This window comes from Chlorocebus sabaeus, chromosome 3 (genome assembly GCF_047675955.1).
Source record: "Chlorocebus sabaeus isolate Y175 chromosome 3, mChlSab1.0.hap1, whole genome shotgun sequence".
NCBI classification, from domain to species: domain Eukaryota; kingdom Metazoa; phylum Chordata; class Mammalia; order Primates; family Cercopithecidae; genus Chlorocebus; species Chlorocebus sabaeus.
Window position 1 is genome coordinate 23,425,521 of NC_132906.1, and position 288,358 is coordinate 23,713,878.

General features: G+C 41.9%; 4 protein-coding genes, 1 long non-coding RNA gene, 3 other non-coding genes and 1 pseudogene across 8 annotated transcripts in view; 3 read left to right on the top strand and 6 right to left on the bottom strand.

Annotated features, from left to right (window-relative positions):
• Window positions 1-15,173: 15,173 nt before the first annotated feature.
• Window positions 15,174-20,838, top strand: LOC140711449 (uncharacterized). Its single transcript, XR_012092661.1, has 3 exons — window positions 15,174-15,323; window positions 16,048-16,145; window positions 19,896-20,838. It is a non-coding gene; the product is annotated as an uncharacterized lncRNA (long non-coding RNA).
• Window positions 20,839-28,248: 7,410 nt separating this feature from the next.
• GTF2F2 (general transcription factor IIF subunit 2) lies at window positions 28,249-196,751 on the top strand. The gene is made up of 8 exons (XM_007960323.3): window positions 28,249-28,529; window positions 44,738-44,811; window positions 58,175-58,193; window positions 60,066-60,210; window positions 116,317-116,398; window positions 164,722-164,821; window positions 179,590-179,733; window positions 196,081-196,751. Exons 1-8 carry the CDS (start codon window positions 28,464-28,466, stop codon window positions 196,198-196,200), a joined length of 750 nt encoding a protein of 249 aa, XP_007958514.2. The 5' UTR covers window positions 28,249-28,463; the 3' UTR covers window positions 196,201-196,751.
• LOC103214371 (glyceraldehyde-3-phosphate dehydrogenase pseudogene) lies at window positions 32,032-33,208 on the bottom strand (annotated as a pseudogene).
• LOC119620129 (U6 spliceosomal RNA) lies at window positions 45,857-45,958 on the bottom strand. Its single transcript, XR_005236593.1, has one exon. It is a non-coding gene; the product is annotated as a U6 spliceosomal RNA (small nuclear RNA).
• Window positions 100,682-104,173, bottom strand: KCTD4 (potassium channel tetramerization domain containing 4). Its single transcript, XM_007960320.3, has one exon. The coding sequence runs from the start codon at window positions 103,555-103,557 to the stop codon at window positions 102,778-102,780; it is 780 nt and encodes a 259-aa protein (XP_007958511.1). The 5' UTR covers window positions 103,558-104,173; the 3' UTR covers window positions 100,682-102,777.
• Window positions 196,752-244,582: 47,831 nt separating the features above from the next.
• On the bottom strand, window positions 244,583-244,719 carry LOC119620139 (small nucleolar RNA SNORA31). Its single transcript, XR_005236603.1, has one exon. It is a non-coding gene; the product is annotated as a small nucleolar RNA SNORA31 (small nucleolar RNA).
• A 722-nt stretch (window positions 244,720-245,441) lies between these two features.
• On the bottom strand, window positions 245,442-249,602 carry TPT1 (tumor protein, translationally-controlled 1). Its single transcript, XM_007960326.3, has 6 exons — window positions 249,319-249,602; window positions 248,989-249,062; window positions 248,273-248,463; window positions 247,773-247,878; window positions 246,950-247,066; window positions 245,442-245,657 (listed from the first exon to the last, which is right to left on the bottom strand). The coding sequence occupies exons 1-6, from the start codon at window positions 249,344-249,346 to the stop codon at window positions 245,655-245,657; spliced, it is 519 nt and encodes a 172-aa protein (XP_007958517.1). The 5' UTR covers window positions 249,347-249,602; the 3' UTR covers window positions 245,442-245,654.
• Window positions 245,749-245,876, bottom strand: LOC119620138 (small nucleolar RNA SNORA31). The gene has a single exon (XR_005236602.1). It is a non-coding gene; the product is annotated as a small nucleolar RNA SNORA31 (small nucleolar RNA).
• A 2,899-nt stretch (window positions 249,603-252,501) lies between the features above and the next one.
• SLC25A30 (solute carrier family 25 member 30) overlaps window positions 252,502-288,358 on the top strand; it is a 92,781-nt gene continuing 56,924 nt past the window's right edge. The window contains exon 1 of the mRNA XM_073013914.1: window positions 252,502-252,615. The gene's annotated coding sequence lies outside the window, so the exon portion shown is untranslated. The remainder of the gene's footprint in view (window positions 252,616-288,358) is intronic.

Sequence of the window (288,358 nt, forward strand, 5' to 3'; positions counted from 1 at the left end):
ATCTGGGAGATAATATGTACTCATGAGTATTATGAGAAAGAGAGAGAGAAAATGTGAGAAAAAAATGTGAGGGAAAAAAGCAATGTGGTAAAACATTTACAACTGGGGCACATAAGTGAAAAGTTCTTTCTACTATTCTTGCAATTTTCTTTTTTGTTTTTTTCTGAGACAGGATCTGACCCTGTCACTCAGGCTGGAGTGCAGTGGCATGATCATAGCTCACTACAGCCTCGACCTCCCAGGCTCAGGTGATCCTCCCATCTCAGCCACTTAAGTAGCTGGGACTGCAGGTGTGTGCCACCACATCTGGCTAATTTTTAAAATTTTCTGTAGAAACAGGGTCTCACTATGTTGCCCAGGCTGGTTTCAAACTCCTGAGCTCAAGCGATCCTCCTGCCTCAGCCTCCCAAAGTGCTAGGATTACTGGTGTTAGCCACCATGCCTGGCCTCTGGCAAGTTTCTATAATAAAAAGTTACCCTCCAACATCCCTTCTCTATCTTTTGAAGAGAATCAAAAAGTTGTTTCCTCATCTGCAAAATAGAAATAAAGGCTGGGCATGGTGGCTCATGCCTGTAATCCCAACACTTTGGGAAACAGGAGGATCATCTGAAACCAGGAGTTTGAGACCAGCCTGGGAAATATAGTAAGACCCCATCTCTCTCCCCCAAAATCAAAAATTAGCCAGGCATGGTGGTGTGTGCCTGTAGTCTCAAGAAATGTGGAGGCTGCAATGGGAGGATTGTTTGAGCCCAGGAGGCAGAGGTTGCCGTGAGCCATGATGGCACCACTGCACTCCAACCTGACCAACAGAGTGAGACTTTGTTTTCTTTCTTTATTTTATTTTCTTTTTTTTAAAAAAAGAGAAATAAATGGCTGGGCATGGTGTCTCATGCCTCTAATCCCAGCACTTTGGGAGGTCGAGGCAGGCGGATCATCTGAGGTTGGGAGTTTGAGACCACCCTGACCAACATGGAGAAACCCCTTCTCTACTAAAAAAACAAAATTAGCTGGGTGTGGTGGCACACGCCTGTAATCTCAGCTACTTGGGAGGCTGAGGCAGGAGAATCACTTGAACCCAGGAGGCAGAGGTTGCAGTGAGCCGGAGATGGCGCCATTGCACTCCAGCCTGGGCAATAAGAGCAAAACTCTATCTCAAAAAAAAAAAAAAAAAAAGAAGAAGAAGAAGAAGAAAGAAACAATAGTAATTATCTCTTGGTCTTGTGGTTACTAAATTAATGTAGCGAAAGGGCTTGGCATGTTACAAGGCATGTTAAATTGGTCAAGTCACAAATAGTTGAAAAGAGAATCCTCTCTCATTAATTTAAGTATAAAGGCATTGATTGAGGGGACTGAAGAGCTCACAGAACTTTTGTGAGGGGAAAAACCCGGACTCATAGAACAAAATCACACCAATTTAAAAACTAGCCTGCCAAGAGAGCTGCTACCCCTGCCACAACTAGGAAATTAAGGACTATGGAAACCACAACCACAGCTGCTGTCTGACTATGCCGTCTTTGCCATCATCCATGCCAGCCAAGAGATGATTCATAGCCTGCCTCTCTCTCCAGAATTTTCATTGCAAATTAAAACTTCATGTGAGTTTATCTAATCAGGGAAGCCTAAAATACTTCTATCCCCTAGCTGCAGAGGATCCTGGGAATGTCGTTTTTAGTTTTCCAGGCTTTGCCATGCAGAAAGCCATGACAGCAGGTGGTTGTAATGGACATGGAGACAGTCGGTATCTGCAAGAGTTCACAACTGTAGCTACTCAATCTATGAGGCTTCTTCCTATATTTAAATTTCTTTTTTTGTTCGGGCATGATGGTTCACGCCTGTAATCCCAGCAATTTTGGGAGGCCGAGGCGGGTGAATCACCTGAAGTCAGGAGTTCGAGACCAGCCCGGCCAACATGCTAAAACTCCATCTCTACTAAAAACACAAAACAGCAGCTGGGCATGGTGGCACATGCCTGTAATCCCAGCTACTGGGGAGGCTGAGGCAGGAGAATCACTGAACCTGGGAGGTGGAGGTTGCAGTGAACCAAAGTTGTACCACTGCACTCCAGCCTAGGCAACAGAGTGAGACTCCATCTCAAAAGAAAAAGAAAAAAATTTTTCCCAGCCTCCCAAAGTGCTGGGATTACAGGTGTGAGCCACCGCGCCCAGCCATATACTTAAATTTCTGTACAGCAAAACACCTACTTTGCATAAAGCAACTATCTTGTGTATAATCAAAAGGTCTCTCCTCTTTAAAATGGGAAGCCCAGAGTCACAGGACTTCCTGGGAGTCCTCTGGGAGACTTTTAATTCTTCTAGATTAGTCAAATTTCATCTTGATATACTGTAACCTGTGGACTAAATTGAAAATTAACCAAACCAACACATACAAACTGGTAAGGGAAAGGGGAGTGGGGGTGGAAAGAGGAAAACTCATGTTAAAACATAAAAAATATATTACTAATAGAGTTAATAGGTACAGATATTGGCTGAATGCTTAGTGGCCAAGTGTTAATGTTAAAATCAATTCTTTTTTCTTTTCCTTTCTTTTTTTTTTTTTTTTGAAACAGAGTCTCACTCTGTTTTTTGAAACAGAATCTCACTCTGTCGCCCAGGCTGGAGTGCAGTGGTGCGATCTCAGCTCACTACAACCTCTACCTCCCAGGTTCAAGCGATCCTCCTGCTTCAGCCTTCCAAGTAGCTGGGACCACAGGTGCCCGGTACCACACCCAGCTAATTTTTGTATATTTTTAGTAGAGTTGGGGTTCCACCGTATTGGTCAGGTTGGTTTTGAACTCCTGATCTCAAGTGATCCACCCGCCTGGGCCTCCCAAAGTGTTGGGATTTCAGGTTTGAGACATCGTGCTTGGCTAAAATCAATTATTTGACAAAAGCAAGATCAAGACTAAGTATTACTAACATACAGTGAATTTCTGAAATATAGGAATAAAGCTGGCATTTTATCAAAATGTCTCAATAATTGTTACAAATTACAGATTTTGGTGGTCTATAAAAGGTGATATAGTAAAGAACAATGTTGTTAGCCCCTGGATTGCGTCTGTCATCACCACACTGCACATGAATGTTATTAAATGGTCAATTTCCTATGAAGTTGGAAGAGTAGCGAGACTTTTTTCCTAGCACAGCCAATAGAGTCTTTGGCTGATGGGGATGTTACCACTGCAGTATGAAGTTTACTTCTACTCTAATCAGAATTGACTAAAGTAAGGACTTATTTTCCACTCCTGGCCTTGGAGATAAGCAGATCGTGATAATGCAATTTCATTGAAGCGATCTCGCAAATAGAAGCTCTGTGAACCACTTGAAAATGCTTCTGCGCACTTTCAGAAGCAGACTTGAGACAGTCGTGGGGATTTTTGCTCTTCTGTTTCTAATATTTTAGTATGCACATGCAACCTCACACAATTGCTTGAGAAAACACTGTCCTTAAACTTTGGAAATGGAAATTTTTTTCAATGAACAGTATACTTCACTGGACTTGTAAGGATAAAATGTGTTTTGAATACTTCATTTTTTCCACCACTTTCTTCTCTTCTTTATGCTTTTTCTGTTCTTTATTACGCATGGATTATAAATGATTGTTGTGCTCCATGTGACTTTGGAGGTTTTCTTGCTTGTAAAAAAGTCTGAAGTGATAGAGTTGATATTGTACTTTAAAATTAAAATTTGGCCTCACAAAAATATAAAGAAATCTCTATTAGAACTTTAAAAGATAAACCCATGCCCTAAACTTAATTAAAAACAAAAATTATGTAAATTGTAAAAGAAACACATTTGCCTCCCATTATGCCTCAGCTCATCACAGAAGAAGAACATGAGAAAGCAGGAATAAAGACCATGAGAAGGGTGAGGCAGTGGCCCACGCCTGTAATCCCAGCTACTCAGAAGGCTGAGGCAGGAAAATTGCGTGTAGTGAGTTCCAGGCTGTAGTGAGCTATGATTGCACCACGGCACTCCGGCCTGGGCGACAGAGCCAGACCGTGTCTCAGGAAAAAAAAAAGGCTTGGCGTGGTGGCTCATGCCTGTAATCCCAGCACTTGGGAGGCTGAGGCAGGTGGATCACTTGAGGTCAGGAGTTCGAGACCAGCCTGGACAACATGGTGAAACCCCGTATCTACTAAAAACACAAAAATTAGCCGGGCGTGGTGGTGCGTGCCTATAATCTCAGCTACTCGGAAGGCTGAGGCACGAGCACACTTGAACCTGGGAGGCAGAGGCCATAGTGAGTCAAGATTGTGCCATTGCCTCCAGCCTGAGCAACAGAGCAAGACTTTGTTTCAAAAAACAAAAAGACAGTGAGAAGACAGAGGAGTGATAGATGGTCACACACCCAGCCACTGGGGAGGTAGACTCTGGGAAATCCTGAGGTGCCGAGCATGCATTTGAGAATGAATACCTCCCAAGTGACAAGCCTTACTAGGTGCGGTGGTGCACATCTGTAGTCTAAGCTACTTTGGAGGCTGAGGTGGGAGGATTGCTCAACCCCAAGAGTTCAAAACCAGCATGGACAGCATAGAGATCCTGTGTCTTTTTATTTTTATTTTTTTGGAGACCGGGTCTCGCTCTAGCACCTAGGCTGGAGTGCAGTGGCATGATCACAGCTCACTACAGCCCCTGTCTGAAATGATCCTCCCACCTCAACCTCTTGAGTAGCTGGGACTACAGGCATCTAAGTTTTGTATTTTTTGTAGAGACAGGGTTGCTGCCTAAGCTGGTCTCGAGCTCCTGAGCTCAAGCGATCCTCCCGCCTCAGCCTTTCAAAGTGCTGGGATTACCTGCGTGAGTTACCTCAGCCAGCCTTTTTTTTTTTTTTTTTTTTTTCTTTTGAGACATGGTTTTGCTCTGTTGCCCAGTCAGGCTGGAGTGGAGTACATGATCACATCTCACTGTAGCTTGGATCTCCCAAGTTCAAGTGATCCTCCCACCTCAGCCTCCCTAGAGGGTAGCTGGGACCACAGGTGTGTGCCACCATGCCTAGCTCTTTGATATTTTGTAGAATCAAGGTCTCACTATGTTATTTAGGCTGGTCTTGACTGGGCTGAAGTGATCCTCCCACCTAAGTCTCCCAAAGTGCTGGGATTACAGGTGTGAGCCACCATATCCAACCTGGTCAATTTATTTTTGATAAAAGTATCAAGACAATTCAATAGCAGAATAGACAATCTTTTCAATTAATGATGCTGAAGCAAAAGACTTGCCATATGCAAAAAACCAATCAACTCAACAAACAAAAACCAATGAACCTTTACCCTTACCTAACACCATAAAAAAAAATTGACAAAATTTGGCTGGGCATGGCGGCTCATACCTGTAATCCCAGCAGTCTGGGAGGCCGAGGTGGGTGGATCACCTGAGGTCAGGAGTTTGAGACCAGCCTGGCCCACATGGTAAAACCCTGTCTCTACTAAAAACACACACACACGCAAAAATTAGCCAGGCGTGGTGGCACACACCTGTGATCCCAGCTACTCAGGAGGCTGAGGCAGGAGAATCACTTGAACCTGGAAGGGGGAGATTGCAGTGAGCGCAGATCGCACCATTGCACTCCAGCCTGGGTGACAGAGCAAGACTCTGTCTCAAAGAAAAAAAAAATTGAGAAAATTTAATCATGTACCTAATGTAGGGGTTAAAACTATAAAGCTCAAAAAAAAAACACACACACACACACATAAGAAAAACATTTTTAAACTTTTTTTTTTTTTCTTGAGACAGGGTCTCAGTCTGTCACCCAGGCTGAAATGCAGTGGCATGATCACAGCTCACCGCAGCCTTGACCTCCCAGGCTCAAGCAATGCTCCCACCTTAGCCTACCAAGTAACAATGTAATTAGCCACAACTGGCTAATTTTTAAATTATATTTTAGTTGGAGGAGGTCTTCCTGTGTTTCCAGGCTGGTCTCGAACTCCTAGGTTCAAGCAATCCTCCTTCCTTTGCCTCACTAAGTGCTGGGATTACAGGTGTGAGACACCACACCCTGTCAGAAAATTTTAATGATACTGTGTAGGCAAATATTTCTTGAAGAAGAGACAAAGCATGGATTATAAGATAAAGTTTTGATAAATTGGACTTTATGAAAATTTAAAACTTGCTCTTCCAAAGACACGGTTAAGAAAATGAAAATGCAAGGTCAGGCGCAGTGGCTTAAGCCTGTAATCCCTTGGGAGGCTGAGGTGGGCAGATCACAAGGTCAGGAGTTTGAGACCAGTCTGGCCAACATGGTGAAACTCCATCTCTACTAAAAATACAAAAAAATTAGCCAGGCATGGTGGCAGGTGCCCAGGAGGCTAAGGCAGGAGAATCGCTTGAACCCGGGAGGCAGAGGTTGCAGTGAGCCAAGATCGCACCATTGCACTCCAGCCTAGGCAACAGAGCAAGACTCCGTCTCAAAAAAAAAGAAAGAAAGAAAGAAAGAAAGAAAGAAAGAAAGAAAGAAAGAAAGAAAGAAAGAAAGAAAGAAAGAAAGAAAGAAAGGAAGGAAGGAAGGAAGGAAGGAAGGAAGGAAGGAAGGAAGGAAGGAAGGAAGGAAGGAAGGAAGGAAGGAAGGAAGGAAGGAAAAAGGAAAACGAAAACTACAGACTAAGAGATAATAGTCACAAAACACACACCTAATGAAGGATTTGTAACTAAAATATACCAGGAACTCTTACAACTCATTAATGCAAAATAAATAATCCAATAAAAAATTGGCAAAATATTTGAACAAGCACTTCACAAGAGATATATGGATGGCAAATAAGTACACACACAAAAAATGTTCAACATCATTAGTCATTGGGAAAATGCAAATTAAAAACCACAATGAAATAGAATTAAACACCCACTAGAATAATTTGCAGGAAACAGACTGATTATACTAAGTGTTGCAAGGCTACAGAGCAATTGAAACTCTTTTACTATGTTGGTAGGAATGTAAAATGAAATGACCACTTTGGAAAACAGCTTGACAGTTTCTTAAAAGTTATACATATACATACCCTATGACACAGCCATTCCAATCCTAAAGTATTCAAGAGAAATGAATGCATATGTTCACCCAAAGACTTGTACATAAAAGTTATTAGCACTTTATATCTAGTATCCCAAGTGTCCATCAACTGGTGAATGGTTAAACAAATTGTGATACATCTATATAATGGAACACTACCCAGCAATAGACAAGAATGGGCCAACTGCGGCAGCTTTTATCTGTAATCCCAGACTTTGGGAGGCCAAGGCAGGCAGACAGCTTGAGCCCAGGAGTTCCAGCCCAGGAGTTCCAGACCATGGGCAACATGATGAAACCCATCTCTACAAAAAAGAAAAAAAAAAATTAGTTACTTGGGAGGCTGAGGAGGAAAGAGGATCACCTGAGCCCAGGGAGGTCAGGGCTGCAGTGAACCGTGATTGCACCACTGCATTCCAGTCTTGGCAACAGAGGGAGATCCTGACTCCTCAGAAAAAAAAAAAAAAAAAAGAATGAATTGTATATGCAACAACATGGATGAATCTCAAAATAATTAGAGTAGTTAAAAGAAGCAAGACAAAAAGAGTATGCACTGTGTGATTCCATTCATGTGAAATCCTAGAAAATACAATTAATGTACAGGGACAGAAGCAGGCCAATTTTGTCTGGGCCGTGGGGTGGGGTGTTAGGGAGGAAGTACTGGATCACAAAGGAGTAAGGGGAATCATTTGAGCCTAAGCCAAAACGTTCATTATCTTGATAGCTGGTTTTACAAGTATTTAAATATGCAAAAACTAGTTAAATTATACAATGTAAATGTGTACAACTTATTATACGTTACTTATACCTCAGTAAAGCTTTAGAAAGAAAAGTTGATTGGGGCTAGGCACGGTGGCTTACGCCTGTAATCCTAGCACTTTGGGAGGCCAAGGTAGGCAGATCGCCTGAGGCCAGGAGTTCAAGACCAGCCTGACTAATATAGCGAGACCCCTGTCTCTACTAAAAATGCAAAAATTAGCCAGGTGCAGGGGCATGCGCCTGTAGTCGCAGCTACTCGGGAGGTTGAGGCGGGAGAATCACTTGAACCTGGGAGGTGGAGGTTGCAGTGGGCTGAGATTGTGCCACTGTACTCCAGTCTGGGTGACATAGCGAGACTCTGTTTCAAAAAAAAAAAAAAAAAAAAGGTTGATTAGGTACTCTGTGTGTACAAATTTATTCAAAGCCTTACTTTGTTGGACTGTCTGGGGATCTTCCTTTTAGAAAGGAATATTCGCTGCTACTTGTACTTTGTCTAATCCTGAATTTATTAACATTTAAACAATTAGTATTCCTCTATTTACAAACTACTCAGACACTAATTAATCAAAGTAATAATTTTACAAATAAGTCTCCAGGCAAACACTAATTGCAAATTGTCAATTAAATTTTTTTGCAAGTCTAATATCTTAGATTTCTTTACATGTTCTTTAAATGTAGTAATTACTTTGAAAGTAAGCGAAACATTTAGATATTTCAATGATTATAAAACTGATCAGAGGCCAGGCATGGTGACTCATGCCTATACTCCCAGAACTATGGGAGGCCAAGGTGGATGGATCACCTGAGGTCAGGAGTTTGAGACCAGTCTGGCCAACATGGTGAAACCCCATCTACACCAAAAATACAAAACTAGCGGGGCATGATGGCAGGCGCCTGTAATCCTAGATAGCTGGGAGGCTGAGGCAGGAGAATCGCTTGAACCCAGTAGGCAGAGGTTGTAGTGAGCCAAGATTGCTCTGTTGCCCAGGCTGGAGTGCAGTGGCACGATCTTGGCTCACTGCAACCTCCCCCTCCCAGGTTCAAGCGATTCTCCTGTCTCAGCCTCCCGAGTAGCTGGAATTACAGGTATATACCACCACACCCAGCTAATTTTTGTATTCTTAGTAGAGACGGGGTTTCACCATATTGGTCAGGCTGGTGTCGAACTCCTGACCTCAGGTGATCCACCTGCCTTAGCCTCCCAAAGTGCTGGGATTACAGGGGTGAGCCACTGTGCCCAGCCTGACTTAACTATTTTTAAAATTATATCTATGTTTATTTATCTATGTTTTTATTTTATTTTATTATGTTATTTTTGTCACATAGGCTGGAGTGCAATGGCTTGATCACAGCTCACTGCAGCCTCAACTTCCCAGGCTCAGGTGATTCTCCCATCTCAGCCTCCAGAGAAGCTGGACGACAGGCCCGTGTCACCATGCCCAGCTAATTTTCTATATTTTTTTGTAGAGATGGGGTTTCACCATGTTGCCTAGGCTAGTCTTGAACTCCTGGGCTCAAGTGATCTGCCCACCTTGGCCTCCCAAAGTGCTGGGATTACAGATGTGAGCCACTGTGCCTGGCCTTCATCTACATTTATTTATCCTTCTCCATATCTACAAAGTAATTTTAGTTTTTATTTCTCCCTAAGGATACAGTTTGAATTATTTAACCCAGAGAAGGAGTGTTTATTTTCAGACAGGCCAAGGTTGTGGATTCAAGTTGACCATTGACATCTCAGGACTGAGGACAGGGTGCCTGAGGGGCCCTTGCAGGGTGATTCTCTAATCTATCACCCAATCAGTTAGGTCCCTTATTATAGGCTATTACATCAGGAAATTTACAATGATTGGCCCTGACCAAACAGAAAGGGTATAATTTCTTCAACTCTAGTCTTTTTTCCTCAAAGTCTTTGTCCTGAACACCTTCTCTTCAGCACATCCTAAACAGCCTATTTTGCAACTGGGACCTGATTTGGTTTGCTAAAATCTTAGTCAAGTTGTTTCATTAAAATGACAACTTTTCTTTTTCATCAACTCTTAAGACTTATAAAAATGACAGTGCAACCAGTATCAGGAAGTCTGTTCTCTGGGGATGTTCCCTGTTTTCGGGAATGGAACCTCGGGGCTCCTGCCTGGATGTTATATGTGGCTGCTGGCATGCGAGGAGCTGGGCAATCTCCCTAGCGTGCCACTGTTCCACATGCAAACGCCTTCCTTTCAGTCTGGATCTTTTCTCCTGCCCCCTGAAGAGCCCTGTAGCCCCTGATTCAGAGCCTCTCCCCTTTTGATTTTTTTGGAAAACAATTTCTACCTCCAAAAAGCAAGGGAAGGGACAAAGTTAAGCTGGCAGGACAGGTGTTGGAGATAATCTGCACAGGTGTGCACTGGCTTGACAACAGGTTTTTTAACAAATTGCAAGTCCAAGATCAGGGTGCCAGGATGGTTGGGGTCCTGGTGAAGGGCTCTCTTCCTGGTGTGCAGACAGCTGCCTTCTCACTGTGACTTCACATGGTGGAAATAGAGAGCGTTCTCGTCTCTTCCTCTTCTATAAGGACACCAATCGTATCATGGAGGTTCCACCGTCACGACCTCATCTAAACCTAATTACCTCCCAAAGACCCTATCTTCAAATACCATTACAGTGGGGATTAGGGCTTCAACATATGCAGGGAGAAAAAAAGATTTGTTCTATTCAAGAAAATGCTGAAGGGCATTCTATCGTCAGAGCTCACCAGTAGGGTTAGCGGAGTCTGTTGTTGGGCCTGCATTTATTCACCTTTCGGCTTCTCCCTCTACTTATCCCGCTTCCATCTTTTTCCTTCCAGGAGCACTGATCCTAGGACTCCCTAATAAATATGCTGGAGGGTAAATTCCTGAAAGTCTGTGCCCTAGGGGAACCACATTTAGGACAGTAACTGACAGCTGTTTGTAATTTGTGAGTAGCTTTTGACATGTTCTCACTATTATCTTTAATCCTCACAAAGAACACTGTGAGGCATTAACTATTTTTCTGCTTTTAGGATAAGAAAACTGAGTGTCAGGAGGATATTTGCCCAGGGCCATATAGCTTGTTAGAAAAAAAGCTGGGGCCCTGTGCAGTGGCTCACGCCTGTAATCTTAGCTCTTTGGTAGGCTGAGGTGAGTGGATGACTTGAGCCAGGAGTTCAAGACCAGTCTGGCCAACATGGTGAAACCCCATCTCTACCAAAAATTAGCTGGGTGTGGTGGTGCGTGCCTGTAATCCCAGCTACTCAGGAGGCTGAGGCAAGAGAATCGCTTGAATCCAGGAGGCGGAGGTTGCAGTGAGCTGAGATTGCCCCACCACATTCCAGCCTGGGCAACAGAGTAAGACTCTGTCTCAAAAAAAAAAAAAGCTGGGATTTAATCTTGATCTCCTGACTCTGACAAAACAAAACAAAGAAACAAATACAGGCCTGTGCCACGACCTGGGCCATAGAATTTGATACGAAGACGCTGATTACTTACACCTCTTTTCTATAACAAAGCTGCACTGTCATTTCTGGAAGCATACACATTTAGATGCCAACATGTTCACCAGTTACGCTCCAAGGCCAGAAACACTCAAAACATTAAAGAGACCGACAAAATCTTAAAATGTTGACTGCCCTAATGAGTTTTCAGATTTTCTCTCTGGGAAAATAACAGGCAAAAGCTGCTGTAATTCTCTCCAAGCAATGGGGCACCTAGGACACAGAGATGCCAATAGTCTCCTTAGCAACCATCCAAAATCAAGTTGCTAGAAGATGAAATCCTGCTCTATTCATGCAACAGATCACATGGGGTCAGGTACTGTTTATCTCTCTAGCAGAAACCACCAGTCACCGGGATTTTAATTGCATTCTTATGATTTCTTTTTTTAAAAAAAAAAAGTAAACAGCAGAAATGAGACCAGTTACTAATGAGCATGCAGTGAACACAAAACCTTCAGCTGACTTCTTCAAAGCACATACTTTTGTAAAGTGTGCTTCAGAAGCCATTGCTTACATACATGGACACACACACACACACACACACACATGCTTTTTAGGGCTTCAGATGCTGCCTGTTCTTCATTATAATTCAAAACTCACAAACTGAGCTCATTAGGTGAATGTTTGGTTCAGGGGGATTTTGCAGTCACATAGCCATTTGACTGTGATATGTTTGCCTCACTCCGCATTGCTTTTTAATGAGCTTGCCTCCTAAAAGACCGTAATACTGAGCAGTCCTGGGGTCAACCTGGAACTAAAGGATATAAATCAATGGCTTTTTTTTTTCCTCATTAAAACAGCCTTGCTGAAGAAGCAGGTGGTGACGGGTCATATAACTAACTGCTGAGTCCTTGACAGCTGCGGGTCTGAATTATATTTTCTGTTGCCTTTCAGAACACTATTTTATTTATTGATTTAACAAATATTTGTTGATATATTTTTGACATTAATATGTGTCGGGCACTCATTAAGACTTAAAAGTACAGATATATAGTGGTATAATTAATTAACAAAATTTCTCTACCAACAAATACTCTGAACCATGTTGTTTCATCCCGTTTCTGCAAATATCGAGGACTAGAGATGTTACTGGCAGAATAGCGCCCTGTTTCTCATATGCATAAAGAAGAGTCACACTATTTTCAAGGGCCAACAAAGGAGCAATTTTGTAAAATCAAGTGTCTTGTCTTACAAATCAATTTTTCCTTAAGCTTTTGAAAAGAGTCACTTCAAACATCTAACCTCTGAAGGAAAACGAGTGACATTTTAAAATGATAGCTGTGGCTTTTCCTTTACAGCTCTAAATGAGCTGTAAAGAGCTGGTGCTGCTAAATGAAGGCAACAGACCAAAGGCCCAAGGTACCTGGTGACACTGAATAGGAGTGGAGCTTAGTCCTGATGGTATTGCAGTTCTTTCTTTCTTTTTGCTTTATCTTCCATTTTCTTTTTCTTTCTTTTTTTTTTTTTTTTTTTGAGATGGAGTCTCGCTCTGTCGCCCGGGCTGGAGTGCAGTGGCCGGACCTCAGCTCACTGCAAGCTCCGCCTCCCGGGTTTACGCCATTCTCCTGCCTCAGCCTCCCGAGTAGCTGGGACTACAGGCGCCCACCACCTCGCCCGGCTATTTTTTTGTATTTTTTAGTAGAGACGGGGTTTCATCGGGTTAGCCAGGATGGACTCGATCTCCTGACCTCGTGATCCGCCCGTCTCGGCCTCCCAAAGTGCTGGGATTACAGGCTTGAGCCACCGCGCCCGGCCCAGTTCTTTCTTTCTTTTTGCTTTATCTTCCATTTTCTTTTTCTTTCTTTCTTTCTTTCTTTTTTTTTTTTTTTTTTTTTTTTGAGATGGAGTCTAGCTCTGTCACCCAGGCTGGAGTGCAGTGGCGAAATCTTGGCTTACTGCAACCTCCACCCCCTGGATTCAAGCGATTCTTCTGCCTCAGCCTCCTGAGTAACTGGGACTACAGGCATGCACCACCACACCCAGCCGATTTTTGTACTTTCAGTAGAGACGGGGTTTCATCATGTTGGCCAGGCTGGCCATTTTCTTTTTATTCTCCTCCCCATTTTCTTTTGTTCTGCCTAATCGCCTATTAATGGAACTTAAAAAGGTTTCAAGCCCCTTGGCTGGTGGCAAATATCAGCAAGTTTGGGCTTTATAATTATAGCTGACCCTCCTCTGCCACTTTTTCTAGCATGCCCTATGGGTTTGTTGTTAGAGATACAACTAGGAAGACACAGTGGTAGATGCCTGACATGCTGTCAGAATCACGCTGTTTGTAAAATACTGTGAAATTTCCCGTGATTTGTGGAGCAATTTTGAAAGTCAAGTCAGGGAACCTCAGACTCCTTATGGAGGGAATTTGTAGCAAGCTGGCAGCAGCGGTGGGCGTTTAATGTATGTGTTCATTCTCTTACTCCAATTTTAAGTGGGTTTCTGATCTCGAGGGAGTTGTTTTCTCCCATTTTCTCTGGCACCTGTCTTCTTATGCAAAATTGCGTGATGCTGTAAGTACTCTCATGAGATCGGGAGGTGGGGCAGGGAGTGAAAGGCTAGGGAAAAATAATTCTATCAAGGAATCAGATTAAAGAGCTGTACAACTTTAGAGCTGGAAGAGGACTGAAAAATTATTTGTCTTGTTCACTCTTCTATCCCCAGAGCAATGAATATTCAATCAGTAATTACCGAATGTGTACATGAGTGAAGTAGCACTCTTGCCCGTTTTACAGACGGGAAATCTGGAGTCACAATGATGAATGATGTGCCTACAGTTTCACAGGAAATTGGGGGAGCCAGAATTCCAAATCAGTCTTCTCAGACTTTCACATGCACAGCAATCACCTGGGGATATTGTTAAAATGTACATTCTGCTTCAGTAGGTTGGAGATGGGCCTCTAAATTCTACATTTCTAATAAAACGCTGAGATAATTTAATATTGTTAGTCTTGGGACTACGCTTTGTTTTGGGGTTCGTTTGTTTTTTTTGAGACAGGGTCTTGCTCTATTGTTCAGGCTGGGGTGCAGTGGTGCCATCATGGCTCACTACTACAGCTTTGACTGCCTGGGCTCAAGGATCCTACCACCTCAGCCTTCCAAGAAGCTGGGACCACAGGTATGTGCCACTACGCCTGGCTAATTTTTAAATTTTTTGTAGAGACAGGCTCTAGCCATGTTGCCAAGGCTGGTGTTGAACCCCTGGGCTCAAGTGATCCTCCTGCCTCAGCCTTCCAAAGTTCTCAAATTACAGATGTGAACCACCATGCTCGGCCACAGGCACCACACTTTGAATAGCAAGGTTCTAATCACACATTTCAAACTTCTTTTTATTATTATTTTTATTTATTTTATTTTTTGAGATGGAGTCTCACTTTGTCGCTCAGGCTGGAGTGCAATGGTGTTATCTCAGCTCACTGCAACCTCCATCTCCCAGGTTCAAGTGATTCTTCCGCCTCAGCCTCCCAAGCAGCTGGGACTACAGGCATGTGCCACCATGCCCAGCTAATTTTTATATTTTTAGTAGAGATGGAGTTTCACCACATTGGCCAGGCTGGTGTTGAACTCCTGACCTCAGATGATCCACCTGCCTCGGCCTCCCAAAGTGCTGGAATTACCAGCATGAACCACCGTCCCTAGCTCAAACTTCTCATAAGTATTCCCATGTTTAAAAAAAAATACAACTGGCTTTACCAGTTGTGTATTTTGTTTTACTTATTAAACTTGAGATTTAAAAACTGGATTATGTTACAATCAGCCCTTGTTGCATCACAAATGAGTATGTGGAGATTGTAAACTAAATGAACTGACTTATCCAGTTGCCAAAGTGATGCAGGATTTTTCTCAACCCCTTTGTCAGACTTGTGATGGGGGTACCCCATTTACTCAGCCTGCCACGCTCAACCCCTTGCAGGAAAGAGCACATGAGTGAGCAAGTGCGGGATCTGGATGGCTGCTCTGGGTGCTGCCAGGAGCAGGCTGCGTGCAGGCCCGCAGCAGTGTCCAGGTTGGGGTGCCCGTGACCCCTGAAGCTCCAGAGGGCATGTTACAGTGCTCTTTTAGCTCTGCCGTCTATGGACAGCGGTGTGTTATCAGCTCCATGAGCCCCTTGCCTCATCATGTGGGGTGGCTGCCCTCTGCCAGTGTGACCAAAGGACCAGTGTGACAGCCTTTTTAGGGTACCCACCTTCAGTGGCTCCCGAGCTCTTGTCTGGTATCCAAGATAAATGAGATAGCCCAGACACTTGAAGGATGGTGAAGGTGGAGAATTTTATTAGGCAATGGGAAATGGCTCTCAGCAGAGAGGGGAACTGGAGAGGGGACAGGACAGGCAGGTAATCTTCCCATGAAATCCGGCTGTCTCCAGCCAGCTCTTCCTTGTAGTCAAACTGTCTCTCTGAAATTAAGCCATCTCCCCTCTGAAGCCCATCTGTCTCTCTGAAGTCAAATTGCCTCCCTCCAGTCAAGCCACTTCTCTCCCTCCACTGACTGAGTCTGGGGTCTTTACAGGCACAGGATAGGGGCATGGGGTGGGCCATAGGTAGTTTCAGAAAAGGCAACATTCGATCAGTAAAAAGACATTATTCAGAAAGAACCCACCGGAAGAGAGCCAGCAAACGGGGATAGGAGTTCTCACTTTGGATGCAGGTTTCAGGCTTTTTGGCTCAAAGGTAGGGTTTTGTCAGGGACCCACCTGTCTGCCTAGAATTTCTCTGCCTCCTGCTTCTATCCAAGGGGTATGGTTAAAAGGAGAAATTTTTTTTTTTTTTTTTTTTTTTTTGAAACAGAATCTTGCTTTGTCACCCAGGCTGGAGTACAGTGGCAGGATCTTAGCTCACTACAACCTCTACCTCCTGGGTTCAAGAGATTCTCATGTCTCAGTCACCCAAGTACATGAGATTACAGGCACGCACCAACACACCCAGCTAATTTTCGTATTTTTATTAGAGATGAGGTTTCACCATTTTGGCTAGGCTGGTCTTGAACTCCTGACCTCAAATGATCCGCCCACCTCAGTCTCCCAAAGTGCTGGGATTACAGGCATGAGCTACTTCATCCAGCCCTAGACCAAGGACCAAGGTTTTATCATGCAGATTAAGCCTCCCTGTAGCAAGCTTCAGAGTTCTTATCAGACCTGAAAAGGTGCCAAACTCTTAGTGAATTCTCTCCTAGATCAGGACAAAGACTTGGAAAGGAACAGGGACTTCTTTTTTTTTTTTTTTTTTTTTTTTTAACAAAATGGAGATTTTCCCCACAAGAGGCAGCTTTGCAGGTCATTTCAAAACATGTCAAAGAAATACATTTTGGAGTAAAATATTTTTATTTCTTTCAGGGCCTGCTATCTGTCATGTGATGTTATACCAAAGTCAGGCTGGAATTTGGTGTCTTATTGCTACCAAAAGTCTGTTTCTTCGATCTTAAGATTTCTATTGTAATGTTAAAACTGCCCAGCTGTGCCTGAATTTCAAAGGGAGGAAAGTAAAATGAGGGATGTCAGACAACCCCCTCCCAATCATGACCTGAACTAAATTTTCAGGTTTACTTTGGAATGCCTTTGACTGAGGCAGGGGGCGGGCATCAGTAGGTAGAGGTGCATAGAATTTTATTTTTGGTTTACACTATCATGAGACAAAAAAACCGGAAGTTGGAGGACCATGTTGGAGCATGTGTTCAGTGGGTTCAAGCAAAAGGGAAAGGGTCTGTGTTTGTCCATGTCTCCTCACTCATTCTGGAGGAGTGATTCATCCGGCCACCATATGACACTCAAGCAGCCCAGCTACTCAGGAGACTGAGGCAGGAGAATTGCTTGAACCTGGGAGGCAGAGGTTGCAGTGAACTGAGATTGGGCCACTATATTCCAGCCAGGGTGACAAAGCAAGACTCCATCTCAAAAAAAGAGAAAATCTTGGTCTCCATAACCTCTTATCTTTTTTTGTTGTTGTTCTTTTCTTTTTCTTTTTTCTTTTTTGTTTTTTTTGAGACGGTAGCAGCAAGATCATGGCTCATGGCGGCCTCAGCCTCCTGGGTTCAAGTGATCCTCTCACTTCAGCTTCCCAAGTAGCTAATAATTTTTTTATTTGTAGAGATGAGGTCTTGCTTATGTTGCCCAGGCTGGTCTAGAACTTCTGGCTGAAGCAATCTTCTTGCCTCAGCCTCCCAAAATGCTGGGATTACAGGCATGAGCCACCACACCTGGCCCCAGATATTCCTTTCTACTGATTCCAGCTATTTAGATAATAACTCTTTCAACCAATTGCCAATCAGAAAATCTTTGAGTCCACCTATGACCCAGAAGCCCCCACTTCTAGTTATCCCACCTTTCTAGACCAAACCAATGTATATCTTACACCGATTTGTAGTGGGACCTTTCCTTGGTTCAGCTAAAGACGGGGTTCCTTGTCCCACAGTCGCGAAAGTTTAGGCTTGTAGATGGTTTGAAGGGTGAGTAAAACAGGGTATTATTGGGTGAAAAGGAATAAAAGGGGGAACAGGGACTCTCCACAAGGCCAGAGTTACTGTAGTGTGCTTCCCGCCTTGCAGTTTGAATCCTAGGTTTCACACAGGAAGAGGAGGGGCCAGGCTCCTCCCCACTGCCAACGGTGTGAACTTCTGTAGCTCCACCCCAGTGCCCATGCGGGTTGGAGTTTTGCCAGGGACCCCTCCCACGCGGCTGTCTCATATTGACTGATGTCTATGTCTCTCTAAAATGTATAAAACCAAGCTGTAGCCTGATCACTTTGGGCACATGTTGTTAGGACTTCCTGAGGCTGTGCAATAGGCATGTCCTTAACCTTGGCAAAATAAACTTCTACATTGATTGAAACTCATCTCAATACTTTCTGATTTACAGTTGATTAGTTAAGCTTAGAACTGTTCGTCCCCCTGAAACCAGCTAACTACAGAGAATACCCTCTCCTCTTCAGATTACGGAGACTTTCCCTGCTTGCAAAAGAACCCAAACCATAAAAGTCACCCCATCTGTAACTTGTTGCCCCACTGGAAAAAAAAAAAAAAAGTCTAAGGTAAAACTACCATGACAGTCTGGAGTACAATAGCCAGAAAAAAAGATCGTCTCCTTAGAGAGAGAGAGAGAGAGAGAGAAAGAGAGAGAAAGCGCACGAGCGAGCACAAGCTATCCTTATGACCTAGTTGTGGAAATCCTGTAACATCACTTTCACCACATTCTATTTCTTTGAAGTGAATCACCAGGTGTCTGGCCCACATCATGAGGGAGTGTACTAGGCTTCACGTTTTCAAGAAAGGAGTGTCAGGTGTATTGGGACATACTTTAAAACCACCTGATGGTCATATCCAATGGCAGTAGAAGGAGTTGCCCAGGAAGATAGGCAGTAACTCAGGTCCAATAGCAGCTTGTTCTAGCATTCTCTCAGCATAAGTATTATTGTCCTCATTTTTCTTGCTTGGAGGAATTAAAATAATATAGAGTTCATCTATATTCAAATAGTACTATAGCAGGTGCAACATATTTACTCTAGTCTGCCGCCTCACACAAGAAGATATTGATTAAATCTGTCTGGATATAGAGAGGAATTTTTATCCTAGTATTTGTCTCTCTGCCATTTGGCAATCCCACTGCCACAACCAGTACAGAGAATCAGGGATGTTAAGTGTACACATTGGAAAATCATCAGAGATACATGCTTTATGCAAAAAAAAAAAAAAAAATAGTAGAGTGAGAGATGTTTTCATCACAGAGGGAAGAGATTCTTGGAAGGAAGCCTCATAGCGTTAACCAAAATAATGAATAAGCTAAGTCTAAAGAGTCACAGTAATTATTTCATGTTAAAGACGCTAGAAGAAAAAAAAATACTGAAAAAAATTTTGCATTAGAATTAAATTTAAAAGGCTCAGTTATAACTCTCATAAGACTAATGGTCAATTTTTTGTCTGGGTTCTTTGTGGCTATTGGATTTGTGATTTACAAAGAGGATGTTTGACCCCAGGGAAGCAATTAACATCCCTTTCACAAAATAGCATTTATTGCTCAAGGTCTCTGAAAGCTGAAGGAACTGGAAAAGATCAATAATCAGTTTTAAAATATGATTCACATAATGCTGTCTGGATTCAGGAAATGGGCAAATTCTGATTTTTTTTTTTTTTTTTTTTTGAGACAGAGTCTCACTGCGCTCGCCCAGGCTGGAGTGCAGTGGCGCAATCTCGGCTCACTGCAACCGTGAATTTCGGGGCTTCCATTTTAATGGGCTATAAAGGACTTTCTTGATGGGTGATCAAAAGATGTTGTGGAAAAAAATAAAACAAAAAAGACAATGGCTTTGAATTAGCTGAGTGTGGTAGCACATACCTGTAATCCCAGTTACTCAAGAGGCTGAGGCAGGAGAATCACTGGAACCCGGGAGGCAGAGGTTGCAGCGAGCCAAGATCGCACCACTGCACTCCAGCCTGGGTGACAAAGTGAGACTCCATCTCAAAAAGCAATGGCTTTGGAGTGGAGGTCGATAAAGAGGATTGTGAGCATGGAAATCAGTATTGTAGAGGATTGAGCGCTGATGTGTCGGAGTATTCTTACACTGCTCAGGGTACCTTTTTTTTTTCTTTTTTCCTCCTTAACATAAAATGAGAAAGGATGCATTTTTGAATCCAAGTACTTGTTGACCAACTATTTCACATTCACAGTATGAAAACTTCACACTACCTTTGCTCAGGTCTGGGCCAGAATCAACTTTTAATGCTATATTTAATAGAGAAAATGATGAGGAAGTTTCTACAAAGAAGGAATGACAGAATTAGAATACAACAATTTTGCAATCCCTAGTGAATTACTGGGTCTAGACAATATTCATCCATGGCTGCTAACATCATAGAAAGAAAGAAAACCAGACATTATATATCTCATGCTAGAAGTGCACAAGACCACTTAAATAGTCTTCCCCCCCACCAAAATTCAACCTGAGACTGATCATACCTTGAAATCTAACTACCATGTTTAGAAAATACCAAGGGAAGGCCAGGTGCAGAGACTCACGCCTATAATCCTAGCACTTTGGGAGGCCAAGGTGGGTGGATGGATTATTTGAGGTCAGGAGTTCAAGACCAGTCTGGCCAACATCGCAAAACCCCAGTCTCTGATAAAAATACAAAAATTAGCTGGGCTTGTTGTGGCCGCCTGTAGTTCCAGCTGCTGGAGGCTGAGGCATGAGAAACACTTGAATCTAGGAGGCAAAGATTGCAGTGAGTTGACATTGCACTACTGCACTTCAGCCTGGGCGACAGAGTGAGAGACTCTGTTTCAAAAAAAAAAAAAGGCCAGGCGTGGTGGCTCACACCTATAATTCCAGCACTTTGGGAGGCCACGGCGGGCATATCACCTGAGGTCAGGAGTTTGAGACCAGCCTGGCCAACATAGTGAAACTCCATCTCTACTAAAAATACAAAAATTAGCTGGATGCGGTGGCGCGTGCCTACAGTCCCAGCTTCTCAGGAGGCTGAGGCAGGAGAAGTGCTTGAACCTGGGAGGCAGAGGTTGCAGTGAGCTGAGATCATGCCCCTGCACTCTAGCCTGGTGACAGAGTAAGACTCTGTCTCAAAACAAAACAAAACAAAACAAAACAAAAAACAAGGGAAGAAGTAACGTCATATGTGAGACCTTGGAGATGCAATCAGAAAACTCTAGAATGTAGAGAACTGTATAGGAGGGCCGGGTGTGGTGGCTCACGCCTGTAATCCCAGCACTGTGGGAGGCCGAGGCGGGCAGATCATGAGGTCAAGGGATCGAGAGCATCCTGACCAACATGGTGAAACCCCGTCTCTATTAAAAATACAAAAATTAGCTGGGTGTGGTGGCACGTGCCTGTAGTCCCAGCTACTCGGGAGGCTGAGGCAGGAGAATTGCTTGAATCCGGGAGGTGGAGGTTGCCGAGATTGTGCCACTGCACTCCAGCCTGGTGACAGAGTGAGACTCTGTCTCAAACAGCAACAACAACAACAACAACAACAAAACTGTATGGGACAAGTAAATTAATTATTCATCCACAACAATGACAGAGAGAGGTGTATGAAACAGAGAGAGGAGGAGAGAGAAGGGGAACAGAGGGAAGGCAAGGAGAAAGGAGAGGAGAGGACTAAGAGACATCAAAACCAACCACAATGTATGGACCTTTTTTGGTTTCTAATCTAAACACACTGTTAAAAAAAAAAAAAAAAAAACAAAAACAGAAAAAAGGAAAAGAAAAAAAAAGGCCAAAGTCATGTACACTCTTTTTACCCTTCCCCTTTTCCTTTTGGCTAAAAAATGCAGACATTATGGTCCCCTATGCAGACAAGGACACCACACAGGGATGGTAAAATCATGAGATAGAAGGACCCTAGTCCCCAACAGCTTTATATGCAGCAGAGCCACCATGTCGGCTCAGTTGTTTACACACCAGGGAAGTGAATTATGTTGACAAAGCTATGGCAAGAACTCGACCCATAGAAAGGGTCCTTAAACTGAACATTCCTTGACTCCACCCATTGATATTTATCTAATATTTTCACCTACCCCTGGATGTGAAAACTGTCTTCCCCTGATGCTTGTGTATTTGGGGAGGAAATCCATCAAAAAGGAAGCCCCAAGATTTACTCTTAGCGGAATGTGGACACAATTGCTCATTGATATTCAGCACACATGGCTTCTCTGGCTTTGAAATCTGAACACTAGTGAGGATCTGTCTGTTTAATATGGTATTTTAGGGCTTATTCTTATTTGTGGTTTTTATTTGGGTACTTTGATCCAGTATTTCAGTGCTGTTTCCTACACTATAATTTTATTTAATGTATAAAGTATGATATAAATGTTTTGGTAAATTATATATTTTCATACTGTAATTGGATTTCATTACAGTAATGATACATTAAATTTTCTCATGCTTTAACACTTTATTCCCACGGCAACACCTAATGAGCAATTAAAGTGACTTACTGAGAGTGAAGGCTTCTTGCAGGCCACAGCAGCCATATGTCACATCAGACATAAGGCACCGAACAGACGCAATTCAATGGAATCCTGTCATCCATCAAGCAAAATACATGCAGAGTCTTGTCTGATCTCCCAGAAGGAGCAATGCTGTGTGTGTATGTTTTGTTTTCTTATTCTGAGTTATCACTTGGTAGATGGTCCTGTTCCTGTTGTGCTATACAGCAAAGAATTACAAAGCCTTGTCAATTCTGCCTCCTAAACCTATCTCTGATGTGTTTCAAATTGATTCACTTCCTTTATCTTCACTACCACTTTCCTAATCAAAACCACTATCCTTTTCCACTTGGATTAGTACAATAGTGTCTCAACTGGTCTCTTGGTTTTTCATTCGGGTCTCCTCCAATCCATTTTTTCCACAGCAACTACAGGGATCTTTTGAAAAAGTAAATATAATTATTTTATATTCAAGCTTAAATTAACCTTCCAGTTGGCCAGGCATGGTGGCTCATGCCTGTAATCCCAGCACTTTGGGAGGCTGAGGCGGGTGAATCACAAGGTCAAAAGTTCGAGACCAGCCTGACCAACATGGTAAAATTCTGTCTCTACTGAAAATACAAAAAATTAGCCAGGTGTGGTGGCACGCACCTGTAATCCAGGCAGGAGAATTGCTTGAACCTGGGAGGTGGAGGTTGCAGTGAGCCAAGATCGCACCACTGCACTCTAGCCTGGGCGACAGTGACACTCTGTCTCAAAAAAAAAAAAAAAAAGTCTCCTTCCAGTTTACATTTGCTTTGTACAAGGTCTCCAAGGCCTTGCATGGTCTAGCCACTCCCTCCCTCTTCAGCCAATGGCACTGCTACAGTTTCACTATATCCTGCCCACTGGCATCCTCTCTGTCCCACAGATACCAACTTACCAGGGGCTTCCCTCCTCAGGGTTTGCAGATGCTACTTCTTTTTCCTAAAATACTGCTGAAGAAATAAATAATATTAAACATAAAGGTAATAAAAACTTAATACTCATCACTTCCTAATTATTTTTCTGTATTTTATTATTATCCATGCTCTTAAAGTTATATTTAAGTATCTATCTAGTGAAAATACTACACAATGTATTACAATACTATACAGTATATTTATTTATTTATTGAAACTTAGTCTCGCCCTGTCACCCAGGCTGGAGTGCAGTGGCATGATCTTGGCTCATTGCAACCTCTACCTCCTGGGTTCAAGCGATTCTTGTGTCTCAGCCTCCCGAGTAGCTGGTATTACAGGGGTGTACTACCACGTCCAGCTAATTTTTGTATTGTTAGTAGAGACGGGGTTTCTTCATTTTGGCAGGGCTGATCTCAAACTCCTGGACTCAAGTGATCCACCCGCCTTGGTCTCCCAAAGTGCTGGAATTATAGGCCTCAGCCACTGTGCCCGGCCTTTAGAGTTTATATACTATACAATGTACAGTGCACCTCTTCCAACGTTGCCTTCAGTGATCTCTTCTTGGCAGCTTGAAATCAGCTATTATAGAAGTACTTGCACCATGGTAATTGGTAAACACTACAAATCAGGGCTTTCCTGGGGGTAGGGGAGTTTAGGGAGCCCAGCTGTTAAACATTTACCAGTATACTGCTGCCTATAATAAATCTTTTGTGTTTCCTTTCAATTATTTGTATTTATTGCAATATATATAATTGCAATATAATTAATGCAGTTACAAAATAATTTCCACATCATAATGTTAAATTCTTTTAATATGTTTTCTCGTTTAGTCACATCATAACTCTACAGAGTATAATAATTCCATTATATAAGCAAGGAAACAGGTGCAGAGAGATTAACATAATTAGGCTGCTACACAGCAGAAGTATCACTTGAAATATGTTTGACTGGCCAGGCACAGTGGCTCACGCCTGTAATCCCAGCACTTTGGGAGGCAGAGGTGGGCAGATCACCTGAGGTCAGGAGTTCGAGACCAGCCTGGCCAACATGGTAAAATTCCATCTCTACTAAAAATACAAAAGTTAGCTGGGCATGGTGGTACGTGCCTGTAGTTCCAGCTACTTCAGAGGCTGAGGCATGAGAATCACTGGAACCCGGGAGGCGGAGGTTGCAGTGAGCCAAGATAGTGCCACTACACTCCAGCCTGGGTGAAAAAGAAAAAAAAAAAAGGAAAAAATTTGACTCCAAAGCTCATACTCTCTTTCTATACTAAACAATATGGAAACTATTGTTTCTCCAGTTATACACAAGCAAAAAGAAATACACAAGCAAAAAGTATTTCTTTTTGTTTGTGTATAACTGGAGAAACAAGGGATCTCCCAGGAATTTAGGCAGGGAGAATTCAGAGAAGGAGTTTTATAGCCTTGGTGTCATATTGAAGCAAAATTATCAACCTACTACATCACTAATGTCAGGGAAATTGAATGAATTACCACAATGCCATATTCATTTGTAATTTTTGAATGACAATGTTTATGTTAGTAACCAATAGGTAATGAATCTGGTTTATTAAGAAAGTCTTGGTCGTAGCATTTTTTGCCTGTATGAACTCCCCTGGAGATAATACTTTCTCTTGCTAGAATGTTTCTGAGTGAATGTGAACAAAGAAAATCTCTGGCCTGGAGAAACTAGGCTTGTGCATGATAGACAAGGACAAAATCTGAAAGTGAGCTCAGCTATCTGTTAAAGTCATTCTAATTCCCTCAACTCACTTGTAACATCTCGCCTAATGGATTTGCTGCTTAATGGCTACCTGATAGAATTGTGGTGTTCTGAATTAACAAGACATGAGGGAATTCTAGCTAGAATTTCTGGTAAACTTTTTCGCACGTCTCAGACTTTGGAAACTGGCCCAGTTCTAATGACCTATATTGATCAGAAAAATATCAATTAGAATTCTATCTATTAGAACTCTATCATTTACAACAACGATTCTCAGATTTTGGTGTGCCTAGGAAACACTCTGGGAGCTTGCTAAAAATGTCAATTTCTAGACTCACCTCCAGAAAGTCTAATTTTGTTTGCCTGGATTGGGGCTCAGGTGTCTTCATTTTAAAACACATTTCCCCCAGGGAATTCTAATGCAACTTATACAGGAACCAGAGGCTGAGAACACTCATCTAGATTTAAGCATGTTTGGTGGTGGGTGTGGTGTTAGGGGTTTTTCCTGTTGCACCTAGTCTAGAAGACCCACAAAAAAGAATGTAGTTCTGCCCACTAAGCAGGTTGGGGCTGGGCACGGTGACTCATGCCTGTAATCCCAGCATTTTGGGAGGCCGAGGTGGGTGGATTGCTTGAGCCCAGGAGTTCAAGAGCAGCCTGGGCAACATGGTGAAACCCCATCTCTACAAAAAAGACAAAAATTAGCTAGGTGTGATGGTGTGCACCTGTAGTCCCAGCTACTTGGAAGGCTGAGGTGGGAGGACCGCTTGAGCCTGAAAGGTCGAAGCTGTAGTGACCTGTGATTATGCCACTGCACATTCCAGTCTGGGTGACAGAGCAAGACTCTGTCTAAAAACAAAAACAAAAACAAAGCAGCAAAGAAGGTTGGGTGGCCTTGAGGTCTGATCTAGAATCTAAGCCCTAGATAAGGATGGAGCTTCAAGTTGGCCTAAGCACTACTAGACTTTTTGGAAAAATTGTAGCCAGCAATGAGTTGTTGGGCCCTCCTTCCTAGAATTGCATTTGTGCCTTAAAAATTTTGATAACAACTTGACCAATCATATGAGGGAGTAAAAAATTCTGGTGTTACCTTTTTTAGGGCACTGGCCTCTGCATCCTATGCTCTGTGAGCCCCATCCTGGGATGTGGTCTCAGCTCTTAGATGTTGATGTGTTTAATGACATATAGGGCTATATTGAGGAAAAATAATATCTACTCTGGCAAATTGTTATAAGGATTAAATGGGGTAACACAAAAAATAACTAGCCAAGCATCTGGCATATAATGAGTCCTTAGGAAGGTGAGGGATCTGGCTGTAATATCTATCACCCTAAGGGCCTCCACAGTAAATCTGTGAATTTAGTTCACAGAGGCCATGCCCTCCTTTTCTCTCACGGTTCTGTAAACATCCCTCTTCAAGCTGTTTGAAAAGGACAGTAGGGGAAGCTTGCTCTTTGTTCAACAGTGTATGAGGAAGAGGTGCTCAATAAGTTGTTTTTTTCTTTCTTCTATGTAATCATTTTTAAATCTCCACTTTTCCTTTCTTCTCTAGCCTTTTCATCAACCATTTTTTCTCTCCCAATCTCTGTGCACACACACATACACACACCACATACACATTTTAAGGCCTCCCATGACTCAGAGACCAAGGCCAAGGCTCCAATCTTTAAAGTTTATTCCTGGGGTGCTCTAGACTTTGCTTCTCTTCTCCCATGGTCTCATATTTCAATTTATTCCTTCTACTTGAGTAAAGTTTAGAGCAGTTCCCTTCATCTGCTTACCCTTTATATGTTTTAGGCTCTTTTCCAAGTTGTTGCACAAGAAGAAAGCTTCATTTTCTGCTTAGAAAATTTTTTTTTTCTTTTTCTTCTTTTTAGAAATGGTGGTCTCGCTATGTTAACCAGGCTGGTCTCGAACTCCTGCCTTCAAGTGATCTTCCCATCTCGGTCTCCCAAAGTGTTGGGATTACAGGCGTGAGCCACTGCGCCTGGCCCCCAAAAATTTTGTTTTAGTATTTATTTTTCAGAGACAGGGCCTTGCTCTGTCACCCAGGCTGGAGTGCATGGCACGATCATGACTCACTGTAGCCTTGAACTCCTGGGCACACACAATCCTCCCACCTCAGCCTCCCAAAGGTGGGGTTACAGGGTCGAGCCACTGAAACTTTCATTTGCGACACACTCCAGGTCTCTTCCTATCTTTCCTGTTAATTTTGCTAGCTAATCGCAGAGTTCTGACAGCTTTTCCTGGCCCTGTGCTGAACACACATAAAATTTCCTCAATTTTGTGCAAGGCTCTGATGTGTGATTCAATACATTACTTGCCCTTCTTAACAATACCTTACTGTTTGTTTCTCTTCAGCCAACGTTCTTTCACCCAAAGCCTGCTGAAACCTGACAATGTGTCAAACACTGTGTTATACATTGTGGATATAACATGAATAAAGCACTATTTTTTATTTGTAAATTATACCTCAATAAAGCTCTTTCTGCCTAGGAGGAGTTCGTTGTCTGGAAAGCAAAGGCAGATATGTAAACATATGTATTATAGTGCAGAGTGCTAAGTATCACACTGTGATGTGAAGAAAAACTAATTTCTTCTGGGGAAGTTGATAAAAGATCTCATAGGAAGTGACATTTCCATTGGTCTTGAACTATAAGTAGGAGTTTGCCAACCAAAAGAAAGAGTGGGAGTGAGGGCAGGGGTAAAAGAGGGCTTCCGAGGAAGGGAATCCAGTGTGCAGAGGCTCTGAAATGACGAAGGAAGATTCTGACGTGTTCCGGGAAGTCTGCTGGGTTTGGTGTGGTTCGGTGCATGGTGGAGTGATGGTGGGAGGGGAAAACGAATGAAATTGAGAGGGCCCAGTTGAAGCAGGAGGATTGAATTTTATTCTAGAGGCAAGAAGAGAAAGAGAAAACTGTTTAAGCAGGGGAGGAAACGATCAGGTTTGTCTCTTACTTGTTCGTTTCGTCACAGACCTCCGGGTTTTGGAATATGAGGTGCTCTGCTTGCTTAATCAGAGGAGCTCGGGCAGCCTCTGAGCTGAAACACGGCTTTCTTTTCAGGTCTAGAAACGGCATGTTTTCAATATACCCAGGGCTACCAAGTCTGATCCCAGTGCCCACTTGTGCTAATGACGTTGGCCAGGGGGGATGCCAATTTACTAACCTAAGCCTGTCCTTCAAATATTCTCTCTCTCTCTTTGGCTAGGGTTGGACACATTCTGACAACTTTTGTCTCTTTGAACCCCGTTTTTCCGTTCTGATCATCTTTTTCTTCAGTTATGCTGGCCATGTCTTTAAATACTTTGCTAACGTTTTGGCTCATCTCACCCTATGTTTTAATCCCTCAGATACACACTACGCTGACAGCCACGCCCACCCAAGGAATTTCCGAAACAGAAAGTTTGTCTGCAACAGCGCGCCGTACGGACGTACAGTGCGCAGGCGCAGTCTTGGCTCCCGGCGGCGTGTTCCTTTTTCCCCCCGGTTTCCAGTGTCCTGGCAGGTAAGGAACGCCGCCTCTTCACCTCTCAGCGCGGCTTGCCCTTTGTTCCGGACGCCCACTTCTCAGCCCTCCGGCTCCTGGTGTCGCTGCTGTAGGCCGCACGCGTCCACCGGCAACAGACCCATGGCCGAGCGCGGGGAACTCGACCTGACCGGCGCCAAACAGAACACAGGAGTGTGGCTAGTCAAGGTAATGTTCACGAGTCTCCCGCTTGCGCTCCTCCTAACACAAGTATAATTTAAGTAACTTGAGCCCATCCCGCTCCGTGCGCCTCTTAAAGTTCTTTTACGGCTATCTCGTTAGAGCTTCACATATTTTGAGAGGCAGGAGTCATTGTTGTATCTGTTTGCAGATGAGATTAGTTTAGGGACGCAAAGTGTCTTTCAGCTGGTTACTGGTCTGAATCAGCCTGGACTAGATCTCTTTCTCACGGCTTTCCTGGAGCCCTGTCTTGGTGTTCCTAGACTTGGGCGGTGCATTTTATCCCAGACCGAAGAATTCCTTGTATCTTTCCCTTGGTGAAACTGGTTTTAGCCATGAGCCTGTGTGAGGTAGTGGAATGTCTGCTTTCTGTACAGTTTTTTCGGCGAGAAACTAGAACTGGTCCCTGCGTACTCTTAAAGTGTTCTCTTAGGTTGATGGTCCTTAATGAAGCTCTCAAAAGAGGCGAGAGAGCCCTGAACAAACAGAAGGAGAGGTCAGGAGAGGTCATTGGACTGGAGTATTCTTTCAGAGCACATTTGGGTCTGATGAAACTGGCCGTCAATAAATGTTTTATGTAAAGACAGCAATTTTGGTTAGCTCACAGCGGGCACTATTTGTGCTTTACTGTCTCGTGTTGGGGAGTGTTTTCTCCTAGGGGAGTTTCATAATACTTAAGCAAATTCAAAATGTGATCCTGAAAGTCGTTGAGACTTAAAATGTAAGGACTTTCGGTTTCTTAATGCTTTAACTGATTTATCATATGGCTGAGTTCTCGTCAATTAAATCTAAGAGGTCTTTCTTGTCGGCCTTCTTAAAAATAGCTCCCTTATGATCATTTGCTAACACGACAGATCCGTATTACATTCTTTCTTTTCTTTTTTTTTGAATCAGAGTCTTGCTCTGTCGCCCAGTCTGGAGTGCAGTAGTGCGATCTTGGCTCACTGCAAGCTCCGCCTCCCAGGTTCACGCCATTCTCCTCTCTCAGCCTCCCGAGTAACTGGGACTACAGGCACTCGCCCCCACGCCCGGCTAATTTTTTGTATTTTTAGTAGAGACAGGGTTTCACCGTGTTAGCCAGGATGGTCTCGATCTCCTGACCTCGTGATCCGCCCGCCTTGGCCTCCCAAAGTGCTGGAATTACAGGCGTGAGCTACCGCGCCCGGTGGTTACATTCTTCAAAGCACTTTTCACAGTGTAGAGTGATTTTGTGTTAATATGTTCAAAGTTGGTTACTTCCGTCTTTCCAACACACAAAATCACATTCCATGAGACTGGATCTTTGCCTGTCATACCCAGAATAGTGTTTGGCACATGGTAATTATTCAACAAAAAGGTGATGAATAAATGCATGACCTCTCATTCTTTAACCCTCGCCTTAATCTGTGGCACTGATTTGACTTATTTCCAAGCTCAGTGTGACTTAAAAGGATGAATTAAATAGGCATTTCTCTCTCCAGCAGCGTGTTAATTGGAGGAGAGTCACTAAGGAGGAGATGGCCCTTGCAGACTGAAGGAAAAAGCTTGAAAAAATGGTGTGACTTGAGATGGTGCCATTGTTCTAGGAGCATGGTAAATGCTCAGTGTTTACGCCTGACAGGATTTGGGTGGGTGGACATAGCGTATACCATGGGGAATGGAGCAGAAATGCAAGACTCAAAATACATAATCAGCATGGCGTGTCGTGGAAAACAGAGAGAACCTAAAGCAGAAGATCTGTGTAGATAAAGGTTGGGACCATATACTCAGATTGTCATATCATGAAACGGAGATGTTCTAACTTTAGTTTACAAGGAAGTAACAAACTTTTTGGAGGATTTGAGTGAGGTAGAGATGCCAAATATTTATTCAGAAAAAAAAAAGTTTGGCAGTGTGCAGTACGAATTAGAGGGGAGGGTAAGTAACCAGAGTCACATTTAGAAAATTATCACAGGATTGGGCCGGGCACGGTGGCTCACACCTGTAATCCCAACACTTTGAGAGGCCGAGGCAGGTGGATCACAAGGTCAATAGTTTGAGACTAGCCTGGCCAATATGGTGAAACCCCATCTCTACTAAAAATACAAAAATTAGCCGGTTGTGGTGGCATGCGCCTGTATTCCCAGCTACTCAGGAGACTAAGGCAGAAGAATTGCTTGAAACTGGGAGGCGGAGGTTGCAGTGAGCTGAGATTGCTCTGTTGCACTCCAGCCTGGGCAACAGAACAAAAACTCTATCTCAGAAAAAAAAAAAAAAAAAAAAGAAATAGTAACTTGTTGCTTAGAAAATGTGTCTTCATTTTTATCTAATCAGAATTTTATTTGAACTACGTATTCAAGTTTTTTCTCCTTACATTAATATTTTCTGTTAAAAATAATACCTTGAGTTCTGACCTTTGTTGCTAAAAAATGTTTCTTCCTAGGATATATCAAGGTCATCTTGTACATATTTAATTCCATCACCAGACAGTTACAGAACTGTGTAAATGCAGTAAGGACTGTACATACAAGATCTCTTAGAGTTTTGAGCAGGAAAAAAATTAATGCTTCACCAGAACTGGAAAGACATCATAGAGAAGGTGATGTTTAAGAAGAGCCTGTTTGGAGGTTACAGTGAGTCGAGATTGTGCCACTGCACTCCTGCCTGGGCAACTAGAGTGACACCCTGTCTCAAAAAAAAAAAAAAAAAAACTGGGTGTGAGTGTGATCTGGCTGGGACATCTGTCACCCCATTGATCACCAGGGTTGATTTGGCTAATCTGGCTGGCTAGGTGGGTGTCCCCTTCCTCCCACTCCACTCCATGTATGTCCCTCCTGAAGCTGCACCCTTGATCAAAGAGGATGACCATCCCGATAGAGGAGGACTGGTCTTCAGTCAAGGGTATATGTGTGGCTGTACTCCCCTGCTGGAACCTCCAAACAAGCTTTCAAGAAGAGCTTATGGAAGGCCAGGTGCAGTGGCTCATGCCTGTAATCCCAGCACTTTGGGAGGACCAGGTGGGCGAATTGCTTAAGCCCAGGAATTTGAGACCAGCCTAGGCAATATAGCAAAACCTTTTATGTACAAAAACGACAAAAAGTTAGCTGGGCATGGTGGCATACGCTTGTAGTCCCAGCTACTTGGGAGACTGAGGTGGGAGGATCACTTGAGCCCAGGAGGTTGAGGCTGCAGTGAGCTGAGATCACACCCCTTGTACTCTAGGCTGGGCGACAGAGTGAAACCCTATCTAAAAAGGAAAAAAAAAAAAAAAACCCTTACCAGCAGGACTGGGGATAAATAGTGTGTTTAGGGAAAAACAAATATAGTAGTAGATTGTTTACCAAAAAAGCAAAATATCCAGGACCTGTACTGTTCTGGCCTAATGAAGTACTATTTCTGGAATTTTGAGAATCTTTTTTTTTTTTGACTGAGCACAGGGGACTTTATTGATGGCACACGACAAGGCAGAGCTCCCTAGGCCCCTCCCTCTTCAGGGGGTCTGCATGGAAACTGAGGAGGGGAGATTCTCAGTGTGGTTGGGAACTGAGTATGGCAGGGACTCCCCAGCATTGAGGGCCTCTCTCTTCCTCTTGTTTTCTCACTGGGGCTGGTGGTCTGGCGTCTTACTCCTTAGAGGCCATGTGGGCCATGAAGTCCACCACCCTGTTGCTGTAACCAGATTCATTGTCATACCAGGAAATGAGCTTGACAAAGTGGTCATTGAGGGCAGTGCCAGCCCCAGCATTGAAGGTGGAAGAGTGAGTGTTGCTGTTGAAGTCAGAGGAAACCACCTGGTGCTCAGTGTAGCCCAGGATGCCCTTGAGGGAGCCCCCTCCAATGCCTGCTTCACACCTTCTTGATGTCATCATATCTGGCAGGTTTTTCCAGGTGGCAGGTCATGTCCATGACTGACACGTTGGCAGTGGGGACATGGAAGGCCATGCCAGTGAGCTTCCCATTCAGCTCAGGGATTACCTTGCTCACAGCCTCGGCAGCACCAGTAGAGCCAGGGATGATGTTCTGGAGAGCCCCGCAGCTGTCACGCCACAGTTTCTGGAGGGGCCATCCACAGACTTCTGGGTGACAGTGATGGCGTGTACTGTGGTCATGAGTCCTTCCACGATACCAAAGTTGTCATGGATGACCTTGACCAGGGGCGCTAAGCAGTTAGTGCAGGAGGCATTGCTGACGATCTTGAGGCTGTTGTCGTACTTCTCATGATTCACGCCCATCACAAACATGGGGGCGTCAGCAGAGGGGGCAGAGATGATAACCCTTTTGGCTGCTTCCTGCAAGTGAGCCCCAGCCTTCTCCATGGGGGTGAAGACACCGGTGGACTCCACAGTGTACTCAGCGCCAGCATCGCCCCACTTGATTTTGGAAGGATCTTGCTCCTGGAGGATGGTGATGGGATTTCCATTGATGACAGGCTTCCTGTTCTCAGCCTTGATGGTGCCATGGGATTTGCCTTGGGTGGAATCATACGGCGACATGTAGACCATGTAGTTGAAGTCAATGAAGGGGTCATTGATGGCGACAATATCCACTTTACCAAAGTTAAAAGCAGCCCTCGTGACCAGGTGCCCAATATGACCCAATCCGTTGACTCCTACCTTCACCTTCACCATGGTGCCTCAGGGACGCGGCTGGTGATGTGAGAGAAGATGCGACTGTCTGTCAAATGGGAGGAGCAGATAGCCAATTTTGAATATCTGAAATCTACAAAAGAAAGATGATCCAAACACATTTTGATAGGCATTAGACATGATTGAATTTAACACTTTACAATACCTGTCACCTGCCAAAACATGTAATTAGCTATAATTTTTACCTTGTCATAGAGCTAGTCTTTTGTAGTTTGTACTACCCCGTTTATAGCATATCAATTTATGCTATTGTTAGGTTACCTACGGGGCACACTACTGCTGTGCACCCTATACCAAGTAATGATTTAAAAATTGGGTGATGTGCTGGGCACAGTGGCTCATGCCTGTAATCCCAGCATTTTTGGAGGCTGAGGCAGGTGGATCTCTTGAAGTCAGGAGTTCAAGACCAGCCTGGCCAATATGGTGAAACCCCATCTCTACTGAAAATACAAAAATTAGCTGGGTGTGGTGGCGGGTACCTGTGTAGTCCCAGCTACTCTGGAGGCTGAGGCAGGAGAATTGCTTGGATCTGGGAGGTGGAGGTTGCTGTGAGTTGAGATCGCACCATTGCACGCTAGCCTGGGAAATAGAGTGAGACTCTGATGTTTAAAAATATTTTAGCAGAGTTCTTTTTTCTTAGATTTTTAAATATTGTTTTAAAGAATACAGATGGGGTCTCACTATGTTGATCAGGCTGGTCTCAAACTCCTTTTCTCAGGCAATCCTCCCATCTCGGCCTCCCAAAGTGCTGGGATTACAGGCGTGAGCCACTGCGCCTGGCTGATTTTAGCATGGTTGTTTTTTGGCCTCTAATATTTAGATTTCTGGAAAACCATTTTCTCTAGTTATGGTTCCCTGGAGGGTAAGGTATATGATGGGGAAGAGGAGATACAGTTGGCAAGGTTGTTAGGAGTGGGATTTTTAAAGTTGTGAATATCATTGGGGCTTGAATGATGAGAAGTACAGTCTTTTTTTGGAGGGAGAAGTGGAGAAGTGCATCAGGTCTAACCAACAACTTTCTAGGCAACAGAAAGATGTTTTTCTAGCCCAGTAAACTTTCTTCTTGTAAGCACTGTGGCTAATGTTTGTTGGAGGAGAGGATCAGGATTGGAAGGATGGACATCATACCCTATGAATGCTGCATTCTTCTTTTATTTATTTATTTATTTTTTGAGATGGAGTCTTGCTCTGTCACCCAGGCTGGAGTGCAGGTGGCGCAGTCTTGGCTCACTGCAACCTCCGCCTCCTGGGTTTAAACAATTCTCCTGCCTCAGCCTAAGTAGCTGGGATTACAGGCATCCACCACCACGCCTGGCTAATTTTTGTGTGTTTAGTAGAGATGGGGTTTCTTTTTCTTTTTTCTTTTTTTTTTTTTTTTGTTTTTGTTTTTGAGACGGAGTCTCACACTGTCACCCAGGCTGGAGTGCAGTGGCGCAATCTCGGCTCACTGCAACCTTTGCCTCCCAGGTTCAAGCTATTCTCCTGCCTCAGCCTCCCAAATAGCTGGGATTACAGGCGTGCACCACCACACCTGGCCAATTTTTTGTATCTTTAGTAGAGATAGGGTTTCACCATGTTGGTCTCGAACACCTGACCTTGTGATCCACCTGCCTCAGCTTCCCAAAGTGCTGGAATTACGGGCGTGAGCCACCGATCCCAACTAGCTTATATTTTTTCACAGACAGGCAAGCACTTGGACATTGTTGGCCAAAGAGAGTTATATATGAGGGAGAGATGAAACTGGAGTGGGTCATACCCTAAAGCCTTGCAACTAGTAGGAGAAAAAGGAACTTAACATTTCTTGTGTAGCGAGTATTTTGCAAAGCAAACCTGTGAAGCAGGTACTAATTATATATTTCAGATGATAAAATTTAAGGTTAGAGAGGTTAATTATCTTGCCTAAGTATGGAAATAGTGATTCAGATTTGTTAGGCTAAAAGCTTTGCAATAGAAAAATGTTTTTTTTTTTCCATTTTGTGTCTCCCTTTTTTTTTTTTTTGAGATGGAGTCAAGTCTCGCTTTGTTGCCAGGCTGGAGTGCAGTGGTGCAATTTTGGCTCACTGGGACCAACTTAATAGGCTGGGACTTCTGGGAAGCCAGTTTCTGTAAGTTCTTGGTGTAGAGAGCTATATAGAATTAATATGCTCTTATTATTATTATTTTTACTGCCAGGGTATAGTATTTTAGGAACCTTTGAATTAAATAAGCTGGTGAGCTTACCTGGGAACCTACAGTTTTATTATAATAATGAAGACAGTGCAATATGAGCTGCAAACTTGTTTTTGTCCTTTAACTTCTGGAATACAATCTGCTTTTTTTCTTTCTTTCTTTTTGAGACTGGGTCTCACTCTGTCTCCCAGGCTAGAGTGAAGTGCTGTGAATGGCTCAATGCAACCTCTGCCTCCTGGGCTGCAGTGATCCTCCTGCATCAGCCTTCTGAGTAGCTGGGACTATAGGCAGGTGTCACTATGCCTAGCTAATTTTTTTTTTTTTTTTTTTTTTTTTTGTAGAGACAGGGTTTCGCCATGTTGCCCAGACTGATCTCAAATTCCTGGACACAAGTGGTCCACCTGCCTTGGCCTTCCGCAGTGCTAGAGTGTTGGGATTATGGTGTGAGCCACCACCCCTGGCCTTTTTTTGGGGGAAGGGTGGAGCCTTGCTCTTGTCGCCCAGGCTGGAGTGCAATGGCACGATCTCGGCTCACTACAACCTCTGCCTCCCGGGTTCTAGTGATTCTCTTTTCTCAGTCTACCGAGTAAGTGGGATTACAGGTGCCTGCCACCACGCCCAGCTAATTTTTGTATTTTTGGTAGAGACAGGGTTTTGCCATGTTGGCCGGGCTGGACTCGAACTCCTGACCTTGTGATCCACCCGCCTCAGCCTCCCAAAGTGCTGGGATTACAGGTGTGAGCCACCGCGCCTGGCATCCCTGGCCTTTTTAAAAAATTATTTTTGTGGCTGGGCATTGTGGTAATTGCAGCACTTTGGGAGGCTGAGGCGGGTGGATTACCTGAGGTCAGGAGTTCGAGACCAGCCTGACCAACATGGTGAAACCCCGTCTCTACTGAAAATATAAAAATTAGCCAGGCGTAGTGGTGGGCGCCTGTAATCCTAGCTACTTGGGAGGCTGAGGCAGGAGAATCGCTTGCACGTGGGGGCCGAGGTTGCAGTGAGCTGATATTGCGCCAGTGCACTCCAGCCTGGGTGACAGAGCGAGACTCCATCTCAAAAGAAAAAAAAATTTTATTTTATTTTATTTTTTGAGAAAGCCTCACTCTGTCGCCCAGGCTGGAGTGCAGTGGCGTGTGATCATGGCTCACTGTAGCCTCAAACTCCTGGGCTTAAACGATCCTTCTGCCTCAACCTCCTGAGTACCTTGAATCACAAGTGTGCGCTACCATGCCTAGCTAATTTTTAGATTTTTTGTAGAGATGGGGTCTCTGTATGTTGCCCATGGTGGTCTCGAACTCCTGGGCTCAAGTGATCCTCCCACTTCAGCCTCCCAAAGTGCTGGGTTTATAGGTATGAGCCACCATGCCTGACACACTGTTTTTAAGTTGGTAATTGCTTGTATTAGGTACAGTTTGTTGTACTGTATTTGATTCTTAAATTTGCTTTAATGTATGATATATAGTTACTTTCCCTTGAACTGTTTTCTTGTTTGAAGGCCTGAATTATAGTCTCTGGTAATTTGATCACAGAAAATCCTGATCTGGTTAATACGTTGAAGAAGTATGATCTCATTTAACAGTTCCAAAGCTCCCAAACATTCTTGTGTTCTCTTTGAGAGCATTTCAGGGTATAGCAGTGAGGGCAAAGTAGTGGGTTAGAAAATGCCCTACTCCACTATTTGCATTTTGTCCTCTTCCTAGTTATTTATTTATTTGAGACAGAGTCTTACACTGTCACCGAGGCTGGAGTGCAGTGGCACAATTGTGGTTCACTGCAGCCTCAACCTCTCCGGACTTAGGGGATCCTCCCATCTCAGCCTCCTGAGTAGCTGGGACTACAGGCACACACCACCACGCCTGGCTAATTTTTGTATTTTTTGTAGAGATGGGGTTTTGCAATGTTGCCCAGGCTGGTCTTGAACTCCTGTGCTCAAATGATCCACCCACCTCAGCCTCCCAAAGTGCTGGGATTACAGGCATGAGCCACCATGCCCAGCCCTTCCCCTTATTTTAAGGTGGATCTCTGAACTGAGACTTCCCTCTGAGAATGAAATGAAGTGTAGTAAATTATATATCCTAGGTATATTACAGTATTAACCATCATTGCCATTACATTAGTGTTTCTTCAACAATATCCAGTCATTAAAATAAATATTCTTCTATTATTCTAGGTGCTAGATATATGACAGTAAACAAAAGTTACAAAATAAAACAAGGTCCAGGATCTAGAACATAATGTGATGCAATGTGATGCTATTTTAAATAGGGCGGGAAAGGACCTCACTGATAAGATGGTCTTTGAGCAGAGATGTAAAGGAATTTATGGGCTTGCTCTTGCAGATACCCATGGGAAGAGTGTTCCGGACAGAAATAACAGCAAATGGGTCTTTAGATGGGACGTCACTGCAAATGTTGACAGGTCTGTGTGGTTTGAGTAAGATGAGAGGGAGAGTAGGAGATGAAGATATGGAATAGGATCATCCAGGGGACTGGGTCACCTGAGACATTATAGGATTTTTTTCTGAGTGAGATGGAAAGCCAGCAGCCATGGAGACACAGCATGGTATGGTGACTAAAATCGTGGACTATGGAGTCGACATGCTTAGGTTAGAATCCTAGCTTCATCACTAGTAATTGTGAGACTTTGAGCAAATAATAGCTTTTTGGTGCTTCAGTTTCTGCAGTTGCAAAATAGAATGATGATGGGACTGTTATAAGGATTAAATGAAATAATATTTGTAAACTGTTTAGAAAAGTATCTGGTAAACATAGTAAGCACTATGTAGATGTCTGTTAAATACATGGAAAGGTTTTGAGCAGAACAGTATCATCTGACTTGGGTTTTAAGATGACAATTCTGGCTGCTTTATTGAGAATAAACTACATGGGCAAAAGTGGAAGCAAGGAATTCAGGAGGCTGTTAACAATAATTATTCAAGAGATGATGGTGGCTTGGGCTAGGGCAGTAACTTGAGTTGGTGAGAAATGGAGTCTGGATATAATCTGAAGATGTTGACAGGATGTATCAGTTGATTGGATTTGGGGTATAAGAAAAAGGATATTCAAGATGACTCCAAGGTTTCAGCCTGAGTGCTTGGAAGAATGGAGTTCCCTTTTACTAAGATATGGAAAATTGCAGCAGGAGCAAGGTTTATGAGGGAGAAATGAGTTCTGGTATGGAGATTTTAACTTTGAAATGCTTACTGAATATTAGGATGGAGAGTTTGAGTAGGCAGTTGGATATATAAATTGAGGCTTTGGGGGAGAACCTGAGCTTGTTGTAAGTTTGAGAGTTGTCATTATACAGATGGTATTTAAAGCCATGAGACTGGATGAAGTTACATAAGATTGAGAGTATACAGGGCTGGGCGTGGTGGCTCACGCCTGTAATTTCAGCACTTCAGGAGGCCAAGGCAGGCAGATCGCCTGAGGTCAGGGGTTCAAGACCAGCCTGACCAACATGGAGAAACCCCATCTCTCCTAAAAATACAAAATTAGCTGCGGCAGGAGAATTGCTTGAACCCAGGAGGTGGAAGTTGCGGTGAGCCAAGATCGCGCCATTGCACTCCAGCCTGGGCATCAAGAGCAAAACTCCGTCTCAAAAAAAAAAAAAAAGAGAGAGAGATAGTATACAGAGAAGAGCGGGAATCCAAGGACCGAATCCAGTGCCCATTGAAGTTAAGAGGCCAGAAAGATGAGCATCTAGATGTGGAGACCAAAAAGGAAGAGTCCAGAGAAGTAGAGGGAGAAATCGAGAGAATGTGATTACTTAGATGTCAAGTGAATAAAATGTTTGAAGGAATAGGAAATGATTAGTTCTCAAATATTGTTGATAAGTATGAGAGATGAGGACTAAACTTTGACTTGGCAATTTGGAGATCTTAATCACCCTGTGATCAGTTTCAGTGGAGTGGTAGGGAGGAAAGCCTATCTAGAGTAAGTTCAAAGCAAAGTGGCAGAGGAGTAAGTGTAGACAGCTGACATAGAGAACTCTCTCAAGGAGTTCTTCCATAAAGAGAGACAGAGGACCAGGCACGATGGCTCATGCTTGTAATCCCAGCACCTTGGGAGGCTGAGGTGAGATGATCCCGTGAGCCCAGAAGTTCGAGACCAGCCTGGGCAATGTGGTGAGACCTCGTCTCCACCAAAAAGACAAAACTTAGCTGGGCATTGTGGTGCAAACCTGTAGTTCAGCTACTTGGGAGGCTGAGGTGGGAGGATCGTTGGAGCCCAGGAGGTGGAGGCTGCAGTGAGCCAAAATTGTGAATCCAGCCTGGGTGACAGAATGAGACCCTGTCTCAAAAAAAAAAAAAAAAAAAAGAAAAGGCAGAGAAATCAAACACTGGGTGGAAAGGATTATTAAGTTTGCCCTTACCAAGGTGCATGATCTTGAACAAATTTATAAGCCTCCCTGTACCTTAGTTTCCTCATCTGTAAAATGAAGACAGTGTGAGAAGTAGATGGTTAATATATTTACAGCATTTAGAAGAGTGCTTGTTGCTTAATGTATTAGTTATCTATTGGTATATAACCTATTACTACGGACTTAGTAGTTTAAAACAACACGCATTTATTATTTCACAGTTTCTGTGGGCTGGACTCTGGCATGGCTTAGTTGACTCCTTTGCCTCAGAGTCTCTCACCGGTGATAGTCAAGGTATCAGCCAGGGTTGGATTCTCATCTGAAGTCTCGACTGGGGAAATATTGTTTCCAAGCTCATGTGATTGGTAGAATTCAGTTCCTCCAGGGTTGTTGGACTTAAGAGTCCAAGTTCCCTAGCTGACTCTTGGCTGAAGCCGGTCATTAGTGTTTTTTTTGTTTATTTTTTGTTTTGCCACGTGGGCCTCTTCAATATGGCAGATTTCTAAATCAGAGTGTGCAGACTGAGAAAGCAATGAGAGAAGACAGAAGTCATAATCTTATGTAACCCAGTAACAGAAGTGAAGTCCTGTCACTTTTGCCCTGAGTCACCGATACTGCTCACACTGAAGGAGAGGAGATTACACCAGTAAGTGGATGGAGTTGATAGCAGGTGGGATCCTTGGGAACCGTCTTAGAAATCTCCCTGCTACATTTAGTAAGCACTTTGTCTTAGCTGCTGTTATTATCATTATTGTGCTAATGGGAATGATTAAGCAGAGAAGGCAATAGAGGAGAGAAGGGGTATACTTGAAGGAAAGATGTCCTCGGTTAGTTACATAACAGGGAAAGAAATTCAGTGCACAAGTGGAGGGATTGGCCATAGTTTATCCACTGTTTAAAGAGGGTAAAGCGAGTAAAAGGATCCAACTGTGGCTAGGTGGTAGATGTAGAAGTTTAGATTTGGTGGTTTGCTTTTTCTCAGTGGAAGAGGAAGTCAGGTCAGCAGTGGAAGAGGAAGTCAGGTCAGCACAGAGGGAGGAGGAAGGAAGAGGTGTAGGTTTGAGAAGTGAAAAGAGAACATTTGAATAATCAGGAGTGAGGAACTGAATTGACTAGGGAGATGTAGTTAACTTGCCAGGTGTCACTAAGGGCTTACTTGATGTTTGTAGCCATGTATTTAATGTGAGACCAGCTAGCATGATCGTGAGCTTTCCTTCAGCTGCTCAGGTGCCAAGTGTGGCAGAGAAGTGGAATAACACAATAAAATAAAACCATGGATAAATTATAAATTAATGAAGAAAAGTAGAGATTGGCTTTAATCAGGATTAAGGTTCTGCCAGGCCAGTATGACGGAGGAAGATAGAGGCAAGGGAATGATTATAGTGATGGACCATGGAATCTAGTTTCATTAAAGAGAGAAATGAGGACATAGCAGATGGGGGACAGTGAGAAGATGTTAATTAGAGTCAGCGAAATGAAGGGTTAGAAGAATTGTTGGGAGTCAAAATGAGGCGGGAAATTAAAGAAAGAAAAATAAAGAGAGAAATAAGCTTTCCTGTATTAGGCTGACTTGTCCCAGAGGGAGCAACGGGCACAGCCCAGACCCAGGAAAAGTCTTGATAATACTATCTAAGAAGCCAGGACATGAAAGAATGTGCTCTGGAGACTCTCCCAGCACTCCCTCAACATAGGGAGAAGAAAAACAAATTTTCCTTTGTTTTATGGTATCAGTTTGTAAATTCCTGTTCTCTGTAACTGGTGACTTCAAGTCTTCTGTTTTATCTAATCAGTGGGGTGAAGTTCATAAACCATCTGAGCAGGCCACCTGGGCACCATAGTGAAAGCCATGGAATAAGCTGTGCTAGGCACTAGGCAAACCTAGATAGTGGACATCTGGGCTGCATAGCAGTGGTCACGTGTAATCCTGAGTTGTGAACCTGTTACAATTTGATTAACTGTTTTTGTCCTGCCTCTGTATCCCTGCGTTCGCACCGCTGTAAGCCTGCTTCAAGCTAGCCCCTCCCTTTTTAAGGTGTGTATAAAAGTCAAGTGCTGTCTTTGTTCTGGGCCCGGTCTTTGGATGTTAAGTCCGTTGGGTCTGAGTGCACTCAATAAAGATATCCTGCTGTATTCACCCCAAGGTCTCTCCCTGGTTCTCCTGATTCCACAACGGAAGTACTAAGGAGAGAGCTAGGAATTTAGGAGATGGTGCTCAGAATGGTTGCTTGAAATACAGGTTGTGAAAGGGATACTGTTGTTGATAATGAGAAATTCCTAGGCTGTCCAACAGATAATGTTGTGGACATTTGCTTCTTTAACCAGTGTCCATTTACTTTGACATTGTTGCAGAATCTTGACTGTGCTTGTGGAAACCAGTGCTTCCCCTTTTCAATCTGTGTGATTTTAGTGGTGTTGACTACCCTTCCCCAAAGATGTCATTGACTCAGCCTGGCCAGTGAAGTATCTCATCTCTGGGAACAGTGATAGGTCTAAGGAAGGGCACACACCCTTGTCAGCTTCATGAAAGACAAATTTTCGCTAGGGACTTCTGGGAAGGAGACTTGTGCTCTTCAGGAGCTGCCTCTGCCATCTTGCTACCTGAGGTGATAGATAAGAAATAGTGAAAGAGTCCTGGGGACATTGTTTGAGCCCTTAATGAAGCCACCTTAAAGCTACCTCTGGAATTTTTTTGTCACATTAAATCTTCTTTTAAGTGAGTTTTCTGTCACCTGTAATCAAAGGAGACCGAGTGGGTAGATACAGTTATCATAAGGAGTTTGCCAAATCCTCTTAGCTTGTTTGGATGAATGGAGTACAGTGTAGTGGAAGTTCTGTTGAGATATGGAATCTTCAAAATCCTCTTTCCCTTAGATCTATTACATACTCTTCTGTAGCACATATACCCTGCTGAGAGGTAGTATGGTCTAGTGAAGAAAGCAAAAGACCTGTCTGGAGTTGAGTCTTGAATCTAATCCTGTAGGGTGAGGAGAATGTGATTTTGCAAGGTGATTGGAAGGATGAAATGGGATAATGGATGTTTAGCATGGTACCTGACTGACTCAAGTATATTGTCTCTTTTTTTTTTTTTTTGAGACAGAGTCTCTCTCTGTCACCCAGGCTTGAGTGCAGTGGAGTAATCTCAGCTCATTGCAACCACCACCTCCTAGGTTCAAGCGATTCTTGTGCCTCAGTCTTCCACGTAGCTGGGACCACAGTCATGTGCCACTGCGTCTTGCTAATTTTTGTATTTTTAGTAGAGACAGGGTTTCGCCACGATGGCCAGGCTGGTCTCGAACTCCTGACCTCAAGTGATCTGCCCTCCTCCGTCTCCCAAAGTGCTGGGATTACAGGAGTGAGCCACCACGCCCGGTGAACCCATAATATTTAATAGTTGTTCAGTAACTTTGTTTATTTATTTGTTTTTTCTAGATGGAGTCTTGCTCTGGCACGATCTAATTTTTGTATTCTTAGTAGAGGTGAGGTTTCACCATGTTGGCCAGGCTGGCCTCAAACTCTTGACCTCGTGATCTGCCCACCTCGGCCTCCCAAAGTGCTGGGATTACAGGCGTGAGCCACCACGCCCAGCCCTGTTCAGTAACTTTTAGTGTGAGGAGTGCATACGTAAGTGAACAAATACCATCAGGGGCATCTTTTCACCCTTCAATTCCTGAATTTTTGCTGTTCCAAGGTACTGCAGTTTATTTGACTAGTGGTCAAGTGGTGTTTTTTTGTCTTGCTAGGTAGAATTTCTTTCCTTCTCAGCTTTGGCAGCTGGACTATCATTCCAAATTTATCATGAAAAAATAATGACACCTGACACTGAGTACTTGCTTTGTGTAAGGCATTATGCTTCATACTTGGTGTATCTCATTTACTCCTAATAATAGGATAGCTTTGAAGGTATGCACTGATTCGAGTCCAAATTACTTTTTAGAAGAAATGAGATAGATAAGTTATATAATAGGGATTCGGCATATATCATCTACTTCTCCTTTTTGAGAATTATAGTCCTTTTGATTGCATGTATTCAGTTACAGACACAATATGGTGTATTGGTTAAAAACACAGTCCCTGGAGGCAGACTGCCTGGGTTAGAATCCTGGCTCCATCTTTACTAATTATATAACCTTGAGTAAATTGTATAGTCCCTCAGTGCCTCAGATTCATCATCTGTAAAATGGGGGTAATAGACCTGTTCCATAGAGATGTGAGGATTAAATGTGTCAATCTATATAAAGTGCTTACAACAGTGTCAGGAAGGCAGGGTTATATAAATGTTAGCTATGCTGTTTGATAACCCTTTTATATTAGCAGCTTCTTCTTCACAGTAGTCAAAGTTACAATTTTCTACATAATAAAACTTGACTTTTGAAACAATCTTAAGTCCAGTGGTGTTTCTAAATCATGCTATTACTGTAGTCAGTGCTGTTCTCTTCTGAGAAGCCTTTTCTGGTAACCTTTCTATTCTGTGACCTTTAATTGGACTGACTTGGGAAGATAAGTTAGTGCTTTATTATTGTTAGATTATTTGACCTATGTTAGTTTTGTGTTGCCACCTCGATTAAGCTCTTTTGAGAGCTAAAATCATTTTTTTTTTTTTTGAGACGGAGTCTCGCTCAGTTGCCCAGGCTGGAGTGCAGTGGCCGGATCTCGGCTCAATGCAAGCCCCGCCTCCCGGGTTCACACCATTCTCCTGCCTCAGCCTCCCGAGTAGCTGGGACCACAGGTGCCCGCCACTGCGCCCGGCTAGTTTTTTGTATTTTTAGTAGAGACGGGGTTTCACCGTGTTAGCCAGGATGGTCTCGATCTCTTGACCTTGTGATCCGCCCGCCTCGGTCTCCCAAAGTACTGGGATTACAAGCCTGAGCCACCGCGCCCGGCGCTAAAATCATTTTTTACGTGTCTTTGTATTTCATGTAGTATAAAACATACAGTGATAACTTGATAATGATCCCTTATTAGAGGCAGAAAATAAAAATAGAAGCAGTATATTGTTTTATGTTTGAAAAGATCTGTTATCATCTCAAATAGTCTTATTAGTGTTTTACTTTGTTTTAGGTTCCCAAATATTTGTCACAGCAATGGGCTAAAGCCCCTGGAAGAGGTGAAGTTGGGAAACTGCGGATTGCCAAGTAAGTTATTTAGATATTCTTGACATTTTGAAAAGCTATTTTTGAAATTTTTATAAATGCTTTTAAATGTGATTATAATTTCTGATCAGAGAATTTACTTGGAAAATGACAAGTAATGAACATGTCAAGGCTTGTCAGGAGATGGTTAGGTACCCTGTAAGGAGACATCCGTGCAATACACACATCCCCACCCCCACACTCCTAGTGACAGGTGGTATAAATATAATATCAAGTTTACTGGTTTACCCTGGTGAAGCAGCAGAGTATGTAGTTCTTTCACCCCTCTATCCTGTCTGCCTCCATGAGCAGGTGTGCTTGGGTTGGGTATAACTGGATGCACCAGGAAAAGTGCTTGCAATAGGACTTTACCTCTATACCACTGGGCCTACTTACAGGTGCTTTGGAAGTGCGTAGGGAGTATGTAGAAAACAGTGTAACGACATAGTTTTCTGGTTGAGGAAATAGCCCTGTTAGAAAGGAAAGCCTCTAAAGCTCAGCTAGTGTCAGCTGGAGGCCTTGTGTTCTATTCTTTCCATCCATTCATTCTTAACCAACTCCAGTCAGATTCCTATGCCCATGATTCCATTGAAACAGCTCTTGTCTGTTACTGGTATCTTCCTCTCTATCAATTAGTTTTTGCTTCATAACAAACCATCCCAAAACTTAGTAGTTTAGAACAAAAGCCATTTTATTTGCTCATAATTCTGTGGATCAATTCTGGTTGGGGCTGGCCTGGGTGGCCTTCCTGGAGAGAGTGACCTCACTTGTGTGTGGTGGTTGATTTGACATCAGCAGGGGCACTGACTGTTTATTTCACCTCTAGCAAGCTCATTCACATGATGGTGAAAGAGTTCTAGTAACAAAAGAGAAACGAAGCCCCAGTGCACAAGCACTTTGAAAGCCTGTGCTTGTGTCACATTTGCTTAAAGTCCTTTTGACCAAAGCAACTCACACGGCCAAGCCAGATTCAGTTGTAGGAAAACAAGACTCCACCTGTTGATGGAAGCTGCTGCAAGAAAAATTTGTGTTCCTTATGTATTTATTTCACAGTATGGAATACTTCCGAATTCGCATGTCATCCTTGTGTAGGGGTCACGCTCATCCTCTCTGTATTGTTCCAATTTTAGTATATGCTGCTGAGGTGAGCACATGTTCCTTTTCTATAGTCTGCCACATCCACATTCCTAAATCCAAGAGTCAACTAGCAGCTCTCTTACTTGAACTTCAGTGGAATTTGACATAGTTGATCACTTTTTTCCTGAAACTTTTTTTTTCCCACTTTAGGACACATCTCTTCTCCTCTCCCCTCTTTGGCTGTTCCTTCTTAGTTTCTTGCTAAGCCCCTTCTCATCTTCTGTCTCTAAATGTTATGTGGCCCCAGGACTCAGTCCTTAGTTCTTTCCTTTTCTCTTTTTTCACTTCCTGGGTGGTCTCATTTGGTCTAATGGCCTTAAGTACTAGGTGGTATTTAAATATATAGTTCAAGATGCTTCTGCCCTCCCTGGAGGCACCATGCTCAGGAAGGTCCTATTTTCTTTGTGTTCTGTGCCCTGGCTGTGACTTTCTCCACACTACTCCCAGAATCAAGCACTGACCTACTAGAATTGACCACTGATCTAGAGTTAACCGCAGACCAAGATTTAACCGTTAACATAGACTTGACCACAGACCTAGAGCCAACCACAGAACACGCAGGCTTTGGAATTCTCTGCTGATGTGGAGTCAGCCAACTCTAGCTTTGTGGGAGAAGCTGCTGAGGCCATAGCCGATTGTAATCCATTTCAGAGAGCTTGTGAGTGACAATTATGACATGAGTGAAGATTAGTATTATTATTTTTCGAGACAGTGTCTCACTCTGTCGCCCAGGCTGTAGTGCAGTGGCATGATCTCGGCTCACTGCGTCCTCCACCTCCCGGGTTCAAGTGTTTCTCCTGCCTCAGTCTCCTGAATAGCTGGGATTACAGATGTGCACCACCATACCTGGCTAATTTTTGTATTTTTAGTAGAGACGGGGTTTCACCGTGTTGACCAGGCTGGTCTCGAACTCCTGACCTCAAGTGAGCCGCCCACTTCGGCCTCCTAAAGCGCTGGGATTACAGGCGGGAGCCCCTGCGCCCGGCCACGAGTGAAGATTATTATGAATGCTGTTTATTCCCAAGAGCCCATGATTAGAGTGACAGACAAGCTTAGCAGATTCACAGGAAGCAATGAGTCCATCTCAGCGCATGTTTAAATAAAGCAAATTTTTCGTTAGCTGTGACTGTCACTCTGTTATCCACTCCTTTCTAAGAAGATTCTGAGCTTTAAGACAAGCCTGTCACTCCACTATAGGAGATTGCGTAATGGTAGAAAACTGGTGAAATGTAGGATGTACCTAGCTGAGGAGAAACAGCAAGACATTGATCCTGGGTTGGGTGGTGTGAATTGTGCATGGATGGGGCAGGGGCATTTCTTAGCTCTGTGTTATTTAATATGGACTCAATAAATGTTCATTTCAACTGAAAATAAGTAAAAATCAAAAACTGTATTTACACACCTCTCTGTCTCTTCACATTCATGATTTTGACTGTGTCGTTGATGTTTGGACTGTGTCCTTGGATGTTTCAGAAGCATCTCAAACTTAATAATTGCTGTTCTTCTGTTTTTTCTCTCTGGAACACTTTCCCTTTAGGTAATCCCCATGGCTTACTCCCACATTTCTTTTCGGTCTCTGTTCACAATTTCAGCTCATTGAGGTATTTTCTGGCCCCTATATGTAAAATAGCACCCTGTAGGCTCTACCTCCCTTACCCTCTTATTATTCACCGTTCTTTTGTGGTGGTGTTATTTATTCTCCTTCTACTATACTCGTCTGACATACCGTATATATTTGTTTGTGTGTTGTTCATATCACCTACTAAAGTATAAACTCTACGAGGTCAGGATTTTTGTCTTGATGATTACTATATCTCCATTGTCTAGAACAGTGCTTGCCATAGTAGACACTGTTTTCTAAAGTTAGGTGGGGACAAGTACAGTCGTCCCTTAGTACCTGCAGGAGATTGGTATCTGGCGTGCCCCATCCCCTATACCAAAATCTACCATGCTCAAGTCCTTTATATAAGATGGCACAGTATTTATGTATAACCTACACACATTCCTCTGTGTACTTTAAAGCGTCTCTAGACTACTTATAACTAATACAGTGTAAATACTATGTAAATAGTTGTTACTATTTTGTTTTCTCTCTTTTTTTGAAACAGGGTCTCACTCTATTGCCCAGGAATACAGGCAAGCGCTGCAACGCCCAGCTAAATTTTTTTTTTTTTTTTTTTTTTTTTTTTGCTGTAGAGACAGGGTCTCCCTGTGTTGCCTGGATTGGTCTCAAACTCCTGGGCTTAAGGGATCCTCCGTCCTCAGCCCCCAGAGTGTGGGCATTGCAGGTGTGAACCACCATGCCCAGCCGATTTTTAAAATATTTTCAGTTTGCAGTTGGTTGACTCCACGAATATTGAACACTCAGTTATGGGGGGCCAACTGTAATATCTCATTTTCTCAAGAAATGATTGAGTATACGTTCATAGTGGAGTCAGGCTTGTATTCTGGGCTTTTATTGGTCAGAAAACTCCAGCAGGTCCTAGTTGTAGCTCAATCATTTACTATAAGTGAGACTTTGTATAAGTCACTGAATCTTCTGACTTTAGATTTCTTATCCTAAAAGTTGCCTTTTTGTAGGGCTTTTATATTAATAATCCGTTGAGATAATATGGAAATAGTTATTATTTATTTGTATATTTAAGTTTATAAGATGAACGTATTCCTAGAAAGTTGTAGATGTATCACATTTTTATGAGTTGTCATACTTTTATTGAAAGAGAAAAATAATATTGAAATCTACAGGTTTTTTTTTTTTTCATCAATGTGAAGTTCTTTTCAATGTGCAGACTGTTAGCTACTGTTCTGTAATGAACATCAGAGTTTTTTATGTTAGGTTTTACTGAAATGGGAGCCACAACCAAGATAAAATCTCAAGAATGTATATCACTGAAGAAAGGCAGGCTAAAGGAGAAAGTAGTTAGATGATGAACCTCATGGTATTGTGGAGTGCCTTCACTATAGAGCTCAAGACCTGGCTTCTAGTCCTAAATGGCTGTTGATAGTTGTTTGGCTTTGGGCCTTACACTTCTTGTTTGTAAAATGTGGATAATAATGCCTTCCCAACCCATAGGATGTTTATAAAACAAATTAAATAGCTTAGCATTTGTTAAAATATTTGTAAACTCAAATGTTCTCCTTCCATGTAATATTCTTGTCCCACCATGAATATTATATTCCTGAAAACCTCTATGTAAAGAAAATACCTGGTTGAGAAATATAATATCTCTTTTTGGGAGGAGGGGGAAAAGATTACAGGAAAAAGAGTAAAAGGAAACAAGGCTGAGAGGAAACTCATGTAAATCTCAAGTACCACTTTGATCACTAAAGTAAAATATTAAAGATAGCATGCTAAATAAGCAATAATGGACATGCTGCAATTTTTCCTTATCAATCCTTGCCTGGTAGAAAATCTCAAGGTCTTTTTCTTAGTTTAAAGCAGATGGTCCACATAGTTGCATCTAATTCACATAGGGTGGCTAAACCTCCAGGTTTGCCTGGAACCCTCCTAGTTTATGTGTTTCCCTATGCAATTATTAGTGCCCCTGTTTCCACCCTCCAGGATGTCCTGGTTTTGATAATATAGTTGTCCTAAATGTTAGCAGATGTGTGTGTAGGGGTAGGGGTGAGGACGGTGGCTGGTTGTTCTATGCATTACCAGGCTGATTTATGAGCTGGCATTGTTTGATTTCTCTAGGGATCCAACCAAAGTTCCTTAGAAATACTGTGTGTGTGTTTTAGTGTATAAGTAATACTTCCTTGTTGTTTTCCTTTTAAATGTTTACAAAATGAAAAGGTCTCTGTTTTCCCCATTCACATGCGTCAGAGGTGGCCATGGGTAACTACTTGGTATGTAACCCTCCAGGTTACTCTCCATACAAATCATTTTGGGTGTTTAATACAGACAAAGTTTTAAAACATTGTTATGTTTTAAATCCAGAGCGATGTATTTTTCTAACCCCTTTAGGCTTAGTTTTGCTAACTTCAGAACATAGCGCAGAAGTCTGATTTTGCTTTCTTTGTTGTTCTCTCTTATATGTAGTTCTAAGGCTTTGGTTTACTTTGTTGCGTCTTGATCTCTTCCCTAGGGTGCATGGCCGGTACTTATATTCCTTGTTTTTCTCATTTTAGTCTCTGAATCCTTTTGAAAGTAAAACCTCAGTAGAAGTGAGTTGAAATTCTTTTATTCAAATCAGTTTCCTCAACCACAGTGGAATAAAAAGTAAGCCCACCATATTTTCTTTTTTGAGACAGTCTCGCTCTGTCGCCCAGGCTGGAGTGCAGTGGCATGATCTCGGCTCACTGCAGCCTCTACCTCCTGAGTTCAAGCAATTCTCGTGCCTCAGCCTCCTGAGTAGCTGAGATTACAGGCACCTGCCACCATGCCTGGCTAATTTTTTTTTTTTTTTTTTTAATAGAGCCGGGGTTTCACCATGTTGGCCAGGCTGGTCTTGAACTCCTGACCTCAAGTGATCCACCCGCCTCAGCCTCCCAAAGTGCTAGGATTACAGGTGTGAGCCACCATGCCTGGCCCTCAGAATTTCTTAAAAGGGAATCTAGTGGTTTCTATCTATACCAATATCAGAGACAAGGAGCAGATTGTGTGTGTTTGTGTGTTTTATATATAGGCAACAGGTCTAGCAGATTTTCTACCTAACGTAACACAGTCTTATAGAAGATCTAGATGCTTTTAGTGATGAGAACAGACTTATAGTAATTAGAACCCTAAGACTGCCATGAAAATGCTTGAAAACAGCTTGTTCCCTAGTTGGTCTCCTGGCTGTATTCTCCAGGCTGTCTTGTTTACTTTCCTGATTTATTTAGTTTTCATTGCTGTTACTGAATTAACTAAATTCCCTATTAAACAAGTGTAGGATGGGTGAGGAATGGCCTGCAGTGCATGTGACCAGGTTATCAGGACTTTAGTTGATTTTGAGGTTAATATGAGTCATCAAATTTATGAGCCTATAAACAAAAGACTCCATTAATAGATGTTTGTTGTTTAGAATGAAGTGGAATGATAATCCTACTCCTTTCTTTGCCAGTCAGCTCACAGTGAAAACATTATGTTCAGTTCTTAGTGCTGCACTTAAAGAGAGACATGGATGAATAAGATCATTCAGTGGAGTGAGACTAGGATAATCAGAAAGCTGAAAAAAAAATTAATGTCTTATAAGGAACGTTTGAAAGTCTAGGGCTGTTAAGAGAAGATGTAGGGCAAACCAGGTAAACTGTACTCACATATTTTAAATGTAGAATCAACTACTGATTCCTAGAGACAGATTAACCTTTAAGTTTGCAGGTTTATAGGTAATAGGTTACCTGTGGTTAAAAAAATACGTATATTTGAAGGCCGGGCATGGTGGCTCATGCCTGTAATCCCAGCACTTTGGGAGGCTGAGGCGGGCGGATCACGAGGTCAAGAGATCAAGACCTTCCTGGCTAACAATGGTGAAACCCCGTCTCTAAAAAAAAAAACATACAAAAATTAGCCAGGCGTGGCGGCCGGCGCCTGTAGTCCCAGCTACTTGGGAGGCTGAGGCAGGCGAATGGTGTGAACCCAGCAGGCAGAGCTTGCAGTGAGCCGGGATCGCACCACTGCACTCCAGCCTGGGCAACAGGGCAAGACTCTCTCTCAAAAAAACAAAAACAAAACAACAACACAAAAACCGTATATTTGGGTAAAATGGAAACAACTAAGATTTTAGAAAGGCAGCGTAACATACTGGTTATGAGTATGGACCTGTGAATTAGCCTGAGGTTTAGTCCTTACCCTGTCACTTACTAGCTGTGTGACTTTGGGTAAATTGTTTACTCTGTTTCCTCATCTGAGGAGATGGTATTAATACCTCATAAGTTCAAACGCATGTAGAATATGTAGTTAATAAGAGTTCTCTTGCTGTCGTAACCACGCATAGTACACGGTCCAGATAGTAGATACTGCATTGTGTGTAATGTGGTGCGGGAGGACCTCCCCTCCCTACCACATCTTCCGAAGCTCAGCAGCAGCTTGCTGTGTGGCACAGGCCAGAAACTGGGAGATCTGTGTAGTGTGGCTGCACATTCCAGAAGACAGGGCTGTGGGTGGAAAGATTGGGAGAGGCAAAGAGGAGGGAAAAGACATGCAGCTTGGAATGCAGCTCTTCCTGAATTTGGTTGTCTTAATAATCAAAAAAAGGAGAGTCCAGTTGTGAATACGATGAGAGTAACAGCTTGTTCTGACAGTTGGTAACATTTGGACCATTTTTATCAAGCAATTTATATGACATTTCTAAATCAATGTACCTGGATTATTTTTGTATTTTTGGACATCTGATGTGTGCCACATTTTAATATAGTTTATAGTTTTGCTGGGCTGGGCACGGTGGCTCACACCTGTAATCCTAACACTTTGGGAGGCCGAGGCAGGTGGATCACCTGAGGTTAGGAGTTCGAGACCAGCCTGGCCAACGTGGTGAAGCCCCATCTCTACTAAAAACACAAAAATTAGCCAGATGTGTTGGTGCGTGCCTATAATCCCAGCTCCTCGGGAGGCTGAGGCAGGAGAGTCGCTTGAACCAGTGGTAGGGGGCGGGAGGTGGGCAGAAGTTGCAGTGAGCAGAGATTGCACCATTGCACTTCAGCTTGGGCAACAAGTGCAAAACTCCGTCTCAAAAAAAAAAACATTGTAGTTTTGCTTTAGCTTGTTTAATTTTAAAGGCAGCCTTCTTTCTACGTCACCATCCTGCCTCAGAATACTTCAGTTTTCCAAATGTTTGATATACATTGTATCTTATTGATAATCACGTAGCTTGTACTGATGATATGGCTTCTCCCAGAGACTTAATTTCTAGCTTTATTTCTAAACACGTTTAACATTCTGGGTCATGTGGGGACCCGCTACTAATAAAAAGTATGGAAACGAAAAATTAATGAGACACATTTTTTTCTGTTATAAAATTGACTAAGTTTAGAGCAGTGTTAACACTGATGATATGATGATGGGAGTTCAATTTGTTACGAACTTTCTGAAAGGCAGTCTGGCAACATATGTTTGTGGGTATAACTTGTACAACATACACATATATTCCTGCTCTAAACAACATAGACTAATAATCCCACTATTTTTTCTGCCAGTTAGCTCACAGCTTAAGCATTTTGTTCAGTTCTTGATGCTGCCATTATTTAGAGAGACAGACAAATAAGCTCATCTAGTAGAGTGGGACTGGGATAATGAGAAAGCTAGAAAAATTAGTAACAAAATATTCATGCCTTTCACCCAGCAATTCCATAAATTTCTCTTTGTTTCTTTAATTCCATCAACTGCTAGGAACTTATCCCATGGAAGTAATAGGTGAGTGATGGAAAGATTAATATGTGAGGATAAATTAATGATAAAATATCTGTGCCCTTTTGATGTGTAATCATCATTCTTTGAGCACTTGTTATTTTTTGACATAGAGAGATGTTTTAGACTCATCTTGTACATTTCTGCCTAAGCCCTGGAGTTAGCCATTTCTCCAAGGAGTTGGCCGTGGTTCCTTTTAGGGGCGAATGATATTTAGAAACTAAGATCAGGATACCCCAAATGCTTATTGCTCCTTCCAAGGCCTTCTCAGTGAACCGAGCTAGGGAGCATATGTACATACACACACACCCCACACACATCCCTCTTTACATCTATATTTCTATATTTACATTTATTGAAATGAGTTTGCACTAATATATCCAGTTCCAGTAAAATACCACATGCTTTGTTCCAGTTTTCTTCCTTTTCTTACTGGTACTTCCTTTCCAAAAGTGAGAAACCTGGTTCCTGTTATCCTTAATATATTTACTTATTTGTTTGGGCCTCTGTTCTTACTTGTTCAGTCTGTTCGCCACTCCTTGTGCGAATGCCCTACTCACTCTGCTTGGGCTGTAGCTCCCTTCAGTGTACTGCCACTTTCACTGTCCTGTACTGGGACACCCTCCTCACCCTGTTCAGGCTTCCATTCTGGTTCTGAGGCTTCTCCCCTCCTCCATACGAATGCCTCCTTACCCCACTAAGGGTCCAGCATCCTGTTTCAGGTTGTCCTCCTATATGTGGATGCTCTCACCTGCTAGGCTCTGACACACTTCTTACTGAGCCACTCCTTTATAGCGATGCCCTCCTTACCTGATTGGGTGCTGATACCTTGCCCCTGCTTGCCTGCTTCACTCCAGTGACATCCTCTTCACCCCATTTGGACATGACCATCCTGTCCAACCCACTCTGAAGAAGATACCTATGTTGTTTGGCTTCATCTAATGGTTTTTGAGCTCAGTTTTTCAGTTAGGGGAAGTATGAATAGGAATTAAAAGAAGGCCTGGTGCGGTGGCTTATATCTGTAATCTCAGCACTTTGCGAGGCCAAGGCAGGAGGATCACTTGAGTCTAGGTGTTGGAAACCAACTGGGACAACATAGTGAGACCCTGTATGTTAGCTAGATATGGTAATGGGCACCTGTGGTCCCAGATACTCCAGAGGCTGAGGTGGGAGGATCACTTCAGCCCAGGAGGTCAAGGCTGCAGTGAACCATCATCATGCCACTGCACTCTAGCCTGGGTGACAGGTCAAGACCCTGTCACAAAAAGGAAACAAAATAAAACCAACAAGAGCCAACAGTTGAATATTGATATTATTTTATTGGTTTTCTTAACCTGGAAAAGGTGTTGCTTATTGGCTGTTAGTGATGGTGAAAAGCCAGGCCCCATTGGTACCAAATCTAAGAAGTATTTTAAAAGTGTGAGAAAAAGGAAAGATATGATTAATACAAATTAAGAAAGGCAAAAGGAATGAGACCGGAATCTAAAAAAGTAGCTGTGGGGTATTGAGAAATAGAATCAGAGTAGTAAAGGAGAAAATGCCTAGCATTCTGAGACATTTAGTGAAAGGGTGGCCAGATGTTTACTTCACTAATTTCTGAAGATAGCACTGTATTGTACAATAATTAGCATTTAAAATTTTGCACACAGGTCATCATACAAAGGGTATATTATAGTTGTAATGTAGAATAACAAAAGGTTGTGTGTACTTCATACATTCATACAGCAAGACAAGGGAATGTCATTCTTTTTAAATAAGTTTTAAGTCTTCAAGGATTAGCTTTTTTTCTAGAGAATATTAACTCATCTAGAGCTCATCAATCTATCATTCCAATTAAGATGCTGTTATAATTATATACGTGTGAAAATGAAGTTGTCGTCTCCTCCTGTGTTCCCTAATTGCATCTAGTTACCAAGACTGAAAATGTCAACATGATCTTTAATTCTTCTTTTTTCCTATGCTGCCCACTTCCAGTCATTTCCTCTTCTCTTGGTTTTAACAATTTAATGACCTGCTGTGTATCTCTTCCTTACATTCTACCACTAGCTGCTTCAAGCTTTCTTTACTTTCTATGTGGGTGTTTGCCTTAGCCTCAGTATAATTGTGTAAATGTTATGGAAATGTCTTCTGCATCTTTTCCTTTGCTTGTCTACAGCACCTCTGCCTTACACAGGTAGTTAAATAAACGGTAGTTACGTTAAATTGAGCTCTAGAAGCTAAATTCAGGAGTGCTAGAGAAGGGACTGTGGTGAATTTAGTGCCTGCCTCAAAATGCATGTTGAGGATATTGTTGTCATGCTAAATTGGGGGCCAATCTTTGCCGTACCTCTAATTCTTGTAAGAGAAGCTGGAAAATCATATTTTTATGTGAAATCTTAAAATTTTCTCACCTCATTTTAAGATACTTCCTCAGCAAAAAAGAGATTGACATTGCATTTTAATATATAAAAGACTGAGAAGTTCTACAGTAAATAAATCTGTGGAAAAAGCTGGAATCCTTAGTCTGTCCTAAGTGATTCTTTACCATTTGACTCCAGGCTGCCATTCACTAGTGTCAGAAAGAATGTGCTAGATATTTTATTTTTTCATTTGGGCTATTCCCTGAGCCTGGAATTCCCCCATGTTTTTTGTTTATTTGTTTGTTTGTTTTTTGAGATGGAGTCTCACTCTGTTGCCCAGGCTGGCGTGCGGTGGCACAATCTCAGCTCACTGCAGCCTCCGCCTCCCAGGTTCAAGCAGCAGTTCTCTCTGCCTCAGCTTCCTCAGTAGCTGGAATTACAGGCACCCGCCATTATGCCCGGCTAATTTTTGTATTTTTAGTAGAGACGGCATTTCGCCATGTTGGCCAGGCTGTTCTTGAACTTATCTACCCGCCTCGGCCTCCCAAAGTGCAGAGATTACAGGCGTGAGCCACTGCGCCCGGCAACCCCGTGTTTTCGACTTTATCCCTCACTCACTTCTTTTCCTGGCTTTCTAGTTTGCATTTCCCTGACAGGTACATTTATGGTATATACCTTTGCCATAAAGTTTTTGTTGTTATGGCAAGATATAACTGTCTTATTTATAGTTGTTTATGGATTAGACGTGTCTATTTTCATTGAACTGGGACTTCCTTGAGGTCAAGGATCCACACTTAATACTGTACCATATACCTAGCACAGTGCATGGTGGATGTAGAGTAGACCCTTCATAATGAGTGATTAACTGAGCTAGTGAATGAAGGCAGGTAGGAACTAAACTGAATGTTATGGAGAAACAGTGGTTTTCTAATTGATCTTCCTATCTCTAGTCACCTTTAGTCTATTCTGTGTATATTTTCTAGTGCAAGTTTCCTGTAGGAAATATTTGTACTTGTTATTCTTTTGGTCAAACAGTATCTACTGATTTCCATTGCCCAAAGAATAAAGTCTGTACTTTGTACTGTGATATTCAAGAGCTTCTATGGTTGAGCCCCACTTCTGCTTTAGAGTTCATCTCCTACCCTTTCTTATTTTGCCTTTCCCTTCTAGCCAAATCTGATCACTCATTTGTGATCAGACCCTTTCGTGACTTTTGTTCAACTCTCACTTCTGATACTGTATTTCCCCACTTGAACTTATTGCAATCTTAGTATGCTTTAAGGCTCAGCTCAGAGTTCCCTCTTTGTTGGACCATTCCTTAACTCTTCAAATGGAAGAAATGGCTTCTTGCTGTATCATCCTGGTGCATTGCGGCTCCCTTAATTGAACATTAAAATTTATCTCATTGTATAGTTCATGGATGCACCTTTTATACCTTCTGGTGGCTGGGACAGGGCTAACTCAGTACTTTTCATGTAGGAGGTATTTAATACATGTGTTTTTAAAAATTAAGTTCTTATATAGGATGTGCATTGATTTTGCTTTGTAAAAAAAGTTAAAATTTAAAAACATAATTGAAATACAATATATAGAAAATAGTGTGGAAAGATACTGTACCAGGAAGTTAACAATGGAATTGTGACTATTTTAAAACTTATTTTTTGCTTGTCTGTATTAAAAATATTTATATAATGGGCATATATTGTTTTATAATAGAGAAAAATTGCTCGTAATTTAAATTATTACATTTAATAACTTGATCTTTAAGATTTTGTTAGGTAAATAAAACCTCTTCAGCTAGATAAAATGAATAGTAAAATTTGATGAAGCACTATATAGATCTGGTATTATATATGTATTAACATGCTGCTGAATGCCAAAAATGCTCAGAAATAAAGATAAAAATTGTAATAAGGCTGGGCGCAGTGTCCCACACTTGTAATCCCAGCACTTTGGGAGGCTGAGGCAGGTGGATTGTTTGGGACCAGGAGTTCAAGACCAGCCTGGACAACATGGATGACACCTTGTCTCTACAAAAGAAAATACAGAAGTTAGCTGGGTATGATGGCATGCACCTGTAGACCCAGCTACTTGGGAGGCTGAAGTGGGAGGATTGGTTGAGCCTAGGAGGTCAAGACTGCAGTGAGTCATGATTGGGGCTCTGTGTTTGATAGAGGGAGACCCTGTCTCAAAAACAAAAAGAAAAAAAAAAGAAGAAGAAGGAGACCCGGTCTCAAAAACAAAAAGAAAATCTAAAAAAGAAAAAAGAAAGAATTGTAATAAGATCATTATTTGGACAAAATAGAACTAGCAGAGGTTATAATAGAGTTAAGTGACATAAACTCATAATATCCAAAATAATGATGTGTGATTAATGTGAGTTTGTTTTTCCCATAAGATTGTAAATAGGATAGTTGTGGGGGAGTCAATGGTAAATATTGGTTAATCTCTGTAAATGTAATATTTTATGTAAATATGAAGTTCTTTTTTTAAGCTCTTAACTCACATTTGAAAACAACATGAAATCTAAATAATTTAAAATATTTCTTTTCCTCTCCTTTAGGAATCAAGGAAGGACTGAGGTAAGATTATTTATATGGAAATTTTAGTTAAAACATGAGACTATCTTACTTTTCGTTAATAATAGTGAAGAAAGAGTGTTTGAGTTTTGGAAAACTCCACATCAAGTGCATGGCTGATGGTTAGGAATACATAAAGGTATAAATGCCACCCTCGTGTGAATGAATGGACTCTTTTCTAGTTGTTCATTCTCAGCATTTTTCTTCTTTGACCTACATTTGCCCTCTTTTGGTACCATGAAACTGAGTAAAACTTCTGTAATACTGTACTAATACGTTAGTATTATTTCAGTGCGACAAAGGCATTTGATATGGAGTTTTTGAGGACTTTAGATTCTGACCCATTGAGTCCAGTTTGTGATTTACAGTACTTATCACATAGTAGAAAGATATTTAATAAATACTTTATGATCTTCCTACATGCTTGGGAGATGAGTAATTTTGTTTGTAAGTCTGTTTAGTGTAAAATGTGATGTTCTTTTGGGGAGATCTGATATCTGATAAAAAGCATTTTGAAAGAACACCTAGTATGTCTTTTTATTCTAAACCTTATTATTGAGCTATCCTTGTAACTGTTGAGTTGTATTTGTCAAAACATTCAAAAATAATACCATGCACTCATATAGTTGTCATTAAGACCTACAAAATAAATACATCCTCTGTTTATGGGAGTGTTTAAGCTTTTCGGAGTAAATAGTTCACTTCACACCCCCACATCTTAAGTACAATTGCTTTCTTAATATTCTTAAAATATTTGCTTATTCAGCAATATTATTTTCCTTCTATAAGCCAGGCACTCTGCTGGATCTTAAGGATATAAAATATAGTAAGACATGATCCCTTGACCTCAGACCTCAGAGATTTGAAGTGGAGTCTCATTCTGTCATGCCTGGCTAATTTTTGTATTTTTGGTAGAGACAGGGTTTTGCCATGTTGGCCAGGCTGGTCTCAATCTCCTGACCTCAAGTGATCCGCCTACCTCGGCCTCTCAAGGTGCTGGGATTACCAGCACCACTGCGCCCAGCCGGAAAAAAATAATCTTACCCCTGTTTTGGAAAGAGTTCTTCAGCCACAGACTAGAGAAAACATGAAAACTGTCTTTTTTTTATGATGGTAGATTAGCCCCATTGTTGTTTTTGTTTTTGTTTTTTATTTTCTTATTAGTTGTCGTAATTTTTATTTTATTTCGGGGGTACATGTGTAGGTTTGTTACATAGGTATATTGCATGATGCTGAGATTTGGGCTGATATTTATCCTGTCACCCAGATAGTGAACATGGTAACCAATAGGTAGTTTTTTAACTCTTGGTCTCCTCTCTCTTTTTGGAGTCCCTAATGTCTATTGTTCCCATCTTTAGGTCCATGTCTACCCAATGTTTAGCTCCCACTTATAAGTGAGAACATGTGGTATTTGGCTTTCTGTTTCTGCACTAATTCACATAGGATAATGGCTTCCAGCTGCATCATTGCTGCAAAGGATGTGATTTTGTTATTTTTTTATTAGCCCCATTATTCTGACAAACGGGAATAGATTGTCTTTCTCTCTTTTGACTTTTTTTAAGAGACAGGGTTTTGCTGTGTTGCCAAGGTTGGAGTGCAGTGGCTGTTCATAGTGAACCACAGCCTGGAACTCCTGGCCCAAGGAATCTTCTTACCTCAGCCTCCCAAGTAGTGGGGATTATAGGTGTGCACCAGTGTGTCCAGTTTACATTCTCTTTTTGTGAGCGAGTATTAAGGAGTTTTTAATAAAGTTAAAGTGTTTAGTGAAATGACTGGAAAACACATTTAAAAACAATTTGATTTATAACTAAAATTTTTTTCTATGTAGTTTGAATACAAAAGTCTGTTATAATCGCTGGTTAATGTGTCTATTAGGTGTCATTTACTTTGAATGAGGACCTTGCAAATATTCATGATATTGGTGGAAAACCGGCTTCAGTCAGTGCTCCTAGAGAACACCCATTTGTCTTGCAAAGTGTTGGAGGACAGACATTAACAGTGTTTACTGAGAGCTCATCAGGTAAGTGGGAATGGAATTATTTAATGTGATTCCTGTACTTGTTGTATAGATTTTCTGTCTCAACATACACTCCTGTTTGCTTTTTTTGTTTGTTTGTTTGTTTTTTTGCGATGGCGTTTTGCTCTCGTTGCCCAGGCTGGAGTGCAGTGGCACAATCTCAGCTCACTACAACCTCCACCTCCCAGGTTCAAGCGATTCTCCTGCCTCAGCCCCCCGAGTAGCTGGGATTGCAGGCATGCACCACCATGCCCGACTAATTTTGTATTTTTGGTAGAGACGAGGTTTCTCCATGTTGGTCGGGCTGGTCTCAAACTCCTGACCTCAGGTGATCCGCCTGCCTCTGCCTCCCAAAGTGCTGGGATTACAGGCATGGGCCACCGCACCCAGCCTCCTGTTTGCTTTTTTAAGGTCATTACCAAGACTGTTCCATCTCTCATTTTGTCTACCTCTGTTATTCATACCATGCTACTTCTCTGCTCTGTGTACTTTCTTGTGATTAATGAAATTTTGGCCATTACTTGAGAAGGGTTTAATTTCTATTTGGGATATGAAGATATAGAACAAAGCAGATGGAAGAATGTGGTTCATCAAGCTGCCTTCTCAGATGTTGAAGAAACAGTATTCTGAATTTTGCCAAGATAAGGTCATCGTTGCTTGTTTTAGTAAATTGATATTCAGCAAGTATAAGTTGTACTTTAAAAATACAGCTCGATATTAGGGAATATTTTAGTCTGAATTTTTCATCTTGTATGCTTTGTATACCAAGAGGACCTTTTTATTGCACAGAGATAACTTTTAATTGATATTGGCTTCTAAGAAGTTTCCATGTAGAGTTTTAAGATTGTATGTGTTTGCAATGAGATATTTTAACAGTTCAATAAATCAGAAACAAATGTTTCCATTTGTGAATTAAATACAGAAGGAACTTTCTTGTGGCACACACTCAGCATGAGTATATTTTCCATGTTTTGGGATTTTTATCTTTCACTGAGTTTAGAATACTATTAAAGCAAAAGGCCACCTTAGTTTAATGGAGCTAATTTTCTGCTATCTGGTTCAAAAAGCTTATTGATAAAAGAAAACATTTGTGATTTTGTTGTATTTCATCAAACATTTCAAAGGAAGCTGTAAGAAATTATAGTATGTTAAGAACACCATTGGTTAAAAAAAGGTACATCCTCATAAATTTTTTTGTGGTGTCTTCGATTACCAATAGCTACATAAAATGATCTAAATATTCTTTTTTTCTTGGATGTACAGTATAACAAAATGGTAAATTATAATTCTTCAGTTATGTAGTTGAAGGTAGAAGGTTGGTTTCACTGCAGTTTTCTGATGCTCTAATAATTAATAGTGTAGTAGTATGGGAGGCAGAAAAGTAACAGTTTCTTCGATACATCCATTTTATACTGGAGAAGATTCAACCCTTCAACAAATATTTATTGCATGCTACATAGTTCAGGGCATAGTATAGACCTATCTAAAAATCTGAAATTTGTCTGAAATTAAAAGCGCATTTGAATTCAGTATGTTAAAGAGTTTTCGTTTTGGCGGGGTGTGGTGGCTCGTGCCTGTAATCCCAGCACTTCAGGAGGTCGAAGTGGGCAGATCACCTAAGGCCGGGAGTCCGAGACCAGCTGGGCCAACATGGTGAAACCCTGTCTCTATTAAATAAAAAATTGGCCAGGCGTGGTGGCGGGTGCCTGTAATCCCAACTACTCAGGAAGCTAAGGCAGGAGAATCGCTTGAACCCAGGAGGTGGAAGTAGAAGTGAGCCGAGATTGCACCACTGTACTCCAGCCTGGGTGATAGAGGGAGACTCAATCTCAAAAAAAAAAAAAAAAACAGTTAAGGAGTTTTAGTTTCAACAACTCTATTCCTTTTGATTGATGAGATTTAATAAGATCCATTGAACCTGTGAGGTTTTCTCTACTTTTGTGATTGTCCTAGAGTGGAAGAGGCATGGCACCAAGGTAGTAAAAAGGAGACATCGCCTTGATAAAAGTTTGAGGTAGGGAAACTTGAACTTTTTTTTGTAGAAAAAAGTACCCTATTACAAATTTTTTACATCTTATTAAGTGACTAATTTTTTGAAAGCATGATTTATTTCTGGTACTTCTACAAAGACAGTGATTTAGAAAGCTAACATTTGTTAGCCTCAAAATTAGTCTTCCATTTTACATTTTAAAAATACTTTAGTGTTGTGCTCTTTTTGAACATTTCGTGTTCACATTTCTGGCTACAGTGTACTCTGAAGGGAACGTGGTTTTATGAGGATTATCTTGGCAGGGATATGGAAGAGAATTAAGATTGTCATCCTTATTCTGGGGCTTGGACAGTATGTTCTTGCTTTGTACCACTGTGATAATATAAATGCAGTTCTAAGTTGCTATTAGTTATAATACACTATAACAATATTTTACTTCTTAACCTCATTATTTCTGTTTCAAGTCATTGTTCCTTGATTCTCTTTGTACCTTTCTGTGCCTTAATTTTCTCATTTATGAAATGAGGATAATTTGTTGACATATAAAAATATGAATACATTTAAACACTTAGAACAATGCTCAGTATATAATGAATGCTCAAATATTAGCTGCTGTTGTTAATATTACACCTTGTTTTTAAACACTTTAGGTTTCAAGTTTATTTTAAGGCAAGTGCATGCATTTTAGCTCAATCTGGATGTATATCACTTGATAAAATTCAGCCAGTAGGGATTTTTATATTAAATGTTTCTCAATTGCCTGCATGACCAAGAAAAAAGCTCTAGAATTGTGAGTAGTTTATCTCCTCTGAGGAGTCTTAGGTATTTGCTGTTTCTAGTCATTAAAGCAGCAGTTATACAAGTGGGTTCCTTGTATCTCTTGGAAGTCATAAATAGTACAATGGGCTCTGTGACTGCTGCGACATATTTAAAATGTTAGATATATGTTGTATATGTGCATTCTTTTCTATAGGATGGTACCAGAGCTTTCGCTGGCATCTCAGAGGAATCTGTGGCTCAGAAAAGCTACAGAACCACTATCCTAGTTTTATCCACTATCCTAGTTTTATCCTTAGTTGGTCATGAACCTGCCAAAGTATAAGTGACTAAGCCATTTTGTAGGGAGTAAGCTGTTGATTTTACATTGAAATATAAATGAGGTAGGCATTATCTGGAATATTTCTACATTTTCTATCAAGCATAGAACTATACTTGCTTTTCTAGGCTCTTCATTTCTTTTTATTAGTGCACAGGTCTATAAAATGTAGAATTTGTAAGGAAGCTTGAAATCACATTTTAGTTCACTATGTTAGGAGTTTCAGTTTTAATAACTTTATTCCTGTTAATGTGATTTTGCTAGTTTTTCAGAGGCCTCCTTTGAGCCTATTTTCCTAATGATTGAATTTGGCACATTTGGGTATCTTTTAGGGAGAGGGAATTAGAGGGGACTAATGATAAGTTATACAGTGTTTTCTCTTTAATTAAAATAATCTGCGTGTCATCAACATTTTATGAACTCAATTAATGTATTTCTAATTCAGTGTTCCTGTCTGAAAGAATATATTTTATTTTTATAGGCTATTTTGGGTTACCTCTTCCTCCACTTCTGCTTTCCTCTATGAAAGTCAAAAGTCAAAATGATCTATTAATATTTCTCTGTTATTTTCATGGAGCTCTCTTATCCATTACCCTTATCTCTGTGGAAATACCTCATGTGTTTGGCCTTGCATTTCCCCGCCTTGGGTCTTCAGTTTAGTATTTTCATCTACTATTTATTGATAACTATAGATAATTTCTATTTTTTCTGCCTTTGGCATCCTCCTTGGCATTCCTACTTTTATTCAAAGTTAGATTTTCTTGTTTTTTTTTTTAGAGGCGGTGTCTTACTCTGTTGCCCAGGCTGAACTTCTGGGCCCAAGTGATCCTCCCACCTCAGCCTCCTGAGTAGCTGGGACTACAGGCGTGCACCACCATGTCTGGCTCTTAGATATTATTATTTATAACTGCCAATTCTAGACAAAAATGTTCATTCATCTGTTCAATAGATATTTTTGGTGCTAAGCCCTGTGCTAGAATAAGATTAGCCTCCTGTGCACTGAGGCAACTGGTATGTGAATACAAGTGCTCCAATGGAGTTATGCACAAAGAGGAAAAAAAGCATGTGTACTTTGCCTGAGGGAACTGGCTTCAGAAGTAGAGATAATATTTGAGCTGGACCTTGAAGTATATGAATAGGATGAAAGATAGTAAAGATAAATTCGTTTTTCTAGCCTTCAAGGATCCAATTCTTCACTTGGCATTCTTTTGCCTGTCATCCTCTGTCATAGCTATCTAAAAAATCATTAAATAAAAATTATTTAAAGCAAAAAACTTGGTTATGGGTGTCATAGTCTAGGTTAGAGATGAAAAAAGTTTGAATTGGTGCAATGGGAGTGGAAAAGATGGATCATATTCCAGGGATAATAGAGGTAATTTTTTTTTTTTTTTTTTTTTTTGAGACGGAGTCTCGCTCTGTCGCCCAGACTGGAGTGCAGTGGCCGGATCTCAGCTCACTGCAAGCTCCGCCTCCCAGGTTCACGCCATTCTCCTGCCTCAGCCTCCCGAGTAGCTGGGACCACAGGCGCCTGCCACCTCGCCCGGCTAGTTTTTTGTATTTTTAGTAGAGACGGGGTTTCACCATGTTAGCCAGGATGGTCTCGATCTCCTGACCTCGTGATCCGCCCGTCTCGGCCTCCCAAAGTGCTGGGATTACAGGCTTGAGCCACCGGTAATTTTTTTTTTTAAATCTTTTTTGCCATCAGATAAGTCAACCAGAATTAGAGGTTATTTTGACAGCTTTTGGTGATGAATCAGCTGTGAGGGAATTGGAAGACTGAGAAGCCTAGAATGGTTTCTAGGCTTTTTTGGCTCTAGGCTTTTTTTGGCTTGAGCATCTGGAGGGATAGTGAAACCATTACTGAGTTAGAAAATATTGAAAGAAATGGGCAGGGTTAGAGCTGATAACGCAGTGACTTTTTTGCTTTCATTTTTCATTGTCTTTGACGCCTTTGTAGGAGTTACTTAATTCAATAAGTTAATATATGTGCCTGCTTTTTTCAGGCCCCCTTTTAGGCTTGGGATACTTTAACCAGCAAAGGCTCAGCCCTTGTGGTGCTTACATTTTACTAAACAGAGACAACAATAAACATAAGTAAATTATATTGCTGGCTAGAAGTTGATAAATTTTCTGGGAATAAAGTGGGAAGTAGGCTCAGGAGTATCAGATTGAGGGTAGGACCTACAATTTAAAATAGTGCAATCGGGGTGGGACCTCATTGAGAAGGTGAAATTTGAACAGTCTTGAAGGAGGCGAAAGGGGTAGCTATGTGGAGTAAGTTAGCCAGCTAGGAGTTTTTAAGGCAGACAGAGAACAGTAATGACTAATGCTCCAAGTTGAGAACAAGCCTGGCATGTTCATGGAGTGGCCAAGAGGTCAGTATGGATAAAGTAGATGAGCAAGGGGGAAGAGTAGTGGGCTGTTAGTCTAGAGAAGAAGGGTGGGTGTTGGCATTGGCAGATCATGAAAAGATTTGTAAACTATAAGAAGTATTTTGGATTTTACTTTTAGTGAAGTGGGAAGTCACTGGAGAGTTTTAAGCAGCATAGTGATATAATTTGATTTACATCTTAAAAACTTTCTCTGACTGGTAGGTTGAGAAGAGACCATGGAGTAGGGGCAGGGCTGGAACCAGGAGGCTGTTACAGTCATCCAGGGGAGACATGACAGAAGCTTGGATTAGAGTGGTAGCAGTGACAGAGGTCTGCTCACTCACCTGATATCCAGCTTTATATCTTTAGTTGTCTTAACAGACAGTCCACTTGGATATCCTTTTTTGGTGGGGGGAGATGAGTCTCATCCTGTTAGCCAGGCTGGAGTGCAGTGGCGCATTCTCAGCTCTCTACAACCTCTGCCTCCTGGGCTCAGGCAGTCCTCCTACCTCAGCCGCCCGAGTAGCTGGAACTACAGGTGCATGCAACCATGCCTGGCTAGTTTTTTATTTTTTTATTTTTTTGTAGAGACAGGGTTTCGTTGCCCAGGCTGGTCTCGAACTCCTGAGTGCAAAGCTGTCCACCTGCCTCGGCCTCCCGAAGTGCTAGGATTATAGGCAGGAGCCACTGTGCCCAGCCTGCTACTTGGATTTATTACCTGAAACCAGGAGATAGAAAATCAAGTTCATTTATCCATTTCCTTATTCTCCATATATCCATGTTTCTGCCAGTAATACATTATTCTTCTATTATCTTGGCCATAGTAATTCTTAGCTTCCTCTTATTCTCTCATTTGGTCATTTGGTCGTTCCTGTAGTAGGAATCAAATATACACATTTCTGGATACCACTTGATATGGTTTGGCTCTGTCCCCACCCAAATCTCATCTTGAATTTTAGCTCCCATAGTTCCCGCATGTTGTGAGAGGGACCTGGTGGGAGATAATTGAATCATGGAGGCAGCTTCCCCCATACTGTTCTTGTGGTAGTGAATGAGTCTCATGAGAGCTGGTGGGTTGATAAGGGGTTTCCCCTTTCACTTGGCTCTCATTCTCTCTTGTCTACCACCATGTAAGACATGCCTTTTGCCTTCTGCCACGATCATGAGGCCTCCCCAGCCATGTGGAACTGAGTCTGTTAAACCTCTTTTTCTTTATAAATTACCCAGTCTTGGGTATGTCATTATCAGCAGTATGAAAACAGACTAATACACCACTGAATCCAAAGCATCTCTCTGAAAACTCCACCCATCATCCCCAGCCCTTTTCCAGCCCCATCTGTGGAAATCTCTTACCTTTACCATACGTTCCTGCACAGTGGCCTCTGCTTTTCCCTTTCTTTTTCCTCTGTCAGGGATTTGTCCTTTATAGTCATAATCAGCCTTCCCTTACTGATCCAGCCTTTGTTGATTTTTCCTTCATTTAGACTTGTATGGCAGTAGGTTAACTTGTTTTGTCCCAAGGACCGTATCTCATGCTTATCTTCATGGTGCCTGGTATAGCATTGAGCACATCTGTGGCTTGGGATTGAGCACAGAGTGATAGGTTCATTAAAGCAAACATGTTGAAATCATTTATTTCCTCCTAAGAATTAGTACTCTAATGGCACTTTTTAGAATGGTTCTCAAGTGAGATAGCTTGTTTTAGTTACTCATGGGATGGCTAGTCTCCCTTCAGATATTCTTGATTCAAAGTGTTTTTCTTAAGACACTTGAGGTTCAGAGTCGAATATTAAATCCCTTTGTTCCTCACTTTAGTTTTTGCTCATTGTATTTTGGCACAGATGATTTTTTAAACTTTCTCTTGACTAATCAGATTAGCTCAGTACCATATTCTGCGACACTTGGTTAGCCACTCTGCATATTGTCATGAGACATATTCCCCAGATAAAGTAGCAGCTGAGTTCACTGATGGTAGGTATTTACTTTCAAGCTTGAATTTGGTAACATGTACCAATTACACATATGACTAAGAACATACTAGTTTGTATTTGAGAAGAATGTATAGAAATGGTAATGCTCTTTGAAGATGCTGAATTACCAGTCCTTTTGAAAACTTAACTGAAACTGTACAATTTATAATCTGTCCTGTATGGTACTGTCCTGCAAGTATAGTAAATGAAAAATAAAGGTAAGTGTTTTCTTTCTTTCTTTTTTTTTTTTTTGAGACTGAGTCTCACTGTGTTGCCAAGGCTGAAGCGCAGTGGTGCAATCCCAGCTCACTGCAACCTCTGCCTCCCAGGTTCAAGTGATTCTCCTGCCTCAGCCTTCCGAGTAGCAGAATACTCCAAGTAGCAGAATACACCTGAGGTCGGGAGTTCAAGATCAGCCTAGCCAACATGGTAAAACTCTGTCTCTACTGAAAATACAAAAAATTAGAGACTCCAGACGTGCGCCACCACGCCTGGCTAATTTTTTGTATTTTTAGTAGAGATGGAGTTTTACCATGTTGCCTAGGCTGTTGTCAAACTCCTGACTTCAGGTAATCTGCGTGCCTCAACCTCCCAAGTTCTGGGATTACAGGCGTGAGCCACCGTGCCTGGCCATGTTTTCATTTTTAAGTTGGATTGTTGGGTGCTTATAGGAAACATTAATTTGCTGCATTTCCCTTATTTTTTGGGGAATATCATATCAGGTATATGATTTTAAGAGGTTTGAATTAAACCTTTATATGTATGCGTATAAGCATTCGAAGTACTTTTTCATTGAACTTTTTTTCTTGTCACTGGTTTAAGACACGAATTACACTCTTGTTTCCTGAATTGTCACCAGATGCACATGCAGTGGGACTTTCTGAGGCTTTATTTACCTTCTCTATCATAATTTGTTGTTATCACTTTAATGGAGCATTTCTTAAACTTTTCGGTCTCACAGCTCTTTTATACGTTATATGCTAACATTTTTTTAAAAAAATCTGTTTTCCAAGAAAATAGTGGGAAAAGTGCCATTTTGCAGGTATCATTAATGTCTGGCTTAAGACAAGCTGGATTTTCATCTCCACTTCGGTATTCAGTCTGTAACCATCTGCTGTTTTGGTTGAAGTATCTACCTCTTAGAAATACATAGTTGGAAAGGGAGGAGTAGCTAGTAGCATTTTCAGATAGTTGTAGATATTCTTCTTTTGCTATTACACTAAAACTCTGCAAGTGGTAGTTTCTTAAAGGTCACTTGCTGTATAGAATCTGAAACTCTATAGCAAATCTTTTCTGCTCTCTTACATTAAATTCACTGGTCTGTCTTGTATTTGGAATGAATCTCTTACCCAGACATGGTTTTGTAGCATCATACATCCATCATCTGGAGACTGTTGGTTCCCTGAATTATGTAGTTCTTTTGAATGCTGACATGTATCATTATAGAATATCAAAAATTTACATCATTAGCATCACTACTGATTTTATCAGAAAAGTCTTTAAGTATAGGAGAGCTGTTAAGTTTATGGTGGTAGGTACAAGTTCTTTAGACTTTAATTTTCACTTAAAAAGTTGAATTTTATTAATGACAAATCCTGTCAGCTTTTTTTTTTTTAAAGGATGGGCTTTTTTCATTGATTTTTGAAAAAATATCTTTCAGATACCCAAGTCTGAATAATTATGCTTTGTCTGTCATTCATTCTTTGAAGTAACAATGGTCTTCCACAACAAAAGTAGCAGCTCAGTACTCAACTCAAACAGTTGCAACTGTGCATTTCTTTGAGGCAATCATCTTATGTTAGTGTCCAGCAGAAGCAGTTCCTGTGTATTTGCCGTTTGGTGTCACAGGATGTTAAGGGATGCATACTCAAGGGTTGAAATTTAATAAAAACAGTTTTTACTGTTCATTAAGGACATGCTGAAGTGAAACAGACTTTTTAAAAAATTGCAAGTGCTAGGTGGTGAAGAATACAGTGGTACAGTTTTGGTACCATTTGGCCTCAAAGGCGGGTAGCCTTACCCACTGTTACTTTTGCACTATCGGCAAATATCAACGCAATGAAAAAGGTAATTAAATATTTTAAGAAAATATTTTGACCTTGTGGACACCCAAATGATCTTGAGGACCCCTAGGGATTTATAGACCATACTTTGAAGAATGCTAATTTAGTGTGTTGTAGTGTGAAAAGATTGCAAGCTCTGTTTTAAAATACCTGGTGAAGTGTTGATCCCTTTTTATTGGGATGGCCTGCCTAATAGAGACATTCTTCCCCCCAGTGCTTCTTAGGGGAACCTCATCCATAACACTGAATTGCATGCCTGTTTCAGTGTTTATTGTTGGTTTTAAGAATACGGGGCCCGGTCACCGTGGCTCAGGCCTGTAATCCCAGCACTTTGGGAGGCTGAGGTGAGCAGATCACCTGAGGTCAGGAGTTCAAGACCAGCCTGGCCAACATGGTGAAACCCCATGCCTACTAAAAATACAAAAAATTAGCCGGGTGTGGTGGCAGGCGCCTGTAATCCCAGCTATTCCGGAGGCTGAGGCAGGAGAATCACTTGAACCCAGGAGGCAGAGGTTGCAGTGAGCCGAGATCGTGCCATCGCACTCCAGCCTGGGCAACAAGAGCAAAACTCTGTCTCAAAAAGGAAAAAAAAGAAAAAATGAATGCAGTACATATTTTTAAGCCAGATTTGAACCACTTTTAAACTATTTCTTTCAGGTGTGTGTTTATTACACTTCGTTGGTGGATAACCTGCCTTTGTGTTTACTGTCTTATTTAATTCTCCTCACAACTCCATGAGGGAGGGACTTTTTAAAAATCTTCGTTTTGCAGATGATATGACAGAAGCTCTAAGAGATTGTGTGGCTAGCCCCTATTTCCTGATATTTAGAAATATATTGTTAAAACAGTCTCTTTAAGTACGTAATAGAAGTCCTGCTAGGTCTGCCTGGATAGATGCTCTGTGGTGACTCCAGCTTGTCTCTTTCCTCACTGCATTTCACAGGGCAGCCATCTTCAAGTCCCATTCACCTTGGCAGCTAGTGGTTCTTTCTCACTCTCCTAGTAAAGGCACTACAGAAGGAGTAAGGAAGCTCTGTTTTTTGCTTACTCCTTTGAGTAACAGCCTTGCCACTGAACATTTGGAATCATACCAGCTTCTGACAATCTTATACTTGTGAGGGGGAACAAACAGGAACAAAAATATATGAGTTTAGTGTTTATTTCCTGAACTGCCACCAAGGTTGTGGCTGACTACAGTTTTGTATTTTACTGCCAGCTGCCTGAGCCAGGTCTACTCTCTGAAAAGTTAAACCTAATAGCAGAAAATGTTCCTTTATTTAGTGGCTAGAGACTTCTAAAAACAATGTTTGTACTCTTCATATTCAGTTATTCATACATAAATATGTGGTAGCTTTAATAGTCTGAGGATGGGATGAGGAGGATTAAAAGAAAAAACCGCAATGTAGGATAATATTAAGGTTTGGAATCAAAAACATATTAAAACTTACGGTTTACTCTTCAGTTTTTAAATTATGAAATATTTCAAATGTACAGAAAAGTGTAGTGAATAGTATAACCTATGGCTAACAGCTATATTTCATAAGTGTTGACATTTGCCATATTTCTTTAAAGCTAGAAAACGTTTTAGATTTCTTCCCCCTGCCCAGACCCCCTAACCCTTACCTCACTTGCTAGAGGTAACTATTGTCCTGGAGTTGGCGTGTATTATTGTGACTCACTGTGACTAGTCTGCAATTCTCAAAACAGAATCTGTATAGTTTAACTGGTGGAAAACAACCAAGTTTCTTGGAGATGTGTTAGGCAGTGTGCTCCAAATTTCTAGCAGTTGTGGAAGTCCCGTGTTGAGCTTGAGTAGAGATTTTTTAGTGTAGGTTATATCTTGACAAGCCGTTTTTTCTTCTATTTTTATAGTACATTAATTAAAATTTTTTTCTGGAATTTTAACATAAATTAGATGATCAAAAGTAATTATCAGTGAAACTTAAAAATTCAGTCCCATGGTTTCTAGTGAAATACTGAATGATCAGTAGAGTATAAGGGTAAAAGATGTTTAAATTGTTTTGGCCTTGCCACCCATGTGTTATTTTGGTAATGTAGTTTATCTTCTTCATCTGTATTGTAGTACTCACACTGACAGTGTTTTTGCTGTTGTTTTTGAGACAAGGTATCACTCTGTTACCCAGGTTGGAGTGCAGTGGCACCATCTTGGCTTACTGTAACCTCTGCCTCCTGGGTTCAAGTGATTCTCATTCCTCAGCCTCCCAAGTAGCTGTAGCTGGGATTACAGGCATGTGCCACCACGCCTGGCTAATTTTCGTATTTTTAATAGAGGTTTTACCATGTTGTCCAGGCTGTTCTCGAAATCCTGGCCTTAAGTGGTCTGCCTGCCTAGGCCCCTCAAAGTGCTGGCATTACAGAAGTCAGCCACTGCGCCTGGCCACTGACAGTGTTTTGAATATGGAATAGTATTTAGAGTATTCTTTCTCAGAAGACTTGTTATGCAAGGAATATTGGCACATTATTTTTTTCTTCAGTTTTATTTATTGCTATGAATGTATTAGTGTGACCTCAACTTTTAGTTCCAGTGTTCATGAATTCCACCTAAATTTTGTGGTCTCGAATTTATTGAAGTTTGGATTGTGATTCTACTAAATAAGTATCTTTTTTTAGGATCTCTGTTTTCTGTGTATCTTTGTTATGATTTTTATGGAGAATGCCAGAAAGCATCATCAAGTTTTTACTTTTATTGTATGTCGTATTTGCCTGTTTCTAAAATTTTGTGATAGTCAGCTTTGATCACACCTGTCCATTTCATATTTGATAAAACAATTAGGAAGAACTTAGGAAATTCTTGTCATATCTGGAGAAAATGACAGGCTGTACCAACATATTTCTCTTTCTTCCTTTTGAGTTTCTGTAGCTTCCAGTTTATAAAGTTGGTTCTTTGCTTTGATTCATTGTATACTTAAAATCTTAGGAAGAACTTGGTTTCTTTATATAACTAAACCTAACTTAGTAAAATCAATTAAAATGTAAATTACTTCAGTGTGGGCAATATGGTGATTCCCCGTCTCTACTAAAAATACAAAAAACATTAGCCAGGCATGGTGGCACGCACTTGTAGCCCCAGCTCTTCTGGAGGCTGAGGCAGGAGAATCGCTTGAACCCAGGAGGTGGAGGCTGCAGTGAGCCGAGATAGTGTCACTGCACTCCAGCCTGGGCAACAGAGTGAGACTCGGTCTCAAAAAAAAAAAAAAAAAAGAAAAAAAATTAGTTAGTTGAGGTATTAAAACTAAGTAATTGAAACAATTTTAATTTTAAAATATATTTTAATTTAAAAAATTTCATTTTCTTTGGCTTTTTCAAATAACATTATTGCCACTGTTTTTAAAAACCTCATCCAAGGTTATAGTAGCATGATTTTTTTTCTAGTTCTTTGAGCATAAGGGTACCATTATCAAAATTTAAAATGTAAAAAATGCCGTGTAACTGATTTTTCTCTCTGCAGTATAGCATTGCATTATAAAAACAGAGACAGGTTATTTGGTTGCCTTTGTATCTTTGTCACTTAGAAATGTAGTCTGTTGAGGGTCCGGTGCGGTGGCTCACACCTGTAATCTCAGCACTTTGGGAGGCCAAGGTGGGCAGATCACTTAAGGCCAGGAGTTTGAGACCAGCCTGGCCAACTTGGTGAAACCCCATCACTACTAAAAATACAAAAATTAGCCAAGCGTGGTGGTGCGCGTCTGTAATCCCAGCTGCTTAGTGCACATCTATAATTCCAGCCAGGAGTTCAAGACCAGCCCGGCCAACTTGGCAAAACCCCATCCCTACTAAAAATAGAAAAATCAGTCCAGCGTGGTGGCAGACACCTGTAATCTCAGCTGCTCGGGAGGCTGAGGCACGAGAATCATTTGAACCCGGGAAGCGGAGGTTGCAGCGAGCTGGGATTGTGCTACTGCACTCTAGCCTGGGCAACAGAGTGAGACAGTCTCAAAAAAAAAAAAAAAAAGAAAAAAGAGAGAAAGGTAGTCTGTTGATATGGTGATAGCACTAGTATAGTAATTCCCTTGGAAAAAAGAAGAAAAGAAGATAAGACTTTAAAACTGACCTATTTCTTTAAAAAGCAATAAAACATGTTGATTTACTGAAGGTTTTCAAGTAAAAAAGTAGCAGCCCTAGTGGCCAGGTAGAGGCTCCTGCCTGTAACCCCAGCACTTTGGGAGGTCAGACGGAGTGGACTGCTTGAGCCCAGAAGTTAGAGAGAGACCAGCCTGGACAAAAGAGTGAAACCCTATCTCTACAAAAAATAGCTGGGTGTGGTGGCGTGCACCTGTAGTCTCAGCTGTTTTGGAGGCTCAGGTGGGAGGATCACCTGAGCCTGGGATGTTGAGGCTACAGTGAGCTGTGATTGTGCCACTGCACTCCAGTGTCAGTGACAGAGTGAGACCCTGTTTAAAAAAAAAAACAAACTGTAGCTCCTTCTCCCCCAGCATTAGTAGTGCCACTTTTGGGGTACCCAGTGCTGGTAAAAAGGCTATATAACAAAAAGTTGGATCACAGCAGAATAGGAAGGGTTACCAAAAAATGAGTTAGAGACCTACACTTGAACTGTGTTCTTGATTACATTGGTTCTGATACAAAGTGCCTAGTACCATTTTACATTCTCATAACTATTTGTTTTGGAAGAATCGAAGGAAGTTTTAATTACAGCATATAGATATACAGTGTTTACATCTTTATTAAGCAATGATTTTATTAAGCTCTGGCTGCTTTATTAAGCTTTATTAAGCGGACAGAAATAGGTAACCTGTTGAGCGCTTATTTTGTTTGCTATGGTGAGCCCTTATACAGTGTGGATGCAGAATCAATTTGTGAGGTACTAGGCAACATTAAGAAATAAAGAGAAACAGAATGGAAAAAATATATATTGATATCTATATATTCATATATATATGGAATAGAATGGAAAAATGGAGAAATAGAATGAAAAAAGATATATTTATATATAATATAGATCCATTATCCATTAGATGTATATCTAAAATATATATCTATATATATATATTTTTTTTTTTCTTTGAGACAAAATCTTGCTCTGTCTCCCAGGCTGGAGTACAGTAGCATGAGCTCAGCTCACTGCAACCCCCGCCTCCTGAGTTCAAGCGATTCTCATGTCTCAGCCTCCTGAGTAACTGGGATTACAGGCATGCACCACCACGGCTGGCTAATTTTTGTATTTTTAGTAGAGACAGGGTTTCGCTGTGTTAACCAGGCTGGTCTTGAACTCCTGGCTTCAGCCTCCTAAAGTGCTGGGATTACTGGTGTGAACCACCACGCTTGGCCAATTTTTGTTTTTATTCAGAACATTTCAAACATACACTGAAGTAGAATAATATAACAAATTCTATGTACTCCCATCCAACTTTATGAATTTATAGTAGATTTTTTTTCTTTTTTTGAGTCAGAGTTTCAGTCTGTCACCAGGCTGGAGTGCAATGATGCGATCTTGGCTCACTACAACCTCTGCCTCCTGGGTTCAAGCGATTCTCCTGCCTCAGCCTCCCAAGTAACTGGGACTATAGTCACATACCACCACACCCGGCTAATTTTTTGTATTTTTAGTAGAGACAGGGTTTCACCATGTTGGCTAGGATGGTCGCGATCTCTTGACCTAGTGATCCTTCTGCCTTGGCCTCCCAAAGTGCTGGGATTACAGGCGTGAGCAGCCACCGTGCCCTGCTATAGTAGATTTTTAAATTTGCTATCAATGATTAGCAGCAAATTACTTTTGTAAAAAGGTATAATTTCACTTATATATGTTTGTATTTCTCTGCCATCAGTCTTGGTAAAAAAAATTTTTTTTTTTTTTGAGACAGAGTCCTGCTCTGTCACCTAGGCTGGAGTGCAGTGGCACAATCTCGGCTCACTGCAACCTCTGCCTCCCGGGTTCAAGCGATCGTGCTGTCTCAGCCTCCCAAGTAGCTAGGATTACAGGCGTGTGCCGCCACGCCTGGCTAATTTTTTGTATTTTTAGTAGAGGTGGGGTTTCATCATGTTGGCCAGGCTGGTCTCAAACTCCTGACCTCAAGTGATCCACCTACCTCGGCCTCCCCAAGTGCTGGAATTACAGGCGTGAGCCACCATGCCTGGCCATAGTCTTGGTAAATTTTATCTCCTAAGGCTCTATTAGGCTATATATCACTTGATAAAGTCAAAATATATCAAAGTGACATGTAGTTTCTTCACTTATTATGGAACTCAGTTCCTTTGTAAATTATCTGTTTGGCTTGCCCTGAAGAAACAAATTCCTTTTTAGAAAAATACATAACCATAATATCATTATGACACCTAAAAAAATTAACAATTCCAAAATATCATGGTAGATATAGTCACTGGGAACTATGTGATGCTTAAATTCCAATGTTTTCTGATACTTTTTCCCTTTTAAATACATTCTGTTTTCTGGTTTATGGTCCAACTCTACCAGAAGTCACCATGGATTGCAGTTGTATAGGCTATAGCATCCCCTGGAGAAGATACACTTCGTCAAGTCATTCATATTACTATGAAGACATAATTCAGTCTTTCTGCAGAACTGTTTGAGGGATTTGGCTGATAAGGAAATGACGAATAGAAAATTATTTCTAGAACAGTACCGAGGTACTGATGTCAAACTGGAGACAGTGTTAGGGAAAGTACGAAAGCTGTGTTCACTGAGCGTTGTATGGATTGTTTTCAGATTGCATCAAGTTGAAGTTAATAAGCAGATAAGTTTAGAAGGAAAATCTTGTCAATCCACTATGACCAGACTTTAGGGAATAGGGGGCTTTAAAATAAAAGTTAAAGTAGGATAGAAGTAGGTGGTATGAGAATTCATATGATGAATGGAATAAAAAATGTTATTTAACGTAATAGAGTGAATATGCATAGGGACTGTGTTGGTATATCCCAATATAAATATGAGGGACATTATATACAACTTGTATGCAAACCTCAGTTTAGACTATGAATTTCTTACCTGGAATATTGATCAATAATTGAGAAACCAATTTTGTCTTGAGTTAAGGGTCCGTTTATATATCTTTAATGCAAAAATGACTAACTAAACATATTTAAGTTCTGAAAGAAAACCTTAGTCTTACATGTTCCTACCAGCTGTTAGACAGCTGTGGCCTGCCCAGAGGTGAAACTCTGGTGGTGGCCAGCACACTTTGAAAGACTGCTCTGTTTAGAAAGAAATCCAGCTGAAGTTTTTTTTTTTTTTTTTTTTAAATAAAGAACTTCATGTATGTGTGTCAGCCCACAAATTCTTGCTTATACAGACTGTATCATTAGCTATTTCAAAATAAGAAAGAGTAAAAAACCCTATAGACACATACTATACACACTATTTTTACTTTTTTTTTTTTTTTTTTTTTTTTTAAGAGATGGAGTCTCACTCTGTTGCTCAGGCTGGAGTGCAGTGTCGCAATCTCAGCTCACTGCAACCTCCGCCGCCTCCCGGGTTCAAGGAATTCTGCCTCAGCCTTCCTAGTAACTGTTACTACAGGCACCTGCCACCACACCCAGCTAATTTTTTTTTTTTTTTTTGAGATGGAGTCTTGCTCTGTCACCAGGCTGGAGTGCAGTGGCGCGATCTCGGCTCACTGCAACCTCCGCCTCCCAGATTCAAGCGATTCTCCTGTCTTAGCCTCCCAAGTAGCTGGGACTATAGGCACGCACCACCACACCCAGCTAATTTTTGTATTTTTAGTAGAGACGGGGTTCTACCATGTTGGCCAGGATGGTCTTGATCTCTTGACATCATGATCTGCCCACCTGAGCCTCCCAAAAGTGCTGGGATTACAGGCGTGAGCCACTGTGCTTGGCCCCCTAGCTGACTTCTGTATTTTAAGTAGCGATGGGCTTTCACCATGTTGTCCAGGCTGGCTTCAAACTCCTGACCTCAAGTGATCCTCCGACCTCAGGCCTCCCAGACCTCTCAAAGTGCTGGAATTATGGGCATGAGCCACCGCGCCCAGCCTCACTTTTTTTACCCCGCTCTAAAAGAACCTTTCTTGAGAATATTTTATGGTTGAAAGTTGTGGCATTTTCCGTTCATAGAGGGGAAAAAAAGTACACCACCCAGTGTTGTTTACAGCTTCAGTTTCTTTCATATAACCATGCAGAACTTAATGACTATGATGATTTGACACATTTTTTTCCTTACTGTATACTGTGTTATGTGCCAGACTTTTCTTGAGAGAAACACCTGTACTGTTTAGCAAAGAAAAAAGTCTGGTGTAGAGCACTTCTCAACCCTTTTTCTGCTGCTTCTAGGTGAAAGCTGATGTGTCTTACACTCACAAGTTCAGGACAGACTCCTATAGATTAGGGGCTGTGGCATAGATGCCCAGGTGCTGTCAGTGTTTACCCATAGCCTCTCAAGGCCTTGCCATTACTGTGCACACTAGCCAAATTCTACATCTCGGCACCTTTGCCTCTGCCTGAGAGCTTTTCTTGCTGCCAACTACTCTGCCTGCCTGGAGGGCAGGCCAGAAATGCCAGGATATTAACACTCACTTTGGGAGTGGCGTTCAGCCAGTATCTGCCCCGAGTTGGTGGATAAACACCCAGCTCCTTTAATCCTCAGATAGGGTGATTAAGGCACATACTAAGCAACAGTTGTCCTTAGTAGTATCTGGCTGGTACTAGTTTTCTACACTAATCACTTCACAGACTTGTTTCTTCTTCCTCTCTTTCTTTTCCAACCCTCAGTGTTTTCTGACAAATAAACTACCTGAACTTTATTTATTTATTTATTCGAGACAGGGTGTCAGTCTGTCACCCAGGCTGGAGTGCAGTGGCCCAATTTCAGCTCATGGCACCCCTGACCTCTTGGGCTCTAGTGATTTCCCCACCTCAGCCTCCTGAGTAGCTGGGGCTGCAAGTGTGTGCCACCACACATGGCTGGCTGGCTGGCTGGCTGCCTTCCTTCCTTCCTTCCCTCCCTCCTTCCCTCCTTCCCTCCCTCCCTCCTTCCCTCCCTCCCTCCTTCCCTCCTTCCCTCCTTCTTTACTTTTGCCATGTTGCCCAGGCTGGGATTTCTCCATGTTGGCCAGGTTGGTCTCGAACTCCTGACCTCAAGTGATCGATCGCCTCGGCCTCCCAAAGTGCTAGGATTATAGGCGTGAACCACTACGCCCGCCCCCCTCCAAATTCGTATGTTGAAGTCCTAACCCCAGGTACCTCAGAATGTGACTGTATTTGGAGATCAGACCTTTAAAGAGGCAATGAAGTTAAAAAGAGGCAGTGGCAATTGACTGGTGTCCTTATAAGAGAAGGAAATTTGGACATCCAGGAGAGACCGGGGATGCACATAAACAGAGGAATGACAGTGTGAGGAGGCAGCAAGTGAGTGGCCATCTGCAAGCCCAGGAGCTGAGCCTTAGAAGAAACCAAAGTTATAGGCCCCTCAATCTTGGACTTCAGCCCCTAGAACTATGAGAAAATACCTTCCTGTAGCTTAAGCCACCCAGTCTGTGGAAATTTGTTATGGCAGCCCTAGCAAACTAATACAGTGTGATTTAATACTTGTGGTTTAAGTTTTTGAACTAAGAAGTCTAGTTGATGGATTTTTAGAAAAATTGATTTTCTTCTTGTGTTTTGCTTTTTTGTTACTAAAATTTTAATTGAAACATAACCTACATTTGAGAAAACAGCACAAATCATAAGTTTATACTGTTGATTTCTCGCAAAGTGAACATATCCCTGTAACCACCACCCAGGCAACAAAAAGAACATTGTCAGCTCTGCTTTGATTTCTGAATTCATGGATCCAGTATCAAATTTTCTAGACTAATTTTTTTTTTACATATCTTCAGTAACTTATTCCCTTTTAAATGTAGATTACAGTTTTTTAACCTTCAAGCACAAGTTTTACATGGATACAACTAGTATTGTTTAGAAATGTTGCAATATTAGGAATATTAAGCTTCTTAAGAACTAGGTTTTTAACACAAACCAACCAGAAAGTTATAGTTCCAACATTGATCTTTCTTTCTTCTTCTTTTTTTTTAAAATAAGAGACTGGTTATTTATTTATTTAGAGACAGGGTCTTGCTCTGTCACCCAGGCTGTACTGCAGTGCTGTGATCTCGGTTCACTGCAGTCTCTAACTTCTGGGCTCAAGCGATCTTCCCACCCCAGCCTCCCAAATAGCTGGGACTACAGGCATACACCACCACACCCAGCTAATTTTTTAAAAAGTTTTTTGCAGAGACAGGGTCTCATTTTCTTGCTCAGGCTGGTCTCAAACTCGCCTGCCTTGGCCTCCCAAAGTGTTGGGATTATAGGTGTGTGCCACTGTGCCCAGCTGAGACTGGTTGTCTTTGTAAGACACATAGTCTGGTAAATTTATCATTACATAGGCTCCAATTAGTTTTTCTTTCTCCCACTTAACATCTTTTAAATTTTTTTTCTGACAAGGCTTAGAAGCAAATAAAAGCTTTTGTGGAAAGTGTCAGTTGAATCAGTGATGCAGGTAATTTATTTGAATTACTTTTCATGAGTTTTACAGTCTTGAAATCATCTCTAACAAATGACTTTTTTTTTTTTCAGCTAGTGAGGTACTCTGTACACAGAATATTTTCCCCTTGAAACTGTCTTTCTGAGTAAATTGTATTCTAATGGAAATGTTATGTGACTTTGAAGTAGTTATTCTTGAAAGCTGGAAAATATAGAGAATCTGTGTACAAGAAAGACAAGGGGCCGCAGTCAGAGAAAGGATCAGAGGTGGTATCTGAGAGAAGCATCATGAGATCAGAAGAATGGCTCCTGGAGGAATTGGAGAAATCCAGATGCAAGAGAAGGGTCGGAATGAAAAGGATGTGGCTTCCAGCTGACTGAGGGGAGATTGTAATGAAAGCCCAGTGAAGGTAGTAGCAGTGTGATCTGTCATACTGGGAGGGTAGCAGAGAGAGTAGAGGAAGATCATGGTGGTCAGTCAGAATGGTAACAGACAGTTGGCTCTGGCAGTAGCAGAAATTAAATAGGCAGCAATTTGGAAGAGAGAAAGCAATGTTGCTTGCATGTGGTGACATAGCTGTGAAAATGCTAGTGTCTAAAACCCTATCTTTTTTTTTGTTTTTGAGACAGAGTCTTGCTCTGTCACCCCGGCTGCAGTGCAGTAGCTCGATCTTGGCTCACTGCAACCTCCGCCTCCCAGGTTTGAGCGATTCTCCTGCCTCAGCCTCCTGAGTAGCTGGGACTACAGGTGCATGCCACCAGGCCCAGCTAACTTTTCTATTTTTTAGCAGAGATGGAGTTTCACTATGTCAGCCAGGCTGGTCTTGAACTCATGACCTCAGGTGATCCGCCCACCTTGGCCTCCCAAAGTGCTGGGATTACAGTCATGAGCTGCAGCACCTGGCCTAAAACCATATCTTGACTTTAATTCAACTTTAAAGGAAACAGGTTTAACTAATTTGAGGGTTCTGCGTGATGTTGCCACGCATTCTGATATCCATTTTGTACCTTTGCAATGAGTAAGAAGGATCCCTACTGGAACACTATAGAGTTTCCTTTCTATCTGAAGTTTGGAGGGAAGTAAACCTAATATTATTTAGTGGTATTTTAAATGAAAAGGAGTATTTGCATTATATTGGCTTTAAAAAAATTACAGCTTTATTGAGGTGAAAATTCCCATACCATACAATTCACCCATTTAAAGTGTAAAAGTGAATGGTTTTAGTACATCCATCACCACAAGTTTAGATTTTCATCACCTCAAAAGAAACCCACACCTATTCGTAGTCACCTGTTATTCTCACCCCAACCTCCTACACCATAGGCAACTCCCATACCATAGTCTACTTTCTGGTTCTATAGATTTATCTCTTCTGGACAGTTTATATAAATGGAATCCTAAAATACTTGGTCTTTTGTGACTTTTTTTTTTTTTTTTTAACTTAGCATGATGTTTCCAGGGCTCATTCATGTTGTAGCATGTATTAGTACTTAATTCTGCTTTATTTCTAAATAGTATTCCATCGTCTGAATATTTCATGGTTTATCCATTCATCAGTTCATGGACATTTAGATTGTTTCCTTTTTTTTTGGCTATTGTGAATGATGCTGCTATGAATATTTGTGTACAAGTTTTTGTGGGAACTTAAGTTTTTATTTCTCTTGTATACATACCTAGGAGTGGAATGTAGAGTGTGAGGGTTCCAGTTTCACCGCATCCCCACCAACACTTGTTATTGTCTGTCGGTTTGATTATAGCCAACCTAGTGGGTGTGCAGTGGCATTTCATGGTGATTTTCATTTGCATTTCCCCATGGTTTTGACTTGCATTTCTATGACAGCTGATGATCGATGTTGAATATCTTTTCATGTGCTTGTTAGCCATTTATATATCTCATTTGGGCAAATATCTATTCCAGACCCTTTGCCTATCGTTAAACTGGGTTGTTTATGTTTTTATGATTGAGTTGTGAGAGTTCGATATATATACACAAATCCCTTAATCAGATATATGATTTGCAAATATTTTCTCCCACTCTGTAGGTTGTCTTTTTCACTTTTCTGATGGTATTCACTGCAGTACAAAACTTTTAATTTGGATATAATCTAATGTTTCTATTTTTAATTTTTATTGTCTTAGCTCTTTGATTTAGGTTGTGATCCATGTTGAGTTAATTTTGTATATGGTATGAAATAGGAAGCCAACTTTGTTCTTTTCCATGCAGCTATCCAGTTTTCCCAGCACTGTTTGTCGAAAAGGCTATTTTTTTCCCCATTGAATTCTCTTGGCACCTTTGTTGAAAATTAGTTGATCAGGAGTTATTTATGGACTCTCAGTTCTTTTCCATTGCTCCATGTATCTATCCTGATGCCAGTACCACACAGTCTTGATGACTATAGCTTTGTAGTAAGTTTTGAAATTGGGAAACATGAACCCTCCAATCCTCCACCTTTCTTTTTTTTTTTTCATGATTGTTGACCTATTTTGAGTCCCTCAAGTTTGCATGTGAATTTTAAGATCAGTTTGTTAATTTTTGCAAAAAGTAAAAAGTCCAACTGGGATTTTGGTAATAATCGTATTGAATCTATACATCAGTTTGAAGAATATTGCCATCTTAACAGTATTATATGGTGGACAGCATTACGAAATATGCAGTATAGAGATACACAGATATAGAAAAAAGTATGAAGAGAGAAAAAGGTGTGTTCTAATTTTCTAATTAAGTTTTTTATTTTGAGGTAATTGTTGATTCACATGTAGTTGTAAAAAATAATGCAGAGATATTGGATGTACCCTTTACTCAGTTTTCCTCAATGGTAATATTGCAATTCATAGTACTATACAAACCACTGGCATTGATATTGACATTGATATAGTCAACTGATCGCTTTCAGATTTCCCTAGTTTTACTTGTATTTACTTGTGTGTGTGTGTGTGTGTGTGTGTATTGTTTAGTTTCATGCAGTTTTATCACGTATGGTTTCATATACCCATCGCTAGACTAAAGATGCAGAACAGTTCCATTGCCACAAGAATTCCTCAGATTACCCTTTGTAACCATGCCACCTTCCTCCTAACCACCCCCACTTCCCGCCCCTTTCCCCAACCCTGTCTTAACCCCTGGAAACAACTGATCTCTTCTGCATTTCTTTGTCGTTTTTTAAAAGTGTCATAAAACTGTTATGTAAATAAGTACTACATACATGCTTTTTTCACTCAGCATAAATCCTCTAGAGATTCATCCAAGGTTTTATGTGAATCAGTCGTTGATTCCTTTCTATTGCTGAGTATCCCATGATATGGATGTACCACAGTACATCTAACTAGTCTCTCATTGAAGAATATCTGGGTCGTTCCCAGATTTTGGCTATACAAATAAAGCTGTTGTGAACATTTGTGTATAGATCTTCGTGTGAGCGCAAGTTTTCATTTCTTTGGGATTAATACCCAAGAGTGCGTTTGCTGGGTAATGTGGTAATTGCAAGTTAAATTTAATACATAACCACCAAACTGTTTTCCAGAGAAGCTATTTTTAAAAGTAAAAGTATAGATAATTTTTTTAAAACTTGAAAATGCGACCACTGCCACATACAGAAAAGATGTATTAACATGAAACAGCTGAAATAGAACATGTTAAGCCCCTCAAAAGCTGCCAGGTATCCCTCCTTGATCACAGCTCACTCCTTCATCCAAAAAATAAAACTGTCATTGACATTTATGATAGTAACTTTTTCTTTTATAATATGAGCGTTTAAGCCTTTATTCCTCTGTAATATATTTTACTTTACCTGTTTTTTAGTGTTATATAAATAGAATCAATATGCACCATTTTTTTGGTATGAGTTTTTCATGGAGCACTTTTTTTTTTTTTTTTTGAAATAAGAAATAATGGTTTTATTACTTACAGGCCCTGGATACATGACATACCTGGAGGCCATACACAGAGGTTAGGGAGCATGTCAGAGGGAAGAAGAGGGAGAAATATCCACGGGTTAACGCCTTCATTGAGGTCTAGGGCCTTATCCAAACAGGTTTCTCACTGGGAGATTTTTCTTTAACACTTAATAATTGTATATGTTTATGGTACAGTGTGATTTTGATACATATGTACAGTGTATAATCAAATCACAGTAATTAACATATCTATCACCTCAAACCTTTATCATTTCTCTGTGTTGGGAATATTAAAAATCTTACAGCTCTTTGAAAATATGCACTAAATTGTTGTTAACTATAGTCAGCCTGCAGTGCAGTAGAACAGTACAACTTATTTCTCCTATATAGCTGTAATTTTGCATCTGTTAGCCAATCCCTCCTTACCATGCCTCACACTTTCCAGCCTCTAGTAATCACTATTCCATCTCCTTCTGTGAAGTCAGCTTTTTTAGCTTTCATGGATGAGTGAGAACATATGATATTTGTCTTTCTATGCCTGGCTTATTTCACTAACATAATTATCCTCCAGGGTCATACATGTTGTCTTGTTTGACAGGATTTCATTGGTTTTTGTGGCTGTATAGTATTCCGTTGTGTATATATGCCACATTTTCTTTATTCATTCATCTGTTGGACATGTAAGTTGATTCCATATCTTGGCTATTGTGAATAGTGCTACAATAAACATAGGAGTTCAGACATCTCTTCAACATATTGATTTCCTTTCTCTTGAATATACACCCAGTAGTGGAATTGCTGGATCATATGGTCATTCTATTTTTTAGTGTTCTTTTTTATATATGTTTTATGTCCTGTAAAACATTTTTGTTATTGTCTTAAACAGCATCGGTATCTTTATCCAAATATGTATGTACTCTTTAGTTCTCTTCCTTCTTGGATTTGCCTGATTCTTTTTTTTTTTTTTTTTTTTTTTTTTTTGAGATGGAGTTTCGCTCTTTTTGCCCAGGCTAGAGTGCAATGGCGCTATGTCTGTTCACCACAACCTCTGCCTCTCGGGCTCAAGCGATTCTCCTGCCTCAGCCTCCCAAGTAGCCGGGATTGTAGGCACCCGCCACCATGCCTAGCTAATTTTTTTTGGTATTTTTAGTAGAGATGGGGTTTCACCATGTTGGTCAGGCTGGTTTTGAACTCCTGGCCTGAAGTGATCCACCCACCTCAGCTTCTCAAGGTGCTAGGATTATAGGCATGAGTCACTGCGCCCAGCCTGGAATTGTTTTTTCTGTAGGTGTGAGATAGGGGTCAAATTGTGGTTTTCTTCCATATGAATGAGAATGATGTATTTTTTTAAATAAAGACCATCTTTTCCTCACTGTTCTACAGTGCCAGCTTTGCCATAAATCAACTATTTACTGAAGTACAGGTCTGCTTTTAGGCTCACTCTCTTCTCCAGTGGTCGATATCATTTAGCCTTATTTTGGTATCAAAGTTACACAGTTGCGTCCCCCTGCCACCTCCCATCTGCAGTTTCAGTTACCCATGGTCCACTGAGGTCCAAAAAAAATTAAATGGAAAATTCCAGAAATAATACAAAAGTTTTAAACTGTACGTTGTTCTGGGTAGAATGATGAACTCTTGGGCCATCTGAGTTCATCCTGCCTGGGATGTGAGTCCTCCCTTTGTCCAGCATACCCATGCTGTATATGCTACCTGCCGATGAGTCACTTAGTAACTGTCTTGGTTATCAGACAGACTGTCTTAATATCACTGTGTGTGTGTTCAAATGACCCTTATTTTACTTAATAATGGCCCCAAAGTATAAGAGTGATGCTGGTAACTCAGATATGCCAAAGAGAAACCTTAAAGTGCCTTCTCTATGTGAGAAAGAGTTCCTAACTTAATAAGGAAAGGAACAAAAATATGTTGAGGTTGCTAAGATCTACAGTAAAAACGAATCTTTCATTCGTAAAATTGTGAAGAAGGGGAAAAGAGTCCACAGTCTTGCTTTTCTGTGGAGTGTTCTACTGTTAGTTTTATTGCTGAAAGAGTCCGCGGTCTTGTTTTTTCTGTGTTTTATTGCTGATGCAATCTTAGTTTTATTGCTGATGCTTTAAGGGTAATGTCTTTTTATTTCCTGTGAGTATATAAAATTTTTTTGATTATCTTTGATTTCAATGTGATATGTCTACATGTGAATTTCTCTTTATTTAAGCAGCCTGGGATTCATTGAGCTTCTTGTGTCTGTTGATTGCTGTCTTCCTTCATTTGTAGAAAACTTTCAGACACCTGCCCTTTAAATGTTACCTCTATTTTTTTCTCTCCTCCTCAGATTCTGATGAGACAAATATTTTAAACATATGCCCAACCGTTTCTTTATATCTTCTGTATCTCTCTAATGATTTTTCTGCCCATTTTCTGCTTGTGCTGCACTCTGGGAAATTTATTTTTCCTATATACCAGCTCACTAATGGTTTCTTCACTTGTGTCTAGTCTGATATTAAACTTGTCCAGTGAGGTTTAAATTATGCTTATTATTATTATTTTATTTCTAGATGTCCTATGTGGTTCTTTTTTGAATCTGTGACAATTTTCCCTGTAGGTATTTCTGAGTTTGTCTTTTTTTTTTTTTTTTTGTTAATCACAGTCCAGTTGTTTTATAGTGTGTATCTGAGAAGTCCAATCTCTGAAGTCTTTTAGAGTCCCTTTATGTTGATGCTTTTACTGGTACTTGGTCAAGTTTCAAAGATTCGTGTTTGGCATTATATTTATTTGTAGGAATAACATGACTTTCTTTACATTTATTTTCTTTTTCTCCTCAAATTCCATTTACCAAACATGTAACTTTAAATGAAAGTTATGTACCTACTCTCACCCAAGCACTGCAGACCACTACCAGTTCTGATCCACTGTTTCAGTAATTTATAACAAATCACCACCAAAGTGGGGGCTTAAAACAATAATGATGTGTTTCCATGAATCTGTGAGTTGGCTGGATTAAGCTGGGGGCTCCACTGTTCCACATGATGTTGGCAGGAGTTTCTCATGCATCTACATTCAGCTGGGAGGTTGGCTAGGGTGCGGTGTCGAGGACTACTTCGCTTATTGCCTGAGACTTGGTGCATGTGGGTTGGGGTACCTTTGCTCTGTCCTTTGTGGTCTCTCTTTAGTGCTCCCATCATTTAGTAGGTCTAGCCCATGCTTCTTTATATGGTGGCTGTTTTCCAAGAAAGCAAAAGCAAAAGCTGCTAGGTCTCTTAAGGTCTGGGCTTGGAACTGGTGCAGCATCACTTCAACTGCAGTCTGTTGGTCACAGCAAGTCACAGGACCTGCTCAGATTCAAAGGGAGGGAAAATATAAGAGACCCCACCTCTTGATGAAACTAGCTGTGTGCAAGTACAGGGAAGAAAGGGATTGTTTTTAGTCATCTTCAGAGACAGTCTACCATGATCACGTTTACCATGCTCAAGGCTTGAGATGTCTTTGATGGGGTAGTCCAGGGATTGAAAGTAGGTGATCATTACCGTGACCGTGTAGCTTACCTGGTTACAAGACAGAATCTTTTTGAGAGTAAAAAGGAGCACTGTTTTTAAGCATCCAGTACTTTGGGTGTAACTAGACTGTCTCTGGCACACTAGGACTCTTGGTCACCCTAGTTAGTTTATCAGGAGCTTTTAAAATATCCTTCTTATCACCGCCCTGAAGGTATATAGTCCTTTGGGGTTTAATTTTTTTTGGTAATAAACTCCTGTTAGACTTTCTACCTTGTATAGGCACTGGACTTTGATTTATGCCCCCCATGCCTTGGGAGGCTGTCTTAAACAAAGGGTCTCATTTTCCTTGCGTTGGCTCTTGACCACAGGGAATCTCGTTTTCCCTGTATTTGGGGCTTGTAATTCCTTATTATCTTGTGGTCTTTTTGATACTTTTAAGATTTTATTAAGCTTTTTAATTGTTTTCAGTGGGAGATTTGATCTAAATAAGCCCACCATTATAGACAATATAGACCAGCATAGTTAATTTACTCGAAATAACAGATGAAAAAGAACTGAAGGAATTTCTTAACATCAAATAAATGCCTCTTTTTCACAAGAAATACAAGTTCCTGAGAGTTTCTTTTAAGTTGGGAGGTGGGGGTGTAGATGTGGGTGAGGAATTAAAGAATCGGAGTCATTATATTATCTTTTTAAAAAACTCCATGTTTTTCACTTTTTGACAATCTATTGATTCTCTTTTATGAAATTTTTGAAAATTATAATCCTCATAACAACTTCTCATTTTTACTTAGTTGTATTATCACTTCGTCAAGGCTGTAAAGACTAGCGTTCCACAACTAATTTCCCTGCTGTTTAACCTTAGTATACATTATAAATACATTTGTACTTCTTTCTAGGCTTTTTTGATCATATCTTATTCTTGAATTATTTATTTTTATTCTGTATTGTCTAGATTTCACTGTTACATCTCTTTTCTTAAAAAACACTCAATAGGTGAGCTTTACAAAATATACGTAGTTTCTTTTCAGGTCAATTGTAGCATTTTAGTATATACTATAGACTCATGCGTATTTTGTGTCTGTTTTACACATTTATAATTTTCTCATTTTTTTCAGTATGTGCATGTGTATATGTATGTGTATATATATCTTCCCCAATGCAGAGTTTTGGCTGGTCAGCAGATGTTTAAATGAGTATTTTTGTCATAATTATAAACTCTGATCTAATTTGGTCCATACTGCTTGTATAAAGAAAAGATTGCTCATTTTGTTTTTCTCAAGTTTTGTGTGTTTGTAGCCAGATGAATTGTACTTTTATTTCTACATGTTTATTTTTTATTTATTTATTTATTTATTTATTTATTTATTTATTTATTTGAGGCGGAGTCTTGCTCTGTCGCCCAGGCTGGAGTGCAGTGGCACTATCTCGGCTCACTGCAAGCTCCGCCTCCTGGGTTCACGCCATTCTCCTGCCTCAGCCTCCCGAGTAGCTGGGACTACAGGCGCCCGCCACCTCGCCCGGCTAATTTTTTTTTTTTTTTTTGTATTTTTAGTAGAGATGGGGTTTCACCGTGTTAGCCAGGATGGTCTCGATCTCCTGACCTCGTGATCCACCCACCTCGGCCTCCCAAAGTGCTGGGATTACAGGCTTGAGCCAACGCGCCCGGCCTCTACATGTTTATTATACTTCATGTCAGTCATCTAAGTTACCTTACTTTGTTGCTTTAATACATTTTTATCCAATAAAAATTTGTTTAATTTTTTATTGTGTCCTAATGTTTTCTTTAGAAGGGTATAGTGACTTGAAGAAAGCATGGATTTTTCTTTAAAAGAAGTATATTTTTATATTGGTAAATTGCTAGTCTCTGATGTGGTCTTTGTCATATGTAGTCATCAAATAACAAAAGTGATCTGGGAGTGGTGGGTCACGCCTATAATCCCAGCACTTTGGGAGACCAAGGCGGGAGGATCACTTGAGGCCGGGAGTTTGAGACCAGCCTGGACAGCACAGTGAAACCCTGTCTCTACCAAAAAATACAAAACTTAGCTGGGCATGGTGGTGCATGCCTGTAGTGTAGTTCTAGCTACTCAGGAGGCTGAGACAGGAGAATTGCCTGAACCCAGGAGGTGGAGGTTGCAGTGAGCCGAAATCACACCACTGCACTCCAGCCTGGGCAACAGAGGGAGACCCTGTCTCAAAAGACCAAAACAAAAACAAAAACAAAAACAAAAACAGAAAAACCAAAAGTGATATCCAGGTATCATGGCATCAATCCCCTTCATATACCTCCCTCTCTTCTTCTTGCTGGCTACCTTAAGAAAAAGAAAGGGTCATATATTTCAACTAGTGGCACCTTAAAATATATTTTATTTTTCACAGTAGTTTTAAGAAATCTTTGCTTTTGCTGTAAAATAATGAGTTAGAGTAAAAAAGCTTAGTCAATAGAGATCCTTTAGGGAATCCTTAAATGAATAATCAAGAACATTTTAAGCATGTCAATTACTCGTATATGAACATTTCTCTCTGATGTTCTTAAAGATAATTTTTAGGTTTTAAACAACAGCAACTTTACATTTTATCTTATAAAACTTACAAAAACAATTAGTATGTATTTAGAAGTAAATATAAAATAAATCTATTAGCCTGTGGATGAGTGAGTATTGCTTTTAAGTGATCTTCTTATTTCGGCTATATAAGCCAGAAAAACTTACTTAGCGTTGTCTTTTGGGTCACTTTTGAAAGTTAGAGGGAGAGTTTAGGTTGAGAAAATGTCTTATCCAAAAGCATTGTCTTTTGGATTACTTTACATCTGTTTTTTATTTTTTGAAAAACAGTTTGTGAACTTGAGCACATTATGTTAGCTTAAGTGTACAAAAAGCTCGCGGTAGCTTTTCTTGATGCTTCTGTTGATGTGGTATTGGGGAAAATGACTAATTGTTTGAATAGTCTACCACAAGCTTATTAATTTAGAAAACTAGAGATAATAATGCTAGCTCCTTAGGTAACTAATGGCTGCCCTGCTGGCTGAAGCTTTAGACTGCTGCCTCTCTCTGGAGGTAGCTCCTTATGTAGCCCCTTCTTCCTTCATACCCTGCCGTTTCTAAGAATTTGACCATGTCTTTCTTCCAGCTTCCACCAGTTTAGTTTTTTAGACTACATTTCACTTTCCTAGTGTTTTTCGTTTTTTGGTTTTTGAGACAGTCTTACTCTGTCGCCCAGGCTGGAGTGCAGTGGTGCAATCTCGGCTCACTGCAGCCTCTTCCTCCCGGGCTCAAGTGATTCTCCTGCCCCAGCCTCCTGAGTAGCTGGGATTACAGACGCCCGCTGCTGCGCCCCGCTAACTTTTGTTGCCTCAGGTGATTCACCTGCCCCGGCCTCCCAGAGTGCTGGGATTACAGGTATGCATCACTGCGCCCGGCCACTTTCCCGGTGTTCTTACTTCACTCCTTCGCAGATGACTCTAAAATAGCATTCAAGATGCTTTGTGATCTTAAGTGTTTTTTAAAATTGCTTGGTACTGTGGGGAAACAGAATTATGCCTTTCTGTCTCTACGTTTATACTCTTCCTCCATCTCCAGAGCAGGACAGCACAAGAGTTTACTATATCTCAAAAATCTGTGAAGTTGTTCCTTTGCTTACTTGATGTAAAAATAGTCTCCCTCTTCCCATTTGCTTAAAGTTAGTCTACTTTTTTCTCAGACAATCCCATGGAAGAATTTTTAGTACATTTTTAGAAATCATTTTGCTGGTTATTCCCTACTGGTAGCTATTCTTCAAATTTAATTTGTTAATAATTCTGTATGAGTGAAGAAAATATGCCTAGCTCACAGAGGCCTCTTTCTTGGTTATCCCTCACATGCCAGTCCCCTCTTTTCTTTCTGTGGTTGAGGCCCCACAAGTCTCAGAAATGGATTCTCTGTACTAGTTTTTTCTTACAGCATACTCATTAGGCAGGCTGGGTTCCCTTCTTAACTGGTTAACTGTGGCTTCTTCCATTATTTTAACTAGGTCTTGGCCTAGACTAATGAATGAGTGGAGGCACCCCCTTCCTTTAATATTATTTTGCCCATTTTCAAGGTTCATGTCCTCTGTCAAGTAAGTTTCTTACTGAGTTCCAGGATCTGGTCTGAAGGCGTTTATCACACAGTGATTAAGAGCTTGGCACTTCGAAGGTTGCTTGGTTGTTGTGTGACTACAGGCAAATCACTTAACTCTGGGGATCCCTGTTTCTTCATCTATAAAATAATAGTTTTAATACCACCTACCTCTATCTGTTAGAATTAACTCCACTAACAAAATATCAGTGAGTTAAGCACATTGTTTTCCCTTGTAAGGGAAGTCACTATGTAAGGAGTCCTTGTCTGCTATGACATTTCCAAGGTTATCAGCTGGCCTCTGGCATTGTTTAACTGTGGCTTCCATCCTCAGGGGGATTCAGAATGACGCTGGAGTTATTACTGTCATATCTACCTCTCAGGCATCAAAAGGGAGGCAAGATGGGGAAGGTAAAGGGACTTTTTAATTCTTTGCAGGAGCATATCCAAAAGTCACACTTTGCTTACATTCCACTAGTCAGAACTTGATAACTTGGCCACACCTTGCAGCCAGAGAACACTGGGAAATGCAGGTTTAATTTGGGTGTAGTTGCCACCCTTAATTAGGGATCCATTTCTGACAAAGAAGAGAATAGATACAGGAGAAGTAACTAGCAATCTCTACCCCATCACCTCATGAGACCATTATGTGTTGTGCGCTTTAAAGCAGACAGTGCTTGTCAATACTTAGTACCGTGCCTGATGCAAAGTAATACCTCAGCAAATGCCAGACATTTTTATGATCTCCTCTGTTAAAGATTCAGATTATCTGCATTTACCACTTCTTTTTTCTTAATCTTTTTTTTTTTTTTTTTTTTTTTTTTTGAGACAGAGTCTCTCTTGGTCACCCAGGCTAGAGTACAGTGGCACTATCTTGGCTCACTGCAACCTTTTCCTCCCAGGCTCAAGCAGTTGTCCTGCCTCAGCCTCCTGAGTAACTGGGATTACAAGTGTGCACCACCACCCCTGGCTAATTTTTGTATTTTTGTTTTTTTAGTAGAGACAGGGTTTTACCATGTTGGCCAGGCTGGTCTTGAACTCCCAATAAGTGATCTGCCTGCCTCGACTTACCAAAGCGAGCCACTGCACCTGGCCTCTTACTCTTTTTGACTCATTCACATACTTTCCCAGAAGAGTCATTTCTTATAATATTGTAATACCTGAAACTTGTTTCTGTATAGAAACAACCATAGATGATTTCTCTGCAGGAAAGAAGTGGCTGGGGGGTGGCTGTTCCCTTACTGGGAAACCGTTCCTTTCTGTAGAAGAGGTTTTAGCCTTTTACTTAATTAGTAATTCTTAACATGGTTGGAGTTGATTGGTGAAGTCTTTTTTAACTTCATTTTCCCTCTTTTTTTTTGAGGCAGGATCTTGCTCTGTCACCCAGGCTGGAGTACAGTGGCATGATCCTACCTCACTGCAGCCTCAAACTCTTGGGCTCAAGCAGTCTTCCCACCTCGACCTCCCGAAGTGCTGGGATTACCATGTGAGCCACTGTAGCCAGCCTTTTTTCCCTAATTGTGAAATCCTCACCTGCTTTTCTTTTCCACTGCCTGGAACCAAAACACCACTGTTTGATGCATATTCATTGTTAAAAAGATAAAGTGAATTAAGATTCTACCTAAACTTTTTTTCTTTTATTACATCCTTTAGTTAAATGGAAAGTCTTTGGAAAGTTAGGAAAGATTTTACTTAGGGTGCCTTTTGCTTCACTAAACACCTCAGTGTTAACTGCGAAATTTGTATGTGTTTTATACAAGCACAAGGTTGTTATTTTCTTTGTTTTTGACAGGATCTCGCTCTGTCGCCCAGACAGGAAGTGCAGTGGCATCGTCACGGCTCACTGCAGCCAATCTCCTGTGCTCAAGTGATCTTCCCACCTCTGCCTCTTAAGTAGCTGGAACTACAGGTGTGGGCCACCATACCCGACTTTTTTAATTTTTTTAATTTTTTTATTTTTTGTGGAGACAGGGTTTTGCCATGTTGCCTAGGCTGGTCTTGAACTCCTGGGCTCAAGTGATCCTCCAGCCTTGGCCTTCAAAAGTGCCCGAATTATAGGTGCACCACCTCGCTTAGCCCATTCTTTTCTATATACCTGTCACCTAGTGAATTTTATAATATACCTAACTATGTTGTATTCTATAACAGCAAGAGATATATTTGAAGTTCCTTTTTCTTGTCTCTTATTAAGAACAATCTGCCTGATATCCTAATAATCCAAATTTTCCTTAAGACACAAAGAAGAGCAGAGGGAAATATACTGAGAACCAAAATGTATTTTAATATAGCCGCCTTCCACTTTTCAAGGTAGCTGAATTTTATGTTCTAAATCTCAATGTGTTAGTTTTTGGCTGTGGTGTAACAACACCAGCTTACAATTATGTTGTAAACTTGTACATATTGGAAACACGTGTAGACTTACACATGTTGTAAATGCCTGCGGTTATGTTTGGTTTTAGTTTTGGTTTTGTTGTTTTATAAATCCATCACCCACGACCTTCAGCTATTGTACAACATGGTAAATATACCCAATAACAATGTATTATATACTTTTAAGTGTTCTTACCACAAAACTAAGTATATAAGGTAATACATATGTTAATTAGTTTGATTAGCCATTCCATAATATATACATATTTCAAAATGTGTTGTATACCATAAATGTATACAAATTTTATCAATTAAAAATAGTTTTTTAAGAAAAAGTACACTAAAAAATCATTTATGACTTTTAGATTCTTCTGTTTGGTGTTTCTCTCCAGTTATCTCACCTTTATTAGTAATTATTTCCATGCACAGCTATGCACAGCCTTTCTTTTTTCTTTCTAGATGGACATTCAAATTAAAATAATTTAAGAATAAATCAAATTTAAATTCAAAAATATATATATATATCTTTGCATAGAAAAAAATGTGCAAAAATCAAAATAGTTTTGTTAGGATATAGGATTATGGTATCTGCATTCATACTTATTTTTAACGTGTTGTTGTTGTTGTTTTTTTTTCCCCTGAGACAGAGTCTCATTCTGTAGCCCAGGCTGGAGTGCAGTGGTGCGATCTTGGCTTACTGCAACCTCCGCCTCCTGGGTTCAATCGATTTTTGTGCCTCAGCCTCCTGAGTAGCTGGGATTACAGGCATGGGCCACCATGCCAAACTAAGTTTTGTATTTTTAGTAGAGATGGGGTTTCACCGTGTTGGCCAGGCTGGTCTTGAACTCCTGACCTCAAGTGATCTGCCCACCTTGGCCTCCCAAACTGTTAGGATTACAGGCATGAGCCTTGGCACCTGACCTATTTTTTTTTCTTTTAATTTTAATTTTTTTTGAGACAAAGTCTGGCCCTGTCGCCCAGACTGGAGTGCAATAACTCGATCTCAGCTCACTGCAACCTCCACCTCCCAGGTTCAAATTATTCTCCTGCCTCAGCCTCCCGAGTAGCTGGGATTACAGGCGCCCACCACCATGCCCAGCTAATTTTTTGTATTTTTAGTAGAGACGGGATTTCACCGTGTTGACCAGGCTGGTCTCGAACTCCCGACCTCGTGATTTGCCCGCCTCAGAGTGCTGGGATTACAGGCGTGAGCCACTGCGCCCGGCCACCTGGCCGCCCAGCCTATTTTTAGTGTTTTAAAAAATAAATAAAAATTCATCAAATGCTGTGATACCTAATGTGAATGCTAAATGGTCTAGTTCTTTGTAAAGTGATGGAAGATAAATCAAGTCAAAATTAGTATCATTCAACAGTTTTTAAGAACCTTAAAAATAGTTAATAAATACCTGTTTTAACGAGGCAAAAATCAGTGGACTGCAAATTAAGAATTAGTAGACTTCCTCGATTTTATACTTTAATAATGTCAAAACCTACGTGCTAAACATCCTAAAGGACAATAATCAAAATTACTTTTGAAAAGTTGAGCCTATTTTTAAAAACGAATTTTCAAAAATTAACTGGTTTTTAAAATGAAATTACTATTAAAACTTGCTTTTAAATGTAACTGGATATTCTGGAATTATGGTTTTGGAAAAACCTGTCATGGTTTTAAGTTAAATGTGTTATATTTTATAATATGGAGTAGGTTTTTAAAACATTTACAAAGGGATATGTTGGCGAGGCGTGGTGACTCACGCTTGTAATCCCAGCAGTTTGGGAGACCGAGGCAGGAGGATTGCTTGAGCCCAGGAGTTTGAGACCAGCCTGCTGGGGCAACGAAGTGAGACTCCATCTCTATGAAAATATATATATATTTTTAATTAATATTTTAAAACTTTAAAAGGGATATGTTATAATGGTCTCATTTTTAAATATCCAATTCAGTATCTTTTCTAAAATAACTAGTGGTTGAAATAAAGCTAGACTTTCAGCATTTTATTATACAATGCTTAATGTACATTTTTGCATTGTTAGAAAAGTTTTATTACATATAGGTTGTTTATAACAACTTGTATGTGTTCATGATTGTTTGCCAGAAAATATTGAACCATTACGTATTTTTGTTAAGAAAAGAAGTAGAGGCCGGGCACAGTGGCTCACGCCTGTAATCCCAGCACTTTGGGAGGCCAAGGCGGGCGGATCACGAGGTCAGGAGATCGAGACCATCCTGACTAACACGGTGAAACCCCGTCTCTGCTGAAAATACAAAAAATTAGCCGGGCATGGTGGCGGTTGCCTGTAGTCCCAGCTACTGGGGAGGCTGAGGCAGGAGAATGGCGTGAACCCAGGAGGCGTAGCTTGCAGTGAGCCGAGATCGCGCCACTGCACTCCAGCCTGGGCGACAGAGCAAGACTCCGTCTCAAAAAAAAGAAAAGAAAAGAAAAGAAGTAGAAATACAGTCCACCTCCTCATAAATTTTTTTAGCCATATTTTAGATTCATCTTAAATATTTCTCTCTGTCCAGGCTATTTTCCTTTACCGCCACTCCCTTGCTGTTTGTTGACAGAAACAAATTAATTTTAATATTATCTTAAGCAAAATATGATTAAGACAATAAGTCGGCTACAGAAGAAGCCATTGTATATTTTAAAGTTAAATACAAATGATTTCTGAGTTGCATGCTGTTTTGCATAGTCCTCCATATTACATATTTGCTTTACTAGCAAGGATAATTATGATTCAAATGCTGTAATTTTAACCTTGACTAACATGCATTGCTGTTTAAAATATTCATAATTTATTAGATAGGTGTGTGTTTAAAATAGCATTATCATGTATATTACTCCTTACTGATTTTATTTATTCGAGATGGGAGTCTCACTCTGTTGCCCAGGCTGGAGTGCAGTAGCACAATCTCAACTTGCTATAACCTCCGCCTCCTGGGTTCTAGCGATTCTTATGCCTCAGCCTCCCAAGTAGCTCAGGTTACAGGCGAGCACCACCATGCCCAGCTAATATTTATAGTTTTAGTAGAGACAAGGTTTCACCGTGTTGGTCATGCTGGTCTTGAACTCCTGACCTCAAGTGATCTTCCTGCCTTGGCCTCCCAAAGTGGTGGGATTACAGGTGTGAGCCACTGCACCTGGCCCTGACTGATTTTACATTGCTGACAAAACAGCTGCTATGATTATTTTGTTATTGTAGATTTTGACATGAAGCTAGAAAAGTCCCAAAAAACCTATTATAACTATTTTAAATGAATAGAATGAAAACCATGTTTGCCTATAGCAGTTTAAAGTACAGTCTTGTGTTTTGTAGTATTTCATCACATATTAAACATGTGCTTGTTAAAAGTTCTCTGTTCTGTTCATGTCTAAGTAGAAAGCCTAATTAATGTAAATGTACATTTTGGGAAGACCTGTTCATGGTTATGCCATGAAAATACTTTTTACTGGACAAGATAATAATTAGTGCTTTATCAAAAGTTCGTGAAGGTGAAGTACTTTACACACAATTTAGAATTAATTTTTTTTTTTTTTTTTTTTTTTTTTTGAGACGGTGTCTCGCTCTGTCGCCCAGGCTGGAGTGCAGTGGCCGGATCTCAGCTCACTGCAAGCTCCGCCTCCCGGGTTTACGCCATTCTCCTGCCTCAGCCTCCCGAGTAGCTGGGACTACAGGTGCCCGCCACCTCGCCTGGCTAGTTTTTTGTATTTTTTAGTAGAGACAGGGTTTCACCATGTTAGCCAGGATGGTCTCGATCTCCTGACCTCGTGATCTGCCCGTCTCGGCCTCCCAAAGTGCTAGGATTACAGGCTTGAGCCACCGTGCCCGGCCAATTTAGAATTTAATTGAAACCTTGCAAAAGCCCTGTCAGATAGTTATTATTATCCTTATTTTACTGTGAGGATGTTGAAATTTTAAAAAGTTAAGGATCTTGCTTATAATCATGTAAGCAAGTTAGTGGAAGTTAATGGAATTAGAACCCAAGTCTAATTCCAGAGCCCATGTGTGTTTCACTGTGCTTTGTTTTTTCTCCTAATATGTCAGTTCTGTGGGTTATACAGTCGTAAAACGTTAACCTATTTTTCAGCAAACCTGATATGTGAAAATCTTAGATTCACCAGCAGACAAATTTGTGATATTCTTTACTGTTGTGAGAGGGATGGTTCACTTTTTTTTTTTTTTTAATTTAAGTTATAAGGTACATGTGCACAACGTACAGGTTTGTTACATAGGTATACATGTGCCATGTTGGTTTGCTACACCCGTCAACTTACCATTTACATTAGATATTTCTCTTAATGCTATCCCTCCCCTGTCCCCCACCGCCCAACAGGCCCCGGTGTGTGATGTTCCCCTCCCTGTGTCCATATGTTCTCATCGTTCAACTCCCACTTGTGAGTGAGAACATGTGGTGTTTGGTTTTCTGTCCTTCTGATATTTTCCTGAGAATGATGGTTTCCAGCTTCATCCATGTCCCCGCAAAGGACATGAACTCATCCTTTTTTATGGCTGCATAGTATTCCATGGTGTGTATGTGCCACATTGTCTTTATCCATTCTGTTATTGATGGACATTTGGGTGGTTCCAAGTCTTTGCCATTGTGAATAGTGCCGCAATAAACATACACGTGCGTGTGTCTTTATAGCAGCATAATTTATAATCATTTGCGTACATACCCAGTAATGGGATCACTGGGTCAAATGATATTTCTAGTTCTAGATCCTTGAGAAATTACCACACTGTCTTCCACACTGGTTGAACTAATTTACACTCCCTCCAACAGTGTAAAAGCGTTCCCGTTTCTTCACATCCTCTCCAGCATCTGTTGCTTCCTGACTTTTAAATGATTGCCACTCTAACTGCTGTGAGATGGTGTATCTCATTGTGGTTTTGATTTGCAGTACCATTCAGGGTGGTATTGCAAATGGTAATACCATAGGCAATACCATTCAGGACATAGGCGTGGGCAAAGGCCATTGTGGTTTTGATTTGCAATCAAAAATCAATGGGTTGCAAATTAAGAATTAGTAAGTAGACTTCCTCAATTTTATACTTTAAAATTATACCATAGGCGATACCATTCAGGACATAGGCATGGGCAAAGACTTCAATGACTAAAACACCAAAAGCAATGGCAACAAAAGCCAAAATAGACAAATGGGATCTAATTAAAGAGCTTCTGCACAGCAAAAGAAACTACCATCAGAGTGAACAGGCAACCTACAGAATGGGAGAAAATTTTTGCAATCTGTCCCTCTGACAAAGGGCTAATATCCAGAATCTACAAAGAACTTAAACAAATCTACAAGAAAAAACCCCATAGAAAAGTGGGCAAAGGATGTGAACACACTTCTCAAAAGAAGACATTTATGCAGCCAATAGACATACGATTCACCTGTTTTTTAAATGACATGACGTTAAAAATATTACTTTTCTAAAATTCACTTTTTCACTCAACGTTTTAGGAATACTTACATTGTAAGATTGTATCAAGTGAGGCAAACCTGTATTTTGGTGTTCTGTATTCAACACCTACCTTGTGAATGCCTGTTTTCTGCCACGTTCTAGGTGTTAGGGATATAAATGGCTTGCAGAATCAGACACGGTTTCTGTTGGCTCTGGTACTGGTATACCTGGGCTTCAAGTCTTGGTTCCACCTCTTTATAACTATGTAATCTTGGGCAGATTACTTAACTCCCTAAGTCTCCATTTCTTCATCAGTAAAAAGGGAAGAATAATTAATACCTTTCTTAGAATTGTTTGAGGTTTAATTGAGAGAATGTATGTTCATAACATGGTATCTGGCATGTAGTAAAATGCTCAATAAATGTTAGCTTTTATTATCACCCTAAAAGTAAGTAGCGTTTGAACTATAAGTTTTGTGGATTTTTTTGTTGGTTTTGTTTTTGTTTTTTGAGATGGAATCTCGCTGTCACCCAGGCTGGAGTGCAGTGGTGTGATCTCAGCTCACCACAACCTCCACCTCTTAGTTTAAGCAATCCTTTTGCCTCAGCCTCCCAAGTAGCTCGGATTACAAGTGTATGCCACCATGTGTGGCTAATTGAAATACAAGTAATTTTCTTAAAAAAAAAGATAAACTGAATAAGCTGATTCAGTAACATCGTCTTCAGTCTGGCATGGTAGTCATCTTCCTTGAATTATTTGAAAAGTCTCGTGTTTCATTTGTTGTGTATACCACCATGTATACATTTTGAAAGTATAGTAAAAGCCATGATCTTTTCACATTTTAAGGATGGTGCTAGAGTCACTGCATGGGGTAATTCCAAATATAAGAGAATATATGTTTGGCTCATGGCAACTATAGTAACCTACCTTTTTATTACCTTTCTTTTGAGAAAGATAGTCACTTTGTGATTTGTTTTTTGGAACAGTATTTATGAGAAAAAATTTGAGAAATAAATTTTTCAGTGACTGGGAACAGAAATACTCTGAGAGTTTCACTCTGACTTATAATTGACATTTTGTATGATATCTTGAGTTTCTTGAATGGAAAGTGTTTCTAAATATATTTAGAAAATACTAACATTAAAATACAGATATTTTCTATATACTTAGAGCACAATATTTAGGCACTTGAATAAATAAATCCAAGTACAATTAATTTGGAATTTAAAAAGGTACATTTATAAAAAATTATAAGGGTGGTCAGTCTAGTCAGATTTCCTTCTAGATTACTAAATTGTTTTAGAACATTGTGGTTTATTAGAAGTGTGAGGAGGAATTAAATGTGTCCAAATACAAGTTCTAAAAGATGCCACATAAAAATGAATCTGATATTTTTAATGGTTTCTATCAATAATAACTTTGTTAAAATAGTTAAATTTTCCTCTTTTGATTTGATGAGAAACCTTACTTGTAATGCTTCTCAGGAGATCTCTTCAGCTATATCTCCTGTAAAAAGATATGTCAGGGTTATTTTTATTATCTGTAATGAAATCTTGTTAGAGAAAATCTTGCTGTGACAGTAAATCACTACCTTTTTTTCATTACCAAAGTCCAAATGCCAAGGAAAAGTCAACTCTTAAGTTGGAGAGGCGTATAAACAGTTCAATTATAGTGGCCATTCAAATAAATTTTACAATTCTTTTCCTGTTTTTATAGTTTGTTCAGTCTTGATTAAGCTGTTTTAAACTATGTAAAAGATAATGTTTTAGTTGAAATCTGTTTTTGTTAGTGTACATAAAAACATTGTGTAGCTGATGTGGAATTTGGTTTTTAAATGTGATTTTTGAAGGAATTTTTTTGTAGAACAGATTTTAAAAGGTTTCTTTTAGTATATACAGCCAGCTTTTACATTACGTTAGACGTTATAACTAGAAGTCAGTTGTAGTTCTGGAAATGAATATTAGCTTTACTTATTCTAAATTTTTATGAGTAATCAAAGTTTTGGCATATATGCTAGTTTATGTAACCTCAGTCAAGATTTTCAGACATCTTCTTGAGATTTATTAAAATTAAGATTTAGTTACCAGATTTAATGGTTTAATTTTAAAGGAGCAAATTTAAGTATATTTTGTTCTTAGAAATTAAAGAACAAATGAAATGATTTAGCTGTCTTTTGCAGGGGGAAAATACGCTCATTTAAAGTTAAGTTTGTAGATTACTTCATTTAAATGGCCATACATAAAACGTAATTTTTAAAATAACTTTTTGTTTGGCATGAAGTAATGTTAACTCATTGAGTCTGAGATTTAGCATCCAAAAAGGTATTGAAAACAAAGTTCTTTCGTAAGAATAATGTTTAGTGATATTCATTTAATATTTTTGAGCTTGAAAAATGAACACTTAGGGTGATTCTGAAAATCAACTCCTTTATTATTCTAATAACACATACTCTATTGAGACCAAGTTATCCATGCTTTGTGGGAACTCAGCCTGCAAAGAATTGAATTTGCTGGGTTTTGTCACTTCCAGGACCAGCCAGGGTTACTGTAGCCTGCTGGTTGACTACATCTATGCATAATTTTGTGCAAAATCATCAAGTGGTACTGTTTGCTTTTAAAGTGACGTGTAACTTTTTATTATAATCATTAATACAATCAAAGAAGGTTGCAGTGCTTTTATTTACTTTTTATTGTCATCAAGCAGTTTTCTAGGAATTTTCAGCAAAATACCAATTCAGCTATAAGTCTAGTATGAAACACAGGAACTGTGAATATGAGCTTTTGGTGCCTGCTATGGAAAAATCAAATCAATTTAGCTTTAATGTCTTCTTACAATCTCATTTTGCTTCACTATAGCTCTATTTTAGTTAGATCTGCACATCTGTTTTGCTCCAGGTGGTTAATTTTACCAGTTCAGTTTCTCTGTAGATTTTTGCCATAGTAGAAAGGATTTCAAATCTTAATAGCCCCTTAAAATATTTTATTACCAGTTACTGAAATGAACGATAGATAATGTACATGCTTTGTTTTTTGTGCAAATACCCAAGACAATCTGATTGAAAAACAGCTTAAGGACAAATAAATAGCAAAAGCATTCAGTCTTTATTTACAGTATATAGAAGGTTACTGTTTTCATTTTAGGTGGAAGAGTCTGATCAGCAGGAACACCCCAGAGGAAGGACATCTTTAGCGATAGAATTTACATACCGTTAGCTCACAGTAATTGATTAGTAGCAGGGCTCTGTAGTACAGAGCTAGCTGGGCATGTTATTTGGGATGCCTTTGATGCTGTGGTTTTCCGAAGCTTGCTGGCTGCATGCTTGTTGCCTTTGTTCGTGACACAGGTAATTACTTGATAAAATGAAGTGCATCGCTGTGAACAATTGACCCTTTGGAACAATCCAGGCTGGTCAGCAGTCTAAAGCCACACTTTAAAGCCATCATGATAGCCTCAAACTTAAGAGTTTCCAAGGTACAGACAAAGGTGTTGTCTTCCTTTAGTACAAGTCGAGTGCCATTTTCAGACTTTATGAAGTATTTAAATTGGATGATATTTGACGATATTGAAAACTCCTCTGGAAATCCATCCAGCCTGCTTTTGGACACCAGAACAATGCGAGACTTTATTTTTGATATGAAATCAGGAGCATTACAGAAGATTCTCAGTCCTTGTGAACGATCGTGATTATCTGTTATTTCCAAGAAAGTAGTCTCTCTGGGTGTTAGCTGTTCTTTCTCCCACCTGGATTTCACTTCCTCTGCCAGTCCCTTGAGCTGAAAGAATTCTGCTTCTTGTGCAAGAAGTTGATTTTCTCGAAACCCTTCGGGCAATAGAAGTTCTCCATTTCGTAGGAAGTTTAGGACATGCCTGAAGAGGAGCCCATCCCTGTCTATGAAATAATGACCATCAGCATCAAACGGACAGAGTATTTTTCCGTTTACTATACCTTCAAGGAAAGTGTCTGGGTACTTGGTCAGCGTTTGTTTTTGAGTAATATATAAATATCCACCAACGTTGAGGGTCATCAGTGTAGATTTGCAGTTCTTTCCTTGATCAGTATCTTCCAGGCTGTTGTGTTTCCCTTCGTACTCTTTTTCTTTTTCTCTTCTGTTTATTTTACGCTCCATTTTTTGAAGATGCTATTTCAGCTTGTTCTTCTTGGCTTTGAGATTTTTTAAAAAGAAACACTACCACACAAGCACGCCTTTATTCAGCCCCAGCCTGGTGATGGAATGGAAACGCTGGCAGCATCGCCTGCGCTGTCAGCTCGGTTTTGCAGTAGGTGGCGTATCAGCCTATGTATGCAGGAGCTTTCTGGAGTAAGACGGAAAAGAGAATTTGCATTTAACTGTATCAGGGAAGGGATTTGTTGTGAAAGGATTTTCATGTCTATCCTTTGAAGTAATAAGAGGTACTCAGAATAAATTGAATTTCCTCTTGTCAGTTAAGCAGATGCAGATATTTAATTCTTCATCCAAATGTGAATGTTTAACTACCTCTAAATGCCTGAGTTATTTTTTAATCAGGCAGGCTTAATATTGAATAATATTGTCATCTTTTGGAAAATAATGTATATTGATTTAGTGTCACCTTTTTAAAGTAAACATAAGGTGAAAATTCTAGGTGTATACAATTTTCTTTCCTGGAAAAAGTCACACATTTCACAGTGGTGTAGTCATTTTTGAGACACAAATAAGAATACTTAACCTGCTACTTGTGACACTGTACTTGATTTTAATTGGATTTGCATGTGATTCTGATTTGGAGATCTTTGTTAAAGGATGTTAAGAATTTTTTTTTTATTTTTTATTATTATTTTATTTACCCTAAAAGTAAAAAAATCAAATAGACAGGCTTTACAGTAATCTCTTACTTTTTTTGGTTAAGATTTTCTGTGGAAAATTCATGAACTTGTTTCACTCGGAACCTGCTTTTGTGCTGAACAAAGACTTGGACAATTATAGAAAATACTGTAACTGTGTATGTGCATGCATATATATGCCGTAGGAAGATAGGAGAAAGATATAGATTCAGAATACCTACTACAAAATAGTGTCATGGGTAAGTTAGTTTGTTTCTTGTTTGTTTCACAGTGGGCAAAAGAAACCACCAAAGCCTAACCTTGTTTTTCAACGTGGGAGCTGGAACAGTGTGAATGATGTCACCCTCCACTTCCCAGATCTTTTTCCTCTTTCCCCTATAACTTCCCTTCCAAAGCAATTTAGGGTTCTGAACTGTCACTTCTAGCATTTAAAGGCTCAGTGGTAAGGAATGTAAACATTGTCCCCAGTACACTATTATTTGGCCTATCTGCTAAATTATTCTGGGAATCTACATTGTTTTTTGTTTTTGTGTCAATTTTTTATTTTTATTTTTGTAGAGACAAGGTATTACCATGTTGCCCAGACGGGTCTCAGACTCCTGGATTCAGGTGATCTGCCCATCTCAGCCTCCCTGAGTGCTGGGATTACAGGCATGAGCCACTGCCCTGGGCCACACTGTTAAAAGTTAGACTTTGGTTTATATTTCTCTTGCATTAGAAGTATTTTAAAATTAATTAACTGTATGTTGACATAGAAATATTGGAAGAGATTCTTCTAAAATGCTTCTTATTTCCTTTAAACAATATTAGATTTTCACATATAAAAAATTATATTCTTACAGTGATCTTGAAGTTAACTTTCATGCATTATTAAGATCAAAAGTTCATTGAAATTGAACTAGAGAACTAAGGCATAATGTTTTTAGAGCTGTGTTTTTGCTTAGAGACTATGAAATTCAACTTCCTCATTTCACCAAAGATAAAATTGCATTCCAGAGAATTGTTAGTATTTTATCTAGGACTTTACAGCAAAGCCAACTTTTTGACTAAAACTTCCTTTCAGTCCTGCAGCACTTAATAAGACTTACCCTTATATTCTGATAATCTCATGTTTGTCTTGATTTTGCTTTTTTAGATTAAGTCGTTTTTGTCAATAGAAGTTTTTAAGAAATACTGAATAGATTTTGAGGGAGAAGGGATACAACTTTGGAAGTTTATTTTCTTGTCTTACCATTACAAATAGTCACTGCACTTGAGTAGCATCATATAATAGCAGAATCAAAAAGGCATAACAATTTCATTTATAGGTTTAGTCCTCTTTTTTTGAACTTTATAGGGTACCAGAATTAGTACAACGTAACTGTAGTATAGTAATGGGAGACTGTGCTAGCATGTTCTTGCTTGTTTAAATAAAGTGATGTGGATAGATACGATGTACGCTGGGTCTGCTTCCTTACACCCTGTTTGGCCTGTCTATAGATGCCTTCATGGGAAGCCCCAATGCTGTTCCTGTTGGAGGATGGGCTTCCATGGGGTGATGAGAGGGTAGGAGTGAGGCAGGACAGCTGGAATGGGACTGCTGACCTTCAGTCATCACTCCAGGGCCACCTTACACTTCCTAACTCACTCACTCCTGGTTTCTGCTGCCGGGTTTTCAAAACCCCTGAGGAGTGCTCCTTTCTGCAGGCTTGCCTGAACAGACCCTGAACCATTCCATCTTGTGCCTCTTCTCCTTGATTGATTTTCTCACTCTAGACTTCACTCTGGTGTTCTCGGCTTCTGCAAAGTTGACGTGTGATTTCTTTGCCACCCATGGCCTGGCAACAGCAGTGTAACTGAAGCCTTGTCTTAGTGCCTGGCTGATACAAATCCATAGGACTTTGGTGTCCTCTTTGGCCCAACTTGCAGATTTAAGGAAGAAAAATGTAGGCCGGGCATGTTGGCTCACGCCTGTAATCCTAGCGCTTTGGGAGGCTGAGGGGGTGGATCACTTGAGGCCAGGAGTTTGAGACCAGCCTGGCCAATATAGGGAAATCCTTTGTCTACCAAAAATTTAAAAAAAAAAAAAAAATTAACTGGGGTGCGTTGGTGTACGTCTGTAGTCCCAGCTACTTGGGAGGCTGAGGCAGGAGACTTGCCTGAGCCCGGGAGGTGTAGGTTGCAGTGAGTCGAGATAGCGCCACTGCACTCCAGTCTGGGCAACACAGTAAGACCCTGTCTCAAAAAATAAAAAATAAAAATGGCGCCCAGTGGGCCCCACTGTATCCCTGTTACTCCATATTACCTCCAGCAAAGCAAGATGACCGCAATTCATGAAAATTATAGGAGTTCGTTAATCATTGCTGCCTGTGGTGGTACATGCCCCTTAGGAGAAAGCCAGATTATCTCTTTTTAGGCTATTCTAAATTTATATTTACTTGCCAGAGGGTGGGAAGTGGGTGTTGCTTGTCCAAGGTAGTGTCAGTAAGGCCTCCACAGCCCTAAAACTATAAAAATGGTGTTTCAGTACCTGTACCAAAGGGAGACATCCCTGGATCATGGGACTATGTTTCTCTGCCTCATTGCAGATACAAACTGGAACTGCTCAATTTAGTGGTTTCAGCAGAAGGGTTTAAACCACACATGTCACAGATTAGCTTACCTGGATCCACTTGGCCACTAGATTTGAAGATTTTATCTGCCTTTGCAGGCAAAAACATATAAAATTTTGGAAGATTGGGGTCCTGTTTCCTACTCCGTACCTTAACTCTTTATTAGAGTTAGATCACCTCTGTCTTAGACATCTTTAATCATACATAACCAACTTCGAGAATTTAAACTGGTCCTTAGTATGATTATATCCTATAGTTAATTGGGTCCAATGCCTAACTAAATTCTGGCAGAACCTTCCCCTATGAGGTAATGCTAATGTCCTACCGTCTGCATAAGGCAGAACTCATTCCAGCAGAAATTCCCATCTTTTCTACCAATTCCTTTTGGGAAATGAGGTCTTTGTCATCCCGCGATTGATGCAGGACATCATTGTAATATATACACTCGCTCCATTTATATGCCAGAGATATTCCCATGCCGTGGAAGGAAGTGGAACCTTACCAGGAGGTTATCTCTCCCGATTGGAAGATACAGAAAGTACGATAATTCTAGACTTAACAGGTCACTCCTCTATAAAATTCAAACACTCTTCAAGGAAAAGGGATGGTCTTAGAAGCTGCCTTTGAGAAGAACAGGGAGCTTCTGTCTCCACATTCTCCCCTTCTATCAAATCTTGGTTGTTGTCAGCTGCATGCTTCTCTGCTTGTCTTTTAAAAGGATTTCTTTCCCATTACCTTAGAAAGTAAAAGCTAGAGAAACTGGTGTCAATTTTTTACTTAAACCTGACACTATCTCTGCCTTGGACTTGCCCACATTTTTTGTTTGTTTGTTTATTGATCTGTGTTTGACCTTTCTCTGCCTTTCACAAGCTGAGTTTCTTTTTTTTTTAACATGTACTTGCTTCGTCTCTTGTCAATAGCATTGAATATAAGAAATGCTGGAGGTATGAATATTTTATGTTAGCTTCTTTCGTGTGTTAAAAATAAAAATTACACTGTCTAATGATTGATGTATTTTAAGAATCAAGGACTTTCCCATGTTAATGTAATTATTTTTGAATGTCCAAATTTTAGTTCTATTTCGAAATATAAAATTTATCTGCTCTAAATGTTGTCTAGTACTGGTATTATACTAACAAAAGTACTGTGGCAGCCACTTTATGTAACTGATTGACCACAGCATCTCACAAACTGTGTAGAGTCCTTGAACCTTCCTAGGACTAATAGGACATAACCTTTGGCCAGAAAGTCATGTGAACATGTCATTGTAGTCCAAAGAATATATCTGTAAATATTTTGCAGTGTTGAACTGTGTCTTCAAGGAAGCCCAGGAAAATTGCCTACATTGGCAAATGTTTTAGCCTCATTTGAGGAGTATAGAAAAAAATAAGGCACTATGTGTCAAAAGGAGCACAAATAAAAACAACAGACTAGCTCAGAAGTTCAGGTGAAATTCCATTCCACATTTCTTTGATTTTCACTACAGAGGTAATCTTAACAATTTATAAATTATATTAATTCATGTTTTACATGTACTTTGGAAAATGAATATTTCAGGGAAACCTGTGTTTTATAATTTTGTAAGCAAAAGTCATACCTTAAGTTTTTTAAAACGAAGTTTTTTTTTTTTTAAATATAACCTGTGCATTATTCTTTACTGGAAAATTCTATTGTAAGCAGATGAGCATAGCACTTACATAAGCCATCAAATGAACATTAAAATTATAATATTGTACAGAACTCATTTTTATAGTGCTATTTGGCAAAATGCAATTTTACTTTCTCTTTGAGAAGAAGATATTTTAAGCTAATAACCATTACCTGCAATCTCAAAATGAGGGGCATAACTTTGAAAACTCTTATAAAGATACTACAGTTAGGAAGTAAGTGACTAAAGAGGGTCTCTGTTCCCATATGCTAGTGCCTGCCACTGTTCCTTCTGTTTTTCTCATCACTTAACATCCCCTCGTGTCTTCTGTGATGAGGTGGTGTGGAGGAGAGAGAAGAGGACCTGAACAGGAGAACAGGGTGTGATGGCTCAAGGGAGATGATGGCTCAAGGGAGCAAATGTGGTTTCTTACAGAGTAGGGAGGAGTTGTAAATTAGGGATGGAGAACGCTGTCATATCACACATTTTTTTCGTATTTACCATTTCTATAACTGAGGTACATCTTAGTATCGTTAGCTTGTCAAAATTTAGTGGCAGTATTTTGTCTTGGTGGCACGTAAAATAATGGTTGATATTACAAATGATAGCATCTTATAGTTGATGAAGTATCTGAGCAGCTCTATGAGCTCTTCCCTCCATATCACGAGAAAGTAAAATTAACAGATAGGGAGGAGGGAAAGAATTTTGCAGGGAGATAGGAGAGAGAGGGAAGACAAAACAATGTGGCTGCTTGATGTTAAAATTATCTAGACAAATTATTTTATAACTTTTATAAAATTAAATTTTACTTTTTGATACAGGGTCTTGCTCTGTCACCCAGGCTGGAGTGTACTGCAGCCTCAACCCCCTGGGCTCAGGTGATCCTCCTGCCTTAGCCTCCCATGTAGCTGAGGCCACAGGCATGCCCCATCATACCTGGCTAACTTTTTGATTTTATTTTATTTTATTTTATTTTTTGTGGAGACTGGGTCTCACTTTGTTGCCCAGTCTGGGCTCAAGCTGTCCTCCTGCCTCAGCCTCCCAAAGTGTTGGGATTATAGATGTGAGCCACCGTGCACAGCAGAATTCCTAAAGATCAAATAGAGATCAGAATATCACTTCATAAGTTTGAATAAAGACCAGCTTTTTAGTAATACAGGGATAGAAAGTTTGCGTAACTGGTTTGTTAAGATGCTAGTACCTTTTATTAGTAGACCTCACCTGAGAACCACAGGCAAAAAAACTTCTAGGAACATATTTTAAATGAGAAGAAAGGAGACTACTAGGAATATTAAAAGTGGTTTACCTTTTAAATGTACATGCTTCTTGAAAAGATTATTTCTTCAGTCTTTTCCAAGAGAGTGTCGACACAGTTGTGATGTAATTAAGAGTCAGGAGAGTAACTTCAAGGTCTGGAGGATCAGCCTGAAATGCTGATCGGTAGTCTTCTGGTCTGGGTTTTTACAGGAGCTGGAAGTCCTCTTAAATGCCTCCACATTCAGCTGGATCCAGAAGGTCTTGTGGAAATGAATGAGTGTAACTTCCTGATGCCTAAGACTTCATAACATACCTAATTTCATTACTTACATGCCAATGCAAATAAGCAGTGTTGCTGCTTGCTTATTACTTTAACTTGCTTAAACTAGGGATGCCCTTAACTTAAACAAACAAACAAAAAAGTGCCAGTATCATTTCTCGTCAGTTCTTTGACATAGAGTATATCCAAGTTCAGATATAGGGTAGGACAATCCAGCATAGAGCACAAGTTTAAATATTTTCAAGCCTTGGGCAGCTTCTTAACATTTTGTGATTGTTCTCCTTCTACTCAAACAAAATTTAGTTATATCTAGGTCTTTTGGAAAGTACTAGAGGAAACAGAATGAACCCTAATGAAATAATAAAACATCCCCAGTTGGAGAGGAAGGCTAGCATTTTTATTTAGTGAAAGAGACCTAGAAGAGATCTCGGACATTCTAGTAATGTCATTATTATAGATGCTGAGGCCCAGAGATGTAAAATAACTTCTCCAAAGTAACAGTGCTGTTTAGTGACAGAATCATAACTAGAAGCCTTCACTTCTTTTTATAGGATGTGCTTTATATACATAACCTTTAAAATTTTCTCTCGAGTTTTTTCTGATTTTAGGTGGTGGGATATACATAAATAAATTACTGTCATCAAAGATATGTGTTCATACTCAATAAGATTCCTTCGGTTGCAAGTGGTAGAAACCAGTCAACAAACCGATCTAGCCAAAAAAGGAGTGCAGGGGAGAATTTAGAAAGAATCCCATACTATTTCCCAGAATTCAAAGAAGAGCAAATGGCCAAGGAAAAGATATGAATTGAGCCATTCCAAAGCCTTTGGTAAGATGAGTTTGTGTGGCTTCTCTGCAGAGTGCTGGCAAGACCATGTCCTTCTAGTAATTTGTGGTATGAGCCCCTTTGTTGAACATTTCAAGCACAAGAGTGAGCAAGCACAGGCACACATAGAGGCCATTCCCACCACCTTCAGTGCTCTTCCTTCTTACCCCCACCCACCCCAGTCTAAACATTTTTCAAGGTCCAGCATAGTCATTGCTTTTTCTTCAAAACTCTTCTTGGCCTGGCGCAGTGGCTCACACCTGTAATCCTAGCACTTTGGGAGGCCGAGGTGGGTGGATCACCTGAGGTCAGGAGTTTAAGATCAGCCTGGCCAACATGGCAAAACCCCATCTCCACTAAAAATACAAAAATTAGCCTGGCACGGTGGTGCGTACCTGTAATCCGAGCTACTCAGGAGGCAGAGGCAGGAGAATCGCTTGAACCCAAGAGGTGGAGGTCGTGGTGAGCCAAGATCGCACCACTGCTCTCCAGCCTGGGTGACAGAGCGAGACTCTGTCTCAAAAGAAAAAAAAAAGCAAAACTGTTTTTGATCTCTAGCTACACATAATCTGAGTGTGTGTGTGCACGCGCATGCATGTATTTCATCCCAGTACTCTTGTATGTTTCTGTTTTATGACCTTTAACCTATTCGACTTGACAGAAGAATCCTACAGCACATGTAGAATAACCAGTAATTGGTCAGTTACATTAAAAGATGGGAAATCATAAAAATGATATCAATATGCAGTTCCTGTCTGCCTTAAACATTTTATCTTAAAACTTATAAATGTATGTTTAGTTGGCTGGGCATGGTGGCTCACACCTGTAATCCCAGCACTTTGGGAGGCCGAGGTGGGCAGATCACGTGAGGTCAGGGGTTCAAGACCTGCCTGGTCACCATGGTGAAACCCGGGCTGTACTAAAAATACAAAAATTAGCCGGGCGTGGTGGCGCACGCTTGTAATCCCAGCACTTCAGGGGACTGAGGCATGAGAATTGCTTGAACCTGGGAGGCAGAGGTTTCAGTGAGGCAAGAATGCACCACTGCACTCCAGCCTGGGTGACAGAGTGAGACATCATCTCAGAAAATAAATAAAATAAATGTACATTTGGTTGCTGATGTATATGTAAAACAAGGCCTTTGCTTTGAATATAGGATACTGACTGACCATCTGCTTTCTTTGTTTTTCAGAAATTAAATCTATCATTTAGTTTTTTAGGCTCGCTCTGTTGCCCAGGCTGGAGTGCAGTGGTGTGATCTCAGCTCATTGCAACCTCTACCTACCGGGTTCAAACAATTCTCATGTCTTAGCCTCCCAAATAGCTAGGACTACAGGCACGCACCACCATGCCCAGCTTTTCTTTTTCTTTTTCTTTTTTGTGGGGGAGGGGGTGTGTGCGGTATTTTTAGTAGAGACAGGTTTTCCCCGTGTTGCCTGGGCTAGTCTCAAAGTCCTGGCCTCAAGTGATCTGCCCTCCTCTGCTTCCCAAAGTTCTGGGATTACAGGCGTGAGCCACCACACCCGGCCCCATAATTTAGTTTAGATTTTCCATTTTGGTTTCTTTGAAAAGGAGCAAGAACTCAAACACTGTGAAACTGTCTAAATGCAGATTCTTTGTAGACTTCTGTGCTTCCCTTCCAGTCTCTAGTTGTCTCACCTGTACCTAATTTGACAGTATTGTGCTACAACTTACCTTTATATCATCTTACCAAAATATTCTACATAGTTTTCATAGGAACACCCCCCAAACTCCCCCCATACTCATAATTTAATGGGCTTCTGTAACATACAATCAGATTACATAATTATTAAAACTGATATAAACCAGTTCTAGCATAGTTTGAACAGAAGTGTGTGGGAGTACTGGAGATTAACCTGTTACCCACTAGTGTATAGTGAGCTGTGGGCATCTGTCGCTGTATTTAATAGCAGGGAATTGAGAGCCTTTGTTCATCTAGAGGTGAGTTAAGTAGAGGTGTATCAAAAGTGCTTCTGGTTTATTAAAATGATTTATATACCTGTCTTATCCTGTGAGACCAGCAGCTCTTGAAATATGGTCTGGGAACCACTGGGCAGAGTTGTGCCCGAGAACCTTTCAAGGGATCAATGATGTCAAGATCATTTTTATAATAATGCTAACAGCTTTTTTTATTTTTTCCCTCTCATTCTCTAGAAATTTCTTAATTTTAGTTTCTAATATGGTAGATATCAGCAGTTAAAACTTACAAACAGAAGTTTTTTGGGAGTCTGTACATTTTTCCTTTTAAAAACATTTAAATTTAGTTTTTTAAAATTTTTTAATTGACAAAATGTGTGTATATTTATGGTATATAGCATGATGTTTTGATACATGTGTATGTGTGGAATGGCTAAATCAAGCTATTCACATCTGTACTTTTTAACTAATACATGTCACAGAACGTTTGAGAAAGTCTGCGCTCCTTGAGGGTAGGAACCGTGTTTCATTTGTTATTCCCAATGTGCTCTTGCATTGTCTTTTACATAGTAGGCACTCAGTAAATAGTTAAGAAATGTATGAGAATAAAATGAATTATTTTTCAAGTATTTATGGTCTTTTAAACTGGGTCAACAAACTAGTTTTAAGTAAAGGTTTCTGTATTAATGAATAGGATCCATAATCAACAGCAGTAATGTGCAAGTGGGTGCTTTTAAGTACTTTTAAAATAAAATTTAATACCTTTCCTTTGAAATCTTAAGCAGTATTTTGAAAAAGACGAGACGTGTGGTTTAGTGGAAAGAATATGAGAATGTGTTCCTATGAGGCTTTAAAAAGAGAGCAGGCAAATCATGCCTAGGAGGCTGCAGCAGGAGTAAATTGGCCTTTTAAAAATTTAAGAAGAGAAGAGAAAGGAAGTGAACAGAGATGTCAGGTTACTTAGGAACATCCAGTGGATGAGAAAATTCATTGCTGATGAAGACTTTTCTGTTCACTTTGAGTAGCATTTGAAAGCTATTTTAGGTTTGAAAAGAAGATATGATAGACAGAAAATTATGGTTTGAGGAAGTAAATGTTACTGTTCTATGTGAGTGACTTTGACTGAAGAGTAGTGAGGAGAGTGGTGGCCAAGTTGAAATGGGCAGTTGCTGTGGACCTGATGTCTACCCGTGAGCTGTCATACAGAGAAGGTTGATAGCACAAACCTTTAACTGAAAATTAAATTCAGCCTGTCCACCTGGAGTAGGTTCTGCTAAATAAGTGGGGAGCATTCACTTATTAAAAGGTAGCTATATTAGTCCATTTTCACACTGCTATAAAGAAATGCCTGAGACTGGGTAGTTTATAAAGGAAAGAGGTTTAATTGACTCATGGTTCTGCATACCTGAGGAGGCCTCAGGAAACTTACATTCATGGTGGAAAGCAAAGGGAAAGCAGGCACCAAGGTGGCAGGAGGGAGAAGTGAGAGCACAGGAAAAAGCTGCCAGTGAGAAATCACTCATTATCACCAGAACAGCATAGGGGAAACTGCGCATGATCCAGTCACTTCCCTCGACACATGGGGATTATAATTCAAGATGAGGTTTGGCTGAGGACACAGAGGCAGACCAAATCAGTAGCTCTTTTAGTTGCAACATTAATGAACATATGGATATGTGACTAAATTATTTGCAGAGATAGTAGTCTAGATTTATTTAGTTTTTATTTTATTTATTATTTAGTTTTTTGAGACGGAGTCTTGCTCTGTTGCCAGGCTGGAGTGCGGTGGTGCTATCTTGGCTCACTGCAACCTTTGCCTCCCGGGTTCAAGTGATTCCCTTGCCTCAGCCTTCTAAGTAGCTGGGACCACAGATGCATGCCACCATGTCTGGCTAATTTTTTATATTTTAGTAGAGACAGGGTTTCACCATGTTGGCCAAGATGGTCTTGATCTCCTGACCTTGTGATCTGCCTGCCTTGGCCTCCCAAAGTGCTGGGATTACAGCTGTGAGCCACCACAGCCTGCCTAGATTTATTTTTTTAAAGGATTAATTGTCTTCCTTTACTGGACTTTCCTCATGCATTTAAGACATTTGATATATCACATTTTCCCAAATCTTGCTTTTGTTGTGATGACTAAAGAATTTTTCTTGATAGAAGTTTCAGCTTCAGAAGAGCCAAACTCGAATATAACCTTTTTGCTTTAAGCCTGCCGTATTTTGGTATAAGGCAGTCATGCTTCTCATCATTGCTCTTTCTGCATCTTCTTGAGATTCATTGCATATGTTGCATTAAGGGACCCTGGATACATTGATTATATACAATGTGCTCGTAATTAGTTTGTACAGCATCCCCTAGATTTTGGAGACATTCAAAGATCACTGGAAAAATATTTTTTAGTGTAAATCATGTAGGCATGGTTCTATACACATTCTACATTTTGATCAGTTTATCTGTCTCCCCCAGTGAACTGTATGCTTCTTGAAAACAGTACTGTATCTTAATCATCTTGATTCCTCAATGCCTAGATGGGGCCTTTTGCATAGCAGACATTTTGCTAATGTTAGTGGAATGAAGTAATTCTCTCTGAAAAGATGAATCATAAATGCACTACTCATGAGCCAGGGAATTTCCTGAGTCTCTTCTTAAAACCCAGGTGAATTCTTGTGGAAATATGACTGAACCTTAACTGTTTCTAACCACAGTCATACATTTCCAGGGTATCATAAAGCTGGTACCATTATGAGACATTTATATGTGTATTATATAATAAGGTAAGGTCTGTCAAGTGACCACACCACAATGCTTGGTGGCCAGTAGGCACAGCCTTTCTTTCCTTTTTCTGATTTCTCCTAGGTTTTATGTCAGGGTCACTGTAAGAATTACTAAGGATAGGGGAAATTGCCTTTCTGTTTGGAGAGATATTCATAGCAGTTAAAGATTCTGTTTTGACATGCCCAGATTTATAATTCTGCAGGAAAACAGAAGTCAGAGCAGCTGGCAGGCTGAACTGGTACACAGTATAACCCAGACAGTAGACTTGCCCAGTGTCACAGTATTTTCTGGGCTGACTGTTCTAGTCGTAAGGTACTCGAGAATTTTATTCGTGCACATACACACACAAGCGCGCGCGCACACACACACACACACGGTCTTTGATTTAGTGGTTTAGACTAGCTGTGTTTTCAGAAGTTATTTTGTCAAAGACGATAGCCTTTATACTCTTTAATTTGATTTTATGCCCTTTTAAGCCACCTTATTTAGAAGGAGCTAAGTGTATAAAAGCTGTTGCTGGCAAAGGGCTGCAGCAGCCTAATAAACAAATCTGACAGGAGCCCAGTTTGTTACAAAGCCAAGAAAAAGGTTTCTCTCTATTCTGACCAATGAGATTCCTAAAACTTAACTGTTTTTTCTTGATTTTTGTTATTATATTTGATTGTCATATTACTGTATTTAGTGTGTTAAAATACAGTCTTGAAAATGATAAGTGTTATCTCTGAATACTTTTTTTTTCCCCATTCAAGATAAGCTGTCATTGGAAGGAATAGTGGTACAAAGAGCTGAATGCCGACCAGCTGCCAGTGAAAACTACATGCGATTAAAAAGGTTAGTGTTTTGTAACTCCAGAATGATACCTAATATTTCCCTTTGGGGATTGAGATACGTGTGTTATATCGCCTATTGACTGCATTAAAACTGTGATTATTGTTGAGCATTTGCTTCAAAAGCTGTTTGGTTTTAAAAGCAAGTAAGTTTCTTTGGCACTAAAGAAATTTCAGTATCTGGGCTGTTTATTTGAGGTATTTTAAGCTACTTTGTTAATACATCCTGGAATCAAAGTTTTAAAACTACATTTTCTAGTTGTCTTTATAAATTTTGATTCTTTAAAGACATGTAATAAGATCTTTGTACTCTTATTTTCCAGGGCTGTAATTTTTCCATAATAAATATGTATCCAAAATACTGTAACTGGGCTGGGCATGGTGGCACATGCCTGTAATCCCAGCACTTTGGGAGGCTGAGGTAGGTGGATCGTTCAAGCCCAGGAATTTGAGTCCAACCTGGGCAATATGGTGATATCCTATCTCTACGAAAAGATAGAAAAATTAGCCGGGCATGGCTGGGGTGTGAAGATTGCTTGGGCCTGGGAAGTCAAGGCTGCAATGAGCTGAGATCACGCCACTGCACTCCAGCCTGGGTGACCCAGTGAGACCTTGTCTCAAAAAAAAAAAAAAAAAAAAAAAAAAAGTTGTACTGTATAAAGCAAGTGTAGTTGCCAGAATATCATCCTGTTGTCTTGATCTATAGAGAAATTTTTATAAACATATACACTTTATTAGAGAGTTTGTTTCAGGATCTTCCCCTGCCCCTGACATTTTTTATGTGGTTAACATTTTGTAATTAGTATTTAAAGATGCTGATTGCAAATTCTTGATACCCCAAATTTTATGACATTCAAAGAGTCAGCAATTTTTTAAGCCCTGAGGAAATATATTATACCTGTTTCATAGTTTATTTTTAATGTGTTTTAGCCCCATGTGATTTATTAGAATTATACTTTTTTGTTCATTCATTCGGTACTTACTATCTGCCAAGTGCTTTCTTAGGAGTGAGAGAAATAGCAGGAAACAAAGCAAACAAAAATCTCTGCCTTCGTGGACCTTACATTGTCACAGATTGTAGGTACACTGAATCGGTAGTGGAGAAGACACTGCTGAAGCAGTGATAGTGGCCTCTTAGATATCAGCATTCTCATCTATGTAAGAGGCCAGGTGAGCTGGATCATCTCGAAATTTTGCATCATCTTTAAAAATTTCCCTCTTTTATCAATTAGATTAGACTCTGTCTTCTGAGAATGACATAGACTTGTTCTCTTGTCAAATAATTCCTCTAATTTAAATGCCTCCTTAGGGCAAATAAAAGAATGACAATCAAAATGAAAAATATTTATAACAGAAAAAAGCTTTGGAAAACAGGCAGAAGATGTTTCTTTCATTGTTTTTAGCTTATAAAATTTATTGTATAGTAATAAATTTGTGAAGTCTTTTTGAAAATTTATCTCTTCATATAACTACTGAAATTGAAAAATGCAAAATCTGGTTACCAAGCTGCTTACCGAGATCTTTTTCTGTGGCCCTAATTTTTTTTAAAGGGTTCTAAAGATTTCTGATGATGAGATCAGGCAGGTTACCTGCTGTGTTTATAAAACAGCTGCTTGTTTCCTACCAAAAAAGAAGTGAAAATTGTTTAGCCTTTCAAGTGTGCTGAAAGATCTGCTGTTACGTAGTCATGCACTATGTAAGGACATTTGGTAGTCTCATAAGATTACAGTATTGCATTTTTTCTGTTCTTTTTCTGTGTTTAGATACACAAATACTTAAAATTGTGTTACAGTTGCCTACAGTGTTGATTACAGGAATGTGTAGCAGGGTATACCGTCTAGGTTTGTATAAGTACACTCTATAATGTTTGCACAACAGTGAAATTGCCTGACAATGCATTTCTCATGAGATATCCCCATTGTTAAGCCGTGCATGACTGTATTTTAATCTTTACTTGAGTGACTTAGAAAAAGAAACAAGTGGTGCAGGAGGATCATGTGAGTTTCATGAAGTAGATGATAGATGACATAAGTCTTGAAGACAGCTTTTTTTGACCAAGTGGAGAAAGAGATTGGGTAAGAACATTAAAAATAGACATGCACAAAGACATGGGGAAGACTTCAGGGACCTGTGTGTGGTTCTGTAAGCCTGGAATGGAGGAATTGTTTGAGAGGATGGCAGAAGCTCCAGCCCAGATCTCTTTCTTCAACATCAAACATACGTACAAAAGCTGGGTTGAATGTCTGATAGACATTTCAAATATGTAAAAAACTGAACTCCAGATCTTTCTGGCAAAACCTGCTCTACTAGCATTTTTCTTGTCTCAGTTAATACCAACTCTGTCCTCTCATTTTTTCAGTCCAAAAACATTGGATTTAGGTAAACCTTCGTTTAGTCTTAGTTCTTGACTCCTCTTACAGCCCACATCCAATATGTCAGAAGAATCTTGTTGACTGTCCCTTCAAAATATTACACATCCATTGTCTGATCACCCCATGAACTGCCATTATTTCTCACCTGGATTGCTGCAGTAGCCTCCTACCAGAGTTCCTGCTTCCACCCTTGCCCCACTGTAGTCTCTTCTCAGCACAGTAGCCAGGGAAGTTCTTTTAAAATCTAAGTCAGATCATGCCATTCCTCTGTTCAAGTGTCACTTGCAGTGCTTCCTGTATTACTCAGAATAAAATCTAAGTCCTCACTTATAATGGTGTATAGGGTCCTATGTGATCATCCTACCACTGTCTATACCTTCTCGCCATCCTCATCTTTTTCTTCCCTCCCCTTCACTCATTCTCCTCCAACCACACCTGTCTCCTAACAATCCATGAGCACTCCAGGCACACATCCACACCACAGCCTTTGCACAGACATTCTTTTCTGCCTGGAACATCCTTTCTCCAGATAACTGCATGACTTGCCGCCTCACCTCTTTCACGTCTCTTCTCAAAGTATCACTTTTTCATGAGGCCTACCTTGACTATCCTACCTCTTTCTATACTTGTATTTTCTTCGTAGCACACATCACCTCCTACTAAACTATGTAATTTACTTATATTTATTGCCACGTTTTCCTTCCTGCAATTTAAGTTCCCATGAAAACAAAGTTTGTTTTTTTCTTTTTTGGCTTTATTTTTTGTGCATGTCTATTTGGTTCACTCATTTACATACACAAACTTGTCTACAATAGTTCATTCCTCATAGTAGGTAGTCAATAAATATTTGGTGAGTGAATGAATGGCACAAGATGAGGTTTAAAATGTTAAAGAGTCTTAGATACTATGGTAAGAAATTTGGACAGTGTGTGCTATGACTATTAAGGAGGTATGCAAAAATTTTAAGCTGGGTGGAATCTAAAGGGATTTGTATTTTAAATAGATCATTCTGGCCATAGTATAAAGATTAGAAGCAGGGAGATAAGCTTGAAGCAGATATAATTTCCAGGTTCAAAATGTCTGAATGAAAAAACAAGGTGGTTCTAGTCAGAAGGGAGATGAGAGTCTCTTTTGAGGATAGCTGGAGGTAGAGCCATTAGGACTTAATGAACTTACTTCAAACTTCTTTGGTTGTGGAATGGGAGATTCTTCTGGTTGGTGGTGGCTCTTGTGGCCTAGCTGTGAATATCCCAGATTGGCTCCCTGCTGTCCTGTGCATTGCAAGGGAAGTTTACACTGATGAGAGGAGAGGGATAGGGAAGTTTTTGTAGTCCCCATGTCCATTAGAATTTAATCCCGTTTGGCTGTTTACATAAAAGACTCGAAGCAGAAAATACAGAAAATTATAAGAACAGTACCAAGGAATAAATTATCAAAATAGCAAACTAATTTAAGTCATGAAATATTTTATTTACAATTACCCAACATTATCACTAAAGTGAGGCTCAAAAAATTTTTTCTGTTATTTTTAAAAACTGAACAACATGAGTTTGAAATTATTTACATATATAGATGTGTATTTATATATATATATATATGTGTGTGTGTGTGTGTGTATATATATATATATTTTTTTTAAGAGACAGGATATCACTATATTGCCCAGGCTGATCTCAAACTCTAGGCTCAAGTGATCCTCTTCCTACCTCAGCCTCCCAAAGTGCTGGGATTATAGGCATGAGCCACCATACCTGGCCAGGCTCAAAAAAAAAATTTTTTTTTTTTTTGAGAGACAGAGTTTTGCTCTTGTTGCCCAGGCTGGAGTGCAATGGTACAATCTCGGCTCACTTCAACTTCCACCTCCCGGGTTCAAGCGATGCTCCTGCTTAGCCTCCCAAGTAGCTGGTATTACAGGCATGTGCCACCACGCCTGGCTAATTCTGTATTTTTAAGAGAGACGGGTTTCTCCATGTTGGTCAGGCTGGTCTCGAACTAGTCTTTGAACCTGAAGAAACACACACACCACAGACCTCCACACGTACACATGCACACACACAATTACCCTATTACTTAAAGGATCTGTTTACAGACAATATCGTGGAGGAAAGGAATAGCAACATGGTAGTGCTATTGAATGTAAAAATGGAAAGGCAGATTTCAGATGTAGGTAACATTAAAGTAGAAGTGTTTGAGAACAGAATTGGTAAGTCTGAGATATTCTATACCTAGATTTTTCATAAACATGCTCACAATTTTTCAGGGCCTCCTTCCGACTGCATAGATTTTAGTCATATTCAAGTTTTTTGATGATCTGGCTCTTGTCTTACTTGTCTTCATTTTCAGCTATTCTCTTTTACATAGACATTATATAGTTATAGCACACTACAACTTCTTATCCCAGATACGCTTGGCACTTTCCCATCTTATGCCTTTGCTGCTTAAATGCTGCATCTTCTACCTAGGATTTCTTTCTTTCTTTCTTTCTTTTCTTTTTTTTTTTTTTTTTTTTTTTTTTTTTTTTGTGAGATGAATCTTGCTCTGTTTCCCAGGCTGAAGTGCAGTGGAGCGATCTCTGCTCACTCCAGCCTCTGCCTCCCAGGTTCAAGCGATTCTCCTGCCTCAGCCTCCCAAGTAACTGGGACTACAGGCATCCTCCAGCATGCCTGGCTAATTCTTGTAGTTTTTTTGTTGTTGTTGTTGAGACAGGGGCTCACTCTGTTGTCCAGGCTGGAGTGCAGTGGCGAGATCTCCGCTCACTGCAAGCTCCACCTCCTGGGTTCACACCATTTTCCTGCCTCAGCCTCCCGAGTAGCTGGGACTACAGGCACCCACCACCACGCCTGGCTAATTTTTTGTATTTTTAGTAGAGATGGGTTTTCACCATTGTTAGCCAGAATGGTCTTGATCTTCTGATCTTCTGATCCACCCACCTCGGCTCCTCAAAGTGCTGGGATTACAGGTATGAGGCACAAGGCCCCTGCTTCTACCTAGGATTTCTTATCTACCTCCTACCGAGATCTTTCTGAGCCTTTAAAACCAACCCAGCATCACTCACTCAGCAAAACCTCCTTATAGTTTCTGTTCCCCACTTTAATGTTTTGGGAATTCGTAATTGTATCCTCTACAACATTATGAACTTCATGAGAACAGAGACTATGAGTTTTATTGTTCTTTCTTCTTTCCCTCTTATTCTCCCTGTCTCCTTTCCTTGCTTTCTTTTTTTGGTATAAACATCCAAAAGTATTTATTGGATTGAAATAGAAATGGCAAAGGTAGGTACAGAAATACGGGAATCATCAGCATTCAGCTTCTTTATTAATAATTTTTTTATTGGGGCCTACTTGAAACCTGGACTTTATTTTTCAGTTTTGTATATATGTATATTATTGTGCACACATGTGCACATGTCCTTTGCTTTGAGAAGGAGAAAGTGATTTCAAAATAAATATAAAACATTTCATCAACAGTAAATCTGTTTTTCAAAATATAAAGAAATGAATCTTCTATTTATAGAGGACTAGAAGAGAAAGCCTTTTCATCAAAAAAAGACCTGTTCTTAAGTCAATGCATTGCTTTTCTTTAATCAGTGAGTTTTTACTGTATTATATTTTAGTAACTAGCAGCTGAACTACATTCTTGGAAACAAATGACTACATGTATCACAAAATTTATTTAGCATTTATAAATAATGATCTTTAAGAATGATTAGTCTTATTTTAGTGGGAATTTAATTTTAGTAATTCTTATAGCTCTCTGCCATTAAATTTTGGCTGATAAATTAGCCGGATGTTATGAGAATTATAACCATATTCATCAAATGTAAGTTAGTAAGATTCTGTCATTCATTTAGATGAAGGTGGCAATTAAATACATACTTACATTCTAGTAAATACATACACTAAACCCAAGAAATATGTAAACCCTTCAGTCAATGAAATTCAGGCCAAGAAAGAAATGATTTCTTTCATCAGATCCCCTCACACAATAAAAAATCCTGTAAGAATCCAGTTAGCCAGCAACAAAATGTAAAACTGACTAAATAAAAACCTAATAATGTTGTTTGCTAGTCTTAAAATTGTAACAGCCTAACTTTTCATATTGAGAAGAAAAAAGTGTTCTGCTACTTATCATACTTTTTCTTTATCTGACATTAGTTTGGTTAATCTGAATATTAGGAGAAAAATTATTTTGAATTGGTAAATAGAAATATACTTAATATCACATCATATCTGATATATTAAAGTGATTTAATTTGGATTATTTTAAGTGTAACTTTTATTTCAGCCTCTTCAGCTTTTCCCTGGTCTTTGAATGGTGGCTTATGTGCCCACTCTATTTATAATTCAAGTTGTACTTTGTTAAGTATAAAGGGACGTAAATATAAGGCAATCATCCTAACATATTTTCTTATAGGAAAATCATAGAAATAGGAAATTATATGACTTTTTAACTTCTGTATGTTTATGTCACTAACTCATTTGAAAATACTCGTCTTTAACGTTTTTATTTTTATTCCAATGTTTGTGGATTTTTTTCCAAAAACCTAGGAAAACCCTTCTATAGGAACACAGGTTCCCATATGATTAAAAAACATTCAAATACTAGCTCAACTATTGAATGGGATACAGATTGAGTATCCCAAGTCCGAAAAGCTGAAATCATTTCAAAATCCAAAACTACTTGAGCACTGATATAATGTTCAGAGGAAATGCTTTGAGAAGTGCTCATTTCAGATTTCAGATGTTAAGGGTGCTAAGTTTAATGCAAATATCCCCAATTCAGAAACACTGCTGTTCCAAGAAGTATAATTATAAATAGGATGTATATCCTATTTAACTGCTAAGTTTAACAGTTATCCATTAACTGCTAAGTTTAATGCAAATATCCCCAAATCAGAAACGTTGCTGTTCCAAGAAGTATAATTATAAATAGGATGATCATATAATTTATCATTCAAAACAGGGTACTTTTGAGAATGAAGCAGGCACTAGCCAGGGAGGATACGACACTGAGACAGCAGTTCCAGATGAACTGGGACATATGGTCACCTGCTATATAAGTAGCTCAGGTACATGAAAATACTAACCTAAAACAAGAAATAAAAGATAAGAGTCAAATAGTGAAAGTGCTGGCAGTTAGAAAATTCATCCTAGAAATTCTAGATTAAAGCAAACCACTCTGGGTGAATTTTTTTAAATTTTTTTGTTTTTTTCTTTTTCTTTATTGTTTACACTCTGGGTGAGTATTAACTGTTGTGTGCTTCCCAGTAGCCCCCCAAAATTGGATATGTGATAGTGCTGTGTTAATTTTTCATGTGGATTTTTATATATTTATTAAATTGTAAAAATGAATAAACTAAAAATGGTTTTAAAGAAAAACATTTTTAAAGTCCTTAATAAAAGAAGTCATAGCAGTAAGTTAGAATTCTAAAGATGGTTTTTAGTGAATATTGTGGTTAATAGTTAATTTTCTTGAATCAGTTGATATGCTTCCATTTGCAAGTTTCAGAAAACCCAATGTAAACTAGTTTAAAAATACAAGAAATGTATTGACTCAGTATGAAATCCAATATTGTTGTGTGCTTTAGCCATGCCTTTATCTAGAAAATGACAGTGCCGTCAGTGCTGTAGCTCTGTTTCTAATTTCCTCGAGAATTTCTCCAGCTTGCTTGTCTTCAGGCTGACTTTTCCCTAGTAGTAATAGCTGCCTGTTGTTCCTGCCTCTTTATTCATATGGGGCTCCCCAAAGTTAAGTGACCTTTGTCTGTAATCAACCATTAAACAGCACTCTTCACTTCCTTCAGTGGGTCAGCATGAGTTCTGAGTCTGTACCTAAACCAATAAGCCAATAAATTGTCAATGAAGATAAATAAATAAAATGTCAGTGAAGATAGTATTACAGGGACTGCTTAGAGCCCACCTGTGGACATGTGTAGGCAGGAGAGTCAGTCCCATCCAATGCAGATGGCTGCAACTTGGTAGGACAGGGGTGAAGTGCATGCTAGGGAGGCACTCATAAGACCCGCAGCAAAACCCATTCTACCAGAAAGCATCCTAGGGATAGGAGGCATTCGGCCAGGCACAGTGGCTCACTCCTGTAATCCTAGTACTTTGGGAGGCTGAGGCAGGCGGATCACTTGAGGCCATGAGTTTGAGACCAGCCTGGCCAACATAGCAAAACCCTGTCTCTACTAAAAAAAATACAAAAATTAGCCAGGTGTGGTGGCACGTGCATGTAGTCCCAGCTACTCAGGAGGCTGAGGCAGGAGAATCGCTTGAACCCTGTAGGCGGAGGTTGTGGTGAGCTGAGATCACGCCACTGCACTCCAGCCTGGGGGACAGTGATACTGCATCTCAAAAAAAAAAAAAAAGCATTCATTTTATCTGGGCCTGACACAGAGAGTATATACTCAAGAAATGTTAACTAATTAGTCTTATGAGAATAACCTGGGGAAGAAATGCTGTCCTGAAAATACCCTGAGAGAAACCTGGCTAAGAAAATCCTGTCCTGAAATGCACTGGGGATATTCCCACCGCTATCCCATTTGTTTTAGTTCTCGTGATAGAAGAGACTTACATACCAGAAGGATTCTTTTTAAAATCCCTGACTTGAGGCAGGTAAATTAGTTTAATCAAGTTTGAGTTAGAAATATAGCTAAAAGAAAACTAGAGCTGACGGAAAGAATCCGAAGATTTTGTTAGAGAGTCCATGATAATCTTCTTTTCAGAACCAGACACAGTGGCTTACATTTGTAGTCCCAGCCACCTGGGAGGGTAAGGCAGGAGGATTGCTTGAGCCCAGGAGTTTGAGGCATAATGCACTGTGACCATGCCTGTGAATAGCCACTGCACTCCAGCCTGGGCAGTATGAGACCCTGTCCTTTAAAAAAGAAAAAAAAAAAAAGTCTCTCTTCAAAACAAAATTCCTAAGAGATAATTTAGAACGACCTGGATATTTTCGACATTTGCACCCAAGGAAGAGTTAACTCACTCTTCATAGTCTTCTCATCTACTCTGTTCTGTGTATTCAAGGACTCCTTGATGTGCTACCATCGATGTATGTCTATATCAGAAATTCGTGTTTTACTTAAAATCTCCCATTGAATGTTCAGAATCTTTCTGGAAAGTGTAAAGGATGATAATCCTGAAATTTTCCCAAGTTGTCTTTGGAAATAGTCTTACCATCCTTTCTTGCAGTAATACTTTGGCTCTCCTGAGGTACCCAAATGTGTAATTTGTTAAATGTGGGACTGTAAGTTTTTGTTGTTGTTTTTTGAGACAGGGTCTTGCTCTGTAACCCAGGCTGGAGTGCAGTGGCACAATCCCAGCTCACTGCAGCCTCGACCTGCTAGCTTAAGCAATCTTCTTACCACAGCCTCCTGAGTAGCTGGGACTACAGGTGCGCACCTAATTTTTTTTCTTTTTTAAAAATTTTTTGTAGAGACAAGATCTCACTACATTACCCAGGCTGGTCTCTAACTCTTGAACTCAAGCAATCGTTTTGCCTTGACTTCCCAAAGTATGGGGATTACTGGCGTGAGCCATTGTGGCTGGCCAAGTTTTTTTGTTTGTTTGTGTTTTTAGATGGAGTTTTGCTCTTGTCGCCCAGGCTGGAGTGCAGTGGCACGATCTCGGCTCACTGCAACCTCCACCTCCTGAGTTCAAGTGATTCTCCTGCCTCAGCCTCCTGAGTAGCTGGGATTACAGCCGACTGCCGCTATGCCTGGCTAATGTTTGTATTTTTAGAGATAGGGTTTTGCCATGTTGGCCAGGCTGGTCTCAAACTCCTGACCTCAGGTGATCCACCCAACTCAGCCTCCCAGAGTGTTGGGATTACAGGTGTGAGACATCACAGCCAGCTGTTTTGTTTTCTTTTTTTTTTTTTTTTTGAGACAGAGTCTCACTCTGTCACCCAGCCTGGAGTGCAGTGGCCGGATCTTAGCTCACTGCAAGCTCCGCCTCCCGGGTTTACGCCATTCTCCTGCCTCAGCCTCCCGAGTAGCTGGGACTACAGGCGCCCGCCACCTTGCCCGGCTAGGTTTTTGTATTTTTTAGTAGAGACGGGGTTTCACCGGGTTAGCCAGGATGGTCTCGATCTCCTGACCTCGTGATCCGCCCATCTCGGCCTCCCAAAGTGCTGGGATTACAGGCTTGAGCCACCGCACCCGACCTGTTTTCTTTTTTTTAAAATAAAAAAATTTAAAGTTCAGGGAACAAGAAGTCCTTCTGAAGAACTAAACCAAGTAAAGAAGGCAACTGTCTCTGCCATAAGTCCATCCTTGTTCTCACATTCTTTCCCCTTGAAATGCTTTTTCTTTTCTTTTTTTTTAATTGAGACAGGGTCTTTGTCACCTAGGCAGGAGTGCATGATACAATCACAGCTTACTGCAGCGTTGACCTCCTGGGTTCACGTGATCCATCCACCTCAGCCTCCCAAGTAGCCGAGGCTGCAGGCACTCACCACCATGCCCAGCTAATTGTATTTTTTGTAGAGCTGGAGTTTCACTATATTGCCCAAGCTGGTCTGGAATTCCTGAGCTCAAGGGATCCGCCCACCCGTGGCCTCCCAAAGTGCTGGGATTATAGGCGTGAGGCACCATGCTTTGTCGAAATGCTCCTTTTTAATTACCTATTTGAAAGTGAAGGATTGTGTCGAAGAAGCTGGATGACTGCATTAAAATGCACTAATTTATAATGTAAAACATTTTATAAATAGTTGTAATATAAGTATAAAAATTACCTTTGGGATAAAACTATAACAGAAAACTAGGCAAGGTGTTTTGCCCAGAATTTTTTAAAAGACTAAAACTGGCGTAAACCCAGGAGGTGGAGCTTGCAGTGAGCTGAGATCCAGCCACTGCACCCCAGCCTGGGCGACAGAGCGAGACTCCCGTCTCAAAAAAAAAAAAAAAAAAAAAAAAAAAAAAAAGACTAAAACTGAGTCGGGCATGGTGGCTCACGCCAGTAATCCCAGGACTTCGGGAGGCCGAGGTGGGCGGATCACCTAAGGTCAGGAGTTCGTGACCAGCCTGGCCAACATGGTGAAACCCCGTCCCTACTGAAAATACAATACAATTAGCCAGACGTGGTGGCGGGTGCCTGTAATCCCAGCTGCTCGGGAGGCTGAGGCACGAGAATCGCTAGAACCCAGGAGGCAGAGGTTGCAGTGAGCCAAGATTGCACCACTGCACTCCAACCTGGGTAACAGAGTGAGACTTTGTCTCAGAAAAAACAAGCAAACTAAAACTGTTTGTTTCAAGAAAGACTCCTTAGGGAGACTCAGTGGTAGAGATCACCCTCTTTCCTCTGAAGAGCCATAGCAGTTGTCTCTTTCACAGCCCTGAGCTGTAGACTGCCCCTGAAGATTTGCTGTTGTGATGAAACAAGGACTTTCAAATGGTTGTAAAAACTCTTGGGAATATGTATAAAGAATGAGGCCTGTTGCAGTGGCTCACGTTTATAATCCCAGCACTTTGGGAAGCCAAGGCTTGAGCCCAGGAGTTTGAGACCAGCCTGGGCAACATAGAGAAACCCCATCCCTACAACAACAACAACAACAATTAGCCAAGCATGGTGGTGCATGCTGAGGTGGGAGGATAGCTTAAGCCTGGAGGTAAAGGTTGCAGTGAGCTGAGGTTGCACCACTGCACTCCCACCTGGGTGACAGAGCGAGACCCTGTCTCAAGAGATTTAAAAAAAAAGAAAGTACTGGAATAATTTTTAAAATTCAAAGGTTATACATATATATGTGTATTTCCTTCTTGTGATGTCTGATATTTTCACTTTAAGATAGGGGGAGCGTAGGAGTTTTTTCAGTAGCTAAGTGTTGTCTCACCCTGAACATCTCTTGTTTTTTTTTGAATTCCCCATCTCTTCTGCATGCTCTCTTGTGTTCCTTGGTTAGTGACTCTCCTGACATACCCAAATGTGTGATTTTTAATATGTGGGGCTGTAAGTCTTTTTTAATCAAAGTCTTGAGATACAGTCTTGCTCTGTCACCCAGGCTGGAGCACAAGTGTGATCTCAGCCCACTGCAACCTCCGTGCCCCTGGATTCAAGCAATTCTCCTGCCTCAGCCTCCAGAGTAGCTGGGATTATAAGCACGCGCCACCACACCTGGCTAATTTTTTGCATTTTTAGTGGAGACGGGATTGCTCCAAGTTGGCCATTCTGGTCTTGAACTCCTTACCTCAAGTGATCCACCCACTTCAGCCTCCCCAAGTACTGGGATTACAGGCATGAACCACCACGCCGGCCCGAACAGGAAGTTACTTGTGGGGGAGTCTGGCCTCATCTTATTCTGCTGCCGTTCTAACTCAAGTGTGCACCATATCAAAGCCAGCCATTTTCATTCTTCCCCAAGTGCATTAAGTACTTTAATGTCCCTAAATGTCTTCAATGCTCTTGGTTGCTTTAAGATTCAGTTCAAATGGGCCGGACGTAGTGGCTCACACCTGTAATCCCAGCACTTTGGGAGGCCGAGGCAGTTGGATAATGAGGTCTCGAGTTCAAGACCAGCCTGGCCAAGAGAGTGAAAACCCGTCTCTACTAAAAATAGAAAAATTAGCTGGGCGTGGTCATGGGCACCTGTAATCCCAGCTACTCAAGAGGCTGAGGCAGAGAATTGCTTGAACCTGGCAGGCGGAGGTTACAGTGAGCTGAGAACACGCCACTGCACTCCAGCCTAGGCGACAGAGAGAGACTCCATCTCCAAAAAAAAAAAAAACGAAAAGATTCAGCTCAAATGGGAAATCATCCTGACATTTTATCTTCACACAGAACAAGTACCATGTCCACCAAACTCCTGCTACACTTTTTAAAATAAACCATTAATCACATTTTGCTTTTTATATTACTTTTATTACTTTTGTTTCTGTCTGTGCTAGATTGTGAACTCCTTGAGTTCAGGGACTGTATCTTGTTCATCTTCATTCTAACAGCTTTATGTTCGGTTAACACTAGTAGAGTAACCAAAGATCAGCATTTTAAAGTTAGGGATTTATCATTATACCTTGGTTAATGAATCTCCAGAATTGATACTCTTTTTTAGCTATGTTTAAAATTCAAATTATAAGTCCTGAGAAGCAGTATTGGCATGTGGTGGTGTTTCTACAAGGCTTTACAGCTTTGCAGGATAAAAATACCTCAGCACACAGTTTCTCTTTGTTCACTCACAGTTGAAAATCAATAGGGCTAACCTTAGGCAAAACTGTGAAGTATGGAAAGTTTGTCTTTATTATCCAGGCATCTCCTGTTTTCACTTTTTCCCCTTAGCAATGTCTGTCTTTAGGCATCTACTTTTTCTCTTGTTCTGATCTTTTCTAGCCTGTCAATTCTGGATATATTTTAAGAATCAATGGGCATAAGTCAAACTGGGTATTTGGTTTTAAACCTTTTATTACTAAGTGTGAAATAAAAGCCATTAGATTACCTGTTCAAGGAATTTGAGTAGGCAGATTTTTTCCCCCATGGGAAAGAAAGAAACTCACTGAAATTAAACCATTTATAGATTGGCCCCAAACACAAAATTAAGGAATCATTTTAGTTTGCTGGAGGATTTGTCACCAGGACAACCATCTCTGCTTTGTGGGCCAAATGGGCAGATCTGACCTAGCTGCATTTGTTAGAGATCTGTTCTGAGGATTTAAAATGAGTGCTGAAGGTGACCCACAGAAGTGGCCAAATTCCCCTAGGCAGGAGCAGGACAGTCACTGACTAGTCCATATGGCATCTTTGTACATATTAGAAAAAGGTGCCCCTTCCTCAAGTGTTTTTATTTTTATCTGTCAGAAAATCGTTGTAATTTACAGATTTTGTTAAGAAATTACTGCCATCTGTCAGAAAATTGACACAATAATTGCCATCTCTCATGTGAATGTCCCCTTTAACACAGCATCATTGTGCACTATAAAACAGGCCAATCTAGGAAGGGACTGCACCCTCCAGTTTGCTGCAGGCCAATGTGTCCTATTTTCTTACCAGTTTACTTAAACTTTAAGTAATTTTAAATAAACTTGCCTGTCCTTGCAGGCACTGGGATTTTCAACTCTTGGTCTTTGATTTTTCTGAAACATTTGGAGATGCAGGAAAGATACCACATATTCTTTGTTCAAGAAAAAAGGTCTCATTTAGGGAATTGAATTGGTGGGGTGCCGAATGGTCTGGGATTGTTAAATGCTGTTAATCAAGTCTTTAGCTAACTATTAGGAAGAACTAATTTAGACTTTGGGATGATCAGGATTTAAATATTCCTAGTAGTTTGTCACTGACAGTATAGGACAGAACACCTGACTCCTAAGTGTGTTACATGCTATCTGTCTTGCTTGAGACTCTAATGCAGTCGCCATGAGATGTATTGTAAAGAAAACTTGAATTATTTAAGGATTGTTTGAGTTTATAAGTAGAGAAAGAGAAGATGTCAGGTGTTTTTGTTTGTTTGGTTTTAAAGCTACTTAAAGGAAATGACTTTCAGGCAGAATGGTTCAGCCTGCGTAGTGGGTCCCTCACTTTTATATGGCTTCATATTATATGAATTAGAAGTTCTTTTTAGTGACTATCCTAAAAAAAAAAAAAAAACCTCATTTCCTTTCTCACAAAAAAGAAAATTGAATCACAGAAAAGTTGTGATTTGCCCAAGGTCATGATTTGTAAATGGCAGAGCTGGAATTTGAGCCTACATCTGATTGATTCCAAGGGAATCAGATGACAAGCTGCCTCTTTCAGCTTTCAGTTTCGAAAGGTTGCCTGGCTTATTCGTAGGAAAAGAGAAGGGAGCAGCTGGTACTCTGTCTCTCCTCCCTCTTATTGAATGACCTTCAAAGCCCCACAACTTAAACCAACATTGTTAGTACCATGGTTCCGTTACATTATAAAATAAATATAAGATTCATGTAAGATGTAAAGCTGTCTCATTGTTTTAGTTTGGAATTTTTATCTAATTTCTGATTTTGTAATTTAAAAGTGAACTTCGATAGCATGATTGAATTGAATTTCAAAGCTCCGTATTTCTGCAGAAGAGGTAGAACCTTAAATGATTTTATGAGTCTGTGAAGTTTACTTTTCTGAAGTTTATGTGAAATCTCTAATGCTGTGGGTAGTTTTAATGAACTAGTTGTTGTGCTGTTTTGAAGATCTCCTAATCTATAATGTACCCCAGATATCTCAATTGTCTTATATTGTACACTTTTGTTTTTATGACTTGAAAGCCTCAAAATGTCTAAAACCTTTTTCTTTTAATGTGTTATATATTTGAGGCAATCCCAAAGGAAGGAATTAATAATGTTCAGGCAGAAACTTTTCAAACTGAAAAATAGTACATGTCAGAAAAACGGGAAAGGATGACATATATGGGCTTAGTGAGGTTATATAAAACAAAATATGCCAATGAACAGTATTCCCAGTAGAACGCAGCTCCATGAGGGCAAAGACCTTTGTTGTCTGATTCATTTATGGGTGTGTGTCTCATGAATAGAAGAGTACCTGGCACCTAGTAGGTGCGTAATAAATACTTGTTAAGTAAAGGAAGGAATGAAAAGTATGTGATTTGGCTTTATGCATTTGTGTCCTGCAGGCTGCCCAGGATTTGATCACAATGAGTCAGTCTTTTTTAAGGTATTGCATGCCAAGTTGATTTGTCTGCTTTTGCTACTTCCCTATATTTCATAGCTTCAGAGTGCCATTTATTACTCATTTGTTTAACAGATGTTCACTGAGCATCTAGTGTGTACTAAGCAGTGTAACATTAAAAAGCAACCAGACCTTATGTTTCTTGGAAAATTGAGCATACTAATTTAATGTAACTAATAATTTAGGATATTATTTTATGCTGTGTGAGAAGTTGGCACAGGCAGTAAATACTAGATTTCAGAAGTCAAACTTCATCATATAAGTATTTTCCATACTTATACTACCATATAAATATCAGTAGACTTTGACTACATAAAGAGTGGAGGGAGGGCTCCCAGGCAGGACTGGCACAATCTAACCAGGGAAGGGATAAAACAATAGCAGTATTCTGGGAAACTTAGTAGAGGTCATTCTGGTAAAGCAGAGATGGACAGAAAAAGGAATACATAAAATTGCCTGGTCCGTTGAGCTGATGGTAGTGTATTTTGTGCCAGACTGAACAGGCTAGATTTGATCTAGTAAGAGTCACTGATTGAGTGGATTTTATCCTGAGGGGAGTTCCTAGGTCTCCTTCAGGGCTCTGTCCTTGATACATTCTCCTCCTTTGGTTACTGACCTTAGTCATCTTTGTAGGCTCCTACTTATCGTCTGAACTTTTTGCCTCCTACATTATCTTGTTAAGTGATCCCATCCACTTAAAATGTGTGTGTATGTGTTTGTGTCTGTGTGTATATATATATAGAGAGAGAGAAACTCCAGAATTTGTGTCTCTGGCCTAGACCCCTCTAGACCTCTCTCCTGAGCTTTATACTCATATACACCATTCCCCTTGAGAGCTCCACTTGGTTGTCTCCTACGTGTTTTAACTTCATATGCATAAAATTGAATCCTTGGTTGTTAGCCCACCTCTAATACAGTGTCCTCCCCGCCCCCAGTCTTACTCATTTTTTATGCAGTTTCTCAGGTAAAAAACCTGGGAATTATCCATGATTCTTCTTTTCTTGACAAGACACATCTAGTCAATCACCAAGTCCTGTTAGTTGTACCAACACAATACACCCTGAATCCTACTACACTAGTCTAAGCTGCCATTTTTGCTCCAGAATATAAGTTCAGGACTGACTATATAATCTGCAGGACCTACTGCAAAATGAAAATATAAGGCCTCTTGTTCATACATTATTAAAACTTTCAAAAAGACCACTGAAGAACTTATCCATGTAACCAAAAACCACGTGTACCCCCAAAACTATTGAAATTTCAATAAAAATCAAAACAGTGACAGTGGAGCATTAAATCAAGCTCAGGGCCCTTCCAAGTTGGGGCCCATTATGACTGCACAGGCTCCCTCTCCATGAAGCTGGCCCTGCTTCCACTACTGCAGTAACCTCCTAAGTAGTAGCTCCTTCCTTCCCGCTACGGACCATCCCTCACAGGTCAGACTCATTAGTGTAGATCTAGTCATACCACTTCCCTGCTTATTGCAGTAAAATAAAATGTACAAATCCTGCATCATCTGGCCTTCAGAACTTTGATCTGATCCTGAAGCTTTTTTTTTTTTTTTTTTTTTTTTTTTTTTTTTTTTTTTTTTTTTTTTTTTTTTTTGAGACGGAGTCTTGCTCTGTCGCCCGGGCTGGAGTGCAGTGGCCGGATCTCAGCTCACTGCAAGCTCCGCCTCCCGGGTTTACGCCATTCTCCTGCCTCAGCCTCCCGAGTAGCGGGGACTACAGGCGCCCGCCACCTCGCCCGGCTAGTTTTTTGTGTTTTTAGTAGAGACGGGGTTTCACCGGGTTAGCCAGGATGGTCTCGATCTCCTGACCTCGTGATCCGCCCGTCTCGGCCTCCCAAAGTGCTGGGATTACAGGCTTGAGCCACCGCGCCCGGCCCTGAAGCTTTTTCAACGTCGTCTTCTGCTAGACACCTCATTCATTAGATAGCAGCCATAGTTGCCACCTTTTGTCTGTCAAAAAGAACAAGAATAGCCCCATCTCAGGGCCCTTCTTTCTGCCTAAACACAAATCTTTCACCAGATCTTCACTTGGTAGCCTCCTTCCCACCATGCAGTTCTCTCAGTTTATATGGAACCTCCTCAGATGGGCCTTTCCTGACCACTGCTAGGTGAAATAGTATGGTCTTCTCCCCACCGCCGCTGCCACCACCACCACCACTGCCACCGCCACCGCCACCACCACCACCTAATTATGTGCTATGACATTACTCAGGTTTATTGTATTCTTAACACTTACCACTGTATGACTACCTTAATTAATTAATTATGACGTACTGACTGTATCTCCACCACCTAGCGTAGTGCCTCATGCGTGATGGTGCTCAGTAAGTATTCGTTGCATGAATGAATGTTTATCATAACCTTTTTAGCCTGTTTCAGTTTTGGAGATTTATCTGAAGTTAACAGAGTATTTTTCTGTTAACAAAATACCAAAGGAATTTCAAAATTCATTTGGGATTTTGTTAAATTTTTTTGAGAATTTAACAGGGCCCTGCCCTTGTTAAGTTTTTTATTTGTTGTGTCCTTATAAAATTGAATTGACTTTTATTTAGTGTATTCCAAGTTAATTTTAGAATCTCAATGAAAGAAGCCTGCTTCTCTTTAAAATGGCATGTCGTTGGTATGACATATCATGATACATAAATGTACTTTAGCTTGGATAAGGAATTAAAGATGTCACTTCCTGTTAGAACTAAGGTTAATACTATAGGATGAGCACAGTTTTTTTCCCCTCAGAATCAGTATTGTATCCTGTAATACCAAGGGTTTTACAGCCCAAGCTTCAGAAATGCATGTAAACCCATTCAGTAAACCTTGAACATCTATTATATACCAGACACTCAGGAATGAAAGATGAATAAGACATTTTTCCTGCCATTGAGTTGTTCGCTGTAGATAATTTGTTCTTTGACATGCAACATCCTGTGTAGTTTCAAAAAGATAAATGCTAGCCCTGCTTCATGAACTATGGCTAGATCTTTTAGCTTTTAAGACTTGATTTTGGCTGGGTACGGTGGCTCATGCCTATAATTCCAGCCTTTTGGAAGACCAAAGCGGGAGGATTGCTTGAGCTGAGGCATTCGAGACCATCCTGGGCAGTATAGTGAGACTTCATCTCTATAAAAACTTAAAAAAATCAGCTGAGGGTGGTGTGCGCCTGTAGTCCCAGCTACGCCTGTAGTCTCAGCTACTCCTATAGTCTCAGGCACTCCTGAGGCTTAGGTGGGCCAATCACTTGAGTCCAGGAGGCAGGCGCAGGAGGTTGCAGTGAGCCAAGATGGTGCTACTGCACTCCAGCCTAGGCAACAGAGGGAGACCTTGTCTCAATTAAAAAAAAAAACAAAGAGTTGATTTTTGTAATCCAAAATGATGCAGTTGTATAGGTGAAACAAACACGCGCACATGCACGCACCCCTTATGAGGCTAATATGAACAAGAAATATATAAAATGAATTTATAAATCTGTTGTTTACCAATGCTGTCGGGTGCGCGCACCAATTTTGGAGGGAGTGGGTGTGGTGACAGCCAAATGCTATTGTTCACAGAATTTTCAATTCTTATTGCATAATTATATTGAATGCCATATGGCGTTTTATTGTAGTTCATTAAATTACTGGCAGTTTCTACTTCTATTTGTGTTATCATTAACGCATTTCAGTAGCATATTTTTTAATACAGGACTTTAGATATTCCTTTTTCATAAAAAAATTACTCTTCAAGATGAAAGTAACTGATAGAATACTGGACTATGACTTTTCTAGAAGTAATCCCCCATGTCAGTTCTACATGGTGAATAAATGACTATACAGTCCTTCAAATATATAAAATAAGAACTGTTGCTAAGCGTGTTAAGAAGTAACTAAAAATCTTAAAGGACGTTTTGTCTTGAAAATTATCTCTGTTGGTTTGGTACATTAATACCATTTTCCCTTCCTGAAACTCTAGAGGAGTAAGTTATTTCTAGTAGTTGAGTTTTCAAAATAGTTATTAAACTCCTTTGAAAGTTTGTAACTTAAAAATTTTAATTCACTTTAATGAATGAAAATCTTTCTAAGTTATATTGTATATTAAACTATATCCATACTTCATAAGCAGTGTTTGTTGAGAGCATAATTTAGCCTTCCTTGTAACTTAGTTTTTCATATGAACACCCGTGTTTTGATTATGGGGCCGATGCCTTCATACACCACCGAGAAGAGTAGGATTATTTGCCTCTTTACGAGATGGCCCTGGAGTATTATGCTTTGCAAGTTCTTTGAGAGTTACATATAGTTCTTCAGTACCCCCTTATCAGCTTTCATTTTATCATGTTGATTATGTTACTGTCTGTTGCAGCCTCTGTCTTCCTTCTGATTTAGTGTTTTTAATTTCCTGTGAGCAAAGAATCCAGTTTAAAAATTCCATTAGAGTGAATAGTGTGTGTAAAAGAAGACTGAATAGACTCTGAGTGAAGGTCTGATGGGCTTGCCTATGAGTCAAGTGCTCAGAGCTGTCATGTTTGGCCTTGTGACATCTGTTTTCGTTGCTGAGATGCCCCTTTTTTCTGATTCTAGTTAGGGCAGATGTCATTGCATTTAATAAATCACAAAATAGAAAATATGTAGAATATCTCATTTTAGTTGGAAGAACACTCCCTTTGGGTCACTTGGTCTTTGTTGTTAATGTGATACACTTGTATCATCTATCTGAAACTCAGATATATAATAAAGTGTTGCTAATTAAATTTCCTGACATCTTTCCAAGTGTTTTGCTGTGAAAGTGAATCATGCAAGTAAATGAACTCTATTAAGCTGTTGATTGCCAAAGCTTGTTTTTCTGATTTTTATTCAAATCTCTATCATGGATGAAGCATGCAGTTTCAAAATCTGTTGAGTGTTGACAACATATCAAGATATTCTGCAGTCAATCCCGTTGTATGTTTATGAAGACAAAGAAGGTATCCCACACGATATCTTCTTTGTCAGGCATTGTGCTACGCAGTGTCCCTGCAGTGAATAAGAAAAACAGGATTTCTGTACTTATGGGGCTAACATAGTACCCAGTTGTTCTCAAACTTTCATGTTTGTGTATACAAATCAGCTGAGGCCTTCACTAACTGCAGATTCCATGACCTGGCCCCCAGAGGTTTTGATTCAACAGGTCTGAGTTGGGACTAGAAATATGCATTGCTAGTAGGCAGCCTGACAATTCCAGTGTAGGTGGTCCTTAGAACATAGTTTGAGACATATATTCTATAGTCTGGCAGATAAAGAATTCTTAACAAGGAGGTACAACTTTCGGATAGTATGTGGCACAAGAACAGTATAATGTCATATTCGACCTGATTGCCATTTCATCTGTAATTTAAATTATCTCAAAAGCCTATTTTTGAAATCAGTCACTTAATGTTTTCCCTTATGACCCTCATGTTGAGATAAAATGACTAAATACTGTGGTTGACTTTAAATATCATTTCTTATTTCTTAAATACCCTACCAATAATTCATCTTTCCTATAAGAATAATGTTGGCCTGTTGGCCAGGCATCATGGTAGCACACGCCTGTAGTCCCAGCTACTCAGAGGCTCAGGCAGGAGAATCACTTGAGATGGAGATTGTAATGAGCCCAGATAGCGCCGTTGCACTCCAGCCTGTGCAATAGGAGTGAAACTGTCTCCAAAAAAAAAAAAAAAAGAATAACGTTGGCCTGTGATAAGCTGTCTCCCAAAGACAACCGTGATTAGAGAGCCAGAGCAAAGGCAAAATATTTCCACCCAGGTACTTGCTTAAAAATGAAATGTCATAGACCATATCTTCAAATGCATTTAAGAAGTTTCCCTGCTATATCTTGATGTTTTGCTACAATGGTTTTTTGTCATATAACCCTTAATATTGAGACAGTGGTGCCTGTTGTACTTATTTGTTTCAAGAAATTTTATTTCCTCATTGTTTGTTATAGGAAGTTCAATTTGAATTTCTTCATCAGCATTATAACCAATCTTATTGTAATTAACTCAACAAGTATGAAGGAATTGGCAGATTCTGTTGGAATTAGGAAAAATGCATCTGTTTTCTTCCTTTTATGGGCTGTGATAGTAAAATAAATGGTGGTTATATCAGGAAAAAAAAGAAATGTCATGGAATATATCTTGAAGTATGCACCAGAAATTGGGTCAGTGGTTGCCCCCAAAGAGAAGGTCTGGGTGTCTAGGGGAGACTGACTTATAATCATGTATCCTTTGTACGATATGAATTCAGTACCATGTGACTGTATTACCTAACCAAAAGGAAATTTGAGGCTATATATCATGTTGTAACTATAGCTCTAAACTTATGCTATCGGTTGTAATTTGTATAGCTATCTCTTACCTTTCCTTTCTTTTTGGTAACTTTCTCCATCAGCGTATCTTAGAGGGTGGACCTTTTCCTCTTGTAAGCACTTTATTTGAATAATCCTTTCCTTCAGAGGTTTGAGATGGCACTTTGAAAGTTTCATTCTCGCCGGGCGCGGTGGCTCAAGCCTGTAATCCCAGCACTTTGGGAGGCCGAGACGGGCAGATCACGAGGTCAGGAGATTGAGACCATCCTGGCTAACACGGTGAAACCGCGTCTCTACTAAAAAAATACAAAAAAACTAGCTGGGCGAGGTGGCGGGCGCCTGTAGTCCCAGCTACTCGGGAGGCTGAGGCAGGAGAATGGTGTGAACCCGGGAGGCGGAGCTTGCAGTGAGCTGAGATCCGGCCACTGCACTCCAGCCTGGGCGACAGAGCAAGAATCTGTCTCAAAAAAAAAAAAAAAAAGTTTCATTCTCACACATCATAGGGTCTGTTTCTAAGCAGTTTTTTTCGTTCTATCATTCCAATCTTAGAGACATACTATTTTGATTATTGTAGCTTAATATATTTCAATGCCTTAGAATATTATAGTTCCCACTATTGTTCTTCTATTTAAATGTTTTTCTTAATTCTTCTTACCTGTTTGGTCTTGCTTGTCCAAATTTTAGAACACTTTTTTCCCAGGTTCAAAAATCTCCAGTAAAAATTTTTTGTTCTAAAGCTGTAAAGTTAGTTGGGAAGAATTCACTTAGAATATTTAATCATCCCATTCAGAAATACAGCTGTCTATTCATGCCTTCTTTTATATCTTTTAGTTACAGTATATAGTTTTCTTCTAAGAGGGTTGAACCTTTTTCTGGTAAGAGTTGTGTATTTATAGTATTGTTGCTATTGTAAATATGTTTCTTTAAAAAATATAAGCCTGGGAAACATGGTAAGACCTGTCTCTACAAAAAATTTAAAAATAAGCTGGTCATGGTAGTGTACACCTATAGTCCCAGCTACTGGGGAGAAACAGGAGGCCGAGGTGGGAGATCTCTTGAACCTGGAAGGTCAAGGCTGCAGTGAGCTGTGATCATGCCACTACACTCCAGCCTGTGCAACAGAGTGAGACCTCGTCTCAAAAATTAAAAATATTATATAGCTGGATTATAGGAAAATTATTTTGTATATTTGCATTATTTCATTTTTCAATTTTTTCTTTTTCGTTAAGGTATATAATTATATTGCCTGCAAAAGTATATTGACATTTTAAAGGTATTTGTTAGCATATGAAATTTAGAAGAGCATGTTGTTGCGTTTTAGATGATATATATTTTCGTATTCAATTAAAAATGCAAGATAAAATTTCCAGGTTATTGATCAGAGATAGATAGTAACTTATATATTCTGCTTCAGTTTATCCACAGGGAGAACAAAATTCAGCATTGAAGAACCTAGGTTATAAGGCTGGACAATTTTTCTAAAAACAGCAAATGATTTCACAGACATATACATATGTGAAAACATTAAATTGTACACTTTACAGCTTTTATGTCACTTATACCTGAAAACTTTTTTAAAAAACAAATATCACAAAACTTTTGCTTGAGTTAGGCTTTCTCTCTGATAGTCTTGCCTTTATTTGCTTTCATTAAAGATTTCTTTTAAAGTTTTTGCTAATGTATTTTAAAAGGAATATAGATCAGTAGTTAACATAGTCCCTGACAGATGACAGACACTCTCTGAAAGTATTAAATGGAATGTAATCAAATGACATACTGGGTTATTTTTCCTTCTTTAACACCATACCGGTGCTTACTTTTTAGGAGGCTGTGGGAATCCTGAGTCCTCTGCAGTAGAGAGATGAGTAAAGTGCATGGGGAAATGGTGCAAATGCCCCGGGAGTAAGGGAAAATTTTTCTGGGGGAAGTGATGGCCCAAGGGATGAGTTTGCCATGCAAAGAAGGGGGACTGAAGGCTAGAAAACAAGGTAACAAATCCTGGGAATTACCAATGAAGAATCCTTTGACGTTCCAGAAGCTCTTTCATTTGGTTGCTAGTCTGTCTTGCCCACCCCTCCAGTAGGTTGTAGCTTTTTCCTTTTCATTTCTGGAGCAGTACCTGACACTGGGCCAGACTTACATTAGGCCTCCGGAAACCTCTTGAGATCAGTGGCATCTGTCTGCTTACCATGCTCACACACTGTTCTTCCCTTTAACCCACGGGCACTGAACAACTTCTCATCTCTTGGGTATTGTTCTCCCTAAACACCAGTCTATGCTTATCCTGCCTTATTCTCCTTATTGCTGCCAGAGTTAATCTTTTTTTTTTTTTTTTTTTTTTGAGACGGAGTTTTGCTCTTGTTGCCCAGGCTGGAGTGCAGTGGCGTGATCTCGTCTCACCGCAGCCTCTGCCTCCTGGGTTCAAGTAATTCTCCTGCCTCATCCTCCTGAGTAGCTGGGATTACAAGCATGCACCACCATGCCCAGCTAATTTTGTATTTTTGGTAGAGACAGGGTTTCTCCATGTTGGTCAGGCTGGCCTTGAACTTCCAGCCTCAGTTGATCTGCCCGCCATGGCCTCCCGAAAGGTTGGGATTACAGGCATGATGGAGCCACCACACCTGACCAATACTCATTTTTATTTTTATTATTATTATTTTTTTGAGACGGAGTCTCACTCTGTCTCCCAGGCTGGAGTGCAGTGGCCGGATCTCAGCTCACTGCAAGCTCCGCCTCCGGGGTCCACGCCATTCTCCTGCCTCAGCCTCCCGAGTAGCTGGGACTACAGGCGCCCGCCACCTCAACCGGCTAGTTTTTTTTTGTATTTTTTAGTGGAGATGGGGTTTCACCATGTTAGCCAGGATGGTCTCGATCTCCTGACCTCGTGATCCACCCGTCTCGGCCTCCCAAAGTGCTGGGATTACAGGCTTGAGCCACCGTGCCCGGCCCCAATCCTCATTTTTAAATGAACCCTGCCTCAGCCTCCGGAATAGCTGGGATTGCAGGTGCCTTCCACTACACCCTGGCTAATTTTTGTAGCTTTTAGTAGAGACAGGGTTTCATCATGTTGGCCAGGCTGGTCTTGAACTCCTGACCTCAGGTGATCCACCCACCTCAGCCTCCTGAAGTGCTGGGATTACAGGCGTGAGCCACCGCACCGGCTCTTCCCCTCCTCTCCCTTCTCCTCATCTCCCTTCCTCCCCTCTCCCTTCCCCTCCCCTCGTTTCCTCTTTTTCTCTCTCCCTCTGTTTTCTTGAGCTTCTGTGGATTGCACACCCTTCCTGAAATTTACCACCCTTTTTTTCTGCCCCTTACTTCCCCCCACCTCCCACCACCGCCTTCTTTGTACAGCAAATTCCTAGCAAGGCCATCACCTCCGGAAAAGCCTCCCTATCCTCCTCCAGGCAGCTGCCCCCTCTTCCCATGTGCTTCACTCATCTCTCCATGGCAGCTCTTCCTACACACTGTGATTATACTTATCTCTTTAAGCTGTGGGAGATGGTAGAGATGTGATACTAGTTTGAAATTAGAGGCTTTTGTTGGGGATAGAAGGAGGCTCATGAGAAGATAGTATAAATATGTATTAATATTTAATAGAAATTAGGTTGTGTAGAATCCAGTGTGAAGAAAAGAAAGGTGAGGTAGGAAAGATGATGAAGGCCAGATGTTAGCGAGCTGTCAACAGAAAGGAAACCTGGCCGGAAGAAAAAATGTAGTGATGTAAGGATGCATTTTGTCACCTCTTACATTTTATTTGAGAAATATTCAGAACACTTAGAAGGACTGATAGATACAGGTCACACACTCCTCTTTTCTCCTGTCCCCCCGCCCCTGTACTTTCAGTTTAACAAGGAAGGTAGAATACATAGAAAATTAGGGTAAAAAGTTTAATAATGGCAACCTATGTGTGGTTAGGGTGCTTAAGTATGGTAGGAGAGGCCTCACGTGGTGACTCACGCCTGTAATCCCAGCACTTTGGGAGGCTGAGGTGGGTGGATCACTTGAGGTCAGGAGTTTGAGACCAGCCTGGCCAACAATGGTGAAACCTTATCTCTACTAAAAATACAAAAATTAACCGCACATGGTGGCACGCACCTGTAATCCCAGCTACTCCAGAGGCTGAGGAAGGAGAATCGCTTAAACCCTTGAGGCTGAGGTTGCAGTGAGCCGAGATCATGCCACTGCACTCCAGCCAGGATGACAGAGCAAGACTCTATCTCAAAATAAAAAAAAAAAAAGGATGATAGGAGAGGTAACTCCGGTACTAATTGGTGTCTTAAGCAGTGCTGATGAGAAAGCCATTCAGATAGAAAGTACTGGAAAGGCAGAGGATATACTGGAAAGTACTAGAAAGGGTGGTTGGGAGGAGAATCTTTTGTGTGGTGGTGTGCACAAGTTACTGAGGTAAAGAGGACAGGATTACAAGGACTTTAATAGGAGAAATAGGGGAGGATACATTGAGGTACTTGGTAAGCATGGCTTTTCCTCTCAAGGTTTACACATATAAAAGCAAGGACAAAAACCACCATAGCATTGTCTTGTATTTACTACAAGTCAGAAAGTTGAATATATTGCCAGTCTTTTTTAAAAATAGCTGGTAGTTTTGTGAAAAGTCTAACTAAAACTAGTACTGCTTATATATTGTCCATTTTGAGATATAATTGTTTACAGTGACATGTTATACATAACTAGCTACATGTCATGTAATTATAACTTTACTTTGAACTAGGATTTTTATTTATGTGGCATTGTAACATCAAAAGGTCACAATACCACTACTATCTACTAATATGTAAGAATATCTTTTGTTCCTACATGGTGTCAGTGAAAAGTTCTTAGTGACAATGTAAATTCATAAGGATAAGACAGAAGTGTTTAGGTTTGGGTTTTTTTTAGTTTGCAGCTTTTGTGGGGTTTTGTGTTTTTTTTTTTTTTTTTTTTTTTGCAGCTTTTGTTTTTTGGAGTAGAAGTATGCAGAATGCTAGATAATTTAACTTCTTCAGGATAAGTTCAATTCTAGTATTAATTGTTTGTCATTGTATCACATAAGTTCATATCCAGCTTTTATTTTTTCATTTTTATTCTTATTCTTTTGTTTATTTTATTTTTATTTTTATTTTTATTTTTATTTTTTTATTATTTTTATTTTTTTTTTTGAGACATAGTCTCACTCTGTTGCCCAGGCTGGAGTGCAGTGGTACAATCTTGGCTCACTGCAGCCTCAGCCTCCTGGGTTCAAGCGATTCTTCTCCCTCAGCCTACCGAGTAGCTGGGACTACAGGTGTGTGCCCAGCTAGTTTTTGTATTTTTAATAGAGATGGAGTTTCACCATATTGGCCAGGCTGGTCTTGAACTCCTGACCTGATGATCCGCCCGCCTCGGCCTCCCAAAGTGCTGTGATTACAGGCAGGAGCCTCTGCGCCCGGCCTATTTTCATTCTTGAATTCAAAGTTGAAATATGTACAGAAATTCTCTCACTCCTATTCATCCTCTCAATGGAGAGAGAGAGACCATATGGCCTGAAACCACATCCACAGAGCAGTGAATCAATAGGGAGTCCTCTTTTCCTGTTTTGCAGTCCTAAATGATACTCCCGATGGCTTTCACTCTTCAGTATCAGTATCAGTACCACAGCTGGTCCTAAATGAAGGTCTTTTCCTTGAAAGGTTGACCACTCTTTCTCTCTTTTTTTCTGGCTTGATTTGGCTCTAGTTAGCACAAGAATCCCTCTTCTTAATTTTCAAACAGCATATTAAAAACTAGCTTCTCTTTTAAGAATTTTTCTCTGAATCCCAGCTCACATTGGTAGCCACATACTGCCAGATATTTCCCATCTATTTTTCTAGCATTTAAAGTTTTATGGAGTCACTAATGAAGTAGCCATTTGCTATATTTACTTAGTCACCATAGCAACAGTGTCTCGGTTAGTGTACGCCTGGGTAGCTTCCTGCAGTTTGACATGATATGCAGCTAATAATTCTGATTTCTGCTCAGAGGCAGCAGGAATTTTGCAGAATAGTATTTTTAAATTTGCTGAATAGAAGTTATTTGATCCCACTGTTGTATTCCGTTGGCACTTATCACATAGTCATAGGATCACAGAAATTTTAACTTGAAAAAGATGATTCATAATTGTATATATCAAAGTAGCTGGCTGGAGAAATATGGCCTCCATCATCATAAGCAGCTTACTGAATTTCTAACCTAAACATTTTTAGGAGTAAGTTGATTTTAGAAATTGAGATTGCTTAATAATCTTGATAATAATAATCATCTCCCACTATAAAGATGTCTACCAAAGCAACATTTGCAAAGATGGCCATGAGCAACCCAGATCATCTTAGTAACAGCTTAGAAAAATAAAACAGATTTTGTCCATCACTTATTGAGTGCTTAGCTTTAAATGAATAATTCTGGTTATAAGACTTCAGTTTTTAGTATAATGTGAAAATTGAAAAGACTTCTTGGCTGGGCATGGTTGCTCGTGCCTGTAATCTCAGCGCTTTGGGAGGCTGAGGCAGGAGGATCACTTGAGCCCAGGAATTCACAACCAGCCTGGGTAACACAGTGAGATCTTGTCTCCACTAAAAATAAAAAAAAATTTTAATTAGCTGAGTGTGGTGGCATGTGCCTATAGTCCCAGCTACTCAGGAGGCTGAGGCAGGAGGATGGCTTGAGTCCAGGAGGTTGAGGCTGCAGTGAGCTGTGATCATGCCACTGCACTCCAGCCTGGGTGACAAGCAAGGACCCTGTCTCAGAAAAAAGAAAGAAAAAGAAAAATATTTCTCATTACAGTAATTTTTCCAGTCTTCATTCTATAATTTCTGTTAGGTCAGGCTTCTTGAACTACATTACCTCATTCCCTTCTACCCACCCATAAGTTCCTTTAGTCGTTACTGAAACATAACAGTTACATAAATATATTTTTACTTTTTAAATGTATCTCCTTCAGATTTCACATAGTGTAAGTGTGTACTTTGCAGAAAATACATTTTCTTTGATAGACATTATTTGGAGAAGATAGTGTAGCCTGTGCCCGGTTATAGTGTTTACAATTTCAAGAATCTGATCTAATCTTAAATGATGTAAAGATGATCACTTGACCATCTCTTAAAAATTTGTAAAGGCTCACTTTAAACTACCAAGTTCATTTTATATCTAAATTCCTTTTATGAAACATACTCCATATTTTAAGCTCTACCTTGTGTATGCATTAAATCCACAAAACTGAGTACAGTGGTACATGCCTGTATTCCCAGCTACTGGGGATGCCAAGGCTTGAGCCCAGAAGTTTGAGGCAGTAATATGCTATGATTGTGCCTGCGAAAAGCCACTCCATTCTAGTCTGGGCAGCATCGTGAGACCCCATCTCTGCAATAAGAATGAATTAAATCCATAGAAGTCCACTTCCGTTTAGTCATCTATATTCTCATTTTGATTTGTATAAAACCACAGCAGGCTCAAATCCTTCTTAGTTTTCATAATGAACCAGAAGAAACATGGGCACACGTTCATTCAGATATGTATGTTTCGTTTGTTCCTACCTAACTCAGTTGTTGAATGGATATTACTAGGAAACCAAGGCTGTAGGTTTGGTTACCACTTGAGCATATCACTGTAGACTGTTGCATGGACACAGATTTTGCCCTTGCCTCAGCTCGCAACACTGTGAACGAACCTTTAGTCAGTCATAGAGGAAACAGGAGAATACAACTTAGTATAAAACAATTACTGGCTGGACATGGTGACCCACACCTATAATCCCAGCACTTTGGGAGGCCAAGGCAGGAAGATCCCTTGAGTCTGGGAGTTTGAGGCCAGCCTGGACAACATGGCAAACCCCATCTCTACAAAGTATAGAAAAGTCAGCTGGGTGTGGTGGTGTGTACCTATAGTCCCAGCTACTCAAGAGGCTGAGGTGGGAGGATCACTTGAGCCCAGGAGGCCGAGGTTGCAGTGAACTGAGATCATGCCCCTGCACTCCAGTCTGGGCAACAGAGCGAGTCTCTGTCTCAGAAACAGAAATGAAAAACAACACCATTGCCACAGTTGGAAAAAAATAATATAGGAGTTTATACTTTCCTACTGGTGAATCAACCTCATCATCTCCCACTATAAAGATGTCTACCAAAGCAACATTTGCAAAGATGGCCATAAGCAACCCAGATCATCTTAGTAACAGCTTAGAAAAATAAAACAGATTTTCTCCATCACTTATTGAACATGCATTATGGCTTTAATAGCCTGTATTATAATTTTTACCACCCATGCATGTTGATGATGCAGAAAACATTTTTACACATTTGTTTTGGTCCTATAATAGTCATTCTGTGACTAACCATAGCTACGTGAAGAATAGTCTGATATCCCTTACATTTTGTAGTTGTTATAGGATATAAAATAAGTGACTGAAATATAAAGCTGTTTGTAAATAGAGCTAGCAGTGCACATACAATAATATACAGGGTCTAGATTTATAAATCATCAACTATTTTCACAAGCATCTTGTTCGCAGATCTTTTTCCTGTATGCTAAGTTTAATTGCTTTTGTACTAAGACTAGTTTTTTAACAAAATCTGTTGGAATGGAATCAGATATTTTGTATATTTAGGAAAAAAACTGGCTTAAACATTTTTATAATTTTTTTCCCTACTAATAACAAAAATATTTATTTTATTAAAATTATAAAATAATGTATTAAGTTCTTAATACATCTATCCATGGGTTCAATATAAAAGAAAAATTTGATGTCAGAGTTGCATAATTCCTCATCAGACTTTACCAGACCAGAAACCTATGTGTATCAGTTAGTAAATATGCACTTTGGACAGCTTACAAAAAGGTGGTCATGCCGGGTGCGGTGGCTCATGCCTGTAATTCCAGCACTTTAGGAGGCCGAGGCACGCGGGTCACGTGAGGTCAGGAGTTTGAGACCAGCCTGACCAACATGGAGCAACCCCGTCTCTACTAAAAATACAAAATTAGCCGGGTGTGGTGGTGCATGCCCGTAATCCCATCTATTCGGGAGGCTGAGGCGGGAGAATTGCTTGAATCCGGGAAGTGGAGCTTGCGGGTGAGCCAAGATTGCACCATTGTACTCCAGCCTGGGCAACAAGAGCAAGACAGCATCTCAAAAAAAAAAAACCTGGTCATAGTTGAATGTTTGTATCAGACTATACCAGACCACAAGCCTACATGTTAGTTAGTAAATACACACTTTGGGCAACTTACAAAAAAGTGGTCATTGTTGAATGTTTATTGAGAAGGCTAATAACATGAACTGACAACATTGTGAAAATAGAAAATCTTAGAGTAATAATTATTATCAGCACTTTGTCAGTATGGCAAACTTATAAACATTAGTGTTTCTGGTATGAAACGGAATTAATTTTATTATATTACCGGTAATTTCCAGCAGTTTCTCTTTTAATTTTTAAACAATTTTATTTAAAAATTAATGTTTGTGAGACTAAATTCTCAAAACCAAACTTCGTCCTTAATGACTACATTTCAGTTCTTAATGAAAAGGAAAAACTGTTACGTTATCTAACAAGTAATGCATTATGGTTCATCATTTTGGCACAGGATAGGCTTAACTTGAGTTTTCTTCTTGACTTCTTAAGGACAAATGTAGGGGGAGGCACTTACCTTTATTTTTGTTTCTAATGTTTGATTAGCAGTTTGAAATGCTAATGAAATTAGCAAATTAAATGGAGATATGATTAAGTAAAAATTGAAATTATATCTATATTCTTTCTTTCCTTTTTTTTTTTTTTCTGAGATAGAGTCCCGCTCTGTTGCCCAGGCTGCAGTACAGTGGCGTGATCTTGGCTCATTGCAACCTCCACCTCCCGGGTTCAAGTGATTCTCCTGCCTCAGCCTCCCGAGTAGCTAGGACTACAGGCACCCACCACCACATCTGGCTAATTTTATTTTATTTATTTATTTATTTATTTTATTGTATTTTTAGTAGAGACGGGGTTTCACCTTGTTGACCATGCTGGTCTCAAACTCCTGACCTCAGGTGATCTGCCCCCTCAGCTTCCCAAAGTGCTGGGATTACAGGTGTGAACCACCGCGCCTGGCCATATACTTTATTTTCTATATTAGCTGTTGCTGTAAGATTTTACTGTTTAGCAGAAAAAGTACAAAAACCAATTACAAAAATAGAAAAGAGGGATGGAAAGGAGGTCTTTTTGTGGTAGTCTTGTGCCTAATGCCACTATCTAGATTGCATTTAATTGTTTTCTAGAGAAAGAATTCATTTCCCAAGTATTTCTTTTTTTTTTTTTTTTTTTTGAGACGGAGTCTCGCTCAGTCGCCCAGGCTGGAGTGCAGTAGCGCGATCTCAGCTCACTGCAAGCTCTGCCTCCCGGGTTCACGCCATTCTCCTGCCTCAGCCTCATGAGTAGCTGGGACTACAGTGTCCACCACCACGCCTGGCTAATTTTTTGTATTTTTAGTAGAGACAGGGTTTCACCGTGTTAGCCAGGATGATCTCGATCTCCTGACCTCGTGATTCACCCGCCTCGGTCTCCCAAAGTGCTGGGATTACAGGCGTGAGCTACCGCGCCCGGCTCATTTCCCAAGTATTTCTAATCAAAATTTGTATGATGTGACTTGAGAATATTCAAGGGCTTGGTAGTTCCACATACATCACACTGAACTGGCCTACTGTCTATGGCCTGCAGTTCCCCTATACTGTTCATCCTCTGAGTCATACATACCATCATGGGACTTTGTGAACTCTTGTAGATGGGGAGTTGGCAAAGAATCAAATGGCGGAAGTGAATTACTTATTTATCTAAATGGGAGAGTTTAAACAGTAGGAGGCCCTAGAATTAGTACTTAGGCATAACTCACTTTATATTTATGAAAATAATCTGGGAGAAGAAATGGATAGTGAAGTCTCCTGAGTTGTGTATAGTGAAATGATAGTGTCGAGAAGATTGCTAAGTGCTCTCTAAATTGATTCCTCACTGCCCACCCCCGCCGCGCGCACACACACACACACACACACACACGTTTATGAGGCTCAGTGTAGATTAGTGTGGAGTATAAAAATCTAATCTTTTGGGATTATGGAAGGAACGGTGCCTAAGTGTTATTGTTTAGTGTTCCCTAAAAGCATTAGCCCTTCTGACTGTTGAGGTAAAACAGTGCATATGAAATAATCTAGAGCTATATAGAAAAATCAACCAAAAGGGTCAAGGAAGTGAAAAATGGGGACACTAGTCTAAGTAAAATAGATAATTATGATATGATAAAGAGCAGAAGAGGAATAAAACAGTTGCTTTTTATTCATTTGCACCCATTATGCAGTTTGTCTGAAAGTGACCCTGTCTCCTGTGAAGAAAATTATATAACCTTGAGTCATATTTTAATATGACAAGGAATATTGAGAAAAAATTTTGAGACTAGTTTAAATAAATGGTTATCATGAGTAATGTTTATAATTTCAGGAGATGTTCCAATGAAATGATTTTTTCTACTTCTGTTAAACTCAGACATTCTATTCACTACTGGTTGAAAGTCGTATGAGAAATTGATTTGAGTACCTTAAAAGATTAAATCTAAAAAATATACCTAAAGATTACTGAATTATTTAAATCAGATGTATAAGGAATTACCCAAAACTGTAAGCTGCCATATTTTTATGTTTTTGGGTGTTGTGGTTAAATTATAGTTGGTTATAATTAGCACTTCCATGAACATTACATGTTTTACCTGCAGCTGAATGACATTTAGGAAGAAATTTTTTTAATCTTTGAAACATCGGAAGAGATAAAATACTTTTTGATCTAATATAGCTAAATATCCCCTATCAGAATACATAAAGGATGAACACAGATTTTACAAGTTTTGATTCTAAAATCCAATATATAAACTAAATAAATATTAAAAGTTGTGCTTATTCAAATAACTCCCATACATTTCTGTTCAATATGGGTACTGGAATGATAATAAGATGTGCAATAAAAGTTAAAATATACTGAATACATACTATGGGACAGGCCATTTACTAAGTGTTTTATAAAGATTATCTCACTTATTTCTGTTGCAATTCTCATTGTTTTCCATGAGAGCACCAAAGGACTAAAGAAGTTGAATAACTTGACCAAGATCACACCTAGGGATGGAACTGGAACTTAAAACCAGAGCTTGGTTTCAGACCTGCCATACCACGGTACATTCTTTTACTCCAAGTATTATTTAAGGCTGTTTTGTTTGCTTTAGTCTCTAATTTTTAAAGCAAAATTACTGGCATGGATCTGAAAACAAAAGATACTTCATTTTTACTCTCTTTAATATTGAGTTATAAATATTACTGATTCTTCTGATAGAAAAGCTTTCATCCCCACTCCTGGGAACCATATCAAATTATTTAGGCACTTTATTTGGAGTTAGAGTTTGAAAAGGTTTTTGTTTGTTTGTTTTTGAATTGAAGTCTCACTCTGTAGCCCAGGCTGGAGTGCAGTGGCGTGATCTTAGCTCACCGCAGCCTCCGCTTCCCAGGTACAAGCCATTCTCCTGCCTCAGCCTCCAGAGTAGCTGGGATTACAGGTGCGCACCACTGCACTTGACTAATTTTTTGTGTATTTAGTAGAAACAAGGTTTCACCATGTTGGCCAGGCTGATCTTAGACTCCCAACCTCAGCCTCCCAAACCGCGCCTGGCCTGAAAAGTTTTTAAAGAATAAAACTCAAGTATTTTCTCATTCATCATCCGTTGGAGTTTAAGGTGATTTTATTTCTATCATGGAAAGAATAGCCACTTGGTCATGTATTGAGGAGTAATAAATGGTCCCTGATCAGCTCAGCGTTTTTTCCCCTCATATATTTCTGCTTTATGCCTGTACTAAAATAGTGTCTAGAGTGCCTACTTAACAGGAAAAGCATTAGCAGTAAAGAGTTTCTTCCATCACATGCTGTCCCTTCTGCCTCCCCTCCCTCTTCCCACTCCCTCATTCCTCTTCCCTGTCACACACACGTTTATTTTGGAATCCGAACTTTCCAAGATGAAAAGCAGTTTACTTTCATTAAGTAGCATGATAGTTCATGCCTGACTTGAAGTAAAGAAAAAAAATTGGCGCGGTGGCTTACGCCTGTAATCCCAGCACTTTGGGAGGCTGAGGCGGGCGGATCACCTGAGGTTGGGAGTTCGAGACTAGCCTGATCAACATGGAGAAACCTCGTCTCTACTAAAAATACAAAATTAGCCAGGCGTGGTGGTGCATACCTCTAAGTCCCAGCTACTTGGGAGGCTGAGGTGGGAGAATCGCTTGAATCTGGGAGGCACAGGTTGCGGTGAGCCGAGATCGCACCATTGCATTCCAGTCTGGGCAACAAGAGTGAAATTCTGTCTCAAAAAAAAAAAAGGAGGGGGAGAAGAAAAAAATATACATATATTGCAGTGAATAAATTGAAAGTAACCAAAATGTATAATTATTTGGACAAAATCTCTGGGCAGTGCAGTCTTAGGTATCTTGCTGCTCACAGATTCATGAGAAGCAGTTGTTAGGTGAGCTGCCTGCCTCCCCGGCCCCTCCCCAGTTTTGGCATCTGTGTGCTTGTTTGCAACCAGAGTGCTGGTGACTTAGAAGTAACGCCACTGCTTAAGGTAAAAGTATCCCCTGAACATATCTTCAAGTTCCAGATACAGATATTTCAAAAGGAAAGATATCTAAGAGATAAGGAAGCTAGGTAAGATAGTCGAAATGTTCTGATCATAAGGTAAGATGCTTATATTTTGGACTGTTTAGTGGAGATCTTGTGTTGTCTAGCTAACAGAGGTAATATAGTGACTCTGGAATGCTGGTGATATACTCTTCCTAGAGAAGTGAAAGTTAGGCAGTGGATTGACAGTCTTACAGTGTTTCTTTGAAAAACAGAAGTTAGGCAGTAATTTAAAAAAAAAAAAACAAGACACGAACAAAAAGACTCCATTAGTCTGTCATCTATTTGACCTTACTCAACAAATACCAAAAACTTGTGGATGCTTGTTGTTTCTAACAGAAATCTTGGAGAAAACAAAGTCCAGTGTGACTCATCATTCCCTCACTGGGCATAGGCCTCTTTGGAACACATTTGAATCAGATGTATAAGAAATTACCCAAAACTGTAAGCTGCCATATTTTTATGGCATGTAATGGACATAGTGTGGACATTATATATTTTCTTAAATAGCTATAAATATTTTAAATTGGGATAGTATATAGTTAATAAGCTTGAAAAGATGCCTACATTGCTTCCTTATATCTAAGATGCAATTATGATACAGGTGATGAACACAGAACAAGGAATTTGAATTTTTCTCCCTGCTCTGCCCCTTACAAGCTTTATGGTCATGGGCATGTCACAGTTCTGCTGGGACTTAGTTAGGGATTTGAATTATATTCTCATGTAGAAGAATTCAAGTCAGTATTAAGTCTTTCACTAAGAGGAAGCTATTAGGTTGAACCCTATGAAGATGCTGGTTTTATATGCCAAAAATGATCCAATTTCTGTATTATGTAGAGGGATTTGTTTTGTTTTTTTTTTTTTATTTCTTGGCCTGAACACCAACTGCCATGCACTCTCCTAAGAACAGTCTAGGAAAGCCCATCAGCCAACTCATGGATTCACCTTAGGATGGGAGCACAGGGATGGAGGGGAAGGGAATTGCTGTTCCTTTCATTGACTGTAGTCTTGATGCCAGTGGTTATTTCCCACTTGTGTCATGACTTTGCTGCTTCTAGTAATAACTCTTTGCTGCTGCTTTGTTTAAAGTGAAAAACCCCTGGAATATAGATATATAGAGATCAGAACAGCCAACTAGTGACCTGGTATAGCTGGTGTATGTTTTTGGTTTTGAAAGGGTTTTCTGTTGGTTTGGTTTGGTATGGGAGAATTGCTCATTTAAAAAATTGAATTAGTTAGCAATGTTTGTTAAATGATTTCACAGAAAATTATAATTACCGACCAGGCAGAGTGGCTCACACCTGTATTCCCAGCACTTTGGGAGGCAAAGGTGGTTGGATCACCTGAGGTCAGGAGTTCAAGACCAGCCTGGCCAACATGGCAAAACCCTGTCTCTACCAAAAATACAAAAATTAGTCGGACATGGTGGTGGGTGCCTGTAATCCCAGCTACTCGGGAGGCTGAGGCAGGAGAATCGCTTGAACCTGGGATGCAGAGGTTGCAGGGAGCTGAGATCATGCCATTGTACTCCAGCCTGGGTAACAAGAGGGAAACTCCCTCTCAAAAAAAGGAAAGAAAATTGTAAATTCTTGGCTGAGTATGGTGACTCATACCTGTAATCCCAGCACTTTGGGAGACCCAGGTGGGCGGATCACTTGAGCTCAGGAGTTTGAGACCAGCCTGGGCAACATGGCAAAACCCTGTTATTACAAAAAAAAAAAAAAAAAAATTACAAAAATTAGTCGGGCGTGGTGGCATGCACCTTTTGTCCCAGCCACTAGGGCAGCTGGGGCAGGAGGATCAAATGAGCCCAGGAGGTTGAGGCTGCAGTGTGCCGTGATCGTACCACAGACCACTGCACTCTCCAACCTGGGCAACAGAACGAGACCCTGCCTAAAAAAAAAGTAAATAAATATAATATATATATATATATATCTGCATTCTTAAATAATTAGAAGATCTGATAATAAATACTGTGCCTACATTCCTACAGAGTGATAACCAGCTAGAACTGAGGACTTGCTACCCACCTGGGGTGGAGCACATTATCTATTTTCTGGTTTGCTCTAGCCCCACCCTCTCTCTCTTATGTCCTACTGCACTGGACAGGCCCCTGTAGACATTTGAGTTTGTGATTCTCTTACACCATCCAATAGACTTTCTGCAGTGGTAGAAGTGTGTTGTATTTTTGTTGTCCAGTATGATAGCCACTAGCTACATGTGACAAGCACTTGAAAGGTGGCTAGTGTCCTTGAGGAGGTGAATTCTTAATTTTATATATTTTTAATTAATTTAAATAGACACATACGGCTAGTGGCTACCATATTGGACAGTTCAAGTCAACAATGGAGTATTTTCCTTTACTGGCTATTTCCTACAGAGTGAAAAGCAAGCCTTAATGCATTTTATATCTATTCTCTTAAATGCTGAATCTAAATGTTAACCTATATTACTGTAAGCCTTATGATTTGAAAACCAGATAACCCTCTCTAATGAAATGGAGCCTGAGACTTTTCTTTTTTCCCCGTTATTTGTTTATTCAACACACTGGGTTTTACATGCCTGTTTTGGGCCCTAGGCATATGATCATGGTCCCTGTTTTCATGAAGCTTACAGATAATTAATAAATATTTCCAGAGATGCTTGCCCAAGTCATTTAATATTTACTATCTGCAATCCCTTTAGTAGCCCTGCCAGATAAGGATATAATACATTTACTTGTTAATTCAAAGCTCTAAAATTTCCTCATTGCCACTTAGATTCACATTCTAATAGATTGATATATACTTACTATTGCAGTCCTCTGAAAAACAGCTTACTCCCAAAATACTGAAACTTCCTATAAAGGTACTATTTTAAAACTAGGCTTCTTCATAACTTTTTCACATTCGTAAATCAGCTCAGCCCTCACCCTGTTACTTCACCTGGACTTTCTCCCAGCCTTCTGTCTGCCTTCTTCCAAGCTGCGCCTTCTGCTGTAACTTCTTTTTTTTTTTTTAAACTGACTTTGGGCCAAGTGTGTTTGCTGTCACTCACGGGCAGTCTCAGCACTCTACTGCTCTTCCTGCTTCTTGCCATGAAAACTTTTTTCCTTCTTTCACCCTAAAAATATCAGCCTCCATCTCCCCCTTTCAAAAATGAAATACATATGTTTAGAAAATACACTTTCTTTTGTAGAACCTATCCTTTAAAAAATAACAAATTGCAATCAAATGCACAAAAGATAGATGAATGCTGAAGTGATATATTTATGTTTTTAAATGACTTTTACATTGACAGTTGCTGGTGGAAACATTTGTTGTTTAGAGTTTTTGTAGTTGTTTAATTCCGTTGATAATGAAATTAGCAAGGCAGTATTAGGGCTTTTGCTTAGACATGAAAATAGTCCACATGTATAAAATTAGGCAGAATTATGGTATTTGTTAATATGGGACTCAGCCTTTTTCTTTGTGATCTAATTGTCTAACAAAGGTGTCATTTATCCATTTGCTTACAGAATATTTATGGAATTGCTATTATATGAGAATTGCTGTACTTACAAATGAGATAAATGGAGGATTTATTGGCTAAAACTTACAGATTTCTCTTCCAAACCTGCCAGCAGTTTAGGTTGAGAGTTTGGCCTTTTTTCATTTAGTTAGGTCTTACCACTGTTCATCCTATAAAATATTTGGAAGATGTATGTGCTACTATTATTTTTATTACATGGATTTTATGTTTTCAGAATATACAGAGTAATTTGCAAATTAAATTCTCAGTATAGTACATAACTTTTCACAAAATGTAAGAATGAAGTACAGTTGTTTCTTGGTATCCCCAGGGGATTGATTCCAGGACACCCTCAGATACCAAAATTCTTGGATGCACAAGTCCCTTATATAAAATCGTGTTGTATTTGCATATAACCTACCTGCATCCTTCTGTGTACTTTAAATCAGGGGTCCCCAACACCTGGGCTGCATACTGGTCCATGCCTGTTAGGAACCAGGCCACACAGGAGGAGTGAGCAGGGGCAAGTGAGCGTTACTGCCTGATCTCCGCCTCTTTTCTCATCAGCAGTGGCATTAGATTCTCAAAGGAGCATGAGCCCTTCTGTAAACTGCACATACGAGAGATCTAGGTTGCATGCTCCTTATGGGAATCTAACTAATGTCTGATGATCTGGAATGGAACAGTTTCATCCCAGAACCATCTGCCACACCCTCCACACTGTTGGTGGAAAAATTGTCTTCCACAAAACCAGTCCCTGGTGCCATAAAGGTTGGGGACGGATATGTTAAATCATCTCTTGATTACTTACAATACCTAACACAATGTAAATGCTGTGTAAGTAGTGGTTATACTGTTTTTTTGGTTTTTTTTTTTTTTTAATTCATTTTGTTTTATTGTTGTTTTTTGGGGTTTTTGTTTGTTTTTTGAGACGGAGTCTTGCTTTGTCACCCAGGCTGGAGTGCAGTTACCCAGCCTCCACCTCCTGGGTTCAAACGATTCTCCTGCCTCAGCCTCCTGAGTAGCTGGGATTACAGGCAGCTGCCACCACACCTGGCTAATTTTTGTATTTTTAATAGAGACACAGTTTCACCATGTTGGCCAGGCTGGTCTCAGACTCCTGACCTCAAGTGATCCGCCAGCCTTGGCCTCCCAAAGTGCTGGGATTATAGGCGTGAGCCACTGTGCCCAGCCAGTTTCTTGGTTTTTTTAAACAAATATTTTCTATCCACAGTTTATTGAACTGCAAGTCACCAGTGTGCAGATACAGTGGCCCAAGTGTAATTTTGACAAGGGTAATTATAACCATGGTTATGTCCCAATGACTTGGTGACATTGACTTACTAGGAATCTTTTTTTCAGTGTTGTAGAGGAGAATGTGCTCTTTGTGTGTGTGTATAGAATTGTGTTAGTTGTAGGGAGGCTGATGACTGTCAAGGAGAAATTACTTTGAACTAAGTTCCATGAGATTTTAGTTAGAGATTTTATTCTGTTACACGGCCTTTTTGGGACCATATAGAGTTAGGATTAATCTCATGAACCCTAGATTGAAAAGAGAAAAATCCGATTTTGTTTTGTTTTTGCTTACTGTGAGGAAAAAATGATATTGAGATGATACGGGAAAAGTTCTTACCACAGTTTGCAGCACACAGTAAGTGTTCTTTAAATGTTTTATTTTTGTTACAGTTGTCATTTTATTCATGTTGTATTTCTATGCTAGGTAGCCCTTGAGCTTTGTTTTTTTGATGGGAAAAAATATGAGCTAAAACTTACTCTTTAGATAATAATAATAGAAAGACTAGTAATTCAAGAAGTTGATCTTGACTGTTTCCTTATAGTAGTAACAAAGCTATTTAATTTTATATGACCAAGGTTATACAATGATAGTCATTGTTAGTCATTATTTCTGTCTCTTTTTTTGAGACAGAGTCTCACTCTGTTGCCCAGGCTAGAGTGCAGTGGCGCAATCTTGTCTCACTGCAATCTCCACCTCCTGGATTCAAACGATTCTCCTGCCTCGGCCTCCCAAGTAGCTGGGATTACAGACGTGAGCCACCATGCCTGGCTAATTTTTTGTATTTTTAGTAGAGATGGAGTTTCATCATGTTGGCCAGGCTGGTCTTGAGCTCCTGACCTCAAGTGATTCGGCCTCCCAAAATGCTGGGATTACAGGCATGAGCCACTGTGCCCAGCTGGTCCTTATTTCTTGTCCGGAGAAAAGAGTTACTCTTGAAGCTTTCTACATCAGATGTTTGTATCTATTTTAATGTAAGTGTGAGGCGGAAAGAGAAACTGATATCTTTGTGTAAAACATTAAGAATTCAAAATAGAAGGTGGTAATTTTTCTTCTCTCATTTTCAACTGGAATAGTTTTTCTACATCTGAAAATGGAGCATGTAATTTACAAATTTTCTAGTAAAATATGGTGAGTCCCATAGGAAACAGTTTTACAGTGATGTAGTCTGTCTACCCTGCTTATAGTTGCTGAAGCCAGAAATCTGAGCCCAGTTATTCTTTTTAAAAAAAAAAAAAAAAAAATTGTTTTTAGTTTTTAGTAGGTTTTTGAGGAACAGGTGGTGTTTGGTTACTTGAGTAATTTCCTTAGTGGTGCTTTGTGAGATTCTGAGGCACCCATCACCCAAATAGTGTACACTGTACCCAATGTATAAGCTTTTATGCCTCATGCCCCCTTTCCTTCTTGGCTGGGCATGGTGACTCACGCCTGTAATCCCAGCTCTTTGGGAGGCTAAGGCGGGCAGATCACTTGAGGATAGGAGTTCGAGACCAGCCTGACGAACATGGCGAAACCCTGTCTCTACTAAAAATACAGAACAAACAAACCAAAAAAAACAGGTATGGTGGTGCATTCCTGTAATCCGAAGAATCGCTTTAACCTGGGCTGGGAGGCAGAGGCTGTGGTGAGCTGGTATCACGCTACTGCACTCCAGCCTGGGCGACAGAGAGAGACCCTATCTCAAATTAAATTAAATTAAGCTTCCTGAATATAAGCTATTCTGTTAGACAGATACCTGGCTTTTTTGTTGGTTTGTTTTGTTTTTGAGATGGAGTCTCTGTCACCCAGGCTGAAGTGCAGTGGTGCGATCTCAGCTCACTGCAATCTCCGCCTCCTGGCTTCAAGCAATTCTCATGCCTAAGCCTCCCAAATAGCTGGGACTACAGGCGCCCACCACCACACCGAGCTAATTTTTTGTATTTTTAGTGGAGATGGGGTTTCACCATGTTAGCCAGGATGGTCTTGATCTCCTGACCTCGTGATCCACCTGCCTCTGCTTTACAGGTATGAGCCACCGCACCCGGCCACCTGTATCCTGTATTTTATTTTTTCCCAAGTATTTTAGTGTTTTTGATGTTATAACTCAGGCAAATAATTTAGGGACTACTTTCATACTTCACCAACTTGAATCTCCAAGAATACCATTCTAAAATTCCCTAAAATTAAAATTGCAGTTTTTGTTGTTGTTGTTTGTCTGTTTTTGAGATGGAGTCTCGCTCCGTTGCTCAGGCATGAGTGCACTGGCGAGATCTCAGCTCACCACAACCTCGTCCTTCTGGGTTCAAGCGATTCTCCTGCCTCAGCCTCCCGAGTAGCTGTGATTACAGGCGTGTGCCACCACACCCAGCTAATTTTTGTATTTGTAATGGAGACGGAGTTTCATCATGTTGGCCAGGCTGGTCTCGAACTCCTGACCTCGTGATCCACCTACCTCAGCCTCCCAAAGTGCTGGGATTACAGGTGTGAGCCACAGTGCCAGGCCTGATTTTTTTAAATAAATGGAGTTTTATTTCATTAGAATGAATTCTAGTTCAAGCTTGACTAAATTTGTTACTTGATACTTAATAGTCTTGCATTGTGACAAATAGATATGCATGATTTATGACTAGCATAACAATTATTTTATAAATGTACTGTATGTTTCCAAGCACTTTCTCTATGTCTGTGGGGAATACCAGAAGACATGGTTAGTCCTGGCTTGAAGAATATGTATTTATATTCTGAATTTGCACCAAGTTTTTTTTGTTTTTTGGTTTTTGGTTTTTTTTGAGACGAAATTTTGCTCTTGTCGCCCAGGCTGGAGTACAGTGGCACGATCTCAGCTCACTGCAACCTCTGCCTCCTGGGTTCAAGTGATTCTCTTGCCTCAGTCTCTTGAGTAGCTGGGATTACAGGCACCTGCCACCATGCCCAGCTCATTTTTTTGTATTTTTGGGAGAGACTGGGTTTCACCTTGTTGGCCAGGCTGGTCTTGAACTCCTGACCTCAGGCGATCTGCCTGTCTCTGCCTCCTAAAGTGCTAGGATTACAGGCGTGAACCATCACTCCCAGCCAGCACCAAGTATTTTTTTTGTGGTTTGCAAAATAAAGTAAAACGTAGCCTGGCTGTATCTAAGTGATCGGCCATTATTTTTCTATTTCTGTTTCTTGAAAACAACACTGTATTTTTTAATTTTCTGAAAAAGTGGAGACTCATTTTTAAAAATGGTCAGGGTAGCCTTTTAGCTCGCTCCCAGGTCAGACTGATACCTCTCTATGTAGTTTGTTGTTCTGCTTTACAAACTACGTATTTCCAAATTATATTATTTTGTCCAAACCTAGATAAACCTTACCTTGACTTTGAAAGCATATTGAGGTCAGTAATGTTTAATTTAGTACACTGTTCAGTGATGAAATGGAGTTGCCAATTGTTCTTGACACTTCATGAGATAGTGTTAAATGAATTACTTAGTGTTAAGTAAAGAACCCTGCTAAATTATTTTAAATGATTCAAAGTGAGTTAAAGTACTTTAAGATTTAGTTCTTTATTATATTTTCAGTTCATGCATTACCCTTTTCAGTTTTGAATCATAAGATGTCCTCTTTTAATTAAAACCCTTGTGGTTTCCTTTTAAATGTATAATAGAACAGTTAAATTTTTTAAATGAGTTGTTTTTTTGTTTTGTTTTTTTTTTAAATTTTTTAATTTTTTGTTTTTTTTTAAATTTTTTGTTTTGTTTTTGTTTTGTTTTGTTTTTAATCAGTGTTTTCCTTTATGTAAAAGGTTAAATGCTTTGAGGATAAAAACTACATGACACTGTATGAGTGATGAAATTGGCTTTTAGAATTGTTGCATTAAAATTGAAAGTATACTACATAAACCTGAGTCTGGATACAGTGGCTACAAATAAATTCAAGTGTGAGAGTGTGACCAGAATAAGCTACCGTTTATAAAGAAGCACTTCACTAAACAAACTGAAACCCTGAGGAAATTTCAAATTGTGAAGTAATGGGAACAATCCTTTAATATGGAAGGAAGGAGCTAGTGCATGCCTCCTTCCTTGAATGTCTCATAAGATCAAATTGTGGAGATGACTGAAACAGGGAAGATGACTGAAACAGGGAAGATAATTTAGTGGCAACATAACAGATTACCATTTAGAGAGGCCAAACCCCTGAGAGCTGATTGCATTAGAGGGGGATGAGGCTAAGATTAGGACATAGGTATGTTCAGAAACAGACTGACACTTAGCTGTGTTTCCCACCACTTCCACCCCCCACCAGGTTAACACATTTAGCTGTCCTGACACTTTGTAAACATTCCTGTATCTGTCTTCAATCATTTTTCTCTCTCTGAAGGTTTATCTCTTAGAAGCTTTGACATAACTTTCCTCAGAGGAATCATTTCCACCTAATCTTTTTGTCTTATCTCTTCTTTTTTGTTTTTCTTTTTTTGAGACAGAGTCTCACTCTGTCGCCCCGGCTGGAGTGTAGTGGCACGATGTTGGCTCACTGCAACCTCCGCCTTTTGGGTTCAAGCGATTCTAATGCCTCAGCCTCCTGACTAGCTGGGATTACCGGCATGCACCACCATGTCCAGCTCATTTTTGTAGTATTAATGGAGACGGGGTTTCACCGTGTTGCCCAGGCTGGTCTTGAACTCCTGACCTCAAGTAATCTGCCTGCCTCCACCTCCCAAATTACAGGTGTGAGCCACCACGCCCAGCCCGCCTTACCTCATAAGCATGAGCAGCTCTGCTCCAGTTTACCCTCAAAATGCACACATTGGGATTAGTATTTTCTTGTTATCAGTATGCAGTCAGTTGTCCTGCCATCCCTCCATCACCCTTGTTCATCTTCAGTGCTGCAGTTAATTATAGTATTAAATGCTTGTCTTCCACTAGAGCAAGTCTTTACTGCTGTGTCTCCAACCTCTAACCCAGTGCCTGGCAGAAGTGGGTACCCAGTAAACACTTGCTGGATGATTGACAGCAAGAGGCTCCTTCCAGAGTCTGGCTGTGGCACAGCTGCAGCCAGAGGCAGATACAGGATAATGGTAGGGAGAACCGGAGAGATACGCAGGGACTAGATCCCAGAGAGTCTTAAAGTCCTATGAAGGAACTTGTGCTGCACCCTGAGAATAGTAAGAGGCCATCGAAGAATCATAAATCTAAATCCATCCTTGGGTCGCACATCTCCCTTCTAGACTCTAGCTAGTTGATTTCTCAGTCTTAGCAAAAAACTTGAATCCATGTCCATAGAAACTGGATGTGGCACATGAAAAGCAAAGTATAATTGTAAGTATTATTTATGGTTACATATCCAGTAAGTTTCTAAAGACACTTCCAGAGAACTTTTTGTACTTTATAAAGTAAGTCATCTTATGTATTTAAAGGATAAGTACGGATTTATAAATAACTGGAATAATTTAAATATTTACATTTCCATACAGAAATGAGTATACTGAATTTGGGGATCATGGTAAAAACAAAACCTATGACATTTTTAGATTTCAAATTGAAAAGGCAGTTGGTAGATATCTTATATCTTCTCAGCAGTTTGATAGTATATACCTGAAAATAAGCAGAAGTAAATACAGAATTATCTTCATCCAAGGAATTAAATAATAGGAACGTTATACAAGCAAGCACCTTTTATACTTAATTCTGCTTTTGAAGGAATTTAAAATGGAAATGTTTTTAGTTTCTGTTTTATTGATCCAAAGAATTTAAAGCCCCATTCAAATAAAATAATACATAGTGTTAAACTCATGTTATTTTTTAATAGCCAGCATTTTTGTGGTTTTCAAATGAACCATCCAAGAAATTATAGTATTTCTTCTTTTTTTAAGAAAGTGTACTTCTTCGGGTTATAAAAGTAATAGATACTTATTGCAGAACATTTAGAAAACAAACTTAAAATGCATCCAGTCTGATCTTTTCCTTCTCATCTTTCATGTTAGTTTCACCATTTAAAAAAAAAAAACAAAAAAAAACTGCCTTTTTTTTTTTTAAATTAAAGGCAATTTTCTAACATGGTTTTCAATTTTTTTTGCTGTAACCATTGCATCTCACTGGTTCCTGTTGGATTCATTTTCCTTCTTACTGAAATAAATTCTTGAGTAGTTTCTCAATGAGGATCTATAAATAATAAACATAAGCTTTTGTCCAAAAATGCTTATGTTTTACACTTACTCTTCAATTATAATTTAACTAGATATGTTATGCAGTTTTCTTAAATATATTACAATCTTGTATTTTTATATCTTGCTGATGAGTTTAAAAGGTACAGTGATAACTTTTGCATCATTAAAAATAGTTGGCTTAGAAAGCTGTACTTTTCCTTCCTTAAAACAGTTTTTTAAATTTACTGTGCTGATCTACGAAGTGAATTAATTTTCTAAATAAGTAAATGATTATGAGTCTTTCTATACTTAACATAAAACAAAATATCCTAAGATTGCTACTTAAATATACATGTACTAGTCAACTAGTATGTTTTATAATATACTATATATGGTGGCATATATTTTCAAAAGCAGTGTTTTGAGTTATATTTTATTTCCTGAGACATGGTCTCACTCTGTTGCCCAGGCTGGAGTGCAGTGGCACAATCACAGCTCACTGTGGCCTCGACCTCCCAGGCTCAAGTGATCCTACCACCTCAGCCACCTGAGTAGCTAGGACTACAGGCACTGTGCCTGGCTAATTGTTTTTTCTTAATTTTTTGTAGAGACAGGATCCATTTAGATGGTGTCCTGCAGCAGTTCTAGAGCAGTGCTGTCTAGTAGATGTTTCTGTGATTATAAAAATGTTCTCTATCTGTGCTGTTCAGTGAACCTTGAGTGTTGATATATTCTCTATTTGCCTTTATCTTTTATCAGCTGAGTAGACATTTTGAATTAATAACTTGATTGATTTTATACTATGTAATTTAAGATGATTTATTTTTACATGAAGATTTTTTTTCCCCAGAAATTGGAGGCTGATTAGCTTCTTGGTTTTAGTGGTTAAGATTTGCCTATATAGGCCGGGCGCGGTGGCTCAAGCCTGTAATCCCAGCACTTTGGGAGGCCGAGGCGGGCGGATCACGAGGTCAGGAGATTGAGACCATCCTGGCTAACCCAGTGAAACTCTGACTCTACTAAAAAATACAAAAAACTAGCTGGGCGAGGTGGCGGGTGCCTGTGGTCCCAGCTACTCGGGAGGCTGAGGCAGGAGAATGGCGTAAACCCGGGAGGTGGAGCTTGCAGTGAGCTGAGATCCGGCCACTGCACTCCAGCCTGGGCGACAGAGCGAGACTCCGTCTCAAAAAAAAAAAAAAAAAAGATTTGCCTATATAATAAGCGGTGAAAAGTACGTTCTGGCTTTGTAATAGTTTGTATGTTTAGCTTAGGTACTGGTTTCTACATTATAGTCATGTATATTCAGTGCATTTTTAAAGTATTAGTGCTAGTGTATCCTCTGAGGTTACCTTTTTATCTATTAGTTGTCATTGAATAAGAAGAATTATAGAAATAATAACTCTTCATATTTCACTCTGCTAAACAAGAGTGTTAATAATGCCTTATATTATTTTTCAGATTGCAAATAGAAGAGTCTTCCAAACCTGTGAGGCTATCACAACAGCTGGAAAAAGTTGTAACAACCAATTACAAACCTGTTGCTAATCATCAATACAATGTAAGTCTTCTGCTTGTCTCTTCATTCTTTTATATCTTCGTTCTTTTCTGTATCAGAGTGTCTTAGGTTTTCAAAGAACCTGAGCATTTATGCACCTTGCCATCAGGTGCTCGAAATACAGTATCTGATCTGGACTTAGTAAGGAATGTAACTGCTAAAAGTATAGAAAAGATATTCACTCTACATTGCAAGTTATATAATGGCAAAAAGAAGGTGACCACTGTTCAAACTACCCTTGATAAATTTTTACAAAGAAATAAAACACTTCAATTCTCAATGTTGCTAATGTTTTAAATTACGATGTACTAAATAAATATTAGTTTTACTATTTTTAAAAATTATTCTATACCTTTGTGATGAACCATAGGAAAGTTTTTAATGTGTTAACAAAAATTTTTAAAGGTCACGGAACAGTGGTAATTTTTCTTATCGATTATTAGGATCACTTTGCCTGGTTTCAGCTTTCACAGGCATTTTAATGGTCTCATACCACCATGCGAAGTGAGGACTATCTGTACAGTAGTACTCCCTTATCCACAGTTTCACTTAATGCAGATTCAGTGACCCACAGTCAACTACAGTCAAAAATTTTGAATGGAAAATTCCAGATATAAACAATTCATAAGTTGTAAATTGTGCAACCTGCTGAGTAGTATGATGAAAACTAGCACCATCTTGCTCCATCCCATCCATGATGTGAGTCATTCCTTTGTCCAGTATATCCACATTGTATATGCTACCCACCCATTAGTCACTTAGTAACCCTCTTGGTTAACAGATTGATTGACACATGATAAAAAGAAAGAAGGAGAGTGAGTACAGAAAACCAAGATATTTTGAGAGAATGAGAGAGAGAGAGACCACATTCACAGACTGTTACTACAGTATATGGTTATTGCTGTTCTATTTTATTATGGGTTATTTTTGTTAATCTCTTACTGTGCCTAATTTATAAATTAAACTTTATCATGGATATGTATGTATAGAAAAAACCATAACATATAGAGTTTGGTACTATCTGCAATTTCAGGCATCAAATGGGGAAGGGAGGTGTCTTGCAACGTATCTCCTGCCAATAAGGGGAAAGTATTGTATATTTATATTTCAAGACATTTTTTATTGTTGTGTATCTACATACTATATGTATTATACAATATACACATTTGTTGCATACATATTATGTATACTTTGTGCCAGGTATTGGTCTGAGTGCTTCATAAGTGATCACATTTAATCTTCATTCCGACCCTATGAAGAAACTACAACAGATAAGGTAACAGGCAGAGAGATTGATTTACTTGAGGTGGCGCAGCCAGTAATTGATCAGTCCAGGTGTTGAACTCAGGCAGTCTAGCTTAGGAGCCATACTGTTAACCACTGTGTATGTTGCTGCTGGTGATTAGCAGTTGCTAAAAGGACTAAGGGTTTTGGGTTTTGAAATATCTGTAATGTAGTAAGTGTGATGGTTTCCTGAAAATAAAATACCTAAGTTAAGTCAAATAGCAATTAACAGTTGGAATTTTGTGTCCCACTTTGTTAAGATTACCTTTGATACTGAGTTTAGGAAGAAAATTTTCTTTAAGACTAGCCTTGGCAGGGTACGGTGGCTCACACCTGTAATCCCAGCACTTTGGGAGGCCGAGGCAGGCGAATCACCTGAGGGTCAGGAGTTCAAGACCAGCCTGGCCAACATAGTGAAGCCCCGTCTCTACTAAAAAGACAAAAATTAGCTGGGAGTGGTGGCAGGCACCTGTAATTCCAGCCACTCGGGAGGCTGAGGCAGGAGAATCGCCTGAACCCAGGAGGCAGAGGTTGCAGTGAGCCGAGATCACACCACTGCACTCCAGTCTGGGGAACAAGAGTGAGACTTCGTCTCAAAAAAAAAAAAAAAAAAAAAAAAAGACTAGCCTTTAGTATCAACATTTATTAAGTGACACAGGATAGTATCTACCAAACTACTACTTTATGAAATTTGAGTGATTGTTTTATATGAAAATAGCAAATGCAAATGCCACTAGGGCTAAGTAGATATCTTAAATGAGTGGAACAATGAAATTTAAGAAAGTCAGTAATAGAGACTATGTGAACTGGAGTGCACATGACCTGTATAAATACATTCACATTTTGAAATTGCTACACTATGTGAGTTAAACAAATCAGGTAAAAGTTCAACTGCATCCAGCCAAGCTTCCATTTTACAGCCTCTGGTTATGCTTTAGGAGGAAAGTAAACTAAAGAAAAGGACAGGTAAGGTATCAGATGATCCAGAAGAAGTATTTTTCTGTTGTTTTCTGACTTAGACAAATAGATAAAAGTCCACATCTTTGTCCTCTTCCATTCTAGTCTTTTCTACTCTTGGATGGGAATACATACAGTTTTCTGGAGCTACGTGTAGATAGAGATTCTGTTCTATTTTGTAAAACAGTATAGATCTTAGTTGTTTTTGCCTTTCTTCCTCATTGGTGTACTGCTTCTGTAGCTCCTGACTCAGCTTTTTTGTCCTTTTATGGGCCAGGCTTCTCTGTGGTTTCTACTCTTGTGTATGTTTTTATTACAGTGAGTACGAGAAAGACCACACTTTCATAGGCTGTAAAGAGTTATTACCTTTCTAGACGGAAGTTTGGTAGTTTATGTCAAATGCACTATAAAAGGATATATCCTTTGACCTAGCAGTTTTGTCTAGGAATTTATTATAGTGACACCAGTGCCAAATATATATACAATAATGTTTCTCTCTATTGTTTAAGATAGGAAAAGATTGGAAACAAATGTCCCAAACTGGGGAATGATTAAATATTTTAAGTCATTATTTTTGGTTGGTAGGATCTACAGTGATTTTATCCTAATTTTCTTTTTTATAAAATCTTTTCCAATTGTTGGAATTGTCACAGTGAGCACATATTGCCTGAATTGTTGGTAAGCGATAAAGTTATGTTGGGAAGGGGAAGACTGGAAAGGAAGGAAAGCCAGAGAAGAATAGCTAGCCATGATAGTACCCTACCGATTGTCTAAGACTTACCTTCTTTAAACAACAAGTACTTTTTAAATATCTGCTTCGTGCCTGAGATACATACCCCTGGTGAATAAAGTAAGTAGAAACATGTTACATTGTGAACTCCTTATTATATAAAGCTATAGCACCCTCTATAAAGATAATTAACATTAAGTGACATTTTAGTTCAAGATATCAACCTTTGTTAAGGTTGTCATAGTGAAAATAAGTCATTATAGTAATGAGTCTTTAAGATTTTTACATACAAAGATTGACTATAATCTACCACGTTGCATTTGAATGTTTAATCATTATTTTTTTGGGAGTAAACCAGGATGGGCACCTGCATAGCTTTAAAAGACATATTCAGTATTGTAGTGTAATACCAACTATAGAAAGAATGTAACATTTTTGTTATTTATTAGAAGAGGACATTGACTTTTAAAGATTGAGAAACATAAGTGAACACAGCAAGAATGATTTAGAGGAAACATAATAAAGACTTTTAATAAAAAATTTTAACTCAATATAATGTTGAAATATTTTGAAAGTCTTGCCAGATAAAGCTATATAAACATGAAGCTCAGTGTTTCATTTTAACAGTTGAGCTTCTTTGAATGCAATTTTCAGAATAAAAATTTTTTTTTTTTTTTTTTTTTTTTTTTTTTAAGACGGAGTCTCGCTGTGTCGCCCAGGCTGGAGTGCAGTGGCGCGATCTCGGCTCACTGCAAGCTCCGCCTCCCGGGTTCACGCCATTCTCCCGCCTCAGCCTCCGAGTAGCTGGGACTACAGGCGCCCGCCACCACGCCCGGCTAGTTTTTTTTGTATTTTTAGTAGAGACGGGGTTTCACCATGTTAGCCAGGATGGTCTCGATCTCCTGACCTCGTGATCCACCCGCCTCGGCCTCCCAAAGTGCTGGGATTACAGGCTTGAGCCACCGCGCCCGGCCAGAATAAAAATATTTTTAAAAATTGTACAAAAAAGTGAAAGAGGGACTGGGAAATTGCATATGTATTTGCAAAACGATGTTCCTACATTTGGTCAGAAAGAAACCTTGCATTTATCCACAGCTTTTCACCCACCTATGGCACATAGGTGAATTTACTTGTGTATATGTAGAAAAAATATCCAATTTTGTTCTTGGAGCTATTCTAAGAATTAAATTCAGATTTATCTTTTTAGTTCACAAACTATCTGGGTATAATATCTGTCATACTTGTCATTCAGAAACCATCTACTGAGCCAAAAAGAATTATATGATTATTTTTATCTCTTAGAATACTCCATTGAAATTGCACCCCTGAAAACCATCTTCTTACTAGAATATGACATGTCAGTTTTTTCCCCTAAGTGGCATTTCCTGTACCTTAAATCTTCATTAAGTGTCTGAAATTTAGTTCATGTAGGTCAGCATTTTCCACAGTAAATTTTTTGTAACATTAACTAGGTGAGAAGGTCGTGTAAAAAGGATTCTGTGTTTAAAGAACTTGTAGTTTCTGATTATATCCTCCTCTTAAATTGACACTTCACTTTAATATACTCAAGATTGGGAGGCTTTAGGAATTTGTTTAATCCTGCATTTATAAACGTTTGAACATCACATTTCCCCCATTCTTTGAAGTAGTGAAAACAGTGGGAAAAAATGGAGACGTCAAAGAATGGTTTACTAGAGGGCCCACTGGGTGAGGGGGAAAATTATTTATATTATTATAAAGCATATTTATTATATTATAACTTATATCTTGTTTGGCACCTTATAAAAGAAAGAAACTGAGCTTTAGAAATACTGTGTAGATTGACCCTGGCATCTTTTTGCAGCCCATGTGCTAATCGGTCATTTTTCAGCAGAAGAGTGGAAATGGGACAGGACAGAGGGTTTGAGCGTTGTGCCTTCATGTTTTCATTTGCTTTTAGCTTTTTAGCATTGGTGCTCAATTCAGAGATTTACAGATTATAGTATCTATTATTAACTAAACTCAGTCTCAATAAGTGAACAAATGGCTTTAAAAGATTTCTGCAGAGAAATTGTCAATTAGAGATAATACTAATAAACCAAACATGTGAACAAGAAAGTGAAAAAACTGAACTTCTCTTGCTTCTAAAAATGGTTTATCAGCCAATCTTTGAGGTGACAAACAGTGATGACGTAATCAGATCTGAAAAGAACTTGGCCCTTCCAAAAAGGAAATTATCAGTATCATTTTAAATATGGCTTGTCATGCCCTGTCTTTAATGATGGCTCAGTTAGTGTCTATGGTGGAATCAAAAACAACTCTAGATATTCCAAGCAGAAAAGAATGTAATGTAGGGAGCTGGTTACAAATGATTTATGAATACCAAATGGATGGGCTGAAGCTGCAAAAGGGAGAAGAGATCAGGAAGCTGCTGCGGAGGTGCTCCTGCAATACAAAAAAAAAGAAGAAAAATCTCCCTCCCTCCCAATTTCATTCTCCTATTGGCAGAACCCCAGCTGGAAACCCTCTAGCAAGGGAATCTTGGAAATGTAGCCTGCAGATCTCCTGCCGCCCTGCCCTTAACACCAAGGCTAGAGCTGAAGACTTGTTGCAAAATAACTGGCAAAGTGACCCTTGACCTTTGTGGGTGTTGTACCTTGTTATATTAGCTATTGCTGATACAAAGCTATCGCAGTGTGCAATGCATTTAAAAACTAAGCACACAGAACATGAAGACAAATCATGATATTTTGAGAGCAAAACGTAAAGGTATTTTGTAGTTTTGACAAAACTTACTCTTAAAATTATGTACATTCTTTCATCCCCTTAAAATATTTTATCTTGTGTATGCTTCTAGTGTCTATTTATAAATATAGTAGGTACATTTGTCCAGTTTATAAAGAGATATGTGCATAGTTCATGCTTTAAGTTTTTTGCTCACAGAGGTGTATAATCAAAGTATAGAGTCAGCTGATGCGTAAGGTTCTTTGCAACTCCCTCCAACTTTGATTCCAAGTAAGGGTGACTCTGTATGTGTGTTCTGGTTGACTTTGTGAACGTCGTATCTAGCCTATGTAAATTTCATAGCATTCTTTATAACCTTTCTCATAAGGAATTCCTTCTCTTCTCATAAGGAATCATGTCCTCTGTTGTCTAGACATTTGTTTTCAATGTTGCTGTATACTAGAATCACCTGGGAAGCTTTTAAAGCAGAAAAATAGGCCAGGTGCAGTGGCTCATGCCTGTAATCCCAGCATTAGGGAGGCCGAGGCAGGTGGATTACCTGAGGGCATAAGTTCGAGACCAGCCTGACCAACCTGGTGAAGCCCCATCTCTACTAAAACTACAAAATTAGCCGGGTATGGTGGCACATGCCTATAATCCCAGCTACTTGGGAGGCTGAGGCAGGAGAATTGCTTGAACCCAGGAGGCGGGAGGTTGCAGTGAGCCAAGGTTGCGCCTCTGCACTCCAGCCTGGACAACAAGAACGAAACTCCGTCTCAAAAAAAAGAAAAAAAAAAATACACTCAGAAATTGATTTGGTTAATCTAATGGGGAGGCCAGCCATCTTAAGTTTTTAAACTTCTTGGGTAATTCTAGTATACAGCCACTGATCCAAAGAGATGAGAACTTTTTATAGTTCTGCCATCTCCTGTTTAGGGTGGGGTGTTTAATAATGGTACTTGGGAGGAAACCTCTTTCTAGCAAACCTAGAACTTTTAAAAGGAATTATTATTTTCTTATTTTTGTTAGAATTTCTGCCCCACAGTTTGAAAAAATAAGTTTTCTTTCTCTCTCTTCTTTTTTTTTTTTTTTTAATTTCTGGTAAAAGCTCTTGGCCAGAAAGAACTTGAAAACCTTAACTATGCTCAGATGGGTAAGAGTTTTAAACTGGTAAGTTGAGGTAAATCCCCAGGAACTAGAAAGGAAATTCATTTGTATGCATATATACTCTATTTCCTTCAGTGTGGCAGCCAACCGTTAGTCTGCAGAACTAAGATTTGGGGTTTGAGTGGTTAATCTTTTAAAGTTCTATGCATAAATTTGAATTTTCCTGAATAAAAAGGGTGTTTGTAGGACTGTATCATTAGGGCTTTTCAGTAATATTTGCCTGTTATAATATATAGTATAAGTATACTACATGCTTTGTCCGTTTGAATTTGCACACAAAGGACTGACCAATTCTAAAGAAATAATTTCCTCCCAAGAGATAATGACACACTAGGCAGAAATAGAAGCATTAGTTGAGGGGAGGGGGAATAATCTCTCATAGGGATTTAACATGCAGAACCATGATATTCACAGCTGTCATGCTCACTTCAAAAGTTAAAAGCCTTTACAAAAACTGCCTTGACAAAACAAAGTATTTCTGCAAACAATAATCTAGAAATTTATAGATGTCTGTATTATAAATTTTAATTGGTAGTGGGTGGCATTTATAATTTTAGTCAGTGATTACAGTTTCAGTAATGACGGTTGAACATCTATATACCACATCCACAAAGGATTTTCAACATTTGGTTGCATTTTAGTCAAGAATAGACTGGTGTAGTTGCTCACGCCTGTAATCCCAGCGCTTTCCAAGGCTGAGGCGGGTGGATCACTTGAGTTTGAGACCAGCCTTGAGTTTGAGACCAGCCTGGGCAGTATAGCCAGACCTGTCTCTTCAAAAAAAATTTTTTAATTGGCTGGGTATGGTGGCATGTCACTGTTGAAACCAACCTGGCCAACATGGTGAAACCTGTCTGTAATAAAAATACAAAAATTAGCCAGGTATGGTTGCACATGCCTGTAATCTCAGCTATTCAAGAGGCTGAGGCAGGAGGATCACTTGAACATGGGAGGCAGAGGCTGCGGTGAGGTTAGATTGCACCACTGCACTCCAGCCTGGGCAGTAGAGTGAGACCCCATCTCAAAAAAAAAAAAAGGTTGGGGAGCCAGGTGCGGTGGCTCAAGCCAATAATCCCAGCACTTTAGGAAGCCGTGGTGGGCGGATCATGAGGTCAGGAGATCAAGACCGTCCTGGCTAACATGGTGAAACCCTTTCTCTACTAAAAATACAAAAAATTAGCCAGATGTGGTGGCATGCATCTGTAGTCCCAGCTACTTGGGAGGCTGAGGCAGGATAATCACTTGAACCTGGGAGGCTGAAGTTGCAGAGAGCCAAGATTGCACCACTGCACTCCAGCCTGGGCGACAGAGCAAGACTCCATCTCAAAAAAAAAAAAAAAACAATAATAATTTGTGTTCTGTTGTGAAAATTAATTGTATATGATGGATTTTTTGGTAAAAATTTGTAACTGAAGACTTAAAGTGCTTTCTGAATTGACATTTATTTCTGTACAGTCAGTTGCACAGTGGTCTGTGATCATTGGATAGAAGATTGGTAATTAAAATTCACACAATATAAAAGCTGTTTCTACTCCAGTCTTACTAAGATTTTTAGTGGCTGCTAACAAGTTAGATATCTGACTGCTTTAATATCATTTCCTTACAGTGCCTGAGCTCCACTGAGAAACAAAATGCCCAAAAGGCAAAGAGCTAAAAAGAGAAGAAATAACATTATCTCAAAACTGCAATCTTCTCCTAAAGAGAATAGTTCATATCATTGGTAGTTTATTTGTACAGTTAAGTTTATTTGTAGTGTCAAGTTGTGAATATAGTATTAAGATTATCATTTCTGCACTGTTTAGTTTTAAAAAATTACCTCAGTGACCTTGGTTTTGTCCTAACTATAAGTTTATTAACAACTTAATGGCCATGGAAATCATTTAAATCCCCTTTGATAATTACACATACACTGAAACTACTTATCTGATACCACAGAGCAGAATTTGGGTTATGAGCCTATCTTAGACATTATCAAAAAAAAATTTAATGGCTGGGTGCAGTGGGTCATGCCTGTAATTCTAGCATTTTAGGATGTCAAGGTTAGAAGATCACTTGAGGCCAGGAGTTTAAGACCAGCCTGGGCAGTATAGCCAGACCCTATCTCTTCAAAAAAAATTTTTTAATTGGCTGGGTTTGGTGTCATGCCCCTGTAGTTCCAGCTAGTTGGGAGGCTGAAGCAGGAGAATAATTTGATCCCAGGAGGTTGAGACTGCAATGAGCTATGATCACACCACTGCACTCTAGCCTGGGCGACAGAGTGAGATCCTATCTCTAAAATTAATTAGTTAACTAATTAAATTAAAACAATAATATTTTTGTAGTACAGTATTAGTTAAATCTGTATTTTATTTTTGAGACAGGGTCTCACTCCGTTGCCCAGACTGGAGTGCATTGGTGCATTCTGAGCTCACTGCAGCTCCTGTCTCCTGGGCTCAAGTGATCCTCCCACTTCAGCCTCCCAAAGACCTGGGACTACAGGTGAGTGCCACCATGCCTGGCTAATTTTTGTAATTTTTGTAGAGGCTGGGTTTTGTCATGTTGCCCAGGCTGGTCTTGAACTCCTGAGCTCAAGCAATCCACCCACCCTGGCCTCCCAAAGTGCTGGGATTACAGGTGTGAGCCACTGCGCCTGGCCTAATCTTTATTTTGTTATTTATTTATTTTCTTGGAGACAGAATCTCACTCTGTCGCCTAGGCTGGAGTGCATGAGTGGCATGATCGTAGCTCACTGCAACCTCAACTTCTTGGGCTCAAGTAATCCTCCTGCCTTAGCTTCCTGAGTAGCTGGAACTACAGGCTTGTTCATGGCTAATTTTGTAGCGATGGGTCTCACTTTATTGCCCAGGCTAGTCTCAAACTCTTGGTCTCAAGTCATCCTCCCATCTTGGCCTGGCAGAGCACTGGGATTACAGGTGTGAGTCACCATGCGTGGCCATAAATTTTGTTTTAAAACAATCTTCTATAAATTATCCCATAGTTAAACAGGCCCTGAGGACATTAAAGAGATGTTCCGTATTTATTTATTTATTTATTATTTATCTATTTTTGAGATGGAGTCTTGCTCTGTTGCCCAGGCTGGAGTGCAGTGGAATGATCTCGGCTCACTTCAAGCCCCACCTCCCGGGTTCACGCCATTCTCCTGCCTCAGCCTCCCGAGTAGCTGGGACTACAGGCACCTGCCACCACCCCCAGCTAATTTTTTTTGTATTTTTAGTAGAGACGGGATTTCACTGTGTTAGCCAGGATAATCTTGATCTCTCTACCTCGTGATCCGCCTGCCTCACCCTCCCAAAGTGCTGGGATTACAGGCTTGAGACACCGCGCCCGGCCCTGTTTTTATTTTTAAATAAATTTAAATAAATGTGGGATTAATTTTAAAGTACTTAAATTTCTCTAATAAGAATGTTTCTGTTTTGTTATTGCTATCGTTGTTTTGTATGTCTGAGTTTTCAGACTACCTTTTTTTTTTTTTTTTTTGAGACAGAGTCTTGCTCTGTCACCAAGACTGGAGCGCAGTGGCGCAATCTCGGCTCTTTGCAGGCTCCGCCTCCCGGGTTCACACCGTTCTCCTGCCTTAGCCTCCCAAGTAGCTAGGACTACAGGTGCCCGCCACCATGCCCGGCTAATTTTTTGTATTTTTAGTAGAGATGGGGTTTTACCATGTTAGCCAGGATGGTCTCAATCTCCTGACCTCGTGATCCACCCACCTCGGCCTCCCCAAATGCTGGGATTACAGATCTGAGCCACCGCGCCCGGCCTTCAGACTACATTTTTAAGAGTTTTTGTTTACTACAGATTGTATCGTCAGGGTACCTTGAAACTGTGCCTCCACGTGGCTATCCTCAAGCTTTGGGCTCGAATAAACTGTATAGTTATTTTCTGAATCTCATTACTTAAGATTGACATATACCTGTCAAGGACAGTAACTGCCATGGTTTCCAGTGCTTTGATGACACCAAACACCTTGCATCTGAGGTTTTATGTTGTTGGAGCATTCATTGTATCCCTGGGGATTGCAGCTCTCTGAGTTTGCTGTGGTGAACCAAGAAATAAGGCATATGCAGATTTCTGCAGAAATTAGGATTCCATGAAAGATATTGAGGCGATGAGGAAGGCTGGTGTCTTTGAGTGCAAAGTGGTTTGGGACTATAAAAAATTTGCTTGGATTGAATCACATGGAAGTTTGTCACTGACTTGTGTTCGGGAACTATGAAACATGAATATGTAGGCTGAGAAAGAGTTTATCTTGATAAGTAAACAATTAAGAAATATTTTGGAATGTAAAAAAAAAAAGTTTTTGTTTACTAGGCAAGTGTAGAGGTAGGCTGCAGTACCCCCAGGAATTAAACCAGTGATATACATGGTTAGCACAGAAAGATAAGCATATATTTTTAGTCTGTTTTTCTAATTTTAACATTAACCTCAATTTGAGATTGAAGCATGTAAACCAATATTTTTTTTCTTTTTTTTTTTTGAGACAGAGTCACTCTGTTGCTGAGACTGGAGTGTAGTGGCACAATCTTGGCTTACTGCAACCTCCATCTCCTGGGTTCAAGTGATTCTGCTGCCTCAGCCTCCCTAGTAGCTGGGAATACAGGCGTGTGCCACCACGCCCAGCTAATTTTTTTGTATTTTTAGCAGAGACTTGGCCATGCTGGTCTTGAACTCCTGACCTCAAACAATCTGCGTGCTTTGTCCTCCCAAAGTGCTGGGATTACAGGAGTGAGCCACCCGCCTGGCCCCGTGATTTTTTGAAAAATCTGGGTAGAATTCGGTAATTTTCTTACTACTCATTAACATTACTAATTACAACTTAATCTGACCCTTACTCTTATCCCTAGTATTGATTTTAAAGTTCTTTTCTAATTTATTCTTAATTTTTACCTTTGATTCAGGTCCTCTTGCATCTGACACGTGACTCTGGGTTGGGACAATTTGATAACAACACTTAAAAAGTTTTCTCTCCAGAGCCAACTAGAATGTGTGCCCTCTGTAAAGTAGGTCATCTTACTTTACCAGTGCGCTTATTTGAAAACATTTTTCTTGGCCGGGCGCAGTGGCTCAAGCCTGTAATCCCAGCACTTTGGGAGGCCAAGACGGGCGGATCACGAGGTCAGGAGATCGAGACCATCCTGGCTAACACGGTGAAACCCCCGTCTCTACTAAAAAATACAAAAAATTAGCCGGGCGTGGTGGCGGGCGTCTGTAGTCCCAGCTACTCAGGAGGCTGAGGCAGGAGAATGGCGTGAACCCGGGAGGCGGAGCTTGCAGTGAGCTGAGATCGCGCCACTGCACTCCAGCCTAGGCAGCAGAGCGAGACTACGTCTCAAAAAAAAACAAAAAACAAAAAAAGAAAACATTTTTCTTGTTAAACTTCATAGCTTCTCCAGTGATTTTACACAACAGCCTACTGAAGGTAGAAACTGAGTATATCATCACTTCTCTTTGCTATTTCCTGAATTTAACTTGAGACTGAGGCCAGGTGTGGTGGGTCATGCCTGTAATCCCAGCACTTTGGGAGGCTGAGGCGGGCAGATCACGAGGTTAGGAGTTCAAGACCAGCCTGGCCAACATAGTGAAACCCTGTCTCTACTAAAAATACAAAAATTAGCCAGGCATGGTGGTGCGCACCTGTAATCCCAGCTACTCCGGAGGCTGAGGCAGGAGAATGGCTTGAACTGAGGAGGTGGAGGTTGTGGTGAGCCGAGATTGCACCACTGCACTCCAGGCTGGGCAACAGAGCGAGACTCCATCTCAAAAAAAAAAAAAAAAATTTGAAACTGGCTGGATTTCAGTCTTCCCCAACAATACAATCTATGTCATTCATTTGCATTTTTTTTTCAGCATGATGATCTTGTCCTAGGTAGCTCTTTGTCCATTACTGCATTTAAAAACGTTCAAGGCCCTCCCCTCTCTAATCATTTTAATCCATTTAAAGCCATTTAAAAAGACAGTCTGTCTTACTGTCTCCATATCTTAGCACACCCATATCTCAGCACAATGCCTAGCATATCGTCATGCTTAATCTGCTGAAGCTCAGTGGAGTTTGAGTTTTATTCCCAGTTCGTACATATCAAAAAATGAAGATCGAGTCCTTTCCCTTTGTCTCACTCCTACCTTTATGTAACTAAAAAGTAAATACTCAAGGTTGTCAGAGTTACCTTTTACCACTAATTTGACAGTCTCTCATAAGATGTATTTTTAGTTTTAATATCAATAAATCAATAGAAACTAAATTTTATCCTTTATAACAAATCCTTATTGTTAAAATAGAGTAAGCCTAACTACCTGAGGCTGAAATTTATAGAATAATTTATTTGTAAGTTTTGAAATGTATTTCATTGTTTTTGAAGCTAGTCCCCAGATTATAATTATTCCAGCTGACACACAGGACATAATTCTCTGGCAGTTTCCACCCAGCCTATTGATGCTTTCTTTACCAGGTTGGCCCCTTCAACAAGTTTCTGATGGTTTATACACGTGAAGTGTTCCTAAAAACAAACAAACAAACAAATGTCTCAATTAACTAAGTAATTGAACAGAACTTGCATCAGTAAAAAGAGTAATGTCTTACAAATGTACAGTCCCAGGATGGTAACAGTAGGAGGGAACTTCTTCATTGTGTTAGTACCACTGCTTTTTAAGCTGGCATGCATGGAGGTACACAAAACTACAGGATAAACATAACACATGGTCCTGATGTGTTATTTTTATTTGGACAGGAGATACTCTGTTTTTTATTTCCATGTTAAAAATAAAGATGTATTATACAGGTGAATTTAGAGGTCACATGAAGTTTTAAATGGGAATTTCAGAAAAATGGTTTGCTTGTGCCTGAGGTGATAAGTATATACTTACTCCTTTCTCTTGTTAAACTAACTTTATTGTATGGGAAGAGAAACAGGTTCAAGGAGGTTGCACAGGGTCGGGATGAGAAAAGGTCCATGTCCTTTCCTTTTTACCAATGCTTCCCGAACTTTTCACTCCATAAAGAACCTGTTCTATGATCTGCCTGCCTCCAAGAACCCCATGTTTGAAAGATGTGACCTACGAAACTGCATCTGTTCAATAAACTGTTTTACTGTTAATCAAAAACAAAAGAACTACAAGTTAGAGTTTTCGATCAACACAAGCTAACCAGTTAACCACACTGAATTGATATAATTTTGGCAAAAGGCCTTTTTGGGGGGAAATGGGCACATTACGCATTACCTAAAACTTGAGGGGATAATCAAAGTGACTGCAATTATTACTAATTTAGAGCCTTAAAGATATGGGGACTCCTAGGAGTAACAGGTCCCAGGTTCTGAACTACTGTTCAGAGGCCTGCTGCCTCGAAGCTTAAAATCTAGTCGTTAATGAATGACTAAAAAGAGAATGCCTGGGCAAGTGTGGTGTCTCACATCTGATATCCCGACACTTTGGGAGGCTGAGGCGGGTGGATCACCTGAGGTCAGGAGGTCCAGGCCACTCTGGCCAACATGATGAAACCCCGTGTCTACCAAAAATACAAAAAATTAGCCGGGCGTGGTGGCGGGTGCCTGTAGTCCCAGCTACTTGGGAGGCTGAGGCAGGAGAATGGCATGAACCCGGGAGGCGGAGCTTGCAGTGAGCCAAGATCGCGCCACTGCCCTCCAGCCTGGGCGACGGAGTGAGACTCTGTCTCAAAAAAAAAAAAATACAAAAAATCAGCCAGGCGTGGTGGCGGGCACCTGTAATCCCAGCTACTTGGGAGGCTGAGGCAAGAGAATCGCTTGAACCCAGGAGGCAGAGGTTGCAGTGAGCTGAGATCATGCCACTGCACTCCAGCCTGGGCAACAAGAGCAAAACTCTGTCTCAAAAAAAAAAAAAAAAAGAGAGAGAGAATGCCTGTGTTTCAGAGTGAGCATGTTGAATTGATGCTTTTATTTCCTTTGCTGTTTGCATATAGATTGAATATGAAAGGAAAAAGAAAGAAGACGGAAAGCGAGCTCGAGCTGATAAACAACATGTTTTAGACATGCTATTTTCAGCCTTTGAGAAACATCAATACTATAATCTTAAGGACTTGGTGGACATCACAAAACAACCTGTGGTATGTATATGTTCATACTAATCCTTTGAATATGCCCCCGTTCATTAACATGACATTACTGAAAGTGTGTCATACATGGTTTCGTTCATATTTACCTATGCTAATGACAAATTTTATGACAACAGTCAGAAAAGTTGTCTTAATGCAGCCATTTTTTGGTAACATCAGTTTTTATTTTAGATTTTAGTACACTTAATATCAACAATTCTTTATGAAGAAAAGAAGTTGTCCTCGTGTTCATTTATTCTTGACATTAAGCCTGAAATCTGTTGATAGCATTTCTGGTCTTTATTTTGTTTCCCTGTCTTCCTCTGAAAAAGCTTAACTCCTTCCCTTTTTTTGGAAAACGTGCCTCATAGAAGAATCGCATTCTTGAAAGAATTATACTGTTTTGTCATTATGGGAGGGTTTATCCCTGTCTTGTGGATTGTTCTCTGTGGATTTTTTTTTTTTTTAATTAGAATCTAAGTAGGTCCTTTTAAACCTGAGCTGAACTGCACTTTCATTATGCTTGCAGAGATTGTGATTAGGTTGGCCTGTTCCCCATTTTTAAGGACAAATTTAACAAATTGGTATTTTAGAAAGTTTATCTTTGTTTTATAAATAGTCATTTTTATCTCTTCTCTAGGCTTTTGTGCATTTACTAGTAATTTGCATTAATAATCCATTTAAAATGATAGTAACAATAAGAAATCCAAATTCTTTCTCTAGTCTTTGAGTCACATTGTTTTCCATTTAACTTTCTCCACCGTGTGTTACCACAGTATCAGATTAAGTATTTACTTATAGGTTTAAGAAAATTGAATGGAAACTCTTTTATCTCATTTGCTTTACCATTTTGTCCACTCTGCCAGTATACTCAAGAGTATGTTGATTCTTGCTGCTCCATTTATTTGATTCAGAATATGTAGCAAAATAACCAATTTTAAAAAAATCTTAACATAACCAAATAACCTATTTGTGAAATAACTTGATTTTTTTTAATTTATACAAAGCTTTAGGAAATTATTTATGAAATTTTAGTGTTCATTATACAGTTTCTTCTGCAGAGATTTCTTTACCATTATACATCAACCTTTCACTTTTTGTTAAGAAATTTAAATTCCAAAAGATTTACTTTTTAATCAGAAGAAAGTGTTCATGGTGCAGTATTATCAATTCATCCCAATGACTTCACTCCCTTTGGCATCAAAGCCTTAGAAACAGCATTCTAAGCTAGATTAAAAAATTTTTTTGAAATAGACTAATTCATTAGCTAAGCTGTGTTTCTTCTGGTTTTAATGAAATTTATCTTTGTGTGTGTAGATGTATAATCTATATGTAAAGACCATTCCAGAAACTCTGAAAACAGACAAGAGATTCTCATGGAATTAAACACAAAAAATTAGATATGGAAAATAGTCACTTGTAGAGGGGCATTCAGATGATTAGGGAAAACAGTTTCTTTGCCTTCACATGGGATATAAGGTTTATTCATTTTGCATCAAAGAAAAAGGATTACTAGTATGTCTTTTGGTTTTGGTTAAGATATTTTTTATATGGTAGTACTCAGTGAATCTCTTACAACAGAACTTCTTAATTCCTAACCAGTGGATGGACTTCAGGGGATCCATTAAGTTCCTGAATATCCTGAATATGTGCAAAAATATATGGATTTTTCTGGGGAACATATCATCCATAGTTTGTATCAAATTCTCATAGAAGCCACTGATTTTGAAACTAACTTTTTAAATAATAGTTTTATTATTTAGAGACTAAATTGCCTCAATAAGCATAAGATTCTTGAAGGCAGAGTTGTATGCTATTCCTGTCCCTAAATATTCATATACCCCATAGTGTAAAATATGGTAAAAATTCAGTAAATATCTCATGAATTGATTTGAAAAAAGAAAGTCCTCAGTCTCCAAGGGCCCACCATATTTTCTTCAGATGGATTTTGGCAGGCCTCTCACGTCATTTATAGTGAGGTTGGGGGAAAGAGTGCCAAGAAAGTGTGGAATGCCTTCCCCAGGCTGGGTGTAGGCCAGAGGTAGGGTTACCTCCACCTAGAGGAGAGGGCAGGAAGTGGTCAGCATGGATTCCAGTCCATTGACTGGGAAAGAAAATTGCCAAAGCCTAGCTCTCCCCCAAGTAGGCAACTATCCCCCTTTAAAAGGATCCCAGGACATAAGTGAATCTGTACTAATGGTCATCAGTACCCAAGAGACTTGAGGAATCTATTCTAGCATGAAGATCAGTGGTCCAAGAAAAGGGGTGTCCTGGTATAATAGAAAGAACCCTGGATTTGGAGTATGAGATCTCAATTCAAGTCCCGGCTCTACCATTTAGCCAAATAGTCCTGGACAAAGTACTTAAATACATTTAATACATTACTTATATATTTAATATTTAGTTCACTTAACGTATGTAATATAAAATTTGCCAGTATGTTCAAATTATAATTTTTTTTTTGCGGGGGAGGGGGTTGTTTGTTTGTTTGTTTTTGAGATGGAATTTTGCTCTTGTTGCCCAGGCTGGAGTACAATGGCACAATCTCTGCTCACTGCAACTGCCACCTGCCGGGTTCAAGCAATTCTCCTGCCTCAGCCTCCTGAGTAGCTGGGATTATAGGCGCCCACCACCACACCTGGCTAATTTTTGTATTTTTAGTAGAGACGACTTTTCACCATGTTGGCCAGGCTGGTCTTGAACTCCTGACCTCATGTGTGATCTACATGCCTCAGCCTCCCAAAGTGCTGAGATTACCCGTGAGCTACTGTTCCTGGCCAAAACCTTCATTTCTATAAGCAAAATTATTGGCTAGAGAAACTGTGCTTAGGTCCCATCTTTTTCTCCCATTTGCCAGTATGTGACTTACTTACATAAGCAACTAGAAAGAGTGAAAGTTACTCATCGAGGGCCGGGCTCGGTGATTCACGCCTGTAATCCCAGCAGTTTGGGAGGCCGAGGTGGGCAGATCACAAGGTCAGGAGATCGAGACCATCCTGGCTAACATGGTGAAACCCTGTCTCTACTACAAATACAAAAAATTAGCCGGGCATGATGGCGAGTGCCTATAGTCCCAGCTACTCAGGAGGCTGAGGCAGGAGAATGGCGTGAACCCAGGAGGTGGAACTTGCAGTGAGCCAAGATTGCGCCACTGCACTTTCAGCCTGGGTGGCAGAGGTGAGACTCAGTCTCAAAAAAAAAAAAAAGGAAGTTACTTATCAAGGAGGCCAAGCTGTGGTAACTGATATAAAGTCAGGGACATAGTATCCATTTAAAGAGATATTATCTTAGTCTGTTTTTTGTTACTTATGATAGAATACCTGAAGCTGGGCAATTTTAAAGCAAAAGAATTTGTTTCTTAAAATTTTGGAGGCTAAGAAGTCCTGGGTCAAAGGACCACATCTGGTAAGAGGCTTTTGCTGGTGGGGACTCTGCAGAGCCCTGAGGCAGCACAGGACATCACATAGTGAGGAGGCTGAGTGTGCCAGCTCAGGTCTCTCTTCCTCTTCCTCTTTTTATAAATCCACCAATCCCACTCCCATGATAACCCATTAATCTATAAATGGGCAGAATCCCCATGACCTAGTCACCTCTCAAAGGCCCAGTTCTTACTACTGCCACATTGGGAATTAAGTTTAACGTGAGTGTTAGAAGGGACAGATATACAAACCATACCAGATATTTTTATAGGGTTTAACTTCTGGATTTTTCCCCCTTAAAAATAGAAGATTTCAGGAGGCCTATTATTTCTCCTGGTACTCTGGTTTTTAACCTTGAATGGGTTATGTCTAGCTTTTTTCACATTTTGTTTTATCTGTCAAATAGAAGCATTTACAGCATTTCCTTTGAAGATACAAGTCATGAAAAACTTTTATCTAATTGCTCCCTTTGAAACACCAAACTGCCAATACCACTTTGAGCTTCAACACTGTGTTTTCTGTCTAACAGTATTCATTTACCAGTGTTCCTCTACAGCATACTTGTATTAAAAAGTGTCATTGAAAACTAGCCCCGATTAGAACTGGACCGCTTAATTTCCTTTTGCACCACCTACCCAATTTCAGGTCAGGATTCAGAAAAGTTTATTTTTATTTTTGGTTTTTTTTTTATTTTATTTTATTTATTTATTTTTATTTTATTTTTTTTGAGATAGTCTTGCTCTGTTGCCCAGGCTAGAGTGCAGTGGTACAATCTCGGATCACTGCAACCTCCACCTCCCAGTTCAAGCAATTCTTCTGCCTCAGCCTTCCGAGTAGCTGGGATTACAGGCGCCCACCACCACACCCAGCTAATTTTTTTTTTTTTCTTTCTTGAGACAGAGTCTTGCTCTGTCCTCAGGCTTGAGTGCAGTGGCACGATCTCAGCTCACTGCAAGCTCCGCCTCCCGGGTTCAAGAAATTCTCCTGCCTCAGCACCCCCAAGTAGCTGGGACTACAGACATGCACCACCATGCCTGGCTAATATTTGTATTTTTAGTAGAGACAGGGTTTTGCCATGTTGGCCAGGTTGGTCTCAAACTCCTGACCTCAGGTGATCTGCCCATCAGGCAGGCTGCTTTCTAATTTCTATATTATTAAGAATCATCATCATTAATCCTAAACCAGGTATGTAGAATATGTAGAGTGTAGAATTTAAGCTTTATCTTAGTTCAGTTTCTACTCCAAAAGGAAAAATAGGTGTTTTTAATGTTTGAAGCTTATTCTCAAATTTACTACTACTTAATAAGTGCTGTTTTTATTATAATGCTTTGCACTGACATATATTCACTTGGTTCCTTTTTTCTTTTCATTTTTCCTATAACTGGAAATTTTTATTTTTAAATTTTTATATTTTTATATTTTAAATATGTATTTTTTTATATTTTAAAAAAAGACAATCAATTTCCCAACAGAGCATATTGATTAATGACAGACCTCTTTAAGACTGCTTTTAAGAAATAATTATTTGCTAATTTATGAAGTAGAGCCTTAATTAAAAGTTTTAGACTATGAAATGTGATATAAAATAAACTGTCAACTATGTTGACTATAAGTGGGTGAAATTTAATCACATTTATAAAATTTTAATACTTTCTTTTTGAATAGTGATTTTAATAGAAGGATCAATGATCTACTACCAACTTTATTATGGAACAGTAACATTTCCCCTTTTAACTTCTTATATGGTTTTGTTTTGGCTTTTTTTTTTTTTTAGAAACAGGGTCTGGACAGGTGAGGTGGTTCATGTGAGTAATCCTAGCACTTCGAGAGGCCGAAGTGAGAGGATTGCTTGAGCTCAGGAGTTCAAGACCAGCCTGGACAACGTAGTGAAACCCCAACTCTACAAAAACTGCAAAAATTAGCTGGGAGTGGTGGTGCACACCTGTAGTCCCAACTACTCTGGAGGCTGAGGTTGGAGAATTGCTTGAACCCAGGAGGCAGAAGTTGCAGTAAGCCAAGATTGTGTCACTCTACTCCAGCCTGGGTGACAGAGCGAGACCCTGTCTCAAAATAAATAAATAATAGAGAGACAGGGTCTCGCTCTGTGACCCAGGCTGGAGTGCTCATAGCTCCATAGCTCATAGCATGATCATAGCTCACTGTCACTTCGACCTTTGGGCTCAAGCAGTTCTTCCACCTCAGCCTCTTGAGCAGTTAGGACTACAGCCATGCCCCACCACACCGGGCTGATTTTTTTTTTTTTTTTTTTTTTTTTTTTTTTTTTTTTTTTGAGACAGAGTGTCACTATGTCTCCCAGGCTGGAGTGCAGTGGTGCAATCTCAGCTCACTGCAGCCTCCGCCTCCCAGGTTCAAGCAGTTCTCTGCCTCAGTCTCCCGAGTAGCTGGAATTACAGGCACCTGCCACCACGCCTGGCTAATTTTCTTATTTTTTAAGTAGAGACGGGGTTTCACCATCTTGGCCAGGCTGGTCCTGAACTCCTGACCTCGTGATCTACCCACCTCTGCCTCCCAAAGTGCCGGGATTACAGACATGAGCCACCGTGCCCGGCCCACACCTGGCTAAGTTTCTAAAAATTTTTTGTGGAGACAGAGTCTTACTATGTTGCTTGCTGTGGTCTTGAACTGCTGGCCTCAAGCAGTCCTCCTGCCTCAGCCTCCAGAATTGCTGGGATTGCAAGCATGAACCACAGCATTTGGCCCTTGTTTGCTTTTTACCTCATCCTGAATGAGGTGAAATTTGGGGTGAATTTAGTAATATAAACAAATGAGTCAGAATTTTATGTAAGGTATTACATGGATAAGAGCAGTATCTGGGCTAGGTACCCAGTAAACAAAGTTTGGTATTTATTTGTATATAGAATTTACATTGAATTTTTAATTAAGCAGTAGGCCACAAAAATTATATTTTCTGAAAAATGCCCTTACCAATAAAATCTCCATACCATCCTTCCAGTCCCGCTTGATTTTAAAGAGAGGTAAAATATATATATATATATGCTTTTATTTATTTATTTATTTATTTATTTTTTGAGACGGCGTCTTGCTCTGTGGCCCAGGCTGGAGTGCAATGGCACGATCTTGGCTCACTGCAGCCTCCACTTCCCAGGTTCAAGTGATTCTCCTGCCTCAGCCTCCTGAGCAGCTGGGATTATAGGCACCCGCCACCATGCCCGGCTAAAATTTTTAAGCTTATTAACTGTCTGCGGATGGTTTCTTTATTTAATTCCTGAATACACTAGAAAGACTTGGTTTTAGGCTTGCCACCTCTATGGAAATAATTTCCCTCAGGAAAGAAATAATTTTCTTTGTGTTGGGCTCTGCGTTTAAGAAAACATTATTCTGTGGTTTTGAATTGGTGTTCAAAGCCTCCCATTTCTCTGTCTGAGCAGGTGGATTCAAATACCAGAGGATAAACCAACTGGCAGAGGACCTTGTAGTGTCAGCACTGGCCTTCTTCAGTTCTGTATTGTGGCATTACAGAGCCATTTCTTCTTTTTGGAATGTCCCAAGACAGCTAATTCAATTATAAATTAACATACAGAGCCAGCCACTGTTTATTGGATATATTACTTTACCCAGATAATTGAATAATAAAAATAGTCATCTTAATCTGTTGTTATAAGCTGAAGTGTCCTCCCTTTTTCCTCTCAATTTAAAACCTTTTATTTTTAGTACAAATTATATATATATATATACACACAAGATTTTTTTTTTTTTTTTTTTTTTTTTTTTTTTTTTGAGATGGAGTCTCACTCAGTCACCCAGTCTGGAGTACAGCAGCGCTATCTCAACTCACTGCAACCTCCGCCTCCCAGGTTCAGGCAGTTCTCCTGCCTCAGCCTCCCAAGTAGCTGGGATTACAGGCGCATGCCACCACACCTAGCCAATTTTTTTGTATTTTTAGTAGAGATGGGGTTTCACTGTATTAGCCAGGATGATCTCGATCTCCTGACCACATGATCTGCCTGCCTTGATCACCTAAAGTGTTGGGATTACAGGTGTGAGCCACCGCGCCTGGCCAATTTATACTTTCTTAAAAGTGTATAAGTTCAGGCCAGATGCGTTGGCTCATACCTATAATCCCCAGCACTTTGGGAAGCTAAAGCAGGCAGATCACTTGAGTCCAGGAGTTTGAGACCAGCCCTGGGTAACATGGCAAAATCCCGTCTCCACAAAAAAACTGAAAAATTAGCCAGGCATGGTGGCACGTGCCTGTAGTCCCCGGCTACTTGGGAGGCAGAGGTTGCAGTGAGCCCGGATCGTGCCAGTGTACCCCAGCCTGAATGACTGGGAGAGGGAGACCCTGTCTCAAAAAAAAAGTATAGTTCAGTGGACTTTAGTATATTCATAGAGTTGTGCAACCAACACCATAATCAATTTTAGAACAGTTCCATCACCCTAAAAAGAAACTTCATACCCATTACTAGTCACTCCTGTCTTTTCTCCATTTCCTTTCTCTCCCCCACAGGGAACCACTAATGTTACTTTCTGTCTCTATAGATTTTCTCTGGACATTAATGTGTATGGATATGTGATCTCTTACACCTGGCCTCTTTAACTTAGACATAATATTTTTATGTTTTATCCATGTTGTGGCACATACCAGTACAGCTGTCCTCAGTATTCATGAGAGATTGGCTGTGAGACCTTCTGCAAATACTAAAATCCAAGGATGATCAAGTTCTGGATATAAAATGGTGTTTTTTCTTTTTATTATTATTATACTTTAAGTTCTAGGGTACATGTGCACAATGTGCAGGTTTGTTACATATGTATACATGTGCCATGTTGGTGTGCTACACCCATTAATTCATCATTTACATTAGGTATTTCTCCCAATGCTGTCCCTCCCCTCTCCCCCAACCCCATGATAGGCCCCAGTGTGTGATGTTCCCCACCCTGTGTCCAAGTGTTCTCATTGTTCAGTTTCCACCTATGAGTGAGAACATGCAGTGTTTGGTTTTCTGTCCTTGTGATAGTTTGCTCAGAATGATGGTTTCCAGCTTTATCCATGTCCCTACAAAGGACATGAACTCATCCTTTTTTATGGCTGCATAGTATTCCATGGTGTATATATGCCACATTTTTTAATCCAGTCTGTCATTGATGGACATTTGGGTTGGTTCCAAGTCTTTGGTATTGTGAATAGTGCCGCAGTAAACATATGTGTGCATGTGTCTTTATAGCAATATGACTTATAATCCTTTGGGTATACACCCAGTAATGGGATGGCTGGGTCATATGGTACATCTAGTTCTAGATCCTTGAGGAATCGCCACACTGTCTTCCACAATCATTGAACTAGTTTACGGTCCCACCAACAGTGTAAAAGTGTTCCTATTTCTCCACATCCTCTCCAGCATCTTTTTTTATACATAACCTACATGCATCCTCCAGTATACTTTAAATCTTTAGATTACTTGTAATATATAATACAGTGTGAATGCTATGTAAATAATTGTGATACTATATTGCTTAGGGAATAGTGACCCAAAAATGTCTGTATATGTTCAGTACAGATGCATTAAGAAAAGAATCAGAATATTTTTGTTCTGCCATTGGTTGAATCCGTGGATGTATAACCCAAGAATATGGAAGGCTGACTGTACTTCATTTCTTTTTGTTTGCAAATATATATTATAGTGTATATATACCATATTTTGTTTATACATTGGTACATTTGGGTTGGACGTTTGGGTCGTTTCTACTTTGGGGCTATTGTGAATAAGGGTGCTATGAACATTTGTGTACAAATTCCCATGTGAATATATGTTTTCATATCTCTTGGGAGTGGAATTGCTCGGTCACATGGTAGCTTTGTTTAGCCTTCTGAGGAACTGCTAGACATTTTTTTTTTTTTCCTGAGGCGGAGTCTCGCTCTTATCGCACATCCTGGGGTGCAATGGCATGATCTTGGCTCACTGCAATTTCTGCCTCCCGAGTTCAAGCGATTCTTCTGCCTCATCTTCCCAAGTAGCTTGGATTACAGGTGCCTGCCACCACACCCGGCAAATATTTTGTATTTTTTTTAATAGAGGCAGGGTTTTACTATGTTGGCCAGGCTGGTCTCAAACTTCTGACTTCAGGTGATCCACTCACCTTGGCCTCCCAAAGTGCTGGCATTACAGGCATGAGCCACCACGCCCAGCCTAATACAATTTAGAAGCATGTCTTTAAACAAAATTAAAAGTTTTGGCCTAAAGAAAGTAAATTTTGTTTACCTGCAATATTCAAACGTGAAGCATTTCATCAGTGCCAGACAGAGGAGATGTTACGAACGTGAGATAATTTACCAGCATACAAATATTAATGCAATAATTGCTTTTTCGAGATTTGGATTAAGCAGTAAAGTAGAGCTGGGGGAAAGTGGAGTAGGGTTTGCACCGTGACCATTTCGTCACCCATCTGTGCGCTGCTTAGAGTTTTTACAGGGAGGAATGGAGACAGTGGGACCCTGAGTGGAAGATAGGAGGCAGGATCTAGTGGGGAAGAAAAAGTGAAACCAGGAGAAAAGGAGAAGAAAAATGCAGAAATGGTCTGTGTTTCAGAGAAGTCTCTTAGCATCACCTCCCCTGTGAGTGAGTGAAAATGTCTATTGCATTTTCTGTATTAGGCCATTCTTGCATTGCTGTAACAAAATACCCAAGACTGGATAATTTATAAAGAAAAGAGATTTAATTGGCTCACAGTTCTGCAGGCTGTACGGGAAGTATGATACTGGCATCTGCTCAGCTTCTGGAGAGGCCACAGGAAACTCAGTCATGGTGGAAGCACGTCACATGGCAAAAGCAGGAATGAGCGAGCGAGGCAGGACATGCTACACACTTGTAAACGACTAGATGGCAGCAGGACTCACTCACTATCGTGAGGATGGTACCCAGAGGGATGGTGCTGATTCATGAGAGTTCCAACCCGTGATCCTATCACCTCTCACCAGGCCTCACCTCCAACACTGGGGATTACATTTCAATATGAGATTTTGGTGAGGACACACATCCAGACCATATCACATTTGATCACAGTTTCTTCCTAATGTGTAGTTTATATTTTAACAGAAGAATTTTGTGCCTTGAAGTCACTAACATCTTCATCAGTAAGTTTTCGTTCTGTTGATAGATCTCTTAAAGGAGTTGTAGTCGTTCACAAAAAAATCATGTAAAGATGAAATGATACTTCGAAATTATCACAGAATCGATAATGCCCTTCTTGGGGTTGGATCACTTTATAAAAAGCATATAGTGCATTTCCCCTTGCCGACTGCATTAATCAGTGCCATCATCAGTTTAAGTTTGCATGTTGCATATTCAGTCTCACCATTTTGGGAAGCTTTTGTGACTAGAACCCTAACAGGGTCATATTGTTAACTTACTTAAAGCATTAATAGTTGGTGATCATCTCCCTGTCAAAGGTGTATGTTTTTAATGAACATCTACAAATTTACATATAATTGATTTGTTATTATGCTTATCACTGAAATGCCTGATAAGATGAAATGCAGATTAAGTCCTCCATTTGTTTGACAGAGCGGGAGAGGAAAAGAAGATATGAGAAATGGTAGGGGGTGGAGGGAGGGAAGGAAGGAGCAAAAGACTAAAATAATAGGCTACTGTGCCTTATGACTCTACATAGGTTTGTCTCAGTCTTGGGGGCCAATTAGGAAGTGGAGCCATGGACTTCTGGCTTTTTGCCCACTGCAGTTTTAACTTGACCCACAAATGCAAACAAACATCCTAATCACTTGACCTCTTTGGTCAAGTATGTGCCTTGCCATTTCCTTCCAAGAAAGCTGTGATGTTCTATCCCTTATTTCTCTGCGTTCAGACTTGCTGTAAATTCTCTCCCACACATCCTTTTGAAGGAGAATTGCTGGTCCAGAGCCAGTTTTTTCAGATCTTGTGCTGCAGCTCAGCGCATAGTCTGTAATGAGACATATCCCCAATCCTATGTGACATAAAGGCGATCTACTCACTTCTAGAATCCTTTGTTTCAAATACAGGTGGTTAAACAGAAGATTTAATTGGAAAGTCACTCAATGTTTAGAATAAGTAGGAGGAGGAGAACTCCTTTCTGTAGATCTCTACACAGAATTGCTATTCAAGTCAGATAATCAAATATATATCCTCAAAGAAAGTAACATCTCTATGCGCAAATATCTATCCTCAAAGAACGTAACGTCTCTGTGCGGGCTGTGTTAGGTGCTCCTTCTCAGTGGTCTCACAGTACCCTGTACACATGCCTCTCTTGTACTTTCTAATTACCTGCCAATATGCCTTTTTCTTTTCTTTTTCTTTTTTTTTTTCTTTTGAGATGAAACCTTGCTGTGTTGCCCATGCTGGAGTACAGTGGTGTGATCTCAGCTCACTGCAACCTCCACCTCCCGGGTTTAAATGATTCTCCTGCCTCAGCCTCCTAAATAGCTGGGACTACAGGTGCCTGCTACCACACCCAGCTAATTTTTGTATTTTTAGTAGAGACAAGGTTTTTCCATGTTTGCCAGGCTGGTCTTGAATTCCTGACCTCAGGTCATCCACCCGCCTCAGCCTCCCAAAGTGCTGGGATTACAGGCGTGAGCCACCATGCCTGGCCTAATGTGCCTTTTTCTTTACCCGCATCCTCTATGCTAAACTTAAACTGTGAACTCTGAGAAGGAGGCTGAGTGTCTACCATTCTATTTGGCACATTGTAGATGCTGGAATAAATATTTGAGTGAATATATGAATGTTAAAAAGAGAGATAAGATTACCAAGTAATTTTCAATCCTGGTAGAACCTTTAAAACCTCTTCTTCAGTTGGCTTTGTCACCAACAATATTTTAGCACTAAAATGCAGATTTTAGTAATAAATTACATTCAAATTCACGTAGTACAGTTTAGTCAGTAAACGTTTGTTTCTCAAACTAGATCACGGCTTGAGTTCTAAAAATGAACTAGAATTTGAATGGTCTATTTTTATGGACCTTCTTAGTGATATCCCCCACCACCACCCAGCAATCCTCTTAGCTGCTTTGTCAGTCTTAAGCACACCCTATTCACTTTGCATAACTACACTGAGTCTCCGTGATGTGCACGCAGGCACTATAACAGGAGCATGTGGCCAGACGTGGTGGCTCATGCCTGTAATCCTAGCACTTTGGGAGGCCGAGGAGAGTGGATCACGAGGTCAAGAGTTCAAGACCAGCCTGGCCAACATGGAGAAACCCCATCTCTACTAAAAACTCAAAATTAGCCCGGTGTGGTGGCATATGCCTGTAATCCCAGCTACGCGGGAGGCTGAGGCAGGATAATTGCTTAAACCCAGTAGGCGGAGGTTGCGGTGAGCCAAGATCGCACCATCGCACTCCAGCCTGGGCAACAAGAGTGAAACTCCGTCCCCATCCCCTACCCACCCCCCCCCAAAAAAAAAGGAGCATGTGATTTAAGAGGAGAGCAAGGCATATAAATAAAGGATTATGATATAATTAAGAGCTGCCATCGAAGATTGTGCAGTGTGAAATGTAAATCTAAGGTAAGGCTGTTAGAGAAAGTTTCTCTGAGAAAGTAACGTTTGGGCCTAGTCTTAAAGAATGAGGGGTTCAGATTTGAGGAAAGGAGATAAACATAACAAGAAAGGGAAACAACATGGGAAAAACCCGGAAGCATGCAGATACAGAGATGGGAAGTATGTGTAACGGGGAGTGTTGAAAGATGAGGCTAAAGGGAGAAAGCAGACCTGAGTGGATGCCTCAAAGGCGTTTGGAATTTAATGTGTAGCCCCAAACCAGGAAGTCATTGGAATATTTTAGACAGAGGAAGGACATGTGCTCTCTCTCTTCTGTGTCCATGTCTTCCCTTTAGAGATTTTCCCTTTAGAGACCTTGTTTTTCCCTGTTGTCACTACTACTTTCTCTGCTAATGTTTTGTACCTGCTTCCCTGCCAAGCTAATTTGTTTGATTAGAGTAAAATGGTCTTAGGTTGCAGTTTAGAACATCCTAAAAATCAGGAAGTTTGTGTCTCCTACCCCCTGATCACAGTACATTGTGACCCTGATTGCATTTTGTTGCTTGAGAAATTGACAGCAGACCATGATCATCTTATTCCACTCTTATTGTTAAAAGATAAAAGAATGACACCTTCGTATATAAAAAGAATTCCATATATTCTGCTAGATTGCCAAAATGAGGGTGGACATGAAAGCAACTTAATCTGTACACTTAAGACTTTCTTAATATTTTGTGTTTAACCCTTTTTAGGCTTTTCATTTTCTGGGCCTAGATTATAAATGGGCACACAAGTCTTGAAGTCAGGAGAGCTTCTTTTCTATGGAGCTGCTAAAATGCTCCTGGCAATTGTTCTTTTCATTTTTGACCCATTGCAGTGCATCCACAATTGTATGGTTGTTTGTGCAACATCGTCTTAGCCAGTCTCATAATAAACCATTCTTTGGAATTTTACAAAGATGTCATTCTTGGCACCTAAACAGAGAATCACTTGTGCCTAACCAATCATTTTCCATTTATAAATCCTGTTCAATTAGAAAGTAGTTTATGAACAGCGCCCTGTTTTTTTAAATGTAATTTGAAATAGCAGGTGGCAGACTTGCATTTTCTATTACCTGGATATCTCAAGCCTTTATGCTTACTCGTTGACACAGGTCTGCTAGTGAAGCCAACTGTAGAAGGTGTGGGAGGCAAGCAAGCCTGGGGGAACCCAGGGCTCATTTGGTTCATTGCTGCCACCTGCTGGGGCTTGGCTGCTGGAATGGAAAGGCTGTCCGAGAGAGCTATAAGCCATCCTAAAGGAACCTCTGTGTAGTTCCAGTACTAATCAGCTATTATGTTTCTAGGTGACAACCTACCTGTAACTGAAAGGACTTTATGAACTCTAGAGCATTGTATCAGTCAGTGTAAAGTGGCATTAGATTATGTTGGTAGCACGTAATCTCCAGCAATGATGAGACTCAGAGAACGAAGCAATACACTAAAGACTCAAAGATCTTAAGAGTATCAGAACTGGAAGAACCTTAAGCCAGATGTGGTGGAACTTTAGTATATACACATGAGTCACCTAGGCACTTGTTAAAATGCAGATTCCTGGGCCTAACCCAAGAGACTTTGACTCAGTAGGCCCAAGCTCAGTCTTCTTTAGCAAACTCCCTACAAGGTTCTGATGCAAGTAGTCTAGCACCATGCTAGAGAAGAGCGCTACCTTAAATATACGGACAAGAACTTCCTTAAATATACGGACAAGAACTTCTCAGCCATTTTTCTTATTAATGTTTCATTTCAACCGGTAAGAAAAACTACGTCTTCCATCAATGGGATGAGTCATCATCATACCATAACTGGTTCTTTGAAGCACACGCACACAAATTATTGTTGGATTGTTTTGTTCTGCAACAACAACAAAAGAGTCGCTTTTAAATAATTATCTTGGCCGGGCGCGGTGGCTCAGGCCTGTAATCCCAGCACTTTGGGAGGGCGAAGTGGGTGGATCACCTGAGGACAGGAGTTTGAGACCAGCCTGGCCAACATGGTGAACCCCATCTCTACTAAAAATACAAAAAATTAGCTGGGTATGGTGGCATGCACCTGTAATCTCAGCTACTCAGGTGGCTGAGGCAGGAGAATCGCTTGAACCCGGGAGGCAAAAGATTGCATTGAGCCGAGATCATGCCACTGCACTCCAGCCTGGGCAATAAGAGCAAAACTCCGTCTCAAAATAATAGTAATTATTATTATTTTTTTTCTTCTCTAAGAAGGAAATTTTGTAATTTATATTGGTCAGCTTATTGTGGAATGCTTTTTGGCCTTCAGCATTGGCAAGCAAAGGTGGAGTTTCGTATTACACTTAAATAGCCATCATTTCCATGACCATAGTAATCGCTTAGTAAATGTTTATTGAATTTTTAGGGACCTAAAACACCATACTACAGACTCTTTTCTTTGGAGAAGCCAAACACAAAGCTGCATCCCTGATAGTTTTGGGGGATGTCTTATCACTTTTTTTTTAGACACAGTTTTGTTCTTATTGCCCAGGCTGGAGTGCAATGGCACAATCTCGGCTCACTGCAATTTCTGGGTTCAAGCGATTCTCCTGCCTCAGCCTCTCTAGTAGCTGGGATTACAGGTCCCTACCACCATGCCTGGCTAATTTTTGTATTTTTAGTAGCGATGAGATTTCACCATGGTGGCCAGGCTGGTCCCGAACTCCTGACTTTAGGTGATTTGCCCACCTCGGCCTCCCAAAGTGTTGGGATTACAGGCGTGAGCCACCAAGCCCAGCCTTATTATCACTTCTTATTCCCTTATCTGTGTTGGCAAGCTTGGATAAAGTACAAATAGTAGTAAATACAAATAACAGTTCTCCTTCTTACATAGGAAAAAATAAGTGGGTGGCCTAATAACAAATTTGAGAACTCATCTGAGAACTGAGAATTCTGAATACCTGTCATATGCTTTCTTGCTAGAATATTCTCAAAAGTGTTACTCATTTTTTATATATGTTACTGCTCCTGAAACTACTGGTTTCAATCTGTGAACTGAGTCCACTGAACTCAAGGGCAGATTACACTTTGTGTACTGTGTCACATTGAGTGAGGACCAGTAATTTTTTCGTGTATTTCATCTAGTGTTTTTTGTGGGGTTTTTTGTTGTCATTGTTGTTTATTTTAGCTTTTAAGTTGTTGGCATTCAGGACTTTCAACCCCTTTAATGCACATGATCGCATATTTAGTGCAGTTATTTAGTGCATTTAGTGCAGTTATCATCGCACATGTAGAGTCAAAAGCCAGTTTATTGAACCTCCTTATAGAGAAATCTTGCTGAGCTTTTAGGATCATACTTTTTATGACTTGCATATGTGTTTCAGCATATCACCTTATTTTAAGATTTGTTCCCTGCCTTTATAATCTCATTTGTTAGGGGTTTTGTTTTTCTTTTAGGTGTACCTGAAGGAAATCTTAAAAGAAATTGGTGTCCAGAATGTAAAAGGGATCCACAAAAACACATGGGAGCTGAAGCCAGAGTACAGACACTATCAAGGAGAAGAAAAGAGTGACTGAGAAGCCTCCTAGTCAGCATGCTAGTGAAACAGCTAGCGGCGATGCTGTGCTATAGGCGCTGATACTGGAAGGCTTGAACACCGTATGTTAATAATGGTTAAGTGACAATACTTTCATTTCTCTCGGTAAATTTTTTAAACCTGTAATTCTTGTAAAGTTTCTTAACTGTTTTTTTGAGGAGAAAGAACAAATTTATTTATAGACTTAACTTGCATTAAACCAGATTACTCACAATAGGAATAGGGGTTGGAGGATTAAGAGGGTTTTTCTTAAATATTAGCTTTTAATGTGTACAATTAGGAAATGTTTTTTAAATGAGGACTCTCTACCCTTGCTGGATCTGAGGAGCTGAGGTAATACAGATCCAAGGAGAATTGTATAGCAAGAAAAAAACAGTCAACTACAGAAACTCTTAAAAGGAATAAAAAGCCAAAGCTCCTTATTTTGAAGTTGTCAAAGAACAAAGCAGTGTTTTTCTTTTAAACAGGTGATCATGTTTCGTGTTCATACTCAACGTTAATAAAAGGAGAGCATTTAAGTTTGTAGTGAAATGGCAGTGTTCATGATTAGCTTATTTTACCATAGTGATACTGAAATGAGAAATGTGCAGAATCATGGTCAATTGATGTTTCTTTTGTTTGCTTTTAAGATAATTAGAAGTAAAATATCGGCCGGGCGCGGTGGCTCAAGCCTGTAATCCCAGCACTTTGGGAGGCCGAGACGGGCGGATCACGAGGTCAGGAGATCGAGACCATCCTGGCTAACACAGTGAAACCCCGTCTCTACTAAAAACACAAAAAACTAGCCGGGCGAGGTGGCGGGCGCCTGTAGTCCCCGCTACTCGGGAGGCTGAGGCAGGAGAATGGCGTAAACCCGGGAGGCGGAGCTTGCAGTGAGCTGAGATCCGGCCACTGCACTCCAGCCCGGGCAACAGAGCAAGACTCCGTCTCAAAAAAAAAAAAAAAGAAGTAAAATATCTTTCCAAAATTTCAAGATATGTCTCCCCCAGTCAGATTATAAACTTCTCAAAACTGGCTTGCCCCCAGAATTTTATTGCTTACCCAGCAGACATGTATTGACTAATACATGGCAAATGATACCAGCAAATCAAAAGAGGGATGTAGGGGTCCAGTCGAGACAGAAAAAGTTAGTTTCAATTCCTGGGGCATTAAAATATTGCTTTTCTCTTTCTCTTCAATTAATTTTTTAATGAAAACAATACATGTATATGTTAGTTTTTTCTAGCACAAATTATTATATATTAAGCAATCCAAAATCATACCATCAAGACCATCAAACAAAAGAAGCTTAAGTAAACTAAGCACAGGGAAAAGTTGGTTTTCACTCATTCATTTTGTCAGCTGCTCCTGGATGCTGCAACCAAGAAGCAGCAAATGCTCAAGTTGCCATAGTGTTTGCAGGAAAAAAAGAGAAAAAATAATAAAAATAAACAAGGAGCAAATGCCAAAAATTGAAGAAAATGTTATATAATTAAAGCAAGGAGATATCTATCCATTGAGAAAAGCAATTTTTATATTATTTGCTTTTAGAAGCAAAGCTTTAGAATTCTGAGATTGTTACAGCACTAAGAAGATTTTTATTCTTGTGTACACACTGGAAAATACAATTCTGAGTAACGAGGGTGTTCCCATTCCCCACCCCACCTCAAATTGTCTTATGTACAGGAACCAAATGTGGTATGCCCATTGCCTTCTAGTTCCTGATGACTGGAAGCTCGGTGTCAGGAAGCCCATGGATAATGGTCTGATAAATCTATATGGAACTGAGAATTCTGGATACCTGCCGTGTGCTTGGTTCATAGCATGGATCTTCCCCAAAACCTTTTATATATGTGGTACTGCCCTGAAACAGACTTGTGTCTCCTCTGCTGATGTCTTTTGTTTTGTGACAGTGCCTGCCATATCGAACGAGGTGGCTGTGCCAGAAGAGTTTCCAGGGCAGAGCTGTGTCTTATTTGAAGCTGTGCTTTGGTTTTTTTGTAAACTGGTTTCTTCTGCTTCTTTTACCCTGTTACCTCAGCACACCTGACTGCATGAGCTTGAGTCTCTTAAACACTTATCTCTTCAGTAGGATACGTAATTTAGGTGCTAGACTGATGCTGTTTCTGATTAAGTTTTTTAAATTGCTTTTTTTCTTTTTTTTTGAGATGGAGTCTCTCTCTGTTGCCCAGGCTGGAGTGCAGTGGTGTGATCTTGGCTCACTGCCACCTCCGTCTCCCAGGTTCAAGCGATTCTTCTGCCTCAGCCTTCTAAGCAGCTGGGATTACAGGCACCCACCACCACGCCCGGCTAAATTTTGTATTTTTAGTAGAGACGGGGTTTCACCATGTTGGCCAGGCTGGTCTCGAACTCCTGACCTCAAGTGATCTACCCACCTCAGCCTCCCAGAATGCTGGGATTACAGGTGTGAGCCACCACGCCTGGCTTAAATTGCTTTCTTATTTAACATTAAAATGTGGCTGCTGGCCATGGAGGAGATTTTCCCTTCTACCCAGGTTCCCTTATTCTTTTATTTCAGGACTCTCTTACTCTGACAGACTTTTGACAAAAATCAAAAAGTGGGAATCCTAAGCCCTTATAAACTGAGAGTGAGAGGAAAACAGATAAAGGAGATGCACACCTCTGGTAAGATGTCACATCATAAGACAGGAAAGCCTTTTTTTTTTTTTTTTTTTTTTTTTTGAGAGGGAGTCTCACTCTGTCGTCCAGGCTGGAGTACAGTGGTGCGATCTCGGCTCACTGCAAGCTCCGCCTCCTGAGTTCACACCATTCTCCTGCCTCAGCCTCCAGAGTAGCTGGGATTACAGGCGCCCGCCACCACGCCCGGCTAATTTTTTTGTATTTTTAGTAAAGACAGGGTTTCACTGTGTTAGCGAGGATGGTCTTGATCTCCTGACCTCGTGATCCACCTGCCTCAGCCTCCCAAAGTGCTGGGATTACAGGTGTGAGCCCCCACGCCTGGCCAGGAAGGCCATATTTAATAAATGATATTGTTAAACTCAACTAATACACACACTGAGGGGATGCTTTAACTGACAAAATGTAATAAGATTATAGTTGTGGCTGGCTGTGGTGTCTCATGCCTGTAATCCCAGCACTTTGGGAGGCCGAGGCAGGTGGATCACAAGGTTAGGAGTTTGAGACCAGCCTGGCCAACATGATGAAACCCCGTCTCTACTAAAAATACAAAAATAAGCCAGGTGCGGTGGCAGGCACCTGTAATCCCAGCTACTCAGGAGGCTAAGGCAGGAGAATTGCTTGAACCCAGGAGGCAGAGGTTGCAGTGAGCTGAGATCTCACCACTACATTCCAACCTGGGTGACAGCAAGACTCTGTCTTGGGTAGGCAAGAGGGGAGATTATAGTTGCTGGGCATTGGAAAGATTTGAAATTACATGTTACCACAGTAACTTCTAAAGTGATCTGCTGGGTCCTATGGCTCATGCCTGTAATCCCAACACTTTGGGAGGCTGAGGCGGGCAGATCACCTGAGGTCAGGAGGTCAAGACCAGCCTGGCCAACATGGTGAAACCGTGTCTCTACCAAAAATACAAAAATCAGCTGGGCGTAGTGGTGCACACCTGTAATCCCAGTTACTTGGGAGACTGAGGCAGGAGAATCACCTGAACCTGGGAGGTTTCAGTGAGCTGAGATGGCACCACTGCACTCCAGCCTGGGTGACAGAGCAAGACTCCATCTTCAAAAAAAAAATAAAAAATAAAAAAAGTGATGGATCTTTAAAAAGGGAAAAGATTGCACTCTTTTGTATCATGAGCAGTTCTTATGGATTTCAGCACAAGTGCAACTGTTTCTAATGGTCTGTGAACAAATTTCTTTGGAAGCTTATTTTCATCATTTTAAGTACATATCAGTGAAATAATAATAAACACTTATCAGGCCATATGTGCCTCATAGTATGTTAAGTCGTCTAAAATATTATCTCATTTGATCCTCACAATGCTGAGTGGTAAGTAATGTCCATTTTATGGAACCATGTCCTGCCTAGCATACCTTCGTGAGTACTGGTTCCTCTTTGGAGGAATTCTACCCATGGCCAAAATCCGAGTCTGCTTTCCCAGAATTCTTCTCTCTCCCCACCTCACCTCACCTCCAAACCAAGAAAGGGGAGCTGATCCCAGCAAAATTGTGAAGGAATGGGAGTTTGTCTTTGGCACCCCTCCTTGAATCCTGACACCCGAACTCCTCCTATCCATAGGATGAAGACTAAACTTCCACCCTCCTTAAATCCTAACACCCAAACTGCTCCTATCCACAGGATGAAGAATCATCTTCCGCCTTTAGAGTCAAGATCCTTTCGCTGACAATGTAATCTCTGTGACACTAAAGTACCTTGTAGAGGCTGGGCATGGTTGCTCACACCAGTAATCCCAACATTTTGGGAGCCCGAGGCGGGTGGATCACGAGGTCAAGAGATTGAGACCTTCCTGGCCAACATGGTGAAACCCTGTGTCTACTAAAAATACAAAAATTAGCTGGGCATGGTGGCGCGTGCCTGTAGTCCCAGCTACTCGGGAGGCTGAGGCAAGAGAATCACTTGAACCCGGGAAGCGGAGGTTGCAGTGAGCCGAGATCTGTGCCATTGCACTCCAGCCTGGTGACAGAGCAAGTCTCCATCCCCACCCCCCATCCCCCCCCAAAAAAAAAGTATCTTGTAGAGAGTGCAGCTTTAGAGTGGACTCTGTGATTTAGACCTCTGCATGTTTGAGGCTCCCAGTGCAGTGTGTTGTGGGGAGGGGTGCTGAACTGAGAGGGGAGCTGCAGACATCACCTGCTGCAGATCGCCTTCACCACATTGGCCGTTTTCCCTAGCATTTGTGTGAGGGAGTCCAGGAGATAATAAAGTGGTTCTTATTCTGTGTGCTCTTTTTTTTTTTCTTTTTTCTTTTTTTTTTTCCTGAGACAGGGTTTCACTCATCTGCTGGGCTGGAGTACAGTGGTGCAATCTCGGCTCACCGCAACCTCCACCTCCTGGGTTCAAGCGATTCTCCTGCCTCAGCCTCCTGAGTAGCTGGGATTACAGGCGCCCAGCACCACACCTGGCTAATTTTTGTATTTTTAGAAGAGATGGGGTTTGACTATGTTGGCCAGGCTGGACTCCTAACCTCCAGTGATCTGCCTGCCTCAGTCTCCCAAAGTGCTTGGATTCATTTCTCTGACATGAGTCCAGAGAAAGTTCCTGAGCCTAATATCATTTTCTTTTTTATTTTTAAAGAGATGGTGTCTTGCTTTGTCACACAGGCTGGAGTGCAGTGGCACGATCATGGCTCACTACAGTGTCAAACTCCTGGGCTCAAACAATCCTCTCATCTCAGCCTCCCAGGTAGTTGGGACTACAGGCATGCACTACCATACCTGGCTACTTTTTTAAAACGTTTTTTGTAGAGATAGGGTCTCACTGTGTTGTCCAGACTGGTCTCGAACTCCCAGAGTGCTAGGATTACAGACATGAGCCACTGTGCCTGGCCTAGTGTCAATTTTTTTTTTTTTTTTTTTGAGACAGAGTCTCACTCTGTCACCCAGGCTGGAGCACAGTGGTGCAATCTTGGCTTCAAGCAATTCCCTGCCTCACCCTCCCAAGAAGCTGGGATTACAGGCACCTACCACCACACCCAGCTAATTTTTATCTGATTGTGTTAGAAATTGTTTAAGTTTAAAAAGGACTTTTCAGATGCATTAGCTTTCAGTTTAACTGGGTTCTATTAAGTCATTTAGTCTAACACGTTAGGGCTTTCAAGAATGATTTTCTTGGCCGGGCGTGGTGGTTCAAGCCTGTAATCCCAGCACTTTGGGAGGCCGAGGCGGGCAGATCACGAGGGCAGGAGATCGAGACCATCCTGGCTAATACGGTGAAACCCCGTCTCTACTGAAAAATACGAAAAGCTTGGCAGGCGCCTGTAGTCCCAGCTACTCAGGAGGCTGAGGCAGGAGAATGGCGTAAACCCGGGAGGCAGAGCTTGCAGTGAGCTGAGATCTAGCCACTGCACTCCAGCCTGGGTGACAGAGCGAGACTCCGTCTCAAAAAAAAAAAAAAAAAAAAAGAATGATTTTCTTGTGTACCATATTTTTAAATGTTGAAACTTATATTTAAGTGGTCTCAAGGGTATAAGTATTTTTTATTGTGTTGTAGAAATATAAGTTCACCAAAAGAATATGTTTCTGGGCTAAAAACTATAATCTGGTTTGGTCATGAAACACAATGGCTGTTTGGTAAGTATTTACTAAGCATGACTGTATCTCGGGCACTGGAGATATAAAAGCACTAGACATAAGCATTCACAATCTCGTGGGAAATGCAGCTGTGGATGGGTAACAGTACCATGTAGGTACAGAGGTTGCTCTCCATGAGAAGACTCCAGTTAATTCATTGTTGCCACTTGTGCTCTTCATGGATTTCCAGTGTTTCAAGCATTTGAATGCAATAACATATACTTAATTTTAAAACTTCATTGAATATAATTTAATCATCGACAATTCTTAAGACACAAAAGGATTTATACTGACTATTATGAACACATAGTGGATGTCTGTAATACAATGATCTCAATAGAATGTTGAATTAAGAGCTTACTGGGCTAGTCCTCTTGACATTTAAGCTTTACTTCTGATTACCATTCCACTGTGTTTCCTTGAACAAAAGCCTGTCAACCACTTTGCCATTTATGTATTCAGTGAAAAATCACTGCTGCTGGGCACGGTGGCTAGCACTTTGGGACGCCAAGGTGGGCGGATTGCCTGAGGTCGGGAGTTCGAGATCAGCCTGACCAATGTTGAGAAACCCCGTCTCTACTAAAAATACAAAATTAGCCAGGTGTGGTGGCACATGACTGTAATCCTAGTTACTCGGGAGGCTGAGGCAGGAGAATCGCTTGAGCCCAGGAGGCAGAGATTGCGGTGAGCCGAGATCGCACCATTGCACTCCAGCCTGGGCATCAAGAACAAAACTCCGTCTCAAACAAAAAAGCATTGCTGCCCACTGTGTGCCAGGCACCAGGGGTAGAGGTGTTATGTACTTGTGATAATGGGCCTTACATACCACCAGTTCTCTGCCTGTCTTAATAAGCAGGAAGAAAAATAGCTCATGTTTCTTGGACCCTTACTGTGTGTCCAGCACCATGCTAAGCATTTAACTCATATAACTCATTTAATCCTCCCAGCCACCCTGTAATTTGGATTCTCTTATGATCTGTGTTCTATCTATGTGAGTCCGGAGGCACTGAAAGGTTAAAGCATCTGCCCCAGGTCTAGCCAAGGGCAGGAACTAGATCAAATCTCAGAATGGTACTGTGGAACACAGGCTCCTGGCCACTGTGTGTTAGACAATGGGTGTGCCACTGCTTGGTGCCCACAGCTGTCATTCACCTGCCTAGGGTTCAATGACTCCTCACTCAATGCTGGTGGCAAAGTCTCAAGAGTTACCTTTCCGGAACCAAAAATAATTGCTTCAGGATTCTGCCTCAGTTGCTTTGCCTTTAGAGATTGGGTTTCCAGTGCTTATTTCTTTTGTAGAGTTTTTTATGGAATGATGTTCCTTTTTTGCTGTAGATTCAAATGAGGAGATACTTCCCATTAATGACTGCAGATGGCCAGTGTATTTGATTTCTTTCCATCCAAGACCACTCAATGACTCTCCAATGCCAGGCTCATGAGAAAATTGCTGGCTTGGGTGGTCACAGCTGGGGGTCTTTGCCGTGTCCCAGTGATCACAAAGGAAGTCCGTCAGCTTGAGACCCCCAGGTAATGGGGATACAGTGATGAACAAATAAGACAGGTCCTTGCATTTAGGGGGCCATGGTATTGAAGAAGACTGGGAAGCAAATAATTGGCAGCATAGTGCCTTAAGTGCAGCAGTAGAAACACGTGGGAGAATGTTTTAAGAGCTACCTAGATTCAAAGCTTGGGACTTTGAACAAGTTGCCTACCATCAGTGCCTGTTTACTTGTCTGTGAAATAGAAATGTTAAGAGTATCTATCTCATAGAATTGTGATGAAAATTAAATGTCCGTTTAATGGTCATATATGGAACACTGCATGGCACATAAAAAGTACTTTATCAGAGTTGGCTATTATATAAAATATGGGGTAGCACAGAGAATGAAATGACTAGTTACATTTTTGGAGAATCAGGAAAGCTTCTTAGGAGTTGGTATCTGAGTTGTGTTTTAAAGGAGTGTAGGAGTTCATAAAAGTCAAAGAGCAGTAAGTACAGAAAGAGCAAGTGCAAGAGAATGTGAATAGCCTTACTTCCCTAGGTGGTTTGAATGAGAACCTTCACACACCTTCAGTGTACTTGCAGACACAGCAGATTGTAAAAGACCGTGACTTGACAAGTTAAATACATTCTCAGTCTGATAGAGCAACTTGGAATCAGGTAATCTCACCCTGGGCCCAAGTGGAATGGATGAGGAGTTAGACAGGGCTGACCTCCATCATCTGTGGACACAGGTGCAAACTGATGCCAATAACTCAATGACTCCTTTATTTGCAGCAGGCGTTTTCTTTATGATTCATCCTTGAACACATTTCTTTAGTATGGTCTAATTAGAGTAGCAGTCCAAAACAACCTGAGATAATTACATGTGTTAGAAGTTTGAGGTCCCAACCACTTACTCTCCATCACTGCAAACGCTAATAAAATAAATAAGGAGGAGGGGCTAAATGGGGTCAAATGATTCACCTTCTTGGTGGAGGCCCAGTAACTCCTTGCTGGACTAGAGAACCTAGCTAAGAACTGAGGCCAAAGTGGAGAATCTCCTTATCTTTTTCCTCAGGTAGAGATGTCTGGTCACCAACAGAAGTTGACCTGACTGCCACTTGCAGGTGAAAAATCTGGAGTAGTTGGTCTTCCCAGAGGTATCACAGCCTAGTGTCCTCACCCTGTGGGAGTGGACATAGGACTTCAAGAACACAGCAAACACAGAATGGGAAAGGGATGAACCTAACCATGTCAGAATTCCCTGATACATTGTTAAGGAATGTTTGTTAACTTAGTGGTCATAGAAAAGATGGACTTTTGAAAAGGCACAAATGATTGAATGGTAGCAGGCTACCCAATGAACTCATCCAAGTCCCTTCAAGCCTGCCTACTCCCGCAGATTCCCCTCTGGACTACCAGTTACCTCCACCCCTACCCCAGGGACACAGCTGAGACATTGTGAGCGCTCGCTCAGCCATATGTTCCGACAACATTTGTCACATGCTGACCTCCAAGAGACACGACTGGCATGAAACTGCCAATTAGCACTTCAGAAATAATCTTTTCTCACCAGTGCTGCTAAAAGGGAAACTTCATATAAAGGAGAATGTATTTGTGAAACACATAAAAAGGATTTGTATCCAGACTGTATAAAGGTCTCTTAAAACTTTAATAAAATAATAAAACAATTCAGTTTTAAAACAGGCAATATCCAGGCGAGGTAGGAAAAAGAAAATAAATAAAAATTTAAAAAACGAGCAATAAATGTGAATATACCTTTTATCAAAAAGGTAGATGAACAAGCACATGAAAAGCTGCTCAGCATAATTGGTCATTAGAGAAATGCAAATTAAAGCTACAAAAGAATGCTGCATACCTATCAGAATAGCTAGAACTCTTTTTTTTTTTTTTTTTTTGGTGGGGAAGGGGGGGTGTTTTGTTTATGAGACGGAGTATATCGCTCTGTCACCCAGCCTGGAGTGCAGTGGCACAATCTCGACTTACTGCAACCTCTGCCTCCCTGGTTCAAGCGATTCTCCTGCCCCAGCCTCCCAAGTAGCTGGGATTACAGGCGTGCACCACCACACCCAGCTGACTTTTGTATTTTTAGTTGAGATGGGTTTTTTTGCCATTGTGGCCAGGCCGGTCTCGAACTCCTGACCTCAGGTGATCCGCCCACCTCGGCCTCCCAAAGTGCTGGGATTACAGGCGTGAGCCAGTGCACTTGGCCAGGATAGCTAAAACTTTAGAAACCTGACAGTGTCAAGTGCTAATGAGCATGCAGAGCAACCGGAACGCACACATGGTTCATGGAATGCAAAAGGATACAGGTTCTTTGGAAAACAGTTTGGCAGTTTGTTATAAAGTTAAACACACTACTGTATACAACCCAGCAATCCCACTCCTATAGTTTACCCAGGAGAAATGAAGACATATGTACACGCAGAAGCCTGTATAGAAGGGTTTATAGCAACTTTATTTTATTATTATTTTTTTTTGATATGGAGTTTTGCTCTTGTCACCCAGGCTGTAGTGCGGTGACACAATCTCAGCTCACTGCAACCTCCACCTCCCAGGTTCAAGTGATTCTCCAGATTTGCCCCCTGAATAGCTGGGATTACAGTCGTGCGCCAACACACCCAGCTAATTTTTTTTTTTTTTTTTTTTTTTTGAGATGGAGCCTTGCTCTGCTACCCAGGCTGGAGTGCAGCGGCGTGATCTCTGCTCACTGCAACCTCTGCCTCCCAGGTTCAAGCAGTTCTCTGCCTCAGCCTCCCAAGTAGCTGGGATTATAGGCGCTTGCTACCACACCTGACTAATGTTTTGTTTTGTTTTGTTTTGTTTGAGACAGAGTTTTGATCTTGTTGCCCAGGCTGGAGTGCAATGGTGCGATCTTGGCTCACCGCAACCTCTGTCTCCCGGGCTCAAGTGATTCTCCTGCCTCAGCCTCCTGAGTAGCTGAGATTACAGGCGTGCATCACCACGCCTGGCTAGTTTTGCGTTTTTAGTAGAGACAGGGTTTCTCCATGTTGGTCAGGCTGGTCTTGAACTCCTGACCTCAGGTGATCTGCCCACCTTGGCCTCCCAAAGTGCTGGGATTACAGGCGGGAGCTACCGCGCCTGGCCATTTTTTTGTGTTTTTAGTAGAGATGGGGTTTCACCAAGTTGGCCAGGCTGGTCTTGAACTCCTGACCTCGTGATCCACCCGCCTTGGCCTCCCAAAGTGCTGGGATTGCAGGCATGAGCTGCCACGCCTGGCTTATAGCAACTTTAATTCTAATCACCAAAAACCGGAAACTCCCCAAATGTGCACCAACTTGTAACTAGATAAAGCAAACTGTGATACAGTCATACAATGGAATACTACTAAGCAATGAAAATGAAGGACCTAGTGATACAATAACTGGGTTCAATCTCCAATGCATTCTACTAGGTTTAAAGAAACCAGACTCAGTGGTATTACTGTATGCTTCTGTGTACGTGGCATTCTGGAAAAGGCAAAACCAGAGGGATAAAAACACAGGACAGTATTTGCCTGAGGTTGACTACAAAAAGGGAACTTTGCAGGCAATGGAAATCCTGATTGTGGTGGCAGCTACATGACACTGTGTGTGTTAAAACTTGCACATTGTGTTACTGCATAAAAGTGTTAACTAAAAGAGTGTCTGGGTACAGTGGCTCAGGCCTATAATCCCAGCACTTTGGGAGGCCAAGTCAGGAGGATCACCAGAGGTCAGGAGTTCAAGACCAGCGTGGCCAACATGGCAAAACCCCATCTGTACTAAAAATACAAAAATTAGCCAGGTGTGGTGACATGCACATGTAATCCCGGCTACTTGGGAGGTTGAAGCAGAAGAATCACTTGAACACGGGAGGCAGAGGCTGCAGTGAGCCAAGATGGTGCCACTGCACTCCAGCCTGCGTGACAGAGCGAGACTCCGTCTCAAAATAATAGTAATAATAAAAGCAGAGAAAACCAAGGTGAGTTCTTGACCATGCCATGGTCCAACTATGAAAAAAATTGAGGCTAGAATTCAAGTCCACTTGAGCCAGAGCTTTTGCTAAATTACTAGCCCCACAACGTCTCCTTTCTTGTTTCTGATGGAGTTACGGATCTGAAAGGAGGGTGGGTGCCTGCTTCCCTTCCCATGCTGCACTCTTGGCATAGCTCAGCCACCTGGGCCCAGGGCCTTATGCATGGAAAGCAGCAGCACCAGCAGCTGCTAGAGGCTTTTCTGTTCAAGCACAGCTTATGGAGGTAGTGAATCCTTATTACTCACCAAGCTTCCTATCCACTTTGAAAATAAAACTCTTAATCACCTTCAGACAGCATCAGCAAGTGAAACCTTAACAATGTGAAACACTCAGCTTTGAGATCACATTCTGTTACCCACCTACACAAAGATTCATCCCAAGCTCCACAAACCTTAGCCTGCAAGCTAAATAAATTGAACCTCGACATGTTGATTTCTCAAGCTGTATTTAACTGATGTTGCACGTGGATACCAAGTAATCAACTGGGAAAGGACAGAAAAGAAAAAACAGGATTATTTTAATTAACAGAAAAAAAATACTTTCTGTTGGACTCAATTGGTTGCCACATGGAAAAAACAAAATTGAGTGTGTCAATCAAGAGTAGGGCATCACATGCACTAGAAAAGAAGCCAGGAAGTTAGGGCTGGGGTTGCATGCTCTCCATCACGTGTGATATTTTTGCTGGGTGTTTTTACACAGCTGTTGTCATCAGTAACTGGGGATGGAGAAACTTGTCCAGGTTTGGGGAAAGTGGTTGAGGTGAGGCTGGTATCTTTGTACTGGGTATAAAGAAAAGGGTGTCTTTGTACTGGGCGGGAGATCGGTGAAAATGATCTTTAATGTTGCTGTGGTTTGAAGATCCGGTCAGCCTCGCCCAGCGCAAGACTGGAGAGGGGTTTGCTGTATTGTTCTTTTCACCCAGAGGCTCTGGACATGGCAGAGGCCCAGCTACAACACCCACACTGAGTTTTACACATGGACATCGCACTGTGGACAGGAGGCAGGCGCCAGACAGGCATGCATGTTCTCAGAAAAGACCATTCCCTGCATGGCTTCACAGCAGTCTCACCTCCCCCCTGCTGCAGGCCCACCTGCTTCTACACACACTCTTGCACGCACCCAGAAATGCTTGTCTTTATCACTTAATCCTTACTCAGTTCCCTCCTACTCAAGGCCCTTTCAGTTGTACGAAAGAGAAATTTATTCACGGCTGGGCACGGTGCCTCATGCCTCTAATCCCAGCATTTTGGGAGGCTGAAGCAGGAGGATCAGTTGAGCCCAGGAGGTCAAGACCAGCCTGGGCAATATAGTGAAACCCCATCTCTACAAAAAAATTAAACATTAGCTGGGCATGGTGGCGCACGCCTGTAGTCCCAGCTACTCTGGAGGCTGAGGTGGGAGGATCACTTGAGCCTAGGAGTTAGAGATTTCAGTGAGCTATGATTGCATCACTGTACTCCAGCCTGGCTGATAGATCAAGACCATGACTAAAAAGTCCAGCAAGGCACCATGGATCACTTGAGGCCAGGGGTTCGAGAACAGTCTGGCCAACATGGGGAAACCCTATCTCTACTAAAGTACAAGAAATTAGCCGGGTGTGGTGTTGGGTGCCTGTAATTGCAGCTACTCATGAGGCTGACGCACAGGAATCACTTGAACCCAGGAGGCGGAGGATGACCCCACTGCACTCTAGCCTGGGTGACTGAGTGAGACCCGGTCTGAAAAAACAAAACACAAGTTTAAAAAGTCCATTCAAGGTGGCTCAAAGGTAGGAGGCACAGTCCTCACGGAGACCGGGCCTCCCTTTCTTGGGCCCCAGGGTCTTTGCCGGTGGCCTGCCTCTGTGTATCTGCAGCATCCTGCTCTCTACAGATTGGCTTCCCTGGGTCCATGCAGTTCGAGTTCCCGCATAACCTGGCGTGCACTGTGATTTGTCTTGATACGGCTTCACTTTGACATGATTTCTCACCTTAGCTCCCCATAGCTGGCTGACTCACTCGAGGTCCCATTTCCGGGTTTTCCAGGCCTTGGCATGGACTCTGGTTGTTGCCCACCTTGGGTCAGGTCAGTGGGGCTAGAGAGAGGAAAGCAGGAGGGTGCATGTGTGTTCACAGCCAGTAGAAGCTGTAATTGTGGGGCCGGGGTGATTCCCAAGGAAGGGTTCGTGTCTAGCTGGGCACTCTAGAAAAAGACCACGGTATCCTCGGACTGCGATAGCTACTTGGGAATGCTTTTCTGAGAATAGGATCCCTACCTGAGGTTCCATCGTACTCCACTCTGGTGAGAACCTGTGCCTAGGTCTGAGTTCCACAACTAAAGGGAGTACTGAAAAAAAGGTTTACCAGTGAATTTCAAGATAACAGTGACGTTATGAGGGAAAAGTCCTCATAATTGCAGTGGTGCAATCGTGACTCACTGCTGCCTCAACCTCCCAAGCTCAAGCGACCTTCCCACCTCAGCCTCCTGAGTAGCTGGGACTACAGGCATGGATCACCACATCCAGCTAATTTTTTTTTTTTTTTTTTTTGGTAGAGACAAGGTCTCCCTGTGTTGCCCAGACTGGTCTCCAATTCCTGGGCTCAAGGGATCCTCCCACTTCGGCTTCCCAAAGTGCTGGAATTACAGGCTTTAGCCACCATGCCATGCCTCCACAGTTATTTCTGATGATCAAGCAGGTCTGAAAACTATTGCATTCATAAAACATTTTCAACCAGAAAATTAATAAAAAGGGTTGTTTGGTGGTGGGGTTTTCCTGGCCATGAACAAACAGCTTGTGGGAGAGTTCAAGACTTCCCTGAAAAAGCACAGTGACATCCCACCTACACATCACACCACACAGCCTGCCCTGAGAACTTGAGAATGAATCCACTGACAGTGTGAGCCTTAGGAGGCCTCCCTGCTCTCACCTGAAAACCAAGGATGAGAATAGCGGTGGGAGGGATGAATGAGAAGAGTATAAAGTGGCTTTACTCAGTGCCTGCCACATAGTAGATGTTCAGTAAGCAATTATTATTGACTGTTTTCAGAGCTACTGCCACTCAATAGTAAAGGTAACTGCATTTCACACATTTCTAGCCACCTCACAGGAAAAGACCATAGAGCCATTAATGGGTATGAAAAGCCGGGGACAAAGGAAATCTCATACTGAGTAAAGACGGTTGTCTTTATCAAACACACCAAATAATAACTCCAGTGTAGAATAAAAGGTAAATATTCATTGGCCCTAGGGCCCTTGCTAACTAGTTTATAGAGTCCTGTGGGCTCAAATGTCTCCTCTGTACCCCCACTCAAAGCCATCAGAGCCAGCAAACCAGGTGCGTCAGCCCCTACACAGCCAGACCTGGACCTCCCACTGCTTGACTATAGGTTTTCCTGATTGTGTCCCTCCTTGGGGTGAATGTCCCAATAGGAAAAATGGAAAGGAGGAAGTATTTGTTGCCCCTGTGTGCATAACTTACCCTTCGAAATATCAGTCCAGGCCAGGTGCAGTGGCTTACGCCTGTAATCCCAGCACTTTGGGAGGCCAAAGTGGGTGGATCACTGGAAGTTAGGAGTTCGAGACCAGCCTGGCCAACATGGTGAAACCCCATCTCTACTAAAACTACAAAAAATCAGCCGGATGTGGTGGCAGGGGCCTGTAATCCTAGCTTCTCGGGAGGCTGAGGCACGAGCATTGCTTGAACTGAAGGCAGAGGTTGCAATGAGCCGAGATCACGCCACTGTACTCCAGCCTTGGCTACAGGAGTGAAACTCTGTCTAAAAAAAAAAAAAAAAAAAAAAAAATGCCGGCTGAGGCATCACTTGAACTCGGGAGATGGAGGTTGCAATGAGCCGAGATTGCACCACTGCACTCCAGCCTGGGCGACACAGCGAGACTCCATCTCAAAATTTAAAAAAATAAAAAACAGTCTAGTTGGTTGACATTGTAGGTCCCCTGGTTCCTTCTCTGCTCCGATTTCCTTGCCCTTCAGGGTGTGACTTCTGCAGGCGATAACAGCACTGGGAGTAGCTGGAGCAAGTGCCTCTTCACGATCGCTTGTGGGAAGGCAGGCACTTCAGTCACACTGTTAGGTATGCTTTAGAGTGCATATTGGCAATAAAATAAAGGTGGATCACGCTCAGAGTTCTTACTGGTTTTGTACCTTAGCATTTGTGACATACAAGGAGAAGTCTCTGAGCTGGCAGCACCTCACTTTGTAGGATAATGAGAAATCCAGGCACATTTTTGTTTTGGTACAGCAGCTGGTGTCTCAGCCCATTTAAGTTGCTTTCACAAAATGCCATAGACTGAGCAGCTTATAAACAGAATGTTTTTCTCCCAGTTCCAGAGGCTGGAAGTCAGTTCTGGTGAGGGTCCTCTTCTGGGTTACAGACTGCCTTTTCTTTGTGACTTCACATGGTAGAAAGAGGGAAGGAGAGCTGTCGGGTCTTTTCTATAAGGGCACTAATCCCATTCATGAGGGCTCCACCCTCATGATGTAATCACCTCCCCAATCTCCTCCTCCTAATGCCATCACCTTGGGTATGAGGATTTCAACATGAATTTTAGAAGGGACACAGTCAACCGGCGCGGTGGCTGACGCCTGTAATCCCAGTACTTTGGGAGGCCGAGACGGGCGGATCATGAGGTCAGGAGTTCAAGACCAGCCTGACCAACATGGCAAAACCCCCGTCTCTGCTAAAACTACAAAAATTAGCCGGGCATGGTGGTTAGTGCCTATAATCTCACCTACTCAGGAGGTTGAGGCTGGAGAATTGCTTGAACCTGGGAGGCAGAGGTTGCAGTGAGCCGAGATCATGCCACTGCACTCCAGCCTGAGGGACAGAGCAAGACTCTGTCTCAAAAAAAAAAAAAAAAAAAAAAAAAGAAGGGACACATACATTCACCCCGTAACAGTTGGTTAGTCATACCTTGAATGAGCTTGATATGAGAATATGTTCTCTTTTTTTTTTTTTTTTTTTTTTTTTGAGTCAGGGTCTTGCCCTGTACCTTTTTTTTTTTTTTTTTAAATGATGAATAAACCTTATTTTGAAAACAACTATTTGCTGCTTTCCTTCCTCAGCTGAAATGAATGCACAACTCTGTTATTTTTCCAAGTGGAGGCTACACCTACACAGGATCTACTTTTGGGCTTGGAGAGGGTGGTTAGTGCCACAGCGCACTTGCCAAATTAATTTAAATTGGGCTGAATACAATCCCCGCGGGTGAGTTGAAATCACTCTGACCTCGAGCTTGGGTGGTGATAATTAGCATTACATACAGTTGAGGGCAAGCAGCAGGGTCAGTCTGGGGGTTGTCTTGCTAAGCATGTTTCTCTGGGATCTGGCAAAAGGAATTCAGAAACAGTCAGATCTGCAGGAACTGCGGTTACTTTTTCTGATAGCTGACACTGTCCCCTCAGTGGGCTTCCAGGAGACTGGATAATGGGTGAAGAAACAGCTGCTTCCTCTAGATTTGGGGGACAGGGAAGGATGGATGGCTGGGCTGGTAATTAGTGTTTACCGTAAGGTTTTTGACTGTGTAAAGGGAAGTCGGGGGTCTCACAAAATTACTGTTTAGTTCAGGCCCCAATATCAATGATTTGAAAGAAATTAAAAGGATCTAAAGAAAAAGAGACTAGAAATAATTTAATGAAAACATAACTTCTAATCATCTACTTCGGTTTATTATGTATAAGCAATGTCAACCGCACCTATTCTCAGAAAAAAAAATTTGAGATTACTTAAAACTTCCTGTACAGATGAAGGGACTTCTAGTGAAAAGGGCATAGGCTCTGGGGCAGGATTTCAGCTGCTCAAATTTCAGCTGCTTGGGAACAGCTTCTATCTCTGAGGTTTTGTTTCTTCTTCCTTATAAAGGGTACAACCAAAGTACCAACCTTACATAGATATTGTAAGGGTAAACCTATTAGCTGTTATTTATTTTTATTAGTGTGGGTCCCTTGAGTTGCAAATGATAGAAACTCAGACTGGCCTAAGCAAAAAAATAGAATAAATCTGCACTATGGACCTTAATATTAGGGATAAATAATGCAAAGACATAGTATATAGGCCCATTGGTTGATTACTGATTGCATTACAATATAACTTAATGAAGGCTTGTCAGTAAGGAACTCAGCTTGTACTTCCAGAACAGCACATCTTGAGACTGATGTTTTTGTTTGTTTGTTTGAGACAAAGTCTCCCTCTGTTGCCCAGGCTGGAGTGCAGTGGCATAATCTCGGCTCCCTGCAACCTCTGCCTCCCTGGTTCAAACAATTCTCCTGTCTCAGCCTCCCAAATAGGTGGGATTATAAGCACCTGCTGCCACGCCTGGCTAATTTTCATATTTTTAGTAGAGACAGGGTTTTACCATGTTAGCCAGGCTGGTCTTGAACTCCTGACCTCAAGTGATCTGCCCACCTCAGCCTCCCAAAGTGCTGGGATTGCAGGTGTGAGCCACCGCGCCCAGCCATTGAGACTGATTGGATGCAAGTACTGAGCTTAGAGAACCTGCAGGTCTGGTGACAGCTTGTCTCCTACATGGTCTTTCTCCAGTCTCAGCATCCTCCATGCTTTTAGAACCCTGCCGCCTCCGTGGTGTCGCTCTGCTAGCAAACATGCTCTGTAGGAAGAGACTCGTGAGCATTCTTGTGGATATTTTAAATTTTCTTCTTTAGGAAATGGCACTAGAGTAACAGGTTATAGGAAAATGTGAGAATTATGAAATAGTAGCACTGCTGAAACTCACAGGCCCTTGGGAACTGTGTGATTGGAACTGCCTAGAGGTGCAGGCCTAGCCTGGCAGGTCAGCAGGGGTGCAGGAGCGGGAAGATGGAGGGGAGACACCATGCTACCACGTCGGGAGGCCCATTAAACTGTGAGCTCCTCCTACTGAGGTAGAGCTTGGAATTAGTGTTTGTCCCCTTTAGGTAGCACAGCGCCTGGCACATAAGAAACACTTAATAAATACTTGCTAAATGAATACACCGATAAATAACAATGTTGTCAACTCAGGTAGAAATAGACAAGAAGGGTAGAAGATGTTCTGAAGGAAGAAATGACCAGAGTTAATAATGCATATGTGAGATAGAGAACAAAGATCCCAAATGAAATGGATTTTTATTTATTTCCAATGGACTCATACAGGGAAGCACTGAGCGTTTCCATTTGGACATAATGAGTTTAAACTGCAGTCCAGTCACTGAAGTCGAAGACGTGGGACTAGAGTCTAGAGGTCTGGACTTAGCGATGGAGATGACAAAGTTCTTGGAACTGGGGGAGAGGGACCAGAGGAGTGAGATTGGTAGTAAACAGAAACCATCAAATAGATGTTGATTGTTGGTAATGATGATTTTCTTATTATTTTTGGAGAAGGGGTCTCCTCACTCTGTGGCCCAGGCTGGAGTGCAGTGATACAATCTCAGCTCACTGCAACCTCCACCTCCTGGGCTCAGGCGATCCTCCCACCTCAGCCTCCCCAGTAGCTGGGACCACAGGCACGCGCCACCATGCCCTGCTAATATTTTTTTGTATTTTTAATACAAATGGGGTTTTGCCGTGTTGGTCAGGCTGTTCTCAAACTCCTGACCTCAAACGATCCACCCACCTCGGCCTCCCAAAGTGCTAGATTAAAGGAGTGAGCCACTGCACCAGGCCAGCCTCATCCTTTTTAACAGCCATCATAGGATTTATGATGTGAACAAACCACAATTTATTTAAATGTTCCCCTAATACACATTTAGGCTGTTTCCAGACTTGAGTTTTGTTCTGTTCTGCTTCACTTTGTAACAGTGCTGCAAGGAACACCTCTGCCTATAGATCCCTGTGCTCTGTGTGGCCACACCCATTTTAGGAGGCCCTGTTCCTGAGGGAGAGGCCAGCATCATCAGGCAGTATCAGTCATGGTGTTTCAGGCCTGAGTTCTATCCTGATTCTACTCAAGCTTTAGGAGCTAAGGCGTTTGCAAATCGGCTGTGAAAATTCCTGAGGAACCAAGTTTCTATAAACACTAGGGATTACTAACCTCTTCAACTTCTGTTTAACCAATTTTCACCTCCAATATCTATGCCGTAAACTTTCTCTACCCTTGAAGAAAAATTTTCTGACACCAAACAGGTTTATTTCTACCTATTTAAGGTCAGACTTTTACTTTTATTTTATTTTATTTTTTTGAGACGGAGTCTCACTCTGTTGCCCAGGCTGGAGTACAGTGGCGCGATCTCGGCTCACTGCAAGCTCCACCTGCCAGGTTCACGCCATTCTCCTACCTCAGCCTTCCAAGTAGCTGGGACTACAGGCGCCCGCCACTGTGCCTGGCTAATTTTTTGTATTTTTAGTAGAGACGGGGTTTCACCATGTTAGCCAGGATGGTCTCGATATCTTGACCTCGTGATCCACCCACCTTGGCCCCCAAAGTGCTGGGATTACAGGTGTGAGCCACCACGCTCAGCTCAGACTTTTACTTTTAAAAAATTATTTTATGCCAGTCGCAGTGGCTTACGCCTGTAATCCCAGCACTTTGGGAGGCCAAGGTGGGTGGATCACTTGAAGTCAGGAGTTCGAGACCAGCCTGGGCAACATGGTGAAACAGCACCCACCCCCACCCCCACCGTCTCTACAAAAAATACAAGAATTAGCTGCATGTGGTGGTGCATGCTGTAGTCCCAGCTACTCTGGAGGCTGAAGCATGAGAATCGCCTGAACCTGGGAGATGGAGGTTGCAGCGAGCCGAGATTGTACCACTGCACTCCAGCCTGGGCGACAGAGCGAGACTCCGTCTCAAAAATAAAAATAATAATAATAATTTTTATTTTCTATTTTTACAGGTGGAGTCTTGCTATGTTGCTTAGGCTGGTCATGAACTTCTGGGCTCAAGTGATCCTCCCACCTCAGCCTCCCAAAGTGCTGGGACTACAGGCATGAGCCAGCATGCCCAAAACAGATTTTTACTTTTTAAATAAGTTTTCTTCTGTCTCAGAGTTTAAATGTGCTCAAAGTCTCTCTGTTTCTATTTTTTATATATATATTTTTTAACAATGTTGCTCTAAAAGCAACTCCTTCATGAAGGAATCAGCTGTATCTTATTTTTCTTTTCTTTCTTTCTTTTTTTGAGACAGGATCTTGCTCTATTGCCCAGGTTGGAGTGCAGTGGCATGATCATAGCTCACTGCAACTTCTACCTCCCAAGCTCAAGTAATTCTCCCACCTCAGTCTCACACATAGGTGGGGACTACAGGTACATGTCACCATGCCCAGCTAATTTTTTTTTAATTTTGGTAGAGACAAGGTCTTTGTTTTTGTTTTTGTTTTTTGTTTGTTTGTTGTTGTTGTTTTTTTTTTGAGATGGAGTCTTGCCCTCTTGCCCAGGCTGGAGTGCAGTGGCACGATCTCGGCTCACTGCAACCTCTGCCTCCCAAATTCAAGTGATTCTCCTGCCTCAGCCTCCTGGGTAGCTGGGATTACAGGTGTGTACCACCACGCCCAGCTAATTTTTATATTTTTAGTAGAGACAGGGTTTTGCTATGTTGCCAGGCTGGTCTTGAACTCCTGACCTCAAGTGATCTGCCCGCCTTGGCCTCCCAAAGTGCTGGGGTTACAGGTGTGAGCCACCATGCCCGGTTAAGGTCTTGATATGTTGCCCAGGTTGGTCTCAAACTCCTAAGCTCAAGCGATCCTCCCACCTTGGCCTCTCAAAAGTGTTGGGATTACAGGTGTTAACCACCTGCCTGATTTCTCTTATTTTATGGCATCATGTTTGTTCTTCTTTTATAGATGCTCTGTTGTAGATTTCTCTAGAATACTAATTAGCAGTCTTGTACTCTTCTGTACCCTGCATTATATCTGTTTTCTATTTGTTCATCTTGGTCTTTCTCTTTTGTGCTGAAGGCTCTGTTGGTGATTCTTGCCCATTTGTTCACATTTTTTAAATGAGGAAATGAAATGTTTGATTAGGAGTTCTCTGTGTGGGCAGGATCTGTCACCAACAGACTTTGCTTTGGGTGAGCAGGTGGGAACCCGGCCATGGTTCTGGGAATCCTGAAATGCCAGCATGTGGAGGACCTAAATTTGGGACACCACACATTCTCACTTCCCTGATTTTCCCCAGAGAGTTTATTCAGTTTTCTAAAGAGAAAAATACTATGGAACGTCGTATAATGTTTTACATGATCTCACCTAGAGAGAAACAGCTGACTATAGACCCCCTCTGAGCATCACTGTGGTGCGTATTCCTTCCCCTCCCCCTTCCATAACAGCCTCCAAATATTGACCACCTAGGAGGCCCAGGAACTGTAATAGGTACTTTACATAGATCACCTCACAACTACCCGGGAAGGTAAATACTAGTATCCCTATATTCCAGAAGGGTAAATTGAGCCTTAGAGAGGCTAAATAAAACATCCAGGGTCACACAGCCAATGAGAAGTGAAGGGAGAATTTAAACTCGAATCTCTCGCACTCCAAAAGCCATATGAATCCCAGCTACTTGGGAGGCTGAGGCGGGAGGATCGCTTGATGCCTGGACACTGCCTCTGCTGTTGGCAGAAATGGAGGGAGGCTGCTGAGTGAGTGTCAGAACCTGTCTCTTAAGTTTCTGATGTTATCCAAGGTCACTCAGCAGGTTAGAACTTTGAGTTCGCAGCCATTTTCTAATTCTGAGATTGCTTCAAACCTTTCTGTCTTGGAGCTCTTATTTTTGAAAAAAGAATGAATAAAAGAATCATCACAGTTCCCTTTAAGTGTTGGCTAGTGTCAGGTCTACAAGAAAAGGGCTTGGGATTTTTAATTTTAAAACAAAGTGATCCAGTAACTCCCTGATGACTTTTGTTGATTCTTACTGTTTGATATAACTTGCCATTTGCTAGCAAATCTGCTTGCAGAAAGAAATGAGGAAAATGTTCTCAACCAGAAGGTGGAAAGCTTCTCCTTAACACATCAATTTTACAGTTGTGAGAGACAAATATGTTTAATAACACATATATTATTAAAGATAGGACATTCTCCCCATCCCTAACACACACCTCTTCAGAAATTATTTTCCGATCCACAGAAGAGGGAGCAATTTGTACTCATAGGAAAATAAACTTCTGGTATGCATTTAAAAAGTGCTTCATGTATTGCTGCTTGGCCTTTTGGCTAAGATCAAGTGTAAAAGATGGTTCATGTATGCATTCTTAAAACAGGAATGATTCCATTAAATAAGGTAAATTGGGCCGGGCAGGGTAGCTCACACCTGTAATTCCAGCACTTTGGGAGGCTGAGGTGGGTGGATCACTTGAGGTTAGGAGTTCGAGACCAGCCTGGCCAGCATGGTGAAACACCGTCTCTATTAAAAATATAAAAATTAGCTGGGCATGGTGGCAGAAGCCTGTAATCCCAACTACTCAGGAGGCTGAGGCAGGAGAATCACTTGAACCTGGGAGGCAGAGGTTGCAGTGAGCCGACATCGCAGCCGACATCAACACTGCACTCCAGCCAGCTTCCAAGAGGGTCTCCTATGATCCCCAGCACCTGGTATTCATGCCCTTGGATAGTCAGTCCCAGGGCTAACCATGTAACCATTAGGACATTGAGGAAATGATGTGCAACTTCCAAAACTGGTTCATAAACCATATTGTGGCTTCCACTGTATTTCCATTGGAGCTCTCACTGTAGAGGAAGTAGCTACCATATCGTGGGAAAGACTGAAACAGTCCGATGATGAGATCTAGGGGGTGAGGAATTGAAGCCTCCTCCCAGCAGCCATGTGAGTGAACATGCAGGAAGTGGATACCCCAGCCCAGTCAGGTGTTCAGATGACTGCAGACCCAGCGACCATTTCACAGCAGCCTCATCAAAGAGACCCCAGGCTCATACCATCTAGCCAAGAGGCTTTGAATTCTTGACCCACAGAAACTTTGAGATAATACATCTTTATTATTGTCTTAACTATCTTTGGAGGTTATTTGTAACACAGCAGTAGATAATTGATTCAGTGACTCACAGTAAACAAGGTGAAAGAGATTCAGATGTGGATGTGAAAATCAAAGGGTGTGCCCGTATTGAGAATGTTTAACCTTTAGAACTTATGACAAAGCTCTGTTGATTAGGTAGGGCTGCTTTCACTCACTGTTCTCCTCTCTGGATGTACACGTCCCCCTCATCCATACCGCTCTATGCACTAGGCTATAATTATACTACTCCAGGGATCGTCATTGTGCACTATCATTATAAAAATGCTGAGGGAGGGAGACAAGCTGAGAGCTGGGAGAGGGGCCTTCCTACAAAGCAGCCCCAAACACAACTGAAAACAAGATCAAGACTTCGAATCCAACAATGAGCATTAGCCTAGCCATCTTCCGGTTCATACCAGTGGAACGGAAGTTATCAGTCCTGTGTTTCCACAACGCTTTCCCGCAACAGGACCTCCAGGTGTTGAAACCATGCTGGGCTGAGTGCCAGTCTTTTGAACTGCAAATTACCCTGGGGTTCTGTGGGAAGCAAACTTAGGCGCCCTCTGGTGGCCTTCTGATGAACTACACCACCCAAACATTACGGGGCCCTTTATTTTAAACAGGTTAGCCATATATGAGTTAAATTACTGAAGTCCCTTTTCTGTACATACACGGTAGATGCAGCAGCTGGGAGTATGATTTCCGAAAAGAAAAACTGTACCTACATACTTTTTTTAGCCAGTTGCAGATATTTTTCTTTTTTATTTATTGTATTAATTTTTTTATAGACATGGGGGTCTCACTTTGTCACCCAGGCTGGTCTCGAACTTCTGGGCTCAAGCGATCCTCCCAGCTTGGCCTTCCAAAGTGCTGGGATTACAGGCGTGAGCCACTGCCCCTGGCCCGGATATTTTTCATTCTTTACCGCATTTATTTTATCTATACCTTAGCAGGGTGCAACTAATGGGTTATGGTTATTGATTGTACAAATTGTAATAGAATCGTTACAATTTCATCACCCAGTCTAATTCTGGGAAGCCTTAGAGAAGTGGCTGCAAACTTTGTTAAATTTCACTTGAGAGCTAGAATACCAATACTCAACTCCTGTTTTCTTGTTTGCTGGTTTCAGAAGCCCCTGGGGCAAGATTGCAGGTAAGAACTGTGAGTTGTTTACCCTCCCCACCTAGCACCCACTATTTCATCATCTTCCCTGCCTTTGTCTGTCTTTTGGGTAGGAGAGGGCAGTCATAGGGCAAAGTAGTCACAAGAAGATACAAAAGGGTGGCTGCAGATGCATATATGAAGAACTTTAAATAAAGACAATCTGTGATGATGCACATGTGTTTTGCATATTACGTACTTAACTGCTGAGAGAATACGTTCATAGTAAACACATGCTAACCACTTTGGCCATGTCAGAATGCTCACACAATAATAACCGCATCAGACTTAACGTACCAACAGCCCCACTTCCATCCCCAACGGAATGTTTGGTATCCTTATGCAAAGGCAAATTTGGAAGCAAGACTGCCTCTCCTTCCACTTAGCCAGCAGGCATTTCGATAATGAGATGCGGCAGCATCCGCTGACTTTGTACCACCTGCCTTTTATTGTAAGTGTTCACTCTAACGGTTTTTATTAACGCTTTGGCTTCCGTCGCTAAGCAACGTATCACGTTGGGACTCTTCGCCAGACTACACCTGTACAAATGTCTGCCTCATTCTCCTGGCTCTGAAGGAAACGTGACCGTTCCCCAAACATGCTCTTTGCGGTTGCTTCCTCCTGTCCTTTTTCTCCTTCCCTGAACCGCTCCCAATAGAGACAAGTTGGCGCTTTAGTGCATCTCAGCGCAGCTGGCGCGCGGGCGCCCCCTCCCGGCTGTGAGCGCGCGGGCAGAGGCCAGAGGCAGGGCCTCTTAGCTGTTCCGGCTGCGAACCACAAAGCGTCTTTTTTTTTTTAAATGGGCGGGGGTGGTCATTTTTATGTTCCCAGGGCAAAGCGAGCAGCCGTTTGGCTTATAAAATAGCAGCGACTGCAGTGGCCCACACTGCCACCACGAAATACCGCCTCTTGTCATGGTCCCCGGAAAACAGGGTGGAGGAGGAGGAGGAGGAACTGGATAATGCTGATGAGTTACCTTTTTTAAAAAAAATTTGGGTATGTTCGAGTACATTCTGCTCTGAATGGCGGTGGAGAAGCTAGAAAGGAGGCTTCTGCCGAGCAGCATCCGCGCGGAGCGAGCCGCGGTCCCCAGGACCCTGCAGCAGGTCCTACAAGCTGCGCCCCGGCGTCCGCGCCCTGAAGGCGAGGCCAGGCTTGGCGCGGAGGGACCTCAGCGTCCGGGGAGCGCTCGCTGTCTTTGGGTGCCTGCTGCCAGAGTCCTGCCTCCTCCGCTCTCCTCGGCCTCGCAGAGGGGGCGCAGGGGCGAGTCCTGGGCGGGCAGGGCAGCCGCGCCCGCAGGAGATAAAGGCCCGGGGGTCTCTGGCCACTGCACTTCCCAGCGCCGCCCGGTCCTCACATAGAAAACTCTTCTAGCTCTGCGGGTGAGGCTCTGAACGGTAATGTTTGCATTTTCTCTAGGGTGATCCGCAGAGGGGGCCCAGCCATAAGTCCCCTCCAAAAGTCTGTGTGTGTTCACTGCATGTTTACCATAAGATTTGACATTACACCAAAAAGCCCACAGATAAACACCTTAGAAGTATCACTGTAATAAGGGTTATCTTTCCAGCCAAAAGTCTTGAAATGTGTGGCTCCTAGTGGCAAGCAGCAATGGGATGGGCCCCAGGGGCCTTTTACCCTGTTTAGAAGCTTGGGGGAGGCTGAAGAACATCGCCTGCAGCCTGGTGAGTGGCTCACGCCTGTAATCCCAGCACTTTGGGAGGCTGAGGCGGGCGGATCACTTGAGATCAGACGTTCCAGACCAAGTTGGCCAACATGGTGAAACCCTGTCTCTACTGAAAACACACGTAAAAAATTAGCCCAACGTGGTGGCGGGCACCTGTAGTACCAGCTACCCAGCACTCTGGGAGGCTGAAGCGGGAGGATCTGAACTTGGGAGGCAGAGGTTGCAGTGAGCCGAGGTTGCACCACTGCACTCCAGCCTGGTGGACAGAGGAAGACTCCTTCTAAGAGAGAAAGAGAGAGAGAAAAAAAGAGAGAGAGAGAGAAGAAAGAAAGAAGAAAGAAAGAAAGAGAAATGAGAGTGTGAGCCACATGGGGCTCCACGGGCAGAGCGAGCCTAAGGTTAGGAGTTGGGACAGATGTTTGAGGGACACTGGGGAGGCCTGAGCGATTTGAGCTGGGTGAGGGAGGGGACCTGCCGGATGTGTGCTACAGAATAAAATTACTCATGGCCGGGCGCAGTGGCTCACGCCAGCACTTTGGGAGGCCAAGATGAGCAGATCACTTGAGGTCAGGCATTCGAGACCAGCCTGGCCAACATGGCGAAACCCCGTCTCTACTAAAAACACATAAATTAGCCGGGCGGAGTGTCACACGTCTATAATCCCAGCTACTCGGGAGGCTGAGGCAGAAGAATCGCTCGAATCTGGGAGGCGGAGGTTGCAGTGAGCCAATATCGCGCCACTGTACTCCAGCCTGAGCGACAGAGCAAGACTCCATCTCAAAAAAATAAACAAACAAATAAAAAGAGAAAGAAAAAAGAAAAAAATCACTACTGACACTTGTTAAAGTGGTACGGCAGACTTTAGTCAGGGGACCATCACCATACATATAAGGAGTGTTCCACAGTGGGGAGAGACTGGACTCAACTCCAAATCAGCAAGAACAGTTGGAATATGCAGCCAGGGAGCAGGGCCCAGGTTTTCTTTCTTTTTTTAATTTTTTTGGAGACAGAGTCTTGCTCTGTCGCCCAGGCTGGAGTGTAGTGGCACAATCTTGGCTCACTGCAACCTCAGCCTCTCAAGTTCAAGCAATTCTCATGCCTCAGCCTCCCAAGTAGCTGGGATTACAGGTGTGCACCACCATGCCCAGTTAATTTTTATATTTTTAGTAGAGACGAGGTTTCGCCATGTTGGCCATCTTGGTCTCGAACTCCTGGCCTCAAATGATCCACCTGCCTCCGCCTCCCAGAGTGCTGGGATTACAGGCATGAGCCACCGCGCCCAGCCCCAGGGCCCAGGTTTTCTAGGGCCTAAATTGATACCATTTGTGAGGCCTTGTTTAAGGAAATGAATGTAAAATAATGAATCCAAAGTGAGGTGCAAGAATGAGTATTTAAAGGAGCCCTTCACCTAGGGTCCACAGTCCCCGGCAGCTGGGAGGTGGGCGTGCCTTTGGGCCAGGGCATGTGCATTCCTTTGTGCCAGTCTCCCCCCAGCTGCTTGGCCTGTCGGCACCAGTCGCTGTTTCAGATTTGCAGCCCTGCAGCCCATCCAGCCTGACTATGGCCTGCTGAACTCTGGCCAAAGGCCAAGTGCCTTTAAATGAAGGTTGTCCAGCCTTGACTGAGATTAGAGTAGACAGAATAGATTAACCCAAATAGTTAATCTGCCAAAAATGTCCATCTTAATTTAAGTTGGAATATTATATGAAAAACCCAGACTATTATGTGAAAATGTAACATAAAGGCCAGGCGCCGTGACTCATGCCTGTAATCCCAGCACTTTGGGAGGCCGAGGCAGGAGGATCACTTGAGATCAGGAGTTCCAGACCAGCCTGGCCAACATGGTGAAACCCCGTCTCTACTAAAAATGCAAAAACTAGCCGGGCATGGTGGCATGTGTCTGTAGTCCCAGCTACTTGAGAGGCTGAGGCAGGAGAATCGCTTGAACCTGGGAAGCGGAGATTGAGATCGCACCACTGCCCTCCAGAAAAGAAAGACAGACAATGTAACATAAGGTGCTAAGTATATAGAAAGAGCAGTAGAATCAGAGCTTTTTGAGGGGAGTGATGGATTCTGACAGAGGAAGAGGAGGAAGAGGGGGAGGAGGAGAGAGGAAGAGGAGGAGAAGGGGGAGGAAGAGAAGTGGGAGAAGGAGGAGGAGGAAGAGGAGGAGGAAGCTTTCAGGAAGGAAGCAGCATTTATCTGGATTGGTAAACATAAGCAGCCTAGGTCAGGTCGAGGATGGCAGAGAGGTCATTGCAGGGTGCAGGGAAGTGGAGGGTATGCTGGGGCTGCGAGGGGCTCAGGGAGGGAGAAGCTGGAGAGGTGGGCTGAAGGGTGAAAGGCTGGGCTGCGGAAGACAGGCATTTCAGTGAAGCTGCTGGAAACCATCACAGACTAAAATGTTAATGATTAATCATTTGTCACTATATTAACCCACTGTGAGGGCTAACATTTTTTTAAAAAGGCCCTTTGGAGCCCAGAAGACTTGGCTGAGGGGCAGTCTGTTTTATTTTTTTAATTTTAACTTTTCTAATTATGGAAAATTTCAAGAATAACCTGTGTACCCGTCATCCTGCTTCAATATTATCAACCAGAACCAGTTTGGCTTCATCTATCTCGCCACTCACTTCTCCCTTACTATATTATTTTAAAACAAATCTGAAGAGATAATGTTCTCTAAAAGATTAAGACTTCAGAGCCGAAAAAATAACTCTTGGGTACAAGGCTTAGTACTTGGGTGATGAAATAATCTATACAACAAAGCCCTGTGACCCGAGTTTACTTAGATAACAAAACTGCACATAGACCCCCGAACCTAAAATAAAAGTAAAAAAAAAAAGAAAGAAACTAAAGGTAAAAAGAGACTAGAAAAAATAACCATAATATCATCAATGTCATCAATTTCTTTTTTTATAGTTTGCTTCAATCAGGATCAAATGTGGGAGGTGTTTGAACCAGAGCAACTCCATCTTGAATAGAGGCTGGGTAAATAAGGTTAAGACCTGCTGGGCCTCATTCCCAGGAGGTTAAGGCATTGTGAGTCATAGGATGAGATAGGAGGTCAACACAAGATACAGGTCATAAAGACCTTGCTGATAAAACAGCTTGCAGTAAAGAAGCCGGCCAAAACGCACCAAAACCAAGATGGTGATGAGAGTGACTCCTGGTCGTCCTCACTGCTACACTCCCACCAGCGCCATGACAGTTTACTAATGCCATGGCAACAACAGGTGCATGCCGATATAGCCCACAAAGGGGAGGCATGAATAATCCACTAAACAAGGGATTATTGCTTGTTTAGCAAATAATCAAGAAATAACCATAAAAATGGGCAACCAGCAGCCCTTGGGGCTGCTGTACGGAGTAGCCATTCGTTATTCCTTTCCTTTCCTAATAAACTTGCTTTCACTTTACTCCACAGACTGGCCCTGAATTCCTTCTTCCACGAGATCCACGAACCCTCTCTTGGGGTCTGGACTGGGACCCTTTTCCGGTAACACAAATAAGGTCTATACATTGTGATTCATTGATCTTTTAAATATCTTATTAATCTAGAGTTTATCTCTTTCTTTTTTCTTTCAATTTATTTGTTAGAAACAAAAACAAACTCAAGTTGCTTGTCCCTTTAGAATTCCCCAGCCAGGGCTTCGGCAATGGCATCACCATAGTGTCCTGTAATACGCCCTCTGTCCCTATAGTTGCTGTAATTTGGTATATGGATGTCAATCAGCTTTAGGTTTGATCTTTTGACAAGGCCATTTCATAGTCGGTGGTGTGTTCTTCCATCGGGAAGTATGTAACGGATATCTGGTTGTCTCTCTTTTTGTGATATTTCCGATCATTGATACTCAATACCCAGGTAGGAATGGATGCATAGGGCTGGGCCCGGTGGCTCACGCCTGTAATCCTAACACTTTGGAAGGTCGGAGTGGGCAGATTGCATGAGCCCAGGAGTTTGAGACCAGTCTAGGCAACGTGGTGAAACTCTATCTCTAAAAAAATTACAAAAATCAGCTGGGCACGGTGACGCATGCCTGTAGTCCCAGCTACTCAGAAGGCTGAAGTGAGAGGATTGCTTGAAGGTCAAGGGAAGGTCAAGGTTGCAGTGAGCCATGATTGCACCACTTCACTACAGCCTGGGCAACAGAGCAAGACCCTGTGTCTAAAAAGAAGAAAAAAAAAGAATGTATAGTTAATAATGGAATTTCAGGTGTGCAAGCAGGTCAATGGGAGGAGGGCTATTTTGAGGTACAGAGAATCAGTTGATCTTGGCATCTTTAAAATAACACTTCACATCATATAAGGTAGACAAGTTCCAGTCTTATTTCATATACAGTTGGCCCAAGGGAGCTACTCTACCCATCTTTAGCTGTCTTCTCTGCAATTCATTAACCCATTTCCTTTTCTCAAAAACCATACATGCTGACCCTTTCCAAACTTTTTAAATTATGTTCCTTTATTCAACAAACATTTATTAGCCAGGTTCAGTGGCTGATGCCTATAATCCCAACACTTTGGGAGGCCAAGGCGGGCAGATTATTTGAGGTCAGGAGTTCGAGATCAGCCTGGCCAATATGATGAAACCCCATCTCTACTAAAATACATAAATTAGCCAGGCATGGTGGCGCATGCCTGTAATCCCAGCTACTCGGGAGGCTGAGGCAGGAAAATTGCTTGAACCTGAGAGGCGGAGGTTGCAATGAGCCAAGATCGCGCCACTGCACTCCAGCTTGGGCAATAGAATGAGACTCCGTCTTAAAAAGAAAAAAAAGAAAAAGAAAACTGGAGGCTGGGCATGGTGGCTCATGCCTGTAATCCCAGCACTTTGGGAGGCCAAAGTGAGTGGATCGCCAAAGGTCCGGAGTTTGAGACCAGCCTGACCAATACCGTGAAACCCTGTCTCTACTAAAAATACAAAAACTGGCCGGGCGTGGTGGCAGGTGCCAGTAATCCTAGCTACTCAGGAGGCTGAGGTAGGAGAATCAGTTGAACCCGGGAGGCGGACGTTGCAGTGAGCTGAGATCGAGTCACTGCACTCTAGCCTGGGCAATAAGAGTGAAATTCCATCTCAAAAAAAAGAAATGAAATGGAAAAGAAAACTGGGCCTTCTGGTGATTTTTAAAAAGTAAGTTTGGGGCACATTGTGAAGGTTTTGCAAGTCAGATCAGGCCAGGTACAGTGGCTCATGCCTGTAATCCCAGCACCTTGGGAGGCCAAACAGGCAGATCACTTGAGGTCAGGAGTTTGAGACCAGACTGTCCAACACAGTGAAACCCCTTCTCTACTAAAGAAAAATACAGGCCAGGCACGGTGGCTCACACCTGTAATCCCAGCACTTTGGGAGGCCGAGGCAGGTGGATCACCTGAGGTCAGGAGTTCAAGACCAGCCTGGCCAACATGGTGAAACCCTGTCTCTACTAAAAATACAAAAATTAACCTGGTGTGGTGGTGGGTGCCTGTAGTCCCAGCTACTCAGGAGGCTGAGGCAGAAGAATCGCATGAACCCGGGAGGCGGAGGTTGCAGCGAACTGAGATCGTACCACTGCACTCCAGCCTGGGCAACCTCCATTTAAAAAAAAAAAAAAAAAATTAGCTGGGTGTGGTGGTGCACACCTGTAATCCCAACCACTCAGGAAGCTGAGGCACAAGAATTGCTTAAACCTCAGAGGCAGAGGTTGCAGTGAGCTGAGATCACGCCACTGCACTCCAGCCTGGGTGACAGAGCAAGACTGTGAAAAAAAAAGAAAGAAAGAAAGGCCAAAAGTTTGCTAGTTTTTGAAAAGGGGAGTGTGAAAGTATTTGACTGCAAGTTCAGAACTTCAAAGCTATGTAATGTTCAGGCCAGTATCAACTAAAGCATAGTGACTCAACATGTGGTCCACAGTGTGGGACAGAGATTGAGAACACACATTTAGAAACTGGATGAGGTGGCTCACATCCGTAATCCCAGCACCCAGGAGGCGCAGTCAGCTGAGATCGCGCCGCTGCACTCCAGCCTGGGCGACAGAGCGAGACTCTGTCTCAAAAAAAGAAAGAAGGAAAGAGGGAGGGAAGGAAGGAAGGAAGGAGGGAAGGAAGGAGGGAGGGAGGGAGCTTTTCAGGCAATATGATAGAATAATTTTGTTTATTGAATCTAAAAATACAATGTAATAAAAATTATTTGGAACTGTATTTTGCATGTTTTTCTTTCCAACTTATATTTATAGTAATTCATATTTATTATATTTTACAAAAGTTACCAGTCCGAACAGATTGAAAATTTAAAGAAAACCAGTCCTGAGACTGGTCGTGGTGGCTCACGCCTGTAATCCCAGCACTTTGGGAGGCTGAATCGGGTGGATCACTTCAGGACAAGAGTTTGAGACCAGCCTGGACAACATGGAGAAGCCCCGTCTCTACTAAAAACATAAAAACACAAAAATTAGCCAGATGTGGTGGTGCATGCCTGTAATCCCAGCTACTGGAGAGGCTGAGGCAGGAGAATCGCTTGAACCTAGGAGGCAGTGGTTGTAGTGAGCTGAGATTGCGCCACTGCACTCCAGCCTGGGTGACAGAGCAAGACTCTGTCTTGAAAGAAATAAAGAAAGAAAAGAAAACCAGTCCTTTACCACAGATGCTTTGGAAAGTACTGGCCTAGAGTCAGAGTAATGCAAGGCAAGAGTTTTCTCTTATAGTTTAGATTGTTGTGGGGGAGAGAGAGAGCACACTAAGTAAGTGCTGGCTGTTCAAAAGCTTGTAGTTTGCCCAGGCAGTGGAAGGGGTGTCAGCAGCCAGGATAAGCGAATTTAAAGTGGCAATTTAATGACATCACTATTGATTTCAGACTCCTGCAGTGTTCCCCAAACCTTGTACTATATTCAGATTAAAGTCTAGGTTGCTATTAAATAACTGAAGAACAAAATAATGGGGGGGAAATTGAAGTTTTCTTCTTATGCTAACCTCCTGCTATAACCTGGCAGGACAGCTACTTTCCAATATTTTAAGAAGTTATTTATATACAGGGGAAGTGCGTTTTAAAGAATTCTAGGAAAGAAAAGGAAAGTCTAATGTTACGAGACACTGCAGGGAAATGTCACTGTGTAATAACTCCCATCTGGGTTGGGTGGCAGGGTTTGGGCTTTGTGCCCAACAATGCATCATGTTATATAATGACACACCCCCTCCTCCTGTGCCTTGCTGCCTCACTATTACAACACACAGGGTGCTTGTGCAGGCAGAACGCACCGGGGCCTATGGTGACAGTGCAGAATGCACCAAGAAATAGGAATGCAGACATGTTCTCAAGACAAAAAGACACGCTGGGTGCAGTGGCTCACGCCTGTAATCCCAGCACTTTGAGAGGCTGAGGCGGGCCTCAGGAGTAGCTGAGACTACAGGTGCGCACCACCACACTTGGCTAATTTTTGTATTTTTAGTAGACATGGGGTTTCACGATATTGGACAGGCTGGTCTTGAACTCTTGGCCTCAAGTGATCCACTCACCTCGGCCTCCCAAAGTGCTGGGATTATAGGCCTAAACCACCGTGCCCGGCCAGTATTCTGATTTTCTTTAACCTCTGGAAGCTTCCATGTATTTGTTTCTCACAAAGCTTCTCAACATAACCTGCAGTTTCAACACATACCCACATGATAACAAGGTGGGTGTGATGGTTAATATTAGATGGCAGCTTGATTGTATTGAGGGATGCCTAGATAGCTGGTAAAGTATTGTTCTGGGTGTGTCTGTGAGGGTATTGCCAGAGGAGACTGACATTTGAGTCAGTGGAAAGGGAGAGGAAGACCCACCCTCAACGTAGGTAGGCACCATCCAGTTGACTGCCAGTGGGGCTAGAGCAATGAAGGTGGAAGGTGGGCTAAGCTGGCTTTCGGAGTCCTCTGGCTTTCATCTTTCTTCTGTGCTGGATGCTTCTATCCGTTTCTCCTGCCCTTGGACATCAGACTCCAGGTTCTTTGGCCTTTGCACTCGTGGACTTAGACCAGTGGTTTGCCAGGGCTCTCGGACCTTTGGCTACAGACTGAAGGCTGCACTATTGGCTTTCCTGCTTTTGAGGCTTTTGGAATCGGACTGAGCCGCCAGTGGCTTCTTTCTTCCCCAGCTTGCAGATGGCTTATCATGGGACTTTGCTTTGTGATTGTGTGAGCCAATTCTCCCTAATAAACTTTCATTCATATATACATCTATCCTATTAGTTCTGTCCCTCAGGAGAACTCTGACTAATACAGTGGATTAACAACGTGGTCGCTTCTCCTTTTTTTTTTTTTTTTTTTTTTTTTTTTTGAGACAGAGTCTCACTCTGTCTCCCAGGCTGGAGTGCAGTGGCGCGATCTCGGCTCACTGCAAGCTCCACCTCCTGGGTTCATGCCATTCTCCTGCCTCAGCCTTCCTAGCAGCTGGGAGGCTTTATGCCCAACCACGGGTGCCCACCACTACGCCCGGGTAATTTTGGTTTTGTATTTTTAGTAGAGATGGGGTTTCACTGTGTTAGCCAGGATGGTCTTGATCTCCCGACCTCGTGATCCACCTGCCTCGGCCTCCCAAAGTGCTGGAATTACAGGCTTGAGCCACCACTCCCGGCCTACTGGCTTCTCTTTTAATTTGTGAAACAGAAGCAGAGAAGTATTGGCACAGGCTGCAGTGAAGAATTAGCCTCCTGACGCCCTGGACATAAACTGGCTTCCTTGGTGAACCTGATGCCTATGTGATGCCCAGATTATGCTGAATTTCACCCTCAAGGAGTAGGTTTAGAAGACCCAACATCTGGCTAACAGTAAATCCAGAAAGTAAGAGCTGAGAAAATGAAAATACCAGAACAAAAATTTTTTCAAGACAGTTTCTAAGAAATGAAAAATGTGTTTTCAAGTTGAAATGACTGACCAAGTAGCCATCACAAGAAATTTCAAAAGTCATATACTAAGGCACAACATGATGAAATTTCAGTACCAGAAACAGAGATCTTAAAAGCTTCCAGAGACGAGACAAAAAAAAAAAAAAAAAAAGCAAGTTACAAGTAAAGAATTGACGATTACAATGACATCAGACTTCTCAACAGCAACACTGGAAGCTGGAAGACAATGAAGCAAGGCCCTCAAAAATCTGTCTGATAAGTTTTCCTAATCTTGAATTCCATATTTAGTCAAATAATCAAGTGTAAGGAGAAAATACGGATATTTTATATAAGCAATGTCTCAAAAAACAAAACAAAACAAAAAAAGTAGCTTCTCAATAAACTGTTAGAGGCTGTTTCACCAAGATGGAAAAAGGGGATATAGCATTCAGGTGAGTGAGAAATTGGCTCATATAACTGTGGGTGCTAGGAAGTCTCATGATCTGGCATCTACAAGCTAGAGACCCAGAAAAGCTGGTGGTATAATTCAGTCCAAGCTCAAAGGCCCGGGAACCGGGGTAGCTGGTGGTATAAACCCCATTCCAAGGGCAGGAGAAGACGAATGTCTCAGCTCAGGCAGGTGGGCGGGCAGTAATAGGAGTGAACTCCTCCTTCCTCCGTTTTTTTGTTCTGTGCAGGCCCTCAATGGATTAGATGATGCCCACTCACACGGGCCGTCTACTCCACTGAGTCCACTGCCAGAAGTGCTCATCTCATCTGGAAACACCCTCCCAGACACAACCGGAAACATTAGTTAATCTGGGCACCCCCTGGTGCAGTCAAGATGACACAGAAAATCAACTACCACAAGCACCTACGAAGTGCCAGGAGCTGTTTTAAACACTGAGGATACAGCAGCGAGCAAACCAAAATAGAGCAAAAACCAAACCTTCTTGAAGCTTGCATGGGATTGGGGTTGAGATAGATGACAAATAAGTAAGTAAAATACATAGTATGTTACATGGTAATAAGTGCCATGGAGAAAAAATAAGAGGGTTGGGCATACCATGGCGGGAAGGTAGGTTTAAACATGGTGGTCGGCCGGGCGCGGCGGCTCACACCTGTAATCCCACCACTTTGGGAGGCCGAGTCAGGCAGATCACATGAGGTCAGGAGTTCAAGACTAGCCTGGCCAACATGGTGAAACCCCGTCTCTACTAAAAAATACAAAAAACTAGCCAGGCGAGGTGGCGGGCACCTGTAGTCCCAGCTACTCGGGAGGCTGAGGCAGGAGAATGGCGTAAACCCGGGAGGCGGAGCTTACAGTGAGCTGAGATCCTGCCACTGCACTCCAGCCTGGGCGACAGAGCGAGACTCCGTTTCAAAAAAAAAAAAAAAAAGAAGAAATACAAAAATTAGCTGAGTGGGCCGGGAGCGGTGGCTCACGTCTGTAATCTCAGCACTTTGGGAGGCCGAGGCAGGCGGAGCACAAGGTCAGGAGTTCAAGACCAGCCTGGCCAACATGGTGAAACCCTGTCTCTACTAAAAATACAAGACTTAGCCAGGCATGGTGGCAGGCACCTGTAATCCCAGCTACTCAGAAAGCTGAGGCAGGAGAATCGCTTGAACCCAGGAGGCAAAGGTTGCAGTGAGCTGAGATCGTACCACTGCACTCCAGCCTGGAAGACAAAAGCGAGACTCTGTCTCAAAAAAGAAGAAAAAAAAAAATTAGCTGGGTGTGGTGGTGCGCACCTGTAGTCTCAGCTACTCTGGAGGCTGAGGCACAAGAATCGCTAGAACCCAGAAGGCAGTGGTTGCGGTGAGCCAAGATCACACCACTGCACTCTAGTGTGGGTGACAGAGCCAGACTCCGTCTCAAGAAAATAAATAAATAAATAAATAAATAAATAAATACATGTGGTGGTCTAGGAGGCCTTTTTTTTTTTTTTTTTTTTTGGAAACAGAGTCTCACATTCTCTCCCAGGCTGGAGTGCAGTGGCGTGATCTTGGCTCACTGCAGCCTCGGCCTCCCAGTAATTCTCTGTGCCTCAGCCTCCCGAATAGCTGGAACTACAGACACGTGCCACCATGCCTGGCTAATTTTTGTATTTTAGTAGAGACATGGTTTCACCATGTTTGCCAGGCTGGTCTCAAACTCCTGACCTCAAGTGATCCACCCGCTTTGGGCCTCCCAAAATGCTGGGATTACAGGTGTGAGCCACCGTGCCTGACCAGGAAGGCCTCGATATCGACAAGATAACATCTGAACCAAAACTTTAAGGTGGTCATAGAGTGAGCTATGCAGCTATCTGGGAAGAGCATTTGGGCAGATGCAAAAGCTGTGAAGTGGAAGCATGCCTGGTTAGGGTTGCCAGGTAACATACAAAGTGCCCAATTAACTTGGAAACAAAAATAAGTGAAGAGGCTGCTGGAACAATCCAGTCAAGACATGGTGGGGGCTTGGCTCAGAGTAGTATCCATAGATTTGGTGAAATGTGAGCAGATTCTGGATATATTTTGAAGGTAGAGCCCACAGGATTTGCTAATAAACTGGACATGGAATGTAAAAGAAAGTAATCTTAAAAATGAGTGCAAGGATTAGGCCTAAGCAACTAGAAATAGAAAGTTATTCATTTTATCAAGACAGTAAAGGCTGTGGCTATAGAAGCAGTAAATTTTGGGGTATTATCAAGAGCTTGGTTCTGATTATAGAAATGTTGGTTTGGTGGCTGGGTACTTGGGTCTGGAACTCAAGGGAGAGAAGTGTTGGCTGGTGACATAAATATGGGAGTCATTGTGGTTCTAATTATCAGAACCATTCCTGTCTTCTCCCGAAACCATTACCTATTACCAGAATTATGCTACATAAAGCCACCCCAAAACTTAGTGGCTTAAAACAACCACATTTGTTAGCTTAAGATTTTGGGGATCAGCAATTTAGGCTAAGTTTAATTAGCTGGGGAGTTCTGGTCTTGGCTCATTTGGAGTAGGCTTTCTCATGCCTCTGCTGTCAGCTGGTAGCACAGCTGGATGTCAGCTAGGATAGCCTTGGCTAGAATGATTCATCCCTGCTTCACGCGGTCTCTCATTTCCAGCAGCTAGTCAAGGATTGCGTTCCCAGTGGAGGCAGTGTTTGGAGAGAGAGAAGTGCTCAAGGCCCCTTGAAGCCTAGGCCTGGAACTGTCACATCAACACTTCTGTCACATTCTCACGGTCAAAGCAAGTCACAGGGCTGGTGGTGAAGGACGGGGAAGTAGATCTCCCCCTTGGTGGGAGCAGCTGCAAAGCTGCATTGCAAGAGGCAGAAATACAAGGAGATTGTTTGGCCATCAGTGCAACCAGTTTATCACATGTCCCAAATCTGAAACATTTTCAACCTGGCTATATTGAAGTTTGATGAACCATCTTTTCTCTCTAAAAAGAAATGTAGACAGCCAGGTGAGGTGGCTCACACCTGTCATCCTGGCACCTTGGGAGGCCGAGGTGAGTGGATCAAGACCAGCCTGGGCAACATGGCAAAACACCGTCTCTACAAAAAAAATACAAAAAAAATTAGCTGGGCCTGGTGGTGACGCCTGTAGTCCCGGTTACTTAGGGGGCTGAGGTGGGAGGATCACTTGACCCCAGGAGGTGGAGGCTGCAGCGAGCCAAGATTGCACCACTGCACTCCAGCCTGGGAAACAAAGTGAGACTCTGTCTAAAAAAAAAAAAAGATAAAAATAAATGTAGGCTGGGCACAGTGGCTCATGCCTATATTCCCAGTACTTTGGGAGACCAAGGCAGGAGGATCACTTGAGCCCTCAAGTTCGAGACTGGCCTGGGCAACATAGCAGACCTCGTCTCTAGTAAAAATAAAAAAAACTAAGTGAGGCGTGATGTGGCGCACCTATAATACCAGCTACTTGGGAGGCCAAGGTGGGAGGATCACTGGAGCCCAGGAGTTTCAGGCTGCAGTGAGCTGTGATTGTGCTACTGCACTCCAGCCTGGGCAATAGAGCAAGGCTCTGTCTCAAAAGGAAGAAAAATAAAGAATCTGCCTGTGATTGGTGTAATGAGACAGGTAAAGTCGGTCTGATAGTTGGCTTTAGTTAGAGCCAGAATCTCAAGGGGAGGGAGACAGGATCCAAGAATACACTAGGATGGAGTGAATGAGAGAAAACAGAATGAGGGCCCAAGCGTGTAGAGAAGGAAAATACCCTGCAACCCTATCATGCAGCCTCCAGACCACAAGGTTAAAGACTCCACCTGCCATCTTGTACTTTTATGCTGCCCACTGCCTCCACCAAGGGATACATGGAAGACATTCCAGCATGATCTTCGTCTTTGCCACATAACAATTCTATACAACTGTATTCACAAATAAGTCAGATCAGTGCCTGATAGCCCTGGTGGTAGTTAGGAAATCCTTCCTTTTTTCCATCCTAAATCTCTATTTCTGTAGCACCCTAAGCCTGGAACTTCTTAGCTTCTCTCAGGAGGGAGAGGACGACACCCTTGTGTATCTTTAGCATTCTCCAACTGCGTAGGTGTTCGTTCTCCATAATGACCTTGGGCATATTTGTCCCTCCTCCTCTCAGGCGGGTCACCTATTGAAAATGCTGTGGTGCTCTCCTCTGGCATCCCCAGGGTGGGACCAGAGCAACAGCACATATCACCTGCCTCTCATCCACCTCATGAGCATTTCTTCCAGAAACAGGCCAAGAGGAAAGGCCCGAACTTTCAAGACTAGGATCAACCCGGCGATGTTTGGGGAAAAAAAAAAGAACATAGGTACACAGTTTCACATGGTACAGGGAAGGTATGAGTTGCCCATTTTAAAGTGACATCAAACTGCTTGTTAACCTGAAGAAGAATCTAGCGATAGATAAGAATTTGTGTTTTGTTTTGTTTTCTTTTTTGAGACCGAGTCGCTCTCTATCGCTCAGGCTGGAGTGCAGTGGTGTAATCTGGGATCACTGCAACCTCTGCCTCCCTGATTCAAGCAATTATCTCACCTCAGTCCCCAGAGTAGCTGGGATTACAGGCACCCACCACTATACCCAAATCAATTTTGTATTTTTAGTAGAGATGGGGTTCCTCCATGTTGCCCATGCTGGTCTTGAACTCCTGACCTCAAGCAATCCACCTGCCTCAGCCTCCCAAACTGCTGGGATTACAGGTGTGAGCCACCACGCCTGGCCTCAAATGAGTCTTAATAAACAACCAAAGTCTCTAAGGTCTCAGTAAGTAGGCTCATTTACAGAAGATGGAAAGGACCTAGAGATTGAAGTAGGATCACCCAGTTTAATCATCTCATTTTGGAGGAGGACTCTGTGGCTTTGGGGTTCTGGGCTGGCACCAGAGCTGGGACTCATGGGTCCCCATTCAGGGTTTACTCCAGACCCATGCGGTCAGCCATCTATCAAATCACCAAGTACGTGATAAGGAGATTCTGAGTGAAAAATAGGGTGTGAGGACAGCTACCAGGAAGTAGGTAATGCAAATGAGCTAAAATATATTTCTTTTGAGACTAAGTCTCGCTCTATTGCCCAGGCTGGAGTGCAGTGGCATGATCTTGGCTCACTGCAACCTCCACCTCCCAAGTTCAAGTGATTCTCCTGCCTCAGCCTCCTGAGTAGCTGGGATTACAGGCACCTGCCACCACACCCAGCTAATTTTTGTATTTTTAGTAGAGACAGAGTTTCATGTTGGTCAGGCTGGTCTCGAACTCCTAACCTTGTGATCCACCCACCTTGGTCTCCCAAAGTGTTGAGATTACAGGCATGAGTCATTGCGCCCGGCCTAAAACATATTCTTGATACAGTTTCCCAAGTCTACACAAAAGTCAGAAAATGTGAACAGGCATCTTGTATTTTGCACTAATTCACAGTAGAGACCAGTATTGTAAGAATTTCTCATGGTAAAGGCACTCCTATGATAGCCTCTACTTATCAAATCAGCCGACGAGGTAAGTATGAGTATCTGTTTTCTAGATGGAGATACTGAGGCTTAGAAAGATTAAGATGCTGCAATTCTCACAGCAAGTGGTGGGGCTTTTATTAGAACCCAGATTTCAAAATACCACCACAGCACAGTACTAATTCCACATGCCTTCTTCCAAAATGGAAAGAATGCCTTTCTTCTTGTAAGTCTGCCAAATTGATGCAGATGCTTATCTTTTATTTGTTGTAGCCGCGGTAAAATAGAATTAAAAAAAAAGAAAGAAAGAAAAGAAAAAGGAATTAGGAAGGAAAATGTCTAAAGTACACATAGGATGCTGAGACATCTAGTATGCAAAGTGAGAAAAAGGTATCACAGTATAAGTTCCTGTGTGGTGAGTCCCAAATCCAACTGCACCAGTGTGTGGATGGGGTAGACCTGGTTCCAACAGCAAGCATGAAGACAGGTTTTACCTGGCAGAAATTCAAGACAAGTCTCCTGTCTGGTATTACCCCAAAGAAGCAAATGTCGGTTTAGGCTGCATTAAAATATTATTGCATTAACATACCATGTGGAAAACGAGGCCAAGCCACACCTGGGGAACTGCAGGGCCTTCGTGGCACTGTGGTTAAGAGGGATGGAAGTCAAGGATGCTGAGCACCGGACAGGCGCATTAGATTCTTTTCCACTCTGGCGCTTTATATGTCGCTTTAGCAAGAGGGCAGTAACCACAAGCCAGCCGCCTGGGCTGTTTTTCTTTATCTCATGAGCTCATTTCCTTCGTATGGTTCCTGCTACAATAGTGGTTTCTCAACCCCCAGCAGGGAGCTGAAATCCCAGAAGGGCTCTTAAAATGCTGGATATTCTGGCTGGGCGCGGTGGCTAATGCCTGTAATCCCAGCACTTTGGGAGGCTGAGGCGGGCAGATCACTTGAGGTCAGGAGTTCAAGACTAGCCTGGGCAACATGGCGAAACCCTGTGTTTACTAAAAATACAAAAATTAGCTAGGCATGGTGGTGGGCACCTGTAATCCCAGCTGCTCAGGAGGCTGAGGCAGGAGAATGTCTAGAACCCAGGAGGCAGAGGTTGTAGTGAGCCAAGACTACACCACTATACTCCAGCCTAGGTGACAGAGTGAGACACTGTCTCAAAAAACAAACAAAAAACTCAAAACATTAAATGCTGGATATTCTGATGCAATAGGTGTGGTATAGGCTCGGCACCGTGGCTTGCGCCTGTAATCCTAACGCTTTGGGAAGCTGAGGTGGGAGGATCTCTTGAGCATAGGAGTTTGAGACTACAGTGAATTATAATCACACAACTTCACTTCAGCCTAGGCAACACAGTGAGACCCTGTCTCAAAGAAAGAAAGAAATGACTCTCATTTGAGAGGTACCCTACATATACCCAGGGGAAATAAACATCCTCATCTCTGAAGACACAGAAACACAGAGAAGAATCTGAACACACAGGCCTTCCTGAGTCCCCTGAGTTTACCATTAGATCATCCCCTTTGTCCAATACTTCTGCACAACCGTTCACTCTTCATTAAACCGAAACATAAAAATACACAAACTCACCTGTTTCTTTGGGTCCTCATTTCCTTATGAAGGCTCTCATGTCACAGAAAACATTTTTAAAATGTGTATGCTAGCTGGACACGGCGGCTCACGCCTGTAATCCCAGACTTTGGGAGGCCGAGGCAGGTGGATCACGAGGTCAAGAGATCAAGACCACCCTGGCCAACATGGTGAAACCCCGTCTCTACTAAAAATACAAAAATTAGCCGGGTATGGTGGTGCACACGTATAGTCCCAGATACTCGGGAGGCTGAGGCATGAGAATCACTTGAACCCGGGAAGCGGGGGTTGCAGTGAGCTGAGATCGTGCCACTGCATTCCAGCCTGGCGACAGAGTAAGACTGTGTCAAAAAAAAAAAAAAAAAAAAAGTGTATGCTTTGCTTTTGCCGATCTGTCTTTTGTTACAGGGGCCTCAGTCATGAACTTAGCACTGGGTGTGGAAAGCAATTTTTCCTCCCCTACACGAAAATCTCTGCTTCTTTCACACACACCCAGTCCTCCTGCTCCTCCCTGGTCTATGGAACAGAGCCGAACAGGTTGCATGTTACTTAACCAAATTTCAGCTTAGTCACTTTTACTTTTAATAGATACCAGCAGTTGGTGTTACCATCATGCTGACATAATGGCAGTCACCAAGGGTACTAACACACAGCCTGTGTTCCATCTGACAAAATCCACCACTGTGGACTGAGTCCCTTCAAGCTAATGGGAGAGGCTTAGGAAGGATGCGGTGCTAGGAACATAATGAAGAAAAGGTTACAGGGCATCACGCCCAAGATCTGAGTCTGCTTCGCTTCCAATTTTACACTTGCCATCTGTTGATGCATCTTCCACCTCATTGAGGTAGTCAAAAGTATTCATTTTTTCTTTCTAATTTCATGTGCAGTAATTTTCCTCTTTAACTGCCAGTTTCCACCCCCAGGTTGAGTACTAGTTTGGGTGTTTGACTTACACGATGAATTGGTAGTTCTTAAGGATAACTCCCAGATGAATGTACTCAAGGAAAAGGAAATTACATGTATAGCTCTGTTTTGAATAGATGTCCAGAAAATACCACCTTTCTACCAACTGCTTGGGGAACGGCAGAATCATTTGATGACCCTGTTCTCTAGAGGAGGTCATGTGCAAGCCGCATTCGACAATAAACTAGGACTTACCTGCTTTCTTCACACGTGGAGAAAACAACTCTACAAGTAGATTTTTTCTTTTTTTCTATTTTTTATAGAGATGGGCTTTCACCATGTTGTCCAGGCTGGTCTCAAACTCCTCAGCTCAAGTGGTCTGACCGCCTCAGCCTCCCAAAGTGCTGGGATTACAGGTGTGAGCCACCACATCTGGCCAACTAGATTTCTAGTAACTAGGTGTGGTGGCTCATGCCTGTAATCCCAGCACTTTGGCAGGCAAAGGTAGGAGGATTACTTGAGGCTAGGAGTTTGAGATTAGTTCCAGCAGCATAGCAAGACCCTGACTTTCCAAAAAAAAAAAAAAAAAAAAAAACCCAGAAACTCAGGACTGAATAGTAGCTAGTAGCTCTACTGTCCCATTATTAAAAACACTGTATTATAACTCTTAAGTAATAATTGTGGCTTGTGTCTCAGAGGGCCCCTCCAGTGAGTCCCTTGATGTCTCAATTTTTCTTTGTCTGTAGATTGTGACTCACAAAACAGCACCGTAGTGTTCTCCCCAATTTGTGCTCTTTGTTCTACCTCTGAACTCAGAGTCTAAGAGTGGAATGCATATATAAATGAATGGAGGAGAAAGTAATTGAGGGAAACATCATTGCACAAGTTATCCTGGAAAGAATCTTCCCCTAAACTCATATTTGACATTTCTCTCATTGAATTGTATTGACTCCAGCTAAAACCACATCCATTCCCAAAGGTTCTCATGGCCCAGCATATGAAGGAAACTTCAATGCCAACTTCCAGGCTCAATTATTTGAAACTATGTGTAACTGCACAAATCTACAGGCTCTCAAAAAATAAACTGGAATGTTCTGGTAGTTAAAAATCTGCCCCTACAGTAGTAAAATCTGTTTTGAACTGCTGACATGCACAGGGGCCTGATTTATCATTGCTGCATTGACTAAGGGATAGACTTGGAGGATTTCAGTGGGATAAATAGAAACTATCAGCACTATTATGATTTTTAACTTATCTGCAAGCTCCACGTTTAGAGTGTAGCCAATTGAGATGGCTAGCATAGCAGCCAACTTCTATTTAATGGAAGGTATGTGGCACCTTTCTCTCTTGCAAGAGACAAGGCCTCCCTCTGTCGCCCAGGCTGGAGTGCAGTGTTACAGCCATTAACTCACCCCAAGCTCAAACTCCTAGGCTCAAGTGATTCTCCCTCCTCAGCCTCCCAAGTAGTTGGGATTACAGGCATGAGCCACTGTGCCTAGCTATGGCACCTTTTTCTTTACTTGCTTTATGTTAAAGACACTTTAATCAAGGCCTTTTCCTTTGGAATAATGAAATATTAAATGTTTCCAGAAACCTCAAGTTGCACTCACAGTTCCTATAGTCTCTAGAAACACATGCCAGTTACCACAAAGCTGGAATTGGCATGTGTTTCTTTAGTGTAGTAGTGACCTACCAGTTATAAATTAGTAAATTATCCTGGTTTTAGTTCCATTTTACTGAGTATTCTGCTGCCAGCTAGTCACTCCAGTCCACCTGTGTGCACACACATATATCCTTAAGGATGTTTTATTATCAGTGTTTTCTCAAGTTGGTTGAGATTTATTGCTCGTCTTGCAATTTTACCATAATTATCATCACCAGTTTAGTTTGCAGTAAGTTACTGACAGTCGCTGCAGTTCAGAATGAATTTACATCAACACAAATCTAGTGACTTAACTAGATTTTGAAACTCCTAATGATCCAAATGAGTAATTCACTCCTATCACTGAAGCAGATGCACACATAATAAAAAACCATGTACCTGTATTATATTTCATGCCCGCGACTGTTAGTCTCGAGTGCATTTTAATTAGGCTTTCTTCCCCACTAGTGAAATCCAACAATAGTCAAGTTTACCACCATCAGTCCTCATATTACTTAAGTACTTTGCAACAGGTAACCCTGTTGACTGCTTCCTCCTTCCTAAAACTTTTTCCACCTGACCTCTGGGAGGCCCTCCCTTGGTTTTTACCTCAGGGGCAGTTCCTTCTTTTCTTAAAAAAATTTTAAACTTTTATTTTTGGGATAGCGTCTCGCTGTCGCCCAGACTGGAGTGTAGTGTATGATCACAGCTCACTGTAGCCTCAACCTCTCGGGCTCAGCCCGAGTAGCTGGGACTACAGATGCCCAATTAATTTTTTTAGGTCTTGCTATGTTGCCCAGGCTGGTCTCAAACTCCTGACCTCAAGTGATCCTCCCTCTTCAGCCTCCCAAAGTCCTGGGGTTACAGGCATAAGCCACGGTGCCTGGCTAAATTTGAGATGGGGTCTCCCTGTGATGTCCAGGCTGGCCTCAAACAATCCTACCACCTCAGCCTTCTGAGTACAAGTGCAGTGGGAGCACCTCTTAATTACTTTTGTTGGTTTCTCTTTGTGTCAACCAATCTCATGTTGGAATGCAAAGTCTATCCTCACTCTCCAAATGACGTTATCCAGTATCATGACTGTTAATGTCTATTGATCTTTCCACTCTCTATATAGTTCTCCAGCTTTGACTTCTCTGAAGAATCAGCATCTCAAACTTAACACATCCAAACCAAACAAAACTCAATTTCACATCTCAGTGCCAACTCCTTTCTTCCAAATGCTCAGACCAAAATACTTGGTATCAACATTAAATCCATCCTTTCACCTATTAGCATATCCTGTTGTCTCTATCTTCCATTTCCTACCACCTCAGTCTACTACCCTAAACTATTATCATCTTTGCCTTAAAAACACATTATACACAACTATTCTATGCTTTTACCCTGTTACCTGGCAACCCAAGTGATCCTTTGAAAATTTTGAGATATATCATGTAACTCTTCTGCTCAGAGTGCCTGTGGTTTTGAGGTCTGGTCTTCCTTTCTTGTGCACTCACGCTGCTTTACAACCCTTCCCGTCTTCTTGGGTTAGCAAAGCAGCCACATTCTTCCCAGAACACATCACACTCCAGACCAATTGCTGTTGTCTTGGCCTGGAATGGTTTGTCCTGATATCCACATGGCCTACTTCCACACTTTCGTTTGTTTTCAAATGTCACATTACAAGGATCTTCCTAGAAAAGTCCTTTAACACCTCTGGCTCCACTCTGGAGAACCTTAACAAACCCGAGGGCCCACAGGCTACTAAAGCATGCTTGTATTAAACTTGCTTCAAAGACAAAATGTTATGAGCTTTCTGATGTGCACGTCCTTATTCTTGCCCAAAACATCTTGACCCTAGGAATAACCAGAAAAAGACATAAAATAAGGCAGTCTTCAAGGTCTGAGAAGATTCTATCTGGAATCTTCAAAGGTTTATCATGAGGCAAACAGCCAGGGTTGATCACTTCTGGCTTAAATAGACATGATAAAATGCTATGTCCCAACCTTGATTGGATCTGGATGTTGGGAAAACAGCTAAGAGCAAAAGACAACTTGGGAAACGGGCTCTTCTTGCAGAACTGAACATTTTCAAAACAAGTTGGAGTGGCGGAGCCCACAAAGCCTCTGAATTGCTACTTGTCTGCTGTTTCAGGCTTCTAAGGCTAGTCCACCAAATGCTTCCATCTCTCACCTCAAGGTTGTCTCCACTATCCTGGTTTTCCCAGCTTTGACCACTGCCTGAAAACTCCCTTCCTGCTATAGTTTCAGGACAAAAGGCCCTGCAGATGAGACTCAACACTTTTCATTACAATGTCAAATCAGAATGCTAAGCCAGGTGCGATGCCTCCCACCTGTAATCCCAACACTTTGGAAGGCCAAAGCAGGATCACTTGAGGCCAGTTTTCAGACCAGCCTGGGTCACATGGCATGTCCCCATCCCTACAAAAAAAACTATCAGAATGCTTAAAATTGCTATGAAATTTTAAGTTTCCAATACTTATTTAGGTTTGTTTCCAATCACGGGGGTGGGGGTTAACATGATTAATATCTGCCTCAGGTTTTGGACACTACGGACATAGTCTGGAATTTTGACACTAGGGCAAACTCCAGATTGCTCAAACCACTGCATTCTCATGTTCAAACAGACCATAGTCACTGGCTTGCTTTTAACCTTTCTTTCACAAGTGTAATCAACCAGGTAAGGCTGGTAGGAACTATTTCCCAAAACTCACGTTTTGAAAATTTCCCTTCCAGGCTGGGCCTGTACTTTGGGGGCAGATCTCGAGCTCAGGAGTTGAGACCACCCTGGGCAATTAAGTGATACTTGGTCTCTACAAAAGTTAGCTGGGCATAGGGGTGCCTGTAGTTCCAGCAACTAGTGAGGATGAGGTGGGAAGATGGCTTGAGTCCAGGAGGCAGAGAATGCAGTGAGCTGCTTGTGCCACTGCACTCCAAGCCTGGGTGACCGACCCTCCTCAAAAATTCTCTTCCCATTTTTTCCCCTGTATTCCTCTATTCAATCTCAGCTGCCACAAATTAGACAGACGGAAAGCGCAAGGACATGTTTTTCTTGCATCTGTAGTGGAAACCTTAGCAGCAGGTAGTATAACTGCTCCCGGTCTGTCAGATAGATGCATTTTCTTATTCATTCACACACCCAGTCTTTTCAGATACAATATAGAGAACATTTTTACCCCTCTGCCCACCAGCCAGCCCCCATTCTGTGTACCTTCATCTTTTAAATCAGGGGCTGGCAAACTCACAGGCTCTAGTCTTAGACACAACTCTGCTCATGCAGTCACAACAGCCACGGTCAATCCACAAATGAATGAGCATAGCCACGTTTCAATAAAACCGGACACGAACTTAAATTCCATATCCCACAAGGTATTCTTTTCCCCTCAACCATTTAAAAAGGCAACCAACCACCTTAAAGTGTACAAAACAGGTGGTCAGACAGGCTAGTTTGCCAGTCCCTGTGCTCTAGTTACCAGGGAGTTTAACATTCATCCCAACAGATCTGGCTCTATGTTAAATAAGCTGACACAAAGTTGCTTCCACTGAATGAGTCTCTTTTTATTTTCTTGGTAATCTCTTCCAGTTAACTATTTCCGTTGTAGGTGATGAAATGGATAAGGCTCCACACTTCAGATGTTGGCACTGCTATGAGCATGGTCTTTCCCTTTATTGCAACTCACAATCAAAACCTTTGATTCTTTTTTATATTCCAGTCCCAGAAGTAGTCTCCACTGTAGAAGTTAATTGATGAGTAGTAGCCTACAACCAGGCTCTAGCTCCTCCAGGAACACTACAGGATGAATTTAACTATGCATTAAACTAAAAGGCATTCTCTCAAATATTTGAGTTTAAATGCATTTTATTTTTAGACAACCTACATGACATGTTTTTCTTAAAAACAATGCCTCCACTCCAAATAAATCACGGTCAAAATAAATGAAGAGCTCAAGATGACATCAGTCCCATTTGTCTTTTAAGTCCTGGTGTTGTGTGGATGACAAGCAGAAGCCAGTTATGATGACAGGTGATAGATCCAAAGTAATTGCCAAATTTGTTACTGTAAAAACAAAAACTATATATTAATGTTTTTCAAACGTTACATTGCAAAAATTACATTACCATTAACATAGCCTATATTTCTAGGCTATAGATGTATTCCCCAATTCAATCTGGGCCGCCACAAAGACAGACAGAAAGCGCAGGGATTTTTCTTTTGCATCCTAGTGCAAACCAAAAGAACAACAGTAAATTGTTCAAGGTCTATCAGTGGATGCAGAATACCCTTACCAAATCAGCGGTAGTTCATTTTCCAGAAGGCTGCGGCATGTACCACCCACACCCTGCTCTACCAACAAAAACCTCAGATACTCTCTGAATAACCCCTTTGGTAAGTCATCTTACACTGTTCTAAGTAATCTGTCTATTGTTGACTCTCGATCTTGCTTGTTCAGTATAGCCTCATGTTTATCTTCTTCCTAATTTATACAGAAGCCTATGAAAGCTAGGATAAAGAATGCCTTTGTTTCTGTATAGCTTCCAGCAGTTCCTTCCATAGGAGACACTGAGTTATTTATATTAGTAAAGCAATTTGCATACCAGTTCAGCAGTCAGCTCTATTTACTTAAAAGCTAGTACTGCACTAAGCTTTCAATGATCAGCTGCCAATTATCAGCAAACCAAAGTGAAAAACACTGATACTGATCCATATGTATACAACAAAACATGATTATGAAGTGAAAGCAAGGTCATATCTAGAGGAAGATCAATGGTGTTCTCTGATCTCCTTCAGCATTCAAACTGTACTTTATTTTTTTTAGACAGCGCTTCACTCTGTCGCCCAGGCTAGAGTGCAGTGGTGGGATCTCGGCTCACTGCAACCCCGGTCCCAGGTTTAACTGATTTTCCTGCCTCAGCCCCTAGAGTAGCTGGCATTACAAGTGCCCACTGCCATGCCTGGCTAATTTTTGTATTTTTAGCAGAGATAGGGTTTTGCCATGTTGGCCAGGCTTGTCTCGAACTCCTAACCTCAGGTGATCCACCCACCTTTGCCTCCCAAAGTGCTGAAATTACAGGTGTGAGCCACCACACCCAGCCTAAACTGTACTTTATTATGCTCCATCTGCACTCAACGTTTTCCACAAACAAGGTCCTAAGCCTTTTTATACCCTAAGAACCTTTTACATATGAAACACAATTCTCTTGATCCCCAAAGAGAAAACTAAATCCATGTTTCAGAACGCTGTAAAACTCATTCTATCTCAGTGTCACAAAACAATTGGAAATCACATCTAAAATATCTTCATTTTTTTTTTACATTACTGATTTTAACCCACTCCCCCTTGTACTTACACATTTTTCCATTTCTAAACCATCCTTAAAGAAAATCATATATGGGGTCACACCATCCTCACGGTAGTCCAATAGAGCAACCATGCCATCTGGATTCATGTTTTCACCAATAAAGAACTTGGGAAGCAAACAAAACACCTAGAATTAGACCATTACATACAAGTACATGCCATTCCCTACAGTACAAGGGAAGGTTTAGAACACCACAAAAACCAGGAGAACTCCAGTACCCAAAAGCACTGATGCCCACTTACTATAAACATCTGTTCACTGGATTAAGGCACCTTACTAGTGACCTAAATAGAAAAATAATGTACAGAGCAATCCAGGAACACCAGGCTTTCTGGAAACCTTTACTCTCTCAGTCCTAAATACAATCCCAAACCCTAGAGCATGCTTATAAGGGAACATAAGGCTGACAGTGATAGAATATGCCATACAGTTTGGAAGTATCTTATGGCCAGGGAATGCATGAAGTTGGAAAATTAGAGGAAAGGGAAAGCCAATGATATTTTCCAAAAGTAGAGTTAACAAGCTCAGATGTATCAGGAGGAGGACCAGTAGCAATGAGACACATGAGAATTGTAAACAGAAAACAAACAACACTTAGGTGGTTAAGCAATTCAGGAAAAGAAAAACTGAGAAATGTCATCTGGGAAGCAAATTTTCAATCAAGACGACAGGATTTGGAAACACCTGAGACCTGGGAAAGCCACTTTCTACACCCTGAATACTAGTATAGAATTGAAGATTAACCAACTTAATTTTTGCTCCTAAAGTTAAAATTGTACAATCCTTTGATCCAAATACTTAAGGTATTTACCTGGTAGTTTTTGAAATTAGCAAGGATGTGCTTGATTTGTTCTGCAGCCCCTGTCATAAAAGGTTTTACTCTTTCTGGTCTCTGTTCTTCAAGTTTGCCTTTGATTCTAAAACAACATTTCATTAACAGGTTGAAGTACTGAATTTTCAGTAAAATCAATTTTTAAAGTAAAAAATACCCAAGCTTAAAAAAAGACAACATTGAAAAAGGCAACCAGCTGTTAAGACATTACTAGTTCACAGAAGGTATCCTTCAAGAATATTTACATTTCTTGTTGACTATTTTCAAAGTACTATTCTAATTCTAAACGGAACCAGACTGCAGGCTTCAGTATCCTCACATTATAGAAAAGCAACCATTCTTTTCAGTGAACTCATTAATAAAAAGCAAAGACTTTCACAAAAGTATATCCATCCACTGCGAAAGAACCTCAAGAGTTAGCCCATCTTTAAATCCCGTAAGATTCTAGACATCAGCTAGGTACTGCCAATATCACTTACGATTTCATGTAATCTTTGATGTACTTCTTGTAGGCTTCTTTTGTGAAACTTGTTTCCTGCAGGTGATGGTTCATGACAATATCGACACCAGTGATTACTGTGCTTTCGGTACCTTCGCCCTCTGGGCCTTCAGCGGAGGCATTTCCACCAATGAGCGAGTCATCAATGTTACCTTCTGTCCTACTGACCATCTGCATTAAGAAAAAGCAATATAGTTGCAAAAGACACAAACACATCCAAAGCACCTTCCAAGCCAATAGTTCACGGATAAGAAGTATTCTTCGTTCTTGCTGAAAATCAAAAAAGCACTATTTTGGGAATGAAGTTGTGACCCGTGGATTTCTCAAAATGGCCCAACTTAAGAGTTGTCTGTTGGCCGGAAGAAAAAATGGGGTCATTAAAAAGTTGGTTCCAGTTGCGGGCCTGTGGTGCCTCTGGTTGATAAGTAGGGACCCGGCACACACGAAAGGGCTCGGGGCTCCTAAGCAGGAGGCATCGTGTCCTGGACAACCCCGGGAGGAGGATGGGCGCCGAGGCGGCGGGCCTATTTCCAGGATCAGCTCCGCCTCCAGTTTTCTAGAAAAACCCAAGCCCGGAAAGAGCGTCTCCTCCGCCAGGAGGCGGCGGGGAGGATTGCACAACCTCAGGCGGGGGAGCGGCGGAAACCCGAGCCTGCTCAGTCCGGCCTCCCCCACGCGCAAGCCCGACCGACTCACCTTCCCCTCCACCTCCAGGCACAGCCCGTCCGCTATCTCCCGGATCTTGTAGATGTCGGAGAACATCTCATCATCTGCCGGATACACAGAGCCGCCCGTCACCGAACGCCCGGCGCCGCCATTTCCCGCATTTCCCGCGCCGGCGGCCGCACGCGGCTTCTGCCTCTCCCGAACGCAACAGAGCCGGCCGCGAGCCCCGGGCACCGATCCCTCCGCGCTCGGCTAAGGCCGCCGGAGTTCCCTGGGCCCGCGACGGCGGCGCCTTCCCCGCCCCCACCCGCACCCCAGATCCCCATGTGCTGCAGTAAGGATAGTGCAGTGAGGACTCACGGCTGATGAGGTCCCGGTAGATAATCATGACGGCGACTGAAGGGAGACGACGGCGGCGCTAGCTTAGCAGGAGCCCGAAACTCGGAGCGAGCGCGGTGCAGCCGGAGCGGCGCTCGGGGGGAGGGGGGAGCGGGCGGAAAAGGCCGACTCAGCCGCTCCCCAACCTCATATAGAGGGCACGTCCCTCTACGTCATCGTCCGCTGCGCCTCCGGAAGCGACGCAGGCGGTGACGTGGCACGAAGAGCCGCGCGGGGGCGGGGCCACAGCGGGGGCGAGTCGGGGAGGTAAGCATCCGGGGACTTGACGCGGGGACACAAGGCTCTGTTCCACTGGGCACGCCAGCAGGTGGGGGTGGGGGCGGGTAGGTGCGCGCGCAGCGTGGGAGGAGGCCAACTCTTGGGGTGCTCTCTAGCCCTGGGTGGGCGGAGCGGGGGAAGCGGAGTCTGATGGACCCGGCTCCTCCCTACCCCACGGGGCCGCTCGGAGAGGTGCTGGGGGCTGGATGGGGCTCAGAAGAATTAACTTTCGCGCTACGCCTTGTCCAACCTAGGTTCCACCCTTTTCTGGGAACCTGAGTATCAATCGATGTAGGGGAACAGGGCATTTAGGGAGAGTCAGGCCCTCTGGCCTGGGGGAGATCTCGGGACTGCCCGAGGGCCTCTGACAACTTTTCACATCTGCCCCGGCGTTTTTCGGACGCCTTTGTGGGGGCACCGCTGAGTCCGGGTAGTGGGACCCGAGTCGTCCAGCTTGGCCCCTGGGGAATAATCGTGGAGGGCGCAGGGTCTGTGGGAAGGGACTTGGAGAGAAGGGAAGATGTCACGGGAGTTTGCACAGGGTTTCCATGTGTTCCAATTTTGTCCCATAATTGAAAGCTTGTGGCATTCTGTGGCGGACAGCTGCGGAGCTAGCTCTTCCCTTTACTGTGTCGCACTTGGTCTTGGAAAAGTACGTTGTCACTTTAAGATGAAGTTGAAATTTTATCCCTGGTGCTAGAGGGTCAAACAAACTAACAAAGGGAGTTTCCCACCTGCCGCACCTGTTCTTTGGAGGACTTTACACCGAATTACTAAGTATTAAAACAGGTCCTGCATGGTAGCTCATGCCTGTAATCCCAGAACTTTGGGAGGCAACTACTGAAACCCTGTCTCTACACAAACACACACACACACACGCAAATTAAAAATTAACTGGGTGCGGTGGTGCCTGCCTGTAATCCCAGCTATTAGGGAGGCTGAGCTGGGAGGATCGCTTAAGCCCAGGAGTTGGAGGTTACAATGAGCTATGATTGCACCACCGCGCTCCAGTCTGGATGACAGAGCAAGACCTTGGCTCAATAACAAAACAAAACTTCAATATTTAGTCACATCCTCACATCTTTGGCATAAGGCAAAGATGTATGCTAGTATGAAGTCTGAAAGCTTGTTCTATTTCACAAATATTTTGTGCTCTGTATCCCTTAGAACTAGGATATGCACGAAGATCCTAATTGTGAACAAGTTCGATCCAGTCTTACTCTCATAGAAGTGTTCATTTTGGTAAATCAAAGTATCAGACAATTACAATACATTAATAATTGTTCATAAATCCAATAATGTAGCATTCAGCAGAGTAAGAATGCAACCCTTGGGAAAGAGCAGGACACAGGATGGCAGTTGGAATGATGGAAAAGTCAAAATGCAAGAGCCAAGAAATTGACCCGTTTAAGAAGATGGGGGGACTGGGTGCGGTGGCTCACACCTGTAATCCCGGCACGCGCCGGTAATCCCAGCTACTCGGGAAGCTGAGGCAGGAGAATCGTTTGAACCGGGGAAGCGGAGGTTGCAGTGAGCGAAGATCGTGGCCATTGCACTCCAGCCTGGGCAACAAGAGTGAAACCCAGTATCAAAAAAAAAAAAAAGAAAAAAGAAAAAAAGATGGGGATCTTGGATGGAAAACTCCAGAGGACATTGGGCAACTGGGAGGAAGCTGAAAATGGGATGAAAGGGATCCGAAAATAAATGGATATCTTATGACACACGGTCAGTGAAAGCTCTCTGAAACCTCATTTCTGGAATGTATGAGATGATGATCACACATTAATACTGTGTGAACGTATTTTTTTCCAGATTATTACAGTATAATTATTTTCTACCCCCTCCCCCCCCGCCCCGCCCAGCCGGAGTCTTCCTCTGTCGCCCAGGCTGGAGTGCAGTGGCGTGATCTTGGCTCACTGCTACCTCTGACTCCTGGGTTCAAGCGATTCTCCTGCCTCAGCCTCCTGAGTAGCTGGGATTACAGGCGCCTGCCACCACTCCCGGGCAATTGTTCTGTATTTTTAGTAGAGACGGGGTTTCACCATGTTGGCCAGGCTGGTCTCAAACTCCTGAGCTCAGGCAATCCGCCCGCCTTGGCCTTCCAGAGTGCTGGGATTAGGGGCGTGAGCCACTGCGCCTGGCAAGTATAATTATTTTCCTCAGTTTTAATATTTCCAAACTACTCAGAAATATTATCATTGACCCATGCAGTACCCTCAAACATTAGTCTCACCTGTCCAATCTCATATTCAGGTCGAAACATTTCTTCAAGTTTTATAAAAATATAGTCGTGCTGAAAAAAAGTACTGAAGTTAGAGTCAAGGCACCCTAGATTAAAATCTTGCCTTTGGCCGCGCGCGGTGGCTCACGCCTGTAATCCCAGCTCTTTGGGAGGCCGAGGCAGGTGGATCACTTGAGGTCAGGAGTTCGAGACCAGCCTGGCCAACATTGTGAAACCTAGTCGCTACTAAAAATACAAAAACTAGCCGAGCCTGGTGGCAGGCGCCTGTAATCCCAGCTACTCAGGAGGCTGAGGCGGGAGAATCGCTTGAACCTGGGAGGCGGAGCTTGCAGTGAGCCGAGATCTTACCACTGCACTCCAGCCTGGGCGACAGAGCGACTCTGTCTCAAACTAGAAACAACAACAAAAAGTTTATTGATAAAATTGCGGGCTCTGAAAAGAAAAGGTCTTGAACACCCAACCCCCGAGAATAAACAGACAGTTGAGAAATAGTTTAGTGAATAGTGAACAACTTTATTTAAAATGAAATAAGATAGAATGGAAAAGAAAAATCACATATAAAGGTGAATCACAGTAAAGGTAAGTATTATTTTGTGAAACTTTTATTATTTTTTGAGACTGAATCTCGCTTTGTTGCCCAGGTTGGAGTGCAGTGGTGCCATCTCGGCTCACTGCAACTTCTGGCTCTCAGGCTGAAGCGATTCTCCTGCCTCAGCCCCCTGAGTAGCTGGGATTGCAGGCACGTGCACCACTCCCAGGTATGTTTTAGATTTATGTTATGTATGAATGTACTAGATCCCACATATATTTCTTCCTGTGGATATAAGTCAAATGTTTTGAAATCCATTGACTTGGGCAAATTTTCTTTTCGAATATATTACTTGGCACCATAAACTGTTCAATTTCAGCAAATGATTTTTTTTTTAATGGCCCCAAAATTTTGCCAATACTTATATTTGACTCTAGCTCATTTGGACAATTTTTGCCAGAAAGAGAAAACAGCCAAGTGGAGATCTGGCATGCTGTGTAGGGGCTGAGAGAAGTGTGATCATTCTGACCCTATATTAGCAGGAAACTGCTCCACAGTCAGGTCTTGGAAGTAAGTTGAGGCAACGGCAGGAGGGCTGCGTGGCGGGAAAGAAGTTGCTGAAAACAGGCTGGGTGAGCTGGCTCATACCTGTGATCCCAGCACTTTGGGAAGTGAAGCTGGGTGGATCACTTGAGGTCAGGAGTTTGAAATCAGCCTGCCCAACATGGTGAAACCTCGTCTCTACTAAAAATAATAGAATTAGACAGGCATCATGGTAGGTGCCTGTAGTCCCAGCTATTTGGGTGGTTGAGGCCTGAGAATTGCTTGAACCTGGGAGGTGGAGGTTGCAGTGAGTTGAGATTGCGTCACTGCACTCCAGCTTGGGCGACAGAGCGAGACTCTGTCTCAGAAAAAAGAAATTGCAGAAAATTTATTTTTCTCCCCTCCCTTTTCCACTACTGTCCTTGACTAGTTTAAAAAAAAAAAAAAAAAGGCCGGCCGGGCGCAGTGGCTTATGCCTGTAATACCAGCACTTTGGGAGGCGCGGTGGGTGGATCAACCGAGGTCAGGAGTTTTAAGACCAGCCTGGCCAACATGGTGAGACCCTGTCTCTATTAAAAATACAAAAATTAGCTGGGCGTGGTGGCAGGTGCCTGTAATCCCAGCTACTGGGAAGCCTGAGGCAGGAGAATCACTTGAACCTGGGAGGCAGAGGTTGCAGTGAGCCTAGATCATGCCACTGTGCTCCAGCCTGGACAGGCCAAGGTGGGAAGCTCACTTCAGGCAGAGTTTGAGACCAGTCTGGGCAACATAGCGAGACCCCATCTCTATGGAAAAAAAAAATCTTTGAAAACACCTCAGCCAGGTGCGGTGGCTCACGCCTGTAATCCCAGCACTTTGGGAGGCCGAGGCGGGCAGATCACGAGGCCAGGAGATCGAGACCATCCTGACTAACACGATGAAACCCCGTCTCTACTAAAAATACAAAAAATTAGTTGGGTGCAGTGGCGGGCGCCTGTAGTCCCAGCTGAGGCAAGCTAAGGCAGGAGAATGGCGTGAACCTGGGAGATGGAGCTTGCAGTGAGCAGAGATCGCGCCACTGCACTCCAGCCTGGGTGACAGAGCAAGACTCTGTCTCAAAAAAAAAAAAAAAAGAAAGAAAACACCTCAGTTTTCTCTCCCTCTGAAAAAGAAGCTACTGTCTATAGAAACAAAAGACATAGACTTCGCTCAAATTGCTACTCTCTCCACAGGCCATCCTTGACCATCATGTTTAAAATTACAATCCCTGCCTCTTGGAAATCCCTATGTTTTTGGTTTTTTTCCTTTTGAGACAGGATCTCATTATGTTGCCCAGGCTGTGAAGTGGCACAATTACAGCTCATTGCAACCTGTGCCTCCCTCCTCAGTCTCCAGAGTAGCTGGGACTACAGACACATGCCACCATGCCTGGCTAATTTTTCTATTTTTGGTAAAGTCAGGGTTTCACCATGTTGCCCGTGCTGGTCTTGAACTCCTGGCCTCAAGTGATCTGCCCACCTTGGCCTTTAAAAGTGCTGAGATTACAGGCATGAGCCACCACGCCTGGCTTTTGTTTCATCCCAAATTTTTCTTTGTGGGACTAATCATTAACCAACATGTTATTTTTCTTTCTTCTTTTTTTTTTTTTTTTGAGATGGGGTTTTGCTCTTGTTGCCCGGGCTGGAGTGCAATTGCACAATCTTGGCTCACTGAAACTTCCACCTCCCAGGTTCAAGCGATTCTCCTGCCTCAGCCTCCCTAGTAGCTGGGATTAGAGGCATGCGCCACCACACCCAGCTAATTTTGTATTTTTAGTAAAGACAGGGTTTCTGCATGTTGGTCAGGTTGGTCTCGAACTCCTGACCTCAGGTGATCCGCCCGCCTCGACCTCCCAAAGTGCTGACATTACAGGTGTGAGCCACCATGCCTGGCCCCAACATGTTATTTTCTTATACTTATGTTATTTTCTGTCTGCTCTCCAGACAATGTAAGTGCCATGGAGGTAAAGAGAGTTTTTTGCTCACAGTTGTATTCCCAGTGCGTGAAACCGTGCCTATGGCTGGGTGCGGTGGCTCATGCCTGTAATCCTAGCACTTTGGGAGGCCAGGGTGGGCAAATCACTTCGGGTCAGGAGTTCGAGACCAGTCTGGCCAACATGGCAAAACCCTGTCTCTACTAAAAATACAAAAAATTGGCTGAGCCTGGTGGCGTGTAGCTGTAATCTCAGCTACTCGGGAGGCTAAGGCACAAGAGTCCCTTGAACCTGGGAAGTGGAGGTTGCAGTGAACCAAGATCATGCCACTGCACTCCAGCCTGGGCGACAGAGTGAGACTCCGTCTCAAAAACAAAACAAAACAAACAACCCTCCCCCCCTGCAAAAAAAAAAAAAAACACACACACATAGAAAAGAGCTCTTCCCTGGGAGGAAGAAAAGTGGCCTAAGACATAGTTAAATCAAAAAAGCAAGTTGTAGAACAGCACAGCCTGTACAGCACTCCTTCATTTAACACCCACATACACATGACGAAAACCAATAGACTTCTCTAGATATGTGTATATATTTACAAAAGCAAACATGAGAATCTAGAAGGTTATGCATCAAACTGATAACAGTGGCTAATTCTGGGAGGCAGCTGGGGAAAAGTGAGTGATCAAAGGGGAACTATAGCATTAATTGTTAATGCTTGGATATTTGCCCCAATAATGTTTCGAATATCCAAAATATTATTTTTCTCACAGATACCAAACACAGTAACGCAAATAAAGTATGTGGAAGTATTTGTATCATGTATAAACAATATATAAGGAAAATGCACTAAAGAAATAAGCATATATACCTGAAACAAGCTAAGGGAGGGCCATGCATACATTGCTGGCCCCGCGCCGTGGCTCATGCCTGTAATCCCAGCACTTTGGGAGGCTGAGGCAAAAGGATAGCTTGAGCCTAGGGTTTCAAGACCAGCTTGGGCAATGGAGTAAGACCCAGCCTCTACTTTTAAAAATAAATAAATAAATAAATAAATTGTGTGGCTGGGTTTTCTGATCACTTAAGCAGTATGTGAGTGTGTGTGTGTGTGTGTGCATGAGCACACACACGGGTGAACTAGCTTGATTTTTGAAAAATGGACCTATAAATTGTTTTGCTAAAAATATCAGCAAGTCCTTATTTGGGAGTAGTGAAGAGGAGTTGGGTGAATGCTTGCCAACGTGCCGCAGAAGGAAGATAAGTTTTCAAGTGAAGAGCATAGTGAGGTGGGAATTAGAGATAACAGAATTTGGAAAGCGTATTAATTTTTTTTTCATTATGCTTTGCCTTGCTTGAAAAATTATTGCTAGCAGCTTTTAGAGTTCTATGTAGCACAGCTCCCTCAAACATTAAGGACGCCATTGGTGCAAACCGAAAATACAAATAAGACAGTAAGGTGAAGCCAGGGGTAAGGATGATGTCAAAGGATGTGTCATCAAGTCCTGCACAGTTGGCAGAGGTTGACTTCACACAAGGCATTTCTCTTATGGGCCCTCATTATATGATTTAGTCTCAAGGAAACCCCTACAGTGAATTTAGTAATGGATTTCCTATGGCTTATTTCTTTTCTTTTCTTTTTGAGATGGAGTCTCGCTCTGTCGCCCAGGCTGGAGTGCAGTGGTGTGATCTCAGCTCACTGCAACCACCTCCCAAGTTCAAGCGATTCTCCTGCCTCAGCCTCCCAAGTAGCTGGGATTACAGGTATATGCCACCACACTGGCTAACTTTTTGTATTTTTAGTAGAGACAGGGTTTCATTGTGTTAACCAGGATGGTCTCCATCTCCTGACCTCGTAATCTGCCTGCTTTGGCCTCCCAAAGTGCTGGGATTACAGGCGTGAGCCACCATGCCCAGCCCATTTTTTATAACTTTCTTCAGTGTAGGCCTAACCTTCATATTCAATTCAGTAAAAATAAGTCTACTAGTAGGTGGAACAAAGGGCTCCTGCCTCACAGCTTTCTTTTTCTTTCTTTCTTTATTTTTTCTGTAATGAAGTCATAACTCACGGCGTCCTGCGGTCTGGATTGATCCACAGATAAAATTATTTCATGATCTGCAATGGACAGAATATTTGTCCAGCAATCTGCCACAAATACTGCTTCAGAACAAAGACCTGAAGGGCAGAGAACGTTGGCACACGCCCTCTAGGGAATCCCGAACCGTCCCCAAGATTTCTGCTGATGTTTGTATTATCATAATCACTGATGACACATGGGAAGGAAGAGAGTGGATTACATCACAGCAATGGAACTTCAGATTAAACTCTGAGTGTCCCTGTGCTTAAAATATTATCAGTCACCCACCATGACTTCACACAGTCCCCAACTCAGACCAGCTCACTGGCTCTTCTCTGTCTTCCCTCCTTAGCCCCGCTCCCCATCAGTGGGAAAAAATAAGTGACAAATCTCTCATGTTTTCCCATAAAGAGGCAGCATATATATTCTCTTTTGCCTTCCTTCAAGGCCTCTCACTTTTATTACAGGTAACTTATTAAAATATTTTCCTGAAAGCAGTTCTTTCCCTAAAGGAGATTGTCTACTAGCACCAGAGTGTTTGATAAAAAATTAAGTAGTATTAGGCCAGGCTCTGCAGCCCACACTTGTAATCCTGGCACTTTGGGAGGCCGAGGTGGGTGGATCACTTGAGGTTAGGAGTTTGAGACCAGCCTGGCCAATATGGTGAAACCCTATCTTTATTACAAATACAAAAATTAGCCAGTTGTGGTGGCGGGTACCTGTAATCCCAGCTACTTGGGAGGCTGAGGCAGGAGAATTGCTTGAACCTGGGAGGTGGGGGCTGCAGTGAGCCAAGATCATGCCACTACACTCCAGCCTTGGCAACAGAGTAACAGAGTAAGACTGTGTCTCAAAAAAAAAAAAAACAGTGTTAAAAGTTCCTGAAGAGAATAGTCAAAGCAAATTTTTAAACTTTAGAACACCTTTAATAACTGTCTTCTCAGCAGTGACCTAAAATTGCTAATGCTTACCTATATGACCATGTTGGGGTCTTTGAGGGGCATTGTAATGGTGCCCTTATTCCTCACCAGGGTTCTGAAGCAATTAAGATATAAGAACAAGGAGGCAGCAGATGGAGACTAAAATGTTACCTTTACTACTGACAAAGACTAGGTTGGAGGGCAGAGATTATATTTTTTTGAAAAAAAATTTTTTTTTGAGGCAGAGTCTCACTATTTTGTCCTGGCTTGTCTTGAACTCCTGAGCTGAGGTGATCCTCCCGCCTCAGCCTCCTGAGTAGTTGGGATTGCAGGTATGAGCCAGGACACCTGGCAGAGGTCAGAGACTCTGTGAGCAAATGACTTCCTAATACTCTATAAGACTTAACCCTAAAATGAGACAGACAGGCCTATAAACCTTACTACGTAGAGAAGGGAGTGGTAGGCCAGCTCCCAATAGGAAAAAGGGAGAGGAAGAGGCTACACATGTCCAGTTTGTCCTTCCAGATTGCCAGATAGGTGACAAGGGGAAGGAGGCCATGGGAAAAGCAGATTCTCACAATGGAGTATGGTTGATTCCTTATAGGATCTCCTTTTGAAGTTAGAGAGAGTAGCTATACCTTAGGAAATCTGGCTGGACAATTAAACTGGGTTGATTAAGAATACATGCAGGATGAAAGTGGAGTTAGCTGGTACCCACCCCTGGGCCTTATGGTCGTGGAGGAATTCGCTTAGGAACTATCCTGGATGTGCTGGCGGTGGTGGGGGAAATACTTTTTTTCTTGGGCCCAATGTGCTTCAGGTGGGCTTGGCTCAAGTGCAACTCACTTGGGCTATAGAGTGAGACTCTGTCTCAAAAAGAAAAAAAAAATACATTGGTAGGACAAGCCAGTGAAATCCAAATTAGTTAGTAGTATTATAACAATGTTAGTTTCTTAGTTGGATAGTGTACTGTGGTTATATACAATGTTAACATTAGACAAAGTGGGTGAAGGGTATATGGGAACTCTGTGCTTTCTGACTCTTCTGTAAATTCTTTTTTGTTTGTTTGTTTGTTTGTTGAGATGGAGTCTCGCTCTGTCGCCCAGGCTGGAGTGCAGTGGTGTAATCTGGGCTCACTGCAAGCTCCACCTCCCGGGTTCATGCCATTCTCCTGCCTCAGCCTCCCAAGTAGCTGGGACTACAGGTGCCCGCCACAACGCTGAGCTAATTTTTTGTATTTTTAGTAGAGACGGGGTTTCACCGTGTTAGCCAGGATGGTCTCGATCTCCTGACCTTGTGATCCTCCTGCCTCAGCTTCCCAAAGTGCTGGGATTATAGGTGTGAGCCACCGCGCCTGGCCTTGTTTGTTTTTTTGAGACAGAGTTTTGCTCTTGTTGCCCAGGTTGGTGTGCAATGGCGCGATCTCAACTCACTGCAACCTCCGCCTCCCCGGTTCAAATGATTCTCCTGCCTCAGTCTCCTGAGTAGCTGGGATCACAGGCATGTGCCACCACACCCAGCTAATTTTGTATTTTTAGTAAAGACGGGGTTTCTCCATGTTGTGGCTGGTCTCGAACTCCTGACCTCAGGTGATCCACTACCTCAGCCTCCCAAAGTGCTGAGATTACAGGCATGAGCCACCTACCCTGGCCAGTTTTTTTTTTTTTTTTTTAAATAGAGACATGGTCCTAATATATTGTCTGGGCTGGTCTCAAACTCCTGGGCTAAAGCAATCCTCCTGCCTCAGCCTCCCAAAGTGCTGGGATTACAGGCATGAGCCACTGTTTTTAAGGCTGGGCACTGTGTGGCTCACGCCTGTAATCCCAGCACTTTGGGAGGCTGAAGAGGAAGGATCACTTAAGGCCAGCAGTTTGAGAACAAGACTAGCCTGGGCAACGTAGTGAGGCCCTCTCTCTACAAAAAAATTTGAAAATTAGCCAGGTTTGGAGGTACATATGTGTAGTCCCAGCTACTTGAGAGGTTGAGGTGGGAGGATTGCTTAAGCCTGGGAGGTTGAGGCTGCAGTGAGCCGTGTTCATGCTACTGTACTCCAGCCTGGGTGACAGAGTGAAACCCTGTCTCAAAAAAAAAAAAAAAAAAGTTTTTAAAAAGCATAAAAGACTTCCAAGACGAAAATGTCTGAGAATTACTGGCCTACCATTATACAAGCCCTAAGTCAGGATCTGGAAATATGCAAATAAATGAAAGGTTAAGGAATAAACACTAGCTAGGTGCACACAAGCAGGGTGTACCATCAGCTGATTCTTTTGAGCAATTAGTTTTTATTATATGGACCCAGTCTTATAACTGCTCGTGTTTCCCTTCTCTCTTTGACTGCTAGCAAGCTCAGAGCCAAATTTGGGCTTATTTCTGTTAACAGGATCTTACAGAATGCTTTTAAGTTACAGCTTACTCCTGGTTACACCCAATTTCACTACTTTCATTTCCCCTTTGTCCTGATTTGTTTTGCTTTTGTTTTCTTTTGTTTCGAGACAAGGTCTCCCTCTGTCACCCAGGCTGGAGTGCAGTGGTGTGATCTGGGCTCACTGCAACTTCTACCTCCCAGGCTCAAGCAATACTCCTACCTCAGCCTTTCAAGTAGCTGAGACTATAGGCGTGCACCACCATGCCCAGCTAATTTTTTTTTTTTTTTTGGTAGAGACAGGGTTTCACCACGTTGGCCAGGCTGGTCTCAAACTCCTGACCTCAAGTGATCCACTGGTCTCGGCCTCCCAAAGTGCTGGGATTAGAGGCATGAGTCACCATGCCCGGCCTCAATTTTTATACTGAGGATTTTCCTCATATGTATTTTACTTGCTGTGCTATCAGGTGTACCTCTGTAAACCACATAAAATCCTTTTGGAAACAAGGCAGGACACAAAAAAGAAATACTTAGTGTGAGAACTCATGGAATTACAAATATTTCTTTTTTTTTTTTTGAGACAGAGTCTCACTCTGTCACCCAGGCTGGAGTGCAGTGGCACAATCTTGGCTCACTGCAACCTCCATCTCCCGGCTTCAAGCAATTTTAGTACCTCAGCCTCTCGAGTAGCCGGGATTACAGGCACACGCCACCACGCCCGGCTAATTTTTGTATTTTTAGTAGAGATGGGGTTTCACCATGTTGGCCATGTTGGTCTTGAACTCCTGGCCTCAGGTGATCCATCCTCCTCAGCCTCCCAAAGTGTTGGGATTACAGCGTGAGCCACTACACCTGGCCCAGATCTTTTTAAAAATGCACTCTTAAAACTTGGGAATATATAAAATACCATCCTTGCCTTTGATGAACTTAAAATCTACTGTCATACGTGTAAATGGTTACCAGAAACAACAGAATGTGATAGATCACAGAGGTAGTACAAGCAAAGTCCATAGGAAGGGTTGCACCTTCTCCCCGGAGGCAAAGTTAAAATTAATGGAGGTACCAGGATTTAGCATTTCTTTTGTAGGACTCTAGGAATTCAGGGAAAGCCAGGCTCATTCCTGCTTTAATGGGAGGTTTCAGGGGAACAGAGGCTCATTCCTGCCTTTACTGGGGGTTTCAAACTTGAGTAGAAAACACTGTAATTGGAAAATGGCTTGAAGACGAATTGAAAACATCAGCATATTACCAATTCTGACATGCATGTTTTTCACATTTTAAGATTTCTCATTTTGGGATACATCTTATGGCATGCCATGATTACTTGTCAGAAGCTTTTTCTAAGTGATACATAAAATAATGATGCTTCTTATGATTGATGATGTCTTAGATTAGATGAAAACCATTATTAATTATTATTATTATTATTTTATTTTGAGACGGAGTCCTGCTCTGTCACCCAGGCTTGAGTGCAGTGGTATGATCTCGGCTCACTGCAACCTCCGCCTCCCTGGTTCAAACGATTCTCTTGCCTCAGCCTCCTGAATAGCTGGGATTACAGGTACACACCACCATGCCTGGCTAATTTTTTTGTATTTTTAGTAGAGACAGGGTATCGCCTTGTTAGCCTGGCTGGTTTCGAACTCCTGACCTCAAGTGTTCCGCCAGCCTCGGCCTCCCTAAGTGCTGGGATTACAGCTGTGAGCCACCGCGCCCAGTCTTATTATAATTATTGTTGTTGTTATTATTATTTTGAGACAGAGTCTCGCTCTGTCACCCAGGCTGGAGTGCAGTGGCGCGATCTCAGCTCACTGCAACCTCTGCCTCCTGGGTTCAAGCGATTCTCCTGCCTCAGTCTCCTGAGTAGCTGGGATTACAGGCGTGCGCCACCATACCTGGCTGATTTTTGTATTTTAGTGGAGACAGGGTTTCACCAAGTTGGTCAGGCTGGTCTTGAACTCCTGACCTCTCGATCCACCCGCCTCGGCCTCCTAAAGTGCAGGGATTACAGGTGGGAGCCACCGTGCCCAGCCTAATTAACATTTTAACATGCCATATGTCTACCACAGTGGTTCTCATGGTGTGGTCTTTGGGATGACTGTAGCACTGAACAGCAGAATGTGGCCTACTGCAGATGAACGCTGTGTGGCTAACAGGCTGCTAGAAGACCATTACCTACTGAATGGAGAGAGCTGGGGACAGACGCATGGAAAGTAATGAACCTCTCAGCTTCCAGTTCTGGGTTTTCATCCTCCACTTGCCTCAACCTCAAAGACTCTTCCCAGCTCTGGAACTGGGGGCTGCCCTTGATAGAGCTTTATCCGGCCCCTGATGTATTCTCATCTCCCCAGCTACCTTGGCCTAGATCTGCAGAAATCCCTTTCTTTTTCCTTCTGTAAAGCAAAAGCTGAAAATTTTCTAAAACAACATGACCAGAGAACAAAAGAAAATCAAGTACAGAGAAAACACTATAGCATGAAAACAAACATGTATGGATTTTGCATGAGTTTTAAAACAGATTTTACATCTTTCTTATCCTAATGGATGTAAGGTATACCCACAGGTTTGTTATGGCTAATGGAAATTTTAGGGCACCTGCTCTTTCCCCTTAAAGGTATCAGGGTGGGGTACCAAGCTCACTCTTGGCCATGTGGATTTGGGTGGGCATGGAGAGAGGCATGTAGGAAAATTTAGGCCCTCCCCCAATCACCTTCCATGTTCAGTCTGCCAAGGCCAGTCTGTTCAAGGCCACGTTGCTGACCGGGGTCAAGACAGCCTACAACTGCTTTGTTCCTGAGGCCGTGGCCAGATAAGGAAGCCAGCTTCCAGTCCAGCCCCTCTGATTCCTCGCCACACTTCAAGCTTCTGGCTCTGATTGCCACTTCTTCCTGGAAGGCTCAGATGTAACTTCTGAAAGTCATGTTTTCACCAGGACCTCTTTTCCTCTGTCTCATTCACTTGCTCAAAGGAAGCAGATGTGCTGTGGTTTCTCCCTGTAAGCAAAGATTAGTTTCTTCACCAGTTCTGGTCAACTAGAACCTGGCGCTTACCTTCCCAGTGGTCATGGGGCCTGTGGTATGGCTGGCTCTGCACAGGGTTAACAAATGCCTCTTGGGGAAGACAGTGTGGTCTGGTGGAAAGAACCACTACTTACTAGCTACATGACTACTAAGCCTGAGAGCCTCTGTTTCCTCACCTGTAAAATGGGGTGTGACTTTCACAGTAGTTGTGAGCAGTGACTGAAGTCAAGCATATAAAAGCAACAACAAGGGCCAGGTGCGGTGGCTCACGCCTGTAATCCCAGCACTTTGAGAGGGCAAGGTGGGCAGATCACCTGAGGTCAGGAGTTTGAGACCAGCCTGGCCAACATGGTGAAACCCTGTCTCTACTAAAAATACAAAAATTAGGTGTGGTGGTGTGGGTCTGTAATCCCAGCTACTAGGGAGGCTGAGGCAGGCGAATTGTTTGAACCCGGGAGGTGGAGGTTGCAGTGAGCCGAGATCATACCACTGCACTCCAGCCTGGGTGACAAAGTGAGACTCCGTCTCAAAAAAGAAAAACAGTAGACAGTTTGTTATAGTAATGGGACATCATCTTATAAGGCATTTGTTTCACTAAGAGGAATTTTGAGACACATGGTATTTCCAAAGCACTTTCTGGCCAAAGAGCTCAAATGACCATACCGATATTCTTTTTTTTTTTTTTTTTTTTTAACCGTATGGATATTCTTAAGGAATAAGAATTACCACTTCCTTTCCTGGCAGTTTTCTTAGGCTTTAGGAATCAAGGATGGTAGCTCCAGTAAATCCTACTCAGTGAATATTTCTTCAAGGGAATTTGAAATCTCAGAGTTAGTAGGATCAGAAAGTTTAAAGGGAAATTCCATTTGAGTGTTGGAATGGGTAAATGAAACACAGGGTGGGTTATGCTTTGTATGAATATAGTCACCTATAGCTCAAAGACCATTATTACGAGAGGCATGAGGTAGGTACCAGATTGTTTCTATTACCATCTCTCTGCCCTCTCCTTCCTCTCCTCTAGTTCTCAGTGTGCTATTAGTGAGCTTTTCTTCAACTCCCATCTTGGATCCATTCACTGGAATCAGAGCCAGCTGTCAGCACCATGGCTATCCCCTGGGCCCTGTGCAGTGGACAGTCTGTGGGTGCTGCTAAGCCACTCCCAGGCCAATACACTGGTAATGTGGCCACCACAGCCACGTTCCTCCTCCAGACGAGGACAAGCCAGCTGCTGAGTTGGGAGATCTAGTTTCATTCATTTCATGGATAATTAATGAGTGGAAGGAACTGCAATTCCAACTCTACATGGTGCTGTGCATCCTTTAATTCTAACACCCCAAATATTAAATAAGCATTGAATAGTTCACCACAATAGACTCAAGAGTGAGACCAGGCTCAGTGGCTTATGCCTGTAATCCCAGCACTTTGGGAGGCCGAGGAGGGTGGATCACAAGGTTAGGAGTTCGAGACCAGCCTGACCAACATGGTGAAACCCCATCTCTACTAAAAATACAAAGATTAGCTGGGCATGGTGGCGCATGCCTGTAATCACAGCTACTCAAGAGGCTGAGGCAGGAGAATTGCTTGAACCTGGGAGGTGGAGGTTGTAGTGAGCCAAGGTCACGCCACTGCACTCCAGCCTGGGTGACAGAGTGAGACTCTATCTCAAAAAAGAAAAAGAGTAGAAGGAACTCTTAATTTTTTAAGTTTTAAAATTAAAGAATAATATACATATAGAAAAGTATGCACATTGTAAATGTACAACTCAATAAGTTTTTACAAACTGAACTCATGCAGCCAGCATCAATATCTATGAACAGATTATTACCACCACCCTAGAAGCCCCCTTTTTGCTCCTAGATAGGGCTTTCAGTTATTTTATACATTCGTCTGCCTTTAAGTAGGCCTGTAGCTAAATCCACCTCCATAGGTGGTGTGTTAGTTCATTTTGCATTGCTATAAAGGAATGCCTGAAACTGGGTAATTTATCAAGAAAAGAGGGTTATTTGGCTCATGGTTCTCAGGCGGTACAAGCATGGCACCAGCGTCTGGCTTCTGGGGAGGGATTCAGGAAGCTTACAATCATGGCAGAAGGCAGAGCGGGAGCCGGCATATCACATGGCAAGAGAGAGAGCAAGAGAGACAGGAGGAGGCGTCAGGCTCTTTAAACAACCAGCTCTCATGTGAACTCATTACTGTGGGGAAGGCACAAAGCCAGTCAAGAGAGATCCACCCCCATGACCCAAACACCTCCCACTAGACCCCCTCCAACACATTTCATCGTGATCACAGTGCAACATGAAGTTTGCAGGGACACACACCCAAACCGTATCAGATGGGGAGATACTCTCCATTTTTATCTTATTTATCACTATAAATATAGACCCGCACTTAATTTCTGGCAAATGTGTAAATGTTATTGGTCATCTGGCTTTTGTTTTGTGATAGCAGGAAATTTTTTTTCTTCTTTTGCTTGGCTCTCCCCTTTCCCTCTTCTCCTTCCTCTGTGTATATTAATCCCATTTCCTGCAAATACTCTGTACTCACTTCCCAGGCCAAAAAATAGAATGGTTTTGAGACACCTCAGAAGCTGCCTCATGAGATTCCATCAAGCATTTATCCTGCCTTTCTATATGCACTGTATCCCTGGGTAACCAAGTAATAGATGTAGAAAAGTGTCTTTTTTTTTTTTTTTTTTTTCTGAGACGGAGTCTCGCTCTGTTGCCCAGCCTGGAGTGTAGTGGTGCAACCTCGGCTCACTGCAACCTCTGCCTCCTGGGTTCAAGCAGTTCTCCTGACTCAGCCTCCTGAGTAGCTGGGATTACAGGCATGCACCACCATACCCAGATAATTTTTGTATTGTTAGTAGAGATGGGGTTTCACCATGTTTGCCAGGCTGGTCTCGAACTCCTGACCTTGTGATCCACCCGCCTCGGCCACCCAAAGTGCTGGGATTATAGGCTTGAGCTACCATGCCCGGCGAAAAATGTCTTTTAATAAAGGCTTCCAAGTAATAAACTTAAAAAGAAGAAATGGAATTAGGCGTGGTGGCTCAGGCCTGTAATCCCAGCACTTTGGGAGGCTGAGATGGACGGATCATTTGAACCCAGGAGTTCAAGATCAGCCTGGGCAACATGGCAAGACCCCATCTCTACAATAAATACAAAAATTAACCAGGCATAGTGGCACACACCTTTAGTCCCAGCTACTCGGGAGGCTGAGGTGGGAGGATCACTTGAGCCTGAGAGGTGGAGGTTGCAGTGAGCCCAGATTTTGCCACTGCACTCCAGCCTGGGCAACAGACTGAGACCCTGTCACAAAACAAAACAAAACAAAACAAAAAACAAAACTACTCCACCCCTGCCTATTGCCCTCTTCCCAGAATCCTCTGTATGGGACTTCACATCTTCACACACACACACACCCCAGTCTGGCACACTCATTAAGGAATACATCAAACCAACGCTTTTACAGTTGATTGCTTTACAGGATCATAATTTTAATTTCTCAGAGATCTCACTTAGTTTTCTCTACCCGTGAGACTATGACAAACCCTGTTATCAGAATGTCCTGACTTTAAGTATCAGAGCCCAAACTCAAGTCACCCGCGGCAGCTTGAAGAGGACCTCTGCCTTGGCGTGCTGTATGAATGTTTGTGTCCTTAGGGCTGCCTGAGCAGGGCTCAACCGGGGCACTTTAAAAACATGGTATCTGGTCTGAATTCATGGCCAAGGATATTTGTAAAATGCTGTGCTTCTCATTGAATAGAGGCCACATTAAGATTGGAGGCAGAGGAGAACGTAAAGCACAGTTCCTATGTTAGCTCAGACAGGAATTGACGGACATTCAATTCAGTGAGCCCAGTGTGACGCCATTCTGAAATAGATTGCCTTCAAGTTTCTTGATTTTATTTGGCTCTTACACGACTTTGAGAATCTGATAAAAGATATTGACCTTCTTCCTCAGAAAAAATGCATATATACACAAAATTTTGTGTATGAAATTAAGTGTTTATGAACCATCTGGTACCCATCCATGATTTCTAGGTCAAGAATGCCTGCACTGACACGTTTGTCAAAAGCACGTGTTTCCATATGAATGGTGGGCTGTTTGCCATAGTGAGCAAGTAAAGTGACCATCTCTTCAGCTGTACCAGGTCTACTCAAGTTTAAAGACAGAGCTCCAAGTCATTTTAGCAATATTAGTTTGCTCCTGTGGGAGTCCAACCTGACAACTGTGGGAACACAGACTTCATGCCAGACTCAGGGCTCTGGGGGAAGTGGAATGCATATGACCCCTGCTAAATAGTTAAACACACAGACACACACACACGTATATATTTTGAAACAGAGTCTTGCTCTTTCGCCCAGGCTGGAGTGAGCTGATCTCGGCTCACTGCAACCTCTGCCTCAGCCTCCCGAGTAGCTGGGATTACAGGTGCCTACCACCACGCCTGGCTAATTTTTTTTGTATTTTTAGTAGAGATGTGGTTTCACGATGTTGGCCAGGCTGGTCTTGAACTCCTGACCTCGTGATCCATCCACCTTGGCCTCCGAAAGTGCTGGGATTGGAGGCGTGAACCACCATGCCTGGCCTAGCCACATATTTTTGACTGATGAACAGATGGATGTATCCTACTTCTCTTCTTGCTCTCCCTGCCTAGTACTTTCTAGATTCAGTTCTTTCTTTCTTTCTTTTCTTTTTTTTTTTTTTTGAGGTGGCATCTCGTTCTGTAGCCAGGCTGGAGTGCAGTGGCACCATCTCGGCTCACTGCAACCTCTGGCTCCCTGGTTCAAGCGATTCTCCTCCCTCAGCCTCCCAAGAAGCTGGGATTACAGGCATGCACCACCAGACCTGGCTAACTTTATATTTTTAGTAGAGACGGGGTTTCACCGTGTTGGCCAAGCTGGTCTCAAACTCCTGACCTCAGGTGATCCACCTGCCTCGGCCTCCCAAAGTGCTGGGATTACAGGTGTGAGCCACCGTGCCCGGCCAAGATTCAGTTCTTACAGTGAATCAAAGTGCTGTTTATCCTGTTTACTGTCTTGGCATTTCCACTGATATTAAATCCCAAGAGGTGAAATCTGCACAGAAATACTCACTGTCCCTCAGGAGGACGCCGCCCAGGAGGTGGTGGACATCACTGAGTTGGTACAGGTCTTACATGCAAGGCAGAAGCAGTGTTCTGGGAGATTCGCTGCTCTTTGGTGTTAAGCCTCTTGCTTTTATTTTTTTTATTTTTTATTTATTTATTTATTTACTTTTTGAGACGGAGTCTCGCTCTCACCCAGGCTGGAGTGCAGTGGCCGGATCTCAGCTCACTGCAAGCTCCGCCTCCCAGGTTTATGCCATTCTCCTGCCTCAGCCTCCCGAGTAGCTGGGACTACAGGTGTCCACCACCTCGCCCGGCTAGTTTTTTGTATTTTTAGCAGAGACGGGGTTTCACCGTATTAGCCAGGATGGTCTCGATCTCCTGACCTCGTGATCCGCCCGTCTCAGCCTCCCAAAGTGCTGGGATTACAGGCTTGAGCCACCGCGCCTGGCCGCCTCTTGCTTTTATTAAACAGCTAAGTCATATGATGAACCACTGGAAGGAGCTGTGTTGTTTCCAGTTTGTCTGGAGGACATACTAAAAGACTAGTTTCTGGAATACATTTGCATGACTTAATTTTGTTGATGTTTTCTTATTTGATGTCTATTAATACTTTTTTTTGAGATGGAGTTTTGCTCTTTTGCCCAGGCTGGAGTGAAATGGCGCGATCTTGGCTCACTGCGACCTCTACCTTCTTTTTTCTTCAGTGATCTTGGCTCACCGTGACCTCTACCTTCTTTTTTCTTCAGTTTTTAAAACTTGTGGTAAAATCTAGATAACATAAAGTTTGCCATTTTAACCATTTTTAAGTAGGCGGTTCAGTGGCATTAGTTACATTCCCAGTGTTGTGTAACCATCACTACTATCCATTTCCAGAAGGTTTTCGTTACCCGAAACAGAAACTCTCTACCCATTAAATAGTAACTCCCCATTCCACCCTTCTCTCCCTCTATGGCCTCTATTTTACCTTCTGCATCCACCAAGTTGCCTATTATAGATAATTCACATAGAATCATGCAGTATTTGTTTCTTTTTGTATCATGTATCAAAATTTCCTTTTTTTTTTTTTTCTTTTGAGACAGTCTTGGTTTGTTGCCCAGGCTGGAGTGCAGGGGTACAACCACGGCTCACTGCAGCCCTCACCTCTCCTGCTCGAGGGTTCCTCCCACCTCAGCCTTCTGAGTAGCTGGGACCACATGTGCGCGCCACCACACCCAACTAAATTTTTGGTTTTTTTTGTAGATACGGGGTTTTGCCATGTGGCCCAGGGTGGTCTCGAACTCCTGGGCTCAAGTGATCCACCCACCTTGGTATCCCAAAGCGTTCAGATTACAAGCATGAGCCACTGTGCTGGCTAAAGGTTTCATTAAACAATACATATTGTTCTTATCATAATTGACGCTCTCTGTTTTATGTTTTATTTTAGTCTATTTTTAAAAAAGAGACACAACCCACTAATGAATCATAATGCACAGTTTGGAAAATACAGCCTGCTGTTGTATTTTTTAATATAGGTAGGTTTAAAACTGGTAGGTTCTCCAGCCTGGCCAACATAGTGAAACCCCATCTCTACTAAAAATACAAAAAAAAAATGTTAGCCAGTCATGGCAGTGTGGCCTTTTAATCCCCGCTACTTGGGAGGCTGAGGTGGGAGAATCACTTGAACCCAGGAGGTGGAGGTTGCAGTGAGCAGGGATCGCCATCTCAAAAAAGCAAAACCAAACAAACAACAAGAAAGAAATACATGAAGCTGGGCACAGTGGTTCATGCCTATAATCTCAGCACTTTGGGAGGCCGAGGCAGGAGGATTGCTTGAGACCAGAGTTGGAGACCAGCCTGGGCAACATGTTGAGACGCCGTCTCTGCAAAAATAAAAAATTTAGGCCTGGTGTGGCCTAAAAGATAAAAAATTTAGGTAGCTCATGCCTGTAATCCCAGCACTTTGGGAGGCCGACGCGGGCGGATCACCTGAGGTCAGGGGATTGAGACCAGCCTGGCCAACATGGTGAAACCCCATCTCTACTAAAAATACAAAACTTAGCTGGGTGTGGAGGCAGGCACCTATAATTCTAGCTACTCAGGAGGCTGAGGCAGAAGAATCACTTGAATCAGGGAGGCAGAGGTTGCTGTGAGCCGAGATCGTACCCCTGTACTCCAGCCTGGGTGACAGAGCAAGACATTGTCTCAAATCAATACAATACAACACAACACAACACAACACAACACAACACAACACAACACAACACAATACAATACAATACAATACAATACAATACAATACAATACCGTACCATACAATACAATACAATACAATACAATACAATACAATACAATACAATACAATACATGTTTTTAAAGAGGAGAATTACATAATTGTTTTGAAATGAATATCTTTGGTTACAAAGATCAATAACAAAGGTGACAGTAGTCTACATTTGCACAGGCAGTTGCTGGGCAGATGTCCCCGCAGAAGTATTTGTGTAAAGTTTCGGTGGCCTTTGTGCACAGTTGTGGTTTTTGCAGTCTTTTGTTGTGATAGTTTTGTTATAATGCTTTCAAGCATAAGAATCCTCTCTCCATAACCTTCCCTGGCTGTATTTGTCAGGGTTTCCTAACATGAGTAACTCCATTTTGATTCTGACATCTTTCAGGTTTTCTCTCTCTCTTTTTTTTTTTAGATGGAGTTTCGCTCTCATTGCCCAGGCGGGAGTGCAGTGGCACAATCTGGGCTCACTGCAACCTCTGCCTCCTGGGTTCAAGCAATTCTCCTGCCTCAGCCTCCTGAGTAGCTGGGGTTACAGGCATATGCCACCACGCCCGGCTAATTTTGTATTTTTAGTAGAGACAGGGTTTCTCTATGTTGGTTAAGCTGGACTGGAACTCCCGACCTCAGGTGATCTGGCTGCCTCGTCCTCTCAAAATGCTGGGATTACAGGGGTGAGCCACCGCGCCCAGCCACATTTTCTCTTTTAAATCAAGATCTTTACTTGGAAAGCATCACTGATCAATCATCCTGTAATTTTAATGTCCCTTGATGCTGGGAGGGACCTGACCCAGTTCCTGGTGTCATCCCATATTGGGGCAAGTTGATTGTTGACTAGGAGTAAGTGTCAAAAACCTTTGTGTCACATTTGAGCAACAAGGGAAGTTTCAAGGGAATGGCTCTTAGGCTAAGTCTACCTGGAGTCCATTATGAAGTTCAATCTTGTCTTCTATAGTCTTTTGCTATTATCTTAAAGTGCTGGGAAAGCATTATTGTGTTAGGAGTTGTACTTCTGCAAATACTTTAACAAGTAACACATACAAAGTTTAAAAAAAGGAAAGTACAAAATAAAATTAATAGTAATATTACAATTCCAGTTTGCATAATGGTTTTGAGCCATGAACTTAGGCTTAAAGGCAACCAGTTGAATAAATCAAATGACCACAGGGAATTAGGTGAGATCTGTTATAACCATGTGGCTGGCCTATTTTCTTATTTTGTATATATGAGTCTCAAATTTCGCAGATGAATCTATCCAGGTACAGCATGTAATATTAGCATTCGCTGCCAGGCACCATGACTCACACTTGTAATCCCAGCACTTTGGGATGCTGAGGCAGGATGATCACCATGACTCACACTTGTAATCCCAGCACTTTGGGATGCTGAGGCAGGATGATTGCGTGAGCTCCAGAGTTTGAAACCAGCCTGGGCAACATAGTGAGACCTCGTCCTACCAAAAACTAAAAACCAAATTAATGGGATGTGTTGGCTTGTGCCTGCAGTCCCAACTACTCAGGAGGCTGAGACAGGAGGATTGCTTGAGCCCAGGAGATCATGCCACTGCACTCCAGCCTGGGGGAAAAAAAAAAAAAGCAATAGCGCAGACATTTTCTTATTTAACCAATGGATACTAACATTGTCTTAGGTTAGTTTATGTTACGTTAGAAGCAGAAACTAGGCCAGGTGCATTGGCTCATCCCAACATTTTGGGAGGCTGAGGCGGGTGGATCACACAAGAGTTTGAGACCAGCCTGGCCAACGTAGTGAAACCCTGTCTCTACTAAGAATACAAAAATTAGCGGGGCATGGTGGCTTATGCCTATAATCCCAGCTACTCGGGAGGCTGAAGCAGGAAAATTGCTTGAACCCAGGAAACTGAGGTTACAGTGAGCCAAGATCGTGCCACTGCACTCCAGCCTGGGTGACAGAGCAAGACTCCATCTTGGGAAAAAAGAAAAAGAAAAAGAAAGAAAAAGCAGCGGAAGCTATTTTGTGAAATTTCAATTATATCATTATCCTGCCAAGTGCAAAAGTAGCACTAAAGGGGGTAAAGAGTATAATTTGGAATCTTGCTCTGATGTCTTGGGAACAATGTATAAATAGCTCCTTATAGCATGGAAACATCAACTTTTCCTCTTGGGTTGTAGTTTGAATATCTTAGGCCATGACTTTGGGCAGCGTGGTGAACTTTTTTGTGACCTGTACGTCAGGTGTAAGGCTTGTTCCTTTTTGTTTTTTTTTTCCTTGAGAGGGAGTCTTGCTCTGTTGCCCAGGCCACAGTGCAGTGGCACTGCAGCCTTAAACTTCTGGGCTCAAGCCATCCTCCCACCCTAGCCTCCCAAGCAGCTAGGACTACAGGAGTGTGCCACCACAGCCAGTTAATTTTATTTATTTATTTATTTATTTATTTATTTATTTATTTATTTAAGATGCAGTCTCGCTCTGTCACCCAGGCTGGAGTGCAGTGGCATGATCTTGGCTCACTGCAACTTTTGCCTCCTGGGTTCAAGCGATTCTCCTACCTCAGCCTCCCGAGTAGCTGGGATTACAGGTGCAAACCACCACACCCAGCTAACTTTTGTATTTTTTAGTAGAGACAGGGTTTCGCCATGTTGACCAAGTTGGTCTCAAACTCTTGACCTCAGGTAATCTACCCTCCTTGGCCTCCCAAAGTGCTGGCATTACAGGCATGAGCCACCATACCCAGCCTATTTATTTTTTATTTATTTATTTTTTTGAGATGGAGTTTCACTCTTGTTGCCCAGGTTGGAATGCAATGGCATGGTCTTGGCTGACTGCAACCTCTGCCTTCCTGGTTCAAGTGATTCTCCTGTCTCAGCCTCCCGACTAGCTGGGAGTAAACAGGCATGTGCCACCATGCCCAGCTAATTTTTGTTGGTCAGGCTGATCTCGACCTCCTGACCTCAGGTGATCCGCTTGCCTCGGCCTCCCAAAGTCCTGGGATTACATATGTGAGCCACCGCACCCGGCCTATTCTTTAAATAAAAACAGAGATGGGGTGTCTGGCTATTTTGCCCAGGCTGGTCTCGAAGTCCTGGCCTCATCCTGCCCCCTCTGCCTCCCAAAGCACGGGGATTATAGATGTGAGCCACCACGTCTGATCCTTCTGGTGCAGAGTAGCTGGGACTACAGGTGCCCGCCACCATGCCTGGCTTTTTTTTTTTTTTGCATTGTTAGTAGAGACAGGTTTTCACTGTGTTAGCCAGGATCGGCGCTTTCTTCTTCCTTTGGAAATACATCCTCTGGTTTCCCTCCTCCCTTACTGGCCTCTCCTCTCAGACTCTTCTGCCAGCTCTACTCTAGGTGCCTTGAAATGCCCCAGACCTCTGTGTGGGGAGTCTTCTATGCCACACCCTTCCTAGATGACATCATCTGGCCCTGGGTTTTCAGTGTGAGTCAATGTGCTGGTGACGCCCAGATTCCCACCTCCAGCCCTGATTTCCTCCAAGTGCTCCAGATTCATAGACTTACTTGCCTACTTGATGTCCCTTCTTGGGTATCAAACAGGCATCTCAAAATTCAACTCTTGGTCCTCTCCCCTGCTCCAAACTTCCCCGTCTCAGTAAATGCATATATTCCTCCTGGTTGCATAGGCTTCAAACCTAGGAGTCATCCTTGAATAGACCCTCTTTCTTGCCTCCGTGTTTGAGCTTTCAGCAAGTCCTGTCATTCAGACCATTCACACGTATTGAAAATCCGTCCCTTTCTTGCCGTCTTGGCTGCACATTTTGATGAAGTCGTCACCACTGCTCCCTGGACCTCTGTCCTCACTAGCAGTCTTCCTGTTTCCACTGCTGCTGCTCCAGAGTCCATCCATCTCCTCCCTTTTCAGAGAGGCTTCTCTGACCACCCTTTGCAGTGGCTGCTCCACAGCCCCTGCTATTACAGGCTGTCATGCTCTTGTAGGTCTGCTTGTATATTTATCTCTTTCCTGCTTCCACTAGAAGGTAAGCTCCGAGAGGGCAGAGGTTCTGGCTGCCTGGTTCCGTGCTGCATTTTCAGAGCCTAGAATAGTGCCTGGCACATGATACGTGATGAGGAAAATCTCTTTTCTGATGAATGCAAAGCAGGGTTAGAATCTGAGGATGCTCTCTGTCTTGGGAGCTAGAGGAACTCTTCCTTTTCATTTTTCCCTCCATGAATCTGCTCCACTGTCCTTTCTGCTTATTAGCTTCCTCAGTGTTTGGTTTACCATGGCTCCATCTTGGTCCCATTTTTCAAAGCAGTCCACGGACTCAACTCTCAGTGTCCCAGGAAGGGGAAACCCACTTCACTTGGGTCAAGTGTTCATTTTCCATCCTCCCTGTCTCCACCCCAGTCAGCAAAGGCTAGTGGCTGGGGGTAAAAGGAAGGTGTCCCTGGCCACCAGCAGAAGGGGGCTCTCCAGAGGCAAGCCCATCCCCAGCTCCTCCCGAGTAAGTGCCAGTCACCCAGGCATGGATCCTCTTTCAGGGCCCCCTGACTTGCAAAGCTGAGGACCAGCTTCCTGTCAGTGGTAACCCTCAGTGAGGGCCTTGTCTGAGCAGCCAGCAGCCTCTGTCTGAGACATTTCTACATGGGCACTCGCTAACTTAAAAAAGAGAAGCACTCACCCTTCCCAGGAGGTACTGATGTCGGGAATAGCCAAGAGTGCGGTCTTGGTCTGCAAGGAGGTGGTCCTTCCACTGCACTCCATAGGGCCCTTCCCAGGATACTGCTGTATCCTGGGGTCTGCTCGTGGTGCCAGCAAGCAGACATTCCTTGGGAGCCCCCCTCAGCCCTCCCACCCACTGCTGTCCTCTCTCCCTGCCTCCATCTATGTAAGGACCCTCTGATATATGTTCACTTAGTAAGCTGTGTGTGTGTAGTGGGGTGTCTTTGCCAGTGATCTGCTCCTTTTCTCTGAAAACTTTAAGGACTTTGTCTTTGCTATTGTTGGATTCACAAGAATATGTGTAGATGTCAGATTTTCCTCATCTCTCCCCTGTGGCCTCTATGGGTTCTGTCAGTCTGAGGTCTTTCATCTCTCTTTAATTCTGGGAAAGTAATCTCCATTCTGTCTTCGACTATTACCTCCCTTCCATATTTTCCCCTTCCTTCTGCAACTCCGATTACCTGGATATTAACACCTCTGTTTCTGTCCTCCATGATTCTAACTTTTTAAGTTATTTTCCTTGTTTTTTTTTTTTTTATCCTTTTCTTCCTATCAGAATTTCTCAAGTTAATCTTTCATTTTCTCTCATTCTTTTTATGACTGTGTCAATTTATTCCATTAATTCTGTTCTGTATGTTAATATTATATTTTTTATTCTGATCTTACCACTTGACTCTTCTGTATGGTTTGTTTTTGTAACATGGCCATGGCATTGTGGGTTGTGGTGGGAGGGGGTTATCCCGGATATAGTCTGGATATTTGTCTGTGCCCAAATCTCCTGTCAGAATGTAATACCAGGTGCTAGAGGTGGGGGCCTGGGGGGAGGTGTTTGGACCAGGGGGGCAGCGTTAGTGCCCCGCATATGCTCTCTTTGCGTAAATAAGCAAGTTATTGAAAAATCCGGTCATGTAAAAGTATGTGACACCTCTCCCCCTCCCCGCTCCTGCTTTTTCCACGTGAAATGCCTGCTCCCACTTCGCCTTCTGCCATGATTGAAAGATCCTTGAGGCTTTATCAGAAGCTGAGCAGATGCCAGCACCATGCTTCCTGTACAGGCTGCAGAACCATGAGCCAATTAAATCTCTTTTCTTTATAAATTACCTAGTCTCAGGTTTTTCTTTTTTTTTTTTTCTTTGTGATGAAGTTTCGCTCTTGTTTCCCAGGCTGGAGTGTGGTGGTGTGATCTTGGCACACCGCAACCTCCACCTCCCGGGTTCAAGTAATTCTCCTGCCTCAGCCTCCTGAGTAGCTGGGATTACAGGCATGCACCACCACACCTGGCTAATTTTGTATTTTTAGTAGACAGGTTTCTCCATGCTGGTCAGGCTGGTCTTGAACTCCCGACCTCGGGTGATCTGCCCACCTCGGCCTCCCAACGTGCTGGGATTACAGGCATTAGCCACTGTGCCCAGCCGGTATTTTTTTTTTTTTTTTTCTTTCATAGCAATGGAAGAATGGCCTCTTACACACCCTAGAGTGGAAAGTCCCAGGCACCAGGGTTCCCCACCTGAGAAGCAAGCTCAGGGCTTTCTCTTCATCCTCCCAGGGGGAGCACTGAGAGATGTTAGGGGGTTGGCAGGGGGCATCCCTTGGATTATCATTCTCCAGACTTAGGCTTGGAGGGGAGGGTGGAGAAGTGGATTTCTGGGTCTGGTCCACCTTACCTGTTTTCTCAGCTTCCCACCCACTCAGAGCTCTTGCCCGGATTCTCCCTTTCATTCTGCATATCCCTGCATCTGACTCACCTCAGGTGAGGAGGCAAAGCATCAGTTATCTCAGGCAGCAGCAGCACGAGACTCCCCTCTGATTTTCTCCTTGCCTGGCCACCTCTCCCCACCCCACTCACTCATTCCAAACCTCTGGCCTCCCCAGCGACTCTACATCCTCATCTCCATCTGTTCCCTCTCTCAGTGCTCTGGGTGACGTTGGAGAGGGAAGCCTGGAGCCCTGAGCTAGTCCGGCGTGGAGAGAGGAAAGGAAAGCGATGTCCCATTTGAGGAGGCAAATTTACAGCTGCCTTATGCAATCCTAGCTATTTTTTGTTTGTTTGCTAAATCTTTGATAGTCCCAAGTGTGGTTTGTCTGCCAGTGATCTCAGCACCACCATGAAGCTTGTTGGAAATGCGGCATCTCAACCCCACCGCAGCCCTCCCAAGTCAGACGCTGCTGCTTCACAAGCCCCCCCAGGGGATCCACATGCTCATTAAAGTTTCAGGCGTCCAATTCTACAACAAAATATACTTTTATAATTAAGAAAAGGATAGTTTCTTTTAAATGGCAGAACTTCCCCAATGAGTCAGCTACCTGTATTTCTGGCCTGTCAGGCTAAACACCGGAGACCATTCTGCATAGAATTGTACCTCCCTGAACTACTGTTGGGCCTTAGGGTGAGGATTCATCTTTCCCTTCTCCCCACTATGGAGACAAAATCCTCTTAAACATATCTGGGCCTGGCATCATGGCTCACGCCTATAATCCCAACACTTTGGGAGTCTGAGGAGGGTGGATCACCTGAGGTTGGGAGTTCAAGACCAGCCTGACCAACATGGAGAAACCCCGTCTCTACTGAAAATACAAAATTAGCTGGGCATGGTGGCACATGCCTGTAATCCTAGCTACTCGGGAGACTGAGGCAGGAGAATCGCTTGAACCCGGGAGGCAGAGGTTGCAGTGAGCCAAGATTGCAACATTGCAATCCAGCCTTGGCAACAAGAGCAAAACTCCATCTCAAAAAACAAACAAACAAAAACATATCTGGCAGTAGGCCAGGCGTAGTGGCTCACCCCTGTAATCCCAGCACTTTGGGAGGCTGAGGCAGGTGGATCACTGCAGGTCAGGAGTTTGAGACCAGTCCGGCCAATATGGTGGAACCCCATCTCTACTAAAAATACAAAAATTAGCTGGGCAGGGCAGCACGTGCCTGTAGTCCCAGCTACTTGGGAGGCTGAAGCAGGAGAATTGCTTGAACCCGGGAACTGGAGGTTGCAGTAAGCCGAGATTGCGCCACTGCACTCCAGCCTAGGCGACAGAGTGAGACTCCGTCTCAAAACCAACCAACCAACAAACAAGCCAGGCGCGGTAGCTCAAGCCTCTGATCCCAGCACGTTGGGAGTCCAGGAGTTCAAAATGAGCCTGGCCAACATGGTGAAACCCATCTCTACTAAAAATACAAAAATTAGCCTGGCATGGTGGTGGGCGCTTGTAATCCCAGCTACTCAGGAGGCTGAGGCAGGAGAATCACTTGAACCCAGGAGGCAGAGGTTGCAGTGAGCCAAGATTGTGCCACTGCACTCCAGCCTGGGTGACAGAGCAAGACTCCACCTCAAAATAAAGAAATACAAACAAACAAAAAACATATCCAGCAGCAATTTTCAAGAACTCAAAAGAGATGTGAAAGAAAAAAATTTGACTGGGTACAGTGGCTCACGCCTGTAATCCCAGCACTTTGGGAGGCCGAGGTGGGCAGATCACAAGGTCAGGAGTTCAAGACCAGCCTGACCAACATCTTGAAACCCCGTCTCTACTAAAAATACAAAAATTAGCTGGGCGTGATGGCACGTGCCTGTAATCCCAGCTGAGGCAGGAGAATCGCTTGAACACAGGAGACAGAGGTTGCAGGGAGCCAAGATCGCACTACTGCATTCCAGCCTGGGCAACAGAGCAATACTGTCTCAAAAAAAAAAAAAAAATTAAATCAGCATATTAATTGATGAGGACAAGGACATTTTATTTTCATGGGATTGTGGGGACAAATGATTGCTAAAATCATATTTAGCTTTCTAGGGGGGAAGATAATAAGATAGAGGAGAAATGGGTGAAATCAAAGGAAGTGGCAGAGAGAGATTGAAAAAAAAAAAGCGTAACAGGAAATGAGAACAAGAATATGACTAACAATGCCTGAGCCCCACCCACCCGTCCTCAGAGTGAACTCCCTCTCTCAAAGGCTTGTAGGCACCTGCCCCCAAGCTGACTCACCCTGTTCAGTCATCACAGCTCACTGCAGTGATGAAGGCTCAGGTGATCCTTTCACACCAGCCTCTGGAGTAGCTGGGACTACAGGCATGTGCCACCACACCTGGCTAAATTTTTGTGTATATATATATATATAGAGAGAGAGAGAGAGAGCACACTAGAGAGCAAGAGAGAGAGACGGAGTCTTGCTCTGTCACCAGGCTGGAGTGTAGTGGCATGATTTAGGCTCACTGCAACCTCCGCCTCCTGGGTTCAAGCAATTCTCCTGCCTCAGCCTCCTGAGTAGCTGGGACTATAGGCGTCTGCCACCACTTCTGGCTAATTTTTGTATTTTTAGTAGAGACCGGGTTTCACCATAATGGCCAGGCTGGTCTCGAACTCCTGACCTTGTGATCCGCCCGCCTCGGCCTCCCAAAGTGCTGGGATTACAGGCTTGAGCCGCCACACCCGGCCAATTTTTTGTATTTTTTGTATTTTTAGTAGAGACAGGGTTTCACCATCTTGGCCAGGCTGGTCTCGAACTCCTAACCTCAAGTGATCCACCCGCCTCGGCCTCCCAGAGTGCTGGGATTACAGGCGTGAGTCACCACGCCCAGCCACCTGCCACCTGCTAGTGTAGACAAATGAATAAACTTAGACAAGCACATGGGCTCCCTCTATACCAGCCTAGAATTTGACAACCGAAACCCCATGAGTCTGGGCCACTTCCTCCCACAAGTGTGAATGGAAAATAAATCGTTTTCCAAGGAACCCAAAATCACTAAGCCAAAGGAGTCAAGCTGAGAACTTTCAGGCAAATCTGCCTCCCACTTTATTTCCTGAATAAGAGAGCCACAAAGATTAAAAAAAAAAAAAAAAAGCTGCATACTTTGCTCATAATTTGCCCACAAGGAAATTCCTACTTCCACAAGGGAGGGCTCATCAGAAACTCAAAAGAATGCAACTGTTTGTCTCTTATCCACCTATGACTTGGAAGCCACCCCTTACCTCGAGTTGTCTCGCCTTTCTGGACCGAACCAATGTCCATCTTACACATATTGGTGGATGTCTCATGTCTCCCTAAAATGTATAAAACCAAGCTGTGCCCTGACCACCTTGGACACATGTCATCAGAACTTCCTGAGGCTGTGTCACGGGTGCGCGTCCTCAGCCTTGGCAAAATAAACTTTCTGAGTTAGTTGAGACCTGTCTCAGATATTTTGGGTTCACATAAGGAAACAGGAAGCAGGAATCTGGTGTCTATTTCTTTTTCCCAGCACAATGTAAGCACAGTTCTAGGCTGTGTTTGTCTTGTGAGTCCTTCCTGGCTCCCCTCAGGCACTGGCTTTCTCTCCTCTCTCCCGCCTTCTCTTTCTGGATCCACTAGGGGATAGCCAGAAGTGTGGGAAACTCCTGAGGACGCAACTCTACCTAGTGGTGGCCAAAGCTATTGGATAAACCATGTATGTACCCATCTTTTTAACCTATGTGTGTTTTGCTAGTATGGAGTGTTCTAATTAGAAGTAAATTCTTAATTTGTTTGTTCTTTAATATAATTTATTTGTTTATTTATTTTTGAGTCAGTCTGATTCTGTTGCCCAGGCTGGAGTGCAATGACACGATCTCGGCTCACTGCAACCTCCGCCTCCCGGGTTCAAGCGATTCTCCTGCCTCAGCCTCCTGAGTAGCTGGGATTACAGGCACCTGCCACCATGCTCGGCTAGTTTTTTGTATTTTTAGTAGAGAAGGGGTTTTGCCCTGTTGCCCAGGCTGGTCTCAAACTCCTGACCTCAAGTGATCCACCCGCCTCGGTCTCCTAAAATGTTGGGATTACAGGCGTGAGCCACCGCGCCCGGCCTTTTTTTTTTTTTTTTTTTTTTTTTAATGTTTATCTACAAGATCGAGACGGGGATCTCACTATCTTGTTGGTTTCAAACTCTTGGGCTACAGGGATCCTCTAGCGTCGGCTTCCCAAAGTGCTGGGATTAGTGGGCGTGAGCCACCGCGCCGGCCTATTAATAAAATCGGATGAACTTGCACTTTCTCAGTCAACGGTATTATTTAGTACTCACCTCCACTTCGAGGTAGGGAGCTGCATTACATTCTCCCGCGTTGCCACGGGGGCTGGTGAGCGCGGCTTGCTTGACATCCCTACACACCCCGCCGAAGGCGTTGGCTGCAGTTACGGTTTTGTCAAATGTCCGGCAGAGGGCGCTGCGAACACGCTGCTCCAGCCGCCGGGCAGGGGAGCGCTGAATGATGTTCCCAGTGACCACAGTCAGAGGCCTCAGCGCATTCCTAGGACGCTTTCCAGCTGCTGGGGTGGCTTCATACCCCGGTAACGAGCATGGTTTCCAAGTTCCCGCTGAGTATTGGGATCTGGAGAGCTTTTGAAAAACAAGGACTTCTGGGCGGCACTCTCAAAGAATCTGGTTCCACAGGAATTGGGCGGGCCCTGGACCCTTTTGAAGACGTTTCCCATTGATTTTGATGATCAGGAGGTTTGGGGCCCATTTATGGGAACTCCCCAAGGTGACTGGGGAACCGAAGGAGAGAGGAGGACACAAACCTGGTTTCCACTCCCAACCCTGTTGCTTTTTAGCTGCGCGATCTTTCTGTGTACTACCCCCAACCCCCGGCACCACAACTTGTAAAATGAAGCTAATAATAAAGATAGAGCTAGGCCAGGCCCTGTGGCTCAGGCTGTAACCCAGCATTTTGGGAGGCTGAGGTGGGAGGATCACCTGAGGCCAGGAATTCGAGACCAGCCTGGCCAACATGGTGAAACTCTGTCTCTACTAAAAACACAGAAATTAGCCAGGCATGTGGCACGCACCTGTAATCCCAGCTACTGGGGAGGCCAAGACGCCAGAATTGCTTGAGCCTGGGAGGCAGAGGCTGAAGTGAGCTGAGATCGAGCCACTGCACTCCAGCCTGGGCAACAGGGCCCGATTCCATCTCAAAAAAAAAAAAAGAGAAAGAAAAAGAAAAGAAAAGAAAGAAAGAAATTTTGGAATTATCACTTTGGCTAAATGAATGACTATCATTTTACAGTGGCCTGTGATCCTAGGGTCTTAGGCACAGGGGATACAGCAATGAGCAAACATGCATTCTGATGGAGAAACGCCGACAATCACAACCACACAAATAAGCAAGATAATTTCCCATAGAGATAAGAGCTTTGAGGAAACCAGAATGCAGGAATGTGATAGAAAGTGGCTGGGAACAGGGAGCTGAAGCTGGTGGGTCCAAGAATTCCTCTCCAGGGAGCTGACATTTGAGCAGTGATCTGGACAATGAAAAAGCGCTGACCGCACCTCCAGGTGAGGAGAAGAACTTTCTGGACAGAGGAAAAAGCAAGCCATCAAAAACCCCAAGGAGTGAGTTTGGTGTGTTCAGAGAACTGGAAGGAGGGAACGCCATGAAAGAGGCCAGTAGCGTGTGCTGGGCGGAGAGGGAGCCGGCCTCTTAGCCCGTGGAGAGAGAAAGCAGAAACTACAGCCAGCACCCACTGGAAAGGCTGCGTCTGGAGAGGGAGGGAGGGCAGCTGCGGGTTGGTCAAGCTGCTGGAAGGCCCTCCCCAGGCCATGCGAACTCAGGGAGCTACTCTCCCTGTCCTCCAGACAAATGCCACAGAGGCAGAGAGGACTGGGGGAAGGGGGGATATGGAAAATAGCTGCATAGCTTTAAGAGGTGGGTGGTGCCATTTAACTCATTTCACACAGGAGGCACTGAACTAGGGCACACTGAATGATGGCCCCCATCTCAATTTCCTTCCAGCCCTGCTCCTCGATTGTGTGCATCCATGCCACGTGCTTTCCCACATCCGTGCCCCTAGCTTTCCTGCACCCGTGCCCCCTGCTTTCCCGCACCCGTGCCCCCTCGCTTTCCTGCATTCGTGCCCCTTGCTTTTCCGCACCCGTGCCCCCTGCTTTCCTGCTTCCGTGCCCCTGCTTTCCCGCTTCTGTGCCCCCAGATTCCCGCATCCGTGCCCCTTGCTTTCCCTGTGAGTTCTCAGGGCTTTATTTCCATTGAAATTAAAACCCAGTTCCCTTTAGTGTAACTGTCTATCACTAGTACATGCCTAGTTTCTTTCTCCTTTGTATTAAGTGACACCATCTGGCCCTTCCAGTCACCTCGGGGGGGCTCGTGTTTCCTGTGGCTGGCTTCCCAAGGGGCAGGGGGCTCCTGAGCAGCATGTCTTGTGACACAACTTAGTTAGGATTGTATTTCATTCTGCATTTTACACACAGATGACTTCAACTTTGGGTTCTGAAAGAAAGAAAAGCAGACCCTCTTCCCTTTAGGACTAAGTTGAGTGACCATTTATTTTACACATCTTACTAGACACTGTCTGGAAAAGAATCTGGACAGACTCATTCCCTTCATTCTTCTGAGTACATAAGCTCCTACTCTGGTGTCAAGCCCTGGGGACCAGAACTCTGTCTTTAAACTTCAGGAAGTCACAGTAGAATCACAATGTCAGACACAGTCTACGAAGCGCTTCCCATATGATACCTCATTTGATCTTTGTAATCAACCCACGAGGCAGGTGGGGTTTGGCGGGTATGATAGTCTCCTTGTATGTTGCTGGCTTAGAGAAGGTCAGTGACTTGTTCAAGGTCACACTGCTGGTTCCTGGAAGAACTGGGCCTAACAGGCCTGTTGGCTCTGTTTTCATCCCTCTGGAATCTTTTTCTTTTTTTTTTCTTTTTTTTTTTTTCTGAGACAGAGTCTTGCTCTGTAGCCCAGGCTACAGAGTACAGTGGCACGATCTCAGCTCACTGCAAGCTCTGCCTCCCAGGTTCATACCATTCTCCTGCCTCAGCCTCCTGAGTAGCTGGGACTACAGGTGCCCGTCACCATGCCTGGCTAATTTTTTTTTTTATTTTTATTAGAGATGGGGTTTCACCATGTTAGCCAGGGTAGTCTTGATCTCCTGACCTCATGATCCACCTGTCTCGGCCTCCCAAAGTGCTGGGACTACAGGCATGAGCCACCGCACCTGGTCCCCTCTAGAATCTTAATCCTTAGCACTTCAGAGTGGTTCAATTCAAGATTGGGCTGCTTAGCAAACTGGTCCCTTAATTTATCAAATTGTATTGACATGTGAGCTGCATGACCACTGCTTGGACAGGGCTTCTCAGGTAGACAAGTTCTGTTTTCATAGCGAGGGAATGAACTTTCTGGGAGGCTGGACGGAATTGAGGGAAGTGAATGATAAGCAGTCAGCTGGTCTACTCATAATATCCTCAACAGGGGCCACTTCCAGTGGTAGCCAGGTAACCTATCAGAATGACCTCCTGTAAATAACAACTCTAAACTCTGTAGTGCAGAAAAATTACTTGAAGTCACTAAGAGATCAAAAGCCAGAATCTCAGAAAGGAGTCAATACTTGGAGGAAGGGAATGGCACTGGATGAGTTTCCTGTTTTTTTGTTTTGTTTTGTTTTGTTTTTTTGACAGTGTCTCACTCTGTTGCCCAGGCTGGAGTACAGTGGTGCCATCTCAGCTCACTGCAACCTCCGCCTCCCGGATTCAAGCGATTCTCCTGCCTCAGCCTCCTGAGTAGCTGGGACTGCAGGCGCCCGCCACCACACCTGGCTAATTTTCGTATTTTTAGTACAGACAGGGTTTTGCCATGTTGGCCAGGCTGGTCTCGAACTCCTGACCTCAGGTGATCTGCCTGCCTTGGCCTCCCAAAGTGCTGGGATTACAAGTGTGAGCCACCGCGCCCAGTCCAGACATTTATTTCTTACTGGAAAGTCCAGGATCAAGGTGCAGCAGATGTGGTTTCTGGGGAGGATGCTCTCTACTTGTCTTGCAGATGGCACCTTCTTGCTATGTCCTCACATTGCAGAGACAGAGAGAGAGAGAGAGAGAGAGAGAGAGGTGGAGGGAGGGAGGGAAAAGGAGAGAGATAACTCTGTTCTCTCTTCCTCTTGGTACAAAGCCACTAATCCCATTGTGGGGACCCCACTCTCTTGACCTTATCCTTAATCACTTCCCAAAGCCCACCCACCCTGCAACTCCAAATACCATCATACTGGGGATTAGGGCTTCGACTTATAAATTTTTATTACTGCCTGTTATGAACTGAACACAATTCAGTCCACAGCAGGTAGTAATAAAAAATACAAGTGGTGCTCTTCACTTGTGGCAGCTGAAGAACCTAAACTCTCGTGCCTGAAGCCTCCTTTCTGCTTCATTTACTTGAAAGGAACGCTGCAGACCAGCGAAGAACTGGCAAAAATTGTCATGGAGAAGCAATGATCCAAAGACAGCTTTGGGGCCTGCTGGCTCAGGGAGACTGGCTAGATATGGCCACATGTGCCCAGAAGGTAGGAGATGCGTGTGATGCTCATTGTGTGTACCTTCTTGTCACTTCTGACAGAGCTGAACTTGAATTTGCCATCTCATTTTTGGAGACTCACATTTGAATATTTGTATATCTCTGGAATGGTGCCTCAGTCTGTTTTGTGCTACTATAACAAAAGACCACACACTGAGTCATTCATAATGAGCGGAAAATTTATTTGGCTCATGGAGCAGCCTAGAACCCTACTATTAGATGTAGGAATTGAGTCAGATGGAAAATTGGAGAGGTAGAAGCATCAGAGTCGAATCAGTCATACATGGACTTCCCTAGTGGACTCATTGAAAACCAGACCTTCTGAGCTACCCTTGGTAGGGACTCTGGAAGTGGCTTCTGAAGAGACCCCATTCTGCAACTCCCACGACTCTATCCACCAAGGGCCAGATGGCAGAAGTGTGCCCTGCAGTGCCCTCAGAAAGGCCCACTGAAACTGCAAACATTCCCTTTCTGCACTGCCATTTGATTCATGAAGACATATGGCTGGGAGAAGTTGAATATCCTATGTCACCTTTTAGTCCAACAATGTTATGGAGGCTTAGCATGGGCAGGCCTGGTGCCAGCTGATGGGAATGCACAGGGGAGCAGATCTGGCCCTGCACAAAGGAGCCCATATTTCTGGATAGTGGGGTGGAGGTGACACATGTCCATGTAACTGCAGGGTACAAAGATAGCAAAACAGTAAGATACAGGATAATTGAAGGTCTGTCTGTAGCTCATCCAAATGATTTGATGACCAGTTACTAACAGGAATCTCTACACGTTTCCTGCTATTGAGCCTATGGAGCGTGATAAAAGAAATTTGAGCCGGGTGTGGTGGCTGATGCCTGTAATCCCAGCACTTTGGGAGGCTGAGGTGGGTGGATCACCTGAGGTCAGGAATTCTAGACCAGCCTGGTCAACATGACAAAACCCCGTCTCCACTAAAAATACAAAAAATTAGCCAGCCATGGTGGCAGGTGCCTGTAATCCCAGCTACTTGGGAGGCTGAGGCAGGCGCCACCCCAGCCAACATGGCGCCACCCCAGCCAGCATGGTGCTATCCCAGAAAATATGGCACCACTCTAGGCAACATGGCACCACCCCAGCCTCAGGTATTTGTTTATAGCAAAACGTATGAACTAAGACACTGGCATAGCAATAAAATTAATAAATATATATTGACTGAATGAAAGAACAAACATGTTATCTTTCTGAAAGAATATATTCTTTACAACACAATGAAATCAATGCCTTAAAACTAGGCTGTCATCGCAGTTTTGACATACTTAAATTGGCTAAATCAAGAATAAGATTTTTTTGGGAATAAAGTACTGAGGAAATGAGATCTAGACAACCGGGTAATCTGCTGATCTGCATTCAATTTCTTTTTGGTGCCTAGTGAATTTCCTGTAAGTCTTAAAATTGGGTCATGAAGGAGATTACGCATGATATCAATTTAGTGCATTAAGCTCTAATTTCTAATTAGAAACCATGAAAAGTTATTGTCTGAAAGCCAGCTGGGCCCCGCCAGCAGTAAAGGAAAAAGAGATTGGGTAAAATAAACAGCCTAGCCAGATAAAATTGGAGCATCTGATGTCCACACTGGTCGAATTCTCTGTTTTATGTTGTGATGACCAGAGACAATTGAACTCTCGGAGGCTTCATTTATTTAAACAATGAGAGGATGAGATAGAATATTTGTTCAAATTAACTATGAATTATGTGGTAAACCTAGCCTTTCATTTTTACATAAAGGCCTGATACTACAGTAGAAACCTACTCCAGAGAACTCTTTGAGAGGTACCTGGGTTGTTACACTTGGGTGTGAGGGTATGGGTGCAAAAAGACTATACAGGCTGTGGGAGGCTGGATAATGGTCCCCAAAGACGCCCAGGTGCTAATGCCTGGAACCTGTGAGTGTTAACTCGTATGGTGAAAGAGACTTCACAGATGAAATTAAGTAAAGGATCTTGAGATGAGGAGGTTATCGTGGGTTACATGAGTAGGCTGCAAATGTCATCACAAGAGTCCTTATGAGACACAGGCAGAGGGAGATTTGCCTGTCAAAAGGAGATGACAGTGCGACAATGGAGGCCAAGATTAGAGCGACATACTTTGAAGATGGAAGGAGCCACAGCCAAGGAATAGGGACGTCATCCGAAGCTGAAAAAGGCAAAGAATGGCTTCTCCTCTCAGAGCCTCCAGAAGGAACGAGACCTGCTAGCACCTTGATTTTAGCTCAGTGAAACTGATTTCAGACATCTGACCTCCAGAACTGGAAGACAGTAAGCTTGTGTTGTTTTTGTTTGTTTGTTTTTTGACACAGAGTCTTGCTCTGTTTCCCAGGCTGTAGTGCAATGGTGTGATCTTGGCTCACTGCAACCCCTGTCTCCTGGGTTCAAGTGATTCTCCTGCCTCAGCCTCCTGAGTAGCTAGGACTACAGGCACATACCACCACGCCCGGCTAATTTTTGTATTTTTATTTATTTATTTATTTATTTTTGGACAGAGTTTTGCTCTTGTTGCCCAGGCTGGAGTGCAATGGCATGATCTCAGCTCACCGCAACCTCTGCCTCCTGGGTTCAAGTGATTCTCCTGCCTCAGCCTCCCTAGTAGCTGGGATTACAGGCATGTGCCACCACGCCTGGCTAATTTTGTATCTTTTGTAGAGATGAGGTTTCTCCATGTTGGTCAGACTGGTCTTGAACTCCTGACCTCAGGTGATCTGCCTGCCTCGGCCTCCCAAAGTGCTGGGATTAAAGGCATGAGCCACCAGGCACGGCCTCTTGTATT

Excerpts from the sequence above, each read along its gene's own strand:
- TPT1 (XM_007960326.3), bottom strand. The coding sequence starts at position 249,346 with ATGATTATCTACCGGGACCTCATCAGCC. Across the intron at positions 248,464-248,988 it reads GCCTGGAGGTGGAGGGGAAG|ATGGTCAGTAGGACAGAAGG; the intron begins GTGAGTCGGTCG and ends TTCTTAATGCAG. Across the intron at positions 247,067-247,772 it reads CTAATTTCAAAAACTACCAG|TTCTTTATTGGTGAAAACAT; the intron begins GTAAATACCTTA and ends TTGCTTCCCAAG.
- GTF2F2 (XM_007960323.3), top strand. The coding sequence starts at position 28,464 with ATGGCCGAGCGCGGGGAACTCGACCTGACCGGCGCCAAACAGAACACA. Across the intron at positions 28,530-44,737 it reads CAGGAGTGTGGCTAGTCAAG|GTTCCCAAATATTTGTCACA; the intron begins GTAATGTTCACG and ends ACTTTGTTTTAG. Across the intron at positions 116,399-164,721 it reads AACTACATGCGATTAAAAAG|ATTGCAAATAGAAGAGTCTT; the intron begins GTTAGTGTTTTG and ends ATTATTTTTCAG.
- KCTD4 (XM_007960320.3), bottom strand. The coding sequence starts at position 103,557 with ATGGAGCGTAAAATAAACAGAAGAGAAAAAGAAAAAGAGTACGAAGGG.